General features: G+C 35.1%; 15 protein-coding genes and 1 long non-coding RNA gene across 32 annotated transcripts in view; 6 read left to right on the top strand and 10 right to left on the bottom strand.

Moving 5' to 3' along the window:
* Nucleotides 1-6,137: 6,137 nt before the first annotated feature.
* On the bottom strand, nt 6,138-45,322 carry LOC138308238 (mediator of RNA polymerase II transcription subunit 12-like protein). Of its 4 annotated transcripts, none has more exons than XM_069249223.1 (42): nt 45,176-45,322; nt 44,203-44,265; nt 43,751-43,789; nt 43,220-43,324; nt 42,517-42,597; nt 42,017-42,176; nt 41,292-41,482; nt 40,770-40,880; nt 40,252-40,394; nt 39,476-39,746; nt 38,407-38,506; nt 37,926-38,062; nt 37,199-37,330; nt 36,798-36,924; nt 36,001-36,221; nt 34,792-35,484; nt 34,259-34,422; nt 33,667-33,775; nt 33,254-33,384; nt 32,704-32,814; nt 32,160-32,301; nt 30,804-30,933; nt 30,099-30,323; nt 29,608-29,728; nt 29,229-29,397; nt 28,647-28,823; nt 27,715-27,830; nt 27,148-27,300; nt 26,634-26,772; nt 25,757-25,825; nt 25,406-25,515; nt 24,724-24,844; nt 24,109-24,261; nt 20,907-21,046; nt 20,126-20,228; nt 19,316-19,426; nt 18,501-18,627; nt 17,561-17,824; nt 16,421-16,658; nt 15,757-15,874; nt 14,878-14,958; nt 6,138-8,880 (listed from the first exon to the last, which is right to left on the bottom strand). In XM_069249223.1, exons 1-42 carry the CDS (start codon nt 45,266-45,268, stop codon nt 8,662-8,664), a joined length of 6,408 nt encoding a protein of 2,135 aa, XP_069105324.1. In that variant the 5' UTR covers nt 45,269-45,322; the 3' UTR covers nt 6,138-8,661. The 4 variants fall into 4 exon arrangements, with proteins under 4 accessions (XP_069105324.1, XP_069105326.1, XP_069105325.1 ...); XM_069249225.1 differs by having other exon boundaries at nt 14,878-14,955; XM_069249224.1 differs by having other exon boundaries at nt 19,316-19,423.
* A 2,854-nt stretch (nt 45,323-48,176) lies between these two features.
* On the bottom strand, nt 48,177-67,559 carry LOC138307802 (uncharacterized). Of its 2 annotated transcripts, none has more exons than XM_069248691.1 (4): nt 67,457-67,559; nt 52,895-53,581; nt 50,388-50,549; nt 48,177-49,902 (listed from the first exon to the last, which is right to left on the bottom strand). In XM_069248691.1, exons 2-4 carry the CDS (start codon nt 53,521-53,523, stop codon nt 49,740-49,742), a joined length of 954 nt encoding a protein of 317 aa, XP_069104792.1. In that variant the 5' UTR covers nt 53,524-53,581; nt 67,457-67,559; the 3' UTR covers nt 48,177-49,739. The 2 variants fall into 2 exon arrangements, with proteins under 2 accessions (XP_069104792.1, XP_069104794.1); XM_069248693.1 differs by lacking the exon at nt 67,457-67,559 and adding an exon at nt 63,860-64,010.
* Nucleotides 67,530-74,083, top strand: LOC138307803 (uncharacterized). The gene is made up of 2 exons (XM_069248694.1): nt 67,530-67,681; nt 70,619-74,083. Exon 2 carries the CDS (start codon nt 70,655-70,657, stop codon nt 71,600-71,602), a length of 948 nt encoding a protein of 315 aa, XP_069104795.1. The 5' UTR covers nt 67,530-67,681; nt 70,619-70,654; the 3' UTR covers nt 71,603-74,083.
* A 7,959-nt stretch (nt 74,084-82,042) lies between these two features.
* On the bottom strand, nt 82,043-111,744 carry LOC138306902 (choline-phosphate cytidylyltransferase B-like). 9 transcript variants are annotated; one of them, XM_069247459.1, is made up of 10 exons: nt 111,544-111,744; nt 103,666-103,763; nt 100,703-100,744; nt 90,907-91,018; nt 90,227-90,343; nt 89,495-89,646; nt 88,653-88,735; nt 87,538-87,676; nt 85,260-85,436; nt 82,043-84,715 (listed from the first exon to the last, which is right to left on the bottom strand). In XM_069247459.1, the coding sequence occupies exons 2-10, from the start codon at nt 103,750-103,752 to the stop codon at nt 84,488-84,490; spliced, it is 1,137 nt and encodes a 378-aa protein (XP_069103560.1). In that variant the 5' UTR covers nt 103,753-103,763; nt 111,544-111,744; the 3' UTR covers nt 82,043-84,487. The 9 variants fall into 9 exon arrangements, with proteins under 9 accessions (XP_069103560.1, XP_069103557.1, XP_069103561.1 ...); XM_069247456.1 differs by lacking the exon at nt 111,544-111,744 and adding an exon at nt 106,405-106,587; XM_069247460.1 differs by lacking the exon at nt 111,544-111,744 and adding an exon at nt 105,420-105,707.
* Nucleotides 111,745-116,744: 5,000 nt separating this feature from the next.
* On the top strand, nt 116,745-132,664 carry LOC138306901 (coiled-coil domain-containing protein 8 homolog). 2 transcript variants are annotated; one of them, XM_069247454.1, is made up of 12 exons: nt 116,745-116,855; nt 117,364-117,477; nt 122,309-123,159; nt 123,441-123,559; nt 124,368-124,409; nt 124,792-124,866; nt 125,543-125,608; nt 126,032-126,120; nt 126,483-126,585; nt 127,100-127,205; nt 129,195-129,259; nt 130,054-132,664. In XM_069247454.1, exons 2-12 carry the CDS (start codon nt 117,422-117,424, stop codon nt 130,156-130,158), a joined length of 1,677 nt encoding a protein of 558 aa, XP_069103555.1. In that variant the 5' UTR covers nt 116,745-116,855; nt 117,364-117,421; the 3' UTR covers nt 130,159-132,664. The 2 variants fall into 2 exon arrangements, with proteins under 2 accessions (XP_069103555.1, XP_069103556.1); XM_069247455.1 differs by lacking the exons at nt 129,195-129,259; nt 130,054-132,664 and adding an exon at nt 128,892-129,013.
* Nucleotides 132,665-137,592: 4,928 nt separating this feature from the next.
* LOC138307966 (uncharacterized) lies at nt 137,593-145,788 on the bottom strand. The gene is made up of 7 exons (XM_069248918.1): nt 145,327-145,788; nt 144,824-144,959; nt 142,249-142,539; nt 140,948-141,594; nt 138,790-138,873; nt 138,377-138,499; nt 137,593-138,188 (listed from the first exon to the last, which is right to left on the bottom strand). The coding sequence occupies exons 1-7, from the start codon at nt 145,505-145,507 to the stop codon at nt 137,986-137,988; spliced, it is 1,665 nt and encodes a 554-aa protein (XP_069105019.1). The 5' UTR covers nt 145,508-145,788; the 3' UTR covers nt 137,593-137,985.
* On the top strand, nt 143,030-145,985 carry LOC138307967 (uncharacterized). Its single transcript, XR_011206070.1, has 4 exons — nt 143,030-143,193; nt 144,352-144,399; nt 145,311-145,482; nt 145,880-145,985. It is a non-coding gene; the product is annotated as an uncharacterized lncRNA (long non-coding RNA).
* A 3,378-nt stretch (nt 145,986-149,363) lies between these two features.
* On the bottom strand, nt 149,364-154,094 carry LOC138307052 (uncharacterized). Its single transcript, XM_069247677.1, has 6 exons — nt 154,038-154,094; nt 153,698-153,886; nt 151,982-152,152; nt 151,451-151,589; nt 150,849-150,947; nt 149,364-150,127 (listed from the first exon to the last, which is right to left on the bottom strand). Exons 1-6 carry the CDS (start codon nt 154,092-154,094, stop codon nt 149,688-149,690), a joined length of 1,095 nt encoding a protein of 364 aa, XP_069103778.1. The 3' UTR covers nt 149,364-149,687.
* A 2,601-nt stretch (nt 154,095-156,695) lies between these two features.
* On the bottom strand, nt 156,696-158,981 carry LOC138308022 (uncharacterized). Its single transcript, XM_069248972.1, has 2 exons — nt 158,510-158,981; nt 156,696-158,050 (listed from the first exon to the last, which is right to left on the bottom strand). Exons 1-2 carry the CDS (start codon nt 158,979-158,981, stop codon nt 156,828-156,830), a joined length of 1,695 nt encoding a protein of 564 aa, XP_069105073.1. The 3' UTR covers nt 156,696-156,827.
* A 6,454-nt stretch (nt 158,982-165,435) lies between these two features.
* On the top strand, nt 165,436-202,684 carry LOC138306907 (DNA polymerase alpha catalytic subunit-like). 3 transcript variants are annotated; one of them, XM_069247470.1, is made up of 32 exons: nt 165,436-165,576; nt 166,230-166,411; nt 166,870-166,982; nt 167,706-167,822; nt 168,333-168,407; nt 174,447-174,520; nt 174,767-174,831; nt 175,631-175,668; nt 175,917-176,045; nt 176,181-176,265; nt 177,107-177,168; nt 182,062-182,157; nt 182,471-182,587; nt 183,328-183,509; nt 184,905-185,034; nt 185,346-185,456; nt 185,633-185,729; nt 186,242-186,360; nt 189,667-189,816; nt 190,198-190,320; nt 190,877-190,909; nt 191,308-191,400; nt 192,066-192,271; nt 193,620-193,752; nt 193,897-194,028; nt 194,681-194,756; nt 195,527-195,625; nt 196,508-196,692; nt 197,667-197,798; nt 198,107-198,223; nt 198,583-198,676; nt 199,288-200,449. In XM_069247470.1, the coding sequence occupies exons 1-32, from the start codon at nt 165,524-165,526 to the stop codon at nt 199,440-199,442; spliced, it is 3,573 nt and encodes a 1,190-aa protein (XP_069103571.1). In that variant the 5' UTR covers nt 165,436-165,523; the 3' UTR covers nt 199,443-200,449. The 3 variants fall into 3 exon arrangements, with proteins under 3 accessions (XP_069103571.1, XP_069103570.1, XP_069103569.1); XM_069247469.1 differs by lacking the exons at nt 165,436-165,576; nt 199,288-200,449 and adding an exon at nt 200,930-202,684 and having other exon boundaries at nt 166,035-166,411; XM_069247468.1 differs by lacking the exon at nt 165,436-165,576 and having other exon boundaries at nt 166,035-166,411.
* Nucleotides 202,685-204,871: 2,187 nt separating this feature from the next.
* On the bottom strand, nt 204,872-211,837 carry LOC138306910 (tubulin beta chain-like). Its single transcript, XM_069247474.1, has 4 exons — nt 211,677-211,837; nt 206,997-207,105; nt 206,359-206,714; nt 204,872-205,775 (listed from the first exon to the last, which is right to left on the bottom strand). The coding sequence occupies exons 1-4, from the start codon at nt 211,731-211,733 to the stop codon at nt 204,960-204,962; spliced, it is 1,338 nt and encodes a 445-aa protein (XP_069103575.1). The 5' UTR covers nt 211,734-211,837; the 3' UTR covers nt 204,872-204,959.
* A 3,722-nt stretch (nt 211,838-215,559) lies between these two features.
* Nucleotides 215,560-220,755, bottom strand: LOC138308338 (tubulin beta-4B chain-like). Its single transcript, XM_069249332.1, has 4 exons — nt 220,596-220,755; nt 217,590-217,698; nt 216,808-217,163; nt 215,560-216,481 (listed from the first exon to the last, which is right to left on the bottom strand). The coding sequence occupies exons 1-4, from the start codon at nt 220,650-220,652 to the stop codon at nt 215,666-215,668; spliced, it is 1,338 nt and encodes a 445-aa protein (XP_069105433.1). The 5' UTR covers nt 220,653-220,755; the 3' UTR covers nt 215,560-215,665.
* Nucleotides 220,756-226,713: 5,958 nt separating this feature from the next.
* On the bottom strand, nt 226,714-231,073 carry LOC138306914 (tubulin beta chain-like). The gene is made up of 4 exons (XM_069247483.1): nt 230,914-231,073; nt 228,686-228,794; nt 227,983-228,338; nt 226,714-227,780 (listed from the first exon to the last, which is right to left on the bottom strand). The coding sequence occupies exons 1-4, from the start codon at nt 230,968-230,970 to the stop codon at nt 226,965-226,967; spliced, it is 1,338 nt and encodes a 445-aa protein (XP_069103584.1). The 5' UTR covers nt 230,971-231,073; the 3' UTR covers nt 226,714-226,964.
* An 8,162-nt stretch (nt 231,074-239,235) lies between these two features.
* On the top strand, nt 239,236-254,114 carry LOC138308319 (tubulin beta-4B chain-like). 2 transcript variants are annotated; one of them, XM_069249314.1, is made up of 4 exons: nt 239,236-239,370; nt 251,575-251,683; nt 251,877-252,232; nt 252,599-254,114. In XM_069249314.1, the coding sequence occupies exons 1-4, from the start codon at nt 239,314-239,316 to the stop codon at nt 253,418-253,420; spliced, it is 1,344 nt and encodes a 447-aa protein (XP_069105415.1). In that variant the 5' UTR covers nt 239,236-239,313; the 3' UTR covers nt 253,421-254,114. The 2 variants fall into 2 exon arrangements, with proteins under 2 accessions (XP_069105415.1, XP_069105414.1); XM_069249313.1 differs by lacking the exon at nt 239,236-239,370 and adding an exon at nt 249,839-249,997.
* Nucleotides 243,343-245,534, top strand: LOC138308320 (tubulin beta chain-like). The gene is made up of 3 exons (XM_069249315.1): nt 243,343-243,473; nt 243,763-244,118; nt 244,374-245,534. Exons 2-3 carry the CDS (start codon nt 243,813-243,815, stop codon nt 245,193-245,195), a joined length of 1,128 nt encoding a protein of 375 aa, XP_069105416.1. The 5' UTR covers nt 243,343-243,473; nt 243,763-243,812; the 3' UTR covers nt 245,196-245,534.
* Nucleotides 254,115-258,777: 4,663 nt separating the features above from the next.
* The window catches only part of LOC138306916 (tubulin beta chain-like), a 5,623-nt gene continuing 2,586 nt past the window's right edge, over nt 258,778-261,814 (bottom strand). Inside the window, exons 2-4 of the mRNA XM_069247485.1 lie at nt 261,473-261,581; nt 260,164-260,519; nt 258,778-259,644 (exon numbers count right to left, since the gene is read on the bottom strand). Coding sequence (XP_069103586.1) covers nt 258,829-259,644; nt 260,164-260,519; nt 261,473-261,581 — 1,281 coding nt within the window. The 3' untranslated portion in view covers nt 258,778-258,828. The remainder of the gene's footprint in view (nt 259,645-260,163; nt 260,520-261,472; nt 261,582-261,814) is intronic.

Genomic DNA, 261,814 nt, shown 5'->3' with positions numbered 1-261,814 from the left:
TTTGCCACAGTTGTCTGCCAATTTCTATTGTTCGTGCAGTTGCTCAGACGAAAACAAGATGGCGTCGGTGATTGCTTACGCAATTTTGCGAGGCTGTCATCAATTAATGCTTGAAATGCAGATACCAGGTATTTTTGATGTAGCATGATAGCTACGCTTCTACGAGGGATAGGAGTTGTATAGTAAACTTGCCAACTAAATAGCCAGATGTGCTTTAACAGGACGTTCCGTTAAAACAAAATTGGATTTTGATAAATGACAAAGACCAGTGTCCATGTACTATTCCCGAGATAGTGCCATACCTTCCTCTATACAGACATACACGTCTATAAACCTTTCAGTGCTAATCGATCTCGGGAACAAGCTGTAACATGTTTACGACGCGTCGTACGGCGGTCGAAATGTTGATGGCGTTAGACCGAGAAACATTTGGCGAGTATGGTGTCACTTGTGGCTCCATATATAATATCGATCCAGTGGACGTAGCTCACATCTTCACATCACTTCGAATTCAAATCTCCCGACGAGACGTGCCTTAGATAAAGAACATTTATGACGTGGCCTCAACTTCTGACGGAAGTGCTGACTGTCAACTTTATGGTTATGGAGCGCATTGTTGGTCTTTAAATACATTAGGTTAATGTGGCATTTAACTAGATACATACTTGATACCCCAGGGGTTACTATCACTGACGTTATATACACGTCAGTGATACTAACCCCTGGAGTGTCAAGGGTGATTGTATAAGGAAGGATAACAAAGTGGTTTCATTAATTGAAGAAAAAAAACATTGTAAGCGACAGAGCAATGATTTAATTTACCGGAGTTACTTCCCTTCATTTACCGATCCGTACTGACATAGTGATACGAAGGGAAGTAACTCTAGTAGATCAGAATCTCAACCTGAATGGTCGATGTGGGCTATTACCCGCTGACTGATGTGTAGCGATGTAGAAACCGTGATGCTTAGGAATTGGCTCATAAACAAAACAAACCAAACAATCTATAATGAATAAGGAAACATAACACAGACACAGAAACCGACTATAAAAGATTTGTTTCTTGTAATCTATTACATCTAAGGATTTACTTGGGAATGGTTTTGGCGGATCGATATGGCGCGAATGACAAATCGGATTGTGTCGTCTGCTGAATGTTACGGCCCGTCAAATGCACTATGTTTTTGGCTGCACAAGGAGCGTTGTGAAAAATTTATGGACGTGTTGACCTGCAATCGCAACATCTCATGGGGATATATTACGTGACTATTCAGAAATATGCGGAAATCAACTTGATTTTCGTAGGTTGCCGACAATCGCCAATGGACGTTTCGACTATCGTACGGGACTGAGCAATGGATACGGAAACAATCAAACTCACATCTCATCCTCGATATTCCAAGGGTTACCATCACAGACGTTATATCCACGCCTGGACCATCCTCGATACTCCAGGGGTTCCGATCACTTACGATCTCTACACCCCTGGACTATCTCATAGTAAAACTGAAGGCAGCTCAGCGGAAAACATCTGAACCAATCACAGGCCTGCAAAGATTTCCTTTGAAGACTATAGAGAGAGCGAACCCTCCAACTTCAAAGCCAGACAGCCAACCACATTGTACGGTCGTTATACGGCTCGAGAAAACGACTAAATTTCATGTTCTGTTCTTTTGGCTCCAGTTTTACTATGAAATAGTCCAGGGGTGTAGAGATCGTAAGTGATCGGAACCCCTGGAGTATCGAGGATGCCTCTGGACTATTTAACACTAAACCTGGAGACAGTTCAGGAGAAACAAACTGACCAAGCACAGGCATACAGACATCATTTGAAGATTACAGAGAGAGCGACGCACAACTTCATAGCAACACAGTGAAGCATAGTGAAGCACAGTGAACCGTTTTACAATTTCAAAGGATCAAATTGCCTGTATCTTCCGTTGCCTTCAGTTTTATTGTGAGATAGTCTAGGGTTGGATATAACGTCAGTGATAGTAACCCCTGCAGTATTGAGGATGGTCACATCTCGGCATATTTCGAAAAAGAATGAAAGGATACCGGAATCAGACGAGGTCACCTGAATGGTAACTTCTGAAAGAATTCCATGAAAGATTTATGTCATTTCCGCATAGGTTTAGTCGCATCTTCGATACTCCAGGGGTTCCGATCACTTACGATCTCTACACCACTAGATTATCTCATAGTAAAACTGGAGACAGCTCAGCAAAAAACATCTGAACCAATTAAAGAACTGTAAAGATTTCTGTTCTATTGACTCCAGTTTTATTCTGAGATAGTCGAGGGGTGTAGAGATCGTGAGTGATCGGAACCCCTGGATTGTCGAGGATGGATTAGTCGCAACAGGTGCTCGTAAAGTAAATACCTCTTTCTTTCTCCTTCTTGACGTCATACCTATACCATCCTCGATACTCCAGAAAATAACCAAGTGTTGAATTTAATTTCGCGTAAATGAAAATGCATAAAGCAAAACAAAACGTGACAAATCAAAATCAATATGACGCCAAAGCATACGTTGTTTCCTCTTCCTTTTGTTCGGGATGTATGAAGATCATTGTTTAGATTTGGCTCCTTCTGGTCTCTGTCCACAACACAATGGTTCTCTAGCCGAATACCAGTCGGATTGTGCCAGCAAAATAAAGACATGCGTCTCTAGTCACTATCTTATCTGTGGTCGATATCGGGCCACCAGACATAGAATCTTTGATAAGGTCGAGGTCATTGACCACTGTCACATCCTCTCTAGTCCAGTTAAATAATAAAGCATTGTGTTTACACCTGATTACACATCCCACGACCATCACTGCCTACATCATATGCTACATAAAACTAAAGTTATACTTTTCCCCAAAATTGCTGTAAAACATTGGCACCAATTATTCCAATGACAAGCAACGTTCTTGTTGCCTAATGCTTTTGTTACAATATATCCTCTACCAAATCAGGTCTTCGTGGAAAGTATTTTATAACGACGAATCAAAAGAAAATCCTGTCACTTACCGAAGTTATATGTACAATTTAACCTTTACCATTTAGGTAATTTTACCAATCATTTGCCAAATTCCCCGTCGAAACAAAATTTCGAAACTAACAATGTTCCGTTAAACGGAAAATTGGTACATGTATTTTTCTTTCCATTTCCAATAATATGCAATTTTAAGCTTACATTTTTTCTAGCATACCCCATATTTAGAAAATGACGATATTGACCCATCATTTTTGATGTTACATGTGTTTTCAAGTGATCTAGTAATTTCACACAATCCAGTTTACTACAACTCTAGCGCCGCATTTACCTAGAGCGACCGAAAATGCTGACCTTGGAGAATGGTTAGTTCTAAATGTGGCTCATATGTAGACTAAATGTATCACATTAATTAACATTGTAGGGTATTTTGACGAAATCAGTTACTGAATTATTTATTGGTAAATATTCTAATTAATTACAATGAAATTTTTAGTATCATTATAAATACAACAGAAAAGTTAAAACGTCATAACATGTTATCGAAACTTGCTTTCGGCAAGTTGCGTCGTGCACATTGATCTGAGAATTAGCTACAGATTACCTATATATTCATGGACCTACCTGGGTGCTCTAAGACCATTTTTAGACGTTTTAGAGCTCTAGATAAAAAAACCGATAAAAAATCATACTCGTATATTGTACCGTGTAGAGTATGGTTTTTATCGGGTTTTTTTTTATCTAGAGCTCTAAAACGTCTAAAAATGGTCTTAGGGCACTCTGGTGGGTCCATGAATATATAATCTGTAACTAATTCTCAGATCCCTGTGACGTCGTGAGTTTCATTTGATCATATGATTTCATACGATCACAATAACACTATCTACACATTACAGTATGGATACCCTATCTGGTGTTGTATTTTGAGACTCCTGGGGATTATTTTCCTGAAAAAAACAGCCTTACTGTGTCGTCACTCACGAGAGCACGCGCCACCATACGTCAGCGCAGTTATTAGGCTATTGATTTTTGAGGATTCGTATGTAACGTTTCCGTAATCCTATAAAATAGGATACATATAGCAGCATTTCCTGTAGGCAATTAATTGTGTATATATACATATACGACTTGGGGTCGTCTCGACAGGGAAATCTACTGTATACAGTGGCTGATGATGGCAAATCAGCGATGCTCTCCTTGGAGCTTTCGTGACCCAACTTTATTTATACCGCTATACACCGTTACATTTTTGTAAATAGACACCAAGTTCAGCAAACAATGTCGCGAGATCCGTTATTACACTCAATACAAGGGCCAAGGTCATTTCTTTTCATAAACCTGGTTTTGAAAATATGTTTGACGATGATCATGGTGTATGATTCAATCTGTCTCAATCAGGTTTGGATCAAATCCTCAGAATTTTGTAACAGTATTTCGTTTTGCATGTAACATGTACGAACTTACACAATCTCAAACACTTCATTAAGGCCCAGGACGTGCGCAAGCTGTGCGAAATTGCTATTTTCATTAAATGTATGCGTCATTTTCTATAGAGCATGTTTACAAGTAATTGCAACAAGGTAGGGTAGCGAAAGAGTGCCCTCTTCTAGCGATATTTGCATACAGGCGCCTGCATCTAATTTTGGGAAAAATATAACAGCTCCTATCGGTAGGGGTAGAGTTACATTTTATCCAAAACCAGAAGCAGACGCCTGTGTGTCATTCAAGCTTCCTCACACATGCCTTTGTTATCCCTCCCTATATGCGAAATATAATTGGGCTCCTTCCGATCCTTAACTCCGAAACACTTCAACTTATCTCATTTGAAACTTTTTGTTTTAGTGACATTTGCTAGTGGCTTCCATTTTCGACATTTTTCTGTCACAAAGAAAACCTTCTTTGTTTCCGGGGAATAACTCCTTAACTTAGCTCTATGAAACGTTCTGAATATCTTAGAATTATGCTGTACGTAGTTGAGTTGGTCGTTTACTATTGGGGACCTCCAAATCTGATTACAATACGATCTGACAACCAGTAAGGGGTCATGTTCGGATGACCTTTATTACTTTATACACCTTGCTACATTAATTGAAAACGTCATTTCGTCCCAATACACATATGCAATTAGCTTTGTTCTGCTCTTTGGGCGAGATGACTACGTATACGAAAATATTCTGACAGCTTTTTAAAGCTATTTCGTCCACTGAAATTCACTTTCAAGTTTCTGCAAAAGCAATTTGATTGGCCATTTCGAAAAATCACTTGGACATGACCCCTAATGGCATGTTGTCAGATTCTCTTATCAAACGTATTGATATTATGGATTTGTATTTTAATCGGATTAGGTGACCTCCATTACCTCTGTTACTATAAAAAAACATATTCAAATATAGGACAACACTAATCTCTATCTATAAAGGCAACCGTAAAACATAAATTGGTTCAACTTCAAAATATTTACATTTACAAATACCGGGGGCGTAAGGTATAATGCCATGCATTGCATTTGTGGCACCTTTTCTGCAAAAACATACTCTTTATTTTAGGAATTTCCATGTCAGCGATGATGGACTAAATTTATCTTTGTCAAATTGACTTGCTTCCTATCTATTCTAAATACTGATAATTTTTATTTCGCAAAGTATTTAACCCCATCATCTCCTGGCTAAACTTCAGAGGTCTCTTGTTCTCTTGTTGTTAAGTACTGCTGTTCTGCTTCGATCCTCCCGACTTGTAAATTATACGTTCTGGTACAAACCCGATAGAGCATATATTGGGTCAAAGGTCGAGCTCGGATGTACTGTTACGTGCAGATATTTTGTTTGAAATTCTGATGTTTATTATCAAACAAAGTGAAAATACCCCAGTTTCTGTGCCATGATATATATACGGTACATACATTGTCACTGCAAACATCTCCACATTTTGGATTATCAAGACAATCAAGATAAAATGCCAAGACGTGAAGTAATTCCAGGTGTTACACATCCAAAAGCATTTCAATAAATAAAGTCTAATGAACACATCTCTTGTCGATTTAATGGTCAGTCCAACTTTGTATCACAAAGAAGATTTTTTCTTCATCAAAGACAAAACTTTCAATTTAAATGGAAGTTTGTTACTTCATTACCCATTTCTCAAAAACAAATCTATATTATGGTACAAGTACAGTTTATTTCTGTCGTTTTGTATCATATTTACAGGTAACTTTCACATGATTCCATGTTTATAATCATCTTTACAAATAACAATTTTACAACACAATCAGCTATAACTTAGGTATAGTTTGACAGCACCCTCAATATTCAAGGGGTTAATATCACTGTCATTATATCCACATGGATATTATGAGAATGATAGTAACCCCTAGAATATTGAGTATGCTTTGGTAATTACAATGACTCATCATGATTCTAATTAACAATAAATGATTAATTCATGATTATTTAATAATGAAGATGACCTACTGGAGATCAAATGTGCATTTCAGATTTTGATGACATTGTCAATTTTCCATCATCAGTTTTTATCTCTTGCCAACAAAAGTGTATGAGTGATGATCTAAATGATGAAAACTCCCGGAAACTCACAATATTTTTTTCTGAAATAATGAGTCATACTATGTGTAACATAATCAACTGATAAATGGATGATGATGATGATGATGATGATGATATGATGATGATGATGATGATGATGACGACGATGATGATGATGATGATGATAAATATAGCCATGGTTACTGTGGAATGAATGCTACAATGGTTCAACAACTGCCATGGATGATAATGACTAAAATGATATGTATGTACAGTAAAAAGTGAAGCACAAATTATCTACAGTATAAACAGATCATTGTAAAGTTAAAGTGAAGAATTTAACCTCCACTAATGCCTTAACAAATAACAGACTGTTAATAAAGCAAGGGTTATCTCCCTTCAATACCAGTAACATTACTAGTAACTAATGGGGAAGGTATTGATCTTGCTATTCCGTATTTGCACATTACAGATTTACCTCCCTTGCAGGTAGGTATCTATTATGACTTCATTATTTTGCGAGCAAAACTTCATATATGCTGCAAAAACATGATGTAGCAACCAATACAAAAAGGCAGATAACTCTATAATCTGCAAATACAAAATAAAAGTTTTACATCCTAACATATAAATACATAGATCAGACTCAGCTCAGTTTCTTCACGTTCAACAGGAGATTCTAATTTGTTAACTGCAGAAATTTCCTAAACTTAAAATTCCCCACAAGAAACTATTATAGAAGTTTAGAAAATATCTCCAGTTAAGAAACGTTCCTTAAATTAAGTAATGCTTTCCTATGAGGGTAAGGTAAGGAATTTACTTTAATCTAAGGAATGTTCCTGAAACTTGGGCTTAGATGCATTTCATATACACAGGGGTTTGACAAGAATTTCTACCACACTTTCTATATATATGTACTTATAGTGTAGTGACTACATATGCCTACATGATCCTGCCAAACCCCTGTGTTTGTACCCAAAGTACCAGACACGGCTGACTGATTTTTTTATGACTAATTAAAGCATGCACCAGATGTATTGTAAATAAACATCCTAAGTGTTGTATTACCGACAACAGGTGGTTGTAATTATAGTGTATTAACAGTCTCCTTACAATCAATAACAATAGAATCAATAAACGTAATTAACAAACACAGCGTATTTACTGTTATATCTTACTGTACAACATAGCACAAATCGACGTACGTAGATATATACCAGGTATATACATTTAGAAATATATGTCCTCTTCATAATCTACATACACAGATATACGTATTGTGAAATGTCTTCTTTCTATTTTATAAAATAGAGTTGCATTCATTGATTTTTTATAAATTATCTTGACCTTGAAAAAATCTTATATTTGTTAATATGACATAAAGAAGATCTTAAAATTCTAAAACCTGAAATCATCAATGAAAATTCTTGTTTTCCTCTATTTATTTGCTGTTGTTAACTAAATAATTTTTTTAGCTATCAGTGATTTCCTTTTAAATCATGTTAAAAATTTGTATCTTGCATGATCAAGTAAACCTGACAATGAAATAGTATTTCATGATCCAATCAATGCCTTTCCATAGTAACAAAAACATTAACTTCCTGTGCATCCCTGTAACTTGATAATGAACTGCCCAAGTCCTACAATTAGAAGAGTTCATGTCTGTATTCAGGGGTGAATAAGTAATATTTATTTAATATTGAGACAATTTATTATTGATTACACCACATAATCCTTATAAATAACAAAACATGCAAAAATTCATAAGTCACTATTTTCAAATAATTTCACTATAAATACCATGCATAACAATCAAATGGTTCAACATGATCATTATACTTTGTTCTAAATGATAACTTAATTCAGGATGCCTGCAGCCAATTTACTGGTATTTTAGGTGTTGTAAGACCCCTAGTAGTCTATTTACTGGTACTTTGTGGTCATATGACCTCTCCAAGCTAGTCACTGGTACAGCAGAGGCCATAGTATCTCTACTGGTATTTTGGGAGCTGTAGTCTATTTGCTGGCATTTTGGGGCTGTTAGACCCCTGTAGTCTATTCACTGGCATTTTGGGGCAGTAAGACCCCTGTAGTCTATTTACTGGTATTTTGTGGCTCTTAAGTCCCCTAGTAGTCTATTCACTGGTACTGTGGTGGCTGTGGATAGTTGTTATATTGTTGCCCCGGGGCCTGGCCTGGTCCTACAGAAATCTGTCGCTGGAGCTGAGCCACGAGGGCGGCTTGGTTTGAGGGCATCTGTTGGTTAGGCATGGACATCATCCTACGCTGCTGCATCTGAAGCTGCTGTTGTTGGTGCTGTGACTGGTGGGGACCCATCCTCTGGATGTACGAGCCACCCTGAAATACAGAGAAAACATTACAAACTAAGCTTATACACCTCATAACTACTATAAACATATTGTGTTTTTGTGCATAAAGTACACACTCATGTAAAATGTGCAGGGTAAGCTTTTTCAGTTTGATTTTGTGATTTTATTTTTTACAAAAAAGTAAATTTTTTAATCTTTATCCAAAAAGATTTTGCATTGTCTTCAAAACTGTTTGACAATGAAATTGAATTATTTTATTATCTACCATACCTTATACTAACCTACTGATCATAAAATCAACTAACTAGGTTTTATTACATGTGTAAATAAATGACAAAAAGTTAGCACTATATGCACAAAAATATGATATTCTTTTCTTCTGTGTAAGCAGGTACACATATTGGTTGTGATGTCATTTGGTTGCTAGGTAACATATCTTTACAATAACTCATCCACCTTCCATATTCAGAAACTTACAATGTAACTTTCAACACCCGCAAACTCAATTATTACATCATGAGGGAATATATTTTGTTTGTTAGCTTTCGTTTTACATGCAATTGACAGCAGTGGTCATTTTGGTCAACACAGGATAGGAAAAACAGAGTTCCAGAGGAAAACCACCATACTCAATGACTAACAAATGCCCTCTGGTAAAACCTCAATCTTACAACCTGGAGTTTGAGGGCTAACTCATTCACCCCTGAAATTTCAAAGTAAACTGATCCAACCTTGAATCTGAAGAGTCCAATCGTGTCTTCAGGGGTGAATGAGCTAAAACGTTTCACTACCATTTCATTTTTATAGATCAGAAATACATTGACAAATGTTCTCTTAGCCACTGCTTTGTTGTTTCAGGGTATACCCTTATTTGAATTTAACAACTTTAACAGGAAAATGAACACCCGATATATATACTTCTTACATCAGACACAATAAAAATACTTATTTCTATGGTAATTACAGTATAGTTAATCCATCCCATAACGAAATTGCTCATTTTACATGCAAAAAAAACACCATGAAATTTTACAGTTTTCAGGAGATTGGAAATCGAAAAAAAATTCTCACTGCAAAAATGTTCCAAACAAGGCACAGTAAACAATATTACTCCAAATCTAAAACGTACACATCTTTTTCCAGTACTGATTATAGAGAACACATTACAGTCAATGTATATTTCAGCACTGCCTAAAGTAACATTGATTATCTATCTCCAACTCTCATGTCTAAGACAACACTTTTTACACCTGGCCGTTGAAGGTGAGTGTTCACATCATACTAGTCATCAATACATCAACGTACAAGAAATATTCACCTTTGTGTAACAAGTATCCTTAATTAAACTGATTTCAGAGATTTAATGATTGCAGTATAAGGAAATTTTAGAGCATGTCACATACGCAAAACTAAACAAAAGGCTTATTAGGCCTAAAACTAGAAATAGTTAATCATGCATTGTCTCATCAACATTTGGTATCCTTAATGTGTCTACAGTATGTGTTATGGACCATAGTCTAATTAAACTAGGATTTATTGTAACTTTTTGAAGTCAAACAACAAACAAAATGCAAATTAAGACACATAGTACATTTTTTGCTTAACAGAATCTGATATTTTAATTTTCAATTTAATTTGTAGTTTGAATTTTTTGGTAACTACAACATAGCTAGAAATGTTTATTTACCAATAGGTATTCACACAAACAAACACACACACATCTTATTGGTTCATTTAACAAACAGTTTTAAAACACAAAACCAGAAAACTCACTGCAATCATCCCATATAAGATGAACAATCACAAATCATTTCACATGTCTGATCCAATAGTTTTTAGTAAGAACAAACTTCAAAATTGACACTTGAAGAAAACCTAGGTGACATTTTACTTTACATTGTATAAAGCATTAAACGATAGTGAGATTGTTTTTATATTAAGAAGATTTATGCTCTTTTAAACAAGAGGCCCAAAGGGCCTTAACGGTCATCTGACTACCTTGGCAATAGTAAATCTAATTTCATATGGTGTCATTTGTCAGGACCATGTCAGGATCATTTTCAATTTCTTTCAACAAATTTTATTTCAAACAATAGGCCAAAGGGCCTTAACATGTAGGAAATTAATTAGATATAGTGTCATGGTAGCCATCTTCGATTTGGGATCAACCAGAGATGTAACAACACTTTGTCGGGACCATGTCAGGATCATTTCATGCAAGTTTCAGCCAAATCGCACTGGTAGAACTTCAGAAGAAGTTCAAAATGTGTTTTCAAGATGGCGGCTGTGGCGGCCATCTTGAATTTCGGATCGACCCGAAAAGTTACAACACTTTGTCGGGACCATGTCAGGATCATTTCATGCCAGTTTCAGCCTAATCGCACCTGTAGAACTTGAGAAGAAGTTCAAAATGTATTTTCAAGATGGCGGCTGTGGCGGCCATCTTGGATTTCGGATCGACCCGAAAAATAACAACACTTTGTCGGGACCATGTCAGGATCATTTCATGCAAGTTTCAGCCAAATCGCACTGGTAGAACTTGAGAAGAAGTTCAAAATGTGTTTTCAAGATGGCGGCTGTGGCGGCCATCTTGGATTTCGGATCGACCCGAAAAGTAACAACACTTTGTCGGGACCATGTCAGGATCATTTCATGCCAGTTTCAGCCTAATTGCACCTGTAGAACTTGAGAAGAAGTTCAAAATGTATTTTCAAGATGGCGGCTGTGGCGGCCATCTTGGATTTCGGATCGACCCGAAAAATAACAACACTTTGTCGGGACCATGTCAGGATCATTTCATGCAAGTTTCAGCCTAATCGCACTGGTAGAACTTGAGAAGAAGTTCAAAATGTGTTTTCAAGATGGCGGCTTTGGCGGCCATCTTGGATTTCGGATCGACCCGAAAAATAACAACACTTTGTCGGGACCATGTCAGGATCATTTCATGCAAGTTTCAGCCTAATCGCACCGGTAGAACTTGAGAAGAAGTTCAAAATGTGTTTTCAAGATGGCGGCTTTGGCGGCCATCTTGGATTTCCGATCGACCCGAAAAGTAACAACACTTTGTCGGGACCATGTCAGGATCATTTCATGCAAGTTTCAGCCAAATCGCACTGGTAGAACTTGAGAAGAAGTTCAAAATGTGTTTTCAAGATGGCGGCTGTGGCGGCCATCTTGGATTTCCGATCGACCCGAAAAGTAACAACACTTTGTCGGGACCATGTCAGGATCATTTCATGCCAGTTTCAGGCTTATTGCACCTGTAAAACTTGAGAAGAAGTTCAAAATGTATTTTCAAGATGGCGGCTGTGGCGGCCATCTCGGATTTCAGATCGACCCGAAAAATAACAACACTTTGTCGGGACCATGTCAGGATCATTTCATGCAAGTTTCAGCCAAATCGCACTGGTAGAACTTGAGAAGAAGTTCAAAATGTGTTTTCAAGATGGCAGCTTTGGCGGCCATCTTGGATTTCGGATCGACCCGAAAAATAACAACACTTTGTCGGGACCATGTCAGGATCATTTCATGCAAGTTTCAGCCAAATCGCACTTGTAGAACTTGAGAAGAAGTTCAAAATGTGTTTTCAAGATGGCGGCTGTGGCGGCCATCTTGGATTTCCGATCGACCCGAAAAGTAACAACACTTTGTCGGGACCATGTCAGGATCATTTCATGCCAGTTTCAGCCTAATTGCACCTGTAGAACTTGAGAAGAAGTTCAAAATGTATTTTCAAGATGGCGGCTGTGGCGGCCATCTTGGATTTCGGATCGACCCGAAAAATAACAACACTTTGTCGGGACCATGTCAAGATCATTTCATGCAAGTTTCAGCCTTATCGCACCGGTAGAACTTGAGAAGAAGTTCAAAATGTGTTTTCAAGATGGCGGCTTTGGCGGCCATCTTGGATTTCGGATCGACCCGAAAAATAACAACACTTTGTCGGGACCATGTCAGGATCATTTCATGCAAGTTTCAGCCAAATCGCACCGGTAGAACTTGAGAAGAAGTTCAAAATGTGAAAAGTTAACGCACGGCGCACGGCGGACGGCACACGGCGGACGGCGGACGACGACGGACGAAACATGACGACTATAGGTCATCCTGACCCTTCGGGTCAGATGAAGAAGATTTATGCTCCTAAAAAGTTTTATCATTTGTTTGTAAAAAATAACAATATCAGACATCAGGAAAACCACCTGCCCCACTAACCCATTTGATAGCAGGTGAAAAACGAGGTAAAATCTGTTATGAACCTTTGTTGAGGGCAACATGGTAGAAAATAAATGACCATGAGCATAGACCAACATCAATATCTTACATTCTATCAGGGTGGTATAACACCATATTGACCTAATCCAGGGCCTTTTAATCTTTATGGAATAAAAAATGTCAATATAATTATTTGATATGGCTGATAACATTAAGAAAAATGATGGCCTTAAACACTACCCTGATTACCTCTCTTTTTTGGTAAACAAGTGCAATATCGACTCAGCATTTATGAAAATAGAAACCAAGTCAATATGCTTAATATTGACCTCCACATAACCATGTATTAGGCAGAACCCAGTAGTTAAAAAGTTAAAAATCACAAAAAATTGTGAGCAGCAAATATGACAATCTATGTACATGTGTACATGTGTACATGTAGTATAAAGACAAGTGAACATTTTAGTTGGGACCAACTGTCTTCAAATTTAACAGGGCCAGCCTTACACAAGTCAGAATTTACAAGGTCTATTCCAAGTTAAGACGCTTGACTGTGTGTATAACCATTAAAAAGAAGTTACCATACTAGTACTACACTCAGACTTACAAGTTTTTTTCCCATAAACTCATTCACCTCTGAAGTCACCTTTAGACTTTTCTAAATCAAAGACTAGACCGGTCCATTATGAAATTTCAGGGAGGAATGAGTTAATCCATTGCAAACACTTCTTTTTCATACCACTCTTTTATTTAACAAGTTATTTTTGGCTACATAGATAAAATTGAAGCTGATTATCAGCAACTCCGCAAAATTGTTATTACAAACCAAAGACTCAGCCATAAGCCATACAATAAACCACTACACCACAAAGGAAAATCAAAGAGCAATCAAGAATTACATTTTGGGATACAATGGCTTGAAATGAAGAACTATGAATGGTGTGTGCCCTTTTCAACTTATTTCACAACACTTAGTTTTAAAAATAAGACTTGATGAATTTGGGTGCCAAAAGGGACCAAACTATACATGTCTTTGGATTGTTCAACATTTAAAGTCAATTCAACAGCTTTGGTAATTGTAAGATGGGTCACATTTTGGTGGTTGGGATGCAAGCCGGAGTTCCTGGAGAAAATCATCACCACATGATGGAGGAAAAGGACACCTTAACACCCTAGCTATCAACTTCACACTAAGGGTTTATTTCAGGTTGGTAGGCTGATGCTTAACTTCCTTAACTTAACAGCTAAGGTCATCCAAGGACAGTCACCCCTGTATACAATGACTGTACCACTGGGTATGTTTTGGGATATCTGTTCTGTGACAATCAATTTATACGCATATCGTATAATGTAGCAGAACTGACTGATCAGAACACCATATTAAATAAAGTGGCTATATAAAGGGTAGCTGCTCTTAGTCATGACATACAAGTAGCCATAGGGGCCTTAACGGTCACCTGAGTTATAATACAGAATGTCACAAAGATGTTTTACACTTTTTTATTAAACTTTACCCCCTCCCTATGGGAAAAAGTGAGACTCCAGGGCATGAAATAAATAATTTTATCCCTTTTGGTCCTTCCCACAACCATTTCGTCTCGGGTCTTCAAAAATCTTTTTACAATGAGCACATCTTAACATCTCTTCACATATGTGAGAGAACCTCTTGATTAGTCAACATTTGCGATAGATATCCCATGAGTTTTATGGGGCTGACTTGCCATGGCAATGCACATGATGTATAGTATTCCAGCGTGGTGGGGTGGGGAGTGGGGTTGTGAAGTTAGAGTACACCCACACAGCAGCCACTTACCTTGGGTTCCTCAGTCGAGGAGGAGGAGGAGGAGGAGGCAGGAGGGTGAAAGAAGGTCATTTTGTCATTTCCGGACTGCTGCTATTATATAGAGAACCATAGCATTGCCTGTAGGCATTACAAGTCTACATCCTTACACACAATTCTCCGAAATCGGGGGGACAATTGGGATTCAAAGATTTTTTTCCACCCTTTTTCTCTACCCTCTACCTCCCCCAACCCCTAGCTCTTATACTTTTCCTTTCATTTATTTTTTTCATTAGTTTATTTAAATATACTACCTTTTTTTACCCTCCCTTACTCCCTGCTCTTATTTTTTTTTTTTCATTATCTTTTTTAAACATACTACCTTACCGGTAAGTATCTATTTTTCAACAAACTAGGGACACATCTCTATACATAAATAAGGGGCACTACAACATTTTTGTACAAGGGAACATACTCCAAAATCATTTTGATAAAGAAATACTACTCAAAATATACATACGGTATACAAAACAGAAACAATAATCTATTTAAACCTACCCCAAAACTAAAACAGAAATAAAGGGAAATTATCATAATTTTTTTTCGATTGGGGTAATGTATATATAGCCAGTTATCTTTATGTGGATATTTAACAATTTTGCTGAATTGTTAATGTCGCAAATTTTGATCAGTGAAATACTTCACAATTAATAAAGCACATGATTGCAATTTTTATGTTTTGATGCAAATTTTTGTGATAAAATCTGATTTCTCAACTTTTTAAAATTACAAATTCATGAATTTTTAACACACAAAAAATGACCAGCTATATACGATGTCAGTACAAGAACTGAGACGGCTACAACATGCCACTACAGTATTGAGACATTTTTTGGGACTGGCGATATTTACCTGGTGCTGTGAGGGCCCTGACGAGGCCATCTGGTTATACCCCCCCATACCAGACGTCATACCACTCATCGTACTGCTAGGGTTCTGCATTGAACTGTTGCCCATTCCATGTTGTAGTCTAGATAACAAGAGATTTCAAGAATTATAATCTACAAAGCGACATTTATTTTACATCATTGGAGAGCCATGGTGGATTGCTTTACACTTCTAGCACAGTGCGATCAATTGTGGGTCCCTGACGTTGATTTGACCTTTGCAATTTCAAACCTTTGTCAAAACTTTATCTTTCAATTTAAAGCAGACAAATAATTTATTATATTGAATATGCTCTGATTTTCCATTATTCTTATTAGCTTATACACATGTCACATAGAGGGCGATATTGACTATTGATATTGACATATGGACTCGGTGTTTCAATTTTTAGAAACACTTAAGTCAACCTTCCTATTGTGACATCACTCCTGAGTCAATATTGCTATTATGACGTCAATATCCCAAAGTTGAGTTCGTCAGAAAGATAAAATTAAGCTATCATACATGCATTTCTTTAATATTAAGCATGAAGCCAACTTTTTAAAAACAATTATGATATTTAAATATAAATTCAGGACCTTTGACTCGGTCCATATGGTGTGTATTGCCTAAATTTACTACAGGGTACCTGGAAGTTGTGTTGAAGTGTGACTGTCCAACCGGGGCTGCTTGTGGTCCCTGTGGGGCCATGTAGTTTGGTTGGTTCGCCATACCAGGCATCATGCCCGATGTCTGTGAGCCCTGATAGGACTGATTGTAGCCCGGCTGAGACATCATCCCTGCCCCTGGGGGACCTTGCTCCATCACGTTTCCCGAGGGCTGTGGCTGCATACCATATGATGTCCCGAAGTTGGAGGACATTCCCACTGGAACAAAATGAAACCAAGAAATGCAATTAGTATAATCCATGTATCATACTGGTGAGAAAATTATACTCAATTTTGCATTGAACCCATTGCTATCAAATAATACTGTAAGCACTGAAATTAAGTTGTGAATAGTCTCAAAGTCAAACATTTCCCTGACCCTGTTTAATTAGTTTAATAGTATTTTGTTGGTCCCATCTAAAGCTTGCAATATAAATTTAAGTTGTAAATCGCTATCGAGTAATCAGATAACTCATAGTGTTATCATGGTCCTGTTACAGTAGGTTACTTCAAGCTTGAGTTAATCTAGCATTGAATTGCATTCAGCTGGCAATTATGGTATGATGAATGTCAACTGAACTACAGCAAATTTAATGCATTATGTACAATTTGCCATTGTCCAGTTGGCATTCATTCTACCATAATTGCCAACTGAATGCAGTTTAATGATTATATACACCTTTGATGACATCCAGACAATTTTTACATCTATAATAAACAAACAATTCATTGCCTTCAATGGAGCAGCCATTGCAACAGCCATCTTCTGTGTGATCGCTGACATAACAATTATGATGTCACAATGATAATGACGCCAAAATAAGCGGATGGCAATACCAGGGATTCGAGATCCTAAAATGACATTAGTAAAGTACAATTTACCTTTGATTTGTCCCACCATTCGGTGATGATGACGTCACCATTTGATGAGATTTTTGTAACATCATAGTCACCAGAAGGTAGGACTAATTAACGGTGTGCTTTACACATGTCATTTTGGGATCTCCAAACTCCTCTATTCAAGCACTGAACAACACCAACTGCATTTGCTAATGTTACATACTTGATTCCCAGTGAAAATGTAAATATAGCTGCAGACATTTATTGCAGCAGTCACTTACTCTGGGGTTGATTCATGCCCTGCATGCCCCCAGGCTGCATCTGGTTAGGAAACATTCCCTGGCCTTCGGGCATCCCTCGCTGGTGGTTCTGGAATGTCTGACGTAGCTGTTGTCGTACCTGACGATGCATCATCTGTTTGCTCATCATATGGATGTGTTGCATGTTCTGTGTGTAGTTTGAGGTGTTAGGGTTATTACGGCCTCGTATCAATGTCTGTAGCGCTTGTTTTGGTCCATACTGAGATGGTTGTGTGAAACGTGGACCTGCGAAACAAACAACAGTTACCTTGAGTTGTTCAAAATACCGTATAGACGGATATTTTCGCTAAAATTGGATTTCTCGTTTTTAGACCAAATCTCGAAAATTTTGGTCCACGAAATAACCGGCTATATGGTAGCTTTACTTTATTTTTTGAAACAGAACTGTGTGTACATTGAACTTTCTGATACAGAACTGTTTGAACGTTGAACCAAATCCAAAAAAAATGTCTGTAAATGTTTCCTATTGATGTAAGTGATGTTCATATCGATTTGCGGAGGTAAACCTTCGTACATTTACTTGAATCGTGATATTGCGAAAATAAATTGTACATGAAAGACAATTGGTTTTCGGTAACTTGTACTCAAATAAAATTACCATATTCAACCCATTAAGCACTCCCATCTGTACAAGCGTTCCTACCCCTTTTTAAGGCCTCATTTTCAAAGACCTCAAATTATTAAAAGGCAGACTGAAAATATGAAAACCAATCCTAGTTTCTTTTATATATTTCTCTTGCAAATTGATTAATGGTTAGTTTTGTGTAATCTATTTATGAAAGACTTCTCAAATTCTGTTCTTTTTAGAGTCCCTTTACTTTTTTTTTTCAATTTTTAAAGCACCTTGCAATTTGAATGCTTATTGGGTCGAATCTGGTAGTTGTAAGCAGTGAGTACTTACCAGGTGGGATCTGTTGTGCTGGGTAGAAGGAGGTATTCTGGGGCTGTGGGTGGTTGTAACTCCAGCTAGGATGGGGAGTGGAGTACATGGTGTTATCTGGATAATTCATCCGTTGTACAGGTGTTGGCTGTGTGGAATAATTACATATACCACATCAAGTTCACATTCCTATTTCAATAACAAATATCATTGAATTCCGTCTTTGCACATTACAGAGTTAGCTCCCTTGCGGTTAGGTGTCGACTGTTATGTAATTATTTTGTGAGCGCAATTCACATTTTTTTCTCTAAAGGTATGACGTTTCACTCACAAACACTATCAATACCTACCCAAAAGGGCAGATAACTCTGTAATATGCAAATACACTATAAGTCAAACAAGAAGCAAGAAAATGTGATTTGATACTTGTGATTTATTCCATTGCTATTACATCCTAAAAATAAATCCCAAAAAAAATGTTTTATATCAAATATTTAATAGTAATACTCTTATTTTCATCAGTAATTTTTGTACTAAAGGTTTTACTATAATACAGCAGTTGATGAAATCTGGTACTGCAAACCATCTTATTTTCGAAGCTCCTTAATTTCACATTTCATGCTAATGACATTAACTTCACAGCAATTTAATTTTGTGATTTACAGGTTTAATGCTTTAAGGAACTATTAGTTTGATGTTTTTCGCGGCGAATTATCATAGCGAATACTAATCACCCACAAAATATGCAAAAATAAATTGCACACAAAAATTAGTTATTAGTTACAGTATTATAGTGTGTACAACAACAGGTTCTGTAGGAAACAAAAACTACTTACAGTGAATGTGCTACTACTTCCACCAATTGGTCTCGGGTTTCTTCGTTTACTCGTCTTTTTCCGTATAGGTTTATCCTGATGCGTTTCTGCTTGTTCTTTGACATTTTCCTCCTCAAAAGAAAGCACCTTACTACAGATATTTTATTTCAAGTAACGCTCCATACAAATATTCTACAGATGTTTTATTCACAAACATGTCTACAACAGAATTGTCCTATTATAATAAATTATATACATATAAAATTGATAGCTAGTGTCATTTTATGATGGCCTCCCATGTATACCAGTGTTGCATGTGTGTGAAGCGTATTCATGTTTTCAGGGGTCTTTGCAAATAGTAAAATGCCTGCCCTTATCATGGTGCCACAAGAAATAACAAAATTGTGGTAGAAAGGTCATGGTTTATATTAGTAATAGTTTAGAATTATTTTTTTTTTTTACATTTACAGGGAGATAATTCATCATTTTTCAATTAATGATAAAAATTCACAGTATTTTTTTGGTCTCCAAATATCTTCTTTAGCCAAAAAAAGCTTGTACAAAATGATATCTATATACAGGGGCCAAGTTGGCGGACTGTTTCTACATATCACCTCAACTGGCAGGTCAACAAATTCTTGCCAAGTACACATTTTCTCCATTGCATGTGTCGCATGATCTGTAGTATTACCTTCTTCTTCCTCCTAAACCTCGAAAATTCCAAAATGACCCTGGCTCCTAACACGACATAACCTCACCACAAACATATCATGTGATCTGAACAGATCTGCACATACTCATCCACATGAATCATTATTTAACAGTGCTTACAACTTTCTCCGGGGGTGGTTCCAGATCCTCCGGGGGTAAGACCGGCGGATCAAGGTAGTGGCTTAGTGGCTGGCGGAGGGAGTTGGTGTGGAACAGCAACATCCTGTAAATAGAAAATGGTCATAAAAAACAGGTGTTCTTTATACAGAGGTGGTCAATAAGGCAGGTTTAGCTGTATATATAGACCACACAAGACACATGGGAAAAGTGGTCTTAATGCGCATGCCAAATTGGCCTAAATGGCCATTTGGGACCATAAGATAGTGTTCGTAATAAGCAGATGGTCTTTATATAGAAATGGTTGCTGAGGCAGGTATTACTGTACTTGTTTGTAAAGCAACATAAATGTACATACATGATCCTTATGAACAGATTGTGGATGCTTAAGCCATCTGAACACAGGTCTTTTGATAAAGGTATCTACCCTTTAATCAAAATCTAATAACTTCTACTTATATAATTCATCAAATAAATCAGGTTATGGTAAGAACCCATTACCAATACTAGGGTAGGATCAGTTTAACTGAAATACACTAAGGGGACATGGTCGACCAAGTGGTAAGCCGGAATACGTTGTTCTAACATTTTATCATTAGCTCCCAACCTCTGGAATGCAAGTTCAGAACCTTCTTTAGGGGCAGTAGCCAGGTACTGACCACAGCTTACTGATATGTTATCTTTTCAGGTTCTACTTGCTTTCTACTTTAAACTTACACATCTTTTAACGCTGTTATTAGGCCATGATACGAAATAAACCAAGGAAAACCCTATGCATACAAACCTGTGTTGTTCCTCATACTTGAGTGGTTTCCTCTCGAGTTTGACAGCACAGAAGTACGGCCAGGAGAGAGGCGGAGGGTTTTTATATCCCTCTATCACTTCCCATGGACTGATCTTCTCTTTCTTAGACACTTGTAAACCCTACAACACAGTAAAAGAGGTTCAGTTATGTAGTTATTCACCCTGGGTCAAATACCTTTATAAAACAACATTGACTCCACTGACTTTAAAACAAATTAGTTAAAAGAAGATCATAATGCACAGCAATTTTTTTGAAGTTTTGCAATACTGTAAACAAACTTTTTTGTGCGATTTTCTTTTATAAACTTTGCGATCCAAGTAAATTCGCAAAAATTTATCTCGACAAATTACATAATATCAATAAAATAAAATATTTATGGATAGGAATTTCCATTCACAACCGAGAAATTTAAACAAGAGATCCCAGAGGGATCTTGGCGCCCACCAAAGATTGATCTATGTCTGACAAATGAAAGAGGGATCTTTTCTCTGCTTTTCAAACTTACACTTCTTTTTTCTGCTTTTCAAACTTTAAACTATCAAAATCCAAGATGGTGGTCGCAAAATGCAATAGGCAGAACTAGGGTCCTAGGGGAACCTACATATGAAATTTGAGAACAATCCCTTCAATACTTTCTGAGAAATAGTGGTAACAAACTTTAACTATCAAAATCCAAGATGGCTGCTGGTCGGCCATCTTGTTGACCGATCAGTCCCAAAATATAATATGCAGAACTAGGGCCATAGAGGAACCTACATATGAAATTTGAGAACAATCCCTTCAATACTTTTTGAGAAATAGCGGTAACAAACTTTATCTATCAAAATCCAAGATGGCCACCGGTCGGCCATCTTGTTGACCGATCAGTCCCAAAATGCAATATGCACAACTGGGGTCCTAGGGGAACCTACATATGAAATTTGAGAAAGATCCCTTCAGTGCTTTCTGAGAAATAGCGGTAACAAACTTTAACTATCAAAATCCAAGATGGCTACCTGGCGGCCATCTTGTTGACCGATCAGTCCCAAAATGCAATATGCACAACTGGGGTCCTAGGGGAACCTACATATGAAATTTGAGAAAGATCCCTTCAGTGCTTTCTGAGAAATAGCCGTAACAAACTTTAACTATCAAAATCCAAGATGGCGGCTGGTCGGCCATCTTGTTGACCGATCAGTCCCAAAATGCAATATGCACTACTAGGATCCTAGGGGAACCTACATATGAAATTTGAGAACAATCCCTTCAGTACTTTCTGAGAATTAGCCGTAACAAACTTTAACTATCAAAATCCAAGATGGCGGTTGGTCGGCCATCTTGTTGACCGATCAGTCCCAAAATGCAATATGCACATCTAGGGTCCTAGGGGAACCTACATATGAAATTTGAGAAAGATCCCTTCAGTACTTTCTGAGAAATAGCGGTAACAATCTTTATCTATCAAAATCCAAGATGGCCACCGGTCGGCCATCTTGTTGACCGATCAGTCCCAAAATGCAATATGCACAACTGGGGTCCTAGGGGAACCTACATATGAAATTTGAGAAAGATCCCTTCAGTGCTTTCTGAGAAATAGCGGTAACAAACTTTAACTATCAAAATCCAAGATGGCTACCTGGCGGCCATCTTGTTGACCGATCAGTCCCAAAATGCAATATGCACAACTGGGGTCCTAGGGGAACCTACATATGAAATTTGAGAAAGATCCCTTCAGTGCTTTCTGAGAAATAGCCGTAACAAACTTTAACTATCAAAATCCAAGATGGCGGCTGGTCGGCCATCTTGTTGACCGATCAGTCCCAAAATGCAATATGCACTACTAGGGTCCTAGGGGAACCTACATATGAAATTTGAGAACAATCCCTTCAGTACTTTCTGAGAATTAGCCGTAACAAACTTTAACTATCAAAATCCAAGATGGCGGTTGGTCGGCCATCTTGTTGACCGATCAGTCCCAAAATGCAATATGCACATCTAGGGTCCTAGGGGAACCTACATATGAAATTTGAGAAAGATCCCTTCAGTACTTTCTGAGAAATAGCGGTAACAATCTTTATCTATCAAAATCCAAGATGGCCACCGGTCGGCCATCTTGTTGACCGATCAGTCCCAAAATGCAATATGCACAACTGGGGTCCTAGGGGAACCTACATATGAAATTTGAGAAAGATCCCTTCAGTGCTTTCTGAGAAATAGCCGTAACAAACTTTAACTATCAAAATCCAAGATGGCGGCTGGTCGGCCATCTTGTTGACCGATCAGTCCCAAAATGCAATATGCACTACTAGGATCCTAGGGGAACCTACATATGAAATTTGAGAACAATCCCTTCAGTACTTTCTGAGAATTAGCCGTAACAAACTTTAACTATCAAAATCCAAGATGGCGGTTGGTCGGCCATCTTGTTGACCGATCAGTCCCAAAATGCAATATGCACATCTAGGGTCCTAGGGGAATCTACATATGAAATTTGAGAACAATCCCTTCAGTACTTTCTGAGAATTAGCCGTAACAATCTTTATCTATCAAAATCCAAGATGGCCACCGGTCGGCCATCTTGTTGACCGATCAGTCCCAAAATGCAATATGCACAACTAGGGTCCTAGGGGAACCTACATATGAAATTTGAGAAAGATCCCTTCAGTACTTTCTGAGAATTAGCCGTAACAAACTTTAACTATCAAAATCCAAGATGGCGGCTGGTCGGCCATCTTGTTGACCGATCAGTCCCAAAATGCAATCTGCACAACTAGGGTCCTAGGGGAACCTACATATGAAATTTGAGAAAGATCCCTTCAGTACTTTCTGAGAAATAGCGGTAACAAACTTTAACTATCAAAATCCAAGATGGCTGCCTGGCGGCCATCTTGTTGACCGATCAGTCCCAAAATACAATATGCACAACTAGGGTCCTAGGGGAACCTACATATGAAATTTGAGAAAGATCCCTTCAGTACTTTTAGAGAAATAGCGGTAACAAGAATTGTTAACGGACGGACGGAAGGACGGACGGACCACGGACGAAAGGCGATTTGAATAGCCCACCATCTGATGATGGTGGGCTAAAAATTAAATGTTAATATATATATCAATATAAACAATATGATTTTGAAATTCGCAGAGTAAATCGCACGCGAAAGATAGTTGGATTATAGTATTGTTTATTCGTAAAGCTGCTCACCTCCTTTTTGCCGAGTCCATTGTATTTATTGCCCTTGCTGTCCATCTGGGTCCCGTGGGGTTCACAAGTAATCACCTCGTACCATCTCTTAGGCAGAGGCATCAGCTGCCGAATTTTATCCATAGAGTCAGAGTTCTTATCTCCAATCTCACGCTGAAACAAGAACATTTCAAAGTCAATTATTGTATTCAAACCAATACTTACAGTACTGTATTTGACCCAATAAGTACCCAGGGCGTTTAAAAAATTGAAAAAAATGAAAAGGTGTTTTATAAGACAAAATTATGGCAAACCTATACAGCTTTGGTCTTTATTTATGCCCAGGTTATTGAAATTGAGGCCTAAAAAGGAGGAGGGGCGATTATTGGGTCAAATACAGTACTTCAGTAAGAAACGCAAGAAAAGGGGACATGCAAGTGTGTTCCTTTGTGTACAAAATGCACCCTACAAAGAAATATTCCTAAAAGAAACTTGGGCTATAGTTTCATATACACATATACACTAAAATAAAATCCTCTTCCTATTCAAACTGTGGCAGGTTTTAGTAGTAAATAATTAATTAACCCAACTAGCCAAACACTACTCTCGCCAAGTTTCAAAACAAAAGAATCTTACCCTAAGTTTCTTGATGAGATTGAGATAGGTGCGTTTGTTTTCTTCCTTCTCTGGTCCTTCCGTTATCAATGTTCCGTAGATGAGGACGGTCAACATGTCCAGAATGATTGTGAAGAGCTCACTGTATGTAGACAACGGGAGTTTGTAACAAATGGTAGTTCACATATGTTACAATACAGTATCACCTGTATCTATATCAACAGCATTTTAGATATATCATTATACAATCATGCTAGATTTAGAGTTCACTATTTGTTTGTCAACAGGTTTCATATTCAAAGACTTCGAAAACTAATGCGTTTTCAAAATCATAACATCTCGGTTAAGACGTAAAAACAAACTTATCAGAAAGCTCAAAACCACAAGCAAACTATTCATCAACATTTTATCTGTTATATAGTACTCTCTGCAATATGAACATAATAATTAAATGTGATTTAGTTTATTAGATACATGTACTATTCCGTCCTTGCATATTACAGAGTTATCTGCCCTTGCGGGTAGGTATTGATTGCGACGACATGTTTGTGAGCATAACATCATACTTTTGAGAGAAAAAAAACGTAAATTTCTCTCACAAACAATAACATCACAATGGATACCTACCTGCAAGGGAGGTAACTCTGTAATATGCGAAGATGAAATAACCTCTAAATTTGAATTTGTTACCATGGTAACTTACTTGTTTGACTGAGCGTCCACAATACCATTGGTGACGAGCTGTAGCAGTAGAATGCCCCAGTCCGTTGTGTTAGTTGTATTCCTCTGTATCGTGTCAAACATTCCTCCGACCTGTTCAAAATGTTATAACATGTAATGGCTTTTAAGAAAATATTTAGTATCCTTGGGAGTAATTTAATGTATTTAATAGTCTAACATTTAAAATTCAGTGCTCTATGTGTGTCTATAGTTAGAATTTCATCTTACAAAATTTCAAAAAACTAATAAAATCAGTATTTTATCTTGGAATCGGCCCCATCTAAGATTGTATGCTCCATTAACTTAAACTACTATGACCTCATATAAATCATACCAGTGAAAGACGCAGCTGAAGGGCCTCGTGAATCGTCTGTCGCACCTTAAACTCATCTGGGGTTTTGTCCTACAAAAGGAAAAACATGGTGATACGGATTTATGAAAAGAATCATTGCAGCTGCAGTCGGGAATATTTTTGTTTTTGAAAATAAACATGACTCATAGTCCAGTTTATAAAAACTTTAACAATTAAAGGAAGAATTTTACTGTCTTTAAAACTTATGCAAAGGTACAAGCCAATAATTGTAAGAATTAGACTCTACTATTATATGAATTTGGTAATATTAGGAGATTAGAATATTGTACTAATTAGAGTTTGAATTTTGAATCCAGAAGTGTTGTGGTAATCCATTGGATTTTGAGATGAAATACAATGTACCGTTGATTAGTCCCACCTTCCTGGTATTGTGACATAATATCTGACAAGAATTTTTGTAACGTCTCAATCAGCAGTCGGTGGGACTAATTGATTGCAAATTGTACTTAACCCATATTGTATTGCTACTGCTATGGGGGGTGGAGGCGCAACGTCCTGGGTTATGGAAAATGTAGAAATTCTTGATGGAACAGGTCGTGGATCCAAAAGAATACAGAGGCCTCACTTATAATCCAGGTAAATATGTAAAAGAGCGAGTCCAACACGGTAGTTCCTTCCAGTAAGCTGATTTTTTAATCAGATAGTTGTTGACATGTTTTGACTCACAGGGAGCCTTCCTCAGAACAACAATCAATCAATTGTGACGTCATGGATACACGCAAAAAATTAGCTTAATGGAAGGAACTACCGTGTTGGACTTCCATATTGTATTGGTATCTCAAAACCCCTGTATTCCAATCTTATTTCAATAGACAAACACTTGGTTTCCTTTACTTACCAGGGCCTCTTTACAGTTGTTGATAAACTTCTCCAGCTGGTTGAGTAGGGAGCAGAGTAAGCCCTCTCTCTGTTCATCCTGTCCCTTTAGACAGGTCAGCACAAGGGACAGGAAGGGCTGGTGACCCAGCAGGGACTTACTGTAACAGCCACAACCCAAATATTTCTTAATGACACAGTCCACTTACATGTCAAAGGTCATGATCACAACCCAGATATTGCTAAATGAATGACAATCTATGTACATGTACAAAGTATTTACCATTTTTGTTTGTAAATCACCAGCATCTTTCAAGCATTAGAATAATTCTTCTTCATATTTTTGCATTGGCAAGATTGATTATCAAATCATGGCAGGCATTGCAACAACATCAACATAGTAAGCATTTTAGTACTGTCATATATTCAACCTTGAAATTAACTGCTCCAACTTTTGATTGACTGAACTATTTTGATATTTGTATAAGTTAACACCATGCAGTATTCCCACCACCAGCCAAGAGAGTGTGTCCTACCTCCGCAGATTCCTCTCCTTATCAAACTTCCCTTTGGACAGGAAGTTATTACCAGTCTCAAGAACCTGAGCTGCCAGCTTCAGGACTCGTCCCTGGACGCCCTGGAGCTTGGAAATGAGGGGCCCTACCATCCAAACTCCATCTGACTCAGACCTGAATGTAACAGGTAGATTAGACTTGAAAGCTACTTTTGATTTCTTGTAAATATTTATGATTTCTACACACACATTTCTTTTGATAGAAGATCAAAAGCTATCTTCTTAACAAATTAATATCATCAATATTTCAAGCACATTCCTTAAGAAGTTAATATCTTCATTATTTCAAGTTCTTTCCTTAAGAAGTTAAAATCTTCATTATTTCAAGCTCTTTAATTAATATATTTAACATTGCATCTAAGAAGAAATCCTGATTAACTTAATCATTTTCTTGAAGAATGAGCTGTATATTTCAAAATATGATTTTTTAAAGCAGGAAACAACAGAAGACAAGTCAAAATGTCTCATTGGATTGCATCACAGTTACGAATGTTAAAATGTTTTCAATCCTGCTGTTTTATATACAGACCTATGGGCCTGCTGTGACTGTGAGTCTGTATCGTTCATTCCTCGGTTACTCTCTGTCTGCTGGTGAAACAAGTCTATGGACCCGCGGGCCACATTCTCCAGGATGTAGTTGGTGTCCTGGAAATAAAATATAACTACATCTGTTATCACTTACTCTTTATGGGTTACAACTTTTGGAATAAGACTAATCAATACTTAAACAAAACATTGTTAGCTTCACAATGACATTAACATTATTGGAATTTGATATTTATACAGCAGTCACAGCAAACTAGCTTTATATGTTACAATACTATGGGCGAAGTTAATTAATCAAGTCAAATTAATATATATGCAGTTTAAACTTAAAAAATTTGCTTGATAAATGTGTTAAATTCAAAGAATTTGGTTGGTCTTGATCGATTCACCGGAATACTCTGAAAGTTCAATATTTTAATATTATGACTATTAAGTATGAGCTGACATAAGTTTATTGTTCAGTCAAACCTGTCATATGTGACCTTTGAAAGGAAATATGGTCACATATATTAAGTGGTCTCTTAGAACAGGATAATTTATAAACACAGGAAGAGTGTATTCAAGGAGAAATATTTCATGTCCACATGTGACCAGGTGTTTGTTTTATACAGGTGTGTTCCTAAGGTCTGACAGTAATTCAATCCTCAGGGGTCAAACACAAAACAAATCAGGGCCCAGTTTCACCAACATTCCTTAACTTTAAGGAATTCCTTCACTTAAAATTCACTATAGGAAAGCATAACAGAAGTTTACAGAGAAAACCTTAATTTAAGTAGCCTTCCTTAAATTATGTAATGCTTTTCTATGGAAAATTTATAAGTTAAGTCTTATTCCTTAAATTTAAGGAATGTTCGTGACACTTGGGCGATGGGTTAAGTTTGGGATTTATTTTTAGATTCTGATGTACCAACTTACAGACTGTGTGGTGGCCTGTTTCAGCATCAGTTGCAGCTCGAGGAGGGACACTCGCAGGCCCCACTGGTTCAGAGTCTGGAGGATACGCTGTATCACCTGTTTATTGTCTGGCTCACTACCCTCGACTTGGTTAGGTATCCCGTGGGGGTAGCAGATCATCTGTAACAACTGCTGGGCCTGTACAGGGGAGGAAAATACAACAGCTTAAATCTAGATATCATACAGGGGAGGGGGGACATTATCATCTGTAACAGCTGCTAGGTCTGTACAGGGGAGAGAAATAGAACAGCTTAGTCTAGATAACATACAGGGGAGGTAGGTAGCAGATCATAATTAACAGCTACTGGGCATATACAGGGGAGGTAAATAGAACAGGTGAAACTCACATATTATACAGGGGAGGTAGCCGATCTTATGTAACAGCCGTTGAATCTATCATTCAGTCAGTTCTCTCTATTTACTTTTTTTATTTTAAAATATGAATGAGCATTAAAGCATAATTTCCAAGAAATCATTTCGACATGCCTATCATAGTAATTTTATTTCTAATGTCTGTCTGTATCTGTAGAACTCTATCCTTACCTGTTTGTTACTGAGCATAGGATCAAGCAGAAGATCAGAACTGAGAACTGACTCTGGATTCTTTAGGAATTTTTCCTGGACCCAGTCCTGGGCACACATCTCCTTCAGGGCATGCTTAGCAAACTCGCTGAGTCCAGCACTTTCTATCCCTCCTTTGGACTGAGATGTTCTACAGTAGCAACAAAAACATACTGATAAAACCTCGTATATCAGACAAACTGCCATACACACATACATGTAGTTGATTGTGATGTATTTCTTCCCTCGTACTAACAATGGTTCCAATTGTTACCAATTTACACCAAAATATAATCCATTTCAAGTCCATACCAAAAAAATCTATCATCGTCTAAGCTATTCAGTCGAGTTATGACCTTACCCAAACATCATGTTATCGTCGTCCAGACTATTCAGCAGTGTACTGAAGATATCTCCGCCCTTCTCCTCCTTCTTGTTCGAGGCACTTGACTTGGTCTTAACCTCATCTATTGTTTGATCACCTGGCGTAAAAAAAAAAAAAAATCTTATCAACTTCTGTCAAAGTCAAATATTTCAGAGCTTAATTTGCGTGGGTTTTTAGGGTTTAGAATTTTTTTTTGGCGTCTTTAATACACCAAATCAGGGAACAGGAAGAAATTGAGATACAGTAAAACATGACCATAATTTTCATTTCTCAACACTTCTATAAGATGTATGTAATATGTGCATAACAAACTATGCTTATAACGAAGTGAATTGTTGGTTCCCAGAGGTTCGTTATAACCATGTTTTACTGTATTTTTTTAAGGGTAAAACTATTTGACTTAAGGTTTTTTCCAAAACGTCCGAGCCTACTTTCTGTACAAACTTTCACACCCGATTGATACCTACTTAACATCAACATAGCCTTGAGTACTGCCAACACTGGCCCCACAGTTATACTGTCATGGGCCGCGGCCAGGAGGTGTCTGTCACACGAAGCCTTGATATTAGAAGGAGCTCGGTTATACATCGCCTGGTTCTTCCAACTCAGCGGTCCCTCAGACGTCTTAAACAGCTTCAGGAGGATATGACAGGTCAGTCTCGCCCCTGGCTCAGCGTCCTGGTCTCCCGAGGCTGTAGTTTACAGAAATTTTAGGAGACAAAATTAGTTTCTGCATCACAGGAATTAAACATATATTTACAGTGTTTTAGACATTTTGAAACTAAAGTGAAAATATTAATTAATCCAGTATCCCACAACATTCAGACCTGGACATCTTAACCATTTCGTCCTAAGCCAAGCCAACTTGGCAAAGGCACCAGTTTTTCACCTTATCCTAAAATTTAGTTGAGTAAAATTCTGCCAAGTGCAGTTGATATGTATACAAGAAGAAAATTAAAATCTATGTAGTGAATTTGTTAATAATTCAAAAGGATTTAAGATACTTCCAAATTTGAAGCTAAGGATTTCTAATATGTAATTGTATAGTTTGACCCTAGTTCTAAACGGCTTGATAAAAAGGGGAGGGGGCTTACTGCCGGTAGAATACAGTATCTTCACAATTTTGTCCTATCTTGTTTTAAAATTTCTGTATTATTAAGACAACTGTATACCTGAGGGTTTGGCAGCAAGTAGTGATGGCAGAACAACATGGACAACCAGGTCTTGTAGGGAGAAACAGTGACGGGCGATGAGAATGGCTGTGAACACGGCCAGGGAATCGTGGATAGACATATCTCCTACCTGTATTAATGATAAATTCACAAAGATAATACAAAATCTTCAGGTGTCTCGGTGATAAATTCACAAAGATAATACAAAATCTTCAGGTGTCTCGGTGATAAGCTCATAAAGATAATACAAAATCTTCAGGTGTTTCCGTGATAAGTTCACAAAGATAATACAAAATCTTCAGGTGTCTCGGTGATAAGTTCACAAAGATAATACAAAATCTTCAGGTGTCTCGGTGATAAGTTCACAAAGATAATACAAAATCTTCAGGTGTCTCGGTGATAAGTTTACAAAGATAATACAAAATCTTCAGGTGTCTCTGTGATAAGTTCAAAAAGATAATACAAAATCTTCAGGTGTCTCTGTGATAAGTTCACAAAGACAATATAAATTCTTCAGGTGTCTAGGTGATATATTTACAAATATTCTTGTTGGTTCTCAAAGCATTACTTATATTTCATAATTTCCCTAAATTTATGGTCAATGGTTATTCAAAAAAAAATTGTTTGTGTCATAGGTAAAGAAATTGAAGATTCCTTTATATTAAAATTTTCATGGAAAAGTTTAATTATAGTTTTACCAAATATTGCAATCCTGAACATTTATTTTTACGAAGATGTCAGTTTTTTTAGTACCTTTCTTCACAAACTAATATGGTGAGGTTACTTTGACTTGTGCTGGTACATCTATAAATCCACAGCTGTGATTGGATACTTACATTGACTTGTGTTAGCACATCTATAAATCCACAGCTGTGATTGGATACTTACATCGACTTGTGTTAGCACATCTATAAATCCACAGCTGTGATTGGATACTTACATCGACTTGTGTTAGCACATCTATAAATCCACAGCTGTGATTGGATACTTACATCGACTTGTGTTAGCACATCTATAAATCCACAGCTGTGATTGGATACTTACATCGACTTGTGTTAGCACATCTATAAATCCACAGCTGTGATTGGATACTTACATCGACTTGTGTTAGCACATCTATAAATCCACAGCTGTGATTGGATACTTACATCGACTTGTGTTAGCACATCTATAAATCCACAGCTGTGATTGGATACTTACATTGACTTGTGTTAGCACATCTATAAATCCACAGCTGTGATTGGATACTTACATCGACTTGTGTTAGCACATCTATAAATCCACAGCTGTGATTGGATACTTACATCGACTTGTGTTAGCACATCTATAAATCTACAGCTGTGATTGGATACTTACATCGACTTGAGTTAGCACATCTATAAATCCACAGCTGTGATTGGACGAACAGCACAGAGCCTGTAGTACTCCTAGCCACTCAGAACTTAGACTGTTACAGCGAGCCGTCAGCTCCGCACACAACACCGAGATACTATTCAGTCTGAAAAATAAGGTACAGTATACAGCATTGGTTTACATATACAAGCCATGTTCTACCACAGATGTCAGAAGACACACATACAATTGTGACGTTAAAGATGATTACATAATGATGGTGTATGATATGATAGTATAAATCTTATCATCACATCAAGTCTCCATGCCATTTTGATATTAAATTACATTATATTAAATACAAAATTTGAAGCCAACCTTAAATTTCATCAGAAGAAATTAAAAGAAGATAACTAAAAGCGGTCATCTACAGAAATAAATCTTTAATTTGAAATCTCAACTAAGGGAGATACATGTAAAACAAACTTACCTGTCAACTTTCTGTGAGTTAAAGATATTCAGCATGGCGTTACATACAAAGGGAGATACATATAAAACAGAATCTTACCTGTCAACTTTCTGTGAGTTACAGATATTCAGCATGGCGTTACACACAAAGCTGTAGCGATTAGCTGGATTGTCATAAAGCTGTTTGGTAAGTGACGTGTCTGGCTGAGATCTACAACAAAACAAAGGAATGTAACACACATCAAATGGAGCCTTTAGAGACTAACCTGCAAAATACATAATCAGTGAGTTTAGCTGATATTGATTCACAAACTGTACATGGTAACATTGATTACTCTGCTTTCATTTACAAAGTTCCACATACATGTTGATTTAGATATACTCACACAATAGTTATCGAGATAGATTTTACAGTGTTAGTGCTGTAATCCTATACTCAATATTCCTTCTTAGAATATTATAGAGTTATCTCCCTTGCATGTGTATGTCGATTATGATGTCACAAAAATAATGTTGCTTTCTCAATAAAAGAATTGACGTTACACTCATAAAAAATGGGGAAGCAATCAATACCTACTCACATGGGCAGATAACTCTGTAATATACAAATACAGAATTGTTTAATACTTCTTTTATAACTCCGTACTTACTTAACTGAGGTCATGAAGTCCATCATAAACGACGGGTCCCAAAGTAGATTGGAGGCTGACGGATTGATGTCGGCATAGAGTGTCATCTTTATCTTCTTAAACGAATTACTGAACATTTCTGATTTCTTGTCCTGGAAACCATAATAGAATGAGTTGTAGATGAGGAAAGAGTAAAATCATAAATTACCATAGTGATTTGTTTCTAATCAAGTAGCTACCTTGATGAAATAAACTGTCTTAAGCGATATGTGTTACATAAACAGAACATATTTCGGACATTCAGATTACAAGTGGAAGCCAATAGATTACATTATTTTCTTCATCAAAATATTACAATAAGATCATGGACCTCGAGAATACTGTGCTAACTAATAAAACTACATCTGTAACTGTAGCATCAGGAAAAGCCTTACCCGTAAATAACTACAGGATGTATAAGCATTGTACAGATAGACAAGGATACATCTCTCAGCAGAGGTACAAACTGCTGGATTGTAGACGTCCTTCACAGCACCAATCAACCTATAATACAATTCAGTAATGGAGAACATGAGAGGTCTATAGATTTTACATCTATGAATTGTGCAACACTAAACATTCAAAATCCTACCATTTACTTTAGTAAAAAGAGATTTTGTCTACTTTACAACAGTTTAAGAAGCTTGAAATATATCTACAAAGTATACTGGTATATACTGTATAACTGGTTATTTTTGCATGGACGACATTTTTGTACTTTTGTGATTTTGCAGAACATATTTATCGTTGCACAAATTTGATATAAGAAAATAAAGAAATAGTGGGAAATAGCTAAACCACATATACCCAGAGTGCATGATCAAAAAAAAATTTTAAACTGCTAAAATTAAATTTTCTTGTTTTTTAGTTAAAATCATGAAAATTTTGACCCACATCTATACAGTATTTAAAGTTAAGTTAGAAGTGTAAGAATAAAATTGTAAAACTACTGTATGCAATATGAAACAGACTTATACAGTTACTGACCCCTCGAATGCCTGTATGATGAGATCCTGGGAGACAAGTAGATAGGGGTGGTACTTCCTGAACACACCAACGATACACAGACACAAGAATGTGGTATAGTTCCCCGCCAAACTCGACTTCTGACTACTCAGTGTGTGTTCTACCATACCTAGCTCCTTCAGTAACTGAAATAAATTAAACATTTTCTTAGTCTATTTTCAACATTTTGTCGTATTAGCACACCAAAGAAAAGTTGTTTGTCTCAATATGCTGAACATTATACATAAGATAATTTTTCAAAGAAATTCAGAGAAAAATTCAGTCAAGTTTCACAGATAAAGAAATTAACTAAACAGATAAGTCGTCTCCATGATTGCATTCATAAGAAATTCATTAATTTTAAAAGCCACCAAACATTTAGGACTTCTGAACCATTAACAATCTCTCACAGAAATATTTCAAATTCCCAAAAAACAAGAATTTCCATTTTTTCCATTTCCTTAAACTAAAACATCAGAAAGTGCAAGGCTAGAAAGAGAATCAAAACTACTCACCTTTACTGAGAATTCAAGGAGACCATAAATATTAAGGGAGTATTCCATCAAATCAAACAAATAGGATATGTTATCAACCAAGGGCAGATAACTCGAGTTGCCCATCGTGAAGCTGTTGATCTGTTCGCATACAGCATCTGTACACTGGGCTGTCACAGCATGCTGATCAAAATAAGAAAGTTTTTGATATTTCCCAAAAATGCCTTCAAATATTTGGTCAAAGTTGGTTACCACGCCGGCAAGGGAGGCGTCCCCAGGTTCTTTCTCCTTCCTCTTTTTGACCTTTCCAAGGTCACCACTACCAGTGTCTACACAGTTTTTCTTACTGAACAATTTCAGCGTTTCCTTGGAGATCTTTTTCACATAGTGTCTGGCATCATCTCTCGCCTTTCCTACTCCGTACATAACAATTCCACGCTGATTACATTCATGGACCGCGTCCTTCGGAATCGGGAAGTGCTGTGCATATATCATGTGACGCGAAGGCCCTTTGGGTTGTTGTATGGTCTCCATACCTCCATGAGTGTGGCCTCCGACACTGGGGATTGGCTGGTCTTTCTCGGACTTGACCGACTTGACCGATGCAGGTTCCTCTGGACTAGGTTTATGTTCGTCCTTAACACAGTCAAACAGACTGACATAGTCACTGTCCATCGTGTTGATGTCCATATCAACCTTAATGTCATCCTGGTGCTGTAACAAAGGAATTTGGATTAAATAAATGTCATCATTTTATATCATAACATAAATTTCTATTTTGTATAACATTTAGCTTAAATCAACTCTACATACATATATATGCACTACCATTAATTCCAATTTTATCTACCATTAATTAGTACTTGATTTACCATTAATTTCCTTTGATCTACCAATAATTTCCTTTGATCTACCATTAATTTCCTTTGATCTACCAATAATTTCCTTTGATCTACCATTAATTTCCTTTGATCTACCAATAATTTCCTTTGATCTACCAATAATTTCCTTTGATCTACCAATAATTTCCTTTGATCTACCATTAATTTCCTTTGATCTACCAATAATTTCCTTTGATCTACCAATGATTTCCTTTGATCTACCAATAATTTCCTTTGATCTACCATTAATTTCCTTTGATCTACCAATAATTTCCTTTGATCTACCATTAATTTCCTTTGATCTACCAATAATTTCCTTTGATCTACAATTAATTTGTAATTAACTTACCATTACATCTTGTTTAATGGACTCTGACAGTGATTTAATGCTGGAGAGATCCATACTGTCTACACCAATCTGTGGAACTGTTGTCGGGGACGACAAGTCACCACGTGATATCAATGTACACATATACGCATCGTGTGAGAAGACATCGTGGCGAATCAGCTCACAGAAAAGCTGTATTAGATTAGCAAATCCTTGTCTGCAGTCATCTGAAGGATTGTCATCTGAAAACAGATACAAAATGTTAAATGCCTTGACTTTTTAGTATGTCCCATTGACTACTGAAAAAATGACCTTAGTGATCACCTCTGTATAAAAACCTCTATGAAGATCACCTACTTAATAAAGCCACTTCCTATGGGTTCCAAATGGTCAAATTAAACGCAATTTGCCCTGTGTGTAAAGACCAATTGGCTATAACAGTAATTTTTCCGTTGGTGGTCTTTAAAGACAGGTTTGATTGTACATGAGCCACAAAAAGTTTTGATTACAAATGAAAGTAAATTGCAAAAGTAGAAAGGTTTACGAAACACGGCTTGGAATCTGACTTATGCAATGCAGCTTACTATGGCACTTTAGATAGACGATTATACTGGAAATACCCGGAGGAGTTGAGTGGATTGTGCTAATACTGAGTTACATTTTCCATGCAATAGAAACATGCAGAAATGTTTATCATATTAGCAATTACCAAATATACAAATTCTATAATCTACAACTGTTACATTTTATGATAAGCTGATGAACACCCCTAGTGTATCAGTCTAATGTTGCATTGATACTTCAGTTAATTACAGTACCTAAGACAGGTGCCCTTTCATCTAGAAAGCTCATCAGAAGGCCCTGGAAAGCAGGGAGTCCTGAGGGGACCATGGCATCCGAGCCCAAGGAATCCTTGTCGTCTATCATATCTGTGTCACCAAATTTCTGTAAGAGTAAAGAATATAAACATATTCAGTAAAACATGAAGTCAATGGGATCAGGCAAAATATTAATGGATCATATTTCAGAAAATTTTCACAAAAAAGCAATATTTGTTATTTCAAAAAATAAGAATTCACCAGAAACATAATAAGTTAGCACCTGTGACTGCTCAAATGTTATGCCAAAATATAATTCTTAACGGCATGTTAACACACATAAACATTACTACCAGTACAATCAATTGTGGGGGAAATTAACATATTGAGATTGAACTCGCCTCTGTTCTCAGCTCGTTTTGTCGTTTCTCCAGGAGTTTGGCCACCACCACAGCTCTGTAGTTCCCTGTCCTCTGTGCACTAACAGCCCAGTCTATCAGCAGGTGAATGATTGGTTCGTCTGCCAGCATGGGCTGAAACAGGTGTAAGGAATATATATATTATAGACATTTTAAAAGCAGATGTAAGATTCTATTCAAATTCAGTACAAATATCTTTAAATATGAAAAGGTTGAAATTTTTGTAACATGATAATTGGAAACATCTTTTCACTTATACATAATTTTATGAATACAACTTGTCTGATCTGAATTTAACCCTGTCTTTATTTTTAGTATACACATATTGGTATCATGTGTTTTTAGTAACTTGGTGTAGCAAATTCCTTCATTTGTCTCATTTTTTTCAAAATCTGGTTCTGTAAATCAGCCTAATTTTGCTGCAACTTAATTTCATGTATGAAGACCTAATGACACAGCAATTTAATTTCCGTGCTTAACACTTCATTGTGTTGGTGGCAATTTATTTTCACACATTCTAATCATCTGCAAAATACGTGAAATTAAATCGCACATGAAAACAAGTTGGTTTACAAGATATTAAATCTATTCCTAACTTCCATAATAAACAAATCAGGGTTTCCCTCATGCTATATAAACTTAAGACAACCCTAAGACTGAAGTTGCACTCTATCTTGTTATATCATTAAATATTGAGACTAAGTATTACCTCTACGCCTTCCTTGGCCTGATGGACTGAAAATACTTTGTTATACAGAGTGTCCAGTGAGTTATTGCTGTCCACTTTATCAAAATTGTGACGGTCAAGCATGTCCAGAACCTCGAGCCTCTTACTAATGGTGAAACCTGATAAAAGACAATACATGATAAAAGACAATACATGATAAAAGAATAAAAGACAACACATGATAAAAGACAATACATATTATCTTTAGATGATGCAATGTCACATTAAAAGTATTATTGTATATCTTGTATATTATGAACTACTACATTGATAGTAGTACAATTTAATGTTTTTTTTGGACAATTTTTGAATTTAATAAACATGTTGTAGTAAATATCAATAATACCGAGTATTGCAAATATAAAAAGTCTAGTAGAAACTAACGATATTGTGATTAATAAGCTTGAATTTGCTATTAACAGAGGAAACTTTTAGATTGTAGGCTTAAATATCTTAACCTTACCCCTCGTGGACTGTTGACATTTGTCTGAAGACCAGCGCACCTCGGCTGCACGGCCACGCATTTTTAGCTGGTTCTCCACGGCACGAATCTGAGCCCGTATCTATAGAAACAAAACACAATTTGATTCTGTATCCATAGAAACATAATTACAAATCTGTATCCATTGAATGAATAATCTGAGCCAGTATGTATAGAAATATTGATCTGAATATATATCCATAGAAACATAATAACGCATCTGAATAAATCTGGCTTGTAGAATGGTTAACTCTGGACCTGTATCAACCAAAATGTTATCATGGGAACATACATTAAAGGGACAATTCACTCAGACTAATTATTTTACATAAGCAAGAAGCAAAATATGGCATAAATGTATTGTTCTACATTTCTTCTGAAACATATAACTTAAAATATTGACAAATTTCATGTCATTGTTTAGTATTTTAATTAATATCGTTGAAATATCAAATCGTTGATCAATACGATTAAGCAGGTACAATATGGACGCTGTACCCATACCCGAGCCAAAGTCACGCACGTTAAACAAATAAACTACATAACCACTGAGAAGGTGATAAAATGATTTTTAGGCAAGACAATTCACCTAATAAGGTAAACACACTACTCTCAGAGCGATTTGAGTAGTTCTAGACAAAAGTTGCATTACTCTACGAGCAAGGGACAGGGTTCGGCATACAAGAATTTCGACCACAATGTGTAAGGACGGATAGCGAGCGAGTTTAAACATCTACACGCATGTCACAACCATGGGCTTTTCAGGCATATCACAGTAAATCCGACTGATCTAATTTCCATTAGAACTGGATTTTTCCCGATATATGTACAAATTTTAATGTTCTCTTAGTCTGAATTGTCCCTTCAACAAACGAGACAAAAGTAAATCAATTGGAGAAACTAATGTGTATTTTGATTTGAATTCTGCAGACATAAAAGGGTTGGAATTCTGTTTCTTTTACACCTGATTTGTTTGTTAGTTTATATTTAACGGCCCATCGACAGCCATTTTACACCAGAAGATCTAGATTTTCCACTCCAGTGTATTTACCTGAGGGTTCTCTGGCCCGGGGGGCATGGGCAGGCTTGATGGGGCACAGGGCAGTAAGTCAAGGGCAGACCCACACAGAACAGATGAGGTAGTCTTCCCATCCCCAAGCGTGTTCCAGATGAGTGAAGTCGGACACAGTAGAGTGATCACCTGTAGCGTAGCGCTCAGACTCAGAATGATACCGCGGTGTTGTGGACAATTGTTGTACTGGGAAAACACAGCTGCCAGTGGGTTCTGAGGCATTGCCATGCCACCATTGGCGGGGGCTATACTGTAAAGTAATTTATAATTTATTACTTTATCTAGATTTTTACTCTGAAGTAATTTTAAACACTTTATGACTTAACCAGTTATGAATCCTGTAAGCAATTCATTATCTATCCACAATTTAATTTAATTTACACTTCAAGACTTGCTTCAAACTTTATATAAATAGAGTACCTATAAAGCCATTTTATATTTTGATATAAACACTTGGTCTAGATTTTACTGAAAAGTTTTTTTTCCTCCATTATTTGGTCCAGACAATCTTCCTTATTTGGTTTATTATATCGTAAAGCAATGAATACTTGACGTTTTTATCATTACAATTTTGTAAATGCAGACTATACTACTCCATTAACAACTTAAAGGTACTTTGAGCCGACATTTATTTTAGTCAAGACTATTTTATTGCAAAGTTTCATTCTTACAGCAAGGCCTTGTTAAAATTTGTAAAATGTGACAGCCTCTATCTGTGTTGGCGACGAATCTTTCTGTTTGCCATAGGTACTTACGCTGTGCCTGAACTGTTAACCATGGGAGGCTGGGCCTGTGGTGATGTACCCCCGGAGTCTCCACACAGCTGGGCAATCTTCTTAGCAGCAAAGTGGGCAAGGCGTCGAGACAACAGCACGGACATTGTGATCTCATCCAGGTACTGACAAAATTATACAAACAGCTAGATTATTTTTTCCTATTGAAAAGTATGATGCTATCATCACATAAGCAAGTATGGAGTCATTCACCTATGTTTTATTTAAAAAAGTTCAAGTGTCTCTTGTGAAGCTAGTCTTGGAAATCTAACAAATATTTATAATTAAAGGAGAACTTGAAGTTCAATTTTGATAAAGAATGTTTACCTGCGTAATAAAACCAGTACATCATCGTAAATTTGTCAAAAACTGAAATACCAGCTTTTACCACTCAATGAGTAATGGAATTGTAGAATCAAAGTCTGTGTGATGTAAGTTTAATAGTTTTACAAGTCTCCATAATTAACCTTAATACATCTTAAATAAGTATCGTGGTTTACCTGTAAAACTTGAGCCATAACAAGTTTAAGCACAGTATCCTCTGTCTGTTTCAGTTTCTCAAGCAAGTCTATCATCCACGTTAGGAATTCATTACGGTCCACAAGTCCCTCCTGTTTTAAGGAAACAAACAGAATGTTAAAATGTATACTTAGCTTTTAATCCATCAGATTCATTATGAAGTAATTAAGGAGGGCAATTATGTAATGACTACCAGGATACTATAAAATATTGCAATATCAAAATAGCTTGCAATGCACTGTAGTTATCTCCCCTATACCATGATAGATCAACCATAACTTACATTTTATTAGTTCTACTTGTTCTAAATATTTCATGTTCATGACAAGTAGTGAACTTTTGAATCTGCAGACAAACACCAGAGTGAATTCAAATAGAAACTAGACATAAGATTTCATCAGCACTCACTTAAAACACTTAACTAGAGTTAAACATCCAAATATGAAGTTCCTAAAATTCAGAAATAATATTTCAAAAAAATCTCAGATAGACTCCTTACTTACATCATACATGTGCCTGGCCAGCTTACAGGAGTAGTGCCATTGTTTGATGGCCAGATCAAGGTCAATCTGAATGTTTGTGTTGGTGGACACTGTCAGAAATCCTGAGGTTGGACCCCCGGGTGTTCCATGATAGGGGTCCTGGATCTTCTGGATTTGATCCCGCATAAACTTGGTCAAGGATTGGCACCAGTCTAAAGAATACATTTCACACAGTTACAATTAAAACTAACTTATCACATTTATTTTTTCTTGTGATTTTTTTTGTACACAGTCCTATCTTTTTGATTATGGATTGACACCAGTCTACTGAGAAGCAATTTACAGAATTATATTTCAAAACCATTTCAACTAACTCATTACATTTCATTTTTTTAATCCTTTTGTACACACTGTATCATCTTGTTTAGATATTAAACACTACCAATTTAGAGATGTCATTTGTTGATGTTTATTCCACACATAAAGGGAAAGTTAAATAATAAAGTGAAGTGTAAATAGAAAATTTCTAACTGATACATTTACAATAATTTCCTACTATCAGATTTTCAAAATACAGAAACTGAACAATAATGAACAAATAAAGTCAAGATACTACTAATAACATATTTGCAGTAAATTTTCAATGTCAGCAGTATTAATTCTTCTCATTCAAAGGGTAGAAACTAAACATTTCTTCCTAGAAATGATATAAGAAATATTTATGAATGCAAATAACTTTTCCTCACCAACAGACTGGTCCACCATCTGTCGTTTCTTAATCTTACTCTCCTGCATGGCGGTGTTGTAGGCTGCCGTCATCTTTACCATCCACGCGGCCTTCATCATCGGCAGTGAAAACTCACACATTGTAGAAAATAGTTCATCTCTCTTGTTAAATGTTGGCACCTGTATAACACAAGCCATGTTAGCTCTATTCTAAATGGGTGAAATATCTACATTATAAACACTATACAGTTGGTTTACATTTAAAGCCAAAACATAACATGACATTGAAAGCATACAAAGGTGTAAAGGATAAATGCATCGATGCAAAGTTAAATAAAATTCCCATGCTATGTATCTCATAATTACTATAAATTAAGAAGGAAAATGCCATAAAATTATGCCGGCATTGACAGGGAACCAGATAAGACATTTCTTCCTAGGTTGGTTTAGATCTTATTTGAAGATCATAGATTTATGTTAGCAGCAAAGATAATGAATATCTTAATATCATAAGGCAAACCTTTTTTCCCAATTGGAATAGCGGCTTATTGCCTGCCAAGTCCTTGAACCATGCTTCCATAGCATTCTTGTTTTTAGCCGCCTAAAACAGTTAAAAAATAATACTTAAACAGACACAATCAATATTACTATTCACCAAACTCTTAACATTTTGTTGGTCAAAGTGCATTTCAATACTCATTTGCTAATTGCTATAATTAGACAATATGCAGAAACAGAATCTGGATGCTAGCCAGTGTAAATATGTATGGTGTTTCAGTAACATTTTTTCCTGCAAATTTTTTCAAAACTTTGAATATGCACAAATGTGTTTTTGCTTTTTACCACTTGAACTTCACTTAAGTGAACTCATATGAATCAAAACCTATGTTTAATTGAAGTAGTTTTTGGTTCTAACAAAATGTTTCACTTTATATTAAAATGCAACAAAATTAAATACTCAGATAACTTAGACATTTCACATTTCTTGTTCAGACATTGAGTTAATGAATCGTTCAGTTCAAAATAGACCTGTAACTTATACTTACCAGGTACCAAACAACAGAATATGCATTAGCTTGTTTCAGATTGAAGTGAATCTTAGTATCGCCCAGTTCCTAAATTACAGTCCATGCATATCCATTGTATATGGATTTTTTATCACTGATCAAGTAAAACAGTAAGGAATGGATAATATGCATATTTCATATTTACTATTTACTCACCGGCCAGAAGTTGTCCTTAGTGGGAAACTGTTTCTTTTTGGATGTGTCTTGAAATGTATTAACTTCTTTCTTCTTTTCCAATACTGAGATAAACTCAGTACCAAACTGATAAAAGTAGAAATTAATTAAATCAAATTAATTAATGTAGATTAATTTACATCATTACATTAGTAAAGGCTATAGTTAAGCTCTGGTATGTAATATAACCCACTGTAATCTTTATCAAATCAGATAGGGGCTGTGGTAGCCGAGTGGTTTTGGTGTACCGACATATTACCACAAGCCCTCCACCTCTGGGTCGCGAGTTCGAATCCCATGTGGGGCAGTTGCCAGGTACTGACCGCTGGTCGGTGGTTTTTCTCCTGGTACTCGGGCTTTCCTCCACCAACAAACCTGGCACGTCCTTAAATGACCATGGCTGTTAATAAGACGTTAAACTTATCAAACCAAAGTCTTCAGATATTACTTTTGGGATTTTAACAGAATATATCTATACATTAATCATACTAATGTTGAGTACACTGTTCTTACCTGTTCTTGATTGATATTTTCTCGTCGAGCAGATCCATACTAAACAGAAAATTTCAAATACTTATTGTGCAATGTTTATAATAATTTATAACATGGTATTAGCATACATTTATCATCAATAATGGTTCATAGAAATGCATATATATAAACCAAACATTATGTTGTTAAGGCAGTACAGAGTTCATGCATGTCTGTGTCAAATAAAATTTAACAAAGATTAGAATCTTCATTTCATTTAGTATTTTTGTAGTGCTGGTAATTTTCAGACTTTGAGTACTTATATATGATGAATTATAACCAAAACAGTTACAATTTAATTTTAAACATTATAAAGTAGGTTTTTTTTTATTACAATACAATATAAATATCACTGTATATAATTATACATAACAGTATACAAATCTACTCTGCAATGACCATCTTAACTGCATTTATTATGTATAACAGCTCACCTCATCACCAAAGGTTTGACTGTTGATGAAGCCATGTTTAACACTAGCTGATGTCAGTTCATCCTGTAAAAGAAAATGAAATAATTTAATTTAAGAAATTAAATTCCAATGCAAATGGATGTTAGACATTTTTTAAAATCATTTGACTTAATTGTGACAAAGATATTTATTGAAGGAAAAATTGTTGCATACAAAATCTGCCCATGAGTCCTATGGTCAGGTGGTACTTGGCTGAGTTTTTTTTAATGAGTCAGGCACACAGTGGGCATCCTAATAGTAAAACTGAAGGCATCTCAGAGGAAAAAATCCGAAACAATCACAGGCCAGCAAAAATTTTCTTTTGAAGACTATGCTGAAAGCAGTGCCTTACAGTATTACTTCACAGCCAAACAGCCAACCTCAGTGTACCGTTTTATGACTCTTTTGGTGTACATCAAATGACTAAATTACCTGTTCTGTTCTGTTGCCTCCAGTTTTACTATGAGATAGTTCAGGGGTGTAGAGATTGGATGTGATCTGAACTTCTGGAGTATTGAGGATGACTGTGGCTCATTCTCATGTTAATGTACAGTAGAAATATTAACATTCATTCGTTCATTTCAAATTTACCTTGTCCTTTTTTCTTGACAACCATTTAGCATATAACATTAATTCGTTACAAATACCTGGCTATCTGCTAAAGATTGTTTGTTTACACTTTCAAACTGGTCTGTAACCGCCTGGAAGTCTTTCCATTTAAATACGAATTAGATAACCATATATCATTCATTGGAGTGAGTATTTGTAAACCAATGCAATAACACTATTAAATCAAATGAAACTGAAATATATCTAACAGAAAATAGCAAAAAATATGCTATTTTTGCAAAACTGTCTTTGTTCAAGTGGGGATTTCAAAACAAGTTGCTGGTGAAAACAGTGACGTTCCCTGTGTTTTTAGTTAAAACTTATGTTGCATAGATCAATACTCTACCTCCTTCTGCTTGGGATCTTGAGGATACACATCTGGGGGTCCAAGTTTCGGCTTTTTAAGAGGCCGAAACTCCTGAGACGGGTAGGCAGACATCTTGTCCGCTAATGAGTCTGGGTCATTCCATAATTTTGACAGCGATACAGCTAATGCTTCTAACCTAAACGCAACATTGACCCAGAAGTTCAGCAGATGCATTATGGGATTTTACTTCCGAACCATTTGATATTGGGGCCTACCACGGGGGAAATATAAAAATATAATAGTATATTTGATGACAGGCGAAAATAAGAATAGGCTTTATACATTCGTACATAAAACTACCAGCAAATACAGACGACGCATTAAAGTTGAGTTGTTCAGTATCACGTGAGAAATATGTTCATGTTTTTATTTATAATTCAGTCTAATTAAATCAATTCCAAATTAATTTGGGACTCTTAATTATTTCTAACAAATCATTACGCCGTTTTATTACCCAATCAGAAGCGACATTTCTCAAACGACGACGTAATTTTTTTTCACTTTACATATTATATGGATTGATAAAGGAAGTGTTTAGACAACGAAAATGCTCGTTGCATGCTAACGATTATACGTAGATAGCATTATATTCTTGATATATACATGTACCTCAGTTGAATAGTAAAGTTTCATGATACATGCGAATATACAACAATTAGCTTTGCTTTTTTAAAAGTTGGACGAACTAACACACTTCATCACAATGATATGAGAATAAGTTACAGTTTACATATAAATTAAGTTTACATCCAATATATGTTTCAGACGCTTTAGTAACCTATAATAATTGTAATGAATAATACCTAACAGTTCAGTATATACAATTGTACATGCACATTTTTACACATGTAGAAGACTGTCATTAACATGCAAATATCAGTTCTCTCTGTGATATATAGATAAGATAGACACACACAATTGTTTAGATATGCAAAGGGCATTATTTCTTTCTGGTAAAAACAATGATTCCCTTTTAAATCACAATTTATTTTCAAACGACGATTGATTCCCCGCTCTATTCAATATCAATATTTTGTTGATTTCTTCCCTGTATAAGATTTAAACTTATCATCCTTCTTTTCTCATTAAAATTTCCATGTAACTAAATTTTCCTTTTGATTTTAGTGTAAAATGTTTTTTTCATTAAAGCTACCCCTGCTATTTTAACAAAATGTTATGTTTCATACCAAAACTAATGATCTAAAACATTAATTTTCATTCAGTCTATCATTGTTCTCGTTGTTTTGTTTGTTGTATTACGATTATCATTTTCCTTTATGCTGCATCAGTCTTGCATCTTCCGGATTTCCCTCTAAACCTGGCACTGACCTTATCTGCTAGTAGGATGTCATTTTAGTTCCTCAAGTAACTTTACTGAATAGATTTTACATATTAAATGTAATTTTCTATATTTCTCTTTATACTACATAATAACCAGGATCGATAGCGTCCATGGACACTTTCATAACAAAAAAAATGAAAAGCACTTAATCAATATCAACATGTTGTTTTCGTTGCGTGATAACTCTGTCATTTAGTGATAGAACTATTTCCACAATATATATGCACATATGTATATCAAAGTCACGTCTTGATCTCCGGGCCTTTTCCTGAACTGATCTGTCCCTTCTAAAGATCTTAGCCAATATCTAAAGATCTACAATCTCGTGTTTTCATTATTCGTTTTACACAACAACATTTATACTATCCGATTAAGAAAAATACGACGAAGAAATCAAGACATGATTTTCAACCCGACTGGGAGTCTCCAGGAATAGGGTAAATACATGTACGTGTGATAGAGCGAGTTTTTCCAGAGGTACTACGAATTATCTTACCTCTACAGACAATACATAAACCATCTCTATTCCAAAGACTATATCTATGTTGTGTCTCCGTGTGATAGCGTGAATTCTTTCTACTTTGTAGTGATATCTCACTGAAATATACTGCTAATTTATCTAAAGGTACATCCAACCAAATAAGAAGTGTAGCCAATATGGGTTAATCCGGGACAGTATTCGGTCACTACATGTCCCTTTTCCTCTTACATAAGTAAGAAAAAAGAAACACGCGAACACAAATTCTGAAATCGATCTTTATTACCTCAGCTGGTCACTGCCTTATTTAGACAGTAATATATCAAACATCGACATGACAAAAGCATTTCCAATAATCTATGTACAATGTAACTTATATATATACATGACATTTACAATATACTAGCCTAAATAAACGTATTAATAAAAATTCTGATTAATTTATCGAGATATATTTTGAATATTTTTCTGTATCTGTATCAACTGTCACATGTTTACATCGCATGACAATACCATTCATTACAATACACTACTGACAAATCCCAGGAATGAAACTTTCCTCTTTAATCAACAATGCAATGTATAGATTCAGCATTGTTCAACACAACAAGCCCCTGTGCTGCACATTTTGTGTCCAAAGTTAGCAAGATATGTGTAACTGTTGATAAAAATAGTCACTTTTGAATAGAAAATGACATTAGATGTTCTCACTAATTTTCTTATTTATTTTGTGATACCATATGTAGAAATATGTTACTAGCCCCTGTGTTATAGCCGGTTAAAATTCCAAATACATCTAACATCACAGGGATTTGTTACAATAATGTTAAAGATTCTGAACAGGAAACCCTGACAAGCTGGTGTGCTAATCCTCACTGTCTTGTAACACAGGGAAATAAAGAATCTAAATAACTATTGGGTTTAATTGGTCAACAAGTAAAACACTAATTCATAGTGATAATTAATAACAACCAGTATTGACTGACAAATATGTCTGTTATATCGTTGGGCACATGTTCACAAGCATATGTAAAATGATATGTAAATCATCGAACAATTCAGATCATATACCCCAGAAAATAATGTTAAAAATTGAAAAAAATTGATGTGTATAAAATATGTTGTGTTATTTATGAAAATTTCATGCTAATATATCATAAAATGTGTCGTTTCTGTTTATGTCTTTAAAATTATCACAGCAGGAACTCGAACAAATCTTTCATGAAACAGACTATAAAAGATAAAAGAGTTAAATAACCTAAAATATTCTTTTTTATGAAGCTAGCCTATAATATGGTCATATCACTAAACACGAATTTCAAAAAATATTTGACAAGATTAAAAAAAAACATAACAAAAACTAACAAAACAATATTTTACAGAGTATTGAGTAATTAATATGAACACATAATTATCTAACATATTTAATGGCTTAAAGGCAGTTACTTCAATCACAGAGGCTTGTCATCTTCTGTTTGATTTGAATTAAAATATTCCTCATAGTTATAAGTAGAAACCAAAAAGAAAATGCCAAGTCCCTGTGGCCATGCCTGGCATATATGTACATAAAATGTTCTCTCATAAGGATTCATTATTTTCGATTTTATGTTTCCAATTGATATATCTTCATATATCTTTCATTAATAATCAAAATTTTAATTTCAATTCTGTTTTTAAAATGATTGATTCACTATGGAGACAAGAATGGGTTGATTTAAACTGTAAAATGTAAATGTGATTAAACAAAGACATATGCATGGTATTTTTCTTTCATTTTACAGGTACATGTACATAAAACTCATACATCCACTAACTTCTAGTGATTTCTGAACTTAACACATATATGGACATGTATTAGTATAAAAACATGAAGCACAATGCATAAATATTACAAAGCAGACATGTGTCCTTGGTAATAAGTCTGATAAAGTACAATGATGTACCTTGATAATGATATGTATTCATAAAATTAACAAAGAATAAAATGATATACTAGTACATGTACATCGTTAGATCTGCATTTCATAGATATAAGGCAGATTAAAACACATTATATTTCCCTTTCAAGAAAACAATATCTGAGCAAAATGTTGATGTAGTTTAAACCAAATATAAATTGTAAAATTGCATTTGAAAAAAAAGGTATAAAAATATGACAATTAATGTCAAACTATCTGGACAGAATGTTGTTGCATAGAAAATATTTTTGATGACACTTTAAAACTTAATCATGAAAATAGATCTCATCTTCCTATTTTGAAACAAATATAATTTTTGTGCTCATACAGTATTAATTAATCAAATTCACACAAAAACTCAACATATAAAAGAACCATAACACCCACAGGGACCTGGCACGATTTCTTTTAACTAACAGTATACATATATAAAAAATAGATACTATAATATATGTATGTATACTGTTGGTTAAATATTTTCGTGACAGGTCCCTGTGATAACACCTACCAAACAGCACTACTTCAGACGTGTTTTCGTGTCCATTTTACTTATAAGTAGTTGCAAATATCAATCGGATATCTTTGAAAATTTTGTAAAGATAAATATTTCCTTTACTGAAATGATCAAATGTTTCCAATTGCCGCTAGATGTCGCTGCGTAGTTATGGTTATAACGTTACGACACCTAGTGTGAACCATAAAACTAAGGACAGATAATTCTGTCCTTGCTCAAAGTTCAGTAGTGCTCACATGACTAGAAATGCTTCACCAAAGCTCCGATCGAACCAGATTCCTATTCATTTTCTTGGGTACCGAAGAATTCGTATTTTCTCCTCTCATGATCGCAGCCATCTCTGAGCCGTTCTGATTCCGCTGGAAGTTGTTCAGTCCTTCCGGTCTCGTTCTCAGTGGTGACGTCACAGGTCGTCTACAAATAGACAATAGCTTATTAACACATGACATGGGTTTCATTGCATATTGTATGTACCAATGTTTTTTTTTGGTGGCCAAACACATAAATGAAAGATGACGGATTTGGGTACTTGTGCAAATAAAGACAACTGGGGTTCCATCAAACGTTGTTTAGACATGTCGCCTATTTGAAGAATTTAAGACGACCTTGGACAATTGCAACTTATTCTAGCGTATAACTACACGAACGTACTATTACCTTACCAAAAGTTATTCATAATAAACCGAATTTTTTAGCGTAATTCAATGCTTTGACATGCCTTCTATAAAACGCCAATGTTTACCAAGCCATGTATAAAACAAGACCTTTACTTTCCAACTGTTCTATAGTCTGTTAGTACCACAGCCTTGTTAGCTATGCGTCTTACGAAGTCATGATTATTCACGTGTATCTCCTTGTGATAGTGTGAACTTCCATCAACTTCGAAAATTTTAACTTACGGAGATTCTGACTCCTGCATGTGGAGTGGAAGTTTGGGTGTCCTCACGGTCGGAGGAAGAACCTCTCCTCGCATCAATTTGTCACTATTTGTCTCCGTGTTTTTCTCTGCTATCCCTTCAGCTTCCGGTCTCATACGGTACGCTGGAGGGTTCTCGTCCCACCTGGCAAAGAAAAGTCAAGATGGTTCTTAATTTACCTGTCCATTTTATTTGGGCCCGGGTCTGCATGCCATATTTCAAAGAAAAGGTAGCATGTCGTACAAAGATACCAGCTCTAAATCGGCATATCTCTTTTTCGAGGAGATGGGAGTTGGAAGGCAGTTTAGATAGACAAATTTGTGTTTTGTTCCAAAGCTTCTTTCTCCACATTATTTTTATCTGAGCTCTATGTTTTATGCTTCCCATTGGAACATCTTCGACATTCCGGATTCACCATGACTAAAATTAAGTCACTGTGGCCTATATACAAACTGACTTTGGACATTTCGTTACATACATATTAACCTTTCAGTGACCTACAAATTAACCTTTGACATACACCAAAGAAGGAAAAAACGTCTCTTTGTTATATTTCTTGCCCTTTTAGTGAGATGTCTATCATGCGATTAACCAATTCATCACATACTGCACCTGTTGATCGTAAACTACAGAAAAGTTTTCATTTCTTGCTGAATATTCAAATGTTCAATGATAAGTGCACTAAGTATAGATATTATCGTGATACGGCCTTGTAATTTTAATCAATCGACTACTTTCAATTACACAGTAGATCGTATATAACCATTAATTACACTACACAACAACCGGTATTACCTACTCTATACAAACTGTACCTATATCAGTGTATAACTTTCTGGTCGACTTCCAATCTATCGACGCTAATCACTTGTATAACGGTTATACGATCTACTTGTGTACGTAACCCAGGATAAGTAAGACTCCGGCCGTAAGTAATACGTACACCATGTTTACGCTGAGCCTCTCAAAATATGCTGAGCGGGGCTAATTAGTAAACTAACTGGACTAAACTATATATGCATCAAAGGTATACCATATGCAGCTACAAAAAACGCGAAATGCAAAGCATCCCCAATAGCGACTTGCAAACATTATCAACTGGTGTTGGTGGTTGAATTCCGCTAAATTAATTCAAATGGTATAACTATATTACAATATCATAGAAAACTTTGCCATCAAATGCACTATTAGATACTGTATCAGAAGAGGAGGAATAACGCGCGGAGATATATATACAAGCCATTAAAATCATAAAACTCACAAATGAATTCATCAGACTTGTTTTACAGGAAATAACAAATTAATCTTCAGATTCAGTCCAAGTCGTAAAACGTCATTAATCTTGCTGACATTACGGCTGACAACCTGTAGACAGACGATGTCCGCGGAATTTATAAAATCGTTTAGGATATTGATGTTTAGGTCTACATTGTCCGTAACTAAGGTGATAACTGATGTAAGGTGTTCCCTATAAATACATGTAGGTCCAATGATCGACTCGCCATTTTACAGCTTGTAACCATTCTCACTTAATTGAGAGGGAGAACAGAAGAAAGTGTAAAGAATATTTGAAATTTTGCTTCTTGGTGCATCAACAGCAGGAGGTAAAAAAACGTCACTTCAGTACTTGTATCAACATTTATCAAAATTAATGTTAACACCTGAACTTAACGCTTGTTATAAGAAGCCTTAATTTCATGCATATTCCAAGTATTTTTCAGTGAACTACACTTTTACATTGCTCAAGTTTGCTAGAATTGCGATCTGTTAAAATTCCAACGCAAATCAGAGACCAAGATTAGATAGTTATTGATAGGTCTAAATATATACTTATTTTCTGATATGAAACACGTGCATTATCTTATTTTTTTCTACTTTTACGTTTTGAAAGCCATTTGATAACTGCAGATAGTCTTTTTGTAAATTGCAAAAATAAGGCATTGGCGATGAAGGTGCTGTGTGAATTATGTACAATATTACATGCGTGAGACGACGGGATAAGTTATACTGACGTTTTAATTAAATCGGAGAGTTTCTATTAAAACATGTAATTAGAAAAATAATTAGAATTGTTCAAATCATCACACAAGAATTTTACAGAAATTTAAGTGGAAAAAACCAGAGAATGATTAGACGAAAGGGTTACCGGAAGTGACGTTTAAGGCACCCTGTTGTGATTGCTTTGTAAGAGGTTGGAAATGGTAAATCGCGACATCTCGGAGTTATTTCCGGTGTTATATTTCCGAGGATTGCTGGAAGTTTCTCCGCGGTGATCCGATTTGGTAGGCTCATGTATGTGACCTTTTAGGAGAGCAAGAGCCAGTACCTATATAGGACGCCGTTTTTGGATCTTGAAACTACTAGTTCTTTAAATGAAATCATTAATGGACCTAATGTCATATTCGACTTTAGTGGTATCCTAAATGGTGTCGTTTTAAGCATTTCCTTATGGTGGAACTATCTACCAAGGGTACAAAAAAGTGCCTTACCCCGGACCTTCCGACGCCTGGTGGAGTTTGCTGACTTTTGGCTCCTGGTAGTAATGCTCGTCTTCCTGTCTAAGGAGGGGCCCCATCCCAGCTCCCTTGTACTTCTCCGCTACCTCCTCCCCACCGTACGAAACTTTAGGGGCAGGTGCTTGGTCGGGTGTTAATGTACCATAATGATTAATTAATGTCTCCATTTTACCATTGTGATTTCGCTCGGCATATTCCTCCGCATATTCACCTTTGACCTTTGGAACTGGTTGTGCTTCCACACTCATGTTACCATAGTTTTCAATTAAATTCCTCATTGCTCCACCTTTATTATTCTGTGCAATATCCGCAGCATCCCCGGTGACGCCCCGGGGGTGGACCTTCCGTTCCATGGGAGGGTCAGCGTATCCTCCAAGAAGTTCTCCCATACAACCTTTATTGGTCGTTGCGTTCCGTCGCGCATCGTCGGAGCGTAACCGTTCCATGGGTCGTGGAGATTCGTAATTAGAATTCTGTGAATAATCAAACCACTTGTCCATACCCCCACGGTTCCTGTTGGCATATTCCTCAGCCTCGGGCCTGACCCGGGGGTGGGGCTTAGGTGTGCCGCTAGGGAAGTATTCCCCATCTATTGTCGTCATGGTGATGTGATTTGCTTAGTTACTTTGAAATATTGGTCCGTTGGTCATTGGTTGTAACCTGTAAGTACAAAATAAAGAAATAAAAGTCGTGTCGTTTCAATAGATAAAAATGGAATTGAAAGTATGACTTTAAGAATTTCGTACTATATGTATATGACTGTCACATCTGTGTAAAATACACTGTATATATTTATATAAAAATATTCACTATATAAAGCAGATGTTCGAAAACACTATCACATGTTTTGCAAGAATAAAACAACTTGCTATTGCCAGCATTTGCATTTATTCAGGACACTATACATGTTTTTTATGGCGGTTTTGCATTTTTAACGGCAGGTATAAAATTCAGACATGTATTTATAAATTATACAGTGATGGCCATAAATAGTTTGCTTGACCTATTATTCATGCAGATTACACTACATCACAATGCATTACGTCTACAACGTCAGGTAATCCATCTGTAAGGTATATAGCTAGTTATAATTATTAGTCACATCATGATACCTATATAACAGTGTTTATAACATCAAGGCACACGCTATATATTGATACCTGAAGGTTCATTCCATCACAAAACTAAACAAAGCATTCGTCTATCAAAAATGTATTTAGACTCCTATATAATACATCAGACTTCAGATTTTGACAGATAAATGTTTTCGACATACATGTAATATCTGTATCTGTCAACTTGTCCAAGGCCTCTGAAATAATCGTGCGTCAAAGAATTCTGAAGTTGCCAATCACAAATGACTTTTCAAAATTACGTCATTTTGATTGGCTAAGGTACAACTTTAAATAAAGATATTTCCAAGGTCCCGGAGCCAGTGTCCAAGCCTTTGTTATATCCGGAACAAGGACGTTAAGCCCTATCAATCAATCAAAAAGGTCCTGGAATCAGGCGTTTGGTCCAGAGGAAAATGGATTACTGTTAAACATTCGACTTACAGAATCAGTATAACACGAACAAAATGAATGTGACACTGTGAACGATTTTACCCACTGAGTCTGTCCATCTACGCAATCAAATTCTTTACGAATCTATCCATGCACACGATCCAGGTCGAACTGAAATTGTGACCGATACGAGAACAAGAAGACCTCCTCATCCGTCTGTTTACATTAACAAACGATAGGGAAGTTAATTATCCATTTTCCTGACTGCTATCAAATTCCTTTGTATATAATGTCCTAAGTAACTGTACCGGTAATGGGATACTTGTTACATAACTGGCCATGCCTAATTATCCAAACTCCACATGCGTTCACACTCTTCGTCCGTCTGACTAAATTACTTGTATGAATACAAACCGATTAAGACGAACTTCACACAGTTCAGAACTCGTAGGATGCCGTGGTAAAATAGCGTCGGGTACATCGGTAGATAATAATGGACCTAGGTTTATAGTCATTAATGACGTCATGTTTACCTGTACAGGTATATAATGCAAGGAGGACCCAGGTGTTGGGAGACTGGCGGGTACTTTCCCACGGTTTAATCTCTCGCAATAAAAATCGGATACATTTTCACAAGTCTTTAAAACGCTATTCTGAACATCGTTCGGACAATGAGGAATCGCCACACCACTTTAGTCCGACCAAGGGTAATGGTCACTTAAGTAAGAGTCTCAACAAACTCTCTGTCCTATATACATGTATATACGTACCGTGCCGTAGTTTTAATTAGCCATTACCTGCATTAAACTAGCGAAGCTTTGTAACTATATATCACGAATTTCATCAACCGAGAGTAACTAAATATAGCATCAGTCACTTAGCATTTAACGTAAGTGAAAATATTTAACGCAAGTAAAAACGCCTCCTGAGGGAATTACAGCGCATTATTGTATCAGAATTAATGATAGTAAAATTCAGAACTAATTCCAAATATCCATAAACTGATATTATCTTCTGAAAGTGAAATAAACAGGGATAAATGAAGCTTAAAATATTTTAAAGTAATTCTCGCCATACAAAATCTGATAAGTTTTTTTCTCTCGACCTGTTGGCAAAGAAATAAGTAAATTAAAGTGTATTTTTAGTTTAATGTGTTGTTATGTATAGCTATTACGAGGCCCTACGACAAAATATCCATACATTTTCTAATATATCCATGATTTTCAGATTGTAGTTCGTTCCATTAGGAGGTCCTAAAGATACTGCAAGCGAGGACAAAGATCCTGTACAAGAGATCTAGAGAAAGTCGGCTAACCCTGTCAACAGTATCATCATCTTACTCATAGACCTAGGAACTATTTATCAATCATACTGTAAATTTATCTTTGGTAAATCCAAATAGACCACAAGTAACTGATTTCCAAGTCCCTGTGCATAGAGAGTATTAATCCAAAGATCTTCTGACTTCTATAGCGAGATCGTCAGAAAACTCGGACTTGGGAGAGTCTTGACCTTTAACAGGACCACCATGCCCATTTGACCTTTAGCAGATCAGACACTTACACATTTGTACATATAGCCTTCCGTACACAAAGACATAGAAAATCAACCGCTATTTAAATTGTTCCTGGCAAGGTCGACAGACGAGAACTAATAGGAGACAGATGATAGCATCTAGTTTTAACAGGAACCCAACACCACGATTATTTGTATAGAAGTAGGGGATCGCTTAAGTCAATAACAATGGTAGTTGGTCGATGTTATTCCAGTGGAGACGAGGAATTTTGCAGGTTTTAAATGTGTTAAAGAAAAAGAACCCCAGCCGTATGCGAAACCCAATAACATCCTGTTCGCATCTAAATACAATTGTTCTAATGTTTGGTGACGTATTTTTAAACAAATTGCATTCTACGAGAATTATGCTATATTGCAATGTAAAATATTTTGAGTGGTATGAATTAATAATGTACATTTGCTTGGAAACTTTTTGATCAGCACCAACATGATTTTTTTAAACATATTAAACTGGAAAAATGGATTATATCTAAACACAACACGACACCTATAAAGTGATTTGTCTACAATATAGTTTGTACCTTGGTGAAAGAAAGAATAATGTGTCGACGAAGAGAAAATGGTTATAGTATTCACATATTGCTCCAAAAGCGACCTATATCTAAATTAACGAACATACTACCATAAAAATCTCAATTCCTAAGCCAGATTCTTTGTACACGCGGTCTAGGAATTCAATTTACAACACGTTAACGATATTTTGTCGGTCAGCCTTTGAAGTATACAGGATAGACCTGTAGTAATGTACATTGATAAGTGATACCCTGTTTCCTTGGAGGTTCCCCCTCACGCCTACATTGACTCACCCAAACTTTCTACTCAACGGATACTTTTACTACGGTGAGGAAGGCGTGGCCGGGGAAACATTCATTTATACCTGACCTATTTCTACAGAAATTTCAATCAGTATCGGTAACTTTTACTTCCCTCGTTTTACTAACACTGATCGTTTACGTTGATGATAATACACGCTTTATATGTTGAGAACTAAACGGAATTTAGAAGAAAGTTAAACGAACAAAACCTTTGTAACCACTTTGGGATTTGCTACTTCCATGGAGCATCGGGGAACGATACTCTCCAAGAATCGTACTGAATACTCTTGACTGACCGGGACGTCGATCTCGACATCTTGGGAGAGATGGAAGCGAAATTTGATGGAGGGTGTCCGATCTCGCACAAACTGGTATTGTCTTAAGGACAGTCATCAAGCCACATATGTTTTGTGAAACTATTAAAATAATACGATGTACTGCATGTACTTGGTGCCTTAATAATCACACTACGAGAATCATGCTAGTCGGATAAACACAGTCCGGTTTGTTTTTAGATGATTATAATATAATGAGATCAATGACTGATGTGTTACAGCTATACATCAGCTGTAATGAGTTTCGGGAGTCCATTTATAGCCTTAACGGTGTGATTTATACCATATTTCAACGCAAAACTTACACACTTTAAATGTCAATGCAATTAAAAAGTGAGTAGACGGACCCTATAGTGATGAACTCTGACTTAAGTACATAACATATCCAGGTGACATATCAGGTTTATTTTCCTTGACGTCCTATAGATAGGCTCATTCTGTAGTTCATGTAACGTCATCTTTTAGGAGAAAGCGACGATTTTTTTGCTCATAAAGTAATGACATAAAAATCTATATCTACCCGCAATGGAGATAATAACTCTGTTATATGCAAAGTCGGAATAGGAGTATGGTTTTGGTGGTGGTAAACGGAGTTCTTGGACAAAACATCCGACCACAATATGGCAATTCAACTGTTCCTCGGATGCTTATAGGACGTTAACTAACATCTCGTTCCCTACTCGTTTATGTTCTAGAATGCCAGAACCCTTTAACCACTTGATGATGGCGCCGCGACCTCGCTTGACATGGGGGATTTTTTGTTTTGTTATTTAGTCTTCTTCGCTGCATTTGGCGATATAAGAACAACTATATATTGACTAAAAGCTCGTATATTGCTGTTATATATACAATGACGTGTGGGACTTTCATTTCAGCATTAAATCTGGAGATAGTTTTACTCTATACATCAGAAACAGGTTATTTCTCCCATCAGTGAGTAAAACAAATGAATTAAATGTAAATATCAGCTTCAGATGTCTATACGAAACTTCCTATCAAATATCTACGCCACATATACACGTAGTTTACTCTTCACGCACCAGACGTTATGTAGAGCTTTTTTACAGATTGTACCGATAAGACCTAAATACCGTAAGGATCGGATATGGCCCCTGATATATGACCACATGCATTAAACTGACCGGTGCTGTGTTTGTTTTCTCAGCTGGACGTGCATGCAGTAAAAGAGTGAGTGAATTCCACATCCCAATATAGTGATACGCTATTAATATAGGTTAGTTTTTCGTTATGTTCAGATAACAATTTAATGATATCTCCCACCTACCAACAAATGCTCTCGATGTACACAAGAATTTTAATCAAAGTGGGAATAAATGGTGCTCGTACTGGGATACCATGTTTTCTGATCGTCATGAACGACTGCTGACCATTACTGTGACAGGGCCGTACATAAATAAGACCTGTACATATATACATTGATGTACTGTATGTAAATATAGACACAAATACAGTCATATGTCCATGTAAATGACCAGTGATTTATCTACACACACAGGGAACACCCCCAGTCTATCATGGCGTGTCCTCGGTAACGAGCCCTGTAACAACATCGTTATTATCATATACACAGGGACTTGGCACACATTCTGAACCCACGATTCAAATAGATGCCAATATAGTGCATGTTTATATTTTCATAGACTGTGGTATAGGAACCCGTAACATTTCCCTGTGTCCTTATCTATAGAAGTCTATATGAATGGCAAGAACAATAGCTAAAGCATAACTCGAATATATAACATATCATACATGCATATCTACACCTAGATATTAGACATACAATTATATATGTATCATCATCTAAATACAGACACTTTAATCATTCAGAATTTAAAAAAAAAGTTTTGGTGGTTATTTCTGAATCAGAAAATGATTAATTTATATATGTCAGTTTTAATCGATACATGCTGTATTTTTCCTGTCTCCACTTGGAGTTTATAGATAACCTTTCGACACACTTCAAAGTTCACAGGCTTTTGATTCTATAATTATACGGATAGCACTATATAAGAGCCGACAGTACTTTGTATGTATAGAGGTGTTTGTATAACCATAGAATCAAAATCCTGTGTACGGAAGAACTATTTATTTTAGTGAAAATGCCACCTCTGGGTCGAAACTGTGATTCTGGGCAACGCACGAGTTTAATTGCGAAAAAGAAAATGGAAAACATGTGTGATTGAATTCGTATACTACTGTGTATAAAATACCAGTTAAAGATTTTATAAATCCTGTTGTCTTCAATGAAAAATAAATAACATACAAAAGGAAATCCCGCATAGCGCCATTAACTGTAGATGATATGATTTAGTTTGGAAACCCAGTAAGTTCCTTTAGTGTATAAATCTAGCATTGAGAGTTTGTTTAGTCGACTTTCTCGGTCATAGATCGTTTTCAAATCTTGTCTGTATAGATGTACTCATATTACGTCTAATGACGAGGATAAATGCTGATGTTTGAATGGTTATAAAGCAAACCATTTTATACATGATATACAGCTTTGTTATACAGGAAAGGCGACTTTATAAGATATCGCGTGCGATGAATTAATTTTAAGTATTAATATACCGAGTATCGTATACCGGTGTATATGGTATTTGGATTTTGATACTCGTTTTCAACCATACGTATAGTCAAAATATAGATCGCCTGAGTCTATCTGTATAAAAGATTCGCTAATTACATGTATTTTTATCGTCATTATCGATATTGTCTTAGATTCAGATGAATTTTGTTAAAGAAACGGAGATAATCTAGCTTATTATCCGTGTAGTAAATATATTCCCTATTAAACTGATATAGAAAAGGGGATCGCCCTGTCTTTGATCAATAGTACAATAATTCGTAAAAAGAAAGGCGAGAGTAGAGCACCTTGCGCAACGCCTACAGGAACGCTTTAAATTATAATACGTTCAGTTAAGTTGCTTTGTGTTTCTTCTGTATACAACCAGTAACCACAATTTAATGATTTTTGGTAGTTTTTGTTACATTATTGGAGTTTAAAAGACAAAAACACCCAAGTAAAACAAACAGGAAATGATTATTTCCGTCGATAACGACAAGGACCTTGTTAAATTGTTATCCATCGTTTCAGTCCCACGACCAGACAGAATTAATCTGCGGAGCAGGTCGGACAGGGTCTAGTACATATACTCAGACAAGATGGAATGACACAGTCTGTAGCAATGTACACAGTAGACTGTCACGTTATTACGAGACACAGCTTATCAACGGTAAAACACACAACGCCTGGAGCACATAAAATGTTTACATCACCTGCTAACATTTTCAAAGTCTCGTGCTCATATGCGATACCTGTATATCTATAAAATATAAAGTTTACACAGGAAGTATATACGTGTGGTTTAGGGCTATTTAGTGTAGTATATTCACTGTTTTCTAAACCGATGACGATGCTATGACACATTCTGGCCTAAAGGGAGTTAGAAAAACCACAATGCTGTGATTCTAATTTCAATCATTTTAGGCACGTTCTGTACAGTGTTCGGACGGGAGTTTGTTTACCTGATCTACAGGAGAATGATGATACTCCAGCTTTGTGTACAAAATAAAACGTATCCATTATCATCGCAATAAATTATCGTAAAATACTATATCCTAGTTTCCTGATATTATCGGACAAATTAGTCATCCGCATTACAATATTGCGTCTGGGTGTTGCCTTATTAGACAACACCTTCCTTATATTTGTAGTCAAGAGGAAATTTCATGAGAATCAAAATCATATCAAAATCACATGTCAAATTGAGATTAAGTTATGGTCATAAGATTACGTAAGTGTCGAATGTATACGCTGGTTTGAACCCATAACTAGATTATAATTACACTCGGGTATATCATTTATACGATGTCATTTGACTACTCAAAATGATGCAGGCATTTATAAACATCATACCAATACACGAACTTTGCCAATAAGGATGATACATATTCACGATTGAATACGTTTGAATTGAAAATGAACGGTGGTTATAGCATCACAGTTGAATAAAGATGAATATCATTTTTATTTTAGTTATCTATAGATAGTGGAGATACATAGCTGCATTTATCTGCACTTTTCGTATTCACTGGAGCGAGGAATACCAATGAATAACCGACATTCTATGAATGCAAACGCCATACAGATGTTTGACTTGGATAGAATTAAACAGAATATATTCTAAGTATGTTCATGGCATGGATGTATGTAACTTTAGCTATGTTAGGGATCCGATAGTATTGTGTATCTTTTAAGCATGTTACGCAATATGAAAACAGAAATGTGGTATGGTGTCAAGAGTCATTATTGAGGGTGTAGGAATCGGGAGGAGGGAGGGAGATACACGTATAAGGTGGAGACTAGGGGCTGGTAAGGGTGTCATCATCATATAAGTCCAATAAGATCTGACAGAAGGATGGGTGTGGTTATCTCATTTACGGCATAGTTTCGTCACATGGTGACACCCCGTCAAAATAAACATGTATAGATTACTCACGATCGTCTGCTGTCTAGCTAATAAGTATTATTACTAACGTGCACGTGTCACGCTAAAGTACATGCATTTACACGTGTATAACGTATTGATAAACAATCGCAATGTCGCTGTGTGATCAGCAGGATCTACAGTTGGGTAAGTTGTTTATGACACACGAAACCCATCTTGGGACCGAAGTCCTAGTCCAAAATTTCTGATGATCTAGCTGTAGACATAGACATGGTGGAGATACCATCGGTATTTACAGCAGAGCCATCAGAGGATTACTTGGGATCCGGACCATGCTAATCATTTTGTCCGGAATCTCATATTCATCATACCACAGGGATACCAGTCCAATCCGAATCCACATGGATCCTTACATCGTTCCAGGAATCTTCTCTAACCGTACCGTTGTACAGTAACAGAACTATGTTATCCCACAAAGTGATATGGTGGATGTTGTATGACAATAAGCCAAAACGGGAAATAGACTGTAAAATTGTCAACAACAGATGGTGAAATTTGACAATACGATTGTTTACGACTTTACCTGCATGGACATGTGGATATAGATTACCGTAGGCAAAACATGTGTTCCATTCTGATATGTCAGATGTTTCTGTCCGACAGTACCAAAAGCGATGGTTTAGCAGTGTCTGATGGTCGAGAATGAACATGACATGTACAAGATCAGCGTTACAAACAATGCTTTCGTACCTCGAGTTTTGATATTTCAAGAATGAAATTACATAAATTTTGAATAAATTATATCATACATTTGAATTGCAAATAAGTGAATTTTAAAGTGTATGTCCCCGAGGAAATACCTTAGAACAATGAACAGTTGAGTAATTGGAGCAACATATGTAGGCCAGTAAAGTAATTACTCAAAGATTCTATAATATATAATAGGCTAAAAGTAGACTGGTGCAGAAAACTTGACGGTAAGATTTGTCATTTCGTGATCGGATCAGAGGATGGGAGTGGGTGATCCTTATACTATATGAAATATCCAGTAACAGCTATCGTTTAGGGCAGCCCCCCCTGCATGCAAAATATTTCGTGTATACTGTTTGGATGCCTGAATCAAGACTGGATATATATTGTAACTGACAACGGATAAACCAGTCGTTCTTCTCCTTTTATGCTGAGCGTCAAACAGGAGCTTGAAGCTATCAAGGGGGTGTATCGGTCAAGGAACACATTCCCTAAACTCGAGGCCAAAAGTGAGGCGGTGTCAAGAATGATGTTAGGAAAGAGAAAGTAAATTAGGAAGAAAAGAAAATGGGTAGAGTACTTGGTTATTCGATAATATCTTTCGATGTATACCACGGTTACCACCTGTAAGAGATCAACCACGATAAAAGTCTAGCCATTCTGACCCTCAAACACCCCCCATCCTCCTCATTATCGCACCTTCATAGTGTATTTATCGTGCATTTTGACGGGAGGAATACCAATTAACGTGTCCATTGTTATAGTAACACGTGCATTTGGTCACGTGACATCATAAGTATAAACATTGCATTATAGTCTTGTCCGGTTTTCCTCTGGCCTTAGCACCACACTTGGGCATTGCGCCAGACATGCTGAAGTATGTCAGGACCAAAGCAATTCACACACGTGCTTGTCTGCCTATCTCTTGTATATGTTCGTGTACCATTATCTGTAAGGGTGTCGAGATGATGATTATCAAATGAAAGAAAAAGAAATGAGACATGATAAGGAGTGTGCAGCGCCAGACTTCAATGACCAATCAGACGCTAACGTCTATTGTAAGACTTAAGAGTGTCCAAGTTTAGTATTAGGGTCAGAGGAAACTCGGGTTAAACAAGTACGTGATAAATGCTTTGTCATTTACACCATCATATTACGATTACACACCTCTTAAACATGTATATATTATAGAGTCCAGTTCTGTACACCATAGCCAAACTGGTCAAGTCAAAGACTTAACTATATAGAGAGAGAATATTGACATTGGTATACCCAGATTAGAATGACCTAACAGCTGATTATGGGTGTCATGTCGACAGCACGTAGAACTTCAACACCGGGAAAGTTTTAGTGAATATAATACATGTACATTGTACGTCTATAACTACGAAACCTAAACCTGCTAAGAGCCATATCATGCATCTGAATGTATTTTGGAAAGTGAAACTTAATTAGAAATACACGTGTATAAAAGTAATTAATAACTTACCTATAAGATATAGAATACGTATATCCTCATTAGACTTACAGAACGCGTCCGTCACACACTAGAATTCCTGAGAGGTCTGCACCACACATAGGTAGGGCTGTATATATATATATATAGGTATATAAGGTTTACCTTACACAGGAGTGCTACAGTGTGTTCTATCAGGCATGGAAACGGGTCAGGTAATAAAACCGGCCGTAAATGTTTACAAACAAATTATGTTGGAGAACAAAACATTGTATTTTGCACTTAATTCGTCCTATAACTGCTGTTTCATATTTTCTTTTCGCTGTATCATAATTGTGGATTTATCTTGTTGAATGGGGAAGTTCCTGTGTGTGAGGTTATTTACTTCCAATACTAGGACGACATCAATATCTTGTTGTGCTGTTACGGAACCATTATCGGGACATTTGTCAGATACATGAAACGTTAACAAAGAGACAGGCGATCACCGAACCGTATTATCGCCAACCATCAGCAATGATAACAATCGGTAAACTTCGTCCAATTCCGATACCTCTGTCGGAAACTAGCGACATCTAACTAACTATTGTTTTACTCTTTCGTCATCCCGTGTACATGAATTAAATCACATGGATATGGACCATAAATTTCAATCGAAGTGTGAAGAAATATAGATAATAATCTCATGTCAGCCGCGTTTTTTTTCTGTAAGCTCTTTTACTACAAAACGTGGATCTTCCCAAAATCAACGTTGCATGCCCCTGTGGTTTGAAAGACGATTTCTCACTTAATTTGCAATGGACGAAAGTTTGCCTGGTTGTGTCGGACATTGCGGCTTCTAGATATGTTAAATCCTTTCTCCAACAAGGGAGGACGGGACATGTACAGTTCTAGTAACAATAAATCACATCTGTAGTGATAGGTATCGACTGATAATAAGTCTTACCTGTGAATGGCCTGTGATCGTACACCAGTTCCGACACCATGCATATAAATTAATCATTTCCGGCATTCCGCACATAATCAATCAAAATTAATTAGGTCCTTAGTTACACATAAATAATGTTGAGGATATTTCTAACATAATGTAGTTATTTGCCTCCAATTGAAGGGTATATTATGTCTCTACACTGAGAACAATTCTGTGTGAATTTCAATCGTCTAATTAAGATGCATACCTTCGCTGGCTTTAATTCACAATATGTATCTAATTTAGTATTTGTCATACCGGTACGGACATCACCATGCAAATGGGTTACATCTAAATTATGATTTAGAAATTATAATATAATTATATACACCGGAATTTAGGTTTAACAAAGGGCACATTGAAATGTACGCTTATAAACATATACGCTTAGACGTCACGATGGATGTTAAAAAAGAGCATCATCAATTGATGATGTATTCAGACTCACTATAATCTCTGACAGACTTGTATTAGTACAACCAATTACATCCAGTTGTTGTAACTTATAAAAGTACATCGCGTCTCTTCTAACGAGTTTTTCAGAGTGGGTGGCCGTCCAAAAATAATTTTATATACGAAAACTGAATCAAAGAAGCAACAATATATTGTTACATCAGCAAAAATCACTTTCAAGACAGTCTGTTCAATTCTACCATACTACATAACATGTTAATGCTAATGGTGTATCGTAAAACAAAAAGAACGTCATAGACAGGCTCATGGTTGCAATATTGTAGTTACATGTATAAAGGCTTCTAAAACGATAATACCGAATAGTGTCGTCTTTGAAAGGTATAATAGTAGTCCGGGTACGAATATTCGTTCTATGGACAGAAAAGTTGCCATTATGACATACACGTACAACCAAATCTCCTTGTGCCGAAACTTCAAAACGTCATGTCAATGATCACGGTATCGAGGTCGGCCAAATGAGTTCTTATGTAAAATATGCCTACATACAAAATATACCTACCGAAGTTTGGAGCAATCGTTCTCGTTGGTCAGGTATGATTTTAAATAAGTTATTCTCTGATCAATCAGCTGATTTAACTATCCCAAACTTCAAAACTTGAAAATACCTTTTTGTAAGTTTCCTGATTTTTACTACATTTACACATTATTTTTATCGAAACACTGACATAACTAGTACACATACATGTGTCCTCCAGCCATTGAAAAAAGTTCGTTTTACTTTTTACTCACTGAGTGATCATTTCAACCCGAATGCTCATTTGATTTACTTGTCTAACAAGAGTGCTATTTTATGTACTTTCTGATAAGTGGTTGTCAGTGATCATGAAACATCTTTCTATCATTAAGTGTGAACAGGTATAAACAGTCATAAGAAGAGTATAATTCTGACTATTATGTTAACTTTATAGCCAGATTTTACTAATTCAATCTACGATCGCAACACCAGCTGCCACAGTGATGAAATATCACTGGGTGCTATGAACATTTTCGCTCTAATCCTCCCTATAGGTAAATAGACTACAGATGTGAGGTCCGATAAAGACGAGGAAGTATCACTCGGCACTGTCATTAATATAGCTGGTCAGTCAGAGATAACTAGATACGGCTAATTAAAATCTAAATGTAGAGCTGGCAAATCTCAGGGAAATTATCAGGCCGACATTGAAAGTTAGTCACACCATCAAAGATAAGATTATAGATACAAGTACATGTCTCAGGTCATCCTGGGACCTGAATACTCCAAATAGTGCAAGTTCGTAGTAACTACGTGGGATGTCGAGGATGTCTCCGTAACCGTTTGATTTAAACGATACTACAATATATGTGACATCCAATGGGAAAGGTCTTGTCTGAAGTTTAATTCTTAACTTCATGCTATACGTACACGTATGATCAAAGAAACTACTCTCGGGATCCAAATACTTCAAAATAATGTACGTATATTATATATCGTAGTATGAGGTACATTATATATGTACTCTCTTCGTAAACACACACATATATATATATTGACACATGGATATCTGGTAGACCCCTAAACCAGACATCCATATGTCGAAATTAAACAAACAAATCTCACTACGTAAATGAAAATGTATGTTTCTGCACATTAAGTTTTGGTCCATGTCAAAGTACTAACAAATGACATAAGAACTGCGTTTATACAAGTAAAATTTTGACTAGCTCTTCAAATGGTGAATTAAAATTTTAATCAAATGCTTGACCACTAAATACGGATATGAATAGTTCGTGCCACCCTAGGCCTTAATTTTAGTTGATCCGTGTTTGACGTACAATACGTACATGTTGGACTGTTACGTTAACAACACGGTGGTCTGCATAGATATCAAGTAACAACATTTTAACTATTAACCAGAATAGCCCACCAGCCCCGAAACACAATAAAATATAAGTATAAACGGTCAAGTGACAGCAGGTCACCATCAATGACAAAGCCATTGTCTGGTGTCAGACAATAACACATTTCAGACGTCTACGATGACGTAATTACCCCGTCGAGAGCCTCCGTGAATCATGTTTATACACCTCGGACAGGGAGGGAAATTCGACTGAAACGGGGAGATCGGTCGCTTCCTCAATAAACAAAATATTACAAGTATCCCTATTGATAATGTTCTTTGTTTGGATATGACTGATACATATTTTAAAGCTTGAAAATGACTTACCGCAGTTAGGACACTCGAAAATCGAACAGGTGAGTTTCAAAACATCCAACACCGGCGGCAAACGGAAGTACATTCCAAACTGAGGCAGAACCGGAAGTCACATAACTTGTTTACCGTGGTTACAGGTGCGAGAAGATAACGGTATTTTCGATAATTTAGGATGATTTGAAGCCCCTTGGACAATACAACTGCACCAATAAGTTGCAGTTAGTAGTATTCTACACAGTAAGTTCAATTGTTCTTGTTAGAAATGCATAGACATATGCTTTATATGGGATTAACGGTGCTTTCGTTGTGTCATTACCGTTAGGGGCCCAAGAAGGGGGCAATTTGTTATAGACATATCTTAAGTTTATTGCACAAAATACAATTTTTTACCACATTCAAAGTTAATATTATGACCATAAATCCTTGCTAAAGCACATTAACTATATCTGATTTGAATGGATCGGTCTGCCATTCACTTAATGTGTAAATGTTACAATACCATTGATTATGAAGACGGTTTAGCCTAACAGTACTGTAGGCCTAGCGGTTCTCAGATAGTTGAATCTTGATTAGTATCTCGTTTGTCATTTAATATAGCATGGTGTAACTTCATTCGCATGTTACACATTTAAAAGACCGGATTGTTACAACTGTCAATCTGGTATCTACACTACAATGTATATATTAAAAAGACAATACAATATCTATTGTACTAAATGAATTACATATATGTACATGTATAACACATTTAAATGTTTTAGACTGTTACAATTTTGTGTCATGTTAAACAGACGTTAAAGAAAGCAAATTAAAACCAGGCCATATTAGGGTTACATGTATTTGATATATATATTGTTAAGTAAACCAAAAAATATATACATGTACACAGATAGTTTTGATGAAGATATTAAAATGCATGGAAATGATACTGAAACAAATGTGATAAGTATTAGATAAAAATCGTCATAAACTGTAACTCATTTCTCATCCTCTACTCCAGGGGTTACTATCACTATCGTAATATCAAACCCTGGGACACTGCGTGGCTATAACAACGACACCGATATCGTAACCCACGACGATGATAATTGCCTTGTCCATGGCTAATTTGTATACCCACCCACATGAAAAAAGTATTAGCTACATATATATTTCGACCGAGCCTTAAAGTTCCCATAGATCCTATAACCTTTTCAAACGTTCTAGGGGTTTAGATAAAAAAAAACATGTAGAATCATATATATACCTCTACAGTCTACAACATGATATATTAAAGGTGATTTATTTAAAATATGATATACACAGATATGTAAACTGGAACGGATTCTTACGTCCATGAGCACGACTACTGTAACATTAAGTTTTCCATAGCTACATGTAAGCCCTGTTGGGCATTATACCACTAGTCCTCAGGATCTACAGTCGCCAGGTGTCATCTGATAGTGGGTGTACTTTCTCAGACACGAAATCTTACTCGCCCTTGAGGTATTAAATAATGTAACAAACTAAAGAAATTGATACCACTTTTAAATATTGATGACGTTTTACACATGCTACATGTATATGTTATCTCCTGTCCACATCCAATTTATCAATGATAACGGGAGGGGATGGATCAATAATGCAACATTAACACAAGATGTTCGTCAAAAATTATAATTATTGTCATAATATGGACTTCATATAAAGGAGCAACTAACGTATTTTGTGTCTCATATTCAATTAACATCCTTTGCTTCGGGAGGGGGGGTGTCTATACAGCAATCATTAAGGTTCAGCTCCCCATCTCCTGTCGTATTTCGGCAGGCGTCTGACTCTATATCCGTATATCTATAGAGTGATTATATTGATTACAGTGATCTATTTACAGTCTGTACTGACATGGACTCAATAACCATGCTTTTTAGTATTATCATTATCAGTGCATAATGATAGTACAACACGTGCGGCGATTCTATTGTTACTGGAATAGTCGCTGGTGTAGCAACGTGGGGTCAAGACCCCACTTTTGGTGGGAACATATGAATGACTCGATTACAATCAGCTGTTCAATCCAATTCGTTGACGATAACGGAAGAGTAAAAAATAAATGAAAATTATGCAACTGTTACGAGAATAAATAATATTCATTTACGTGAAAAACTGTAAATATAACGAATATATGTTTATTTTGTTGAGGTTATGAAGGTATATAAATAATCATAATGGAGCACGTGTAAATTTTACATGTAACCCGGCTTCGCCGGAGTTACATAACTTACACGTGCTTCATTTTCATTATACCCTCATAACCTCAACAAAATAAAAATAAATTCCTTAAAGTGAACAGTCGGGCAAGGATGGCTAAAGTCGGTAAAAATGGTGTGAATGTATCCAGTATAATTTCTTATAAAATAGAAAAATAAAATCTCTCGCCAAAATCTGTCTGCGTACGAAGAAATTAATTTAAAGTTTAGGAATTCTAAAACGTCCTCCCGGCTTACTATGTCCGTGGTTACATTTCCACGCAGCCTCGTTTTCAATGCTTTCAACTTTTCTTTACTTTAATGGTCAGAACTGGGAAACTAAGCATAACTTGACCGTCGTATTAATAAGTGAGAACTTTTGGAAGGCCAATGAACGCATTTAGACTGGTTTTCTTTGCCCGACTATTCACTTTAAATACCATAGAGCTTTACCATAACCCCATTACCAAAAGGCAAAGTTTCAGGCCAGGGTTTGTGAACGCTTGCCATTATTCTGTGTACAAATCCGGTCCAAAATATACGTGTATGAATTTGTCTGAAAATCTTCTACTAGGACAAAAAGCCGTTATCTCTATCTGTTATACTGACGATTTCAAGTAGATATGCATGCATCTTCAACTATATAAGAGCCCCGAAGTCTACTTACATAGACGTACAAATTAGGAAAGCGTACGCTCCTGCTATTCAGCATTATCAGTTGATGACTTTGTTAGCTAATTAGGATATTCAGTACGATTCAGTTTCAAGGGAGTATCGTACTGATTAGGTACTAGAACTACTCATTAGGAAGAATAGCTCACGAAGTTGATCAACCCGATAACGTTCCCGCGTTTATTTGAAACTTTGTCCTCAGCAAAAATAAAGGGCGTCATTAATGATCGATTTATAAAAGTACGTAATACTAATTTTAACCGTTTTACTGTTTCAGACATTAGCCGTATCTCATTCTGTATCCCTGTCCATCATGCGCCTCTTCGACACTAAACAGAAAGAGGTCACAGCGTATCCAGGTTATGATCCCGGATATACGTCACCACGACCAGCTGCGCGAGTTAGACCGGAAGCTGAAGAGTTCGCTTCTAAAGCACGCGGTTCTCTTGAACTTTTCGGGTCTGGAGAGCCGAAAGTCATACACGAACCCAAACGCGAGCCAAGATGTCAGACAGGTGAAGCAATGGATAACTACCAGCTGGGGAGAAACGGAATGGTGTCCAGTCTTTTAGGGGGCCAAGGCGGACCACCACCTGTTTCGTCACGTGTCGAGCGCGTGAAACCGGAGGCAAGGGAAATCGCTAATGCTCATTCTGGAAGTGGTACCGCTTCACTATTTACAAATTATGGCAATCTGCCAAGATCTGCACGCGCTGCCCCGCGTGTTAAACCGGAAGCGGAAAGGGCTGCTGAGCCACACAAGGGTGGCAACATGAACAAACTGATGCATGATCCACGTCAAATACCACAGTCTGCGAGACCTGCCCCTCGCGTGAAGGAAGAAGCTCGTAATACTGCGGAAAAAGAAGGGAGGTCAATGAACAAGATAATGACAAAATATGCCGTGGGACCTATCAGCGGGCGACCGGAACCTCGTGTGAAACAGGAAGCACAAGCTACAGCGGACATGGCAAAAGGTGGGCGCATGAACGATATGTTCACTCAATACGGCAAAATGCCCTTGTCGGCTAAACCAGTGCCGAAAGTTAAGGGCGACGGTGAAGACAACGCTAGTATGGCAAAGGGAGGGCGCATGTCACGACTGATGCATGACATAAACAAACTGCCGTCCGACCCTCGTCCGATACCCAGAGCAGGCTCGTCCTCAGCGAAAAGAAATATGAAAGCCCACCGCGGACAAATGGCGTCTATATTCGCTGAACAAGGTAGTAGGACCATTGCAATGACGGCTGCGCGTTAGATCTGATCTAAGTCATTGTCGCCCCGGTTCTCTTTGTTGTAGTGTCAAACGTTGTGGAGATGCAGTTACGTTTGAGATGGTGCTGTCTATGTGGAACATTCGTTGTTGTCTACGTGAACTTTAACGTCAATCAAATGGGTCAAGTTCTTTCAAGGAGAAGTCCATTTCTGTTCCAAAGTCACACGTTATCAATGCAGATCGTTTCTTGCACCAGAAACGATCTAAATAGAATCTGCTTTGCTTATATACAATTTAAAGTTGTTTTGTGTGTGTTTACACTTGCTGTGCATGCAATGCTTTTTAAATATTCCTTGTATCTCGATTTTATCGAGGGATGTTAGCATCATTTGTCAAGTTAGTGAAACCCAAAAAGCGTCTCTAATTCCGTTAACTATAGTGAACATACCGTATCTAATTCCGTTAACTATAGTGTACATACCATATCTAAAATATCTAACTGTGAGACGTGAAGACAATGGACAATTACTTTGTTATTTGAGGAGTGAATTATGGCAGTTTAAGGGGTCTGTGGGGGAAATGTTCCATCAATTTCCAACCTACTGTATTCTATTACCTGATATAATGACGAATGAACTGTCCATTTGCTAATGCAGTCTACATTCTTGTAAATTTTCGAGAGAAGCGTATTCTTTAGAATCGGATATTTAACTATTTCTTTAGATAGGTTTTCAAGCAGGGAGTGGTTCCTCTTTTCTTGTGATAACTAAACCGGTTGAGCTTTGCCAATTACGACATAGTGCTTTGTGGGTTTGATAACTTAATTATTTGTTGACTGTCGCCATTTGTAGTTTTAGCTTATTAGAATTATTGCCTACAGTACCCTCCCGACCTTTCTTTATACCAATGCTCCCTACCCCTCCCGACCTTCCTTCATACCCGTCTTGCCTACCCCCTCCCGACCTCTTCCCCACCCCTTTTTCCTGTACCTCCATTCACAGAAGCAATATGTCCTGCAATGTTTGTTAATGTTGTCCGGTTGTTGATCATTTTCTCTTCTAAGAGTCTAAACTGGCGTGTGTTTTTCCGAGTTTTCGATGTTACGTGCAGCATTTACAAGTACTAATAGGGTATATTTTCTTAAAAGTTTTTCATCTTTAAAATCTTTTATATTAACTTTTGGATGTGTGTTTTTATATAATTGATATTAATGCTTGCAATGACCTGTTAAGCTTTAGTTGAATATTTCACTCATGAAGATTATACATCTTTGAAGTTAAATATTTCTATTAATAGACCTTCCGTTGGTCAAGGAGCAATCTTGTCACTTAGCCCGTTTTACATATTTTTATTCATTTAATTTACGTAGTAAAAATAGATGCATAGTATTTCATACTCAATTTTAGTATATGGTGTTTACAATGATGGCCGGGCAGTGCCACATTGCAGATTAGTGACCTCGCAATCTCGACCTCAAATCGAGATACCGATCGGGAGATTGCGAGATATAAGTGATTAGCCCCTTCAATCGGATAACATCGGAGAAATTTTTATATATTTCCAAAGATTGCCGGAAATTACTCCAAAATATCACGATTGTAGCCACTTTACGCACAGCCGTCTGCATCTGGTTTTGGAAAAATACAATGTCCTACCCCTACTATATAGTAGGGGTAGGTTATTATATTTTTATCAGACCAGAAGCAGACGCCTGTGGTTTACGTGTGGACGACCAGCGTTGAGATATTGTTGATGTTATTCAACCATATGTTTTCAAAAATATCAATAGCGCAGGATATCTATAGGTCATGTGTTATTATTGCTGGCAATATATACAATTTTAAGATTAGTGCACAATCAAATTTTGTAGAAATTAACTTAGAAAACATTGATGTAAGGTTAAATGTGAGGACATCTGTATTAGTTGGTTATATGTAGTGCATTTGTATATTCGGAACCATAGCGTGTATATCTGTTTTTCATTTAGTCAAAAGTGCAATTCCCCATTAATGTATCCGAGTTATACTAAAGTATTTCACATTGTAACTTGTTGTGTTTTTGTATATTTGTTTGACATTTTTTAATCTTTCTAAAACTGTGATATTGTAGAATATTGTATTTCTTTCATTGTTGTTTGTTCATCAGTTATTGAATTGCTCAATATTAAAATTAGAATTGTCAAGAGTGGAACAAGAATTGACATTATAATTAGAGATTTTCTTTTCTGATATTTAATTGGTAGTTATTTTTGTAGTGACATTATTGAATAAATTATATTTTCTGGAATACAATGCAGTAACCCACGATTTCGACGCTGTGGTCTAGCAGCTGTCATATTTAAGTTTTCTGAAATCAATTAGTAAAAATTGGCGGTAAAAAATCCACCCAATTTAGAAATGTAGCGGTCTATTTACAAGTACTGGTTTACTTACATGACCGAAACAAAATATTTGTGTTTCAAAATGGAAAATTTGTATACTAATGTGTAGTTGAATCAATAAAAAATATAAAACTTTTTAAAAAGATGTTTTGTTATTGTTTTATTGAATTTGAAGTGTTCGATAATTGATATAAAAAAAACTAGGCGTTTCGGATTTCGACTTTAAAAATAAAGGAACACTGTCGTCACCTTGTCGTACACCTTTGTGTGTTTGTAATAACTATAAATATGTTTCTAATCGTTCACTTCATTCCATTGGACACTCTTGTTTAGTTTTGGTTTGATTCGCTCAAGGTTCTAATCCCGCTAAATCTAGTGATATTTTGCAATCACTTCTTTGACGCACTTGAATATAATTAAGTTTATCAAAAGTGTGTATTCATCATGGGGATTCTTTTCCAACAGCTACAAACGTTGACGTACAGTGTACTGTTATTGGATTCTTTTGGTGTACATTTACATCTAAGTGACAAGTATGACATGTAAAGGGAACCAGTCGTAAAATAGACAACTTATTGGTATACCACCATAGTAAGAGCTAATTCAGTAAGAATCATAGAGTGGGCTGAACTAAGGCGTAGACAGGTGGGTATGGTGTCTCTTTATCTAAGAATCCTTGCAATCTCACTGTTGGGTCATCTGGTCGAGTGTCCTGCTAACTTCACTTTGGCTAGCTATCCATTCTTCGTCTCCAAATTCTTCTCCTGGAGGATTATGTATCTAAATACCGTGGTGTCGTCAGTGGAGCCATCAGAAGAAATGTAGTTCCAAGCTTCTGCCGTGTTTGTTGTATGAGGATACTAGTGACATTGTTGCCCAATAAAATGTGTATGAATAATGCCTTGACTGTGTCAGCTTCTGTTCCTGAAAGACACGTAACAAATGTCTCAATCTCCACTGTTCCGTCATAGGAAAGTAGTTGTCCATCAGAACATTCCACTTTGAGGTCGCGCCCAATAGTTTAATGGGTAAATGGCTAAGACAATCCTCCCATGTACGTCTGACTGTAGAAACATTGGATCCTGTGTTTAACAAGACCGCAGTAGTGTGACCTTCAACAGTAACAGAAGCCTCAGTGGGTGTTCCAACTAAATCTGCTGTAGGCTGTAGGTTTGTTCTTGACTTCATCTGTGGGGCTAGCTATACTAAAACAGTTCTTCGGTCGTTTAGGGACGTCTGTTAGAAGATCCTCTAGAGTTGTCTAACTTGGCACGACAGCCTATATATAACTAATGCAATGTGTCCTCTCTGTCCACAGCGGTAGCATGCCGGCTCCTCACAGTATGGGTTATCTCCCCCTTCCATATATTCCGGGTTCCAGCTAGTCTCAGCATATCCCGAACTCTGACGTTGGTAGTCTTACTGCAGCTGTTCCCTCTATGTTCTTTGTTCTTGGCTCTCTATAATCGTTTATGTAAGATCCTGAACCTTGAGTGATGTCTGGTTTGTAGTGTCTTGACTCAGTTGTCATGCTGCCATCTACAAACTCACTCAAGTGTAGATCTCATCTGCTGTATCATACCATGAAAGTCATCAACTGTGGCTGTAGACTTGCCGGTGATGGTTTAGACTTACGTTTCTTTTCTTGTTCCACTCGACGGACACCTTTAAGTAGCTCATCAAATGTATGGTAGGTTTCGAAGTCCTGTTATGTCCTTTAAAGGTTCTCGAAGCCCACTCACATAAAGATGGCCCCTGCTACACTATAAATAATATAGGGCCTAGGATCGATCCCTGAGGTACACTAGCTTTGACAATTTCCCAGTTTGATAATTTTTGTTTAACGAGTCGTCTCCTAGCACATGCCTTCAGAGCTTACATGATTTTCAAACATTTTGTTCTCACTTCCTTGAAAAAAAAAACTGCTTGGCTTGAGATTTCAGAAGTTTCCTTTGGATGTCTAAATTTCATGTGGTTTATTTCTCCATCACCAATCATTTGATGATTACCAGGTGCCAGAGAGAAAACTTGTGCTTTTAAATTTTAATCAACAACCTAACCCAGATATATTTTGAAAGAAAACAACCATACTCTGGCTGTTTGTAGATGACTACACAGCTAAAATAACAACTTCATTGCCATTTTATTTTAGCAGTAAAAACCAATGATGGCTATACCAGGTCTAGTGAAACATTTGAACTTTTCCATCATCTGTGTAGTTGAACGAGACTGGGACCATCCTTAATTATCAATGGCTTACTCTTATTTTCAAACACAGGTCTGTAGACATTTTCTTTAAATATTACAGAAATAAAGTGATCCCAACTTCAATACCACAGAATGTACAATTATCAAATTATTTTGGTATACCGTATTCAACCCAAAAAGCGCCCCTCCCCCTTTTTGAGGCCTCAATTTCAATTGCCCAGGCACAAATAAGGACCAAAATTACATAAAACTATAAATTTGCAATAATTTTGACTTATTAGCACCTTTTCATTTTATCAATAGGGCGCTTATTGGGTCGAATACGGTACATCAAAGGGCCAAACTACCTACCTGTTCTTTGTTGTTGCAGAGCCTTCAGTTTTGCTGGCATATTCCAGAAGTGAATATAACAGCAGTGTTAGTAACCCATGAAGAATTGAGGATGGTATTACATCAAATTATTGCCACCCAATAATACCCTTGCATATTGTTACCTTTTCAGTCCATCACCCTTGTATACCCTCATCAGCCGCTTTTGCCAAAGAATAATACTCATTTTAAAAGACACACAGATTTATGTCCAAATAATATCAAACTAAGGTTTGAATTGAGTAAGTAGACCAAACTTTGAGCACTAATTCTGTACAGTAGGCTTTTTTTCCAAATTCAAAATTATTGCTACCCTCGTTATAATGACAAGATAGTCCTGGAAAAAAGATGGTGCAACGAGAGTAGACTATATTGGCATTTTCTCATTCTCCCCTGAAATGTCACAATGGACTGCTCTAGTTTTGGACTTAGAAGAGTCTAAATGCATCTTAAGGGGTAAAGGAGTTAAGCTCCTTTGTACCTTTTCATAATTATTGTTTACAAAAGATAACAACAAAATCGAAACAAAATTTCTATATTTTAATAAGTTATCCATCTAAAACTTACAACAATGGATAGTGATAAATAAAAGATCCAGAAATATGTACCAATATGACGTAACAACTAAATTAGTGTGGGGTTGTACATTATAAGAAATTACCACAGGATCCCAATACTAAAGGTGTCACTCTACAAAGGACAAACTAAGACCTGTGATTGACTTTAGGCATTGGGATACATATGATGGTTAATAAAAAAAGTTTTTTTTTCTTTTAAAGATGCTCCATCGCTGACAAATGGTATTTTTTCACTATCAAAAACAGGATCAGACGATTTAGTATTTTTCTTCAGTTACAAAAGTTACTTACTTTACACCATTACCACCATTGAAAAGTTTGAGCTTCTAATTTTACTTCAAGTTAAAAAAACGAAAAATAATTAATTGCATCCCGAAAAAAATCTGTGTCACTATATCCTATGTGGAAGGAAGTACTGATTGCGCATGCACCAAAGGCGCAATTAATTATTTCATATTATTTTTTGAGTTAATTAGACATATATAAACATGATCAAACACCAATATTATTGTTCAACCGATGAATATCATTTATGCTTTGTCAGTGGTGGAGCATCTTTAAATCGAACATTAACAAGAAATCAAGACTATCCTTACAGTCTAATGTGTTGTAGTTCCTGTTCCAGAAAGAATAACTTAATTAGAGAAATGATATAAGTGGCAAAGCATAATGAAAATTCAAATATTTGTCTAAGCAATCATTTACATTCATGTATATTAATGGCACATGTACATAAATACAGTCTATTGATTTTTTTATACGGAATTGTCTCCCCTTAAGAACAGGTATTTATACTTTGTCATTACATTTAAAATATAACCTTACCACATGCAGTTCGCTATGTGTCATTGGAGAATGACACTTATCACAATACACAACTTTTGCTTTTAACCTGTCATTAACAAATAAAGTCATTCATGAGTATTTGGTGTTACGCTTGTGGAGTAAGGACAGAAAATCAATTGACTTATAACAAAGGAAGGCTAGTATAAGAAGGTAAAACACTAAGCTACAAGGATGCCTCCGATTTCATATTCTGTCTTCGATTGTAATAGAGTTATCTGCCCTTGGTGGTTGGTTTGGTTGATATTGATCTACTCCAACAATGTTATAGGTAAAGCACGACAAGACACTTTTGACCATTACGTCCTGTTTAACCGATCAGAAGTTTCTAAATATCGACGTCTAATATTACTGGATTAATATTGATCCTGACATCAATAATTTGTGTGCCAAAAATGTTCTGTTTTGTCTGGAAAATATGTCGTTTTGTTCAGAAATACATTTAGTAAGTCAATAACCAATCGGATCCCCTCGGAGAAATTTCCGGTGAATCTTCGGAAACATAACATGTGATATATTTCCGAAGATTGATGGAAATTACTCCGAGATGTCACGATTGAGTCAATAACCTGCAAGGGCAGATAACTCTGTTGTATAAAATAAGAGAATATAATCGTGAAGTAGACCAGGAATGTTCCTGTTGCATTTCCTTGCTCATAAGCCTGTCACTGGGAAATCATTTCAACATAACACAAGTTTTGTAGGATTGATAACAAAGAGAAAATGTATAAAACAATAAAAATACAATAATTTCTCCGCAATACACTCAAATGTGTACCCGTATATCTAAAGAATTGCACTGCATTAAGGCAAGAATACATTGATAGCACAAAACCATAAAAAGTTATAGGGCAGTAAATATTGGTAAGCTTCATCATGATTTAGTATCATTATGTGCTCCAAGACCAGTAAAGGCCCACTATCTTTCGGAAACGGCTTTTAATTTTTAAAATGGGAATATAAAACAAGATCTATAATTTTGCAGAGTCGCAAAAATTATTAACTTTCCGTTAATACTTCACGTATCATCACCATCTGGGCAATTTTATTAAAATGAATTAAAAGTTAATTTTCATAACGCGGGTTGTCTTATGTTTCCCGCCGTCGTCATAAATACCGCGCGGTAGTTGACTTCCACCTCGCCAGATGGCAAAAAAGCGAAATGACTCTCCACTGTTATCATATATTACGCAGGAAATCTTGCATATGCTTGGTGTTGAAAGCTAATTTTAGGCAATCAATATTATTTTCTGATGTTATAAATGCTTTTAAGAAACATTCATGCTTTGCTCCGGAAAGTTAGTGGGCCTAAAAGATTTGTCATGATATTCAAACCTACAGTCAGTACACAGTGAAACAAGCCTTCACCAACCATTTACAACAGATATCCTGACACAATCAAAACTAAGCCTTTACCAACCATTTACAACAGATATTCTGACTCAATCGAACAGGCCCTGACATCTCTAAATAAACTTAATCAAAAACGAAATTAAGTCCATAGTTACACTGTACATGATGGAAACAACCTAAGTTTTGACTTAAGTTGTCGCTTTTGTATCGAGAAATCAAAGTCAGAGGAGTTAAATTGCACTACAATCATTTTTTTTTTATACAATGTACTTTCTATTACTCATGACCGGTCCAAAGAAATGATGGTAAATCCAGATTTCATTTTGAGGTACAAAAATGACATACCATGTCTAACCAGTTACATTTTCACAGGATGAAATTTTGCTGCAATTTCATGACACATCCAAATGGTCGCAAAAATTGGTCCAAAAAATCATACAAAATGCATAAATTATATGTACTCTTACAGCAATATTTGACATTTTCATATTCAAATTTGAATTTAAATTTCCTCACTTTAAATGAAAATACTAATTTTTTTTATCTGTGACCTGCTACATCTTGTTCAAATGCACATATTAGTTGTGAATTGAAGTCCCTGTGGTTTTATAGACCACTTTCTTTTCAACCTATTCTAGCTATGTCACATCAACAGAAATAAGAACATGACTAATCCATTTTACATTCTTCTTAAATGTACCGTTTACATTTTAAACAACATAGGTATTTCATCAAATATTTCTGGAATGATTTGGCAGCTCCACCCTACCTTACAACAATATTATTTGGTTTAAATGGCAATCTTCAGTAAAGATAAGTTAAAATTTATTTTATTATGAAAACACACTTATTTTTTTCGTACAAATACAGCTGATTAAAAAAAAAAAAAAAACGAAATACTTTTCATTTATTGTTTATCGTTGTCAGCATCAAGGCCAAAACTCCAACCATGACAATTTAACGAAATGAAATATTTTATTGTATGTTCAAAGGGAAAGTTCAATCCAAATTTAATTCTTTTTGAAAAAAGAGGAGAATAAACAGTCACAATGCCAGTTCCTTATTTTAATTTTTTATTTCAGTCTCAAATGAAAAGTCACATGGAACTTGCTGGGGAAATTTTAAATTGCTTTTTTTTATGCTTTTCCCTAATGTAATGGTCATAATAAAGCTAGGGTAGAGACAGTGGGGCCTACAGTCTAATACATTATATCACAGGCTCAATCAAAACGGGGATCTGTAGACTTTTTTTGTGTCTGTTAACATCATAATTTTTATATATTGACTATAAGTGGAATCACCAAGGTTACAACTGTACTAGAAACCAAAACATATTTGATGTGGTTATCTCCCTTGCATCACTAATCAATTGACAAACATGGGTTTTCAATATGACAAAACAATGTTGGTAAAGTATGATTACTTCTGATTAGTCCCACCTTCTGGTGCGAACAGATAAAATATACAGGGTAGAATACTACTGTGAAAACAAATACTATTTACCATATTCAATTTTTAAAGGCTGGGCGACCCTCCTTCTTTTTGAAGCCTCAATTTCAATTGCCTGGGCATAATAAAGACCAAAATTACACAAAACTGTAAAGATTTGTAATCATTTCGTCTTATTAGAACCTTTTCAATTTTTTAAAGGCTGGGCGTTTATTGGGTCGAATACGGTAGTGTAACCAATTAATTGTTAATAAGGAGGGCGATAAATATTGTAAACCAATTTATTTCCGTATGCAATTAAATTTTGCGTACTTTGCAGGCGATAACTAGGTTAAGGAAAACTAGAACAAGATGTCTAGATCACAAAAACAAGTCACCGTGAAAAAGTCCTTCGGCATGAAAATGTGAAATTACACCGCTTTGAAAACATACTGGTTTATAGTACCCTCCAGCCTTGACATCTATAAGTGTATACCTGGTAATACGTTACAAACTAACCATTATACCAACAAAGGATACGGGTCAAACCCGTCAACACCCGTCAACAAATATTACAATTTAACAATAGCCATAAGCATTCAACATAATATTGTCTATAAAAATGTATCTGAACTCAATATCTGTTCATGACATTGTCTATAAAAATGTATCTGAACTCAATATCTGTTCATGACATTGTCTATAAAAATGTATCTGAACTCAATATCTGTTCATGACATTGTCTATAAAAATGTATATGTAACTCAATATCTGTTCATCACATTGTCTATAAAAATGTATCTGAACTCAATATCTGTTCAGAATTGTCTCTAAATATCTGTCATGACATTGTCTATAAAAATGTATCTGAACTCAATATCTGTTCATGACATTGTCTATAAAAATGTATCTGAACTCAATATCTGTTCACTCATTTCATAATGTTCGAACTAATATTGTCATACATTGTCTATAAAAATGTATCTGAACTCAATATCTGTTCATGACATTGTCTATAAAAATGTATCTGAACTCAATATCTGTTCATGACATTGTCTATAAAAATGTATCTGAACTCAATATCTGTTCATGACATTGTCTATAAAAATGTATCTGAACTCAATATCTGTTCATGACATTGTCTATAAAAATGTATCTGAACTCAATATCTGTTCATGACATTGTCTATAAAAATGTATCTGAACTCAATATCTGTTGTTCATAACATTGTCTATAAAAATGTATCTGAACTCAATATCTGTTCATGACATTGTCTATAAAAATGTATCTGAACTCAATACTGTTCATGACATTGTCTAAAAATGTATCTGAACTCAATATCTGTTCATGACATTGTCTATAAAAATGTATCTGAACTCAATATCTGTTCATGACATTGTCTATAAAAATGTATCTGAACTCAATATCTTTCATGACATTGTCTATAAAAATGTATCTGAACTCAATATCTGTTCATGACATTGTCTATAAAAATGTATCTGAATCAATATCTGTTCATTACATGTCTATAAAAATGTATCTGAACTCAATATATGTTCATCAAAACATTGTCTATAAAAAATGTATCTGAACTCAGTTGTATCTGTTCATAGCATTGTCTATAAAAATGTATCTGAACTCAATATCTGTTCATAACATTGTCTATAAAAATGTATCTGAACTCAATATCTGTTCATAACATTGTCTATAAAAATGTATCTGAACTCAATATCTGTTCATAGAACAAAGATTAATATCATCCTTGCCTTCACATAACAATAATACACATGATTCAAATATTAGATGAACACATGACTAAAAAGATGATCATTATTTTTTAACCATGGCAAATTGTTCGTAAACCATTTCTTTACACTGATCACATTTTATAAATGTAAGACTTCAACCTGTAAAATGACAACAGACATCTAATCTTTGGGAAAAAAAAACCCACAATGAAAGCATATATATTGTACTTAATACTATAACCAACTCTCTTTCATGTGCGATTTACTTTTACCAATTTCTCGACCCAAGTAAATCCACAAATGTTTATCTTCGCGAATTCATATCTCTATAAATTATATTGACAAGAATTTCGATTTAATTGTTAAATCAGTGGATTCCTACCCCCCACCTCGCTCCCCCCAAACTTGTTGAAATGGAAATCATGAAATTAAGTAGCCGTAAAAAAAAAGTTGCTTTACAGTATGTAGTAAACCTCTATCATTTCAAACGTTCATACATTTGTTTGATGATACAGGAAATTGATAGGATGAATATTGAGAATGGACACAGGGACTTGATAATTTGTTTACTTATGTATAATAAAAACCAATCTAAGTACACCTTTGACACGTTTAGAACATAAAATTGTCTAAAATCATTCCTTGTTACTCATAAAGTATCGTTTAAGTCCCTGTGTTGAATGAAAAATTCAAAGCATTTTGTCCATGAAAAGTTTACAGGATGCAACAAAAATTGTGATGAAAATAAAACCGAGGTATGTAACTTTGTTTGGTCTCATAAATAATTAATAAACTGAGCAATTGAATTTTAATTAATCTATGAATGCTAGGCTATTTTGATTGGCCACAAATGTTATGTCACAATAGAGACATAGATGTTGCATCTTGATTTGGAATAACACTCCCTTAAAGATGATCCACCGCTGACAAATGGTATTTTTTCAATATCAAAAACAGGAGGAGACGATTTAATATTTTTCTTCAGTTACAAAAGTTACTTACTTTACACCATTACCAACATTAAAAAGTTTGAGCTTCTAATTTTGATTCAAGTTAAAAATATGAAAAATAATTAATTGCATCCCGAAAAAGTTCTGTGGCACTATATTGTATATGGAATGAAGTACTGATTGTGCATGCACCAAAGGCGAAATAAATTATTTTGTATTATTTTTTTGTGTTAATTAGGCATATGTATACATGATTAAACACTAATTATAGTTCAAATGAAGAATATCATTTATGCTCTGTCGGCGGTGGAGCATCTTTAAATATCAATGAAAACATACATTAAAACATATTTTGTCTTATCAGGTAGCCTGAAAATTAACTAAAATTGTATATTAAAGCATTAATGTCACTATTTCTACTTTCATTATGTTATGAAAAAAATGTGTTTGCAAACAACACCAGATTCTCACATCATTTTGCAAACATTTTTTTTCACACCCAATCAAATTATAAAATAGCGATATCAATGCTTAATTAATAATGCATTTCTCCAGGAGATTTTGTTTCGAAAAAAGGTAATATCTTAAACACACTAAGACATATTTTAAGACAGGTGACAAAATGAAAATCTGTAACAGTTCAGCATGTTTACTGACTGTATAAGAAAATCAATGGCGTTATTGGAGCATTCTGGGAAGGTTTTCCCAGCTATATGGATTTAAATAAATTATACAATAACAAATAACATGTTGTCAATGTAAGACAAAAAAGTTGTTTTTTTCCTATCACAATTGTTGTTGAATAAATCTGAATTGAATATTTACTTAACAATTCACAATTTGTCATGTTCACAGACATATCAAATGTTTTAAAACAATTCTGGATGATTTTAATTTCAACTTTCTCTGCTTAGTCTTGATTTTAAGTTCCAGAAAGTGCATGAATTGACAATATCAATTTCTTATCCATCTTTCTTTTATATATCTGTGATCATATTCTCTTAAGACACAGATCTACACAACTAAAACACAAAAAATATATGACAGTACAATGGTCTATAGCTTCACATTCAACTTAATTCATCTTCCAAGTCAGAGGGATCTTGTTCTTGTAATTGTGACGTAGCACCAAGAAGAGTAGGAGAAATACGACCACGTTTAGTCGGAGGACTTTTCGTTGCAGAGTCAGGACTGTCAGGTTTTGTCGAACTACTTTCCTCTTCCTCATCTTCGTCGTCGCTGTTAACTGGAGAAATAGCTTGCTCTAGCCTGGCACGGCTTTCCTGTAGCCAATTAGACTGAAAGAGGGAAATATAATGCTGTTATTAACTTATTAAAATGATACATTTAAATTCCTTTAGGAGACAGAAAGTACACTTATATGTACACATTTTGGAGCTTTTTGTTTTGTTAAGTTGGTGATGTTTTGAAACTCTGGGTCTTATTTGGTATATTACCAGCTAAAAAGAACCAGTACAAGTGGTTCATTTCGTGAAGGGTACAACATGGGCCCAAGACGGTGGATACAAGGTTTTTCATAATATGTCAATTAAATGTGTTTATTGTCAAAAACGAGACAGAAAATATCCATATTTGATAAAATTGAATAGATTGTGCATTGCAATTTCAGCTAAAGCTGTTTAAGTATTGCTTGTGTTTATTGTTGAGGTAGGAAATATTTGTTTTTAAATTCAGTTTTTTATATGGGAGCCACCATCTTGAAAAAAATCAAAATGGGTTTCATTAGATGGTACTGTACCAATTCAAAGCAACTAGTAGAAATGTAATACAGGAACACATATTATATCTTTATGCATAATCTTATGAATATTTCATGCTTACAATTCTTCCTTCACTGCCAAACATATCAATGAAATTAGTGATGAACTCTCGAGACTTCTCCTCCCATCGATGAATTATCTCATTGCCCTTGTCCTTTGTGTCTTTTATCTTGTCTATCAACTCTCGACTTTTATCCTTCATCTTGTTCAAGTTCTCCTCAAACTGGATCTTCTTCTCCTGTTATGCAGAAAGGGAGTTAATGTTAATGTACACAGATCAGGAGTGGTGGGAACTACAGAAAGGTTAGTGAAATCTAAACTTGTCAATGTTAATGTACACAGATCAGGAGAGGTGGGAACTACAGAAAGGTTAGTGAAATCTAAACTTGTCAATGTTAATGTACACAGATCAGGAGAGGTGGGAACTACAGAAAGGTTAGTGAAATCTAAACTTGTCAATGTTAATGTACACAGATCAGGAGAGGTGGGAACTACAGAAAGGTTAGTGAAATCTAAACTAGTCAATGTTAATGTACACAGATCAGGAGAGGTGGGAACTACAGAAAGGTTAGTGAAATCTAAACTAGTCAATGTTAATGTACACAGATCAGGAGAGGTGGGAACTACAGAAAGGTTAGTGAAATTCTAAACTGTCAATGTTAATGTACACAGATCAGGAGAGGTGGGAACTACAGAAAGGTTAGTGAAATCTAAACTAGTCAATGTTAATGTACACAGATCAGGAGAGGTGGGAACTACAGAAAGGTTAGTGAAATCTAAACCTGTCAAAAGTTAATGTACACAGATCAGGAGAGGTGGGAACTACAGAAAGGTTAGTGAAATCTAAACTAGTCAATGTTAATGTACACAGATCAGGAGAGGTGGGAACTACAGAAAGGTTAGTGAAATCTAAACTAGTCAATGTTAATGTACACAGATCAGGAGAGGTGGGAACTACAGAAAGGTTAGTGAAATCTAAACTTGTCAATGTTAATGTACACAGATCAGGAGAGGTGGGAACCTGGCTGTTAATTCAACAAACCTGGCACATCCTTACTTGACCCTGGCTGTTAATTCAACAAACCTGGCACATCCTTACTTGACCCTGACTGTTAATTCAACAAACCTGGCACATCCTTACTTGACCCTGGCTGTTAATTCAACAACCTGGCACATCCTTACTTGACCCTGGCTGTTAATTCAACAAACCTGGCACATCCTTACTTGACCCTGGCTGTTAATTCAACAAACCTGGCACATCCTTATATGACCCTGGCAGTTAATTCAACAAACCTGGCACATCCTTACATGACCCAGGCTGTTAATTTAACAAACCTGGTACATCCTTACATGACCCTGGCTGTTAATTCAACAAACTTGGCACATCCTAACATGACTCTGGCTGTTAATTCAACAAACCTGGCACATCTTTACATGACCCTGGCACATGTACACAGATCTAAAGAGTGGTAGGAACTACAGAAAGGTTAGTGGAATCTAAACTAGTCAATGTTAATGTACACAGATCAAGAGAATGGTGGGAACTACAGAAAGGTTAGTGAAATTTAAACTTGTCAGTGTTAATGTACACAGATCTAAAGAGAATGGGGAACTACAGAAAGGTTAGTGAAATCTAAACTTGTCAATGTTAATGTACACAGATCAGGAGAGGTGGGAACTACAGAAAGGTTAGTGAAATCTAAACTTGTCAATGTTAATGTACACAGATCTAAAGAATGGTGGGAACTACAGAAAGGTTAGTGAAATCTAAACTTGTCAATGTTAATGTACACAGATCAAGAGAGGTGGGAACTACAGAAAGGTTAGTGAAATTTAAACTTGTCAATGTTAATGTACACAGATCTAAAGAATGGTGGGAACTACAGAAAGGTTAGTGAAATCTAAACTTGTCAATGTTAATGTACACAGATCTAAAGAATGGTGGGAACTACAGAAAGGTTAGTGAAATCTAAACTAGTCAATGTTAATGTACACAGATCAAGAGAGGTGGGAACTACAGAAAGGTTAGTGAAATCTAAACTTGTCAATGTTAATGTACACAGATCAGGAGAGGTGGGAACTACAGAAAGGTTAGTGAAATCTAAACTTGTCAATGTTAATGTACACAGATCAAGAGAGGTGGGAACTACAGAAAGGTTAGTGAAATCTAAACTTGTCAATGTTAATGTACACAGATCAGGAGAGGTGGGAACTACAGAAAGACGGTGGAAATTTTCATTTGTCTGCATGGATTCATTAACCTACTGTGTATCAATAACCTCTCCCCCATTTGTTACAATTAATTATGGCAAATACTAGCACATAATTATGGACTTTACCTTCATAAAGCTGACGTTGAGTTCCTTGGCGCTGTAGCCCCGAGTCAGATTCCTCCGTACGTACATATCATAATCCTTAATTATCCTGGCGATGATGTCCGTCGTCGATATTCCTTCAGTCCTCTGAGTTGCCAGAAACCTAATGAAACACAAAAAATTATAATCATGAAAATGGATAATGTTTCTTTTCAAACTAAGTCAGGATAATTCCCATCAATTATTTTCTCTCAATTTTTGTTTGGTTGATTTTTGTTTTCAAATTTTATTAGGATAACACTGATCAAGTGATTAAGATGTCCTGGCACATTCCAACAAATAACCAACCCCAGCGTCATAAGTTCCAATCACATGTTGGGTAGTTGGTTTTTCTCTAAGTACTCAGGCTTTCTTCTCCTAAAAACCTGCTATGTCTTTACATGACCCAGGCTGTTAATAGAAGTATAACTTATCAAACCGAACTTAAGTCATTGGTCATTATCATTTGACTGAAGTCAATTAAACATTGATCTCAATATATTACATTTAGAGGTACAACTTATGAATAGAGAATAAAATCAGCTTCATTTACATGCTTGAAAAACTTAGGTTTGGTTAGTTGTATGTTGAATTAACAGACAGGGTCATGTAAGGATGTGCCAGGTTTGTTGAATTAACAGCCAGGGTCATGTAAGGATGTGCCAGGTTTGTTGAATTAACAGCCAGGGTCATGTAAGGATGTGCCAGGTTTGTTGAATTAACAGCCAGGGTCATGTAAGGATGTGTCAGGTTTGTTGAATTAACAGCCAGGGTCATGTAAAGATGTGTCAGGTTTGTTGAATTAACAGCCAGAGTCATGTTAGGATGTGCCAAGTTTGTTGAATTAACAGCCAGGGTCATGTAAGGATGTACCAGGTTTGTTAAATTAACAGCCTGGGTCATGTAAGGATGTGCCAGGTTTGTTGAATTAACAGCCAGGGTCATGTAAGGATGTGCCAGGTTTGTTGAATTAACAGCCAGGGTCATATAAGGATGTGCCAGCTTTGTTGATGGAGGAAAACCAATGTACCTGGAGACAAAAATAACATGTTGGGACATCTTAACCACTTGACAACTGCAACCAGGCTTGTAATACTTACATGTCTTTGTCTTTTAGATGTTTGTAAACATCATCTGAAGTACTGGATACATACGGTAAATCGTCATGGGCAACAAAGTCAATCTAAAACATCAAACAACATTAGAATGAAAAGCATGGTCAGTTGAATCAGTATTAAGTATTGTAACAAAGATTGTGATTTTACTGTATCTGATTCAGGAAACACCCCTGTCCCTATAAACACCCTTCTTCCATTTTTGAACCCTCAATCACATTTACCGTATTTGATCAACTTCCATTTTTGAACCCTCAATCACATTTACTGTATTTGATCTGCTATGTGCCTAGGGTGTTTGAAAAAATGAAAAATAAGATATATGTATATATATAAGAGGAAATTATTAGAAACCTATAGTTTTGATAGCTTAAGTCTGATGCTCGGGAAATTGAGGCCACAAAAAGGGGAGGGGCGCTTACAGGGACATGGGTGCTCTTTGGATCGATTATGGTATTTCAAAGTAAATGCATGTCAAAAACTTGACAACCAACATTTTTATGTAATGATTTTGTGGAAGGGTGCCTTCTTATTTTCTTAAATAATTTTAAGTGCCCCGGTCACTTATCCGGTGAAATGCAGTAAATAATAAAACTTTATCATACAAGATATTGATATTTCTAGAACAACAAAGCAACACCATCAGGTTTGAAGCCCGGTCCCAGGATCATGAAAATGTCTTAGGCTCAGTTTGTTTTGCTTATCTTATCAATTTGTAACATTATCTGTTATTGGCTAAGTCTATAATCTTTATAGACTTTGTCTGTCCACATAGTAACAGTGACGTCACCACATACATAAGAAGTTTGTCCCATTGAACAACTTACTTTGTGTTTTTCTAGGAACTCATCACTGATAGACCATGGAGCTGCTTTGACGACTTCGTCGACGTAGCGACAGTGACGTAATGCTTCGTATCTCTCAGTCTCATTCATAACGGTTCTGCCTTTCATCTTGTGTGTCAATTTATCACTGCAAACTACAAAACAAAGTCACACTTAACATACATCTGAAGTAGGTTCCTACTATTGATGAATGAAATGTTCTCACAGAAAACTACAAACTTAAGAACATGATTTTCACTATCAGTTATAAATTCTCAATATCCCATGGGTTACTATCACTCTCGTAATATCAACCCCTTGAAAATGTCATAGCAAAGCTGAAGGCTCTGTGCGCGACGACATATGGGACAGGTAGTTTGGTCCTGTGATATAAATCAAAAGAACTGAATATCATTACTCTAATATAGCTTTGAAGTTGAGTGTGATCAAGGAAGACTTTGTACGCCTGTCATTGGTCAATATTTTCTCCTGATATGCCTCCAATCCATAGGTGGAGAGTGATAGTAACCCCTGGGGTATCGAGGATGATAGTTCTTTATATATCCAAATGATACAACACATTCTTCGTTTAAGTACACACCTATATATATATATATATGTACTTAAACTTTATAACCATATTTATGATAACAATCATTCATTAACAATGATCATGTGACTTCTTTCTCCAGATTTTGAATTAAGGACCGGTTACATGTAAACTCTCATTCCTACCTCCTACAATGAGATATGTATTGGGGAAAGCCATCTTGGCCTGCATCAGCTGTCTGGCGTGCCCAGAGTGGAACATGTCATAGATTCCGTCGGCGTATACTCTCACAGCTCTAGGGGCTGAAACAAACATCAGAATTGAAATCCTCTTGTCTCACAATAGTGGGAGAAGGAAAAGATGATCATATCTTTACTTCTAGGATTTGTTGATGTTTCAAACCAACTTAGTTTCGTGGTGATTTAATTTCTGCTGAACAACTTTTCACATCAATTTTATTTCATGATCTAGACTACTACATTATATTTCGATTTGAAGCAGGTAAAAAGAAATATTCTGATATATACTGTAAACCAACATTCTTTTGCGTGCAATATATTTTCGATAATTTTGAGATTAAGTTATGTTTGCGAATGTTAACCCTACAATTGATGTCTTTCATATTGATGAAAATTTTATCAAAATATGTCAAGTTGTTATGGAGAAGTTGTCTCTGCAGACAGACAGACAGACAGACAGATGGACAGACAGACGGAAAACCTTAACTTCGTTGCAGGGGATATAAATTGCGAAAATTAACTTTTGTGATTATGTTTTGAAATTGAAGTCATGAAATTTAAAATATGTGAAAGAAAGCAGGTTTACAGTAGATTCCTAGGGAGCTAGGTCGTATCTAAGGTGTCACCTGTTCCAGCTTTGGCCGTCTCCAGTGAGATCTTTGTACTGTAGTCTGTACGCTCATTTTCCGCAACGGCCATCTCCATCTCCGAGAATGGCGCTGGGCCCATGGCAGAGATCTTAACAACAGAAAATCATATTATTATGTTATTACGATGTTCTAGGAAATGTCATTACATGTACAATTCTGAAAGAAACTGTCTGAATAGCATTTGGTAGTTTTGATATTTATAAAGTCCCTGAAAATAAGAGTTTCAAAGACAATTTTTTCATATATATGCAAAGAAAATGTTATAAACAGGGATAATATTAATTTGTGGATTTATGGAAATAGAAATTTGATACAATTCAAACTGCGGAAAAAAAGTCCAGGCTAATGCTTAAAAATTAAGTCTTGAGTAAAGGAACTTTCCTTAACTTCTGTAATGATTTCCTATGGATAATTTTAGGTTAAGGAATTTCTTTAAGGAATGCTGATGGACTGGGCCCAGTCCCTTGAATTTTATACCATACTCGACCAAATAAGAGTCCATGTCCCTATCAGTGCCCCTCTTCCCTTTGAGACCTCAATTTCAACTGCCTGGGTATAAATAAAGATCAAAACTGGATAGGTTTGCAATAATTTTGTCTTAATGTTAAGCACCTTTTCATTTTTTTTTCAATTTTTTTTTAAATGCCCTTGGCACTTATTGGGTCGATTAAAGTATCAATTGACAGACCTGACTATATCACAACATGACCTTCACCTGTGTCTTAATATAGGGTCACATGTAAACAGGTATATATGTAGAGCCATGGTAATCTTGTCAATATTAAGATAGTGGCTAGGTCATACAAGTGGATAACACATTTATCTATAGTCATAGTACCATCTACGTATAATAGTAAACACAAAAACATTCAAACCTATAAACATATCTGACCTCTGACCTATGTCATACATTTGACCTCTGATCTAGGCAATATTAAATAGGTATACTAGAAAATAACATAACATTCAAACCCATAAACATGATCTGACCTATACCATATATTTGACCTCTGGCTAGGTCATGTTAGTGCTTATCTAGGTAAAATAGTAAATAACAAAACATTCAAACCCGTAGCCATATTTGAATTCTAACCTAGCTAGGTCATACCAATAGTTAGAGTCTTACATAAGTAATAACTAATAAGAAAATAGAAAGTTATCTAAAAATAACCAGGTAAATATAAGTTGACCCCTAAGCTCTACACAATTTTGTTAAAGTTTACTGAAGGCAAATTTTATTAAACACAACCAACAAGGACTTACAGTAAACCCATGATTTTCCTGGACACCAATAGTCTGAAAAAATCACTGAAAACTGGATGGAAATGTCAGAAAAACAGATTTGATCAATTACTTATTAAATGGAATCCAGCAGTCTTAAAAATTTGCAATCAGGATAATTTGGGCTGGGGATGCAAGTAACCAGATTGTCGAAAGTCCACATGTTCTAATTATGAATTCCATCTTTGCATATTACAGAGTTATACCTCCCTTGCAGGTAGGTATCGGTTGTAATGTCAATGTTTTGTGAGCAAAATTCATGTTGCTTTCTCTGAAAGTATGATGTTACACTCCAAACACATGACATCGCAATCAAAATCTACCCACAAGGGCAGATAACTCTGTAATATGTAAATACAGAATAGGGAAGAATCTAACCTAAGGAGAGGACAACTCCATCACCTTCGCTACTATTCATTTGATCACTTAAGCTTGTTATCATAGCTTAAGTGATCTTTAGAGTTGTTTCCCTTGGATTCACTATTTCCTTCTTGGTGAAAGGAGTTGTGAACCTTAATTCCAATTTTATCAAATCTGGTATCTGCTGCAAGAAATTATAATATACAACTGCAATCAAAATTAATATATTTGACTGGCTGTAGGTTTTATCTCCGGGTACTCCTAAACCTGGCATGTCCTTAATTGACTTTTTTTTCCACATTACAAAAACAAACTCAAATTTTGACATTCAGTCTGGGTTTAACAAAAACATGGTGCTTTCAAACTTATTCCTCCTAATAAGGTATAATATACAACAATTAATTTGGGTTTGCGAAGAATACATTTGTAAACTACATCATATTTCAATTTAAGTCCATACTTTTAAGTGCATTTTTTTCATCCCTATTTTGTTTTGACATAATTGGTGACTTTAGTGTTTGCAAAATTAGAACGAAAGAAGTTATTTGAACTACTTTAACTGAGGATGCCAGAAATAGCCTCCCCAGCTGTTTACAGCTTGTCATTATTCCTATACATCTAGCAGGAAGACGTTTAACAATGCTGTAATAATCTATAATATCAATGTAACTTATGCTTGGAATGTCACTGTAGACTGTCACAGTATGTAACAATCCTGTACAACAAACAAGGTGTTCCACACCAAACTAGACCTGTGAGCCTATAGTTTACTTAATATATACTTCGAGTAAGAGTTGAGTTCTTGCTAAAAATGAGTTATGATTTGAGTTATGAGTTATGCTTAAATGAGTTATCCTTCATTTGAAACCATGGCAACCAAATGAGATTATTTTTGAAAATAATTTTTTCTCATCCCTCAAAATTAAACATGCTCACCAATGATCCCTCTATCTGATCATTAATCATTTGGTAACCATGACAAATAAATAAATTTTAAAATTTTGAAAACCCTTACCATAAGTACGTGTATTTGTCAACCTTCAAAATCCAAAATATAGATATAGCAATTTTCAACTAAAACAGATGATTTATAAATTTTGACCAATCAGTAGCCTAGGTCTTTTTGTATGGTAACTGTGATTCAATAAAATTAGATATGTTTAAAATATAGGTTGCCATATGTTACATCAATTGACCAAATTTGAACAAAATAGATCCAAAAACTATAATGAGTGATTGGCAATTTCACAAAACCTGCTGATTTTCATCATACCTTATTTACTGTAACTGTGAAATACATACCAGGTATCTATATATCTAATGCTCTTTATACAAGTACAACAATTCTAGGAATTTTCATAATATGATGTAGTCAGATGTACAACTATATACTAACTTACATTTCAAAATACATAATTATTCGCAAATCATAATACAAGGTATAAATATTACACAAATTTTGAATTTCATTATACAATTTTGAATAACTATTCTGGCAATTTTCACAATAGAATATATATGGCAAATATACCAATTTTTAATTTCATTAAAAAAATGCTGCTTAGTTTTACTATGAAACGTATAAGTATTTTCGATGCCAATTTTTTTGTTTTTATTTCATTATACTAACGATGTATAACTATTCTGCCACAGAATTTATAAACAATAATTTAATTTTTTTATAAACGGATCATACTCACACTGACACCTGGCATTGTGTTGTAACTTTTATTGATGTTCCTTTAAGATTTAACTCCAGAATTAAAATTCACACTTTTTGTACGGACAGCTGTGACCACAATAGTATCGGGTACAGGTGTGTAGATATATAGGTAAGTACGTACAGGTACACAGACTAAAGTCCGCGGCCAATCAAAATCAGTACAACAACCTATAAGTCAGTTATCATGACACATTAAAATTATGTTATTTATAACGTTACGTAACAAACCCTGTGTTTCTTCAGAAACCCATATATCATGTCGGATTAATCATTGCATCATGTTATCTATTATGTAATATACCCTAAGGTGCAAATGTCTTAAAGAAAGTGAGAAAATGAAAGGTAGATTACCGTCTGTAAACTAGCAGAAAGATCAAAGAATTAATATATTTAAGGCATATCTATATCACTAACATTTACAAAATTTTGAAAAACTTTGATCTCAAATATTTTACCCAAGACCTGAAATTTTTACTGAAAGATTTACTGATGCAATTATAAATGAATTATTTTCTAACCTACCCTGGGCAGTCCTAGCTTACTGGAAACATGGATAGTTTTGTGAGTGTTTAATTTGCATGCATAAAACAGTTTATTTTTTATTTTTGTGGTGTTAATATTTTTGCAACAGATACACTTTCACACTTTTAATAAATAAGCTTATACATATACAAAATATTAAGCACGCAAGGAATTTTAGCAATCAAGAGAATGGAATTAGCGAAAATTTCCCCTTCCCATAGATTTCCATGTTTACAATATAAGAAATATGCACCTGCTGTTGTCATGGACTTATTTTATTATACCAAGCTATGATAAAACAATTGTTCAGTAAAACATAGTTATAATGAAAAAGAATACATGGTATAATGTAGAACTTTCATTTGCCATCAAGGTTCGTAAGATGTTGGTAATGAACTTTTCATTTGCCATCAAGGTTTGTAAGATGTTTGTAATTAACTTTTCATTTACCATCAAGGTTTGTAAGATGTTTGTAATAAACTTTCCATTTGCCATCAAGGTTTGTAAGATGTTTGTAATTAACTTTTCATTTGCCATCAAGGTTTGTAAGATGTTTGTAATTAACTTTTCATTTACCATCAAGGTTCGTAAGATGTTGGTAATAAACTTTTCATTTGCCATCAAGGTTTGTAAGATGTTTGTAATTAACTTTTCATTTACAATCAAGGTTTGTAAGATGTTTGTAATATACATATATAACAAACTATGCTTACAACAAAGTAATTCTGATGGTCCCCAGAGTTTCATTGTAACCATGTTTTATTTATATTTCAGAACAAAAAATAGACACCATCTATTTATTTTTTATGACTGGGTGATGCTCTATACATAATTTCTGGCTTTATGTATGTCCATCAAGGATGTTTAAGACAAATCAAAACAGCTACAACAAAACCCTTCTTTGGTTTGATTTGATTATTTAACATCCAATTAACAGCCAGGGTCATATAAGAACATGTCAAGTTTAGATGGTGGAGAATAACCAGAGTTCTCAGAGAAAAATCAGCAACCTAAATGTGAATCAAACCAGATCAATATTAGATCAACAGACAATAGAAGCATTATCATTGCATTAGGGCATAGGTCAGGGCTTTTTCTAACTGCTTTAAGAATGGGGCCTGTGGCTTTGAATTTGGGAAAATGGTGCACCAAAAGTAAGAATGGGGAAAATTATGATATATGAAATAAAGCATAACAAATCAGATTTTTTATTTCCACTGTAGTTGATGTACTTCTCTGAAGCCAATTCACAAATATTTAAAGCCTTTACCAACTAAGTTCATGCAATATTTTTGGATAGTTTTCATGAAACTTTGATTTTGGGAAATTTCAGCTTGAATTGGGAAAATTTTTAGAGGTTTTTCCATGGGGAATGGGGCCGATTTTCAGCCCCTAATCATGCTGAAAAAAAAGCCCTGTAGGTGTATTAAAAATAACAAATTTTCCTGGAACAAACCTTACCCATATATATCACATCTACACATAAACATGAACTCGGGAGTAATGTTTTGCTGATTTTCTGTAAACATTGTAAGCAAAAATAGGTAAGATAGGTAAATTGAAGAGGTTCAAGATACAACGTTTATCAGTTTAAACCTTTGTCAAAGTCCAGTCACCTGAACTCTAGAACATTGATCTCTGTAATCTGAATCTACAGGTCAACAAAATACACAATAACTGAAAAAATTATATAAATTACATTTTTGTTATCATTTCTACATGATACGATGTAGCTGATGGTACTTGATCCTGTCATCAAATTCCATCTCCGCACTTTATAAATATCTACCATGTGACTTCCTTTATGTGCTCCTTTATCAGAAATGTTGGCATAGATTAACTTTATATTCCATAGTTATCAAAAGGAAATTTTACATGATTAGTTAATAATTAACATACAAAATATGTGTACTGTATTCAACTCAATAAGCGCCCTTTGTTTCTACAAGCACCCCCTCCCCCTTTTTGAGGGTTCAATCAAGCTGATTTTCATACTCGTCCGAGATCTTTCCAATGTTAGTCTACATACAAAGTTTCATTAAACTCGGTTTATATTTACTCAAGTTATTGTGTTCACAAGGAAATGTTAACGGACGTCGGACGAGGACAGACAAAAGACTATCGCAATAGGTCACCATGACTTATGGTCAGGTAACCTAACAAGAGATCCCAGAGGTGCTTTTCAAACTTTTTCAAACATACTACATTTGATATTTAAGACAGATCGCCTCATTACTTTCTAAGAAACAGCTGTGAAATCCAAGATGGCGGCCGGTTGGCCATCTTGTTGACCGATCAGTCCCAAAAGGTACTATGCACAACTAGGTCCAAAGGAAAACCTATGCATGGAATTTGAGAGATATCCTTTCAGTAATTTCTGAAAAATAGCGGTAACAATCTTTAACTATCAAAATCCAAGGTGGCTGCCTGGAGGCCATCTTGTTGACTGATCAGTCCCAAAATGCAACATGCACAACAAGGGCCCTAGGGGAACCTATATATGAAATTTGAGAAATATCCCTTACGTACTTTCTGAGAAATAGCATTCTGAAATAGTTAATGGACGGAGGGACGGACCGAAGGACGGAAGGACGGACGGAAGGACGGACTGACGAGAGACCACGGATGAATGGTGATTTGAATAGCCCACCATCTGATGATGGTGGGCTAAAAATTTAGGCTTTCTACAACTCATAAAAAATCCATCATTATTTCAATATCAAGGAATATGCCTAAGAGTTTGGTTTACCATATATATATATATACCAAAGTATATGATTACTCTGAAACAAAAAACAAAATTATTTCAATTTTCGTTCTCCATGCAAGAAAACCCAAAATAACAGATGGGTTTAGCAACAAATGTAAAGCGGGATGGCCATGCACCTGAAAAATACGAGGTACATGTATAAAATACAAAATATAGAAGTTGTGTTTATAGGGTACAGAAAGGGTGCTGATAACTCAAAATTGTGGACTGGTGTACCTGGAGTACCTGCTATCTCTAGATATACATCAGGAAATAAACTGTAACTATGTGCTCGTTACTACTGTAAACCCATTAACCCAATTATATTTGAGTGTGATAAAATTTAGCTTATTAAATACTTTAAAGCAATGTATCAGGTAATTACTTGTGCAGTTCAAATTCGCATATTTAGCAGGCGATTTGAAAATTGAAAATTATTATTTCATAAAGAATGCTTCAAATAAAGTTATACAGCAGCTGTAGAATTAAATCACCAAAAAAGGCCATCAGGTATGAACAAGTGAAATAATTTCAAGTGAAGTTGGTATGAACATTTACATTACTGTGAAATGTGTTAATTGCCAATTGTAACTTTGTATAATATCTACTCAATGAGCTAAGCAAATTTAAAGAAACTGCAGCATTGCAAAAAAACTTTGCATGCACTTATTTCAAAATTTAAAAAAAATTACATTCATGATGAATTGAAATTGAATAGAAATAGAAACAAAATTGATTACAATATACTATTCTGTCATTATATTTGCCTATCTGACTTTACGAATTACACAGTTGTCTGCTCTTGAGTTCGTGTGAAAAATATGAACTTTGGCTAACAAACTCATATAATGCCTAATATTTACATTTTCACTTCGCTCCGCCTCAATGAAACTACTAAACTCCGATCACTTCATTTCCCAATGAAGATGCTTGGTCAGGCGCTGACCTCTGACCGGCGTAAGAATATGTTTTGGCATTGTTTAAATATAAACTTTATTTATTTTACATCAATTGAGAAACAAGTTATACAACTTATGTAAATCACTCTCGATGGCCCGGATGTAAGCGCGCGAGGGGTCTTAGTGTGGGAGGAAACCGGAGTGCCCGGAGAAAACCCACGTGATCGGGCAGGTGACCCCTGACCTTTTCACGTCCGTGCCGGGGATCGAACCCCGGCCGGCTAGGTGAAAGGCGAGTGGCTTAACCACTTCACCACCCGATCACCCGGGCATTGTTTACATTGTGGCCTAGTTTTACGCCACGTCAGTTTTTAATGGACTTTCTGCAATGCGGCCTGTCTTTGTACATTTAGAAACACAGACAGTAATGCTTGATGAAGAGATTTCAGCAATTGTCAGCAATATGAAATTATACATATATTTTACGCGTACTTTGATGAAACGCTGACTAAGGAACAATGCTGAACATACTGAACACAGTGAGGTTCACCACTCATCAGAAGTAGGCATAATGGAACGCAAATAGTTACAATAACGTGTACAATATATGTGAAACGGTGTGTTATGGTTATGGTATGGCTAGTTAGTTGAAGAAGAGAATAAAAAGATGGAAGCTGGCGGCAAACTGTTTTGTCATATCCTCTCAGCCAAGCGAGTAAAACTGAACACTAATTCCCTTCCCCTCGTTGCCCGCTAAAGGTGACATACATGTAAGCTCTTAGAAACAATAGAAAATGAAAATACGCTCAAATAGCAAACAAACTGATTAGGCCTAACGTCCATTATCAACGTAACAATGCCGTTTGTGTCAAAACCCAAGACATTGGAGGGTCGTTGGAAACCGCCAACATTTCAAATTGATGTTTCTCTACTAACTTTATTCAGATTTTAATCCCAAAACTCTAATTGACAGCGAAGTGATCAAATTTGTAGAATAACACCGAAGACTTCCAGTGATCTGCGACTAAATCCCACATTTTACATGCTTTATTTGGACCCTGAATTCATGGTTATTGGACTGCATCGCATACCATAGACACAGGGGTTGGTTTTCACCACATGTTTAGTTAATAAATATTTAAATGTCAGCTACAAATAATAACCAGACAGAAATACAACATTCAGTTACATTTCATAATAATTGCAATCCAGTTTTAAAAGGTTTGATGATGTGTGTTGGAACCGGACCGCTTTTAAAAGGTTTGATGATGTGTGTTGGAACCGGACCGCTGCTAAATCGAGTAACAGGATCACACATTTTCTGCACTGCTAGTACTGTGCAACAATTTAGGTATTTGAAGCGACATAAGAATGTTTTTATGATTAAATTCAAGCTATTGATTCTTTTACAAAAAAACATCTTAACAACGCACAAATATTGAAGCTGTTTTCGGAACTACATTTTGTGCTGTCTTGGTGACGAGAAGAACTGATTGGCGGCTGTTCCATAGCTGTACAAACATGTACGATAACTGGTTCAATGTTGCAAATTTGTATGATAATGTTATACCGAATACATTTAATTTGATTTTTTTCAACGGCAGGAATTTTAAATTGGTTGATGTAAATATAAGGATTTATTATCTTTTTTTTTTGCTTGCATTGACTGATGAAGAAAGTTAATCTCGTGCAAATGTTAAAGAACTGCTTCGCAGTTCACTTCATTTGCATGAGATTAACTTTGTTCATCAGTCAATGCAAGCAACAAAATTGACAATCAATCCTTAATTATAACCCACAAGAGCAGAAAACAAAGCATTATAGGTACATCTATAAATATACACAAGCTAAATAAAATCAGATATTTCATTACTCTACACTCAGTGTAATAAAAGATCTGGTTTTCATTCAATTGACAAACATACAAAACAGATGATTGCAATTTGATAAGACTGAAATGTCATATGTATTAAAAGGTATTTATGTCATTGGCTTTAATACAGAAAAAAACTGTTGTTTCTCACTTAATGACTTTAGAAAAAAAAAAAATTATTCTCATTATTTAATGACTTCAAACAAAGGATAATCAATACATGTTAACAAAAGTGGCTATGTTACTCTACACTACGGAAAGCTGAACGAAAGCTGACCGGATCTACGTCTAACGAGGTTACAGCGATTTCCTGATGTATAAATAGGCCATCTTACCCAACTGAACATGAAAGCATGCAGGTTTACCTGGGGTTGTTTGAATCGAGAGTTCCTTAATCTCCTGAGGGGCTGACGAAACGAGAAACCACGAGCTTTATTATAATTCATACGGACACAGAAACAAATTTTACAGGAGATATTACTGATGTAAAACCAATAACAAAATCACTTGTAAAAATTTCTTTTTATGTTTTTTAAATTTTATGTAAAATTTATTTTGTCTTTGCATATTACAGAGTTGTCTCCCTTGTGTTTAGGTATTGATTGCGGAGTCAATACAGTGAGCAAAAAGTTATGTTACTTTCTCTGAAAAGTATGATGTTACAATCATAAAAATATGAAGAAACAATCAGTACCTACACCCACAAGGGCAGATAACTCTGTAATGTGCAAATACAGTATAGAACAATTTTGATGAATTTTCATACATTAATGAGAGATAACACCATTCCTCACTGATCAAGACAGTTATCTTGCCTGCACTTATTACTGGAAGATCTAAAGCCCAGGAATTGCCATATTTCTTAAAATGTTCATCTTTATAAAATAAACAGGAAACGAGGACAAAATAGAGCCAACGTCTAAAATCCATCTTCCATTTCGTTACTGACAAACAACCAGTATTAACAGAAGTTGACTTTAGAAAAATGTCCATATAGTGTACATTACATCAAAACCCTTCCTTATTATGAGTTTGAACCCCATGCAGGGTAGTCACCCATCACTATGACTACAGGTTCTCCTCCTTCATTTCAATATTCTAGCATACCTTAAAGGGTCATCAACAAGGCAGGCTGAATCAAAAACAGTTACGGTAAATGACCTCGACCTTTTGACATGAAATATTGCAGTCCATGAAAACAACTCTGAAGTTATAAAGACCAAGTCAAACAAATGGCATGGAGAGGGGGAAAATACTGTGATCACAACCAACGGATGCATACAAGTGAAAAAGAACAAAGAAATCACATTGATCACACAATATATCACATCTTGTCTTTAAACAATGGAAGGGGAGACAAATCATGCATTCAAAGCACTACAGTAACTAGGAACAATTTATGTAACTCGAGGTCATGGGAGGATTTCTATCAAAGACATATACCATACACATGTACACATGTGACAAAGACACATATATATGTACACATGTGACAAAGACATACATACATGTACACATGTGACAAAGACACACAAACATGTACACATGTGACAAAGACACACATACATGTATACATGTGACAAAGACACACATACATGTACACATGCGACAAAGACACATATATATGTACACATGTGTTAAAGACACATATATATGTACACATGTGACAATGACACATATATATGTACACATGTGACAAAGACACATATATATGTACACATGTGACAAAGACACATACATATGTACACATGTGACAAAAACACACATACATGTACACATGTGACAAAGACACACATACATATGTACACATGTGACAGACACACATTCATGTACACATGTAACAAAGACACACTGACAAGTATAGGAGTATACAAATATTCATATAGAACAATGTTGTTTGAAATAATTAAGCATGGCACACAGGGTCATAGAAAGTTATTTTCAAAACAAAGGTTCATTATGCACATGTATGCGTTACAAGCCACATATTCTCATACAAATTATGCACAACAAATAACGTGCATGTTAATCATGAAGACAATTAACAGCTCTTTATAATTGTTCCATCAGCTGTCTTACGTACTTGAATTTTTTGTAAAGTTAGTATCTTATGTTACTATTTAACTTGTTATTATTTTTTTATGTACAGAAAATGTTCAATTAGCAATTGTTTAATAGCTATTTCTATTTATTGTTTATATTGTGACTGTGAATCTATACCTCAAAAGTTATATTTAGATAGTTAATGTCAGGTGTTTTATGATGGCTGGTCTTCCTAAGGTAGCTGAGAAACAGGCCGGTCTGAACAGATGTGGTGTCTACTCTAATTGCTTTGGATGAAATGGGGTATAACCACTGGCTATTCCAGGGAGACATGGCCAGAAAATAATCATTTCATTTTTCATTGATACATAATTACCCCTTACAATCAAGGGTAGTATTCAATTGTACCAGGGTCAATTAACAGGACAAGTCGCTGGATCTGTAGAGTCTAGCTAGTGTTTGGATATCCTGGATTCAATCTCAGTTTGACCAATTCATTTTCTCCTCAGTATTGGCTTAGAATCCTAAAGGAATTAGCTCCAAAGTTAAACTGTATAACATGAAATATTCATTGTTTAGAAACTTCTACGAATGATGTGAAACAACCAATATAAAAACAATAAAAGCTGTTTTAATTAATACGTTATTGGATTCACTGTTTTAGCAACTTCTACACATGAAATACTTTTTAAAACCTTTTAACCACCAAAGTAAGTACCCACGAACACTTAATGTTACATACAAGTAGTACCAAAGGTGGTGGTATAGGGTCTCGAGTGTTAAGAATGAAGACGTTGAGAAAAGATGGAGGAGTGCATCGGGACTGCACTGGGTTAATGTATTGGTGATCAGGAGGTCAATCAGTAGAGCTTATCTGGCTACTGGCAGAGGTTGTCGGTTCAATCTCCGTCTGGATGCTACATTTCACCTTTCACTGTTCCCTGATATGTAATGATTACTTCATCATCTAACAATTCCGAGGGAATTTCCCTATCAGTTCAAAACAGTGTACAAATAACCCAGTCACTTCAGCCTGATCTATAATGTCACATGTGTATCATGGTCTTCTAAAGATGCACAACAGTACAGAAATTCCTAGCATATTCTAGGCGATTTAAGTCTATTATGTAAGTAACATGAGTCGATGACAAAGCTTAAGTCTAGCCATTGTCACATACAGTTTAAGTCTATGATTTAAAGTAAACAAACAGAACAAAATCACTCAAGCGTGAAGAATAAACAATAATATTCACAGAAACTGCTATATAAAAAGAAAGTTATTTACCGGTCTCCGTAGAGATTCACCATTGATAATCGGGGAGGTGGATGCTGTGTCCCCATTTCTTGTTCTCTTACGACTGCCCGATGCCATCTTGGTGCCACCTGTAATAAAGTAGGAAAAAAGAATGAATATTTTTCAAATCTTCAACAAAATAAAGTTGGCTGTTACACATGTGTTAGTCAATATAACCACCTGCCAACAATTGATCTCCTAAAAATCGAGCCCATCTGTTTCCAGACCAAAATAGGTAGCTGTTCTTAATCCTTTTTAGACGGCTAATTACGATTTCTGGAAAGAGAGATTACTGAAAGACATTAGTGTTTTTCTGTTAAGCTCTTAAATTATGGGATCATATGAACTGAACAGAAGCGAGATAACTTATCAAAAGTACTCAGAGTTAAGAAATATTTCCAAGATTTTCATTAAATATTTAAATACTGTAAACCAAGTGATATATGAGTGTGATTATATTTTGTGTAGTTCACAGGCGAGTAGATATCATGAGAATAAATAATCATGAAAACAGGCCAGGTATATATATATACATGTAGGTATCTAGTAGAACCTAATGACTCTGCATTGCGAAATTAAATCACCGCCGAAAAGTAACGAGGCAAGAAAACACAAAATTTGATTACCACAAAAATAAGTTAGATTACAGTATGATTAAATTACAAACTAAGATCTATTTTTCCATTGTCTAATATCATATTAAAGCTTGTCCTAAGACCATTTTTGATATGTATACACTAAATAGTATACCTGTACACGTGGATAAATTTGATGCAATATATGTCCAACAGAATATTAGCATAATAATTTCTAAAAATCTACGTATAAACACTCCAGTTCTGTAATTAATATCATGTATACAACATCTGTTGTGTATAATTCATAAAGAATGTCAATAATTATTATAAGTACAACAGGATGACACTGTATTGTGACATAAAGTAGGGTATTTAACTAAAGCCTGTAATTAACACACAATATGTACATGTTTATTTTCTTATCAATTTCTATTACCTGATTATGCCTGTTGCCATGGGTACTGATATATATCATTTTTGAAAAATTATTTATGTGTGGCCAGGGCAAAAACTTTTGAAACTTGAAACAAGCTTTTGACATTTGAAGTAAAACAATTTCCAATTTCCAAATGTATACTTGTTAGTAAATAAATATCTGTTTTGCTCTGTTTAAATCGCATATACAGAGTTTTTTTTTTGTTTTTTTTTTAAATTTTGTTAGACAATCATTAGAATCTCCTCTTCGGGTAGAGATTTCTCTGTCCTACACTCAAGGTAGGGAACTATCCTTCTCCCATACTTCACATGGATATCCCATGGTTGCTAGGGAAAAGATATCTCTATCTTACACAGGGGGTGTAAGACAGCTCACACGCGCTAGTCAATAACATGACGTCATCGATACATGCGTCGTAACTGCAGCGCGCATTGTAGATGACGTCATCAATTTTGACGACGTTTCTGTAATAATGGCGCGATGAAAAAGCAAGAAACTAAGTGAAATTTCATCATTTTTTTCTGCTAAGTATGGGAGAAAAAGAATCAAACATGGGTCTGTGAAGTGGACAGGGATATCTCAACCCTCATGAAAGTTTTTGGCCGGCAACCCTCGGCGAGCCTCGGGTTGACGTGCCAAAATCTTTCACTCGGGTCGAGATATCCTTGTCCCCTTCACAGACCAATGTAAGATTCTATTATTCCTTTTATATACTCTTTCTGAATACCTACCTGGTATGATAAAACCTGGCTTAGCGACCACCTCTGTATAACAACCACCTGCTTAATAAGACATCTTTTCTTGGGGCCCTGACTGGATCATTTGAAGCCACTTGGTTATAAAGATGATTTTTCTGTGTAATATCAGTGATATCAATATAGGCTTGACTGCTCTACAAGATGTTGTACCATGGAAACTATGTTCCAGTTAGTTGAGCCATGTGCTATCAAGGACAAATGCATCAATTTAAAGTTCCTGTTGTTTCAAATGTCTAATGAGCTTTACGCTATGGTGAATATCAAAAGGATTTCCTGATGTCAGATGCATGTATGTGCAGATGGGTATGTGTACCAGTGACAAAAGTGTGTACCAGAGTATTTTAGACTGAAAATACATGTGCGATATATACATGTATGTGTGCTGTACTGAAAATCAACTTATTTTTGTGTGCGATTAAATTTCGCTTATTCCATGGGCGACAAATTGTGAAAAAGTTGCTATGCCGATATAACAAGACATTAACGTTAAGCTGGTTTACAGTATGTGTGTCTGATGTATGTGTGTGTAATGAGTATGTTTGTTTGTTTGTTTGTTTGTTTGATTAATTGAATAAACATTCTATTAACAGTCAGGGTAATCCCATGCATGTGATATGCTGCATGTGTCAAGTGAGTGGAGTTTTCAGAACACTGAAGATGCGTCTGTGTTACGAGTATGTTTGTTTTGGTATAGGGAGGAAACATTTGTATGTCGATTGTGCATTTTATTGATGTGTATATTTAGTGCTCTAAATGATGCCAGCTTTGTGCTGAAGCAAGAGTTTGAATCCTGAAATAAGGCTCAACATAAATGTGTTTATCAATTCAGTCGCCGTTTATACCAGAATTTGGTTGATTGGTGTACAGGTCTAACCAATAATCAGCTAGGTGACCGTAACATGACCTAGCATTTATAAACAGGTAAATCTGAAAGTCAAGGTCAAGGTTCAACTCTTACCTGTGTTGGGCTTTCTTCTAGATTTTGATGACATTGTCCAAATCTTAATGCAACTGGTATCTTTTCATCAATTATACCAGACTCACTAAACGTCTTAAATAAAAAAGTTATCCTGTAACTATTTTCTACAAAATTTTCCTGTTGGAAGTCAACACGGTGTCACACCTACAGTGTTTATATAGCTATCTGTCTGAGGTCAGCTTATCTGAACACATGACTTGTTAACTTTAACGGACACTAACTTCTAACAGGAGTGACATTCAAACACCTATATATAAGATATATACACAATTTCTGCTGTTTTTCATTCATTTTTGGTGACATTCAAACCCCTATATATATATATGTCAGCTTATCTGAACACATGACTTGTTAAACTATAACGGACACTAACTTGTAACAGGAGTGACATTCAAACCCCTAAATAAGTTATCTAAAAAATTCATGCTGTTTTTCAGGTTTTTTTTCTTTCTTTCTATAACAATACAAGGTATCGACTATGGTAACATAAGGTAAGGAGTGACATGCAAACTCTGATAATTATAAGTTGTATACAAAATTTCTGATATTTTTCCTTTATTTTTTGTTTCTTTCTGTTGCAATATAAGGTATCATGAATTATGTAAGGAAGCATTCAGGATTAATTACAATTGATACCTTAAGTGGAAATATTCAACAAAATTTGTGAAGCGTTCACAAACATTCACTATTTGTAACAGAATAAGATCATAACTTGTGGTAAATAAGATGTTTCGCTGTTTTATTCCTATTTTCTTCCTATGGCAGTACACTGTATAATAAATTGTAAACTGTATAATGTAAGTTGAATTCAATGTACAGTATACGGAAGCATTCATAGTACATAGTACACAATTTATAACTCCAGTAGAAATTGATTAAAATTGTATGTTAAGTATATTTGGTAGCATGAGGAAATATCATACGGAAAATGTCATATGAGGAAATATAAGCATACGGAATATGATATGATTACAATGTAAACTACAACTATAAGCAGCTTTAACCAATACCACCTGTCTCCCCACCCATCAGGTACACACTTGTAGTTTATGTTGTGTACAAATCTGATGGGTTACATCAGTATTTAAGTATATCATTACAAACATTTCTGATAATTTTTGTATTTGTACTTGGGATTTCTTTATTTGCTGCTGTAATTCCTTGTAATTGAAGAATCACCAGTCGTCAGTTAAACTATCAGACTACAACACTAATCCAATAATATTAGATCTCGATATTGAGAAACTTCTGAGACACGACGTAATGATCAAAAGTGTCTCGTCGTGCTATACCTCTAACATTGTTGGAGTAACTACAACACATGACTTTGTAACTCCAGTTTATGTCAAATGTAATAGTTAACTGTTATGAGTTTTATGGATTTAAATGATTAGTTTGGTTTATTTTATTTCAAGTCCTTTTAAGATCCAGGATAATTTTTAAGATTTGCATGAAAGCCAGAGTACCAGGAAAAAAGACATTAACCTACAATTCATACCTGGCGACTGCCAAAAGTGGATTTAGAAATCACACCCTAGAGTGCTAGTGGTAATATTTGATGTCTTATAAACAGGCAAGCAGGGTTATAAAAGGATGGTGTCAGGTTTGAGAGGTGGAAGAAAGCCTGAGTACCTAGAGAAAAACCCAACGACCTACAGTCCGTGCCAATGGCAACTACCCCACATGGTATTCAATCTCATGACCCAGAGCTGAGGTAGAGGGCTTGTGTTGATATTTGTTGTGGTAATATGTCTGGTGATTTTAACTACTGGGCATGGATGGAAAGTGGTAGGTTTCGAAATGTGGCACTACCAATAGAATCTGTACAGTTTGCAATACCAATGATATAGAAGATGAGTTTCATTTCATCCTTAAATGTCCTTTTTATACCCAACTACGAGTTAGATATCTGAAACCTTATTATTTTTATCATCAAAGTGTGTTCAAACTTGTTCAATTACTCAGTGTCAATAATATTTAAGATTTAAATAATCTCGGAAAATTCTTAAAACTTGCATTCCAGAAAAAATGTTCTCAGCCTCTTATACACCGTAACTGTATATATAGTATCTGATGTATAATGTGTGCTAATGTTTGTGTTTAATTGTATACAATCACTCTCCTGTACATGTTTAAGTTATTTGATATGTATTAAAATTGTACTTTGTATCTTATAAGCTGCAATTTAAGGCTTACGGAAATAAACAAATTGAATTCAATTGCATGGCAGCCCTATAGCTACTGTCAATGTGAATCTGTAAAGCCTGTTTATGATGATGTCGATATGACCGTATTCACTGATTAAAGGCTGATGACCCGTCAACCATTGCAGCGATCTTTGTACATTGATTATTAGGGGATACAGCGGTGTATATATCTCTTTATCCCTCGGCCACTTAACCTGCATCCAAAGTCCACAGTTTATATATATATATATATTCCTTCTTAACCGGTTATTTCTTATAGAGTCACACGCATTATCTAACTATTGGAACATTCAACAATAGTCGACAGAACTGAGCAAAAGTGGCATCTTAAATTCTATAGACTAGTAATAATCCCAGGAAATCCTGATTCAAGTCCTCAACATCATTAAAATATTGAGGATTTCTCCTAAATGTCAGGAAATCAAAAATTAAAATCATTACAACCTACACTTTATTGAGATTTAGACTTTACAGAGATTTTGACATGTTTCAAAGTTTCTAAAATGGATATACACAGGTATACACAGACTCCTATGGGATATATATTCCAGTTAATCCTCTTATCATTCGAAGTGTCCAGAATGCCATCACCAAATTGTCAAATCTTAAGGCTTTCATAAAACCCTAAAGAACAATTATCATCACCAAAGGATCACCATACAGAAGTCCCTCAAAGAGACAGAAAAAAAACCTAAAAAATGTTTTCATGTCATTAGGTATCCATACACATGTTTCTAAAGGATCAACTTAAATAATCTGATGTTTTTTGGTTTTTTTTTTACAAATATCCAAACAGTAATTACAAATATCCAAATGGCCATCACAAATCCTAATAGGGTTTCGGAAACCCAAACCCTGCAGGCAGAGCATCGGAAATTCTGAATTGTACCTGCTTATATCGCTTCCCCCATTGCATGATTGGATAAAGCAACAAAATCTGAGATATTATGCTATTCTTTCTGAAATATATTCTCCTTCCAAATGCATCCATTGACGCCGCTTCAATTTTGGTTTAAGGTGGAGCATTTGTCTCATGAAGAAGTCTGCTGGTTCTTTTCCTGGCTAGGACATGTACACTAGTCTATGAAAGTGCTAGACTTTTGATCCTGCTAACATATGTACACTAGTCTATGAAAGTGCTAGACTTTTGATCCTGCTAACATTCATCAGTATAAAAGGAGTAGGATGACTTCTACTAGTTGCTATTATAATGTGATTGGCTGGGGTGTACATGTATTAAAATATTTTCTGAAATCTACAAATACACTATTGTACTGTATACTCTCTGGTCAGCCATCAATATATACATTTAATCATTTATTATACATGTTGATAGTCCTGTAGGGATTGGATTCTAACAAATTAAGCCACGTGCACTTTGGCTGTTCAGTTATTAATAAATTGGGCAAGTAACTTATCAACTACTCCCAAGTGATCTCCCTTGTTCTCTAATGAATTTATATATTAGATTTTCCCAACTCTATCAGAGAACTAAGGACTTCATTGATATACTGTGGTACTCAGCTTTCTGATTCAGTCAATGCCTATGAGTACATGTGCTGTACTTTGTCTTAAATGTATATGTTATTTTATTTCTTGATCTCACATTTTAACTGAAACCCTTTTATTGCCTGCTGGTAAATGTTCTGATGTGTGAGTTATGTCAAGGATTTATAAGTGAGAAGGATTCGTGTCTGTCTCTTTACACTACTAAACACCACGCGAGACGCTTATGAATCGGGAATAAAAACCGTTTTTCTCAACAAATACTTGTCTTATCGAGTCAAACGAAACGCCAATGTAAAGTAAATTAAATTTCACAACGTTTATAACTTGCTTTAAAGACGGAAGATTTAGAAGAAATGTCTTAAACTATCGTTAAAAAAATACGACCGCTCATGAAATGGCAGCACGCTTCAGAAAGTAAGACGGTAACCCTCGCACCCCCATGCTACATCAAAGGCTGCGGCGGCGGATATCAAAGGAAATCAGTCGTCGCCCAACGTCACGGTCAGTGCACAAACACAAAAGCGCCTGCGCTGTCTTTGCCCAAAACTCAGTGTGACTTATCCTTCTCATATACGTCCTTGGTTATGTTAAACAAATTTGATATTCTGAAATTTATACAACTGTTTAGGATCTATATGATGAAACAATATTCTGATATCTACCGGATATATAATATTAATATATGAAATTTTAGCCTAAAAATACAACATACTGAATTTAATAAATAAAGCTGCCAACCTTTTTTTATTAATAAAATACTACGGTATTGAAATTTAAACTGAATGTATACCTGCAGCTAATTTTCATAAAAACAAGTTTGACTACTGTAAGAATTGCATGCCATCCTATCACAGGTGCTTGAATTCTGACTTTAAAATTATTTCTTGATATAGTAATAACATGCATCATATTACTAAAGTTCTTTTTTTAGATTTTAATATTTAAATGAGATTTTTTTATCACATTAAAAAATTCAAGCATCCTGTCATCATATATTTATAAAAAAAAATCATCTTTCATAGTAATTAACTAAATTCAGAAAACAAAACAATGCAAACGTAATTCATTGTCAGAATAGCATGTTGCCTGTCTTAGCACATGTGCAGTCTCATCTGCACTGGCTGGCGGAGGCCGAAAATCAATAGAAGTACACATTTCACAGCATGGCCTTTATCAGGATTATATATTGACATTTGACAAAATAAATTGAACAGAATATCACCACCATGTACAAATTATCGAAGACATTTCTTTATTAAATATTTGCATAAAAATCTTAAGTATTCAAACATAATTTAATTAATGTGTCATTTACATGTGATATTGATCACGCAGCAATATCTGACGAAATTGTGATCCAGATGTCAATACACGTGTGTGAATGGTGGTGTGATGGACTTACCGGTGTCAACACTAAACTGAATTAATGGTTTCAACGGGAAGATCTCGATGGATTCTTATCTACATCGTCTGCTTTCCGTTATCGGTGAAAGGTCGATGTTTTCTCCGTGCTACAGAAATCTATTTATGACTACTGACTGCTGCTCACAGTGTTTTCATTAGCCAAGTACACGTCAATGTTGAGGTATATTAGTGGACAAAAAATGGGATAAAACAGAGAGCCCAAAACAGTGACGTAGGCATTATATGGGTCCCTCCCGGTCAGCTAGACTCTTGTCTATTTATACTCTCAATCACTCAGACACTTGATTATGCCTGGCGGAATGGTAATGTGCTTAAAATATTGAAACTGTACCAGAATGTTTCGACGCACTACACCTTCATAATTTTTACTATTATCACGTCACTTGTTTAGAAGTCGATCTGGCTGTTATAGCTGTATATATAATACTAAGGCGTAACTGTTATGGGGCATATTATGTCCAAGAATCATAAATAATCGAAAATATAATATATATTCAGGGGTATATTTTTATATATTTATAAATTATTGACAGAATATCAAGCTCCTTTGGTCCAGTATAACAGTAACAGTAACAAACAGTCTGTTTTACAGGACGTTTTATGTCTGATATAACAGGAACAGTATGTATAATACATGATCTGTTCTAAGGGACGTTTTATGTCTCGGTATAACAGGAACAGTATCATATACAATCTGTTCTATGGAACGTTTTATGTCTTGATATAACAGGAACAGTAAGTATAAAACATGATCTGTTCTATGGGACATTTTATGTCCAATATAACAGGAACAGTATATGTATAATATAAGATCTGTTCTATGGGACGTTTTATGTCTGATATAACAGGAACAGTATATGTATAATATAAGATCTGTTCTATGGGACGTTTTATGTCTGATAAAACAGGAACAGTATGTAAAATACAAAATCTGTTCTATGGGATGTTTTATGTCTGATAAAACAGGAACACTATTTATAATACATGATCTGTTCTATGGGACGTTTTATGTCAGATATAACAGGAACAGTATGTATAATACACAATCTGTTCTATGGGACATTTTATGTCAAATATAACAGGATCAGTATGTATAATACAAAATATATTCACAGGAACAGTATGTAAAATACATGATCTGTTCTATGGGACATTTTTATGTCCAATATAACAGGAACAGTATGTATAATACACAATCTGTTCTATTGGACGTTTTATGTCAGATATATCAGGAACAGTATGTATAATACATTATCTGTTCTATGGGACATTTTATGTCTGATATAACAGGAACAGTATGTATAATACACTGTCTGTTCTATGGGACATTTTATGTCCAATATAACAGGAACAGTATGTATAATACACAATCTGTTCAATGGGACGTTTTATGTCAGATATAACAGGAACAGTATGTATAATACATGATCTGTTCTATGGGACATTTTATGTCTGATATAACAGGAACAGAATGTATAATACACAATCTGTTCTATGGGACATAGACATCCTGTTATATCTGACATAAAACCGTCCATTGAACAGGATACAGTTGTATGTATAATACACAATCTGTTCAATGGGACGTTTTATGTCAGATATAACAGGAACAATATTAAAAAACATGATCTGTTCTATGGGACATTTTATGTCCAATATAACAGGAACAGTATGTATAATACATGATCTGTTCTATGGGACATTTTATGTCCAATATAACAGGAACAGTAGGTATCATACATTATCTGTTCTATGGGACGTTTTATGTCAGATATTACAGGAACTGTATGTATAATACATGATCTGTTCTATGGGACATTTTATGTCCAATATAACAGGAACATATCTGTATAATACACTGTCTGTTCTATGGGACATTTTATGTCCGATATAACAGGAACATATCTGTATAATACACTGTCGTGTTCTATGGGACATTTTATGTCCGATATAACAGGAACATATCTGTATAATTCACTGTCTGTTCTATGGGACATTTTATGTCCGATATAACAGGAACATATCTGTATTATATACACTGTCTGTTCTATGGGACATTTTATGTCCAAAATAACAGGAACATATGTGTATAATACACTGTTCTATGGGACATTTTGTTCTGTGTGGCACCTTAGTGTGGCACAGTCCTGTCTATGTGGTAGTGTGGCACCCAGTGTGGCACCAGTGGCTAGTGTGACACCCAGTCCTGTGGCTAGTGTGGCACACAATCCTGTGGCTAGTGTGGCACCCAGTCCTTTGGCTAGTGTGGCACCCAGTCCCGTGGCTAGTGTGGCACATAGTCCTGTGGCTGTTCTATGGGACATTTTATGTCCGATATAACAGGAACATATCTGTATAATACACTGTCTGTTCTATGGGACATTTTATGTCCGATATAACAGGAACATATCTGTATAATACACTGTCTGTTCTATGGGACATTTTATGTCCGATATAACAGGAACATATCTGTATAATATACTGTCTGTTCTATGGGACATTTTATGTCCAAAATAACAGGAACATATGTGTATAATACACTGTTATATGGGACATTTTGTTCTACAGGATGTTCTGAACATATGTGTTTCATATATCAAAAACCATTATGTATTTATATGCCTCTCAACTGATGAAGCCCGGGCAATTAAAGAATGGTTAAATCAAAAGGGCAGAAACTCAATTGGCACTTATTTCATACTTTTTATCAATTTTGAATTATGATATTTAACAAAAATAAGAAAGAAAAAACAATATAGACACTGTGAAAGTAACAATAGTCATAAAAGTTGTATCAATTAAATCATAAATGGAAGAATTTAAAAAGTGCCAATTGAGTCTTGAGGAAAATCATAAAATTGCAGACGTTTGTAATAAATATAAACAACTAGTAATATCTGTGAAACTTAATCAATAGGGTTCTCTTTGTCAGCTAGATATGTATAATATATAGTCTGTTCTACGGGACATTGAATATCCGACATAACAGGAACATATGTGTATAATACACTGTCTATTCTATGGGACGTTTTATGTTCGATATAACAGGAACAAAATCGAAGATGATTCATGACTTTTTATATTACATGTTATTTTACAGGTCAAAGCGGAATCGAAAGCGAAACGATTATCCCGTCAATGGGAGTTGCTGTGCAAAAGGGTATATGTATATTTTTTTTTATATTTCTTTCATTTTTTTCATTTTTTCCAATAAAACATGTGCTTTTTGCTTAATAAAAATCTCACCCATGGCCATTAGTTCTAACTGTACACTGCTACCAAAATTAGTTAATGGAACCCAGACAAACATACTGAAACTTAAGTAATATCTTATAGATTTACATCTTTCAATTTCTGAATTGTTTGATTATCTTCCTGATGTCTCATAATCTTGTCTGCTTAGAGTTGTGTTCACCTTTGTTTTATAATGATGAGGTTGGAGGTAATTTAACAAATCTTACATTGTTTGAACAAAATAACATAATAAGTTGCATGAAATTTACCCCTTTTACACCAAATTTTGCTAAAGATGATTAATGAGATACAAATAATGTGAGGCAATGTAATATGGTGGTTTTTATATCTTGAAAGAGAGTATTTGATTTAGTGACATTTCATTCAAATATATAGGCATTTGGGACATTTCATGTCCTATATAACAGGAACAGATAATATTATTGCAATCGCCTTTTGTCTGTCGTCGATCGTCGTGTGACGTCCGGTAACATTTCCTTGTGAACGTGATAACTTGAGTAAATATTAACCTAGCTTAATGAAACTTTGTATGTAGACTAACATTGGAAATATCTCGGACGAGTTTGGAAATCAGCATAGTTCGACAGTAATTAACGGAGTTATGGCCCTTTGCACTAGTAATTATTATTGGGTGAACACAATAACTTTAGTAAATATATACTTCCAAACACTAGTCCTCCAGAGGGCTAAATATAAACTGAGCTTAATGAAACTTTGTATGTAGACTAACATTGGATAGATCTTGGACAAGATCGAAAATCAGCTTAATCCAATGATAATTTACGGAGTTATCGCCCTTTGCACTAATAATTACTATTGGACCTTGTGAATACAATAACTTGAATAAATATGCACTCAGCTTCATGAAACTTTGTATTCAGACTAAAATTGGAAAGATCTCGGACAAGTTTGAAAATCGACCTGATTAGTTTGTTACTTACGGAGTTATTGACCTTTGCAACTATAATTATTTTATCTTGTGAACACAATAACTTGAGTGAATGTGATCCAAGCTTAATGAAACTTTGCATATTGACTATATAGGTAACATTGGAAATATCTTGAACAAGATTGAAAATAAGCTTGATTTGACTCTAACTTATTTACGGAGTTATTACCCTTTGCAATAATAATTATTTAACATGGTGAACACAATATTGTGAGTACATATGCACCAAGCTTGATGAAACTTTGTATGTAGACCTATTAGATGTATGTTCCTATTTTGTGAACAAAAGACATCACTTGGCTAGTAAATGACATAACTAATTTGTATCAAATATCAGGTGACCGTTAAGGATCCTGTTTGATATTTTACTTCATAACATAAAATGAAAGATCTATAGAGTTATTTACAAAATATGTAAATTGTGTGTCATAATGAAGGTTTTTCTATATTTTTATATAGGCACAGCAGTGGTGCAATGACTCAGGAAATGCCACTCCAAGTATGGCCATGATGTACTTGGGTAAAAATGGCCAAATTGACTTCTTTGGTAAGACATTTTCACCTGGTCCAAAGACTTTTGGTGGGGATGACCTCACAAGGGCATAAAAGGCAAGGCCAAAAGTGTGAATTTATAAGCATTTTTATAGCATTTCTATTGCATAATTATATTGGTAGCATCGTTATATATATGGTGGAGATACAAAATTGAATCTTCCTTCCAATGGAGCCTGATTGGTAACACAAAGGGGTTAATTTGACTGTTTTCAAATAAACAACTTCTCTGAAAGTAATCTTATAAATTTTTGTGGTAATAAATAACTAATTGAAATAAAACCAGTTGAGAGATACAGGCCCTCTGGGCCCCTTGTGTACTTATAAACATTTGTTAAGGGGTGGGGGTCAATATTATATTATTATCAAAACACATATTTAGCATAAATATGTATAGTTTTCATTCCATTTCATTTTAGCTCCTGAGCACATGGAGGGTTTCTGCCGGGAAGCAGGTGACCTTTTTAAGCGTTATGCTTTAAAAAGGCCTGTTGAAATGCGGTTACAAGAAAGCCGAGCTGTCATAAGCACAGGTATAGATAATTAGGCATAATACTGAGTATTGAAGTTTTTAAAAAGGTAAATATGTATTTATTGTAACGTAGATTTGAAATTACATTTTTAGCCTATTTTATTCAAATTGCCATTCGTCCGTTGTCTGTTGTCCACTATTTTGATAGTTAAAGGTTTTTACCGCTATTTCTCAGAAAGTACTGGAGGGATCTTTCTCAAATTTGCTTACCAATTACTTCGACATTTTTCATGAAGGGTGACTTTAGACTAGAGTTTCTTTCAAGAGCTTAACTTTTTTTTACAGTAATGAATTCCATGCCATATACATGTTATATAAATAGCATGACACTTTCAGAATAGCATATGAGATACAATGAAAAGGTTCAGCTCAGTTTAGTATTTATTTTGACAAATGAGCTTCATGATAACTGATTCTATGTGTTGTTTGTTATTGACTATTGTCTTGTTCTTATTGTTGAACTGTAATAAGATATCTCTTTCTAGAATTTAATACTGTTTTTTATGCAGCTGAATTGCCTCTACGACATTTTATGGAGCTGCCATCAGATGATGCTGAAGAGTACACATGGGATGCTCTCTGTCTAATCATCCCAGCTATTCTGAAAAGACAGGGGTTAAAAGGTACTTAATATATAATAGCATAAATATTCAAGTATTAAACTGTTACCAGATGGGACAAACAGTTGATAAGAAGCCAATCCTAGTAAAAGAAATCGGAATGGCACTCACTATTTGGTGTCTGATCTGGTAAGGGATTGCGAGATGTTCATCAGTGACGGTGTTACCACGTGTGTCAACAGGCTGAATGGTTACGTTTCTGGTATTTGAATGACAACTTCCTGCCTGATGATATCAATGTTGCAATGGATCTCTGATAAATAATGTTTTATTGTCCCTCTTATATTTTTAAGAGTATTTCTGTGATATAGTTGTTGACAAGGTTGGTACTGTTGGAACATTACGACTGCTTGTATAAACTATAAGGTAGTAAGGTAGTCCATTGGTTTCAATTAACAATATGTTACACAGTATTTTGTACACTTCAACAATCATGTAGTGTTAGGCCTAGCTGTTACTATATTGCACTTACCTTGGAAAAGTCTCATCCCCCGGGCTGTATTTTTCTTAGTATTTGTTGCCTGCCTACTTTGAGACAGACTTGTCTAATTCTTCTTCAGATACAGTCGGAAATCTGTTTGATTTAGCTGTATTATAATATAACTAGGCATGTTTTGCGGAGATACTGGAGTTTCTGGTCGTGGCAAACCTTCCAGGATTGACTAAACATTGGCAGTCCCGGTGACAATTATAGGATTTGCAACTGTTCTTTTTCCAGTGTAGAGTAGAGGGCTGGTTTTGACAAGGTCTGTTTCTGGTACAAAAAGGATTCATAGTTTGTGAGAAGCTTAAAGTGTAATGTATATTAGTGTCTTGCTTAATGACTATAGTCATTAACAGTTCGATTGTTTTCCTCTCCCAGTCGGGGGCCCTGAAAGAATTTGTCCCTTCTTTGTGATTCTTTTCTTGCACAGAGTTTCATACTCTTTGCCACATGTTTTGCAACATGAATGTGAAAGATTCTGTCGACAACAGAGTGTGAAATTCCACACTAATTGTTTTGTTATTAGAATCATTGGATTGTTTAAACCGTTTGATTAGTATAAAATAGGAAAATTTGTCCAAGACTGCATTTTCAATCACAGGTTTATGCTCTGTTGGTGTCAGACTGCCTGATTGAGCATGTTGCTTTAGTAGTTCATCTAAAACCCTGTTTGCATGACAACACTCTCTAAGGATATTTAGGTTGATTAATAAATTTAGATAATTCCTCTACTTCTGCTTTCCATACTCTCTTTATTATTCCATCTTATTATAAAACATCAAATTAAATCTTACAATATGTAAGCATATTACCTGGAAAACCTTCATCTTAAGGCTGTGTTTTCATAATTTCCCACTGTCTATTGTCAAAGAGACTGTCTATTTCATCAATTCCTTCTCCAGACTCACCCAAATTAAATATTGCATTGTAAGCGTCAGTAAACATAGCTAGAGATTCAATTTCAGATGTCAAATTCTGCTAACACCTAAGTGGAAACTCCCGCTATCAATGAGACTTAACATGTACTCTCCAAATAACAAATGATATGAGATTCCAACCAGTAAATATTGGATGCCCAGTCCACAGAGTATTTAATTTTTCGGTAATCTAGAACTCTTAAAAAACACTAAATTCTTTGAAGAGATTACTTGATATTGAATTATGGGGGAAAAAACTAATTTAGCTAATACATTTTTAGCTAAATAATGAATATAATCAATTTATTTTTGTTCAAAATCACAGGGAAGAATGTTTATATAGCTACAAATAAGCCATCATGGTGGCCAACAAGGGTTCCCTTTAGTTCTCCAAACAGTTACTCAAAAGGTAAATTATTTTTCCATTGTTTGTATGTGATTTATTTGACAAAGATGGCAAAAAAAAAGGTAATGCTATTGGAACATAGACATTGATGTTGCATATTGAATTGGAAAAAGAAATTTAAAAAATGATTAATTAATTGTAATTTATTTTATCTTTTATTTTGTATTAATATATTATCAAAAATTAATTACAGTTTTTATGCCCCCGCCTCAGAAGAGATCACATCAGTAAAAACAACATGAAATCAAATGAGCTGATATAATGTTTTAATTTAAATTATTTGCTTTCCTAGAATAAATTACCAATCCAGTGATGTGTAAAAAATGTATTTATTTATTAGGGCATGGCAGATTGAATGTAAAAGATCTTCGGGCAGTTATGGCGTCATATCTTCAGAATTGCCAAGATGATTATATTATGTTTGTACCTCTTGATAAGGATTGTTGCATTTGCAATGTTATTGTTTGTGTTATTTATTTTGAATGAGTTTGAAATATTTGATTTCATTTACTTTGACTTAAACAATGTGCTCAACATTAATGATTTCTGTGTTCACAGTAACTTATTATCATCTAGAATGAGGATAATTCACGTACCACGTGATACCCGATAAGTTAACGTTTGTGCGGGACTATTGTATCTATTGGTGATGGAATGATGTACGATGATGTCCCACACTAATTTCATTTCAGTGGGAAGATAACAAAGAGTGACGTTGGAGATACTAGTACTGCACAAACGTTATCGGGTATCATATGGTATGTTTATCATTCCCATTGATTTTCATAATGAAAACAAATATTATAAGACTTGACAGGATAAGAAGAATGTGGAGGGATATTGAACCTGAGGGTCACAGATTATTAATTTGATTCAATGTTTTATATTCTCTCTTTAATGCGAGTGACTTGTCTGGCTGAAGATTTGATTAATGTTGGGCCCTAACATCTATGTTAATCTTCTTTGTTCCTTTGTGATATTATGATACTATTCTCATAGCTCAGATTGCTCTAGATTGTTTTTTTCTAATTTTGAAATAACTGTTATTCTTGTTATTCTCATACAGCTTACATTTACTATATGGAATTTATTAACTATACATATTTAATTTATTCCTACTCATATATCCTCATAAAACTAATTTATTATTTCTATTGTATCAGTCATCTTTTAAATTTCATAAAACTTTTGCATTCATATTCTTAAAATTTACACCAATCACCATTTAGCTTTTTATCATTTTCTCCCTTACTGCCTTAGCAACTTATCTATGTTGCATAATACATTGTTATTATCACATAACCTCTATTGTCAAACTATACTATTTGTAACTGGTACACTGTTATATGCAAGCTGTGCCCTGATGACGGCCTGCCTTTAAGGCTGAAACATGTTGGCAACCAGCAGCACCAGATGAACCTAGAATATATCATTTAGTACCTGGCTCAGGAGTTGCATCTCTTATTTTTTTTATGTTATTTTTGTTGTTCATTGGTGTATGATTAGCATATTTTTGACAGATATTTTAGATTAAAGGGACAATTCAGTCTAAGAGTACATTAAAATCCGCATATATATAGGAAACAAACCAGTTCTCATAGAAATAAGATTAGTTGATTTTACTGTGATACGCCAGAAAAGCCCACTGTAGTGAAATCTTTGTGAAATGTTCAAACTCACTTGTTGTCCACTATTACACATTGTGGTCGGGTGTCTTGTATGCCAATCCTGGCCATTGCCAGTGTAGTAAAGACTTTTTTGTCTAGAACTACTCAAATCACTCTTACAGTAGTGTGTTAACCTTATTAGATGCATGTTCTTTTCTAAAAAAATTCATCAATTCCTCAGTGGTTATGTATTGCATTTGTTTAACGAGTGTGACTTTGGCTTGGATATGGGTACAGCATACATGTTGTACCTGCTGAATCGTATTGCTATACAATTTGGAATCTCAGCGGTATCAATTAAAACACTTACAATGTCGTGAAATTTGTCAATATTTCTTGTTATATGTTTCATAAGGAATGTAGAACAATATATTTATGTCACATTTTGCCTTGTGGTTATGTTAAAGAATCAGTCTCAGTGAACTGTCCCTTTAAGTCAAATATTTATTGTCAAAATGTCTTGTTATAGTTTCAAAATGAATTGATGGATAATTGGCTTGGCATATATACAGATATATATATGTGAAATATGTTGTGTATCATTCTATCAGCATACAGGGTTTTTGCCACCTATTTTTGGAAAACAACCCTAAGAAAAAATTGGGGAAAAGCATCATCATCATTTTGATTAAATTTTCTTCAGTTTTTTGAAATAATACCAAAGTGGCAATAAGCATATAACAAAGTAGGCTTAAGATATTTTCGCATTTTGTAAACACTCTCTTCATTTTTGATCTAGTAAATAGAATAGGGATTTAAACACAAATATAATTTAATTTTTCTGGCTTCATGAATTGCATACAGAAAAAATTGTTATAAAATATAAGATTTTCAAGCAATATTTTCAACTTTTTAAGATATTAATTACTGATTTCAAAGGTATATATATGAGATATGGACATTTCGAGTTTTCACTTGATTATACTTCCATTTAGAAAATACTGACGCAATTTGGGAAAATACAGTGCTATTTTCCAAATGAAATGGGTCCGTCTACTGGACACTCTAAAGGTCTGGCAAAAATTCTAGGAATACATATCTTCATTTTCAATTACATGTTGCATTGACAATACATGAAAGCCTTCCTTTATATTCGATTTTTGTGGGATAAATATATAAGCAACAAAACATTTTTGAACATTACCATCAGCTTTTCTCTAACTTGCTTCTCATTAATGCATCCGAGCTCTATATCATTGGCAGCTTGCATAAATTAAAAGTTACACATTTGTTTATTGATTTTGTTAATTTCACATATATAGATTTTACTAATTTAAATATTTGTACCATTTAAATCTAAAGGATTAAAATGAGTTTTAACAGATTTAATGATACATGTATTTCTCCTTGCTTCTTTCAGAGAAGACATCCATACCCATTCTAGCCCCGAGACTAGTGTGTCACCCAGCCCCGAGACTAGTGTGTCACCCAGCACCGAGACTAGTGTGTCACCCAGCACCGAGACTAGTGTGTCACCCAGCCCCGAGACTAGTGTGTCACCCAGCACCGAGACTAGTGTGTCACCCAGCACCGAGACTAGTGTGTCACCCAGCACCGAGACTAGTGTGTCACCCAGCACCGAGACTAGTGTGTCACCCAGCCCCGAGACTAGTGTGTCACCCAGCACCGAGACTAGTGTGTCACCCAGCCCCGAGACTAGTGTGTCACCCAGCACCGAGACTAGTGTGTCACCCAGCCCCGAGACTAGTGTGTCACCCAGCCCCGAGACTAGTGTGTCACCCAGTCCCGAGACTAGTGTGTCACCCAGTCCCGAGACTAGTGTGTCACCCAGCCCCGAGACTAGTGTGTCACCCAGCCCCGAGACTAGTGTGTCACCCAGCCCCGAGACTAGTGTGTCACCCAGCCCCGAGACTAGTGTGGCACCCAGTCCCGAGACTAGTGTGGCACCCAGTCCTGTGGCTAGTGTGGCAACCAGTCCCATGGCTAGTTTGGCACATAGTCCTGTGGCTAGTGTGGCACCAAGTCCTGTGGCTAGTGTGGCACCAAGTCCTGTGGCTAGTGTGGCATACAGTCCCGTGGCTAGTGTTGCACCCAGTCCCGTGGCTAGTGTGGCACCCAGTCCTGTGGCTAGTGTGGCACCCAGTCCTGTGGTTAGTGTGGCACCCAGTTCTGTGGCTACTTCTGTAAATGATGACTTTGCTATTGCCTCTGCCATTGCCAAAGAAAGCAACGAAGAACAATTGCACAAGTGTAAGTATATATTTATAACTATGTAAAACAAATAGCCAATATGAAATTAAAGTAACCCTAGTTCGTATATTTATATCTGATGCATGTCAATTCAGTTCTCTGTTTAAAAAATGTATAGCAAGAAATGTTAGACTTTACTATGACAATATGCTGATCCACCTTGACATATTTGATTGGGTAGAATTATTGACTGGTAAGAATAATAAACTCTAAAACCAAACCTACGCTGTAGTGATAATTTATAATGCATATTTGTAGCTGTAATTGATATCACATTTCAGATATCCTCAGCATTTGGAATGCCAGAAAATTGCACAGGAATATACTCGTTGCTATTGTAGCAGGAGTTAGAATTTATTCTACGACTGTGAAATTTCTTCAGAACAAGATTTCTGATGAAGTAAGTACATGTGGATGCTTTTAATCAAACATGGGATGTGGCATCTACACAAGTTCCCCTCTTCTCAAGAAAAGGGGATGGGTGCTTATTACCGTGAATACAGTATTTTTGGTCACCTGACCATAGGTCATGGTGACCTATTACGATAGTCTTTTGTCCGAGTTGCACCGAGTTTAATGAAACTTTATATGTAGACTAACATCGGATAGATCTTGGAGGAGTTAGAAAATCAGCTTGATTGTAATTTACAGAGTTATTGCCCTTTACACTAATAATTATTACTTGAACTTGTCAGCACCAGAACTTGAGTAAATATAAATTGAGTTTAATGAAATTTTATATGTAGACTAACATTGGAAAGATCTCTGACAAGTTCGAAAATTGGCCTGGTTTGACTGCAATTGAAAGAGTTCTTGCCCTTTGCACTAATAATTATGATTGTACCTTGTTAACACAATAACTTGAGTAAATATGCGCCCAACTTAATCTAAACTCTGTATGTAGACTAACATTGGAAAGATCACAGATGACTTCGAAAATCAGCTTGATCCTACTCTAATTTAATTACGGAGTTATTGCCCTTTGCAATAATAATTATTGAACCTGTTGAACATGATAATGTGAGTATATATGCACCAAGCTTATTGAAACTTTGTATATAGACCTTGGCCTATTAGATTTATGATCCTTTTTCGTGAACAAAAGACATCAGTTGGCTTGTGAATGACATAACTAATTTGTATCAGATAACAGGTGACTGTTATTAGGTCCATGGGCCTCTTGTTATATATAATTATAAATTTTGTAGGTTATTGATGCATACATGATGACAAGAGTTAGAAGAAAAGAGGTAAATATACTGTAATAACAGATAATGGTTGTCCTTTCATTTGATGATGGCAATTATCTGTTAGATTTTACTATTTTCATACATAAAAACTTCAATGGCTACATATGAAGTACTATTAACCTGGGATTGAATTTGAGTTGAGTTACTAGGAAAGAAACATGTTTTTTGGACATTACAAATTGTTTGCAAACTGTAAATCTGTGTAACATGCCGTTTCTCACTAAAGCTTGTACCAGGTAAGCAAAATTTAACCATAGTCGATATCTATTTTGATTTTTTATCATTATTTTTACAGTATATATATTTTTATCATCAATTGATCCAAAGTTGTAATTGATAAACTAACTTCAATTACACAAGTAAAAATTAATTTGCTTTTCAGATCACCACACAATATTTGCCTTGCAGTGTGATGTCACTCATTTTTGACCCTAGCATGCAGCACAAGGTCATGGAAGTGAGTTTTTGCTACTATTGATGATGTATTGTATTGTGTTATTTTTGTAATTGATTGTATACGGATATATTTTAATTTTGACATTTCATATTCACACAAATCATCAACATAAGCCTGTTTGACTGTGAGTTGTATAATGAATATGAAGTTTCGATATTGGATAGAGATTCTTTTAATTTTGATATTTAGGTCACCTGAGACGAAGTCTCAAGTGACCTATTCTAATCGCCTTTTGTCCGTCGTCCATCGTATGTCCGTAAACAATTTACATTTTCGACTTCTTCTCCAAAACCGCTGAATCAATTTCAATGTAATTATGCACAAACCTTCTAAGGCATAAGGTAATCAAAATTGTGAATTATATGGTCCCCCCTCCCCCAGGGGGCTGTGGGAGGGGCCAAAAGTGGTAAAAATGACTAAAATTTCAAAAATCTTCTTCTCCACTCACAGATGTGGTGGAATCAAATACTCTTAATAGATAGAAAGGTCTTAAGTCCTTTACAAAAAAGTTTTTTTTAAAAATCTTCGAAGTTCACAGGTTTGATGGAAGCAAATACTCTTCATACTTCAAGGGCCAGTATATTAGTGTTTATATGTCTTTGTTTCATTCTAAACAAACTCCGGTGACCGCTAAGACCCATGGGCCTCTTGTTAAGATTTTCAAAATAAATTTCAGATGGATATCGAAAACCCAGAGTTGTGTGGAATGATAAATGTACGGGGACAGCATTGGATTTTTTGTGTAAGTATATATAAACTTAAACATTTGAATGCTGCCATTGGTGTATGAACCTGTGTACATGTATATTTTCTTTTTTGTTGGGGAGATTTGGTTGCTATAGTAACCGAGTTACTCAGGTTTTCTAAAAATGCATAATAATTTAATATTTGTGAATGTTGTTCAATCTTGGTCAATTATTGCAACATAAATATGATTGTTTGTGATTAGACATATCACCTGCTTCAATAACAATTGAAAAAAAGTGGAGGATTAGTTGGTTTCCATATGGTCTCAGATAAGGATTAGTTTTGGTGGATTGCTAAATTAACCTCATGCTTACTGTTAAAGTGTTCATCAGTTACTGATACAATTTATTTTGAATTTTGAGAAAAACATAGTCTCCCTTGTACATACTTTAAAAGTAGTACATTCTTTTCATTTTAGTTCATGGACATGAAGAGTCGAGATATTGTAATCATTGATCCTCTTGGAGAAAACTGGAGTACTCTTCAGAGGTTATTGCAATCTTGGATGTATGTATTCGAACATACATAATGGACGGAATCAGATAAACATTTTAACTGTTAATACTTCAGTTCAATATAGAATTAATAGATGACAAAGGCATCCATTTCATATCACTTGCATGAAACTGATGTAAGATGGCAAGTACTGGAATAATTATCCTTTTCTAAAGTATTGAAAATATAGTTCAAATGAAAGGACTATGGATGGTTTATGTGTTAATACCACCATTATAAACACAATTCTATTACAACTCTTTTAAATCCCTATCCATGATAACATTTTCATATTACGCTTTTCTGTTGTACCAATATATAATGCTGCAATAAAATTGGTAAGTATTAATATTATTCTCTTTATTTTTTCTCAGACGATTTATGGAATTGCAATCCAGGAACAGTTCCTGGAGAGTCCGTACAGTCCTTCATAGTAAGCAGATGGACAGCACTTCTTGCGGAATATTTTGCTTGAAGGTACTGTTGAAGAAGTTTGTTCCTGCTGGAAGCACTTATTTCACTGAATTATTTAAAACTTATGTATTAGCTCACCTGGTCCAAACGCCCATGGTGAAATTATGCTTTAACTCAGTGTCCGATGTCTGTGTCGCCAACCAACACTTCACTTCTTCATAAATGCTGGATGGAATTTGACTGGTAACATCCTGATTGGGTGCTGACTCAAATTTGTACAAATGCTCATGCTGATCCCCCTGCATTGTTGCTCTTCGTTTGGCATTTAAATGTCAAATGGCAGAGATGCCAAGTGTGACATGGCTCAAATGAGCTACCATGTGTTTGAAATTTACCATATAATTATAAAATTCAAATACAATTCTGTGTACACTGTATAACTTTCTTAAACAGCAAAACAGTTTCAGGATTTATTATCTTTAATGTATTTTCTGCTATTACAGCCTTTTCTTTTATTTTTACTTCAATTTATCAAACCTTGTTTTGTATTTATTTAAAGATTAATTACTCTCAACAGTTTGCTGAAAATTTCCTGCAAGGAAGGACCTTGAATGTATTTGATAAACCAGATGACATTCAAGCATACCGGATAGAAGTACTTAAAGAAATTCTCCAAAATCAAGGTGTTGTATATATTTTCAGACCTTCCTGTACTGTTCTAAAAATTATTTATTCATTATAGATGTAAATTCTTTTGAGTTTATCATAAGATTGATATTAAATGTAAATATGACATAAATTATCACACTTTTGTCTTTGATAATGAACGTTTTGCCCATGCGATACTAGTGCTGTCCGTGCCGTCATATCAGCGCTCGGGCTGATATCACATTATGACGTCATAATTTGATATCAGCCCGGGCTGATATCAGTTATCGGCCCGGGCTGATATCACGTCATCCGGGGTTTTCACTCCGGATTTTAGAGTTGCTGCTACGATTCAGTTTCCTACAGACGATAAGTTGAATAACGGATACAATTTTCAATTTCAAAATAGCTCTCGGATAAACGTATTGAGAAAGATATCAGAAATCAGAAATAGTCTGTTTCATGATGATTTTACTGGTGATAAATGTCTTAACTAAGATCAGGTTAAAATGAGTTTTGTCCACAGTGCCGAAAACAAAGCATTGCAATTCACATAATTGTAACACAAAAAGAATGTATTTGGTATAAATAAAATCAACGACATGCGTTTGTCAACAAGAAGAGACACGGGAATAAATTAGGCAGTTTAATACGTGCAGTTTAATTTCCCCGTCGAATTCATAATTCCTGTCCGTTGTAAAACTGATCAATCTAAAATGAACCTGCTTTGCCGGAATTTGTTGAACATTATCATTTTTTTAAGTGATAGTTAACATTCACTAGGATCTTGTTGATTTTGCTTAAAATTTATGTTTCAACTCGTTCATTGAACCGGGGATTATGTATTTGTAAAAAACCTATACAATGTACATGTATTGAACATGTATTGAAGTTTTTCCACTGTTTCAACATTAAATTGGCCTACAATATGACCAGTGGAATATCGGTCATTGATCAATACGTTTTAATACATGTTTTTAAAATGTTAAAATTTCTTTCTCCTTTTTTTCAAAATGTGTGATAAAAAGGTTATGATATGTCAATTTTGATATCGCACCTTTTATCAGCCCTTGACCTAATATCAGCCCTCGGGCCTGCGGCCCTTGGGCTGATATGGCGGTCTCGGGCTGATAAAGGGTGCGATATCAAAATTGTCATATAATAACCTCTAAATATCTACTGAGTTGTTCATAAAAATCTGAGTGTACTCTAAATAAACTGCGAAGCGGTTGATGATGAGAGTACACTCAGATTTTTGTGTTATTTAACAATTAAAGGATTGTTAGATTGCATTTATTGCTATCCTAACGGGCGCTATTCTATTTATCTGCCACCCAGATTGCATTTATATCTCCAATAAATGCAATCTAACAATCCTTTAATTGTTATATTTACATTTTACTTTCTAGTTCAAAGTAAAACATAAAATAGATTCGAGTGAACATTTGAATTTCCCACTTCAGCCATTTAACCTCAACAGCCAAGTTCAATGTGATAAAAATTAGTCCCTATAATAGATTGAAATGATAACAAAATTACAATGTTTTCCAATAGCTTTTCAGTTTAATTTCAATTATCCAGATATTCAAAAGATTTTTTTATAAGTTTCATAACCAACCTGGTTCATTCGACTACATTGTCAATTTTCCCGCGCGGACTAGCATGGTGTCAGTAAACAATGCTCACATCCATTTGAGATATATATATAATATATATTATAGATATTACTACGCCAAGTCTAGGCTGCATTTATTGGCTCATAATGCAGATCAAGATTATCATTAGAGTAATGGGAGTCGCAGTGACAAAATGTAAATATATCTCAATAACATAAAAAATTTATTCAAATTAATCCCTATAATTCAATTTACTAAAGATAATATCTTCAATATTCAAAATTCATTTTGGGACTCATTTGTCTATGAAGATAAAGTAAATTTTTAAGCCAATGAAAATGCTTGAACAAGCAAAATTGAATTATTTAAAATATATTTCTTTAACTGTTATCACCTTTTTCTTTTTAGATATTGACACTAAAGAGCACTGTAGGTTCTGCTTCAAAATCCAAAGAATCTACGATGATCAGTGGGTAAGGTTCCCCAACTTCATTTTACCAAATACATCTTTTGGTCACCTGAGACATAGTCTCAAGTAACCTGTTCTAATCGCCTTTTGTTGGTTGCCATGCGCAATATCTATTAAAACTCAGGTGAGCATTAAGCCCCAAGAGCCTCTTGTTCACATTTCATGTCTATTTAAGGAAAAAATGTAGATATAAGGAATAGATTTTGATTTTGTTGAGGTTATGAGGGTATAATGATAATGGAGCCCATGTAAATTTAAGTAACCCTAATTTACACAGGCTCCATTATCATTATACCCTCATAACCTCAACAAAATCAAAATCTATTCCTTATATTTACAGTTTTTCACATAAATGAATATTATTTATTCTTGGGACAGTTGCATAATTTTTATTAAAATACCCATAGCTTTTACTCTCCCGTCATCGTCAACGAATTTGCTTAAACAGCTGATTGGAATCGAGTCATTCATATGTTCCCATCAAAAGTGAGGTCATGACTCCACGTTGCTACGCCAACGACTGTTCCCGTAACAATAGAATCGCCGCATGTGTTGTACTATCATTATACACTGATAATGATAATACTGAAACGCATGGTTATTTAGTCCAAACTGTAAATATTTGCATAACTAGGAGAATAGTATTGATTCTTATAAAGACATTTATTTTTAATTAAATCATGTTGATGTATATATGAAACAAAATATTTTTTTAAAAAAACCTGCTTAAGATATTATTGGTACATTCAGTCATTTGTGTTATTGTTTTTAATGGTTTTTCTTATGATTTTATTCCAGCTTGGCTGTGATAGATGCGGTGCGTTTTGGGTTCATGTCAAGTGTGTCAAACCAACTGACAATATTAAGAAGGGACAACTTTACCTCTGCCCTTTTTGCATTTGAACTTCGCATTATGTCTCCGTTATATATATAGTGAATTGACACAAGTACAAGTCCTTGGAATCTGCTTTTTAGCCCACCACTTTTTGTCCGTGGTCCTCCGTCCCTCCTTCCGTCCGTTAACAATTCTTGTTATCGCTATTTCTCATAAAGTACTGAAGGGATCTGTCTTTAAATCCATATGTAGGTTCCCCTAGGGCCGTAGTTGTGCATATTGCATTTTGGGACGGATCGGTCAACAAGATGCCAGGCGGCCATCTTGGATTTTGATAGTTAAAGTTTGTTATAGCTATTTATCAGAAAGAACTGATGGGATCTGTCTCAAATTTCATATTTAGGTTCTTCTAGGGACCTAGATGTGCATATTGCGTTTTGGGAAATTTAAAGTTTGTTGCCGCTATTTCTCAGAAAGTGCTGAATGGATCATTCTCAAATTTCACATGTAGGATCCCATGGTGCCCCAGTTGTGCATATTGCGATTTGGGAATGATTGATCAACAAGACGGCTGCCAAGGAGCCATCTTGAATTTTCATAGTTGAAGTTTGTTACTGCTATTTCTCAGAAAGTACTGAAGCGATCTGTCTCAAATTTTATATGTAATATGTTTGAAAAAGTTTCAAAAGGAGAGAAAAGATCCATCTTTCCATTGTCAGACATAGATCATTTTTTTGGTGGGTGCCAAGATCCCTCTGGTCCTCAAATACATATGAAAGATCATATACGAAATAAACAGCAGAAACAGTATTTTCAACACATAAGAATGAAATCACTGAATATACTGAATTTAATGAGACAATGTTTCATGTTTGATATTTTATTATCATTCAAAATAAGATAATGATGGTTTGAAAAATATACATGAAAATTTAACTGTATTTTTATATTTTCAACATTTTCAAAATAACTTGAAATATATTTGGCTTATGATATTGAATTAAATACAGGTAACCCTGAGTGAGTGCAGGTTGTACAGTGTAAATATCAAGCACTGAACTGGAGGGAGACAGATATCATGAAGCGTTCTGGCTTCATGGAGATTGCTAATGATGCAAAAAAAGCCTTTCAATCAATTTGATTATATATAAGTATGTATGAATGAGAAGTTAGATAATTAGAATACTATCTGGTTGATGTTGTCAGAGTAAATTGAAGATTGTCATAGAGGGATTTGAAGGATAAGATAAATACAAGGTACACATATACATACATTTTAATAAAAAATCTTAGAGTGACAAATTACATTTTGTTATCATTTCCTCAAAAGAATGAGAGAAGGGGATATTATATATGTCATTGACTTACAGTCCAGTCATCTTCTGTAATGACCCTATTTTGTGATTTGCTATACTAACATATATTTTTTGTGATTATGAATAATGAAATAGATTGTCATATTATAATAGAATGCTTGTATTTATAAAACAACACTTTTACCTGGAATTCGTAGTTGTCCAACTTGGAATTTACATGATGCGTATGATATGCTGTTCACCAGTATCAAATTCATTCATCTAAGGAATTGCAATGTCTTTCAAATACTTTATTGTATCATAACACAAGTAGACTAACACATGTTCTTTAGTATGTTCTTCTTGAGTAGAAGGAAATAGAAAATTAACTTTAAAAATGCGAATATACAAATTTTTACCATTGCAATTTGATAAAAATTTATGACAATGGAATTTGTATTGATATTTATCATTTATGTAATCAATGCAAATCAGAATTCTTCATTTGTAAGGTTTGTTTTAGGCTTAAGTCCCAGTACTTTCGGTACTTTGATTAAGATGTGTTCAGATGATTTCAATAGCATTTGTTATGTCTTGTAGAGTTCAAGTTTGAATATTTTTTACTTAAATTTTATTATTTGCATTAGGCTATCTTAAGTTTGATTTCAATTCGTATTTAGTAACTTACAGATGCTACACCTCTGATGAATGGTAATTTTTATCTTTTAAAAACAGGATTAGATTACTTTGTATTTTTCTACAGCATATTTACATATACAGTACAGTGAAATGAGTACATTTTGCCATCCATATCATTTCACATTTCTACAGTATTATAAGTAATTAATAAATTCTATGTTGTAAATTATGTTTATAAGGCATCATTCATGTTTGTCTGTCCATTTGATTTTTACAATTGAATCATCAATTTTAAACCTGATGATTTTCAATACATTACTGATAAAAAAATAACATGTCGTAGGTTCGCACAGTCATGGCACATATAACATACAACAAAAACAAAACAAATTCTTTTATATCCATGTATTTTTGTGATAATGAGACTTAAATACACCATATAATTAAACTTAAACTATTGTCAAAATAATACATGTTGTTTCTGCTCTGATTGTAGTGGAGTATCTTGAAGGTTACATTATTAATACTTGTATCCTAATTTTTATTGTCAATTGTTTTTATATGGAAAGACAAATATTTAGAAATCTTACTCCAATAATAACAATATTTGAAATGATTTTGAGTAAAGGTATGTTACCAATGCACAATCAAATAAAACAATATTTAAACAAAAAGATATTTTCGTGTCTGGTATTTTTGTTGGTATACACGCCTTATAAACATCAAATACAGACATTATCATGTGGTGACAAGTCGATGTGGTGGTATACACGCCTTATAAACATCAAATACAGACGTTATCGATGTGGTGACATACACGCCTTATAAACATCAAATACAGACATTATCATGTGGTGACAAGTCGATGTGGTGACATACACGCCTTATAAACATCAAATACAGACGTTATCATGTGGTGACAAGTCGATGTGGTGACATACACGCCTTATAAACATCAAATACAGACGTTATCATGTGGTGACAAGTCGATGTGGTGGTATACACGCCTTATAAACATCAAATACAGACGTTATCATGTGGTGACAAGTCGATGTGGTGACATACACGCCTTATAAACATCAAATACAGACGTTATCATGTGGTGACAAGTCGATGTGGTGACATACACGCCTTATAAACATCAAATACAGACGTTATCATGTGGTGACAAGTCGATGTGGTGGTTTACACGCCTTATAAACATCAAATACAGACGTTATCATGTGGTGACAAGTCGATGTGGTGACATACACGCCTTATAAACACCAAATACAGACGTTATCATGTGGTGACAAGTCGATGTGGTGACATACACGCCTTATAAACATCAAATACAGACGTTATCATGTGGTGACAAGTCGATGTGGTGGTTTACACGCCTTATAAACATCAAATACAGACGTTATCATGTGGTGACAAGTCGATGTGGTGGTATACACGCCTTATAAACATCAAATACAGACGTTATCATGTGGTGACAAGTCGATGTGGTGACATACACGCCTTATAAACATCAAATACAGACGTTATCATGTGGTGACAAGTCGATGTGGTGACATACACGCCTTATAAACATCAAATACAGACGTTATCATGTGGTGACAAGTCGATGTGGTGACATACACGCCTTATAGACATCAAATACAGACGTTATCATGTGGTGACAAGTCGATGTGGTGACATTCACGCCTTATAAACATCAAATACAGACGTTATCATGTGGTGACAAGTCGATGTGGTGACATACACGCCTTATAAACATCAAATACAGACGTTATCATGTGGTGACAAGTCGATGTGGTGCATACACGCCTTATAAACATCAAATACAGACGTTATCATGTGGTGACAAGTCGATGTGGTGACATACACGCCTTATAAACATCAAATACAGACGTTATCATGTGGTGACAAGTCGATGTGGTGACATACACGCCTTATAAACATCAAATACAGACGTTATCATGTGGTGACAAGTCGATGTGGTGACATACACGCCTTATAAACATCAAATACAGACGTTATCATGTGGTGACAAGTCGATGTGGTGACATACACGCCTTATAAACATCAAATACAGACGTTATCATGTGGTGACAAGTCGATGTGGTGACATACACGCCTTATAGACATCAAATACAGACGTTATCATGTGGTGACAAGTCGATGTGGTGACATACACGCCTTATAAACATCAAATACAGACGTTATCATGTGGTGACAAGTCGATGTGGTGACATACACGCCTTATAAACATCAAATACAGACGTTATCATGTGGTGACAAGTCGATGTGGTGACATACACGCCTTATAAACATCAAATACAGACGTTATCATGTGGTGACAAGTCGATGTGGTGACATACACGCCTTATAAACATCAAATACAGACGTTATCATGTGGTGACAAGTCGATGTGGTGACATACACGCCTTATAAACATCAAATACAGACGTTATCATGTGGTGACAAGTCGATGTGGTGACATACACACGCCTTATAAACATCAAATACAGACGTTATCATGTGGTGACAAGTCGATGTGGTGACATACACGCCTTATAAACATCAAATACAGACGTTATCATGTGGTGACAAGTCGATGTGGTGACATACACACCTTATAGACATCAAATACAGACGTTATCATGTGGTGACAAGTCGATGTGGTGACATACACGCCTTATAAACATCAAATACAGACGTTATCATGTGGTGACAAGTCGATGTGGTGACATACACGCCTTATAAACATCAAATACAGACGTTATCATGTGGTGACAAGTCGATGTGGTGACATACACGCCTTATAAACATCAAATACAGACGTTATCATGTGGTGACAAGTCGATGTGGTGACATACACGCCTTATAAACATCAAATACAGACGTTATCATGTGGTGACAAGTCGATGTGGTGACATACACGCCTTATAAACATCAAATACAGACGTTATCATGTGTGGTGACAAGTCGATGTGGTGTATACACGCCTTATAAACATCAAATACAGACGTTATCATGTGGTGACAAGTCGATGTGGTGACATACACGCCTTATAAACATCAAATACAGACGTTATCATGTGGTGACAAGTCGATGTGGTGACATACACGCCTTATAAACATCAAATACAGACGTTATCATGTGGTGACAAGTCGATGTGGTGACATACACGCCTTATAACATCAAATACAGACGTTATCATGTGGTGACAAGTCGATGTGGTGACATACACGCCTTATAAACATCAAATACAGACGTTATCATGTGGTGACAAGTCGATGTGGTGACATACACGCCTTATAAACATCAAATACAGACGTTATCATGTGGTGACAAGTCGATGTGGTGACATACACGCCTTATAGACATCAAATACAGACGTTATCATGTGGTGACAAGTCGATGTGGTGACATACACACCTTATAGACATCAAATACAGACGTTATCATGTGGTGACAAGTCGATGTGGTGACATACACGCCTTATAAACATCAAATACAGACGTTATCATGTGGTGACAAGTCGATGTGGTGACATACACGCCTTATAAACATCAAATACAGACGTTATCATGTGGTGACAAGTCGATGTGGTGACATACACGCCTTATAAACATCAAATACAGACGTTATCATGTGGTGACAAGTCGATGTGGTGACATACACGCCTTATAAACATCAAATACAGACGTTATCATGTGGTGACAAGTCGATGTGGTGACATACACGCCTTATAAACATCAAATACAGACGTTATCATGTGGTGACAAGTCGATGTGGTGGTATACACGCCTTATAAACATCAAATACAGACGTTATCATGTGGTGACAAGTCGATGTGGTGACATACACGCCTTATAAACATCAAATACAGACGTTATCATGTGGTGACAAGTCGATGTGGTGACATACACGCCTTATAAACATCAAATACAGACGTTATCATGTGGTGACAAGTCGATGTGGTGACATACACGCCTTATAAACATCAAATACAGACGTTATCATGTGGTGACAAGTCGATGTGGTGACATACACGCCTTATAAACATCAAATACAGACGTTATCATGTGGTGACAAGTCGATGTGGTGACATACACGCCTTATAAACATCAAATACAGACGTTATCATGTGGTGACAAGTCGATGTGGGTGACATACACGCCTTATAAACATCAAATACAGACGTTATCATGTGGTGACAAGTCGATGTGGTGACATACACGCCTTATAAACATCAAATACAGACGTTATCATGTGGTGACAAGTCGATGTGGTGACATACACGCCTTATAAACATCAAATACAGACGTTATCATGTGGTGACAAGTCGATGTGGTGACATACACGCCTTATAAACATCAAATACAGACGTTATCATGTGGTGACAAGTCGATGTGGTGACATACACGCCTTATAAACATCAAATACAGACGTTATCATGTGGTGACAAGTCGATGTGGTGACATACACGCCTTATAAACATCAAATACAGACGTTATCATGTGGTGACAAGTCGATGTGGTGACATACACGCCTTATAAACATCAAATACAGACGTTATCATGTGGTGACAAGTCGATGTGGTGACATACACGCCTTATAAACATCAAATACAGACGTTATCATGTGGTGACAAGTCGATGTGGTGACATACACGCCTTATAAACATCAAATACAGACGTTATCATGTGGTGACAAGTCGATGTGGTGACATACACGCCTTATAAACATCAAATACAGACGTTATCATGTGGTGACAAGTCGATGTGGTGACATACACGCCTTATAAACATCAAATACAGACGTTATCATGTGGTGACAAGTCGATGTGGTGACATACACGCCTTATAACATCAAATACAGACGTTATCATGTGGTGACAAGTCGATGTGGTGACATACACGCCTTATAAACATCAAATACAGACGTTATCATGTGGTGACAAGTCGATGTGGTGACATACACCCTTATAAACATCAAATACAGACGTTATCATGTGGTGACAAGTCGATGTGGTGTACATACACGCCTTATAAACATCAAATACAGACGTTATCATGTGGTGACAAGTCGATGTGGTGACATACACGCCTTATAAACATCAAATACAGACGTTATCATGTGGTGACAAGTCGATGTGGTGACATACACGCCTTATAAACATCAAATACAGACGTTATCATGTGGTGACAAGTCGATGTGGTGACATACACGCCTTATATAACATCAAATACAGACGTTATCATGTGGTGACAAGTCGATGTGGTGGTACATACACGCCTTATAACATCAAATACAGACGTTACAGTGGTGACAAGTCGATGTGGTGACATACACACCTTATAGACATCAAATACAGACGTTATCATGTGGTGACAAGTCGATGTGGTGACATACACACCTTATAGACATCAAATACAATACAGACGTTATCATGTGGTGACAAGTCGATGTGGTGACATACACGCCTTATAAACATCAAATACAGACGTTATCATGTGGTGACAAGTCGATGTGGTGGTTATCATGTGGTGACAAGTCGATGTGGTACATACGCCTTATAAACATCAAATACAGACGTTATCATGTGGTGACAAGTCGATGTGGTGGTATACACGCCTTATAAACATCAAATACAGACGTTATCATGTGGTGACAAGTCGATGTGGTGACATACACACCTTATAGACATCAAATACAGACGTTATCATGTGGTGACAAGTCGATGTGGTGACATACACACCTTATAGACATCAAATACAGACGTTATCATGTGGTGACAAGTCGATGTGGTGGTATACATGCCTTATAAACTTTCATAACGCGGATCAACGTATTAATTAGTTGACTACCACTGCGCCAATACATCGAAATGATTCCAATTGTCCACCTTATCTCAATAGAGGTACAGATTGTTTGCAAACATCTTTGTTAACTTGATAGTAGGAAATTTCAAATGGAGTTGGCATTTTTGACTACAATTTTTCTGTTTTGTGCCCAAAGATAAAATTTGCAATGACTCATAAAGTTGTTCTGAGTCATATAAGACAGCTGGCTCTTGATCCTCTGTAAGCGAGCATTTGACTGCTCCACCACTTGTGAATTTAGACTTTGGTGTTGTGGATAACCTTTTAACTCATAACTGGGTCCACATGCTGAAAAACACAATGAGATTACCAAATCAAATTCGTGGTGAAAACAGACATATCAAGATTTAAGATTGCTAACAGATTGCTAACAGATGATTTTTTTTTGTTCTAATGCAAAGATATTAATCGATTTATATCGCACTACACGTGTCTAATAATATTGATGAAATCTTAGAAAAACAATTAATTGATACCTTTATGGTTTCTAAAATGAAGTGCATCAACACGGAATTGGGTGTCCTTGAAAAACAAAGGATCTCTGTTCAGGCAATAAGTATGCAGGTTACATGCATTGTCATACACAACAAGGCTTGGAGCTGAAATAAAGATAACAAAAAATAAAATTGGAATTATATTTCTTAACTCTATGCTATTCTTCTTCTTCTTCTTCTAAAATGAGCTCAATCGGCTTTCGTAAGACTATGAGACAGTGTAGGATATATTTAGTGTCAGTGATAGTAACCCTGGAGTGTCGAAGATGAACAGTTGTTTTATTAAACATGTATAAACTACGACGAACAACGCATATAATTTTATTTGACCTTATTGTATTTTTATCCCACTTAAAACACATGTACACTGATGTACATGTATAATAAATAGTTACCTTTCTGGAATCTACTGCGGAGAATAGTGAACGGAACATTTGGCGACTCGTGATATTTCATAACTTCAAAGCCATAGCACACACCTACATGTAAGAACAAAACAAAATGAAAAACAAGGTCATTCGTTTGAACCAAGTTATAGTAGCCATTTATCAGTCATCACATCATGCTATCGGAAATATAGGCCTATACATACACTACATAGCAGATTTTTTTTGCTTATTTTTGTTTAATTTTTGAAATATACATAACTATATTTACAAAGCATGAATTAAACGTTTATAGTGGAAACAACTATAGACTGTAGATTGCAATAGACCGATTTACTCATTTTCGGACTAACGGGCCTTCGGACTATGGGGCCTTCGGACCATACAGTGCAATATACATTTATTTGGCCGTATGGATGAGTGTCACCATTTACCCTATCACGTTAGGCCTAATATCAGACCACATCATGGCCTTTCGATTATCAGAAGCAGTTTGATGAAAATTCATAGATATAATAATCGGTAGTGTGTGACCTAAGTGCCCTTGGTTAGCTATCGGAAACCCCAAATCAGAAATTCCAAAGAGCGGATCGACGCGCTACAGCCGAGAATTCACGTTAGGTATGTCTTATACAGGTAAGAACACACTTTCAAATATAACAGAAAAATATGTTTCATCGACAGAATAAGATTGAAAAAAATGTATTCGTTAGTTCATAACCTAATTGTCATTGCGTAACTAGACTTGGACAGCGATTTGGGCTAGACATATGTTCCTACCATAGGCCTATAGCATAGTTTATTAGTTAAAGGTAATTTGTTGCCTGTAGATATAAACTAGCTTTGTTATTTTACCTGAAAGTAGTTTATAATTATCATATTAGTTGTTATGCTAAAAAATGACACATGAATTATTGATTTTTACAGCGTTGGTGTTGGAGATCAAAGTTCTGGATGTACTGAGGGTACTGGGTCGCGACCAGTTACCGTGATGTACCAATTACCGTGATTTCTGCGCATACTCTATCTCCCGCACAATTTTTTGGATTTTTTTAAACAGCTAAATCACGGTAGCCATGCAAGTGTCCATTCAACAAAAAATTGTTCATTTGCAACCGATATTGCCAACACACCTACGTTTTCCTTTTGAAATCAAAGTTTGCAACACTAAATCACAGCGGGGGATAGCTTGAAATCATGACTTACTTGCATTTTAATCCTGAAATTTCATGAAATCATCGTTAATTTTGTTTGTTTGTCGTTTCCAAAATTCGTCTGCATCAAAGTAGGTCAAAGTATGCAAAATAATGGGTATATGGCAAATTACCGATCGGGCATGGATGGACAGGATCGTAAAACAGAAGGTAGTTTTTACCTGGTTAAGACGTCTTGTGTTTACCATTTTTTCAAACAAAATAAATTAATATGTATGCATTGAATTTCTGTAAGTTTTAGGTCGTTTACACTTTTGTTTGTCTAATTTTACTCCTGCCCAGAGCTGAATCCTGTTTTTAGTGATTCCCCGGTCACCTATCGAACGCACCTTTAGACAGTCGTTTTTTCCGTGATTCTTTCGATCAGTCACTGGATCCCAAAATAACCATGCATTACGATTATATTATTCCACTAATAGATATCAAATAGATGTTGGTCGCTTTAGTGAAACACAAACTAAGTTTTGGTGCAATAAGCATGTTTTTAAAAGCGCATTTCCTTTCCATTTTGAAATCACGGTAACTGGTCCTGTAAGTATCGTCAACTGTACACCAATTAGCGGTGAAAATAAATGGCGTCTGGTCAAAAAAGATATTATCAAAATTAAACAACGACTATTGTTACTGAAGTATCTTGGACTAAAGATAATTCATGTCAATTTTCAACGCCTTCTGTGTGTTAGTTTTGACAAAACCCTTAAAAAACCTCGAGAAAATCACGGTAACTGGTCGCGACCCAGTACTGCTCCTAGCACATATTTTCGCATATTTTTGAACATTTTGATTTCTTTGTATCAGTTATTTTCTTCCTTCAAACTATGAATAGTTACATTTTGGACATACATTTTTTTTAAAAGCAGACAACATCGAATAATCTGTAATATTTCAGATGTTTCACTTGAAAAAAGTTGTAGAAAAAATTGGGTTTTATTAGTCAAACTATGTCTAATTACCATGTTTACAGAAAAGTGTGAAAACTCCAGGCAGAAGAGATGGATGGCCGGTAGAGCTTTTTGAGCATTGGTTTTTGAAGATCTGTTTATCTGCAGAAAAAGACCCTCGTCCTCTTTTGATCGCCAGAGAAGGAAAGTGTGAAATGTTTTCGCTGACAGCTCCATTATCAAGCACTTCTGTTGAAGTGTCAAAAGGAGATAGCGATTTGACTATCATCGCATCTAACATGTTACAGAACTCTTTTCTTGGAAAACTATCGTGAAGGTTCATCATCAGATGGAAAATTACGGGAACATTGTGCTGGAGAATTGATACATCTGTATCATTCTTTGCAAAATCAGGATTGCACATCCTTTTCAATACATTGTGGACTTCATCGGAGGTTGTGATGAAGGAACAAAATGGGTAGGAGCTCGCCAGACATCTTAGGAAGTCCTGCCACAAGCCGATATAATACATCTTTTCTCCCTTTATCAAAATTCCATCAGTTTCTTGAATCACTTTCATAAGGGGGACAACGACGGGACACTCTTCCTCCAGCTGTGACAGGAAAAGAGGCCAGCGACTCTTCTCCACTCCACCCTTACTAACCAAAGAGGACAAGAAGTTGCAAAGTGGTTTACTTAAAAAAGTACGTTCCTGATTTCTACAAAAAAAAAAAAAATAACATAACTATTAGTACGTATGTTTGAGTAGGCCCTATCGGTCCTACTTGGTCACAGTGTTAGTGATGTTATCTCAATGGTGCCAGCAGGTGGCATTAATTGAATAGAGAATATAGTTTGTTATTTGAGATTTTGATGTGATTTTAATATCCCAGTGTCTTCTGATACAAGTACTTTTCCGTTAAAAGTCTACGAAACAATTGTTACCTGTATCATATTTTTTTTCTGGCAGTTCCAGTATCCAAGTTAAAATACAGTAATATAACAATATCATTATCGTTATTTTTACTGCAGTGTGATTTGTATTTTATCTCGGTGAGGTTTGGAAGCATATTTTGTCGTAAACAATACAGGCTGTCGTACTTCAACATACTACAGTGTAATTCTATAAAATGTAAACTACCTCAGGCCTACAATGTACTCTACTTTATATTGTAATGTATGACGTACGGCACACCACCACTATCGGCACTGTAGAGATAAACATCACTGTGACAAATACAAGGTAATGAGGCATCTTAGTGAATAGTAAAATCTTATTTTAATATAACACATGTAGCAACCACTTCTGTATAATGATTTTAATGCTTAATGAAAAATTTGGTTAAAAGCCTTTTTTTTTAATGTACTGGTACCTTGTTTTGTCTCTTTTGCTAGGTTTTGGAGGATTTTGGAGGTTCTCTAGAACAGACCAGGATGCCAGCTCTTTCCTGAATGAAACACTTGTTGCATCCATGATCAATGTATCAGGATCTTCTCCACAATCCGGACATTCAAATCCAGTTTCGTAGTCAATTTCAAGCAGTTCCAAAAAGGCATACCATGACCATTTGAAGTTGTTGTACGAAAATTTATTGCTGAAGTCCAATATACCTTGATCTTCATAAAACAACTTCAATGTTGAGTACTCTGTAAAGATCGTTGACCTGGAAGAATTAGAAATCAAAACAAAGTTCAATCTATATATTTACATATATAAAGAAGTATAATTTTACATGTTAATCGTCAAATTTAAAATAGTGTTGGTTGCTAAGTTGGTAACTATGGTAGTCAGGATGGCCAAAGATATGCAGTATCATCCGAGGTTGCATTGGACATGATCGATTATCGGTTTGGCAAAAGGGGGGAAGGGGATATTTAAGGTATTTATTTTCATACCCCAATAAATAGTGACATCAATGCTTAAGTATAATATTATGATGTTAATCATAGGTTCATTGATTAACCGCTTACTTGGATTCTTCTGACCAGTTTGACATTCCTACTTATTATATGTTTAATCTGTATGACCCATGTTTTGATCCTTTCATTAGTGTTTTCTATTTTGATCAAATGATTTTTCCTCATAAGAGGTTGGCATATTGACATGAACAGGAAAATAATAAAACAGTGACAACTTCTGATAATGACTCGTATAAAAATCCAGACTGTGTAGTAGAATGATATATTGTTTATAATCTCTTGTTTTAAATTTTCAGATATCTACCCGTAAATGACATCATACAGGGATTGAACCGTGGATTGTGTTAAAAACGGTGTCAACTAAAGTGGATACCTACATATTCAATGTAGCGCAATGGGTTTGTATTCATCCGACATTGCGATTACTGCTCTTTCATTAATTATAAAGGGACATATGTAAATTTTATATATATACATGTAGTTAGATTTCATTATTATTTCTCAAATGAATTGATTTATAATGCAAATCTAACTACATGTATATATTTACACATGTCCTTATAAAATGAAAGAGCAGTAATATATAATCGAATGTCATAAATAGTTTGCAATTGTTTGAAAATAAAAAGCATGGTAATAACATAATAAGTATATGCATGCTTTTTAGCCAACCATCATCAGATGGTGAGCTATTCAAATCGCTTTTAGTCCATGGTCCATCGTCCGTCCGTCCTTCCGTCCCTTAACATTTCTTGTTACCGCTATTTCTCAGAAAGGGCTTAAGGGATCTTACTTAAATTCAATATGTAGGTTCCCCTAGGACCCTAGTTATGCCTATTGCGATTTGGGACCGATTGATCAACAAGACAGCCGCCAAGGAGCCATCTTGAATTTTCATAGTTGAAGTTTGTTACTGCTATTTCTCAGAAAGTACTGAAACGATCTGTCTCAAATTTTATATGTAGTATGTTTGAAAAAGTTTCAAAAGTAGAGAAAAGATCCATCTTTCCATTGTCAGACATAGATCAGGCAGCCATCTTGGATTGCTGGATCTCTTGTATGTGTTTATTTCCCTAGGACCTTAGTTGTGCATATTGCATTTTCGAACCGATTTGTCAACAAGATGGCCGACATGTAGCCATATTGGATTTTGATAATTAAAGTTTGTTAGTGTTATATATTTCAGAAAGTATTGAAAGGATCTTTCTCAAATTTAATATGTATTAATATGAAGTAAAAATTTGAAAAGCACAGAATAGATTCCTCTTTCCATTGTCAGACATAGATCATTCTTTGGTGGGCACCAAGATCCCTCTGGGATTCTTGTAATTTATTGATTTAATTTCTCACAAAAAAATATCTACCTGTAAACCAACTTTTATTCACGAATTATTATCAATACATATGTATGACTGTATAGTTCAAAAATGCTCTGTTAGCATGATGCAATGTTTGTGCCATGACTATTGACACACCAGATGGAAATCATCAACAACCCATTTGTTTCGTTTTTGTGACAAAGACATCCTCTTTACTCTTTTTTGATGTTTTATCAGGTCTTGATGGTTTCCTTTAATTTCTGTGAGGAACTTTTGATCAGAAGGGTAAGTTCAGTTTTGACAAACAGATTCTCTTTAATCTTTTCCAGAGTTTTCTCAAGTCTCAGTATTTTTAGCTTAATGCTACACATGTATATTGTGATTGTTTTTGAAGGTGTACCTATAGGTTCAAGTGAATGATTTTCATGGCATATGTTATGTCTTACAATGCTAATACCAAAATGTTTGTCCTAAAAAAACTAAAGCTATACTTTGTTTTACAATAGGAGATATGTAACACATCGTAAATACTTTAATTCAAGGGAAAGTAATGAAAGTACGTCTATACCAGGTAGTCTGTTTCAATAAGTTAATCTCCGCAAACCCTTTTTGAAAACAGATTTAAGAAAAATTGTAGCCAAGAATAAAAGTTGGTTTACAGTATCTGGAAAAACTCAAACTTGCTCGAAAAATCTGAATGTTACATTACCTTCCAGAAAGGAAATAATAAAGGTATTTCCTAAGTATCTCATGGCAAACCATGTAGTTGCCCATGTTGATCAAACATGCTTGAATGCCATCAATTGGGTTAAGACTCTTGCATTTTGAACATTTCCTACTGGAAACTAAAAAAAAAAAAGTACATATTTAAATCTGTGAAATATTACACTCATAGTTAATTCTTTTACTGCATTTTCTAAATAGGTTATCAATCACTATCACTAGCTTATCTTGCAGTCCAACATCAAAGAAAGTCTGTTGGCCGGCTTGTCCATATGTATGGTAATATTTATATGAATGGTTGAAAGATTACAAAGTGTGATTGCATACAAGAAAATACTGGTATTTAGCTTGTTCATTTATAACGTACTTCTATGTTATTGAATCTATTGAAAAATTCACATTTTTTTCATTCAATGGAGATCAATGGACAGATTTATTATATATGCTCTGATTTTCCACATATTTCATTGTAGAGACCTAATAAAATACCTTCCAATTCCACAATTCCACTGGTTAGTAGAAGTGCAGTGGTATAGTTTTCCTCAGAGCCTTCAAGGTCAACACCACAATTTATGCACTGGATAGGTCTAGATGGTACTTCGTTTTTAGAGACCAGTTGCTGCACCAAGGAAACTCTATCTACAGGTGATAGCTTGTAAACCTCTTGCATCGTAGGTGTCGACACAAAAGGAATACGCAGTGTAGAATAACATTTTGGCTGATATGATCCGGTTTTAATGGAATCGTTGTCATTGGATCCATGGAGTTCCAGAAACTTTGACAGGTGCAGGCAATGAACCTTGCAGGAATTGCAAGTAAGGCATTTTACTGCACCTGTCACTTCTATTACTCCGGGTCCCTTCTGTGACTGAACACAGAAGAGTTTTTCACTAAGCTTAGTAACTTCCTGAAACCATAAAAGAACATCTGTCAAGAGATTTATACCAGAAATATAATACTCTTAGGCCTGTAGGTTAAAAGTTTAGATGCCATGTTGTTTCAACATTTGAGGTCAACTCAATTTGTGCCATTCTAATTCCAGAATTACCGGTCTGTTAGCATGCCCTTCTTCTTCTGCGTTGAAGATATAATGCTAAACCTTCCAAGATGGCAGAAAGGACACTCCTGAAATGGGCCGACTGCGAAATGTGCTGCTCATGAATGACTGTAAATTGTCTATAATATGTCGGCCTTGGTTTTGGACTACTGTAAAACAAATTGATTGAACTGCGACGCAGTTCATGTTGAATTTTGTTTCAAGAGCAACTCAATTCATCACCCCATGAAACCACCAAACCAAGATTCAGTCCTTGTATTTCAAATATCAATTGTATTAGTCTATAGATTTTTTTAAAATTGCGAGTTTCTGGGCTTGTGCAAATCTATGTGTAAAACAAGAGTCGTAAGAAAATAGTGTGTCATTAGAATACAACTAATTATGAATAAATATCGCAAATATTACAATTTGTCATACATTTAATTAGAAACAACTTAATTACCAATGTAATCCAGATGAAACATAAAACATTTCCAATAGATTTAGAAGTGATTGCAAAAATGGTCCGCCGAACATGCGGAAGAATAATGTTTAGACTCGTGATACTGTTGTCTCCCGTTTCGATTCAAAATGGAATCACCGTAACGTGATGGCAAAGGAAAAGTTCTAGTGGTTTGTTTAAACAACTGATTAAAGGTAAATCAACACTCATTGACTTTTATATCCTATTTCTTATCGCCGTTTAGGCTTCATCATTTATTTGTAACTGAGACGTTCTAACATAGTTTCGACACACGTCACACAGGGACATGGCACATTTTATTTTTCTTCGGTAGGCAATGTTGCTGACTCGAACGATACACAAGAGACAGTAAAACGAAAGTTCATAAAAAGTACTTTTAAAAATGTAGAAATCTGTCCGTAATATTTGCACTTTTAAAAAAATTCCGCTTTTTAGATATGCCTAGGCCTAGTAGGAAGCTGCATGTAGGCCTATGCCTTCTTAGGCAAACGTAGGTCTAGATAAAATATTTTCTTGCGCGAAAACCGATGTTAAGATACCCAAGTTCATACCCAAGTTCATGAGCAAATTAAACCGGAATTTTTAAGAAGTTTAATTGAGTCCAACTTCAGTGAAAATTGAAATATATTGTATTGAAGGGATCTGTCTCAAATTTCAGACAGCATAACATAGGTTCCCTTATGACCCTAGTCATGACGCTACTCCTTAACTGCAAATCAAATTTCAACCATGTTTGGTTTGATACATCTTAATTTTTGTGTCGCCTGCAACACAAGGGCGACACTTAGATATAACTATGTCAGCGTCAAAATCCGTCAATATTTGCAAGAGTCATGGAATTCTTGTCTTAATTTTAGCTTTAAAATCATACTCCTCTTTAACCCTTGAATGGATGGCAACCAAATTTCGTTTGAATCATTGTTGGGAAAGGGCAATTATATTTTATATAAATGAGTTATGTCTGACTTATGACACCGGTGAGTTCTATCAATCCTTGTTACTGTTTCCTTTATTTCTTTGTAATTATATCATACCGTGGACAGCCGGCAACCATCAAGATGCCATCCTTTACGCTTACATTCCGTTAACTCAATTACATTTAAAGCTATCATTCCGGAGTGGTCTTCTGCTTTGGGAACAGTACCTATTGAGTTGATCTCTGATTGTATCAGCATATTATAAATCACATCAGCACAGTATAATTACAGTGTTATAAGGATGTCAAAATTTTCCATGTCAAAAATATAACCAACACTTATATTTGCAAATGCACTTGTTGTAGATATAAAGATAAAATATCAGTTTATTACCATTTTTAACATTTTAAGATGTGTATATCCAGTAGGGCTGTGGATTGTCTAACATGTGGCGATCCGATCCGATCCACGATTCGAGGTTGATGATTCACAGATCGGACCACGAATCACCAGTTAGATACAAGCAAAAGATTCAATTTAAGTCGAAACTGTTTTTATTGATAAATCAATAATGCTCTTATATAATGAAAAATGTTTGATTGATAATAAAACCATTTTTAGCAGTTTTACATTCCTTATCATTAAGCAATAGAGTTACAGGTGAAGTGCAGCAGGATTAAAAAAAATCAAATCATTTGATTTTGAAATGACGTCATCTCAAAAATACTACTGCACATCAATTACGGCATGAAATCATCATGGTAAGGCATAAATAACCATTTGAAAATATTTTCACTGTTACTTTTATTTTGGTCAAATACAGAATAAACATTGAGATTAAGAAAAAAAAATGTTTAAATCTGTAAGAGTTACAATTTAATTTGGTTCTAGGCCTATAGTTTTTATTTTTAATCAAGTGATTTATGATTTTGACTCAATTAGCCTACCTTTCGTTTTTGACATAAGGTTCACATCTACATACTCAGTAGCCTAATGTAATATATTCGTATTTTTACATATTTCCGACCCGTAATGAAAACGAAATCAATTATCATCTTTTACATCTCTAGAATTCAATAATTATGTTTTATCATTATTATTTTATGAAGAATTCACAACACTGCATCGAAGCGTGGATACGAAAATAACATGTTGCTAGCTTTACTTCACGCAGCTCTTGTGTACTTCCGGTCTACTTCAAAGTGAAAACATCGATGATATTCAGATTTTAGTGTACATTCCTTCACGTTTTTGAGCTATGACAGCATTAAAGAAGGTATTATTTTTTGCTTTTGAAAGATCGCGATCCACAAATATAAGGAGTAACGAATACTCGTATCCGATCTTTCTCAATAATTCGTGAATACTCGAGTACTCGGATACTCGTTACAGCCCTAATATCCAGGCAGAGGATAGCTACCATTGACATTCACAAAGTGAAATCTTCAATGCTACAGTGCTACATTGCAAAATGTGGTTACAAGAGAATGATATTTTTGTCTCTGCATAAATAAGTACATAATGATAGCTTACTTCAATGGAAGGATCAACTTCATTAATTTCTGGAGATGAGTTGTCTGAAACAGAATTTTACTGTTTAAATTCAATAGGAAATGCAGGTGCTGTTTAGTCAAAATTTTAAATAAAACAATAAAAGACACTTTTGGATACACATGTCTTCTATGACTGGCATATGGTTGATAATTCTATAACTATCAAGTACTTTCTACGGGAGGTGGAGGCGCAACGTCCTGGGTTATGGAAAATGTAGAAATTCTTGATGGAACCGGCCGTGGATTCAAAAGAATACAGAGGCCTCACTTGTAATCCAGGTAAATGTATAAAAGAGCGAGTCCAACACGGTAGTTCCTTCCAGTAAGCTGATTTTTTAATCAGATAGTTGTTGACATGTTTCGACTCTAAGCGAGTCGTCCTCAGAACAACAATCAATCAATTGTGACGTCATGGATACGCACGTAAACAACAGAAATTGTTGACGTCATAGAGAGTACACAAAATCTAGGCAATGATCTAGATGTACTGGTAAACAGTTTTATATAATAGAATAGTACAATTAGATATTCTAAATATTAGTCCATAATCATTTTATAAAAATAAGTACTGAAAAAGACCAGAAGGTTTATCTAAGAGATATAAGCTAACTAATGTGATTAATTTTGTGTAGAAACATAAAAATAAAATAAAAAAATAATACAATAGTGAAGAGATAAACAAAGTGGCAATGCGAAAAAGCCACTAAAGATGACATTCTAATAAAATTGTCAGTTCCTATCAATATGAAATAAAGGACGAATCCTGTTGTGGGTGTATGCATGGATATTATGTCCTATCGATAAAACCTTGTACATGGAAGACAAGTTATATATTAATGCATATTGTTAGTTTAGAATGTTTAGACCAGAAGGTTCTGTGGTGTCTTAAGAAAGCAATGTAAGATTCCTCGGTACGGAGCCTGATGTTGATGTTGGTTTCTCACTTTGGATAGAAAACCGTTGATCTCCTTGATGATGGATGGAGTAAGATCCGATTGTAGTTCCAAATAGTGGTCTAGGTTGTTCAATTGGCGATTGGCTTCCAAGATGTAGTCATCCCAGCTTTGTACTACAATTGCTCCTCCTTTGTCAGCTGGTTTTATGACTATTTCCGAGTTGTTTTTTAAGTTTAGAAGTGCTTTTCTCTGTGCCGAGGGTATGTTGGTATGTTTAGGTCTTGGCCTTTGGTCCGTTTCGATGTGATATTGGGTAATATTGAGGAACGAATCCAGGTCCTCATTTAGGCCCTTGCGTGGCGTCCAACCTGATGCTGGTCGGAACGGGTTAGTTTTGAGGCGTTCTGAAAAAACAAATGTAACCTTAACCTTCGTTGGAACAATAATACATCACAGTGGATATCAATTTCATGTGTGGGTCCGGGAGTTGGACAAAAAGATAAACATTCGGAAAGAACGCTAAACTCGTGTTTGTTCAAGGTGATATTAGAGAGACTTACAACGGAATTATCTGTAATTTTTTCTGGAGGTTTCAAACGCTTCTTGTATATCTTCTTTTTGATGAAACGCCTGTTTCTTTTCCTGGTTGTGGTATCGCTGTTATGGCTTTTTGGTGATTGTTTGGCATAATCGTTCTCAACGGCAGAAACGGAGGCCGCTATAAGAGAATTGATGTGTTCCTTTTCTTGTTGTGAAGTGTTTGGGTCCAAGAGTGTACAAGCCGAATCTATTTCCGCCTGGACGGCTGTCACCCTGTCCTGCCAAAAGTCTCTGAAAATCAGCTTACTGGAAGGAACTACCGTGTTGGACTCGCTCTTTTATACATTTATCAAGTACATGTACTTTGTAAAATTTCATCCTAAAAGGACATCATAACTAATTTACATTAAGACAAATCTGTATTTTTTTATTAAACAGTTTCAATGCATGGAATGCAACTGAAATATACCTGTATTATCTGTTTCTCACTTTTTGAGAAAAAAAAATCTAGCATTTACCAGAATATGCAATAAGAAATTACCTAGATAATAAACAAGTTAATGACACTGAAAAAATAATACTAACCAAAGGTAGAAGGAAAAATACCATTAACAGCATCAAATTCCTCAAGTATGGTTTTCACTACCTGAATATGATGACACCATGGATGTCTCAAAACAAAATCTGAAAATAAAGAGTGTACTTTTAAATCTAGTGGTTTTAAATGAGGATAGATTATATACCCATTTTATGATATAATAATAATAGTATAAACAATAAACGTTAAGTTTATGTGAAAATTTTTGTTTATATTTTCACCAAGAAAAGTTATGTGTTAAATAGAATCTTACACACACGACTATATGTAATATGGAACTTATTAAATATCGTTTAAGATTCAACTTTTATTCATGGAAATATCAGCAAAACTTCAAATTTTGTCTCTATATAAAATATTAGAAAGCAGACTCAAATGTGTTGTTCCCATCTACCGAATAAATCACATGACCAACATCATTCATTGGTTATGATTTCATAACAACCTATTACGTCACAAGTGTTATTACATGCATGTCTTACAATTTCTGATATGAACAGGTCAGTTATGTGATTAAAGACACTTACATGCAAGTCATAAGAAAGTCATAATGGCCACAAACTAGTTTAAAGTGAAGTAAAAGAATTACCATCAAAGGAAACATCCAAATTGTTGTCCAAACAAGCGATTAACTCAGCTCTAGCTGGCTCGCAAGAACATGAATATACCCAGCAACCAACATCCTCAAAATTGTTGACCTTCCGTTTTAGAAACACGAATTTGTTGTTCTACAAAACAAATTCTTGGAATACAGATGCTACCATAGACATTTTGTAATTGTTAACAAAATTGTATTTAAGTTTAATTAAATTTTGATAGTGACATTAATCAGGAATTCTTCAAGTTAAAAGATAGTCCGTCAAAGAATTTGAATTGACTTATTATATTATCAATTTCATATAATTAAATATTGCTTGTATCATGGTGTCTGTGTGACAGATAAAACAATGGAGCAATATCTTTGAAAAAAAGGCTCCATCAAAACATTTTGAAGTTCACTGGATGAAATTGAATAATAATTATTAACAATACACTCTGATTTATTATTTCCATATTAAAAAACAAATTCTATTAAATAAATCTTTCATTACTTGAATTGTATACAATGAAAATAACAAACCTTTACTGTTTTGGTTTCTTCCGAAAAGTCCATCAAAATGAATGAATGGAAAATGTTATCGATAGAAAACAATCCACCTTGTTCTTTGATGCCATTCAAATAGCATTCCTCGATGTTTAAAGATGGAACCAAATCAACATCAATCTCTTGGATTGCAGATATTTGGTGTAACTGCAATGAAAATGCAATACAAAACCAAATAACCAATTATGTTTTGGTATGTATTATATGGTTAAGTGGCTATAACCAACAGTGAAGAATATGTCAGGTTTAGGAGGTGGAGGATTATTATTATCTTTCATTTTCTTTGGTGTGAGATTAGTAGAATCTCAACGTCAGGGGTAAGATTCTGATGCTTAAGCTGTCAAACATGAAGCTATGTCGAGTGTTTGACAGCTTAAGAATCTTATACCAAGAGTTGAAATCTCTTGTCTCACCACAAAAGAGTGAATTGTTTTTTAGAGCTCACCTGGCACATAGCATTTCCTTTAAATCACTACTTGTCATAGAGTTCTGCATGGATTGTAACCAAATTTGGCCAGAAACTATCCTTTGGGGAAGGGGAATAGAGTTTGTATAAATTTTGTCTCTGACCCCCCTGGGGACAGGAGGGGCAGGAACCACTATGGGAAATTAAGAGGTAAATTCCTTCATAAAAGAAATAATGAATCTGTATTTAGAACATTTCTTGCCATCACAAACCAGGTGAGCGATACAGGCCCTCTGGGCCTCTTGTTTTTAATACAACGCGACTAGCGTTTGTATCATTGCTATCCGGTTTACTATGATGTGTAGGACTGTGTAGGACTTGCCCTACAATGACATCTAGTGGTGACCTCTTGAACCATTTCATTCATAAACTTCCATTCATAAATTCCCCATTCATTGAATAATAATCCTTTGGACCAATCAGTAGTCATGGGAAGACTGCCTTCTGATTGGTAGAATACCCAGAGTGTGTATTGAATACACAGAGTGTTACATAATACACAGCCCATCTAGGTCAAATGTTGCTTGCTGGTGACTCCTCTGTCCAACTTACATAATCTCTGTTAAAGATAATTCAAATTGGACTTACTATCTAAGGCTTATAGACATAAGAGTTATAAAGATGCCCTTTCTGTGAACCTTAAAATAATGTTTTTAAATCGTTGTTAAATACAGATCTGAGGTAAAGGCAAACTAATTTATAAGGCTGCCCTCATGTGTGCATGGTTTTACCAAAATAAGTGTATGTGCAACATAAGAAACAAGAGTATAAGGATAAAAACTCATTTTAATGAAGACTTTTGTTTTCTTTGTAATTTTTATGTAGGAACTTTAATTAAGAAAAATGTAAAACAAAACATATGTATTTTCTGTGATCAGTTGAATGTTCTTGAAATAATTCATATAATATGGTTTATATATTTGATTTTGGAAATGCATTTGATTTCATTCTATTTTTCTGTTGCGTTGTATTTGCAGTACTTTGATTTTCTTATCCTATGTGAGCACATGCAAATATCTCATGTAGGTTGTCTATATCCTAGAACCTAGAGTGATGTACAAAAAAAAGCTAACATGCATCACTGGATATGCTAGAACATCCAATGTATGTTACACAGCAAAGCATGTCCAAGTGTCTGTTAAACAAAATTCACTTATTTAAGGGAAAATAATTTTAAATATTGTCAAAATATGGAGATCAGATGAAGTAAATTAAAGTCTACTTACAGGTTCATGTGAAACTGCATAGTCCTCATCTGCTTTTCTTTTACGTGGGGATACCTCGGCAATAGCATGGGGACGCCCTTTTAGGTTTTTGTTCCTTGTTCCTTTCAGAAGGGGAATTTTTTTGAAATCGTATTTTCCTTCGTTATGGTGTCTGATTTTTTTAAGTAAATCAGGTGCTCTTAATGTTGACTGAAATAATATCAGAAATATACATAAATATCAAATGTAATTTTTGTGATAATACATGATATAAGGGATCTCAATTGGCACTTTCTGAATTCTTCCATTTATGATTCAACCTACTTATGAAGTTTCAGAGATATTAATATTTATTACAAACATCCGTAATTTTATGATTTTCCTCAAGACTCAATTGGCACTTTCTAAATTCTTCCATTTATGATTCAATTTTTACAACTTTTATGAATATTGTTTCTTTCAAAGTGTCTGTATTGTTTTTTCTTTCATATTTTTGTTAAATATCATAATTCAAAATTGATAAAAAGTATGAAATAAGTGCCAATTGAGTTTCTGCCCTTTTGATTTAACCATTCTATAATTGCCCGGGCTTCATCAGTTGAGAGGCATATAAACACATAATGGTTTTTGATATATGAAACACGTACATGTATGTTCAGAACTTCCTGTAGAATTAAATGTCCCATAGAACAGATGATGTATTATACACATTTGATCCTGTTACATTGGACAAAAAATGTCACATAGAACAGACAGTGTATTATACACATATGCTCCGGTTATATTGGACATAAAATGTCCCATAGAACAGACTATGTTAGATGTATATACATATATTCCTGTTATATCAGACATAAAATGTCCCATAGAACAGACAATCTATTAAACAGGTATGTTCCTGTACATGTTGTATCACACATAAAATGTCCCGTAGAACAGACTATGTCATATACATATGTTCCTGTTATATCGGACATAAAATGTCCCATAAGTAGCAGATCATAGAAGAACAGCCTGGCCCCAGTCTATATTTTTATTAAGTGGAAAGCCCCTGTTTTGAACCATGCATAAAAATTAAGAATCAAATATATTTTGAAATTGGTGAATCCAATATGGAGGGTTTAATTTAAGTTTCATTTTTTTAAAGAATAAACATAACTAAAACAGTTAGAGATTACAATTTTTGGCTACTCCGGAAGTGCGTCTTGACCGGAAATGCTAGCTTTACTTGAAGGAAAATCAATGGCGCGGGTTCAGGCAAAAATATTGAAAAATCCACACAATGTGACCTATGAAATAAATGCTCAATTTAAGGCAGGTCTTAAGAAAAAAATTGTGTACAATTTTGGGCTGATAATTATGAAATTTTGCATTTTTAGCCAACTATTATCAGATGGTGGGCTATTCAATTGCACACGGAGTGCCATGCAGATTTTTAGACTGATCGGAAAAACAATATGGCCACCAGGCAACCATCTTGGATATTGATAGTTTAAAGTTTGAAAAGCAGAGAAAAGAAGTTTTAAGTTTGAAAAGCAGGAAAAAGAAGTTTCAGTTTGAAAAGCAGGAAAAAGAAGTTTTAAGTTTGAAAAGCAGAAAAAAAATTTAAGTTTGAAAAGCAGAGAAAAGATCTCTCATTTGTCAGACATAGATCAATCTTTGGTTGGCGCCAAGATCCGTCTGGGATTTCTTGTTAATTTTAAGTAAAATTTTGATAGAGAAAAAAACATTTGTTTGAGTGATGTACCATCTTTTTAAATCTAAAGCAAAACTTGTTTTGATAGTAAATAGACTTAAATAGTTTAAATAAGATTTGTCTGAACAGAACTGAATAAATGAAACCCTAGCTTTCCTTTCATAATCCATTAGTGAAATGATACTTAATCAATTGGTAATTGATTAAAATTCTGATTGGCATAGAACTTGAATTTTTTTTTTTTAAATATTAAAAAAAACTATTGATTATATAAAGGTAATAAATAAATCTCTTGAAATATGAATAATGAATTAGCTATAATAAATCTGCTGTAATACAAATAATGAATTATCTGTATTAAATCTCTATAATTAATGTTTGTTTACAGCCAGCAGTGATAAGAAAGCTGACGTTGGACTTGGTACTGACCCACAGTTCCAATTTGTAAGTATAATCTTAAGTTTTGATAGGAAGATATTTGGGACAGCTGAGTAGCTCACATCCTCGACACTCCAGGGGCTACTATCACTATCATTATACATACTCTTAGACACCTTGTAGGGGACCACAGATTTAACAGGTGTTTGGTCATTACATGTACATCAAAAGATTAATGGTACACTGTGGTTGTCTTTTCATATTACAGAGTTGTCTGCCCTTGTGGTTAGGTATTGATTGTGACGTCATGTGTTTGTGAGCATAAAATCATACTCTTCAGAGAAAACAATGACACATTCACTCTCAAAACAACGTCACAATGGATACCTACTTGCAAGGAAGATAACCCTGTACTATGCAAAGAAAGGATAGTGATAGTAACCCCTGGGGTGTCGAGTGGACAGCTCATTGTAAATCATTTCTGTACGGTAGATGCATATTATGGCATTGCCTGTCAATATAGCTGTTGAAATTGAAGTTACCTTAAAGGATTTGTGTAGTCAAAATTTTTTTTTGATAATATATCGGGATATTTATGCATTTTTGGACAGATATTTTAAATGACGCGTCATGTTGAAATATCTGTCCAAAAAATGCAGTTTACACACCAGTAAACAACAAAAAATAAAAAATCATTCCTTTTATTTACATTTCCTTTTCATTTAATGTTCCGGTAAAAAAAATCTTTTTTTTCGATATTATACGATTGATGTAACAGCCAGTCAATAATTGAATGGCGGGACAGCTGTCTCCAATTTTGCGGGAAATGTTGTCAAGTTTAGAGAGTACACAAAGTATAGTTCCACAATAACTTCGTTTTATTTTATTCTATTAGTACAATATTTCATAAATATTATATTTTTTATACATAAATGTAGATTCCCATTGTATTAAAAATCGAACATTTATCAATACAGATAAATCTGACATAATCGGATGCGCATTTACATGAGGGCTTGACCAAGTCAGTGATCCAGCTCAAACCAAAGCAATAGATCAAAGGGGCATGTCAGTGTGTCAATTTTGAAATGTAAAGTTACATCCGTGAAAAACTGAGTGCGACAGGAACCCTGCTGTGAATGAGGATGAATTACTGTTGGCAAATGTTTGATGGCTAATGGTATCGCTCATCGAAACGTGTGATAACTGGTTCAGAGGAGTAGGTGAGATTTCTGGAGAATGTGCAACCGTTGATGATGGATGAGAAACAGTTGATGATGGACGAGAAACAGTTGATGATGGACGAGTAACCGTTGCATGTGGTCCGAGATCATTACCCTGTGCCAGTGTAGATAATGTTGTCGACAAAGCTTTCTTTTGGTCACTAGAAAACGATCTACTATATGATCTGATAGAAGCCTCATTACGATGACCGGACATGAACATTATACTGCGGGTGGAGAAATCACTTTCCGACATCGCGTGTATTGAGGTGGCACGTAAACAATGTGCCGTGTATTTTTTGTCAAGGCCGGCACCTTTACAAATATCGGCCATAAAGTTGGAAAATGTACGTTGAGCGAGCATTTTATCGCTGTACCACAGAACATCTGGACGCGAATCAGCTGTGTGTTTGTTGAAAAGTTTTCCAGCTTTGGGATCTGTTTTACTGATTAGTGTCCTGAGAAGTTTCACGGGGCAATTCGCTGTACCTGTCGCATACATGCGTTTGTCTGACTGTGCTTCCACATTACACACACCTCCTTGGAAATTTTTTTGTTTTATTTCATAAGTTAGTGTGGCGTATTCTCCGTTTTCGTCAGATTTAAAACAAAAACTGTCAACACGGAGTTGGTGATGGAACTCGACACCCCTGGAAACGAAGTGTATTGCCAGGGAATACCACACGGCTTGACGGAGGACCACAGGAGAGGAAAGTGCGCCATGTTCAAGGTAAGACGATATTTGTCTTAGGTGGTCTTGGGATATGATTTCTTTGTGTGCTGTTGGTCTGGACATTCCCGATACCATTCTGTCTGTAAAAAGTCCATTCAAAGTTTTGTTGGACTGCTTAATAGCTTTATCTCTAACGATATCGATATCTCTGCCCAGATCTTGTAATTTCCTGTTAATAGCTGCCCTGAGATTTTTTAGAGAGTTTTTGTGATATTCCCCGGCATGTTGAGGGGCAAGTCCCATCTTTTCCTCGCGTTGTTGAACGTTCGCGAGAATTTTGTTCAAAGCATCTTCTTCAACAGTGGCCAAATCAAGTTCATTGCCATACACTTCAACATGCCATTCTGAAAGAGAATATGACATGTGATTAGTCCGACTTTCATCTGGACCTACCACCCAATCTTTGACATTTTGACAGGTGGTTAACACTGGGGCGCGTAATGTCATTACAATCTCAATTAATGTGTTTACTGTTTGGTGATTTATAGAAGCATAATAACTACACATCGGAAGCAACAACGAAGTTTTCAATCGTGTATTGATGGAATGATTGTGGAATGCTATATTGACTTTAAGCATTTCCTTTTATTTCGTCACTATTGTATCTTTTTACAATGTTGTATACGATTTGAATAAATTCACCATTTGGATTTCAACATGTACTGTAGGCCTATTGAAGTATAGTACGAAATTATACTGTATTTTTTTAGTTTCATTGGTAGATCTAGTGATAAATAAGTCGCAGTATTTAATTCTGAAAATATTGTGCACAAATAGACAGTCTAGATGTTGTTATTAATTACCTTGGAACAGTTTTACACCCCACGCTGTGTTCTTTTTCGTCGCCTTGCTTTGGTTGCTTTCTTTGTAGTCCTTTATTTGTTTTTCGGATACAGTTTTGAATCTAGATGTTTTACTAGGTTTGTCACTCACAGAACTACCGGTAAGTGTGGTTAATTCCGACTCTTGCTTTGGCATACTAGTGTCTCTAAATGTAGACGAACTTAAGCTTGTTGAGGGCATCTCTGGGGGAGGGAGGTCGGGATCGGCTGGACTTTTTAGTGCTTCGGAAATGGATTGAAGTTCAACCTCGGATAACATGGAACCCGCTAGCAACACTCCCACATCAATCGATTCCAGTAACGTGTCCATGTCTTCACCATCTGAACAAACAAATCCGTCGTCGTTTTGTTCATTTAAAGAAACCTGAAAGTTTCCATATGAATACATAGCCTTTTCCATGTTGAATTCCTCGGAGCTCGAGTCGGATGACATCGTTGACTGATACTTTTAGCAGACGACGATATTGATGACCATGAACAAATCGGTATTATTATTTATTTAATTTTTGAACAAATATCGAAACGGAAAATACGGACAAACTATGATAATATATTTCGTGCCTAACAAAAAAAAAAGAAATTGACAATACTGTATTAATAAATAATATGCCATTTTTAATTGAGCTGTGAAAGCGCAAAGTATCTGTACATTATCAAAAATTAACAAAGGAATTATGGGTCTGTAGATGTGTATTGATAGAATTGGCAACATGCCAAGTTTTGTTGCTGTCGCTGTCAACAATGTATTCTTGCGCTGCAAGGCTCTGCGGTTACGCAAGTGTAAACACATATCGCAGTTGGTAAGGTTATATAACAGAGAGAAAACTGAAATGTAAATATTGCTTAATATTCTAAATTGCAGTATAAGTGCAGATTTAAATTCATTATTTTAAAATTATGCTAAATCCTGGTATATAATAATAATAATAATAGACTTTATTTAGAGTCGATAACACTTTGAGTCAGAGACTCGTCATCCAAGTGGTCGACATAAAAATATACAGTATTTACAACAAAATACATATCTTCATTGTCGATCCCTTTGTATTGTTGATCCTTTTGCATATCATATCGAGATTTAAATAGTATAATCAGAAGCATATATTTACTATGTATAGATGTTTCTGGTTTAATAAATGAACATTTATCATATAATTGCAAAAAGCAACCACATAAAGTGTTACTTCATACTAAAGCCGAGGTGACAAGTTTCTTATATTTATCAAGGCATTGGGATGAAACTACTTGTACACAGGTATTGTAAATAATCTATAATAACTCAGTCATATTTAAATAAGTATATTTTGTGTTGTAATGCTGTAATGTAACCGTTTGTGTATGACTATAGATTATCCACAGTGAATACCTTAGAAATTACGAACAAAATTTCATGTACTACACACCAAGATTCTGTAATTACAGAACTTAACTGAAAGAATTTTCAAGATTAAACCTTTAGTTGAAATATTTCTTAGTCATTTTTTTTGTTGCTGAATGATTCAGCTTGTTAAAATGTTTTACATGCATCCCACATAATACATATTCCTAGGGGTACACATGTATGATAAAGGATATTTTATTTCCTTTTTCTTTCACATCTACATTTTAAATGTAGGTGTCAATAAAAACATACACTTGTAGATGTACGGGCTTCCCATAATTCAAATAACAATGCATATTTAATGGGTCTCCTAACCTGCTTGACAGTAAAACAATAGGAAATAACCAACATAGTCAACCAAATAGCAAATTGCCCGTGACTAGGTAATTACAGATGAGTTTTATGAATGAGTGTGCGTACAGGTAAATAACATCCTGGTCCAGGTATTATGTAACCATCAAACAAAGGAATGGCTAATTATATATCTATATCAGTGTATCTACTCATATTTTTTCGTTTGTTTAGCTTATCTCAATATTTTTATCTTTTATGATATAAAAAAATAAATTCTTTCTACCACATGTTGAAACATATTACAGTTATTAATATATCTCAATTCTCTCGGTTAACAACACACAATACAATGCTTGTGATGATCAATCATCAGTGTGTACCAAGGACTTATAAAATCATCTATAAATCCTTGGTGTGTAAGTACGTCAAGCGTCATTTACAATTCATTTCTAGCATAAACTGAAATTATCATTTTTGACTGCACAAATCCTTTAATATCAATTGTTCAACAGTAATGAATTTTCCTTTGTTATCTTGTTTTAGTATAATTCTAAAAGTTAAAGTTGGAACAAAAGATACAAAACATCATTTGTTACAACTTCATACCTAGTATTTGATTTTTATCAAAAGACGTTTTCTAATGCAAAAATTTTGCTCTGTTTTCAGAGAGGTGGATTCGGACGTTGAAAGCCTGCACAATAAATGTCATCTTGTAAATAGGGGGAACAAAATAAATAAAGAAAAACTCAATAGAAATAGACTTGGTTTTCATTTTAAAAGTACATGTTGTCTTACCAGCATAACCTGTTACACTAAAAAGTTTGATGACAACTAAATCAGTCGTTCTATTGGTGCATGTAATTCACAGTAATTTCTTTTCCCAATTTGGAAGTTCAATATAACAGTCGTTCTGGTTTGACTTTGAAAAAGAAACTACAGGTACAAGGCATGGCCAGGTCCTGGGTCATGATCACCGAGTTATGTACATTTTAGGAGACCCAGAATTCCTATATGAAAGTACATCAAAATTCTCCCAAGATGTTCATATACACTGTGCAACTGCATTCTTGATTTGTTGCAATTGGGGATGCATGTGGGGGACTATGTAATGGTCATTGGTGTCCATTACAATGAGTACTTGTTTAATTTGACTTCATTCAAGGTCACAAGAGACAAAGCAGTTAACACTGAAAGTTTGTAAGGAGACCAAAAAACCTGTCAGGCTGCCATCTTGAATTGTGATAGTTGAGTTTGTTACTGCTATTTCTCAGAAATTAAAACATGGCTGTGATGTCATCTATTGTTATAGCTTGAGGTATAGTCGGAGCAAAATCTACTATTATCACGTACTACTGTGGAATAGTTACCTTTTGCTGTGGAAAAGTGTGTGAACTATTCTTTGTGAACTATTCCACGGGAAAAGGTAACTATTCCACAGTTGAAGGTAAATGTAGAGACTGATGAACAAATCTTAGCATGTAGTCAGAAATACATCCTCATTCATTAAATCCTTGGAGAGATGGATTAAAGATTAACCCAGGTATTTGTCAACATTGTTGTAATGTACATGTATTTGTGAACTTATTTTCATTATTCTCATCACTTCATTCCGAAATTAATTTCATCAGTTCTTTCACCACTATTGTATCCATAACCCAGAGAATAATTCACTTGAACCATCCAGAAGAGGGAAGATTAAAAAACATTTGTACAGGTATTTTTATAGTTAGATGACTATATCTATATTTCTAAGGCATGAGCCTTATTTTCATAGATTGTCAAAATCTTCTGTTTTCTGCTACCATAGAATAGACAGTGTATTATACAGATATGTTCCTGTTATATCGGACATAAAATGTCCCATAGAATAGACAGTGTATTATACAGATATGTTCCTGTTATATCGGACATAAAATGTCCCATAGAACAGACAGTGTATTATACACATATGTTCCTGTTATGTCGGATATTCAATGTCCCGTAGAACAGACTATATATTATACATATCTAGCTGACAAAGAGAACCCTATTGATTAAGTTTCACAGATATTACTAGTTGTTTATATTTATTACAAACGTCTGCAATTTTATGATTTTCCTCAAGACTCAATTGGCACTTTTTAAATTCTTCCATTTATGATTTAATTGATACAACTTTTATGACTATTGTTACTTTCACAGTGTCTATATTGTTTTTTCTTTCTTATTTTTGTTAAATATCATAATTCAAAATTGATAAAAAGTATGAAATAAGTGCCAATTGAGTTTCTGCCCTTTTGATTTAACCATTCTTTAATTGCCCGGGCTTCATCAGTTGAGAGGCATATAAATACATAATGGTTTTTGATATATGAAACACATATGTTCAGAACATTCTGTAGAACAAAATGTCCCATAGAACAGTGTATTATACACATATGTTCCTGTTATTTTGGACATAAAATGTCCCATAGAACAGACTGTATTATACACATAGTTCCTGTTATATCGGACATAAAATGTCCCATAGAACAGATAATGTATTATACATACTGTTCCTGATATATCGGACATAAAATGTCCCATAGAACAGACAGTGTATTATACACATATGTTCCTGTTATATCGGACATAAAATGTCCCATAGAACAGACAGTGTATTATACAGATATGTTCCTGTTATATCAGACATAAAGTGTCCCATAGAACAGACAGTGTATTATACACATATGTTCCTGTTATATCGGACATAAAATGTCCCATAGAACAGACAGTGTATTATATACATATGTTCTTGTTATATGGGACATAAAATGTCCCATAGAACAGACAGTGTATTATACAGATATGTTCCTGTTATATCGGACATAAAATGTCCCATAGAACAGACAGTGTATTATACAGATATGTTCCTGTTATATCGGACATAAAATGTCCCATAGAACAGACAGTGTATTATACAGATATGTTCCTGTTATATCGGACATAAAATGTCCCATAGAACAGACAGTGTATTATACAGATATGTTCCTGTTATATCGGACGTAAAATGTCCCATAGAACAGACAGTGTATTATACACATATGTTCCTGTTATATCGGACATAAAATGTCCCATAGAACAGACAGTGTATTATACAGATATGTTCCTGTTATATCGGACATAAAATGTCCCATAGAACAGACAGTGTATTATACAGATATGTTCCTGTTATATCGGACATAAAATGTCCCATAGAACAGACAGTGTATTATACACATATGTTCCTGTTATATCGGACATAAAATGTCCCATAGAACAGAGTGAATTATACAGATATGTTCCTGTTATATAGGACATAAAATGTCCCATAGAACAGACAGTGTATTATACAGATATGTTCCTGTTATATCGGACACAAAATGTCCCCTAGAACAGACAGTGTATTATACAGATATGTTCCTGTTATATCGGACATAAAATGTCCCATAGAACAGACAGTGTATTATACACATATGTTCCTGTTATATCGGACATAAAATGTCCCATAGAACAGACAGTGTATTATACAGATATGTTCCTGTTATATCGGACATAAAATGTCCCATAGAACAGACAGTGTATTAGACAGATATGTTCCTGTTATATCGGACATAAAATGTCCCATAGAACAGACAGTGTATTATACACATATGTTCCTGTTATATCGGACATAAAATGTCCCATAGAACAGACAGTGTATTAGACAGATATGTTCCTGTTATATCGGACACAAAATGTCCCATAGAACAGACAGTGTATTATACAGATATGTTCCTGTTATATCGGACATAAAATGTCCCATAGAACAGACAGTGTATTATACACATATGTTCCTGTTATATCGGACATAAAATGTCCCATAGAACAGACAGTGAATTATACAGATATGTTCCTGTTATATCGGACATAAAATGTCCCATAGAACAGACAGTGTATTATACACATATGTTCCTGTTATATCGGACACAAAATGTCCCATAGAACAGACAGTGAATTATACAGATATGTTCCTGTTATATCGGACATAAAATGTCCCATAGAACAGACAGTGTATTATATACATATGTTCTTGTTATATGGAACATAAAATGTCCCATAGAACAGACAGTGTATTATACAGATATGTTCCTGTTATATCGGACACAAAATGTCCCATAGAACAGACAGTGTATTATACAGATATGTTCCTGTTATATCGGACATAAAATGTCACATAGAACAGACTGTATTATACACCTATGTTCCTGTTATATCGGACATAAAATGTCCCATAGAACAGACTGTATTAGACAGATATGTTCCTGTTATATCGGACATAAAATGTCCCATAGAACAGACAGTGTATTAGACAGATATGTTCCTGTTATATCGGACATAAAATGTCCCATAGAACAGACGGTGTATTAGACAGATATGTTCCTGTTATATCGGACACAAAATGTCCCATAGAACAGACAGTGTATTATACAGTAAACAACATCAAAGTAAAGTGTGGTCACTAATTAAGTTGATATTGTTCATTACAGAGTTGTCAGCTCTTGGGTGTACTTATTGGTTGTGACGTCATCAGTTTGTGTGCGAAAATTAGTTTCTGTGAAAAATGAGATGTTGTATTTGTAAACATGATGTCACAATCAATTTCGACTTTGCATGTTAATACAGAGATAGCTGTCCTTGCGGGTAGGTATTGATTCTGATGTCATTTTTTGAGCTAAAGTCTGCATTGTTTTACCAGAGAAATATGACATGCTCTTAAGCACATTATGTCACAATCATTACCTACCCATTAAGGGCAGATAATTTTGCAAGATGGTCATATGGCACCTAAGTATACCTTATTAAGCATGAAAGGTACTGGGTCACCTGAGCATACCTTATCAAGCATGAAAGGTACTGGGTCACCTGAGTATACCTTATCAAGCATGAAAGGTACTGGGTCACCAGTGTCAGACTGCAGGAGTTTGGTCCTTTAGCACTTTGGTCCCAACGCTAGTAAAGCACCTTACATCCTTCCTCAAATAAGGGAAAACAGGAGCAGTGTTTACTAAAAATTTGATTAGAATTCATTTTGCAATTATTTTGAAATAAAGTTTACAAATGTATGAATGAAGTTGTAAACTGTCTTTTTTTCAATAATGTTGACCACGTGTTCTGTTTCTGACAAAGAATCTAGAAGTTTTAACTACTGTATTATCTTTATCAATTACACAGATGATTCTGGCCTTGCGGAGTTTGACGACATCGACTTTGATGAAGATGTAGAGGACAAAAGCACGAAGGTCAAAGAGGAGGCTTCTTCCATGACGTCAGTCAAACCAAAAGTAGAGATAAAATCTGAACCCGTGGAAGTCATGTAAGTACACACACATCCATCTAGGCAATATTAGGTTCGGCATATTCTGTGAAAATTGTACAAGTATCATAAATCTATGTTCTATTATATATTCTCTGTGATCTATTAGCAGTGTCAGTTGTATCATGATCATTTTGAGTAGATTCAGGCCTTCAATAGATGGTAGTTCTATCTATTATTCTCCGCCAATTCTAATTCCTCAATAAATGAAATTGTCGAGTTAGGTAATTAATTTTACATAACTTTTTCCAAAAAAAGATGTCTACAGAATGATTACAGCAATATTGAAGACAATGTTACATATATATGTGTGTAATATTAATTTCGTTAAACTTACTTTTTCATGTTATTTTTAACACTTCAGCTGGTTCTTACGTTTGTTGTAAACCAAATTCCTTTCGCTGTCACTAGATTTCGTGATTTCCTTTTCAAAACATGAAGATTAACATTCACAGATTTCAAATTGAATGGAAATTCATATAGATATAAGTGATTTCGTTAGATTCGCGATACTATATTTTTGGTTTACTGTAAGTATAACCTGACATCTGTCATATAGATATCCATTTGGTAGTCAATGGTATTCTTCACATGAAATTTAAAAAAAAAAAAATAAAGAACATAATAAATACTCCAAAAGAATTTTGTTTCAGTCCAACCGAGACATTCTCAACCAGTTGGGGCTCTTTTGCTGAAGGCCAATCAGAGCCCATTGTTTCACAGACTGACATACAAGTGGACACATCAAACCTGCCCCTGGTTACCAATTCGTCTGGCGACCAGGTGTTACGATTTTACTGGCTGGATGCTTACGAGGACCCCTACAATAACCCAGGTGACAATACATGCCAGCGGTTCAGATCTAACAAAAAAAAACAAAATAGTAATAATAATAGAAATTATGACTACCAAATTTTTTTTTGGTGATAAAAAATTGCCTCCATGTGCTCATTCATAATATTTTACAAGCAGAAATGGGTCTTACCCAGGTTAATCATGGCCTTGGCCGTTTATTAATTAGTGCCATGCCTTGTAATTGGTAGGCAACCTTGTAATAATCAGAGGCAGTGATCTATATATCTAGAGTGTTTACACAACACAACTCTAGTGGTGATAGACTTGTTGTACTCCAGGGATGTGTAGATCATAAGTGATCGTAACTTCTGGAAATAGAGGATTGATAGCTAATGTCTCTACCTACATCCGCAGAATTACAGGCATTTAACTGGCACTGACCTGCTTCTTGTACACATGTAGTATTAATTCATGATTTAATGTTTTTGTGTGTTATAGGAACCGTTTATCTGTTTGGGAAAGTTTGGATTGAGTCAGCTAAAACACATGTCAGCTGTTGTGTAACTGTCAAAAACATAGAGAGAAGGTTGTACCTTCTACCGAGGAAAACGGTAGGTATAGTAACATGTTAAGAATTTCAGTATTTTCTCAGTGTGGATAAAATATTAAACATAGATCTGTTTCTCATGAAAATAACCGCACAACACTTAAAATAAATTTTGATATTAGTTTATGATTGAATACCTATGTTTTTAACCGGAGCTGTATTAACTACATATATTATATTCATACTTATTTCATTGACTATCAATAATATTTCAAAATGTCACCAAGAAAAGAATTGAAGATGTGGTGTTAGCAGTGCCACCAAATGTACGTAGCAGATAGTGTGTTTACAATCACAATGACTGTAGTTGTTTTAAGCATTGAAGTCACTATTTTTTAATTTCATACTACGCGGATTCACACAGTTTGCAAACAAAATTTCTTTCATACCCCGATGAAATTAAAAAATAGTGACTTCAATACTTTTAATTAATTTCCCAGGCTACTTTATAAAATGAAATACATTTACACGTACGATTCAATTGATTTTTTCCAAGGGATTATTTTTTCCAAATCAATACGCGACGTCAATGTTTCTATTGTGACGTCATAATAATGTCGGGAATTCCGCGCCATTCTCGGATTTTTTTTCATCGTGGAATGAAAAAAATGAATGGATTAATCAGAAAGCCTGAAACAAAGAGAAAATTAATTATTAAATGTTAAAATCAATTCTATGATGAACATTTTTGATGAGAATTTTTTACCTCTCTTTATTGATGCTGTAGAAATTTTGCATGAAGTCTAAAGAAGACACCGGGTTTGAGGTTGGATTGGTCGATGTATACACAGAATTCAATGAGAAGATTGTCGAGAAACACAAAATAAAAAAATTCAAGTCCAAGGTTTGTATTACACTCTTGATGAATTTAAACTAATGTTTTTGTACATATTATGTACATTTTTTCTTTATGTTCAGACAGGACTTGGCCAAATATCTCATGCTTATTGCTTATTAATGATTTTGATTTGAAAAAGTCTATTGAATGAATGAATTTTGTCATGTGCAAGAAGAAACAGAAGTACCATTACAAAAACCATGTGGTCTGGCAAGTGACCTGATACATTATCATATTGGTTGGGGAACCAAACCGTGGCAGTCTTTGTTAATATCTCTACTGACTACACCAGCCAAAGAGCCATAGTACTGTTGGTATCAAGTTCCAGTAAAGGAATCTGTAAAATTTCCGATAAAATTAATTCTTATATTGAAGGAAAATCTTTTACCAAGCTACCAGAAATTTGTACTTTTTGCAACTTTGCTTTGGTCCTGAAATGATAAGATTAGAAAGATACAAAGAGAATCAATTGATTTTTTAGGAAGAGGTTAAATGTTTGATGCCTTTGTATTACAGAAAGCTACAAAGTTGTATGCCTTTGAGAAAGAAGAGGTGCCAGTTGAGTCGGACTATCTAGAAGTCAGATATGCGGTAAGTTTTGTCATCAAATGTAAAAATTATATTACATGCTAATTAACATTTTAAAAAGTAAAAATTGTGAATTTTTAGGCACTAGAGTTGGGCTCACTACCCATTTTCATTTTCGTTATTAGCCAATCTATCTGGTTTATTCGAAAATAATTTCATCCTAATTCGAAAAAAATGCGAAAGTTTTTTCTTCAATCGCCCAATATCCAATCATGTTAACTAGAGCTCCAAATTCGGTGATGTTTTTATGCACAACTTAATTTCAATCCACTTTCCCTCCTGCCACTTATTGACTACTTTTTCCATACTTTTTATGGAGGCGCAGCCTGCCATCATGTAATCACTCTGGTTTTCAATTATCACCGGAACACTATACCTTGGTAATCCTATCGACAGTTTCCGGAACTACGGGAGATAACTTTACACTGTGTATTGCAACGTACGTTGTGTATTATACAGCAGTCAGAGGTTCTCCGTTGATTACATGTTTCAGTCACATTATAATTTCCTACTTAATTACTTTAGACTTATTTTCAATGTTACAATTAGTTATTAATTATTCTCACCGAAAGTGTGTCTCAATATCGGTACTTATACTAGTGAGTGCGCTGCATCTAGATCTGTTGGCCTTACTAACCTACGGCAGACTAACTTGCAAACCGCGAATCTAACAGTAATTGCATATGAACTTGTTTGTAAGTAAAAATAATTCAACTGACAATAAATGCCTTTTCAATTACGGGTATTTAATCGAATATTGCTAGGCCTATCCACTAATATTTTATAAAAATGAACTAGAATTCCCCAAACTAACGAACATGTCAAAAAGAACAGTCCGTACAAAGGGAGACAACTGTTACAAACTCTGCCGACGCACTTGTGTTCACTGCTTCACTCATGTTACCGGGGACGCCATCATGGCTTCTGCTGTTGATATTACGGTATATATTTGTAATTATAAGTACGATGTCATGATATTTAAATATCACAGGCCTAAAAGGATATAATCTGACAATGATTTTGACGATTTTTTTATTCAATTTGACCGAACGAAAATCTGACGTACATGAAAAACGGCGAGGTCCCGTACTATCGCCATTACCTGATCATGACGCCGTGTTGGTCCTGGAATGGCTGGCGAGTCTACAGCCGTGAGTGTTGATAATTTTGTTAAAAACTTGTTGTCAAAACTTCAATAATCCTTTAATATGTTTCATTTACAGTTGATCAGATTATTTTCGTGCATTTTTCAACGGCAAATAATGTACTAACATCCTACAATAAACACACTACTCGGAACGATAGAAAGTGAAAGAAGCGGTGAACGGACGGTGAATCGGCACGGACAAAGCAGAAATAACAGTGTTTTACAGAGCAAATATATTGATGGAGCCATGATACAAATATTGATTAGTTTGTTTACGATATTTCAGGTAATTTGCGCATATATTGTTTTTAAAGGGACAATTCAGTCGAAGAAAACATTAAAATTTGTACATAATATCGAAAAAAACCCAGTTCTAATGGAAATTAGATCAGTCGTTTTTACTGTGATATGCCTGAAAAGCCCATGGTTGTGACATGTGTGTAGATGTTCAAACTCGCTCGCTGTCCGCCATTACACATTGTGGTCGAACTTCTTGTATGCCGAACCCTGTCCCTTGCTCGTAGAGTAATGCAACTTTTGTCTAGAACTGCTCAAATCGCTCTGACAGTAGTGTGTTTACCTTATTAGGCGAATTGTCTTGCCTAAAAATCATTTTATCACCTTCTCAGGGGTTATGTAGTTTATTTGTTTAACGTGCGTGACTTTGGCTCGGGTATGGGTACAACGTCCATATTGTGCCTGTTAATCGTATTGATCAACGAATTGATATTTCAACGATATTAATTAAAATATTAAACAATGACGTGGAATTTGTCAATATTTTATGTTATATGTTTCATAAGAAATGTAAAACAATACATTTATGCCATATTTTGCTTTTTGGTTATGTAAAAGAATTAGCCTGAGTGAATTGTCCCTTTAAGTTATAAAAAATCGGCAATATTTTGAGTATTTCCGACATAGAAAATCGCCCATTTTCTGACATGTAAACGTTTTAATTAATTTTTGAAGACCTCATGTCGAATAATATTTGGAAATGATAGCATCACTGTGTAATTTGATTCATTCTGAAGCAACATTATTAACAAAACATTTCTCAAAAATAAACATAAAAGTACGGCGGCACAGAAGTGACACGAAAATTTTTTTTTTAATGTAGGACCAAAAAAAAAAGATTTTATGTAGGGTGAAAAATATTTTTTCTTTTACGTGCTCACGTAAAACTTATTACGTGAGCACGTAAAACGTTTACGTGCTCACGTAAAACAGTTTGTGTAAGACAAGAAATATTTTTTATGTATAGTGAAAAATATTTTTTTTATGTGGGACGAAAAATGTTTTTTTTTTATGTAAGACAAAAAATATTTTTTTATGTAAGGTGAAATATATTTTTTTCTTGTTTTTAACAATATCTTGTTTATTTGCAGATGTTGCATATTCTATACAAAGGGATATTCCGTTAAGATATTAAAGGATTTGTGCAGCCAAAATATTTTTTTGATAATACGTCAGGATATTGCTTTTGATGAATGAAAAATTAAGTCCCACCCAACGAATCGCCTAGCTTTTAGCGCTATCGGTTGGTTTTGGTCGTGATTTACGGGTAGTGTCGACTACGGTTCAGAGATAATGAGATAATGATGTAGATATTTTCAGTTTCAAAACAATCCATTTACACCATTTCAAACATTCAAACAAGCATATATCTAACTTTAGATTAGATAATCTGTCCAATTTGATAGCGATATCAAAATGATGTTCGGATCAGTCTGGACTGAGATTTAGATAGCATATTATATAAATTTCTCTGTAATAAAAAAAACCCCAGTATAATGCAACGCTATCTTATTACTTATTATTGTTTTTATTTCAAACTTCTACCATAACGATGCAAATACGTCACAGTTTTTGAGTAAAAGTAAAATGTGGACGGTTATTAGTTATGTGATATTGGAGTGACAATACCGAACTTATACCGAAAATAATATGTATATCTATATTGTTGCCTTTGAAACTTTATCCATAACATTTACTAAAAAGAAGAAATACATCAATGATATTTCTGATATGTGTTTCTAAATTACAGTATAAGTGTAGATTTAAATTCATAATTTCAAAATTATACTAAATCCTTAAAATAGTATATCCATTGTCGATCCTTTTGTATATCATACCGAGATTTAATAGTATGATATATGAACATTTATCGTATTATCCAAAAAGTAACCACATATAGTGTTCAAATGAAAAATGAAATTACTTGTATACAGGCATCATAAATAGATATGAAATGTTGTACCTTTTCAAAATTATACTTGGTGATATTTAAATAAGTATATTTAGTGTGGTAATGCTGTAACCCTTCTTGTATGACTATACATGTAGATTCGAAACGGTGAAAATACTAGAACGAATATACGTACCCGGCCTACTATACCTTTCTAAAGACGACACCATTTTCTGTCAAAAAGTCTTTTGAGCTACAATATTGCGGCTATGAAAATACATGCTTAGAATTTTTCCTAAAACCTTAGAAATTACGGGTGATTGCTATATTCCACGATTCCGTAATTACAGTACTAGACTGGAATAATTTTTAAGGTTAAATCTTTAGTTGAAATAGTTCTTAGAACCATTTTTGTTTCTGAATAAGTCAACTTCCATTATTGTTTTACCTGTGTACGGCATATATATATGTAATATATATTCCTAGGTACATGTATGATCAGGGATATTTTATTTCCATTTGCTTTTACATCTTCATTTTAAAAATGGAGGTGACAATAAAAAAACCTAGAGCATAGATGTACGGGGTTTCCATAATTCAAGTCACAATCCAATTAACGGATGTCCTAACCTGATTGACAGTAAGACAATAGCAAATACCCGACATAGTCCACCGAATAGCAAATTGCCCGCGGCCAGGTACTTACAGGTGAGTTCGATGAATGGCGTTTGGTACAGGTAAACAACATCCTGGCCCAGGTATTACATAACCATCAAACCAAAGACATGGCTAATTATATATCTATATAGGGATATCTACTCGTATATCGATTAAAAATTGAAAGCGACCACACAGTCTGAAAAAATAGTTTGTTTTGCTAATATCTCAATATTTAGATCTTTTATAATATCAAAAATAAATTCTTTCTACCACATGTTGAAACGTTTTACGGTATTGTAATAAATGTATCTCAATTTATTCGGTTAGCAACACACAACACAATGTTTGTAATGATCAATCATCGGTGTGTATGTACAGAAACATATACACCGTATACATATATATATATATATATGTTTCTGGTATGTACGTCAATACTTTAATAAAGGATTTCTGAAATTGTTTCATAAAATTTCATTTTACAGTCACAAACTTTGTAATTCACAATGTATCAAAGATACAGACTACAGGAAAATATTATCTAATTAAAGCTTATTCGTTGCTGAACTCCTCGACAAAAAAAATCGAAACTTTTATTTCTGTGTGGATTTTCTTTCATAATTACACGAAGATACCTGTTATTAGAGCATAAATTAGAGTATTTGAAACATCGAATTTCACTCTTTTAGTTATTTACATTCGAGCCAAAGTTATTGTATGATTAACTTCACACAAAAGTAATCATAAAAAATCGTTGATCGGCTTTTCCTGTGACCGTCGATGTAAGTGATAGCACATCAGTTATAGTACAGCTATAAGCCACGGACTATTATGATGTCACACGGTTTAGAGCTAGAAAATATGCATAATCGGGCGGTCAGAAGTTTGGACCTCGATATCGACGGTTTACAGGTTATTCCGGTCGCGCGCGGCACGGAGAGGTTTCTACACGTGCTAATAAAGCCATTTCCAGCATAAACTGAAATTTATAATTTTTGACTTTCCCTCCTGCCACTTATTGACTACTTTTTCCATACATGATTTCGCTGTATCTATGGCCGTTTTCGTTTATTCGGAACAACCGGTTCAACCGTTGGTTAAAGTTATTATTTCAAGTATAAATCTTGACAGACCTGCAGTTTTTGATACAGGCATGTGAGGGCTTTGCCAAGGCTCGTCTGAAAACAATGTAAAATCACCAGGTCCGTCTTTGATGAATAAACAAACAACTAGGTCCAACCAGTCAAACCGTATAATCAAAAACGGCCCTTCTTTTTCAGTCACATTGCTTTCATAGGAAGTCTAAAATAGTCAATAAGATAATCAGTTATGGTACAATGTCTGTTTTAATGTTGAGGAATGTGTCAAGTAATGCACAACAGAGTTTGGTCTATTGAATGATAGGGATTTGTATGTAATGTGCTTTTCAAATGATGCATACAATACATTATTTAGTGTTTCTAAGTGATTTAATGTTTTTCATTAACAAATGCTACGAAAACAGACCCATTTTCACAACTTTTGCTAAGCAAACTGGAAAGCAAGCGTGAGCCCAGCTAGAGTTCTGTATTCGGCCTGTTCTTTTGTTACCTTGATTAATGTTGAAAATCCATCTAACAAAATCATCCCAGTGCATATAGGCCAATCTGAATGCCAAAATCCCATGGAACTTTCAAATTTCTTTATTCTCTCTGGGCAATTAATAAAAAATTATTGTATATCTAAAATTGATTGTGTAAACAAAGTAAAATTCATGCTTTGAAAACTAGATTGTTCAAGATTGACGGGGCCGCGCTGGCTAAATGATAACGTTGTCCCAACATATCATAACAAGACCTCCATCTCTGGGTCACGAGTTCAAATACTATGTAAAGTTGTTACCAGGTACTGACCATTGGTTAGTGTCGTTTTCCCCAGCTGCTCTGGCTTACCTAAACCTTGTTCCTCCTTAAAATGGCCCTGGCTGTTGATTTGACTTATAATATCCAAGTCTCATTACATTGATATGTTAAGAGATTCTGTTAATTCTGATTTATGTGTTATACAGGCTGACAATCCCACCCTGCCATCAGATCTACAGGGAGAAACATTTTCGCACGTGTTTGGTACCAACACCTCATGGTAATACTCTTCTACATGTCTCTCCATGTGTTAAATGATTCTTGCAATAACTTCTTTGAAAAATCTTTTAATTAATGGCTGTTTAGATAGATTTGGAATAAGCTGATGGTGATCCAATATTAATTTTGATTAGATTTTGTATATATAAAAAAAAAAAAACAAGTATAAAAAGAAAAAAACAAGAGCAAAAAGAAAACATTGAGAGTAGGAGGCAAAATAACCCTTTCCTGATTTCTTTTATTTCAGCTTGGAGATCTTTCTATTAGATACTAAGATGAAAGGTCCCTCATGGCTTGACATAAAGTGTCCTCGTAAGTATAAAAAATAATATAATGGATATGGTTAAGTATTGTTTTCTTGGATGACTAGAAGAGCACAATTTACTCGAAACTTTAGATAGTGTTGAGATCATGCATATGTAAAGTGATCGTATTGCAAAATGATTTAGTTTAGGACAGCATAACATTAACTGTTATTTTTAAAATATTGAAATTAGAGAATGGTCACTGTATAATTTAGTGTTTTTCAGCCTGACAATTTTTTTCACTAGATTTGCGATTTAGACCTCTTTGGTTCTACTCTACCTGTATTTGAAACCTTTTCGTAATGATCTATCTTCCTAATTTCATGACAGCCCACAAAAATAAGTTGGTTTACAAATTTACAGTATTCCATTCAATTAGATTTTTGCTTTATGCTTTAGAAATCAGACGTTTTACATAGTTAACCAAAGGACTCCAAAACTATATAAAGGTTTATCTGTATACTTTGAAATTGCATTGAAATAATAATGATCGAATAACATATGTAGTAAATTGTGACTAATTATTTCAATGATGAAAAGGAAGATAAGGTGACTATACAGACGATCTTGATATTGTGAATGATAACATTAAACAAGGATTAATATAAAACCTCTGGAAACTGACTTGTATAGAGAACAAAAATATTAGGGTAAGAGATGAAAAAACATGTGTCACTTTGGAAAGAAAAAGTACATATCATTATAAATTGTTCATGGATATTCATTACTTTGCAGAAATTTTCAATTCACTATCACTTGGTGTACATATTATTATAATCTGTTCCTAAATATTCATTATTTTACAGAAATTTCCAATCCACCCATCAGTTGGTGTAAACTTGAGGTATGTAGTTTGATATTGATACATGCTTCAATGTAAAATTATCTTTTTATAGTTAATGTAAGGTCTTTATATCATATCTAATGTCTTATGAAGTTGTGCTAGATAAATAACAAATAGTCTTTTGATTATAGAATTTTTCTTGTTTAGTGGAAATATGTACTTTTGCTTCTCAAAATAATGGCTGAAAATAATATGCAGATACAATTTTGCTGATTTCCGTGTATTAATGTTTTCTTGTTGTTTACTAGGTGACGTTAACGCGACCAGACTATGTTAGTGTGATGGCAGACTCCTCTCTGAACTTGTCTCCGCCTCCCCTTGTTGTCATGACGATGAACCTGCGTACTCTACCTAATCCAAAAACACACCAGAATGAGGTTTGTATTGGGGGGGGGGGGGGATATTGTCTCTAGTGATGTTCTTTAAAATTTGCCTTTGATTATTAAAATCTAGTTGAGAGAAAGTTTAACAAAAGATGGATGTTGTTTGATTTGGGACATTTTGTTTTTCAGGTTATTGGGTTTTCATGTTTGGTACACAACTCCTTCCAGATTGACAAACCAGCTCCCAAGACACAGTTTCAGGAACATTTCTATGGTAAAGTATTCTATTACAGATAGATCATCTCTATCTATACACAGGAACATTTCTATGGTAAAGTATTCTATTACAGATAGATCATCTCTATCTATACACAGGAACATTTCTATGGTAAAGTATTCTATTACAGATATATCATCTCTATCTATACACAGGAACATTTCTATGGTAAAGTATTCTATTACAGATAGATCATCTCTATCTATACACAGGAACATTTCTATGGTAAAGTATTCTATAACAGATAGATTATCTCTATCTATACACAGGAACATTTCTATGGTAAAGTATTCTATTACAGATAGATCATCTCTATCTATACACAGGAACATTTCTATGGTAAAGTATTCTATTACAGATATATCATCTCTTATCTATACACAGGAACATTTCTATGGTAAAGTATTCTATTACAGATAGATCATCTCTATCTATACACAGGAACATTTCTATGGTAAAGTATTCTATTACAGATATATCATCTCTATCTATACACCATTAAAACTTCATTCCACTTGTCTGAATTCTCTAGAAATCTGTGATACCAAGGTTCTCAGTCTTGAAGCGTTGCATAATAAATGAATAGAAGAATAATATTTTAAGTAAATTTTTAAGTAAGGTATGTATGGAATAATTATCACCATATCAAGAATTTGTGCCAATTCTTTTCAGTACAAAAGTGTCAAACTACAAAATTTATACTGGTTCTGGTAGGAAGGAGGATAGAATGTTAACTATGTTTGGACCTGTACTGTCAGATCTTGTGTTAATTTCTGAATGCAGGGACATCTATGTTTGTTATAATCAATTTTCATACCAATATGTTTGCCTGTTTCAGCACTTGGTAAACCCAATGACTGTATCTTCCCATATGATCTCAAAGACAAAATACAGAAAGAGGTAAGATAGTTCTATCAGTGTCGATCAAGTTAGCAGTTACTAAATAAGGGCTGTTCCAGTAAAACATATATGGTAGGGGGGGAAGGCACTTTGAAATTGGGAGACCCACCGATAGAAGTGATTTTCAATTTGGTTGACCCACACACATATCTGTTTTTTTGTGAACAAGACTATGGCATAGAAGCGATTTAATTTTTAATTTCACTCCGATTTGTATCAGGGCTCGGATTTCAGACTGTTTTACTTGCTTTTTGCAAGTAGATATACCAGAATAGCAAGTGAAAAAAATATACACTTGCTTATTTTAGCAAGTGGTTTTTATCAGGGACAACTGTAAAAATGGCATAATGATTGTGAAAAATTGTTGTAATGGAAAATATGGGGGCCCAGTTCTTACAATAATGTTGTTGATATACATTATGTACTTATACACCTCACATCATCATGCAAAAATAAAGGATTTTATATATAACATAACTGTAATTTGAATACGGACATTAATTATAAGTAAAAAATATATTTTAGCAAAATTTAGATAAATAGTCTATCATTATTATATCAAAATACTCAGAAAATAAAATAATTGTTTTTTATTGAAGATGAACAACACATTAAATATTGTCAGAAATTAACATTTTTTTCAATATTCATTTTTGTAGTCCAGATGACTGAGCAACATAATAAAACATAAAATTTGCATTTTATTTCGGTTACAAATGCTTCAGATAGACCCACCCACAGAAGGGATTTTATTGAAACGCCACCCTGGCACAGAAGTGATTTTATTTTGAACCCACCATGGCACATACTATTTTTTAAAGTGCCTTCCCTGGGTGCCATACAGTGGACCCTCGATAATCCGGACACCTTGGTTCCCAGCCTAAACCATCCGGATTACGAGTTTTCCGGACTGACGAATTCCGTGTTAGTCAATTAAATTGTCACGTACGAGTTACTCCCCTTGACCTTGTAATCGATGATAGGCTTTTATGTAACATACGTGTATTATAATTAATACTTTGTTTGTTATGTTTTATAGGTATTCTTAAATCATTACGTTAAGAATATTAAATAAACGTATTTCTTTTTTCGAAATACGAAACATAAGGCTGTGACGTCGTTAATTTTGCACTATGTATGCATATAACTACCTATCCCACTCTTGATCTGTCGTACGGCAAATTGCCTAACCAAGGATCAATATTATCTACGTTCTTGGCATAAAAAAACTATGATAACAAATAGTTGTGAACATTTTATGAAGTTATATAATTGTTATTTTGTATAATGTGTGTTTTTAATCACCATTTCCACAAGTCTTTGCTTTCTGACTTACAGACGTGTGTAACAACCACGCGCCCATTCACGTCTAACTTCGTGCACAATATCACACACACGTGTAAATGGCATATGCCGTAGCCTTTATATCTTATACCACAGACGATGAATTCGAATAGATTCACATACATTTAAAATTATTATTAATTTTGTGAGTATTATCTCACTTTATTGTATCCGATACTCATAGCGATATATTCTGCATGCGAAACAAGTATGGTATCTACAACATACGTACCCGTACCCAAACTCAAACTGCATGTTTAAAAGCGTGTTGCTAAAAATATATTGCGTATCTCAATTACAACACTGAAGTTTGATCTCCTATAGAAAACTTATGAACCGTTACATGACTGCATGTACCCGTGTGGGAAAGGTGTTCAGGTAAACGCCCGTGGCTATGACCTGGCAGCCGTCGTTATGACAACACAGTCAGTGACAAGTGATAGTGTGTATTGTACACATGATTGTAGCTGGCCTTGGATTTTCTCGGCACGTCGCGACAACAAATTGTCCGGATTATTGCGGGAATTTATTAACGAAAATTACATTCCGTTCCCAAAATGGAGTTCCGGATTCGGAATACGAATTTCCGGACTAGTGAGTATAAATACCGTTACTGAAATCCGTTCCCTGACATTTCCGTCCGGATTGTGAGTTTTCCGGACTATCGGCGTCCGGATTATCGCGGGTCCACTGTATATGTTTTGCTGGAACAGCCCTAACAAGAGATTTAGAAATATATGAACTCTACTATTGTTGTCATAATCTTTTTCAGTGGAAGTAAAATGGAGTTTTTGAAATCATCCTATATACTTATTACATAGAAATAAAAATAGACCACCTGAATAAATTCTTTATGAATGTTGAACTCTGGTAGTATTTTGTAAAATTATTTCTTTTTATTGATACAGACCTTGTTAAATTTTCATGAAAAAAGAGTCATTTCAATGTTTTAAGATCCTGATGTAAATGAAACGCCTTTATCATGAAAAAAGAGTCATTTCAATGTTTTAAGATCCTGATGTAAATGAAACACCTTTAACGAGTTTATATCACTGAGTTAATTACTATGTATGTTAATATGTTTATATTTAATTATGTATCGTCGTATGCAGCTCATGGAGAGGTAACACTGCTTCTGTGATGGTGCCTTTAATTTGTTGATAGCATCCTCCCAGGATTAATTTTAAGATCATTTTTCTCCCCCCAGGTTTTTAATGCTTCATAAGTTTGATAGTATTATTTATTTCAATTTCATTTCATTGACACTTCATTGACAATTCATTGACACTTCATTGACAATTCATTGACACTTCATTGACAATTCATTGACACTTCATTGACAATTCATTGACACTTCATTGACAATTCATTGACACTTCATTGACACTTCATTGACACTTCATTGACACTTCATTGACACTTCATTGACAATTCATTGACACTTCATTGACAATTCATTGACACTTCATTGACAATTCATTGACACTTCATTGACACTTCATTGACAATTCATTGACACTTCATTGACACTTCATTGACAATTCATTGACACTTCATTGACACTTCATTGACAATTCATTGACACTTCATTGACACTTCATTGACACTTCATTGACAATTCATTGACACTTCATTGACACTTCATTGACAATTCATTGACACTTCATTGACACTTCATTGACAATTCATTGACACTTCATTGACAATTCATTGACACTTCATTGACACTTCATTGACAATTCATTGACACTTCATTGACACTTCATTGACACTTCATTGACACATTCATTGACACTTCATTGACAATTCATTGACACTTCATTGACACTGCTTTGCACACCTATTGTGTTTGTAAATACTACATATCAGATGTTCATACAGCAGTCAAAGTTGTGAGAGATATCTTTGTTTAATTCTTTAGACAATTTTATCATTCATTGCACTATGATTAAGACAGTGTTATTAGAGTAAAAAATATTATAAGGATTATAGTTTGTGCATGCACAGAAGGAAATTTTGATTTTGGATAGGTCAGAAATTTCTAGAATTCATCTACAACTCCTGATTCAAGCTTGCTCTGTGATTATTTTAAATTATAAAATGTATATCACAATTTTTATTTCAAAACATGTTGAATGTAAGAGAATTTATTAGTGTCGTACAAATCTTTGTAAGCTCAAAAGAGTTTCGTTGATTGAAACATCATTGAGAATTAAACAAAAGAAATCTGAAATATTACAGTAAATTTTGGATGTATACACTGTAAGCTAGTTTTGTAAAGTGACCCTGCATGGATGTGCTGCACTTCTGTTTCCTAAGTTTATAGGCACAATGCCAAAGTGATAACTAAGAAGTTTGCATGCATGATGTTTGGGTTTTCAAAAAATGGACAGACTGGTACTGTTCATGATGAATAAATGGGTGGGGAGGAGTATTTTTAAGAGCCATTGCTCGATTCATTCTTTGAACAATGAAAGAATTAATTTGCTTTGATGATATACAATTGAACTTCTAAAATGTAAGTCTTAAGACCATGTGTAATTGAAAGTATTTTGTTGGTACTGAACAAAATTACTGTGAAAATTTATGTGAGAGGGGAATTTTCATCAATTAAACAAAGGACATTTTAGTGTAAAAATTTCTCCTGCATTAAATAGTTGGTGTATTTATCGAAAAACTGATAAGAACTTATTATGTCTTTAGACATTTGTATTTTGTCTATAAAGACATCTGTACTTTGTCTGTATAGACATCTGTATTTTGTCTTTATAGACATTTGTATTTTGTCTCTATAGACATCTGTAATTTGTCTTTATAGACATTTGTATTTTGTCTCTATAGACATTTGTATTTTGTCTCTATAGACATCTGTATTTTGGCTATAGACATCTGTATTTTGTCTCTATAGACATCTGTATTTTGTCTCTTTAGACATCTACATTTAGCCTTTATAGACATCTGTATTTTGTCTCTATAGACATCTACATTTAGCCTTTATAGACATTTGTATTTTGTCTCCATAAACATCAGTATTTGTCTATAGACCTGTTTTTGGCAGGTCTGTATAGACATTTATATTTTGTCTCTATTTTGTATATAGACATCTATATTTTGGCTAAAGAACTCTGTATATTGGCCAAAACATCTGTATTTTGTCTCTATAGACATCTGTATTTTGTCTCTATAAACATCTACATTTAGCCTTTATAGACTTATGTATTTTGTCTCCATAGACATCAATATTTGTTATAGACCTGTTTTTGGCAGGTCTGTATAGACATTTATATTTTGTCTCTATTTTGTATATAGACATCTATATTTTGGCTAAAGAACTCTGAATTTTGTCCAAAACATCTGTATTTTGTCTCTATTGACATCTGTATTTTGTCTCTATAGACATCTGTATGTTGCCTATATTGACATCTGTATTTTGTCTCTATAGACTTATGTATTTTGTCTATATAGACATCTGTATATTGTCTCTATAGACATCTGTATTTTTAGGATTACTCGATGCATAAATAATGTATTTTCCCTTTGTATCTGCAGAGTTGCAATATAAAAATGGAAACATTTCCCAATGAGAGAGCTCTACTAGGCTACATGCTTGCCAAAATTCACAAGATCGACCCAGATGTCTTAGTGGTAAGGACACTTGAAAGAAAATTTGAGAAGATGAACTATTAGCTACAACATCCTACTTAATACTTATTTTGCACCAAAACAATTTTAGCACAAAAGTGATCTTAAGAGTTTGGCGCCATGATAAATTAGCACAAACACCATTATGTAAATGATATAAAGTGAATACAATTCATTCAATCATATTTTAGCACAGCTGGCCTGAAAAGCACTCACATGAAACTTACGCTAAAATAATTTTGAAGTTTAATGCTTTGCATTCTTGAAGTTAGAGATACTCCTTCTAGTATTCCATGACAAATCTGAATGATTTCAGGGCCATGATATCTATGGGTTTGACTTGGATGTACTGTTACACAGAATCAATGCCAACAAGATCCCTCACTGGTCAAAGCTCGGTCGTCTTAAGAGAACAAAAATGCCCAAGCTTTCGGTATGTATCAACAGCTCTAATTTAACTTTCTTGTCAGAATTCAGATTATTTTGTATATCTTTTATTTCACTTTGCTATTGATTTGGTTAAAAGATATTGTGATTTCAACCTAAAATGTTGATATTAAATTAATCAATTTTGATTTTTTGTGATCTGACTTTCTGATTAGATAACATTAAATCATTTCACAATATTTAGCATATCAAGTTTTCCTGATCATTGCCAATGTTGTGTGAAATCAATAAAATATCCGTGAATAGATAGAATGTTTGTATTGAATCATAAGTCTAGGTTTTATAACAGAATAATGTTTTATTGTTATTTATTATTTATGAATTGAAGGATATCGAGTGAAATAGAATAAGCATATTGACTTTCAGCAAAATACTTTGGTGTGACTATAATATGGTAATTCAAGAATTATCTGTGTTTGATGAGTAGGAAGTAATTCAATGAAAAATTGGGTAGTCTGGATAGATCTCCGGTTTTCAGTAATGCCTGCTGCTGTAAACGTTTTGATATTTGCAAAAAAAGGCTCCTGATCTCTCCCTCAAGAATAAATATGCATTACTTTCAAACATTTGTCGCCACATATGTTAAAAAGACACAAAAAGATGAGATTTTCTGGAAATCGATAAGAATTTCAGGAAACACACTCCGTGTATCAGAGACATGAATTTGGATTAGTGGCTGAAACACAATATTCGCTATTATTTATAAGTGTTAGTGCCTTGTTGCAGACCCACGCAGGACGAGGGTTCACAGACAAGTACATCACTTGTGGCCGTCTTCTGTGTGACGTCAAGATATCATCACGGGAGCTCATCCGCAGTCGAAGTTACGATCTCACTGAACTGGCCAATGTAATACTGAAACAGAAGCGGATTGAGCTTGACTACGATCAGATCAAAAACATGTACCAGTAAGTAATCAAAAACATGTACCAGTAGGTAATAAAAAACATGTACCAGTAGGTAATAAAAAACATGTACCAGTAGGTAATCAAAAACATGTACCAGTAGGTAATCAAAAACATGTACCAGTAAGTAATCAAAAACATGTACCAATAAGTAATCAAAAACATGTACCAGTAGGTAATAAAAATCATGTACCAGTAAGTAATCAAAGACATGTACCAGTAAGTAATCAAAAACATGTACCAGTAAGTACATGTACCAGTAAGTAATCAAAAACATGTACCAGTAAGTAATCAAAAACATGTACCAGTAAGTAATCAAAGACATGTACCAGTAAGTAATCAAAAACATGTACCAGTAAGTAATCAAAAACATGTACCAGTAAGTAATCAAAAACATGTACCAGTAAGTAATCAAAGACATGTACCAGTAGGTAATCAAAGACATGTACCAGTAAGTAATCAAAAACATGTACCAATAAGTAATCAAAAACATGTACCAGTAGGTAATAAAAATCATGTACCAGTAAGTAATCAAAGACATGTACCAGTAAGTAATCAAAAACATGTACCAATAAGTACATGTACCAGTAAGTAATCAAAAACATGTACCAGTAAGTAATCAAAAACATGTACCAGTAAGTAATCAAAGACATGTACCAGTAAGTAATCAAAAACATGTACCAGTAAGTAATCAAAAACATGTACCAGTAAGTAATCAAAAACATGTACCAGTAAGTAATCAAAGACATGTACCAGTAGGTAATCAAAGACATGTACCAGTAAGTAATAAAAAAACATGTACCAGTAAGTAATAAAAACATGTACCAGTAAGTAATCAAAGACATGTACCAGTAAGTAATAAAAAAACATGTACCAGTAAGTAATCAAAAACATGTACCAGTAAGTAATCAAAGACATGTACCAGTAAGTAATCAAAGACATGTACCAGTAAGTAATCAAAATCATGTACCAGTAAGTAATCAAAGACATGTACCAGTAAATAATCAAAATCATGTACCAGTAAGTAATCAATATGAGACTGGTGGATATTTATTTGTGGAAAGAAACTTTCACTTATTTACTTTAATCACAAAATTCACAAAATAAATCACACTTAAAAGAAAGCTGCTCTTTGTAAGTATCTCTGTGACTAAGATTTGCTTTTGAAGTAAGATTTTTCTACTGTTTTCAAATTGTTACTGAATAAGTAAGCAAACCCTGTGCACAAACTTAATAATTTTGAATTATATATTCAGGTCCATTGAAATATAATTACACTTTAATATTTAAATGGAATTGGCTTAATTCTGGGGTTCAGTAATATTTTTTCCATTTGGGTTTAAAAGTGTGATAAATACAAGTTTACAATAAATATAAATCATAACATTTCTTTTCCAGATCCAGCAAACAGCTGCTGCAGTTTGTAGAACTAACTCTTGTTGATTCGACGTTGATACTACGGATAATGTACGAGTTGAACGTCCTACCTCTGGCTCTACAGATCACCAATATCTGTGGAAACGTCATGGTAATATTTCTGTTGAAATTAAAAAAAAAAAAAAATGAAGCTATTTCTGTGATAAGTTTGACACATAATCTGAGCCAAGTCTATGTTGTGTAATGTTGGTTGTTTCTTTCAGAGCTACAAATTTTCATTCTTTCAGCAAAAAAAATCGAAACTGATATTTCTATATATTTTAGAAAAATGCTTCATTGCGAACAGATTTTGCATCTGTATCATTTCTAATATAGAGATGGGGACATTCAATAATAATATTTATCATATGTAAAGAAAAAGAAAAGATGTTTCTAAAGTAAATTTTTCACTTTTTTTTCTAGACGAGGACATTAATGGGTGGCCGATCAGAGAGGAATGAATACCTACTGCTACATGCCTTCACAGAGAAAAACTTCATTGTTCCTGATAAGGAATACAAGAAGAAAATAGCAGTAAGTAATACATGTAGTATTAATCATCAAAGTTAATATCAAGTTTCAACTTTTTTCGAGCGATTTAATTAAAACCTGTCCATAAAATTTGATCACATGTGAGAGTACTATTTGTATGTCTTCTCCTATGATGTAAAACATAGTTGTTCATTATTTATATATTTATATCTGGCCAGGCTCCAGTGGACGATGAAGACGGTGAAGAGAAGGCGCCAGTGAAGGGACGACGGAAACCTGCTTACGCTGGCGGTCTGGTACTGGAACCCAAAAGAGGTAGATTAGGAAATAATCATATCTTCAATGATCACTGCTTCAATTGAGGATTTTTATTTGCAAACATATATAGTGTTTATTATAACAAAATTATTTCGTAGTGACACTGTATTCGGTCATGTAGGTTTCACACATTTTTTCAATGGCTTTCAATGGTTAAGTTTCGGAGGAAAAAACCTCATCTTTTTTTTTTCTCAAATTCTCAAAGTAATTGGAGTGTCACAGATTTGTATGAATGATATTGTTTTTACTGCAGAAACGTTTTTGGCCTTACTAATTCAATGGTAATTTTGATAGCTATTTTGGACGTTTTGATTTTCAAAACTTCAAAACAGCGACTGCATGGTAAGAACATGACTTCCATTCCCCGTCAAGGTTTCTATAAGATGTCTATAATGTGTGTAACGAACAATGTTAATAACAAAGCAATTTTATTTTTTGGTCTCCAGAGGTTTTACTGCCCATGTACCAATTCAACTTCAATGAAGAACTTTTTGTTTTACATCCTACAGGTTTCTATGACAAGTTCATATTATTGCTGGACTTCAACAGTTTGTATCCATCGATCATCCAAGAATACAACATCTGTTTTACTACAGTCAAGCGCCCCGACAAGAACAAACAGAAAATTGTAAGTGCAACATAGAATACAACATCTGTTTACTACAGTCAAGCGCCATGATAAGGACAAACAGAAAACTGTAAGTACAACATAGAATACAACATCTGTTTTACTATAGTCAAATGCCCTGACAAGGACAATCAGAAAACTGTAAGTACAACATCTGTTTTACTACAGTCAAATGCCCTGACAAGGACAAACAGAAAACTGTAAGTACAACATAGAATACAACATCTGTTTTACTACAGTCAAGCGCCCTGACAAGGACAATCAGAAAACTGTAAGTACAACATAGAATACAACATCTGTTTTACTATAGTCAAATGCCCTGACAAGGACAAACAGAAAACTGTTAGTACAACATCTGTTTTACTACAGTCAAACGCCCTGACAAGGACAAACAGAAAACTGTAAATACAACATCTGTTTTACTACAGTCAAATGCCCTGACAAGGACAAACAGAAAACTGTAAGTACAACATCTGTTTTACTACAGTCAAACGCCATGATAAGGACAAACAGAAAACTGTAAGTACAACATAGAATACAACATCTGTTTACTACAGTCAAGCACCATGATAAGGACAAACAGAAAACTGTAAGTACAACATCTGTTTTACTACAGTCAAACGCCCTGACAAGGACAAACAGAAAACTGTAAGTACAACATAGAATACAACATCTGTTTACTACAGTCAAGCACCATGATAAGGACAAACAGAAAACTTAAGTACAACATAGAATACAACATCTGTTTACTACAGTCAAGCACCATGACAAGGACAAACAGAAAACTGTAAGTACAACATAGAATACAACATCTGTTTTACTACAGTCAAACGCCCTGACAAGGACAAACAGAAAACTGTAAGTACAACATAGAATACAACATCTGTTTTACTACAGTCAAGCACCATGATAAGGACAAACAGAAAACTGTAAGTACAACATAGAATACAACATCTGTTTTACTACAGTCAAGCACCATGATAAGGACAAACAGAAAACTTAAGTACAACATAGAATACAACATCTGTTTACTACGGTCAAGCACCATGATAAGGACAAACAGAAAACTTAAGTACAACATAGAATACAACATCTGTTTTACTACAGTCAAGCACCATGATAAGGACAAACAGAAAACTGTAAATACAACATAGAATACAACATCTGTTTTACTACAGTCAAGCACCATGATAAGGACAAACAGAAAACTTAAGTACAACATAGAATACAACATCTGTTTACTACAGTCAAGCACCATGATAAGGACAAACAGAAAACTTAAGTACAACATAGAATACAACATCTGTTTTACTACAGTCAAGCACCATGATAAGGACAAACAGAAAACTGTAAATACAACATAGAATACAACATCTGTTTTACTACAGTCAAGCACCATGATAAGGACAAACAGAAAACTTAAGTACAACATAGAATACAACATCTGTTTTACTACAGTCAAATGCCCTGACAAGGACAAACAGAAAACTGTAAGTACAACATAGAATACAACATCTGTTTACTACAGTCAAGCACCATGATAAGGACAAACAGAAAACTTAAGTACAACATAGAATTCAACATCTGTTTACTACAGTCAAGCACCATGATAAGGACAAACAGAAAACTTAAGTACAACATAGAATACAACATCTGTTTTACTACAGTCAAGCACCATGATAAGGACAAACAGAAAACTGTAAATACAACATAGAATACAACATCTGTTTTACTACAGTCAAGCACCATGATAAGGACAAACAGAAAACTTAAGTACAACATAGAATACAACATCTGTTTTACTACAGTCAAATGCCCTGACAAGGACAAACAGAAAACTGTAAGTACAACATAGAATACAACATCTGTTTTACTACAGTCAAATGCCCTGACAAGGACAAACAGAAAACTATAAGTACAACATAGAATACAACATCTGTTTTACTATAGTCAAATGCCCTGACAAGGACAAACAGAAAACTGTAAGTACAACATAGAATACAACATCTGTTTTACTACAGTCAAATGCCCTGACAAGGACAAACAGAAAACTGTAAGTACAACATAGAATACAACATCTGTTTTACTACAGTCAAACGCCCTGACAAGGACAAACAGAAAACTGTAAGTACAACATAGAATACAACATCTGTTTTACTACAGTCAAATGCCCTGACAAGGACAAACAGAAAACTGTAAGTACAACATAGAATACAACATCTGTTTTACTACAGTCAAATGCCCTGACAAGGACAAACAGAAAACTGTAAGTACAACATAGAATACAACATCTGTTTTACTACAGTCAAATGCCCTGACAAGGACAAACAGAAAACTGTAAGTACAACATCTGTTTTACTACAGTCAAATGCCCTGACAAGGACAAACAGAAAACTGTAAGTACAACATAGAATACAACATCTGTTTTACTACAGTCAAATGCCCTGACAAGGACAAACAGAAAACTGTAAGTACAACATCTGTTTTACTACAGTCAAATGCCCTGACAAGGACAAACAGAAAACTGTAAGTACAACATCTGTTTTACTACAGTCAAATGCCCTGACAAGGACAAACAGAAAACTGTAAGTACAACATCTGTTTTACTACAGTCAAATGCCCTGACAAGGACAAACAGAAAACTGTAAGTACAACATCTGTTTTACTACAGTCAAATGCCCTGACAAAGACAAACAGAAAACTGTAAGTACAACATCAGTTTTACTACAGCCAAATGCCCTGACAAGGACAAACAGAAAACTGTAAGTACAACATAGAATACTATAAACCTTTTATTTTTCACGAGATACAAATAAAAAAAAATTTGAATGTGAGTTCAAATGTTTCTCAAATAATTGTATAAAAGGATAAAACATATATTAGAATGACTGATTGTCACTATGAGTTCTTTTTTACAAATTCATGAAAAGAAAGTGGTGTATAGTACTTCAAATCACTATTGGTGTCTTGAATTGTAGAATTTCACACTATGTCTTGTTTTCTGATCACTTATTATGCTGTGTATTAGCAGATATAGATTTCCTTCATATAAAAAAGTCGGTGATGGAAAATATTAAGCAGAAACTTTTAAATTGACTCCAATATGAGATCTTTGGGAGTGTATGTCCTTTACCAAATATGTTTTGTTGTAGATTCTAATAAAATTCTAAAGTACTTGTGGTGGTGTCCATTCAGTCATTCACATGTATCTTAGATATTTTATGACATAGCCAAACAAGCAAGTAAATATCCTATATCTTCTTGTAAAAATGGCACGAATCATTGGTTTTGTCGTCTTGTTGATAGGAAGGAGCAGAGGAGGACATGTTTACAGAATTACCCGAACCCGACCTGGAACCTGGCATTCTGCCAACAGAGATCAGAAAGTTGGTGGAGAGCAGACGGCAAGTGAAACAGCTGATGAAAGGCGATATATCTCACGAACAGTATACACAAGTAAGATTATTTGATCAGTTAGCTTGCCAATCCGTTTGATGCTAACTACATTTTCAGGCACTATACAAAGCATTGAGGTTTCAAACAGTACTTCTATGTTAAATTTTAATTTCATAGGTATATTTGCCAGTCAAAATGTGATTTCAAATTTGTTTAGTGTAGCCATTTTAAAAGTTACAATAACGTTTGTTTAAAAAATCTGCTTGAATTCATCAATGGGCTTTCTGTTGTCGTATTCTAAAATTTATGCCTTCATAACCGTTTTTGGAGTTTTCTGGATATGAAATATTAATAAATTAAATTTTCTTTGTACAAACTCTAAAATGTAGCTCATGTAATTAAAATGACTGGCAGTGATTGTGATATGATTATCTTTTACAGTACGATATCCGCCAGAAAGCCCTGAAGTTGACCGCCAACAGTATGTACGGGTGTCTAGGGTTTACATTCTCACGGTTTTACGCTAAACCTCTGGCCGCTCTCATCACAGGCAAAGGACGAGAGGTAAATAGCATCACACACATTGTATACCATCAAAGATGGGAGATATTGTAGATGTCATAATTATTTAATATTGTAAGATTTGGAATCCTGATTCTAGGCCAGGGGTCATGCTGAGGTGACCATGAATTGAGAGCTCTTTTAAAATCTTGAAATATATCATAGAGCACCATAATGGAGTGGAATTACAAGTCTAATATTAATTAGATTGTAAGATTTTGGATTACCTTGAACCGACGGGAAATTCTGTTTAAAATAATTTCTGAAATAGGTTTATGATATTTGTAACGCTAAAAATGAATGTTTCCTGTGTGATGTTTGGATGACTACTGTCATTTTTATCAGAAGAAAGATTTGTCTGATAAAAGCAACATTTTACACATAGTACTAGTCATTGAAATGTCAAGTAAGAAACGTGCAACAAATATTTTATAACCCATACTTTAAAAATCTGGTTATGATGGGGAATTTTTTTCTATATAGCTGAGGTGAAAAGTGACGCAAAATATCCGAATTGATGAAATGCATCTCTTGATTTTGTCTCGTTTATCTTTTGCAGATTTTAATGAAAACTAAAGATCTTGTGCAAGGGGTAAGTAAATATTCAAGCAGTCACATCCAACCAATACTTTCAGTGTCAGGTTTTCAGAAGTCATTTTGTTCACTGTTATATAAATCTACAATCCACAGCAACTAGAAGAACCAAATGTCTAAACAGGGTTGAGAGAAAGCTAGTATTGATATTTTTCTTTACTTATCTTTAGTGTCCATATGGCAAGGCAAAATTAATACCAAACAATGACGCTATTATTCCTGTTATTGTTTGAATTTCTTGCTATAAGCACAGTTCGTTATAGACATGACAGGGAGTAAAAAATTATGATATTTTAACCATGAATCTGTTGTTTGTTTGTTATGAACATGTTCTTCTGTATCTGTAATATGTTTGTCAATATGACAAGAATTATCAGTTTAACATTACGTTTACAGATGAACCTGGATGTCATCTATGGCGACACAGATTCCATTATGGTGAACACCAACTGTACAGATCTCGATGTCGTCTTCAAACTGGGCAACAAGGTACTAGTCCATAGTAACAAATATGATATTACTTATTCCCTATACTCTAGGGGTTACTATTGCTGTCTCATATCCAACCCTGGAATATGTCAAAGCAAATCTGAAGTCAGTTGAGGAGAAAAATGCTGACCAACCATAGGTTGATATAGACTCTCAACTCTAAAGTCATACAGTGTACACTTATTTGATTCTTTTGATGTACTTCAAAGGACTAAACTATCTGTCTCATCTGTTGTCACACACGGTGCCTTCAGTTTTGCTATGACATAATTCAGGGTGGCTATAATGACAGTTACAGTAAACCCTGGGATAGTCATGTTTTCAACAAATGATTATGTATTTCTTCAATACCTGTCATAGGAGATGATTGTTGGTTATATTGAGCTGTTTGGGTAAAGTTAAATCAAATCATTCCATTAAACAACCAATCTGTCTTTATTCCCTGCCTATAAATACATTTTCTGCATTGTAGATACAGTAAAACCTGCCTTAGTGACCACCTCTGTATAAAGACTACCTGCTTATTGCGCCAAATGATCTTTTCTAACCCAGTTTGACTTGTTGATAATGACTATTTGGCTATAGAGACAACTTAATCTTGTACTGTGGGTGGTCTTTATAGCCAGGGTTGACTGTACGTTGAAATAAATGTTTTGTGTTTTCAGGTGAAAGGTGAGGTAAACAAGCTGTACAGACTTCTGGAGATTGATATTGACGGTGTATTCCAGTCAATGCTTCTCCTCAAAAAGAAAAAATATGCTGCTCTAAACGTGACAAAGGGTGGTGACGGTAAATACACAACACACCGTGAACTGAAGGGGCTGGATATTGTCAGACGAGACTGGTCAGATCTAGCTAAGGAAGCTGGCAAGTAAGTATGGCAAGGAGTTGATGGAGGAGACACATACCTTAGTATCAGTAGTATTGTGTATCCCACATCTGTCCTGTTCTGTTCAGAATTCATTTAGAGACAGAGATACTTGTGTCTTACAGGCATTTCTAGTTTGCTAAGTAAATAAGGCTTCTCGGAAGGAGTTTTATACTCGTACATGAAATGGAGGCATATAGTGATGCAAACTTCTGTTCCCATACTATTCAGAATTCATAAAGAGGCAGAGTTATTTAATGTCTTGCATTAATTTCTAGTTCTGATTTTAATTAGCCCCTCCTGGAAGCTGATACAGACCTATCATGTGAAGTTCTTTCTCTCTCAAAAGGTCATGTGTATATTTGAAAGAAATCTTTGTGTAGAGGAATTGTTTTGGCGGATGGTTTCTCTTTCATTCGGAGATTCCTGCTTCATTGTCAACAAAAGACCATTTTATTCTTTTTAGCTCACCTGGCCCGAAGGGCGGGTGAGCTTATGTCATGGCCCGTCGTCCGTCCGTCCGTCTGTCTGTCAACATTTCCTTTAAATCGCTACTAGTCATAGAGTTCTGCATGGATTGTAACCAAATTTGGCCACAAACATCCTTTGGGGAAGGGGAACAGAACTTGTATAAATTTTGGCTCTGACCCCCCAGGGGCAGGAGGGGCACTGCCCAATAGGAGAAATAGGGGTAAATCCTTTAAATCGCTACTAGTCATAGAGTTCTGCATGGATTGTAACCAAAATTAGCAACAAATATTCTTGGGGGAAGGGGAACAGAACTTGTATAAATTTTGGTTCTGATCCCCCAGGGGCAGGAGGGGCGGGGCCCAATAGGGGAAATAGAGGTAAATCTTTTAAATCGCTACTAGTCATAGAGTTCTGAATGAAATGTAACCAAAATTAGCCACAAACATTCTTGGGGGAAGGGGAACAGAACTTGTATAAATTTTGGCTCTGATCCCCCAGGGGCAGGAGGGGCGGGGCCCAATAGGGGATATAGAGGTAAATCCTTTAAATCGCTACTAGTCATAGAGTTCTGAATGGAATGTAACCAAATTTGGCCACAAACATCCTTGGGGGAAGGGGAACAGAACTTGTATAAATTTTGGCTCTGACCCCCTGGGGGCAGGAGGGGTGGGGCCCAATAGGGGATTTAGAGGTTAATATTAAAATTCCTTCAGAAAGGAAACAATGAACCTGTATTTAGAACATTACTTGGCATTACAAACCAGGTGAGCGATACAGGCCCTCTGGGCCTCTTGTTTTTTTATCTATTATGTTGTAAATCATTAATGAAGATCTCGTGTGTAAGTTGAGAATTATAACATCCAATAAATTTATGTTTCAGCTTTGTCGTTGACCAGATTCTTTCTGGTGAGTCTAAGGAAACTGTTGTGGAAAACATTCACAACAAATTGATGGAGGTCGGGGAAAAAGTCAAGGACAACAAAATACCAGTGGAACTCTTCTATATCACAAAGGTAAAAATAGTCCTCTTGTCATATAGTAATCTTCATTGTAGAACCTCGTTTATCAAACAGGTAAAAAAAATACTCTGTATTGCTGTTTAAAAGATCTCTTATGACATCATTCAGAAGCTTGAATAATAAGTTAATGGATTTCAGGCATTGACGAAAAATCCGGAGGATTATCCCGACAAGAAAAGTCTACCTCATGTTCAAGTTGCCATGAGATTTAACAGTAAAGGAGGAAAGAGAATGAGGGCAGGTGACACAGTACCATATATTATCTGTCAGGTGAGAATTTTACAGGTGTCACAAAGTGTTGTGGATTCCAGTGAAAAATAAGTGAAACATGATTATTATGCAAAAAGATTACTTCACTATTAGAATAGTAATAATAATATAATGATAATTTATTTTATTAGAGTGTCACACATTTTTCAAACTTACAATAAAATATAATTGAATTAAAATGTCCAGTCTAAAAAGACTTACAAGACTTAAATATACATATAACAAACATCTTATAGGAACCTTGACTATGTTATAACCTTCAATTGATGGACTCAAAGATTTAATTTGATAAACTACACAGACGTTATTGCAAATGAAATTATTTAGTTTAGTAGATTTGGTGTTTTACTGGTCATTAAGATGTTATTGTTTGATGGATAAGCGAAATTAAGGAAAATATTGTGGATTCAGATCTCATGTAATGGTAGATTCAGATCATTATATAAAAAAATAATATGAAAAATGTTGGTAATTTTATTCCTACCATAAACAATATCAACAATATAATTTGTTGTGAGTATGCCTTTGTAAGGATGCACTGATACCGACCTTGCCTAATCTTTACAAAGCGCCACAGATCTCTATGCCACATACATTTCTTTGTGACTAGCTGTTGTTAATAAAATTATGATTTAAAAAAATATTTTTGTAGGATGGCTCCACGTTAGCAGCATCACAGCGAGCTTATCACCCAGACGAACTGGCTAAAAGTGAGACTCTCACCATTGGTATGTATTTCAAATGTATTGCCTCCATGTAACCATGTGAACTAAATTTATTTTGTTTAACCATATAAATTTGAGTGTGAATTTGCAGGAGTTTTGTGATCATCTTTAAGATACTGCTGTAGAATTTAGTATTCAAAATATCAGAACTGAGCAACAGTTCCACTATACAAGAAGACGCAACATGAATATAGCGCAGTCTCCCAAAACACGCACCTCGCACAACATGCGCACAACACACCACATACATGGGAGACCGTCCTTACATGACCATATCTGATAATAGGACGTTAATTAATCAAATAAACAAACAAACAGGACTGAATGACTATAGAACATGCTTATTTCATTTGTATCGCATAGGTGATTATTTATGATGGTAAAATTGTTTTGTAATTATAACTGAAAATGGACATAATGAATTTCAAATTGAAATACAAATGTTTCTTCTTTTACAAAGTTTTGGTGTCTTTGCCATCATCCGGTACATGTAAACAAAAACCAGCAATGTGAAATTTGTCTTGAACTTCTTGTTATGGAAGATGGCCAAGAGGCAGAAAATTTGTTAAAGATACTGTTTAGAATAAATATTTTCTCCCTCTGGAGAATGATGTTTGAAAATTTAAATTTGAGCAGTTAAATGTTGCTGATCTGGATATATATGATTCAATCGATTTCTCAATAATTTACTGATCAAGTTTTCTTGCCAAATTGCAAAAATATCATTTGTTTATATGATATATAAACCTGGTAACAATTATGTTTTATTCTAGATGCCAAGTACTACCTTGCTCATCAGGTCCATCCTGTTGTGTCCCGTCTCTGTGACCCTATAGAGGGGACAGATGCTGCACATCTCGCTGAATGTTTGGGTAAGTCTTGATTTACTGCTGTCCCTCTATAATCTGAACGCTGATTGTCTGGATAACTTGGGATGTAAATATCAGGGAACAGATTTGATGTTTGATAAAATAAAAAGAATCCAGCCGTCTTGAAATTAACAATCCGGGAGGTTTGGGTTTTGGACATAAATCATATGTTTCTTTGTCTCTCAAAACACACACCTTGCACTTCACACACGCAAGACACCACATACACGGGTGTCCGTCCATAAATAACACTGACTGTTGATAGGACGTAAGTAAATACCAAATAAAATCTTTGTCCAGAACATAACTCTCATCCATTTTCCAAATATCCATGATTTTCATTGTCAGTACCTCATAGCTTAACTCTTTCAACCCTATATAACTTTAGTAAACTCTACCATGCTTTGATCTGGATAAGTTCATTATGATCTACAGTGCATTTTGAAAGGGTTAAGTGTCCAATAGACAACTCTAATAAGCTTGTTCTGGAACTTCGTTTCTAACCTCCCTCAAAAGAAGCTGTATATGTAACTACACATGAATTACACAGACTGCTCTAACCCACATTTGGTTGTATTATTTACTGGTTTTAAAAGGAGTGGAGGCTGTCTGGATAAACAGTTGTTAAAATTGTAGCACACTCTTCACCAATGGATTGCATGTTTGAAACAAACATAGTAGACACAGTTAATAGTAGACAGGTTATGAGAATAGGTCAGTGGTTTTTCACTGAAGACTCTGGCTGTTAATAGGATGTAAGTCAATACCAAAGAAGATAATTGTAAGTTAAGATTTTCAGTTTATGGCAGCAAAATCAGCATAAAAAATTGTTCCTTTAAAAAGTTTTACAGTGAATGTTCTTAACATATATTTTGTTCGTTATAGGACTGGATCCCACAGGGTACAGACATACTAGCCGGACGCAAGACGAAGAGGAGGAGGACGCCCTGTTAGGGGGGACAGACATGTCAGACGAGGAAAAGTTTAAAGATTGTGACCGCTTCAAGTTTAAATGTCCAAGTGTGAGCTGTGGAAGAGAGATCATCTTTGACAGTGTATTCACTGGAGCGGTAAGATATAATTAAGTTTTGATGTTAGTGACAATGCTTTGAAATGGTGAAGGAGGGGGGTACAGATAGATAACCATATCTGTCTTGTCCTGTTCCGATTTCTTATAGAAAGACATTTTACATAACGCATACACTTGTAAAGAGATAGGTCAAGGTCAATTGCCGAACATGTTGCCAATTTTAATAAGTAGATTAATTAGCTCTAACAAACTAAAGGCCGAAACAAAACACTAGATATTTGACTGAGGATAACTATAAAAAGAGTTAACCTAAATGGATTTATAAATGTGAACCATATACAGTCGAATCTGTATTAACGATCATCTGTATTAAGAGACCCTCTGCTCTAAACAACCACTTCAATTCCTCCCAAGCATTTTCACTATATATTTTAACTCTTTTAAGTAACCATTTCTCTAACGCGACCAGCGACCACAAAATTTCCTTCCCATGGTCGCAAAAAATCTCTTTACAGCGACCATAAAAACGAATGTCATTTTGATCTTTCCAAAACTCCCATCATCTAATCGCCAGTTTTGATAACGCTGGGTCAGAGCAATGAAGCCTATAGCTTGTTAATGGTAACAAAAGAGGTTTGAAACAATTAGCCTGTACCTGAAGCCCTGTATAAGTTATGCCACACTGGGGTAATTGTTTCTGACTGGTCTTTTCATTCACTGCTCATGAACAGTGAATGACCACTCATATTTTAAAACATCAAACTATATATCCTCCTTAACCTGAGCTACTCTATTAAGAGACCATTTTTCAATTTCCCTTGAGTGGTTGCTTAAGACAGATTCGACTGTAGTCTCTATATGTTTATTTCCTAATCACAGGTAAGAAATAGTAAACAATTTAGAGCATTTTCGTCTTTAGATATATCCTTAGGAAAGACCAGAATTTTTTTTTAACTAAAATGTTAAGAGTCTTTGCTATGATGTTATAATATTATATTTTACATGTATATTTAGGAACAAGAAATTGATTGTTCCCTGGCTAGATGTACAAACCCCCAGTGCCAGTGTAAGCCAGACGATAGTCTCCCACAGATAGCAAATCAACTGGTCATGACGATACGAAAACATATTCGTAAATATTATGAGGTGAGATTTGGTTAGAAAATACATTGAAAAATGATGATAATTTATTGAAGATTGTTTAGATAGGTTTAAACATATTTCCAGCTCCTATTTGCCTATTCTGTAAAAAATCAAGTGGAAGAACTTAAATTAGTCTTCAATATTTTGAATTTTGTAGGGTTCATAATAGAGACCAAAAGCAGAAAGTAAAGAATTAATCAATTTAAGCTTGATTGACTGTCTATTGCTCTGTTTCTAATCTATGTCTATTTAAGTTATTTTAGCCCATAGGCTGTTGTTATCAGACCTATGATATGGTTCTATATTCACAGGGATGGTTAAAATGTGACGACACCACGTGTGGTCATGTGACGCGACGACTGCCGCTGATCTTCCAGAGGAGTCATCCAGTCTGCCCAGCATGTCATAAAGGACACTTAAATACATGTGTAAGTATTCTGATCTGTTGGTTCTTCAGGTTAAACATCACTCTGGGGCCTCCACCTCTAGGTCACAAGTTTGATCCCATGTGGAGCTCTTGTTTGTATTCTAATCAGCTTTTGTCCATCTTCGTGCATTGTATGGTGATAAATAATTTACATTTTTGACTTCTTCTTCAAAACCAATAAACCGAATTTGTTGAAATTTTGCAGAAACCTTCCATGGCCAAAGGTCAACCAAAATTATATGGTCCCAGCCAGGAGATTATTTTTTTCTTTGAATAACACAAACTCGTGCTTACTTTGTGTAATATATATATATAAAGACATGAGATCTTAATTTATAGGGACATGATTTATATTTACAGTATACAGACTCCATGCTGTACAACCAGCTGTGTTTCTACCAACATGTGTTTGACATTGAGAAAGCCAGGAACCATTTGTCAGAGAGAGAGCGAGGTGAGTTATCTAGTGAAATACACAAAATGGAATTGTATGGTTTACAGTGATGAAGTATTACACAGAACATAGTCAAAGTCATTGGTCAAAAACCATAATGTGGATTTTCTTTTCTAAAGCAGGGATGAGGTTTCATAGTTACTGCTGGGGTAATACTGCACCAATACAGTTGAAACTCAGTTACTCAAATTTTTAATTTGAAGCTGGTTTTCACCTTACACTATGCACTATACACTATACATGTATGTTGTTCAAGGATTGATTTCACTGCAGCGGTTTCATTATTCTTCTATAATGTAATGAAGATGGATGGAGATTTTATTAGAAGCATTATTTATCAATTGAACTTTATTTTAGCATAGAGGAGTGGGTTTCATCTTGTGTATCAGAAGCAGGTCACTGTAACCTATATTTTGACCTTGACCCACATCAAAGAAAATGTATATAAAAGATCATTCATTCTACTTGTACCTATGTATCTATCTAGGTGAGGTTGTGTGTCACCAACCAAGATAGGTCACTGTGACCTATATTTTTCAACATTTATATTCAGGATGTGAGTGTAATTTTCTGCATTTATTTAATTGAAATATTTTTTGTTCAAATTTCAGAATTTGCCAACATCAAGTCAAAGGATTTTGTTGCAAGTTATAACATGTTGAAGGATTTGTCATCTAGATGGCTTAAACAGAACTCATATTCGGATGTGAATCTGGACTCATTATTTGAAGGACTGTATGTACAAAAGAAAAGTATCCCTAGTTAATGTGCCCAGGAATTGTGCTTGACTTGAGGAATGTAGACGAGGGATGGAAATCCCTGTGTATAGATATGAACAAGTGAAGTTTTAATATATAAAAGTGCTGCAGCAACTGTATGATCGGGTTGTACTATATACTGTAGATATATTGCACATATATTTAGGTTGGATTTTAAAATTAGGAAAAATTGGCAACAGTTGTAGTATGGGATTCTAGATTCTGGAATTGAGGTGCTATTGTTGTTATATCTTCCTCTTTCAAGATTATGCAACAACAAAAATATACTAACCATTGAATTTCTTATATTCTACAACAGAAACTAATCCTGTCTCTATTGAGTAGTGACCAGATCAAAGTATTATCAGAGTTCATTTTAAAAGAGTTTAACCTGTCAAAATCGACCCTTGTCTGATCTGGCCCCCTGTCTATTATGACATTATCTTCTTTATTATAGCAATATTAAAACCTGTGTAATTTTGAAGCATTTCTATACCAGCCAAATATGGTGGTCCTGATGAGATATGAACATTTATCTTGGTTATACCAAGTATTACCATTACAAATTAGGCAAATTAAGAAATAAATAGAGCACTTTAGTTACTGAATCTTGGCTTGTAAAGAGTTTCAATAAGATACTCCTCTGAAGGTACTGGATCATAACTCTTGGTTAACAACGATAGTATTTCCATAATTTATGATGCTAATATTTCAGCTGACATTCGGTTTAAAGGGACAATTCAGTGAGGTTAATTCTGTTACATAACCATGAAGCAAAATATGACATAAATGTATTGTTCTACATTCCTTATGAAACATTTAACATGAAATATTGACAAATTCCACGACATTGTTAAGTATTTTGATTGATACCGTTAATATTCTAAATCGTTGATCAATACGATTAACCAGGTACAACATGTATCCTGTACCCATACCCCAAGCCAAAGTCACGTACGTTAAACAAATGCAATACATAACTACTGAGGAGTTGATGAATTTTTTTTTTTTTTTTAGACAACAATATGTATCTGATAAGGTAAACACACTACTGTAAGAGCAATTTGAATAATTCTAGACAAAAAAAAATCTTTACTACACTAGCAAAGGTCAGGGTTCGGCATACAACACATCTGACCACTATGTGTAATGACGGACAGTAAGTGAGTTTTAAACATTTCACATACATTTCAGTACAGTGGGCTGTTTTTTGGCATTTTTGCAATTGAACTTTATTTTAGCATAGAGGAGTGGGTTTCATCTTGTGTATCAGAAGCAGGTCACTGTAACCTATATTTTGACCTTGACCCACATCAAAGAAAATGTATATAAAAGATCATTCATTCTACTTGTACCTATGTATCTATCTAGGTGAGGTTGTGTGTCACCAACCAAAATAGGTCACTGTGACCTACATTTTTCTCCATTTATATTCAGGATGTAAGTGTAATTTTCTGCATTTATTTAATTGAAATATTTTTTGTTCAAATTTCAGAATTTGCCAACATCAAGTCAAAGGATTTTGTTGCAAGTTATAACAAGTTGAAGGATTTGTCATCTAGATGGCTTAAACAGAACTCATATTCGGATGTGAATCTGGACTCATTATTTGAAGGACTGTATGTTCAAAAGAAAAGTATCCCTAGTTAATGTGCCCAGGAATTGTGCTTGACTTGAGGAATGTAGACGAGGGATGGAAATCTCTGTGTATAGATATGAACAAGTGAAGTTTTAATATATAAAAGTGCTGCAGCAACTGTATGATCGGGTTGTACTATATACTGTAGCTATATTGCACATATATATAGGTTGGATTTTAAAATTAGGAAAAATTGGCAACAGTTGTAGTATGGGATTCTAGATTCTGGAATTGAGGTGCTATTGTTGTTATCTTCCTCTTTCAAGATTATGCAACAACAAAAAATAAATTGACTATTGAATATTCTACAACAGAAACTAATCCTGTCTCTATTGAGTAGTGGCCAGATCAAATGTTCAAAGTATTATCAGAGTTCATTTTAAAAGAGTTTAACCTGTCAAAATCGACCCTTGTCTGATCTGGTCCCCTGTCTATTATGACATTATCTTCTTTATTATAGCAATATTAAAACCTGTGTAATTTTGAAGCATTTCTATACCAGCCAAATATGGTGGTCCTGTTGAGATATGAACATCTATCTTAGTTATACCAAGTATTACCATTACAAATTAGGCAAATTAAGAAATAAATAGAGCACTTTAGTTACTGAATCTTGGCTTGTAAAGAGTTTCAATAAGATACTCCTCTGAAGGTACTGGATCATAACTCTTGGTTAACAACGATAGTATTTCCATAATTTATGATGCTAATATTTCAGCTGACATTCGGTTTAAAGGGACAATTCAGTGAGGTTAATTCTGTTACATAAACATGAAGCAAAATATGACATAAATGTATTGTTCTACATTCCTTATGAAACATTTAACATGAAATATTGACAAATTCCACGACATTGTTAAGTATTTTGATTGATACCGTTAATATTCCAAATCGTTGATCAATACGATTAACCAGGTACAACATGTATCCTGTACCCATACCCCGAGCCAAAGTCATGTACGTTAAACAAATGCAATACATAACCACTGAGGAGTTGATGAATTTTGTTTTAGACAACAATATGTATCTGATAAGGTAAACACACTACTGTAAGAGCAATTTGAATAATTCTAGACAAAAAAAATCTTTACTACACTAGCAAAGGTCAGGGTTTGGCATACAACTCATCTGACCACTATGTGTAATGACGGACAGTAAGTGAGTTTGAACATTTCACATACTTGTCACTACAGTGGACTTTTCTGGCATATCACAGTAAAACCAACTAATCTTTCTATTAGAACTGGTTTGTTTCCGATATACATGCAAATTTTAATGTACTCATAGACTGAATTTTCCCTTAATACGGTATTTGATGAAACTGAAATACATTCATCTTGTGATACCCGTCATTCTTCACCCAGAAGACTTTGGCGTTTGTTGCATTCATCAGATATTTAAATATTTAAACTTTTATTGGTACAGTACCAAGGATTGATCAATTGTGAATATGAATTCTTATGAAAGAAATGACTATTAAAGCATATTTGTATGATGTATACAATGTAAATTATTAAGTATATACATTAATTTTATACTATGGTGAATTTGTCACATGTGATGTATATTATACTTTCATATTATGTGATGCAATAAACCTATTGCTAAAGATTTGTCTCTTTTACTGGTTCTCAAAATATAATGGTAATATTCTACAATCATATAGTTATCCGCTTGGTTATCATTCTGCGTTAAGTTGGACTTAACATTTACATTTTCATGGCATATCCACAACCCTACCAAGCTGTCTATGTTTATTTTGATGTCATTATCATTGTAACATTGTCCCTGCAATCACAGGAGATGGCTTTTACATTATTGACAATAATGAATTGTTTATTCATTTAAGCATTGAAGTCACTATTTTTTAATTTCATCGGGGTATTAAAGAAATTTTGTTTGCAAAACTGTTTGAATCCGCATAGCGAACAAAATTTATTTCCTACACTGATGAAATTAAAAAATAGTGACTTCAATGCTTATAATTAATTTTCCAGGCTACTTTATAAAATGAAATACGTTTACACGTACGATTCCATTGATTTTTTCCAAGGGATTATTTTTTCCAAATCGATAAGCAACATCAATGTTTCTTTTGTGACGTCACGATAAAGTTGGGTTTCTCCGCGCCATTCTCGGATATTTTTCATCTAGGAATGAAAAAAATGGAATAGGCCAATCAGAAAGCCAGAAACAAAGAGAAAATTAATATTATGGATGCAAAATACCTCTTTAGTATCTCTTTAGCATAAATCAACGTCTAGGGTATAAGATTGCGCATACTAACCTTTTGCACCTGAAGTTCTGGCCCAGGATCATGAAAAGATTAGACTAACTAGTTCTAGCTTAGTCAATCAGATATGATATTACGTTTTGTAATGTTATATGTCATTTGGCTAAGACTAAACTTAAGACAGTTTTAGACTTAAGTCTGTTTCGTGATCCTGGGGCCTGGTAAAAAAGGTAGGCGACAACATGACTTAAAGGTAGCTCCATACTTGGAAAAAACCCATGTCATGATTTTTAGGACACCTGAAACTCAATTTACATTTTTGACTTCTTGACACCTGAAACTCAATTTACATTTTTGACTTCTCAAAAACTGCTGAAGTATAAGACCTATCAAAATTGTGAATTATATGGCCACAACTCCCCAGCAGATTGAACAATGAAGGCATCATAATTTACGATTGGATTGAATGCTAAAGGGTGAATGTGGTTTAACTAAGGCGTGTATTGTCGATGATGTCATCAATATGGTCTGCTGTTGGCAGAACCATGTTAATAATGGATTCTAATTCTTTTAAGGCTATTGTCTCATCTTATTTCTTTTGGATGTGGGAGAACACCTATGAGGGTGCGAAATTACAACCCTCATGAATTCATGAACCTCCAACAATTATAATTTTGTTTTCACATCCTCTAAGTAGGGAAAAATTCTATTAGTCATTTTTTTGTTTGTTTCATTTATTAACAGCTATGGTCATGTAAGGACGGCCTCCCATGTATGTTGTGCAAGGTGTGTTTTGGGAGACTGCGGTATATTCATGCTGTGTCTTCTTGTATAGTGGAACTGTTGCCCTTTTTATAGTGCTATATCACTGAAGCATGCCGCCGAAGACACCAAGCAACATACCCCACCCGGTCACATTATACTGACAACGGGCTAACCAGTCGTCCCACTCCCTGTATGCTGAGCAGAAACTTCCACTTTTATAGACTTTGGTGTGTCTCGGCCAGGGGACAGAACCCATAGCCTTCCACACAGGGGCGAACACTCGACTCAAGGCCAAAAGTGAGGCATTACTATTTGTCCCGTTATTACCAGACTATATAAATGTAAAAAGTGATTTTCAATCATTTTACAGCTCAATAGTTTTTATTGTTAACTTTATAAAACACTAACGTGTCTCACCGAAATATTCTTTTAACAAACTTTGTATTTCTTCCATACTTCACAGGGATATTCTGTGGTTGCGAGGGAGAAGATTTAATAAAATCTTTTCCCTACCTAGAGAGTGCGACAACAAGAGTTGACGATCGAGTCCTTTAATGTAATAGCTATTTACTCAATCAGTCAACCACAGAGACACAAATGCATTGCTAATTTGATATTGGAATATTACCATTTCATAGATTTGTTAAAGAGTTTGAAAAGTGTCTTCAACATTTTAATGATTTTTTTGTCAATTACGCTTGTGGCTATATAATTTTATATATTATTTATCTTGCAACAATCATGAATTTCTGAAAATACTTTTCAAACTCCTTTTGGTATGAAAGGACTCAACACAAGTACTGAGATATTAGGACTTTATTCTTTTTTATGTTGTTTTCTGAATTTTTCCTTTTTCATGCAGTGATGTTGAGTGTTACATGTTTATGTCTATGTCTCCTCCTCTCCCTCTTCCTCGTCAAACTCTCCCTCCTCCTCTGCTGTGGCATCCTGGTACTGTTGGTACTCGGACACCAAGTCGTTCATGTTGGATTCAGCCTCGGTGAACTCCATCTCATCCATACCTTCTCCAGTGTACCAATGCAAGAAAGCCTTACGACGGAACATAGCGGTGAACTGCTCGGAGATACGCTTGAAGAGCTCCTGGATGGCGGTGCTGTTACCAATGAATGTTGCTGACATCTTGAGACCACGTGGTGGGATATCACAGACGGCGGTCTTGACGTTGTTGGGGATCCATTCAACAAAGTAGCTGCTGTTCTTGTTCTGGACATTTAACATCTGTTCATCAACCTCCTTCATCGACATGCGTCCTCGGAACATGGCGGCGACGGTCAGATAACGTCCGTGACGAGGATCACAGGCAGCCATCATGTTCTTAGCATCGAACATCTGTTGGGTCAGCTCTGGGACAGTAAGAGCCCTGTACTGCTGGCTACCACGAGATGTAAGAGGAGCAAAACCTGGCATGAAGAAGTGGAGACGGGGGAAGGGGACCATGTTGACAGCCAATTTACGGAGATCAGCGTTCAGTTGACCGGGGAATCGGAGACAGGTGGTGACTCCAGACATGGTAGCGGATACAAGGTGGTTCAAGTCACCATATGTGGGTGTGGTTAATTTGAGGGTACGGAAACAGATGTCGTAGAGAGCCTCGTTGTCGATACAGTAGGTTTCATCTGTGTTCTCAACAAGTTGGTGGACAGAGAGGGTAGCGTTGTATGGTTCAACAACTGTGTCGGATACCTGAAAAACAGTAAATAAAAATACTTGAGGTAGTGATTGTGACATCATGTGTTTGCAGGCGTAATGTCATACCTTTTGTAGAAAATGACGCAAATTTCACACACAAAAATGAAATGATGTCAAGACGTTACAATGAAACTACCCACAAGGGAGGCAACTCTGTAATATGCAAAGACGGAATAGAACAAGTTTTGGTAGAAATATATTCATTTACAATAATCATTTTTCACTATTACTGTGAATTAGAATTATGTTTGACTATGAATTACAATGTAGAATTATAAATCAAGGTAATTCAAATTTGTTTGCTTCAACACAGGATGCTATTACTACTGGTACATTTATCAAAAATAAAATTTATTTAATCATATAACTTTTCTTCCCCTATTAGCATTAAATTGAGATCAATAAATTTGGTAGAACTTCACTCAAATAGTAACATGATAGTGATATGGCATACCAAAAACATCCAACCATGCATTGAAGTTGTTGATGCTAGATAAGCAGAATCATTTGTCCTTTTATGAATACAAAGTTTAATTGCTTAAATTTAAAACAGATGTCACATTTAGGGAGTAAGTACCTTGGGTGATGGTACAACGGAGAATGTGTTCATGATCCTGTCTGGGTATTCTTCACGGATTTTGGAGATGAGGAGAGTTCCCATTCCAGATCCAGTACCACCACCAAGAGAATGTGTAAGCTGGAATCCCTGAAGACAGTCACAGCTTTCTGCTTCTTTCCTCACAACATCAAGAACAGAGTCTACGAGCTCAGCACCTTCTGTGTAATGTCCCTTAGCCCAGTTGTTTCCAGCACCACTCTGTCCGAACACAAAGTTGTCTGGTCTGAAGATTTGTCCAAAGGGACCAGATCGGACAGAGTCCATTGTACCAGGCTCCAAATCAACGAGAATAGCACGAGGAACATATTTTCCTCCTGAAAAATAACAATTGAATTTCAAACAAGTTATTGCAAGTTGAATTGTTTCTTAAATCTAACATTCCTTTGGGGAATCATATGCATAAATGTTGGTGTACTTGTGTAACAACATGTTTTCAGGGCAAAAATTAATAATAATAATCATGCCTAGATCCATTTAAAAGATTATACCATTGGGGTAGGATATTCTTAACATGCTATATAAGTATTATTTATTATTGACAGAGCATCAAGTGAAACTACTGTTGGAATATATAATTGTTATTTTTGAGTATGTACCTGTCGCTTCATTGTAGTATACGTTGATTCTTTCTAGCTGAAGGTCAGAATCCCCATGGTAGGTTCCTGTGGGGTCAATTCCATGTTCATCCGAGATCACTTCCCAAAACTGAAATCAAAATACCAAATTATAGAATTTTAAATACTACTCAGGGGTTTCATTATCTTTCAGGAGAGACGGTACAATTGCAATTTCAGGGGGTACTTTTCTATACCATCTGTATGCTATCTAATGTAGTTTAGCCCAAATCAGGCGGTACCACAGCCAGGTTCAACTGACAAAAAGTACCGGGTACCGCCTGATATTGAAACCCCTGAAGTCTACTACAATCTAATTCAAGGAAATGAAGGTTCTTGAATTTCATTTTGAAAACTCAAAAACTCATTGAATCTATAAATATCCATCCAAATTTGCCGTCATTATAGCATCCTGGAAATTTAAAAATCATAACAAAAGGGGTGTGTATTACTAGGGAACCAAAAATGCAAGTTCAGTTTGTATTGTTAATGAAAAACCTGCAAAAAAAATGTTGGCCATATATTAAATGTACTATTAAAACAAGGGAAGAAATAACCGCAAGCCCCTCAGCCTGGGGCTATTAGATTTAATGAAGGGCCAAGTGGTTATTTGATCAAGTTTGTTGATACTTTAACCAAAGAATGTCCTTACAGGGTTTTTTGCCAGGCCTTTATAGGGTCCGGTAAATGAACTCGTTCCCATTTGAAAAATAGCACTCTATTATTCCAAATTCAGTCAATAATTTCCCAAATACAGTAAAATTAAATCAATACCCATGACATCAGTAAAATTAAATATATGTAGAATAAATGTTGAAGAATATTATAATATCCTGGAAACAGCTAAAACTTCTTTATTTAATTTCTCCATTTTTATTTTATAATATTTCAACAAAATACTATAGTGATGAAATTTTAACAAAATAATGCTGATAATATTTTCGTAATTTTTGAAAAGTACCGATGATATTTTCCCAATTTTTACTTGGGGACCTTTTCCCAAATGAGCTGGCAAAAACCCTGGCTAAAAAATCAAAATTAAAACCAAAGTAATCCAAGGACTCATTCATTATTCTGTAATTGCATATGATGAGTTATTCCCCTTTCAGAGAGGTAACTATTGTCAACTATTATTTGCATAAGGAAATTTTGTTGATAATTTCTCAAAAATTGTGATGTAACAATCAACACCTACAGTACGCTAGCTTACTTGCAGATGAGTCTGCAATATGCGTAAACAGAATAATTACAATGAGGTGATTATAATTTACATTACTTTAAACTAGGCTTATAAATTATACTGTCATTTTATCCTGGGCCCAGCACCATAAAACTTAGTATCTTAAGCTCGGTTATAACCTGGAACAAGGACGTTAAGCCCCATCAATCAATAAATCAATCAAAAGCACCATAAAACTTACAAAGAATTTTACTCAAGTGTATGATTTTACATAGACTTGAGTAAAAAAAATCTGTCCAAGAAAGTTTTATGGTGCCAGACCTGGGATGAAACAGCAGACCCAAGGAAAATAATAGTCTTTTCAGAAAAATTCTTCTACAGTTCAGGCTCCAGGATCATGAAACAATCTTAGACTTTCAGTTTAGACTTAGCCAATCAGAAATGTTTTGTTACGTCGTCTTTGATTCAATTCAATTCAATATATTATATTGAACAACAAAGGGATTGGATAACACACTAAGGTAGTATATTGGTCATCTTTGTTGGCTAAGTCTAATCTTAAGACAGTTTTTTAAGACTGATTCATGCAGGTATTTCTTTTTTTTTTCAATTTGGAGAAATCCTGATCACTCTCAAGTCTTTGGATAAAGGGATACCTCTAATAATAGTATAACTTGGCAGCCTGGTATGTTTCAAATAATTGTTACCATAGAAACATAACAAGCTTTGAATGGTTCAACATTTCTATAATGTTATTGCCATATTGGTTGTATCAGTGGTTTTGAAGGCTCACAAATACAAGACCAGTTTTAGTTTTCAAAATAACAAAAAATAATTTATTTGGTTGCTAACTTGCCCGACTGTTCACTTTAAGGAAAAATCCTTTAAATAAGGAGCCTTCTTAAAAATCTGTAATGCTTTCCTATAGAAATATTTAGTTTAGGAATTCCTTAAAGTTAAGAAAATTGAATGTTCATGAAACTGAGCCCTGGGACCTAATCCAATAATATTAGATGTCGGTATTGAAAAACTTCTGATGGGCAATACCGTTAGACACTAATGATCAAAAGTGTCTCGTCGTGCTATACCTCGAACATTGTTGGAGTACCTGGGACCCAGCCAGTTGATTACTGTAGTCGTGACTGAACAGTAGGGGAAAGTAGTCAAATTTCGGACGGATTCAAATTTCGGACAGTAATTAGAAAATACTTAAAAACTCATAAAATAGTCCAGATATCTAATAAAGTCATTGTAACTGACCTATGCTTTACTTTCAAATTGGAAATTAACAAGATTGAAGAACAGATATGTGAGCATTATATTTTGTATGGTAAGTTTGAATGTGAATATGTGACTGCGACCTTTTCTGCGGTTGAATATACAAAAATGAACTTGTCAAATGACGCAATATGGAACTGCATGTCAAACATGTCTTATTCAGTGTGTTCATTAAACTTTTTTTATTTTTTTTTTTGTTTAACACATCCTTTTATTGTATTTTGAGTAAAAATAAACAATACAGTGGGAATTAGCCATCATTATACCTATATAAAGTTTGGTGTCCGAAATTTGAACACCCATTACTAATATGAAAATTTCCTTATTTGGAACAGTCCAAATAATCAATAAATACTTAAATATTGTTCGATTTTCATAACATTTGTAAAGTTCTGAATGGATTTTAGTAATTCAGAGCTTTCCTTAGTTATAAAATCAATAAAAATGTAAAAGTAGTAACTAAGGTAACCAGTTATATCCTAGAAATAAAAGTGCAAGTAGACAAGGGAACATGTTTATCAGCTAAATCCTTTAAGGGTACTTACACATTGAGCCCAAAATCTGGGTATATATGATGAAAATTACAAAAGATATACTAAACAAACTCAACAAACTTTTTATTTCAATGCATATACATTTGCTCACATGAAATTCATGATTATGTAACAATATAACATGAAGCTACCCAAATTGGTACACTTTTTGAAGAAAATCGTTAAAATTTTCTTACGTGTGCTTGAATCCAGATTTTTCTTTTAACATTCCAACAATAGATGCCTTCAGCTTTAATTTCATGATTTGTTTACTTGTTTAGCAGTGCATATATTTATAGATAGAGAGTTTTGAAGCATGACCGGTCCAGCCCTGTGTTTCAGCATGTTTCAGTACCCAAAATGGTACACCTCCTAAATTTGATTTGATTAATAAATATCTAGACATGATAAAAATGTTTGAATTCATATAAGGAAAGTTCAAACAATTTTTAATTGATTAAAGTCATGTATGTGTCAAAAAAGTTCCATTCAGCACTTGTTTTCTGTGTTTCAAAATATATGGTGTATTTAGGGTTGTCGCACGACGTCGTTCCCCAGATTTTTTTAACAATTGCATTATTTTCATTTTTAACTAGAGATAATAAGCAACAGGAAAGAAAATGACATATAAAAATTGTCACAGTTACTGTTAATCACCTTAATTTTTGTTCAGGACAGTTATTGTCAGTTTAGAGTGTAAACTGAAAATTCTGCCTCATATATATCAAAAGTGTACCAATTTGGGTAGCGTACCAATTTGGGTAGCGTCACGTTACATGTTTTATATGAAAATCATACTTATTTTAATTGGTTTTTAATTGCTGTCCGAAATTTGAACACCCCTATGTCCGAAATTTGAACACCCCTGTCTGAAATTCGAACAGCTATACATTGCTGATTACTTTGACCTGGTATAACACAAATTTAGTATCTGTGTCGAGTTTCAAGTGATATAAATGCTAGAAAAGAAAATTCTCTTTCTGCTCATACCTCAGTTATGGGGGTATGTGGATAGGTTTCAAGCATACAAAGGTTTTACAATTAAGGTGTCCGAAATTTGACTGAACAGTAGTGCCGTGGTGATTATCAAATTCATTGTGTGCATATTCTACTGTGCGTCCAGATTTCCGATTCAATGTCTGGAGCTTCTGACGAATACTTCATGATGGTCAGTCGTTTTGTTTATGTGGAAATGTGTTTCATGAGATGCAAAAAATTCAATTTTTTTTTATATTTTTGACTATTGATTTGTTCCTTCACGACTACTGGTAGGATCCTACTGGCCCGGTATTAAAATACTTAAGTATGGTTGGATCTGGCTGCCATGCAATTATTGACTAAGTGCACCATCAGACATTTAAACTCGAACACTTTTATCAATACTATAAATTTAAATTTGAGACCATGGTCAATGTCAATGTCATGTAAAAGAGAAAATAAACACAAGGAAATGTAACATGAACCTGCAATCCTTTATATTGACTTGGTACAATCAATCGATGAAAAAATTCAAAATTTAAAAAGTTAAAAGTGTCACGTTGATTTAGATCCAAGGGAAACGCTTGAATAAGCGGATATTTTCAATGAGATTGAGAAATATTTCTTCTTAAAAATATGCAAAAAAATCAACTAATCAACCGTAATATAATATCTAATAAGACAGTTTCTTACCTTGGCACCAATTTGGTTACCACACTGACCAGCCTGCATATGTACAATTTCCCTCATCTTGACCGTTTCTTTCTTTTGTTTGCTTCAACCACTTTTCCGTTACTAGTCTTCGTTTAAGTTGTTTGAACGCGCTCGCGCTTTTATACTACCGAACCCTTTACTTCCGCTTCCGCGTATTTTCATTGGCTGACGCCTCAACAAGAACTATTTCACAATCGCATTATTTTAAAAACAACTGATTGTTGGACGAAAATGACATTTTTCATAAATACGTATATTCCAAATTTAGATCAATTTTCTAAACGGCATTTAAGCTATATATTATTATGATATAATCAGACATAAAACGCGTATGAATATGACAGACAGTTAGAAATTGTGAAACCGAAAGTTTAACAACGAGAATTTTGCCGAACTTTTGGTGACTCAACGACATGTAGGCCTAATAACGAAGAGAACCAGGGACGCCTCAAAGAACACACCACTATATAGATAACTTATTAAGTTTGAAATGTTATTCGAATCATAACCATTAGATCTAGTGATGGGGTAATTTCCCTTTGACCGCGGCAAGTCGATGATTGGAAACCTGCTGACGAACGAAACATGATTTTAACAAAACCTAGTTAGACCTAACTTATGTCTAACAGTTAAATTATTGTTATGCGACCCTTTGCACTTATTTGCAACACTAGCCTTTTGGTTACATTTAGAAAATTATCGATCTAGAAACCAGTCCTAGGTTTTTGTTTCTTGATCGGTCTTGAATGTTTCGCAAATCATGTAGGCCTACTACAGTAGATTTATGGACATTTTTTTATACATCAAAATGTAGTGAAGAATGTTTATTTTTTTAATACAATGGGGACACTGAAATTTGTAAAAAGGTTGTAAATTCTGCATACAACTTGAGATTTGTTTGTCACTTGATTTGTATCATTATCTAGAATCTAGATAGAGTCTAATCTAGTTTAATTTTTATCTAATGTCCATTACAAAATATCATGTGCATTACTCTATGAGTATATTACATTATTCTATGTGTAAAGTATTTGTATTTTACTGATCAATAATATAATATCTTATTATAATACTATTTATATGTTACCGTTGTGTTTAATACCCTTTATAATTTGTTTTACCTATGTAACATTGTGTGTTATACGGTTGATAAAGGTTTTTCGTATTCGTATTGTAAGCTTATAACATGGACATGGATTTTCTGAGTGAAATATGTCATGTAGGCCTACAGTAATGCTTTCCAGAAAAAAATATATCCACAGAAGTAAAATTAAATCTTAAAACAAGAATTAGGTGTGTTGAGGTGATAATGATGTCCTTTAGCTATATTCCAAGATTGTTAAGGATTAGACTTACTTTTTGAGAAAAGGAGCTACCGTAAGTATAGTTTAGCATCCCTAAGTTTCACAGCCTCTGAATCCCACACCCTGAAATGAATCCTGCGTTGAGGTGACAATGATGTCCTTTAGCTATGTTTAAAGTTTAGTTAGGATTGGATTTATAGGTTTTTTTAACCCTAGTAGTGCTGAACGGGTATATATCTAATCATCGGTCGGGTCCGCCTGACAAAAATGGGAAAACCATACAGTACCGTACACGTTCAATGCAATTACCTAGTGCTGAACGGGTATATATCTAATTCATCGGTCGGGTGCTGAACGGGTATATATACCCGCCAGACAAAAATGGGATAACCATACGTATGTACGTTCAATACAATTACATATACAAAGCTAAATCCTTAAACCATTTCACATTCATCCAATATTGCATTGCATCAGCATCTTCTCTAGACCTAATTTTAATGGTTATACATTTCTAAGTTGTAAAACCACAGGCATTTGACTATTCTATTTCGCTCTCTGTAGTATATACGTGGTATGTTTACTACTAGGTATGTGTAAACGTACCTGGTACATAAAGAAAACATATCTTTTGGTAAAACTGCAAAACAACTATCGCGTCAGATACATTGTAATGTTAATATCGGCATCAGTTGCAACCATCACATTTCTTTACGGAGACCATCGTGTTTGAGTTAGAATCACTTATATTGAGGGTAACCATAGGCCAGAGACCATTTTCAGATTCAAATCCGTATCCAAACTCTCCTCGCCACCATACACCCAAGGTTATCAGAACAACACAACTCCCTCTTAAATTCATCTTCTATTTCCTGGCCAGTAAATATTCAAAACAAGTTTCTGCAGGCCTCCAAAAGGTAGCTTTTTTCTCCTGATCCTGAACTACCCTCAGTTTTACCTAGACCCCTTGGAATTGAGGATGCCCCAACTAAACTTTTGCGACTTGCCCCTCCAAGTGGGTGGGTAACCTTTACATAAGGAGGTAACTTGGTATATTTTTTGTATTATAGGTTAACCTATGCCAAATGTTTGCAGTGAACTTTGCATAGTATACTTATTACTATCAAGGTGATGAGGGGTCAATCTTCTCTGAAACATGAAATAATCCCTGCTAAAAAGTTGCAGGTTCTTTGTATTCTATGCTTTGTATGTTCCAGTTAACTGTTATCCACCGTTGTAGTTTTGTGATTTTTGCTAGAGGGTGTGTTAACCATATACATTATGCCAAAGGTGTGTTAAGACCCCAGTATTCATAATACCGTATTTGACCCAATAAGCGCCCCTCCCCTTTTTGAGCCCTCAATTTCAATTGCCAGGGCACAAGACTTATCAAAGCTGTATAGGTTTGCACATCCTCGATATTCCAGGGGTTCCGATCACATACAATCTCTTCTCTACACCCCTGGACTATCTCTTAGTAAAACTGGAGGCAACAGAATAGAACAGGTAATTTAGTCATTTGATGTACATCAAAAGAGCCATTTGATCACTTACGATCTCTACACCTCTTGACTATCTCATATTAAAACTGGAGGCAACAGAATAGAACGGGTAATTTAGTCATTTGATGTACATCAAAAGAGCCGTAAAACAATACTGTGGTTGACTGTGTGGTTTTGATGTTAGGCGTCGCTCTCTCTGTCTTCAAAGTAAATCTTTGCTAGCCTGTGATTGGTCAAATGTTTTCCGCTGAGCTGCCTTCAATTTCACTATGAGATAGTCCAGGGGTGTAGAGATCACAAGTGATCGGAACCCCTGGAGTATCGAGGATGAGGTTTGCAATGATTTTGTCATTTTTAAGCACCTTTTCCTTTTTTCCATTTTTAAACGCCCTGGGCACGTATTGGTTCGAATATGGTACATGTAAACAAAGTTCATTGCAAACCTTGAACACACCATTTATCATTATTTTGGTGTAGAAACGTTCGAAACTCTAAAAGTTCAAACAAGTCAGAAGTTGTCGCGTTCATTATAGAAGTCTTTAAAATGGCCCCAGAAATACCAGTACGTTATAAAATTTCACCCAAGCGCCCAAGGACTTTACAAAATGAAAATTGTGCTTTTAAAGACGAAATTATTTCAAACCCATAGTTTTGATCTTGTGCCAAACCATTGAAATGAGGCCTTAACAAGGATAGGGGCACTTATCGGGTCAATTTCGGTACATTTGTATATACATATATATATATGTGTGTTTAAACATGCAGAATTTGGCAAATAATTTTAGAGAAAACAGAGGGTTAATTTAGGTCCAATCAAAAATCCCAATATACATATCTACTAAGTAGAATTATTTGTTTATTTCGGAGGAATTCAGAGAAAAACCATATAGAAATACATCAATAGAATTAATATTTGTCAAAAAAGTAATAATATTGGGGTTGAATCTACCGTAACTTAACTCTTGGCAGTTAGTTATGTATGTTGTGACTTGAGTGATGAAATAAAATAGTGCCAAATTATGTATGTTTAAACTTTAAGATAAATAAAGACAAATATTTTATAATTTTCTATTGTTTTATTGCATGTTGTGTTCATAACACATGACAGGATGGTATGGTCATGATCACTGAGGTAAATTGGTCCATAATTCATATATCAAGTTTACATTTCTTCCTCTCCCTCTTCCTCTTCGAACTCTCCTTCCTCCTCGGCGGTGGCATCCTGGTACTGTTGGTACTCGGACACCAAGTCGTTCATGTTGGACTCAGCCTCAGTGAACTCCATCTCGTCCATACCCTCACCAGTGTACCAATGCAAGAAAGCCTTACGACGGAACATAGCGGTGAACTGCTCGGAGATACGCTTGAAGAGTTCTTGGATGGCAGTGCTGTTACCAACAAAGGTACCAGACATTTTAAGACCACGTGGTGGGATATCACAGACGGCGGTCTTGACGTTGTTGGGGATCCATTCAACAAAGTAGCTGCTGTTCTTGTTCTGGACATTCAACATCTGTTCATCTACCTCTTTCATGGACATACGTCCACGGAACATGGCGGCGACGGTCAGATAACGTCCGTGACGAGGATCACAGGCAGCCATCATGTTCTTGGCGTCAAACATCTGTTGGGTCAGCTCTGGGACGGTAAGAGCCCTGTACTGCTGGCTACCACGAGAAGTAAGAGGAGCGAAACCAGGCATGAAGAAGTGGAGACGGGGGAAGGGGACCATGTTGACAGCCAATTTACGGAGATCAGCGTTCAGTTGACCGGGGAATCTGAGACAGGTGGTGACTCCAGACATGGTAGCAGATACAAGGTGGTTCAAGTCACCGTATGTTGGTGTGGTCAGTTTGAGGGTACGGAAACAGATGTCGTAGAGAGCCTCGTTGTCGATACAGTAGGTCTCATCTGTATTCTCTACAAGTTGGTGGACAGATAGGGTGGCGTTGTATGGTTCTACTACGGTGTCGGATACCTGGAAAAGTGAACAAAATGGATATCAGAAATTGATGCTTAATGGAGTTTCCTGACAACGCAACAAATTTTAAATGAGGGAAAACAATTAAACATGATTTGAACAAGTAATTTTCCATGTCATAATTTGCTTTTCACTTTCAAGGATCAATTTTCATTTTGTAGAAGTGATATAGATAGATGTTCTTAGGTCATGGATAATAGGCAAAAGTTTTGTGCGAGACAAAAAAAAAAAAAAAATCTGCAGTAGCTCCTAATAATGCGGAGTGAAATACCAAGTTATCAAAGAATGGGCAAATTGCGACATTTTTGTTAAAACCAAAGTACCTTTGGTGATGGTACAACGGAGAATGTATTCATGATTCTGTCTGGGTATTCTTCACGGACTTTGGAGATGAGGAGAGTTCCCATGCCGGAGCCAGTACCACCACCAAGAGAATGTGTAAGCTGAAATCCTTGAAGACAATCACAACTTTCAGATTCTTTTCGCACAACATCAAGAACAGAGTCTACGAGCTCAGCTCCTTCTGTGTAATGTCCCTTAGCCCAGTTGTTTCCGGCACCACTCTGTCCGAACACAAAGTTGTCTGGTCTAAACACTTGTCCGAAAGGACCAGATCTGACAGAGTCCATGGTTCCGGGCTCCAGATCCACCAAGACAGCTCGGGGAACATATTTGCCTCCTGAAAGAGAAAAAACAAAGTGGAATTTTTCTTTTCATTTATATAGTCTGCTTTGTAAGTAAGGACATAGATGAGAAGAATTAGTCACTCGGGGTTTGGGATGAATATGTTATGAGTGCTTGTGTTTGTGCACTGAACGTGATGTTGGGCGAAGTCTGATTTGCCTTAAATATTCCCATGCGCAGCCTTTTACGTACCTTGTGGGTGCAAGGCTTACTGTCTTACTTTCTTAAGCGCCCTCTGAGTTGCTTCAATATTTTAAGTGCCTTGGGCAGTTATTCGGCTGAATACGGTAGTGCATTTTCATTTCAGGCTGCCACCCTTAAGATTCAATTAACTAACCCATCAGTTGGTAAGTTTATAAGTAGGGCTTTTTTGGTTAAATTCCTGCATATACAAAATAAAGAGAGGTATTCAACTAAATACCTGTGGCTTCATTGTAGTACACGTTGATTCTCTCCAACTGAAGGTCGGAATCTCCATGGTATGTACCGGTGGGGTCAATTCCATGTTCATCAGAAATAACTTCCCAGAACTGAAATAGAAATCACAATGCAGTCAAACATGAATCAGGAAAAGACTTCATATTGTAAACATCTATATTGCCATTGAAGGAATAGATTAAGTCTAGATACCCTTTGAAATGGTTTGGTTGAGATTAGTACCTAAAGAAATAAGATAAGTTTATTTCTGGATCAGGACTTGTGTGAGCAAGTCCTCTATACTAGACTTAGTTATACAAATTCATCATGACAAACCATAATAAATTATCAATAAATCATTATATTATAATATATAAAATACATGTACATTGTCAGTTTAATAAATTCAAAACTTATGTGATTTCGGCTCTGTAAATAAAGAATAGCTCTTGTTTCTCCAGTAAGGTGTGAAAGACAAAAAAAATCCTCCTGACCTATCGACCCTATTTTTTTGCCAGCGTACCTCCACCGCTGACAGAGCATAATTGTCAGAAATGTTAACCTTTGGTGAGCAAAAAGAGGTAGATTTTTTACTCAAAAGTGGTAGCATTACACGCGGCATTTTTCGCGACGCGTCAGAGATATATAAATATCAATAATATGCAAAATAATTACAAAAACATATTTTGTTAACAAATTATTATTTAACTTTAATTATCACCATAGGCCATGCATTGGTGGCTCATTTTGTATTTTTTAAATGTTAATTAAGGCTTATATTAAATTTAGAAGATGAAAAATGCCAAAAAATACATTGTATAATTTTATTTCAATGCTATTTATCACCTTTTTTAATTATACATTTTGTCTATTTGTTTTTTTTTTTTTTTTTTCACTTTTTTTTTTTTTTTTTTTTTGTAATACATACTGGACTCATTTTCTTTTGATTTATGCAAGAAAAAATACAAATATTTGTTTCTAAAATTTACACCAATATTCTAGAGAAATAATCACCCTGAAAAAAATTTTTTTTTAGTGATATACCAAAATCCGGCTCCTTTATTAGAAACACCTCATTCCAAAATGACGGCCATTACGATTGCAAAGTTTATGATTTTCAGCAGACACTGTATGCCTATTTCACATTAAAAACGTGAGTAAATCATTTCAATTATAAGTAGTGTTTGTTTTTGAAATGATGCTGACTAGTTTTAAGCACAAAATTTATTGAAAGGCCAGATGATTGTTTCCTTACGGTAGGCCTACGTAATACACATCGTTACACTCAGACACGTGAAATAGGCTAAGCAAGTGACACCACCAAGCCAAGGTGGAACTAGCCCCAGGCTGCTAATTAGCACCAGTGGGTGTTGGTCAGGGAGTGTTCACACCTCCTTTGTTTACTTAATTATGAAGCCAGTCCCCCTACTCAGTCTGGTATGCATTTTGAAGCCACCATGGCAGCCCCAACAGACTATGAAAATTTCAGAAATCGGAAGAAAAAAAAATGAAGACTATGTTTTTGCAGAAATCGGAATATTTGGATATTAAAGCGGTAGGCGGAATATCAGTCTCAAAAGCGGTAGACTTCCGCCAGAATCGGTAGGGTTAACATGTCTGATAATTGTTATTCAACATTTGAACAATTGGTGTTTAATCGTGTATATATATGTCTAATTAACACAAAAAATAATATAAAATAATTTATTTTGCTTTTGATGCATGCTATATCAGTACTTCATTCCATATAGGATATAGTGCTACAGAATTTTTTCGGGATGCAATTAATTATTTTTCATATTTTTAACTTGAAGTAAAATTAGAAGCTAACTTTTCAATGGCGGTAATGGTGTAAAGTCACTTTGTAACTGAAGAAAAATACTAAATCGTCCGCTCCTGTTTTTGATAGTGAAAAAAATACCTTTTGTCAGCGGTGGAGCATCTTTAAACAAACTTTTTTTGGCTAAATCAAATTTAAAACATAAACTGAAAACAATTTTACAGTTTACTGAATCCAATTTCATATCTTTATTAGTGAATGAAAAAAAAAGACTTTATCTGTATGAATTTTACACAAGATTAGATAAATGTGGCAGATTTCATTTGGTATAAAATGTCCTACTTTTCGCATTCAGCTATAAATCAGTCTCCCGGACTTGAGCAAGTCAACTCTAACACTAATTTGCATAAAAAAGTCCGGTAAACCGGGTGCGCATGTCCGTTGACCCCACATCAATATGAATACAGCGGATAATTTCGCGCCGATTTAAACTACCCGACCAAGTTAAACAAGAAAACAAAAGAATTGTTTGCAGGGGCAATTTGTTTTCACGTTTGTATTACACACGAGTAATTTCAGTGTTTGTGTGGAATACAATCCTTCACCCGATGTCGTCAAATTCACATCTGTCCTGGAAACACGCCTCATTACGTCATGTAGACTGGATGACTCAGTTTTTATTGATTTTTATGAGACAACACAGCATCCAGATAGAACTACAGTTCAAGCCCTTATCGATTATTTGTCGTCGTTCATATTTTAACCAAGCAAACAAGTTATTTAAAAATTCCTCTCCAAAAATTTGAAAGCGGTATTCCCAGCAATCGTGAATGAACCTCGTCTATCAGCTATTCTAGTTTTCAACAAAATGTTAATGTGCATGCATAAAATTAACAAATCTCGTACTCCAATTTTAATTTTTTTTTAATATTTTCTGAAGAGTTCATTCCTGACATGAACTGTCCTCAGTCCACCTGACACAAAAATACCCCGTCACACGTGTGTACCGGCGACCGGCAAAATGTGTTCACGTGTTTCAGTGTGGGGCATTTAAAAGCTTGTAAAATAAATGTATTGGCGTATCCGGTGCACACCAGGCCATTTAAATATCCCAGTAGTGATTGTTACATCCAACAAAATTACCAAAACGCATCTCCATTTAAAATCTTTAAAAGACCGAGAACCTCGTAGTCTAGGCAATAAATTGTAATTATCCCTATAGTAACATACCTTGGCACCAATCTGGTTACCACATTGTCCGGCTTGAACGTGCACAATTTCCCTCATACTGAAAATTATAACTTAAGCAATTCAAAGAATGTCTGTCCAACCTTCTCCGCTGGCTCCCTTGCTTTGAACCTGGCTAGATTTACTCTCGTGTTCTCATCGAGTTTACCCTTCCGCGAATTTCTATTGGATAAAAGGCTAATATGGACTATGTTTTGACTAATTGTAATCAATTTCTGAAAATGTAATAGAAAGAACATACTTTTTAATCACGCAGACAATATGCAAACAAAACTAACAGTGATTTAAGATGAAAAAATTACTGAAAAATGTTTTATTTATAAAATTTCATCATCGATGCCGGGTCGCGTAGGAATACAACTTTCCATCATTAGGATGCCAGAAGCACACACGTGATTCATGAATATGTGGCCCAAGGGAAAACGATCCAGTGCGAACTGCTATTATCCCGTGTTTTTATTGTGTGGCGTAAATAATGTAGTTGTTTTCGTTGTGTGTATTCGTCTAGCGTGAACAATACGTATGGTAGCTATAGTTTTAGTGGCATTTAATTGACCTAGATGATATTGAACCAGAACAGGTGCTCGTTTCCACAACAATGATTTTAGTATTTGATCAGTTGATGTGTATTACATTTGTATCACTGAAGCAGTATTTTGCATTTTAAACAGATATTTAAAAAAAATCGACCAGAAAATAGATATTTCTGAAGGACACGATAATTACTTCATACATATAATCGTAGAGAAAATCGGAGTTCTCTGATAAAATGTTTCAGCATTGATATAGAATTAATTTGCAATTCATGCCTATTTTAGTCTCTGGGTTAAATTATCCTATGATTTTAAGTCACTTTTACACCTACATCATTGCTCGTTACCACACCTTGTTCTCAGTGCATTTAACAATTTAACGTTTCTCAACGTGCTGTGCAAAGATTTGGCTATGGAACTATACACACCTCTATAAATAAATTAGAGAAATTGCTCCATTTACGGGAAGATTGTTCTCTAGAGAGTTTAGATGGAATACGGATGCTTTGTGTGAAGGATAAAAAAAATCAAGAAAATTGACCATGCACTGGCTCTATAACACTTTGATGTTTGTTTGGATATTTCATTACTGGTATCTTCAAAAGTGTATTTTTCATCGTGTGTGTTTAGATTAAAACAGAAAAAATGATGAAATATTAAATACTACTCGCTGATAACTTAACCATGAATGTTTTTCTTCATTTTGATTTTTCACTTGACGAAAACAGACCATGAAGCGTTAGAAATATAGAAAGCCCTGAAAATGTGAAAAAGTATAAATAAGAATTCAAATAGCCCAAATATAAATATGATTTTAGAATTTCTCGAGTTTCTAGTACAAGTTCAAAACACAGGTGTTTGTTTAGTAAACTTAAATTAGGCTTAGATATGGCATAATGAACACACACACAAAATAATTATCTTATACAGTGAAAGATGCGCCACCGCTGACAAATGGTATTTTTTTTCAACAACAGGAAAAGACGATTTAGTATTTTTCTTCATTTACGAAAGTTCCTTACTTTACACCATTACTGATGGTGATTACCACCGTCGAAAAGTTTGTGTTCCAGAAAAAAATTAAATTAATTTCATTACGAAAAAAAATCCGTAGCGTAAGTAATGTATTAGTTTTCATTACGGTGTGTATTCGTCTAGCGTGAAAAATACGTATGGAAGCTATAGTTTTAGTGGCATTTAATTGACCTAGATGATATTGAACCATAACAGGTGCTCGTTTCCACAACAAAATGTCATCGATAGGAACAGTAGTGATTCATCCTAGTCTAGCTAATACTATTTCATCAATGTGTTTTGCTTTATATATTACATTATAGTGTCACTGAAGCAGTACTTTAGTACTTTGCATTTTAAAAAGGGATTTTTTCTATTTTTTTTTTCAAAATCGATCAGACAATAGATATCTCTGAAGTGGCACTATGTCCTATATGGAATGAAGTACTACTGATTGCGCATGCAACAGAAGCAAATATCAAAATTACTTTAGAATATTTGTTGTGTTAATTAGACGTATATCGTTTATGCTCTGTCGGCGATGGAGCATCTTTATTCACTAAATCAAATCGATTGTCATCGGATACACAGAATACATAAATCGAGTAAATGATGATTGAACATAATTAATAATGTCCTTTTTCCGGTTATATCGGAACCTATAGGACATCGGGCCATCGTACTGGTACTACATATTTTGGTTTGTAACCTACATAAATTTTGAGTTAGATTAAACCTGTTTTGTTTTAATTAAAACAGAAAAGCACACACTAAAGACTGTTTAATATTATAGTCGGGGTAAAAACGAAAAAGAAAATCAACAAGGGAGATAACTATGTTATACCTAATCGATTATTTTATCATTGAATACATTACGTTGCGATCCGATATATAATATATTTATATTGTGTATTACTCAAGCATTTTATGATAAATTACATGTTGAATTTCTTCTCGTACACATTGCTTCGATCACTGGAGATTTTACGTACAATTTGTAATTGATTAGGGAGATGTTTGATATAAAATGTGTTATCACTTACAAAGATGTCACTACATAACAGTATGCCATTTAATGCAACATGCCAAGATAAAACGCCCGTTACCGACATTTTCAAGGAGAAGGCGGTGACACGAGGAGAAGTTCTAAAAGGACAAACGTGTATAATTTGATAATATCGTACTGACTTTCAAACTAACACGGGTACGTGTATATGTGACCTTCAAGTATAAAACCGTCTATGGCTTAGCTTAGGACTGACCTTTCAAGGTCACACCTACTGGACCATGTATTTGTAAACAAGACAAGTTATTATATTAAGATACTTGAAAATTGTAATGCGTATTTAAGCGATATTTTAATAGTCCTACCGACAGCTAGGTTCATAATTTTAACAGCGGACCTCCCATATGTGATGTGTGATAGGTAGTGATAGCAACTCCGAGTGATTGAGGATGAGTATATGTTCGTGTTGTGTCTCCATGCGATCGTGATGCTCTTGTTCATATTATAGTGCTATCTCACTGAAGCATACCTATAAAGATACAGAACATTACACCCACCTGCAGGTCATATTATACATACAACGGGTAAACCAGTCGTCCCACTCCCTTTATATGAAGCGCTTAACAGTAGAAACTTCAATTTTATAGACTTTGATGTGTCTGTCCACAGACGTTTGGCGCTCAGTATTACAAATAAAGAGAGAGAAAATATCTATAGACTTAACGAACGAAACGCATGTGGTGTGTCGACCAGAGGACAGAATCAAGGGCCCCACAGGGTCGAACGCCTACTCCAAGTCAAACACTGATGTAGTGTCAAGGAAGATGCTTGGAAGAACAGAAAAGATAATATCACAAGTTCAGACGCCCTTTTCAATCATGTAATTGGAGAAAGCAGTACAAACTAAGTCTACAATGAAGTGAAATCACATTTTGTACGAAGCCCTTTGTCATGCCCATATCGTCCATCGCAGTTATTGACAAAGAACAAAAGCTACAACAACCAAACTTTGTTCAACGTAACTGGACACTGAGTGTGTATGGTTCCTTGTTTTGTTTAGAGAAAAATTCATATATTTTTAGGCTTAGTAATTAACGTTTATATTTTGTCAATCAGCTTTACACATACTTCCGCATAGTTACATTACCAGAACCGTTCTGTCTGATGTGATTAGCCAACTACTAGAAACTAACAGACTCTTTCATTTGTGGATATGAAGGATAGATACCAGCCCGGGGATTTACAACATTTTGTGATTCCGAGACTATCTTCATTCTTCATATCCTTATATTAAAAATATTTTTCTCTCATATGCCAACGTTTTATTGCATTGTTTTGCACACTTGAAAGAAATTCGCTGATGAAAACTGCCACTTAATCAATTCTCCATACATGAACATTGAGTGATATTTTAAAACAAATCCCGTTATTTGCATCTTTTATGGTAAAGCCAGCATTCTTTCCGGATCAGATGTTAAAATTTACCGGAAAATATTGTAATTTCGTTGATGCACTCACATGCAGTGACGTCACGAGGCTGTAGTGCATGTGTACCCAGCCTCAGACGACATGCATGAATTGCATGGGATAAACTAGTGTTATACACGTAGGTATGAGTTATAGTATTTACCGGGTAATCAAGTGTAATACTAGTATTTACCGGGTAATTACATGTAATACTAGTATCTACCGGGTTATCACGTGTTATCTACCGGGTAATCACGTGTAATACTATTATCTACCGGGTAATCAAGTGTAATACTAGTATCTACCGGGTAATCACGTGTAATACTAGTATCTACCGGGTAATCACGTGTAATACTAGTATCTACCGGGTAATCACGTGTAATACTAGTATCTACCGGGTAATCACGTGTAATACTAGTATCTACCGGGTAATCACGTGTAACACTAGTATCTACCGGGTAATCACGTGTAACACTAGTATCTACCGGGTAATCACGTGTAATACTAGTATCTACCGGGTAATCACGTGTAATACTAGTATCTACCGGGTAATCACGTGTAACACTAGTATCTACCGGGTAATCACGTGTAACACTAGTATCTACCGGGTAATCACGTGTAACACTAGTATCTACCGGGTAATCACGTGTAACACTAGTATCTACCGGGTAATCACGTGTAATACTATTATCTACCGGGTAATCACGTGTAACACTAATATCTACCGGGTAATCACGTGTAACACTAGTATCTACCGGGTAATCACGTGTAATAATAGTATCTACCGGGTAATCACGTGTAATACTAGTATCTACCGGGTAATCACGTGTAACACTAGTATCTACCGGGTAATCACTTGTAATACTAGTATCTACCGGGTAATCACGTGTAACACTAGTATCTACCGGGTAATCACGTGTAACACTAGTATCTACCGGGTAATCACGTGTAACACTAGTATCTACCGGGTAATCACGTGTAATACTAGTATCTACCGGGTAATCACGTGTAATACTAGTATCTACCGGGTAATCACGTGTAACACTAGTATCTACCGGGTAATCACGTGTAACACTAGTATCTACCGGGTAATCACGTGTAACACTAGTATCTACCGGGTAATCACGTGTAATACTAGTATCTACCGGCTAATCACGTGTAATACTAGTATCTACCGGGTAATCACATGTAATACTTGTTTATTCATGCATGGTGTTGTTTTTGTTATTGCGATATCACTATATTACAATATACAATATATTTTCATATACAGTGTGCGTGCGCGTGCGCGTGCGTGTACGTGTGTGTGTGTGAAAATCATTTGTTCAATTCGGAGTTTCGTGCAATATATGTAGTATTCTTTTCATGAAGCTTATCAGCCATATTTTATGTTAGATCTACATAACTTTTACATCTACCAGGGTGTCAATTCATATATGCGGTATATTATTATATAAACGCAGTATGCTACTAATAAAAATTCTCTGATTTTTTCTTCTATAGAAATATTCTAAACCTTATGGGACATTTCATTAGTGATTAACGTTTCTTATCCAGCATATATTGTTTGAATGATTATGTTAACCTTTTCATTTCACGTCTCCACTCATTCTTTTCAATGCACCCTTGTCCATATGGTATTTTGTTATAGACACTATATATATTGAACCAGTGACTTTCATGTAATTATATGATACGTAAGTTTATATACAATGATAGTGCAAGAAACATCTATCTACTCGACGACTATCTGGGTCGGGTTCCTCAAAATGTTTTTGATTAACGCTGATTAATAGCGAAGTTTTAATTTCTCATTTATTGCAAAATCTTTGTTATATTTTCTCTGAAATGGTCACTTATGTAGAGATTGAAATATTCCAGAAGTCTGTAAAATGTTAGTCAAGTTCTTTTTACAAGAAATATTCTATCTTGATTTGAAAATTGTTGTTAAACTGTGATTAGATCAATAATCTTTTGAGAAACTGTGTCATGTTAATGAATTACGCCTTTGTCAAACAGATAACTACTTCAATGGAGAATAACAATAATGTAAGATTATTTTTTAAAACACCAAGATCAATTCAATATTCAATTTAATTTAATTGCGTAGATTTCAAAATATAGACATGTTGGCACTTGATATATTTTGATACAACGTTATTTTTTTCAGTTTTGGGCGTTGAAACAGTTGCTTAGTGTAAAAAGTTCAAAACAGTAAAATTGTCTTTTTTTGGCACATTCAGATTTGTCTTGTTTTTGCACTTTGTCCTAAAATGCACTGTCTCGTAATCGTTTGTTATTTGCTCTGATGTTTCTTTTGACGAATGTTATTTAAGCCTCTTCCTCTCCTTCTTCCTCGTCGAACTCGCCCTCCTCCTCGGCGGTGGCATCCTGGTACTGTTGGTACTCAGACACCAAGTCGTTCATGTTGGATTCAGCCTCAGTGAACTCCATCTCGTCCATACCCTCACCAGTGTACCAATGCAAGAAAGCCTTACGACGGAACATAGCGGTGAACTGCTCAGAAACACGCTTGAAGAGTTCTTGGATGGCAGTGCTGTTACCAACGAAGGTACCAGACATCTTAAGACCACGTGGTGGGATATCACAGACGGCGGTCTTGACGTTGTTAGGAATCCATTCAACGAAGTAGCTGCTGTTCTTGTTCTGGACGTTCAACATTTGTTCATCGACCTCCTTCATGGACATACGTCCACGGAACATGGCGGCGACGGTCAGATAGCGTCCGTGACGAGGATCACAGGCAGCCATCATGTTCTTGGCGTCGAACATCTGTTGGGTCAGCTCTGGGACTGTCAGAGCCCTGTACTGCTGGCTACCACGAGAAGTAAGAGGAGCGAAACCAGGCATGAAGAAGTGGAGACGGGGGAAGGGAACCATGTTGACAGCCAATTTACGGAGATCAGCGTTCAGTTGACCGGGGAATCGGAGACAGGTGGTGACACCGGACATGGTGGCGGAGACAAGATGGTTCAAGTCACCATATGTGGGTGTGGTCAGTTTAAGGGTACGGAAGCAGATGTCGTAGAGAGCCTCGTTGTCGATACAGTAGGTCTCATCTGTGTTTTCTACAAGCTGGTGGACGGAAAGGGTGGCGTTGTATGGTTCAACAACGGTGTCGGATACCTGAAAAAGTAGTTAAAAGAACTAATACAAAATTGTTCTTTGATGGCCATCCATGTACGTTACAATCAATTATGTTTACGTAAAACTTTTCAATTTGCTGCTATTGTATGAACTTAGAATTAAGTATTGGGCAATAGAAATATGAAGTAATATGCTAATTTGGTTCTTTTGCTACCCAACTATAAGTAATCTAATTACTAACTTTGGGTGATGGCACAACGGAGAATGTGTTCATGATCCTATCTGGGTATTCTTCACGGATTTTGGAGATGAGCAGAGTTCCCATTCCAGATCCAGTACCACCACCAAGAGAATGTGTAAGCTGGAATCCCTGAAGACAATCACAGCTTTCTGATTCTTTGCGTACAACATCAAGAACAGAGTCTACGAGTTCAGCACCTTCTGTGTAATGTCCCTTAGCCCAGTTGTTTCCAGCACCACTCTGTCCGAACACAAAGTTGTCTGGTCTGAAGATTTGTCCAAAAGGACCAGATCTGACAGAGTCCATGGTTCCGGGCTCCAGATCCACCAAGACAGCTCGGGGAACATATTTGCCTCCTACAAGACCATAATATACAGTATTATCTATTTAAACTGTGAGGACACAAATGAAAGCCAATATCACGTTTTGATAGGATAAGTTTAAGTGAAATTTAACCCGAAAGTGATTGAATCATTTCGACAAACAATTCTTAACCTGGCATGCGAAAGGGATGCTGTATATAAATTTCATGATGCATAATACAAGGGATAGACACTTATTTCCAATCTAAGGGTTATAGTATACATGTCGCTTAGGTATCCATGTCAGGTCTTTGCATGTCAGGTCTTGGAAAAACTGTTATGTACTTTTTTAGTTAAACTGAACTTATTTTCTTGTTTGGCGTACAATGTGGGTATTTTACCTGTGGCTTCATTGTAGTACACGTTGATTCTCTCCAACTGAAGGTCGGAATCTCCGTGGTATGTACCGGTGGGGTCAATTCCGTGTTCATCGGAAATAACTTCCCAGAACTGAAATTAAGAACCTTCAATTAAAAAAATTCTCAAAATAAAAAAACAACCGGTTTTAGATGAATAAATAAAAGAAAGGGATTAGAAAGAATGCAATACTTCCAAAAATGAAAAACAGTCTGAAAAGTTAGTTGATATAGAAAATTTGTGTAATTATAAACGTTATAGTTATGTAAAGTAGTTTTGTTTATAGATACCTAAATAAGAAAACCAGCCTATAAACTGTTTAAGCCACTAATTGCTTGATCAGGAGAGCTTGTTAAATGATGTACAAAAGTTTTTGCTTATAATTTAAACAAAGATAAGATACACATAAAGTTTTTGCAGTGCGTCATTTTGCTGTAAACAATTATGTTTATTTCATTACCAGTCTCCCTTTTTAAATTGTTTTAATGAGATTGTTTTTTCGGTGTGGTTAATTTTGAGTTCCGCCCTAGTTACGCGTAAACAAATAATTCTATTAAGTGGTTGTTAGTGTCTTCTTAAGCCAGATTAAAGGTCAGACATCTTCACACATACTCCAGTTTTAATTTCCCTTGTCGAGGAGTTTAAAGGTACGGGTCAATAAATGTATTCCCTTTGTGCAACCGCTACTGTATTTTCTATACATCTCTAACCGCCTTTTATATTGTATCACATCGATGTGGGGGAACAACGGGTTCCCTAACCCCTAATGTCAAGTTTGTGTTAAGTATTACTGAAATGTTTGCCGAAATGTGTGGTGAAATCGGAAAGAGTTGTAAATGCAGAACTTGTTCAAACCCGTATCTCATTAATGGTTTTAGATGATCCAGTTACATGTATATTCATAAGAGAATAATGTTGAGAATTTTCCATTAATTTCGATCATGTTGCATGTCTCCTCAATTACCTTTAAAAGCCAACGTGAAGATATTCTTTTAATTGCATTCATGTTAAATCAGCTTAAAGCTCTCAAACTTAAGACTATATAATTAGATTTCTGTAAAGGTAATTTATTTAAAACCTTGGTCCATTTTCTTGTACCGTTCACGATGGTCTGCGTGTGGACAATCATGGCCGCCTATCTGACGTGTATGAAAATGTCACCTTATTCATCGCGTAAAATGAAAATTATATATCATAATGACACTTTCAAGGATAGCAAATTGACACGGGAATTTCTACAAGGAGAGACACGTATAACTTGATATCAGCGTACTTCCACCACAACACTGACACGGGTATATCTGACCTTCACGTCTAAATCTGGCTAGGATTACCTATAGCCAGTACGTCTGGTATGAACGCTCAATGTCAAACCTACCGGTACACTTACTACTTAATATACAAACAAATGTTTACAGCCAAACCGAATAGACATTTATGTTCTGTTTATGTTCACTGCTATCATGGATGCCAGATAAAATTGAAGATTTAACATTTATTTGAAACAATACCGAATAATCTATTGTAATCTCAATCCAGACTAAATACCACTCACCAAGATTCTATTGAACTATTCCTAGTCGTAAATTTTACATGTTCTTTGGTTATCTAGACTTGTTATTTAACTATTACCTAAATTCCATTTCATAATCATTTCATCGATATGATTGTCACTTTGCAGTATACAGTGTGAATGCATTTCATTTATATTTCTTTCATGCACAGTCGGATAATTTTTCTTTACGTGTAAGTCTACCTCTTCATCAATAGGATTTTACTTGTGTCCTTTTTCATGCATAGTGGTTAGTGTAGATGGTTGTCCATGTGAATAATTTCTGTTGTTCATGCATATTAGTTTGTTGAGATTGTTGTAGATGTTGACCATTACAAGTTTCCCCCTATATTGTTGTTTATCTATTTATTTTACTTTTTTTGCAGAATATTCATTTTAGGTTATTGTTCATGTATTTTTATTTTTCATGCATAATTAATTTAGATTGTTGATCATATTATTAATTTTATCCATAGTACTTAATTTTAGATTGTTATGTATTTCATTTCAATTCTCATTCAAACATATTGTTGTTACACGTTTTTCATTATTTTTGCTTGCATATTAGTTCATGTTTTCCATAATTCATTTAGTATCAGTACATCTGCAGGTAGGTTAATGCACACCTGTACTAATTACTACACAGGTGTCCTATCTTACCTTGGCACCGATCTGGTTGCCACACTGGCCGGCCTGCATATGTACGATTTCCCTCATCTTGTCTGTTTAGTGTATTGGACGGAGCTAGATTATAATCCGTTAAAATTTTATCAGGCTGTGGCTCGGCCAAGTGCTATTGTCGCTATTTATACCCATGTCCTATTTGTTATTGTTGTTTATTCTTCCGCAAAGATGGCTCGCTGTGATTGGACACAAGCTGTTGAAGGAACTATTTTTTGACAATGTCCTCCTGATAATATCAGCAAAACACCTAAAACAAAAATGGATAAAATGTGAAAACAAAATTATTAGATAGTGAAAATTTTTATAATTTTTCTGCGAAATTGTTGTGTATAAGTGAGGAGATATGTATTGGTGTGTGTTACATAGGTATCGATTGTCCGTTACCAGGGACGCTTTACTCAGTCCAATTTTATAAGGACACGTGTGGGTAATCGTCAACTTATCGATAGAGTGTCCAATAGCGGTCAATAGGTCTTCAACAAACAAAGGACATCACTCGCCGTACACACATATTAAAGGGAAAGTAAATATTTATCACACAGTAAATATAACACCCTGTAAGAACATAGGATAACGTTCCCACCAAAATATGCGCTCATCAAAACTGTCTTGTTGGTTCCAAATCTAGATGATACCTTGGTATTGTGCATGTGACTACCACCTTTGCGTATGTTGTGTGATGAGGCCTGTAGAAAAATAATGCGTTATCCATCGTTGCTTCTTTGAGAATGTTGATAAGGTAACATGAGCCAAGTCTCTTCTAGTGATGAATGCATCTTTGCAAATGATGGTTTGTATAGCAATGTACCTTGTCGGTTATGACAAACTAAAGAATCTGACCCGAGACAGATGCAGCGACATCTTTATCGCATTGTGGTTGATGGCTTTTTGGGGGCGAAAATCAGCATTTACCATAGCTTGCTTTCTTGTTTCCCAATATAAGATATGTAAAAATGGCATGTGCAAATAATTGTTCATGAAGGCATATGTTCATTATTTCTTTTTTGAGTCTTTAATTTTAACATTCGCAAATACGTAAATTCGCAATCACTGGATCTTGCTGACAATAACGCTTTCATATATACGTTGGACTGACTATGATATAGTTCAATAACGATAAATTATATAAAGTTATAAACATATTACTTGTGAATAGTTGTGTTTCAGAGAATTACTGAGCTTCTGACTTTAATGATGTGAAAATATACACTGTGTTTATGTGTGAAAAAAAACATGCTTACCGACGGTTTGTTTTGTTAAATATTTACAGTTAATTTAGGTATCAATAAAATTGGCTCCCCTAAAGAACATTGTATACATATTAAATCCCACATAAAAACATCTATATTTGTTGTACGGCCTACCAAAGTTTAAAACAATAGCAACCGGATAATATGAGTCATTTGAAGCATCGTTTATTGTGAAATCGGTACCGTTGTAAACAACAGAATCTAGACACGCAATATCGAGCGACCCCACCGTATCCTCTATCCGAAAGCTTACGCTGAATGCCCGGCCTCAATAATCCTATTCAGTTAATCCGCCTTGTTTACAGTCGTATAATGGTATCAATTATTTTCTAAAAAAATATTTGGGTATACACAGCGGCATTTTGACTTGTTGTGCGTGGTGACTATCTCGACAAGGCATATTAAGAAATTATACCTGTTAATAGTCATAGCTTAATAAAATCAAGGTAGATCATTATTGTAAAATAAATGTTTGGAATATAAAGAAAGAGGGACAGATGAATAGAATGATGATAAAGACGCAATACCTCAAAGTAAAGTATTTATAAGAACTAGATCAAGGTTTGGGCCTATGATATCCGATCACTAGCAGGCACCCCGCTAAATCTGGCTTTTTTTGTCTAATATGTAAGTAGGGTTAGCGGACTAGCTAGCAAGAAAATCAAAATCCAGAGATAAAATCGAACATTGAAGTGAAGCAGAATTTCAATGTCTATAACCCTAACTTATCTCTTTGTAGTTTTTAGTTAATTTAGCAAAACTTTTCATTTGATCAATTCGTTGCATGATGATTCTGGCATTCATGTTAGATCCCATGATCATAAATTACAATATATCTCCATTCCATTGTCGAGTATGTCGCTTTAAGTACCACCACAAAAACATCGATGCAGGTAACCTGACATCCCAGATCAGTAAGGCCAGCCAAGTGTACAAAGAATTTAAAATGCTGGCGGAATAATCAATCTCGGCTCACGTTCGAGCACCTTTGTTATACTATAGATTTATGACAGATGAACAATGACCACTTTATATGGCTGTATTGGAATTTTTGCATTACTGATGGATGTTCAACATGGGAACAAGGGATAGAGTGTTGTGCTTTCTACATCGTGCACAGGAACGTTAGTGTACTACCGATAGGGACAACTTAATCACATCGACATAGGACAAACATTAAAGTGGATATGGCCCACTTTGTATATTACAAAACCTTCATTCAAACGTATTCCACAAGAAATATTCACATAATTCGTTTTTTGCCTTTTTGTTTTTGTTTTGGGAATAGACAAGGATTCAATCATAAAATCTACCACATTAAACATTCAAACTTGAATATTTAATGCAGATGATTTTTTTTTGTTGTGATCGAAAAGCTTATGTCCGTCTGTGATATTAACCTAAGCGTTTTTGTTATATGTTCTTGCTCCTTTACTTCAAAGATTTAATCAATATTTGTATGGTCAACCATAAATCAGTAAATGTATTCGTCGCATGTCGTTTAGGACTGAACTTATCTATTACGCTCATTTTTGTTTTCTTTTTAAAGATATTGAGTTTGATTTTTGGCTCTGTGATTGTGGATGTGGTCCTTATGTATTATTGTCTAGAGCTGTGTAAGATTATCTTAATTACACCTAGTTATTTATGTTAGCCGAGTAAGGATAATTCGTTGCGTCACCATTGGATAATGCGGAGTTAAATAAGCTGTTTTATCCCCTTCAAACGGATATGATGTCGGTCTTATATTACATAATTATATAATAATTATAGCCCTAACAGCTTATACTAACACTCGTACCGATAGATCTGCCTTATACTTGACATGTATTGTACTTGGCGGTTCACACAAGATCTCAATTGTCCCCTTACAAATCATTAACATAGATATGAACGCAACTTAATTAGTAATTACATATGACGATTTTATTTTTTTAAGTAAGATAAGGATTTATTCTTTAATCAATACTTTAATTAGATCGTTTCTTTGATTTGCTATTATTATTCTATGCCGGCAAATTTATACCAGGACAAATCTGACGTTGATTTGGTATTATATAATACTAACAACAATATAATACATAAACTATTACCATCAACTACAAATATTGCAATGAGTCGAATCTTCATATTTCTATAGAATATGATATTGAATCTTAGAAAAATTCTGTTCATTTCTAATGTACTGTTTAACCAGTAGCTAGAGGTCAATTTGGTATGAACCTGTCTCAAAGCACAACTGTATTACAGGCGACGCCCCTGTTTTTATGTAATACAATAAAAGTTTAATACAAATTCAATATAAGGGACTATTGCTCAATTCTTTTAAACAAATAAGTATGGGTAATCTTTAACTTAGCAGTGTTTATTATGTAGATCCAGCACAAATGACTTTTGAATCGGTAGCATGACGTTATATAAACAACAAAAGCTTAGTGTTAGCACGTAATCTCAAACAAACATTAAATATTTGAAATTCAAATCTGACAAACAATAAATAAAAACAGTACACACACACACACACACGGCTTCCCATCGCTGCCTGGCGCGACTGGAGTTAAAGGACAAGTGTTGTGCATTACCTACTCCACAAGATGTACACGGGACTTAAACACGAGAGCCTTTCCAACTTTATTGATCGCGGGACTTCACCCACAAGTTATATTTATTTTGTAAATCCACGTAAGCCTTGATGTTACACTTTCCAATCAATATTTCTTTGATTTGTTTACGATATATAAATATACTTAAGTAGGTCAAAAGGGCAATGTTAGTACTCACACTGAGGCCATGGTAACCAGGGAATATAAAAGTACTCTATTCGAGTCTATGGTAACCAAGAACAATGTCAGTATTCGAGTCTGATAACCAGCTCTAACGCCAGTATTAAAATGAAGTCTGTGATAACTAAAGACAACATCAGTATTCAAACTAGTAACAATGGGCAACTTCAATACTCAAATCGAGTCTGGTTGCTAGGGACAACATCAGTATTTGAGACTGGTTACCATGGGCAACGTCATAACTCAGATTGATTCTGTGGTATTCAGTGATAACGTCAGCATTCGAGACCAGTAACCATGGACAATTTCAGTACTCAAATCGAGTCTGGGTAACTAGGGACAACGTCAGTATTCGAGACTAGTAACCGTGGGCAACGTCAGAATTTAAATAGAGTCTGTGGTTACTACAGACAACGCAAGCATTCGGAAAGGGTACCAGGGGAAACGTTAATACTCAAATCTGGTTGCTAGGAACAACATGATTGTATCAAAACTATGTAAAACACGATAATGACTCTACTTCACTCATATTATGTTTATCAGGGCAAATATAGGTAATATAAGTATATAAGTAGTCGAATAGAAGGTGACCAAAGCTACAGTTATACTCGAAACGAGTCGATGAGGACGAAGACAACATAAATATCAAATATGATATCCAAGGTTATATGAGTGCTTGAATATATTCCGTGCTACCTAGAACATAAAAAATGTGATTCGTTGTCGTATTTTATTGCATTGTAATCATTGTTATTGATTAACTGAAATATTTTGACATATTTTAGCCCGGGATTGTGATCGAACCAGGTAACAATTTCTACGTTATTAGAAAGATTGCAAATATATACACTAATAAATTAGAAATGTCGATAATGTAGATATGGTGTTTGCATAACCAATCTATCCTTTTTCATAGTTGATCACATCAGAACTGGCAAACACAAATATTTATGTGAAAAATAGTTTAAATGTAAATTTTTAAGTATCCTCATATTCTGGCGAGATTCGCGTTGGCAAATTTCAGCTAATATCAGTTTGCCCTCATTGTAAATACATTTAAAGTATTTCTACTGAATCACGTGAGATCAACATTAGATTAACAAAAAATTTGTATATCATAAATAGTAATATCAAACTATAACAACTCATTCTAAAGATATTGTAATTTATGATTAAGGTTCATTTATCGAGAGTTATTAACGTACTCTGGGCCCACACCTCAAAGACGGAGAAAATCTCAAGCAATGAATTGTCCACGGGAAATATAAGGCTCGAGTCGATTTCAGTCCTCAGAGAGATTTATGTAAGTAGACCAGTATCTTCTAGATCAGGGACAGTCACCTTTGACAATAATGGTTCTCCTTTGTGAGGCTAAGCTGAATAATAATCATGTTATACTGGTCGCGATTCCATACTCCATGAGTAGATATGCATTTTGATTTTCTTGAAAAGATATATAACCTAATGTGTCCTGTTGAGCATCTTGTAAGGATGTCTATATCAGAGAGTGTATAAAACATGTTTTGCTAGTGTATTGAATGAGATGTATGGTGACTATCCCTTCATCGATTTACAAAATAATGGAATTCCTCCTTGTCGCTTTGGTTCAAGGGAAATCATGCACGCCATCATTCCTTTATATACAGATGTTATTTAGTCCAACCTAAACACAATCTACGTACATAATATATGTTAGGGCAATTCTGTCTCGATCCATGCGAGTTCATTGCCAGTATAGATGACTTTCGTCATCTTCGCTTACCAAGATTTAAAAAGAAGTTTATCGTATTGAACTACTTTGTCAAGCGAAGATGAACTTACGTTGGCTGCTTAAACAAGTACTAATATATATTATGCAATGTAGTGCGCATGCAACGTTACTGTGGTATCCAAGAAAGTAACTTCGAGAAATATAGATATTTCATTTTTTTTAAAATTCACAAATTGAGAGACAAAAACTTTCCTTTATATTCCAAGGGGTTGTATTTATGTCGTTATACCATCTATGAAATATGTCATAATAAAACTGAAGGCTTTGTGTGCGACAACAGATGAGTTGTATAGTTCTGCTTTTGATGTAAATCAAAATAATTAGATAAGGAACACAGTATGGCTCTGAAGTTGTATGTCGTTCTCTGTTTATATTCAAAGAAAGTCTAACATGCCTGTGATTGGTCAGGTTTTTTCTGCTGTTGTGGATATCACGAACATGATAGAAACCCCTGAGATATCGAGGATGTACAATTTCAAAGGTGTAACACAAATGACATATTTTACATGTCTGTTAATAAATGATTCAGCTGTACCACCATGATGAGTCCTCTTTGTGATTGCGTTTCAACGAAACATTATTCCGTGCAAATGATAAATACATGATGACACGCGAGAGCGATCTATCATTTAGTTCGAAAGGAAAATTATTCCGTTAGATGCTTACCATGCACGTAAAGATAGAGTACAGCAACGTAATATAGGCTTTAACCAGCGTATTCAATTGTCCTAATGGACTGTCATGTGTAATGGAAGTAGTCCAGTTAGAAGTTGTCAGGCAATTTCGAGCATCTCCTATAATATTCATACCTATGAGACATAAGTTATTGACTGGGTCTATTAAAGATACAAGAGTTCTACCAACATTGCCATTCTAAGTAGACAGAATATTGATTCATCATGATCATGCTTGTTAATATCAGAAAAACGTTACGTGTCAGTTGAGTTAGGGTTTAAAGTTTTAATACCCCAAAACGAATGTCATCCTCTCAAATAGGATACTTACCTGGCGGATGAACGCCATACTTTCACTGATAAAAGTATCTCACTATTTCCAAATATGTATGAAAAGTTACTCTACTATATAGCAGTATCAAAGTCAAATATTGGCGATTCTTAATGTAACATATAATAGTATCAATATTTATCTGCTCGAAATTTTCTTAATCACGGAAAAAAGATAGCAAATGCTCTTTTGAAAAAACAGTTTCATTCAATTGGAGTCAATGTTAGTTGGCATTGAGTATAAATCTATGACGACATACTATTGTTTATATATATATAACTAAAATACAAAGGAAAGGTATAATCAATCAAAATCTCTTACCTCATGATAATCGCCTATAAAAATAATTTCATTCATGCGGAATAATTCATAATCATTAAATGACCTGGAAAACTTTGTATATAAATCTAATTCCCAAGAGCATTAACATAGTTTATCCAGTATAGTAGTTTTTTGTTTACATCTTTCACGTAGAAAGTTGAATCCAGTATAATCGATTGTTTGCTACAGCTTTCACCTGGATTATATCAATATCTATAATGCTGATAGGTTTGATAATATTGTATACATGTATATTGCATTATTTTGAGACTGCCTCACAAGTTGATTTGAACTTATGCGCGACCCGATGAAGTGATATTTTCTTAAATAAAATCCCAGCAACTGTTATAACTACTTAAAACGGTTATACAGATAAAAATAGTAACTCATCATGTGTTGCTGCTATGTTAATGCCCATTTCTGTTTATTGCAAGTATATATTACCATAATTACAAGCACTCTACAATGTTATTGGACGCTGTTTTGCAATATCATTTTGGCTGAATTTCTAATGCATGCAGTGAAATTCAGAAAAACCTTATACCTATCAAACATTTTGTTAATACAAATTTTATCAAAAGATCTTTAGAAGATTTCACCATAGATGTTATCAATCTACAATTGTATAGAGTCTACGGGAATCTTGTTGACATAAAGACGTGTTGATAAATTACAACACTTATACTTATTCATTCTAAACAGGCTTTCGATTAAAATGGTATTTATACTTTATCGATCAACCATTTAATTACTATTCATCATCAAATTATCTATTCACCCGAGAAGCACTCTACCGTGAAATATACTAGGGCTGCATTTACGCTGGTGCAGGCATGCATAGAGAAGTTCAAAAACACTAATATGTTTCCACGGTTGACGGAATCTCTAGGTGTACCAGGTTCATGTTTGGTCGACAAGTTTATTGATACGCCATGGAAACTGACTGTAACTACCAACAAACACAATAGATTAATTTCACTTTCTATAATGTTTTATTTTGAAATTTCAATTAATTTTAAAGAAATTAGTGCAGACATGCATCGAGTTTGTCTTATGGCGGTTACAATCTCTCATAAAACTGAAAGCAATTAGAAGAAATAGTCCATCTTTTGTATGGTCCAATCAGAAGCTTCGGCGGAAGGATGCTCATCATCCATGAAGGTGCGATGATATAAAAAGTTTGAATGTAAAAAGAAGGTCACAGAGCATTAAAGAATTACAAGGACCGGCTGGAATATTAACCAAGATGAGGGAAATCGTACATCTACAGGCTGGGCAGTGTGGTAACCAGATCGGTGCCAAGGTAACACAACACTTACACTCTCATTTAAACCAGCACTTCTTCGGTACTCATCACAATATTGAATATCAGTCTATGAAAAAAGAACATTTGAAAATATCGGTTATTTAGTGCGGTGATTTTGAAAATAACCGATTTTATTCAAATAATCTCTCCGTTATCGTATTTCATCAAAAGCTGCAGTTAAATTAGTCACAATATATATAGGTATATAACGATGTGGGGATAAGGTATATAAAAGTCTAATTTATATTAATTTGATCATAAGGTCCTGATAAAATACTACGAAGGGAAATAAAGTTCCAAACTTAAGATTTTTCTCTTTGTGAATCATCCTGACATTTCCTTGTAATGTACTGTATTTGAGACAAAACATTAACTGAGATGTAAAGCAGTCAAAACGACCTCCGTTGTCATAGCAACAAGACAACGAAAACCTTTTAAAAGCATCTTCCATTTAGATGAAAAAGAAATTCGTTATAACAAGCTTAATGTTTCAAAAAGGTTCATTAGTTTCTCCTATAATAGCACACATTTAAGTTATATACATTTCGTGATATTTTCGAACATTTTGAAATCATATTTTTTTTTTAAATTTTATTTTCTTATTTTTTTGTTTTGTAATTTGCCAGTTTCATAGATAATTTAATAAATAGTGTTCTATATTGAAATAAACAATCTGTATTCCTGAACTGACGGTTCTAACTGGTCATATTCTTTATCCACCGGACAGGCGCGAAAACATGAAACAGCAAGTCATAAAGACACATCCGGCATTGATAGGAATTTATGGTCTATAACGTGTCCGACCACAAGTGACTTTATCAGAGGAATGGGTAGTACGGTATGACCTACACACACGACGGTCTCACCCTACATTCTGTATTGGGTATTGATTGAATTGATGTCATTCCCGATAGGTAGCCTAGGCGCTTGGGAAGATTCTGTGTCAGTGAGCACTCTCACCCGGGCGGCCATCTTTATTTCAAACAGGTTCAAATGTTTTATAAAATCAGGCAGAATTATGTTTTAATATTTACTCTTTGAATGAAAGAAATTTTCAGTCTATTTTGCTGTAATTTGCGAAAAGGTATTAAAATGACATTCAGATTTCATATTTCTTAAAAAGAGACATTTTTATTGCCTGTAATTAGCACTAATGTCCCTGTCCCCTTTTATTCCTTGTTCGATAGAAAGGTAATTGCAGAAAAGAGTTATCTTTAATGTTCATAATAATCCAATCAAAATAAAGTAACAGCTTAGGGCCATTAATAACCTTGCTTCTGTATTTTCGTAAATTGGTCCTTGAAGAACATATTATGAATCTCATAAGGTCCAAAATTGACATATTGGCATTATCTTTGGCTCTTACATCCTCGATCTCATTTCCAAAATACATTTTTGCTTTGGTTGGTGAATCATTTTGTTCAGTTTAACCATATTTTGCAAATATTATTTTAACAAAAGATGTTATGTTAGAGTTACTAAGTAAACAATGATTGTAACACAGTATAGACCTACCGTGATTTGATATTTTTTTCAAAATTGTTCTTTATCAGTTCGATCAGGAGAATGGGCAACCTTCCCTTTAATTTCGTGTGTGGAGTGACTATTTATGAGCACATTTGGTGACACGAATATGAAGTATTTATAAGGACCCACTGTCAAAATCTAAACAAGCAGGCACGAATTACTATTGATCCTGTTTGCTATTAAGGTTGTATACCACACTTCATAATGTATTCTGGAGAGCTATGTTGATACACCTGGTATATACAGATAAATACAGACCTGAAGAATATGAAAAATAATTTTAATGTACAATCACTATACTAAAAGTTCAATTATACAATATATATTTCAGATTTTATCACGCACAAAATATGTTACTTTGTATTGTTTGACAAAAAAGAATGCAGATGTTTAAAAAGAATGCATACAAGATCATAACAAAATTTTTCATAGTTCCCATGGCCTATATCTAAAGTTGTAATTAAAAATTAGACTTTGCCGCAATGCCTTTCTGCTATCACATGAGTCTTCAATATTGTGTATACATAATGTATATTTCACGAACACCATAGGAAAATATATAACATCGATACCTTCATTAATTACCATTTCCATAGTTACCAGGGTATACAAGCGATATTGTCAGGCTAATTTTAAAATGTTAAATTTTAATGTAAAACACTTTTATTGTTACTAATAAAGGTAAATAATAAATGTTGTATAACATTGTTATGTATAAACATTTCCACAAATACATCCGAAGGAACCTGTTGTTTCTATTGTTTATGATTTTACTTCCTTGGTTATCAAGCTATGATGCTGATGTTAATTTGTTGCTATGGGTGTCAATAGTTCGATCATAAGAAGCAGCATAAGCTTTTACATTTAATTCTACCTAATTAGTAGCAACATTTAACATAAGAAGCAAATAAGAAATTATTTTGAATTCAACCTAAAATTTATTAGCAAAGGACTCATTCCAACACATGTTTAAAATTTCATCAATGGTATATAACTATATGTCTTACTAACGATACCGGATATTTACCGCCATATATAGTACAGGACAATTCAGGTTTGTTAAGAGAAACAGACTTTAGATATGAAATTAATACCTTTACCTACATGTTAGATATGTCTATGTGTTTGTTGTGGGATGTTATTAAGGTTGCTAGGCTGGGGATCAGTTCGATATTCATACGCCGGGATGTTTAAATCCCTAACGTATTTCTGAACAACAGGTGACTAAGCTTAGGGCCAAGTCAGGTTAGAATTCAGACTTGTGTACGTACGCTATAACATCCCACACTCAATACAAATTTAAACTAATGGGTCCCTCTGAGTTAAATCCAAAACGAAAATATAGTCGTGGCTAATGTGAATTCTAGCATTCCGAATTACATTTTTATTGGCATATGTCCATCGATGTTAGTAATCGATGTAAATAGATGTTTGACGAATAGAAGCTAAGTATGTGTGGCGATACAAAGTTCACAACAAGCTTGTTCAACGGGAACGAAAGTGTTAGATCTCTACATCAGAATTCTACAGGTATAAATATTTATTATACGATAGATCAATATCAACGTAGAAAATAATATTGAATCAAATATATAACTGTACAAATTTACACATTTATATTTTTCTGTGAATTAGAGAGTTACACAACTAACACTATATGGGACTGGTATGTTTTGCATAGTGTTGAATTGAATTCATTGAAAACACTGTACATTGTGTTATGAAGTAAAACGAATATCGTATTCAACTACACCAATTTTAATGATGTAAAATATTTTCTAACAAAGAAGAAAAAGAAATAATACTAATAATAAAAAGCTATTTCAGGTAACTAACATTTATTAGATAAAGAGATTTTCTAATGAGATACAATTTGTACGTAAGGTAGACATTCTTAAGACTAGAACATAGAGATAAGTTTCAGTAGAGAACTTGATCTCTAGATTTGTAAACAATAGGGAACACAATCTATTATTTTTCATTACATTCAAACGATAGTACGAATTATGAAATATATTACCCTCGAAAAGTATATATTCCCTCCTCACGTCATTTTAAAGTGAATTGCTTATCCGTAGTTCTAAGGTAGTTTGAGATTAAACTCAACTAGGATAAATGTGTATACTTTTCAAATCATTAAACTACTCAAACCAACAAATTATGAAAGATTTCTGTGTTATTGTATGTGTTTTATATTTTGTTTGATATATTTCAAGTTTTGATTCATTTCACATCTTTAATGAGTCATTAAAGGGCCGTTTATTCAATGTTGGTATCGACATACCATTAGTCTGAGACGGTTTTTTTATAACTTGTTGAAGAGTACAGTTAAAGGTTTTAAACGTATTAAACTTTTTCTATAGTCATATGTGTAATAAAGGTTCGTGTACAATATTTTGAGTTTATTGTTGAAAGTTCCATACTTGCAAGAGTTTACGAATGACTTTTTAATCTGTTTTGCAGTTCTGGGAAAGTTATTTCCGATGAACACGGAATTGACCCCACCGGTACATACCATGGAGATTCCGACCTTCAGTTGGAGAGAATCAATGTGTACTTCAATGAAGCCACAGGTAGGCTTATCATTTATCGCCATAGAAATGAAGCATATGTTGCTTTTTAGACGTGTTGAAATCGTTAAAATTGATTGTGGATCCATCATTGTTCTTTATGGATTGCATTGTATCAACATTTATATTATTGTTGTGGTCTTACTGACAAGCAAAAAAATGATTGTTGTTTATTTAGACTCATGCTTAAATTTTTGATCCCATTTCATGTATTTTTAATTTTTATATATTTCTTTTTTTAATTTTCAATAAATTTGCTTAATCATAATTCCTTTTTTATCAATTGTGATAGGAGGCAAATACGTTCCCCGAGCTGTTTTGGTGGATCTGGAGCCCGGAACTATGGACTCTGTCAGATCTGGTCCTTTTGGACAAATCTTCAGACCAGACAACTTTGTGTTCGGACAGAGTGGTGCTGGAAACAACTGGGCTAAGGGACATTACACAGAAGGTGCTGAACTCGTAGACTCCGTTCTTGATGTTGTGAGGAAAGAAGCGGAAAGCTGTGACTGTCTTCAGGGATTCCAGCTTACCCATTCTCTTGGTGGTGGTACCGGCTCCGGCATGGGAACTCTCCTCATCTCCAAAATCCGTGAAGAATACCCAGACAGGATCATGAACACATTCTCCGTTGTACCATCACCCAAGGTAATTTTACTGTCACCATCGCCTAATCGAAATTACAACAGTCAGTTGAGCTGGCGGAACATATTGTTAGAATATTCCCTTATGTTTAATACTTCTAAAAGGTTTATTTAAATCTTTTGAAAACGTTTTTCATAGAAGTTTTCTTTTTACATATTTTGTAGGAACAAGCTATGAAATATTTATGTGATAACATTTTATGTTTTATAAATTGTAAAGATGTGTTAAAATTCGTCTTATTCATCTTTCTTATATCAGGTATCAGACACCGTGGTAGAACCATACAACGCCACCCTCTCCGTCCACCAACTTGTTGAGAACACAGATGAAACCTACTGTATCGACAACGAGGCTCTCTACGACATCTGCTTCCGTACCCTCAAACTAACCACACCCACATACGGTGACTTGAACCATCTCGTCTCCGCCACCATGTCCGGTGTCACCACCTGTCTCCGATTCCCCGGTCAACTGAACGCCGATCTCCGTAAATTGGCTGTCAACATGGTTCCCTTCCCCCGTCTCCACTTCTTCATGCCTGGTTTCGCTCCTCTTACATCTCGTGGTAGCCAGCAGTACAGGGCTCTTACTGTCCCAGAGTTGACCCAACAGATGTTCGATGCTAAGAACATGATGGCTGCCTGTGATCCTCGTCACGGACGCTATCTGACCGTCGCCGCCATGTTCCGTGGACGTATGTCCATGAAGGAGGTTGATGAGCAGATGTTGAACGTCCAGAATAAGAACAGCAGTTACTTCGTTGAATGGATCCCCAACAACGTCAAGACCGCCGTCTGTGATATCCCACCACGTGGTCTCAAGATGTCTGGTACCTTCATTGGTAACAGCACTGCCATCCAAGAACTCTTCAAGCGTATCTCCGAGCAGTTCACCGCTATGTTCCGTCGTAAGGCTTTCTTGCATTGGTACACTGGAGAGGGTATGGACGAGATGGAGTTCACTGAGGCCGAATCCAACATGAACGACTTGGTGTCTGAGTACCAGCAGTACCAGGATGCCACAGCAGAGGAGGAGGGAGAGTTTGACGAGGAGGAAGAGGACGGACAAGCAGAAATTTAAATCAATTTGGCTTGCACCACCACCATCGATAGTGTGAAGCAAATGAAATATATAAATTGTAGATTCCAAAATTAAGGAAGACGTTTTAATTATATTTATCCAGAAATTTCAATCCGGCATTTAAGCAGTTAAGCTGAAATGGCATAACGCTGTCCATGCAAAATCTATTTTCAGTTTCCAAAGAAAAGTTTGAAGAAAATAAGCGAAAATTTAGTTCATGCCAATCAAAATATATGTTCAATCTTTTATACTAAAACTGTGATAAAAACCTATTTGTTTTTTAAAGAAATGTTACATTTTATCAAAAGTCGTTGAAATAAAGAATTTGGAAGAAAACAATGCTTTCCTTTTGTTTTGAACTCGTAGATTAGTTTTTTCCTACTCATGTGACGCTTTGTTTTTTTCTCTTTGTTGTCTGATGCCTATTTTGCTCTAGCTCAAGAATCATCAGACAATCTTATACTTAAGTTATGGCTAAGCCAATCAAATAGGAAGTATCTTTTAGTTAAGTCATTGGCTCCATATAAACCTTTTTAGACTAAAAAGCGATATTCATTTTTTCATAATAAATAAGTATCTGCGCTTGCAAGTAGGTATCGATTGGTACGTCATTATTTTAAGTATACATCTCACGTCGTTTTCTCTTAAACAATGACGTTGTGCTCGCAAAATTATGACGTCACAATAAATGTCTAAACGTAAGTTCAAATAGATATATGTATATAATTGTTTCCACGGTATGGACACTCTTTGGATGATATGGAGGTAGTTGGGATTATTTTGTAAACATATATTTACGATACTTATTCACGTATAATGATGGCACGGATAGTGTGTTCATATATATTGAAGGGGAGCGTAGTATACCTTTAAAATTATATAAGTTGTTGTAGCTTGACAGTATGGAGATAAATACATATCTCACATTTCAAAAATTGCGTCTGTGTATCAGGGACAATATATCACTTTTTTTTCCAAGTTTAATATACCAAAGGACAAAAATGGTCTCCGATACATTAACCAAATTTGTGGATGGTAAAAATATGTATAATAAATCTGATGTTTATTTTTTTTAATTGTCTGGGATTAAATATTGAGTTTGATATTATATTGTGGCACATCAACATGCAGGTCTGTGTCAACCTTTTGATAAAGTCACACACTTTGTCGACAAAAATCCGTCCATTGACGGAGTATAAGTTAACGTATCTTGACATATTGACGGTGAGAATTCTTTCTCGATTTATGTTGACGTTATGCATATTTTGGCCTTGCAAATTAAAGCTGAGCATATATTGGTTATCTATGGTAAGGTTATGCATATGTTCGCCATGCATATTGACGTTTTGCAGATTTTATTTTGGCCATGTACATTGACGGTGTGCCTATTTTGGCCATTTATTTTGACGTTGTGCATATCTTGCCATGCCTATTGACGATGTGTATACTTTTTTGGCCATACAAATTGATGTTGTGTATATGTTGGCCCTAGACAATGACATTGTGTACTTTTGCCGTGCATATTGACATTATGCTCTTTGGCCATACACATTGACCTTTTGCATATTTAAGCAATAAACTGTTACCAGATTGGACATACAGTTGATATGAAGCCCATCCGGAAGGAAGATAAATAGAATGGCGCCCGTTACCAGATTGGACATACAGTTGATATGAAGCCCATCCGGAAGGAAGGTAAATAGAATAAGGGCGCCATTCTATTTATCTTCCTTCCGGATGGGCTTCATATCAACTGTATGTCCAATCTGGTAACAGTTTATTACTTATATTTCCATTACGATCATTCAAATTCAAAACTATACATGTATATCTTTTGAATTTCCCGCTTGCGCTAGTGTTGACGTCACCAAGTTCAATAAACGGAACAGCCATAGCATCAGCTTCTGAATATAGTTCAACACAAAACGGTTTGAAACAAGCGAACAAATGAAATTTAAGCGATAGTATTCTTTAATACATGCTATTTTGTCAACACGATAATACCGTTAGATTTCATAGACCGCACAACTGTAAAACCACTTTTAAAAATATTTGACCGTTATGTATAGGCGTAAGTATACAGTGTATACATTGTCAGTGACGCGGCGGAAACGTCAAATATTCATACGCTTGACCAGATTGGAGTTCATAGCCAGATATTGCCCATCTGGTTTAACATAGATTAAACGGGAAACTGAATGTTGAATGGAAATATATGAGCATGAACATTGACGTTGTGCATATTTTGGCCATGGACATTGACCTTTTGTATATATGACCATGAACATTGGCTTTGTACATATTTTGGCCATGCACATTGACCTTTTGCATATATGACCATGAACATTGATGTTGTGCATATATGACCATGGACATTGGCTTTGTACATATTTTGGCCATGCACATTGACCTTTTGCATATATGACCATGAACATTGATGTTGTGCATATATTGGCCATGCGCATTGACTCTGTGCATATATGACCATGCGCATTGACCATGCGCATTGACTCTGAGGTTTCTCTATCCTTGCATAATTACGATGTGGATATTTTGTTCATGCATATTGACTGTATAGATGACTACGGATATTGGGGTTGTGGAGGATATGCTGCCTATGTGTATTGACGTACGGTTGGAACAGTCCCGGAACAGACTAAATAATGTACCAGCCAATTCAGACTTAGCAGAAAATTGTGTTTACTTCCATAGCGCAAAAAAATAGTTCTACAATGACATCATCTTTTCATCCGGAGTCCATGAGATATTACAGATATCTAAATGTTAAAATTATATATTAATCATATAATTATGTAAATTAACAAAATATGAAATTAGGACATAAAGTGTGTATTTGCTGATCGGACCAGTGCTCAATCACCGTTAATGTATTAGTACGCATCCAAATAACATACACGGAAATATGAACGTCATATTTCGTTGGTAACGTTATATAGCAAACACTCACCGGATATTTAAATATATATAAATTTGAAACACTTCAAGGAAAGTACATATTTCCTCTTTTGTTTAATACAAATTGATATCGTTAGAGACCAGATACTTTGCTGGCTTGCTACGGTAGGATAGCCCTCAGCATTGTTATAAAGCTTTCATTAGGGAGGTATGGAGTATGGGGATGTTAAAGATATAATCAATCAGAATTTCTAGCCTCTTAATCCTCGTCTGAATAGAAGTCTTTAAATAATTTCATCTATCTGTTGAACAACAAGTCACAATAAAAGGAACATCTGGAAAACATGTTTAAATTTTAATATATTATAAAACGTATTTTCCAAAAGATATCCAACATGGTATAGCATAATCAATATTCAAGAGGTTACTATTATTGCCATTATATCCACAAGTGGAACATATGATAACAATCGCATTGCAGATTAGGAGAAACAAATGACCAATCACATCCACAAAGATTATTACTTTTAGTTTCCAAGGGTTACTATCACTGTCGTGATATCCACTGATAGAATATCACCTAACAAAACTGATGGCAGTTCAGGCGGAAAATTGACCAATCACAGACAAACGGATACTTCCTACACAATGTACCGTTATTCGCTGTACATCAAAGGGCCAATAGTTCCAATTGCTGTTGCGTATAGAGCCATCAGTTTTGCTATGACATAGTCCAGAGGTGGATATAACGGCAGTGATAATAATCCCTGGTATATGGAGGATGCTAGTACAGTGGATGCTTTTATATTAAAATTTTCATGTAAATTATCTCAATGTTTGCACTGTTCATTAGATTGCATTGTTTGGTGATTATCTCAAGCTTTCACATGAACTTATACATTTTTGGTTAAGGCCTGTTTGAATCTATTGATATTTGCCTGAAGTCAAATCCCAGGTACCGTTATCTACTAATATATTCTTGATTTTAGAATTCATGAATTTCAACAGTTCAATGTATATATTCCATGCTGTGAACAATGCTATGGAATGTTTCTTTGTAATCGTATTTTATCATTTAAAATTAAAAACATACAATGAAACTTTTGAAAAATTACAACTCGTCAAAATATTATGTTTAAATTTTCATAGAAAAACATTACCTACATCGTGAAGGCTATCAATATACAGTACCACTGTAAAGGTCTTAAGACGTCTTGTTGACATCAATTAACCACCTAAACTTATTCTAAACAGGTTTTCGCTTGAAAAGCTATTTATACTTTATCGATAAGCTAGTTTATTTTAATTCATCATCAAATTACGATTATTTTTGTTATGACGTAAATTATCAAATATTCATGCGAAACACACTGAGCCGTGAAATACACTAGGGCTGCCTGCATTAACTGTGGTGCAGACATGCATAGAGAAATTAAAAAAAAATTCCACGGTTGGCAGAATCTCTAGGTGTACCAGGTTCATGTTTGGTCGACAAGTTTATTGTTACGCCATGGAAACTGACTGTAACTACCAACAAATACAATAAACTAATTTCATTTTCATCTACAAACTTTGATTTAGGAATTTCAATTATTTCTAAAGAAATAAGCGTTTATTTGAATCGAGGTTGTGTTTTGAAGGTTGCAATCTCTCACAAAACTGAAAGTAATTTGAAGAAATAGTCCATATTTTGTATGAGCCAATCAGAAGCTTCGGCGGAAGGATCTTAACCATCCATGAAGAAACGATGATATATAAAGTTTGAATGTTTAATAAGTAGATCACAGAGCGTTATCTAATTACTAGTTCAGGCTGGATAATTAACCACGATGAGGGAAATTGTACATTTACAGGCTGGACAGTGTGGTAACCAGATCGGTGCCAAGGTAACACAACACTTACACTCTCATCTAAACCAGCACTTTTTCAACATTTTAATAATAAAATTATTAAGATTAAACGTAACGGGTTTGGTGTAGACATGTTAAAAATAAATGGAGGTTCATAACGAATCAAAAAAGCTTTTCGTCAAACGATATTCCTAGTGAGGTAAAGTTACTTAGTATGGTGGAATGAAAAGAATCTGTTAATAAGTTTTGTTGAGTGATTAATCAGTAATTATGTGTTAATAACGACAATTTATTGGAGATATCGACAAAATCATGTATCAAGAAGCAGTTAGCCGTCAGCACATCGATAGCTTTAAGATAAATAGTCGAGTAACTTTAGACATGGAAAATATATAATTTTGGCTAATATGAATTCTTGTTCTTCCTAATTAAGTTGTTATTGGCAACATATGTCCATTACTGATAGCAATCGATGTATACAGATGTTTTATGCATGAATTATCTTAGTATTGCACAATACGAGTTTCACTGCAAGCTCGTTCAACGGGAACCTCATTCAGAGCAGGGCTAAACTGTGCTTTCCAACAGATGCATATTAAATTTTAACGTTTATTTTGTATGAATGCAGCGTTGTAGCATGTTGCATAAAACTGTTATAAACTGACTTGAATATGTTAAAAGAGAAAGTTATTTTTAAGTTAAATGATATTCGCTTGATAAAGATAACATCTTGTGGGATATTGTTAGATACACTTTGTGTATATGGAAGAGTTGCCTACGGTGATAACGGTAAAGCTCAAACATTTGTATTGAGACATTAACATTTCTTCCGTTTCAAATGGCTTGTAGATTAATCCTTTATATCGACCATCGTATCTAAGGAAGAGGTCGGACATTTTTCATTTACTGCACCTATATGACTTGATTTTTATATATTTATATTAAGTATCTGTAAACAATGATAGGGACACTATCTCATTAACTTTTTATCGAAAAATTTGTTATATTTTACCGAAGACATAATTATATTCCTCGTTACTTTTATAAACATACCACGTTAAAAATTATATTTCCTCCTCACTTCATTTTGAAAGAATAAAATGCTCAATGAATTACTCTAACATACTGGTTATTATCTTTATCATATCATGTCGCATTTAAAAAATCGAATGATTCTTATGAGATAAAATTTGCATTCCATTCCATGCTTTCGTTTGAGCTATTTCTATTTCCAATTCGAAATTACTAACGCTTTCTTATATACCATACTATTTTAAAGATGCTCCATCGCCGACATAGCATAAATGATATTCATCATTTGAACAATAATTTATGTTTAATCGTATATATTTATGCCTAATTAACACAAAAAATAACATAACTAATTTATTTCGCCTTTTGTGCATGCGCAAACATTACTTCATTCTATATAAGATGTAGTACCACGGAATTTTTTCGGGATGCAATTAATTATTTTTCATAGTGAAAAAATACTATTTATCAGCGGTGGAGCATCTTTAAGTGACATCCTTATGAAAGAGAATACTACTTTTTAGTATTATTGAAAGTCCCAATACATGGTAATCAATGATTTTTTTTAATTTATTTTCCAGTTCTGGGAAGTAATTTCCGATGAACATGGAATTGACCCCACCGGTATATACCACGGAGATTCCGACCTTCAGCTGGAGAGAATCAACGTGTACTACAATGAAGCCACAGGTACTAAGTAATTTCCATCTAGGCCTTGGAGTAATTCATTATTTAATGCTGTCATTTCATTTTACATTTTTAATAATACCAACATAAATCCAAGGAATGTACTAAGTTGCATATCAACTTAGAACAGTACATGTGGTGAAACAACCATAAAATTTGCTGAATTATAAATAATCTTTGTACTCAATTTTGATAGGAGGCAAATATGTTCCGCGAGCCGTCTTGGTGGATCTGGAGCCCGGAACCATGGACTCCGTCAGATCTGGTCCTTTCGGACAAATCTTCAGACCAGACAACTTTGTGTTCGGACAGAGTGGTGCTGGAAACAACTGGGCTAAGGGACATTACACAGAAGGTGCTGAACTCGTAGACTCCGTTCTTGATGTTGTGAGGAAAGAAGCAGAAAGCTGTGACTGTCTCCAGGGATTCCAGCTGACACATTCTCTTGGTGGTGGTACTGGATCTGGAATGGGAACTCTCCTCATCTCCAAAATCCGTGAAGAATACCCAGACAGGATCATGAACACATTTTCCGTAGTACCATCACCAAAGGTAATATTATTTTAACTTAAATGTTGCAAGTTGCACTCGGCATGATAAGGAGCTACTGCAGAAATTTTCGCATATAAAATATTGCCTAAGTCATAAAGTCCATGACATAAGAACTTCTATTTGTATCTCTTCTAGACATTAGAAAGTGACCCAGAGGTAATTTAAACAACAACATATAATTATAACTGCAACAGTCGGTTTAGAAGGCGGAATATATCATAAGATATTTTCTTTCTATTGTATACTTTATGCTTAAGTATATTATAATCAAACGTGATCCATGGACGACTTTCTGATAGATGTTTTGTTGGCGTTTGTGATAAACCTTAATATTTCATTGATGTAACGATTTATTTCTAATGACAGGTATCAGACACAGTTGTTGAACCATACAACGCCACCCTCTCCGTCCACCAACTTGTTGAGAACACAGACGAAACCTACTGTATCGACAACGAGGCTCTCTACGACATCTGCTTCCGTACTCTCAAACTGACCACACCCACATACGGTGACTTGAACCATCTCGTCTCCGCCACCATGTCCGGAGTCACCACCTGTCTCCGATTTCCCGGGCAACTGAACGCTGATCTCCGTAAATTGGCTGTCAACATGGTTCCCTTCCCCCGTCTCCACTTCTTCATGCCTGGTTTCGCTCCTCTTACATCTCGTGGTAGCCAGCAGTACAGGGCTCTTACTGTCCCAGAGCTGACCCAACAGATGTTTGATGCCAAGAATATGATGGCTGCCTGTGATCCTCGTCACGGACGCTATCTGACCGTCGCCGCCATGTTCCGTGGACGTATGTCCATGAAGGAGGTCGATGAACAGATGTTGAACGTCCAGAACAAGAACAGCAGCTACTTCGTTGAATGGATCCCCAACAATGTCAAGACCGCCGTCTGTGATATCCCACCACGTGGTCTCAAGATGTCTGGTACCTTCGTTGGTAACAGCACCGCGATCCAGGAGCTATTCAAACGTATCTCCGAGCAGTTCACCGCTATGTTCCGTCGTAAGGCTTTTTTGCATTGGTACACTGGAGAGGGTATGGACGAGATGGAGTTCACTGAGGCCGAATCCAACATGAACGACTTGGTGTCTGAGTACCAACAGTACCAGGATGCCACAGCAGAGGAGGAGGGAGAGTTTGACGAGGAGGAAGAGGACGAACAAGCAGATATTTAAATCAATTTGGCTTGCACCACCACCATCGATAGTGTGAAGCAAATGAAACATATTAACTGTAGATTACAAAATTAAGGAAGACGTTTTAATTATATTCATCCAGAAATTTCAATCCGGCATGAGGAAGAGGGCGAGTTCGACGAGGAAGAGGATGAACAAGTAGAAATGTAAATGTATTTTTGCCACAGCTGAGGAGGAAGGCGGATATGAGGATGTTTGTGAGGAAGAGGAGATTGATAAAGTGACATTAACAATACAATACAAATATGTAAGATGCAGAACATCAAATATATATTGATACAATTCAAGTCCTCCATCGATGATTTATGATATTTGGACAAAACCAAATCAGAATTAAGATCAAAATTGACATATAAAGACGTTTGGGATTTGGTATAATTAGACACGAAATACAATCCAACGTTGAATAAAAAGGTAAAAGGAAAGATGAAATGGCTTTTTATTAAATTATATGTAACACTTAACATACCGAAAACTATGATATTATTATATTAATTTATTGAAATACATTTGTTACATTTTATCAAAAGTCGTTGCAATAAATATTCTGCAATAAATGCAATCTTTTATATAGCCTTGGGTTTTAAGCTAGGAGATAAGTATTGCTCTTATCTATTGACGCTCTGGCCCCAGCTCCTTCAATATTCCAATAAAAGGGCCAACTTACCTATGCCTTCTGTAGCCTTCATTTATTTGTACTATGAGATAGTCCAGGGGTGGATATAGCATCAGTGATAGTAACTACTGGTGTGTCGAGTATTTCGTTTACATATCAAATCACCCACTGAGAGTGCTACGTTACACAACAGTCACATATCATAAGGCCAGCCTCCACAGTGACATTTAAAACTGATCGGACATAATATGGTTTTAGATATAGCCCATTTCAACAATTGTGTACTCAAGTCCATGTCTAATATATTGTAATCAGTTCTATAGCTCGGTCGATACAGGTACATTTTCGGACACTTCGGAAACTACCTGTCGAATCATATAAAATATTGCTTAAGGATGTTTTTGATAAGATATTAGACGTCTGTTAGACTTTTTGCCATAAGTGTTTTACAAGGGACCAAATCTTAGTTGTGATGTTGACTGAAGGGAGATAACCATATCAATCATTAAAACGATAAGACCCTATTTTTGTTTTGGTTAATTATCATCAGTTGTTTCTGTAAACTGCTGGATATGAAGTTTTATGAAATAGTGAATCTCTGTGAATTTTCAGACACTTGAAAAAAGATAAGAATACCAACTCAATAACAAAAATTGAAGAATGATTTAAGATGCTCCACCGCCGACAGAGCATAAATGATACAATCATTTTACCAATAATTGGTGTTTAATCGTGCGTATATATATCCCAATATATATAAAAATAATTTGTTTTGCTTTTGATGCATGCACACAATCAGTACTTCATTTCATAAAGGACATAGTTCCAAGCAATTTTTTGGGGATTCAATTACTTTTTACTTTTCAATGGTGGTACTGGTGTAAAGTAAGTAACTGTTGTAACTGAAGATAAATACTAAATCATCGTCTGCTCATGTATTCGATAGAGAAAAAAAGGCATTTGTCAGTGGTAAAGCATCTTTAAAGAATTGCCAAACATCACCATATGGGTTTGGATGGAAAGTCATAAAATAAACATAGATATAGAGCCAGAAGCTTTTGGAAGAGTAAACGTTTATTTCAGTGATGGCACTCATCAAATACAAACAAATAGAAGTCCAGTCAGATTTAGGTGACAGAGTCAAATAAAGATTATAGCGATGACGACAAAGATAAGACATACATACAATGTATATATAAGCAAACATCAAAAACATTTGGCAACATGTCACGTTCAGAAGAAAATCTTTCCCTTGCACGTACCATTTATTTTTCAGTGTAAAAATTTGGAATAGCTTCACCCTTTACTTTGTGTCGTTTTAATGTCACAGAAATGGGTTGTTATCCAGATCATAACACTTCATAGTCCCGAAAGCATTATCTACTGTAAACATCTTAACATATTTTGCATATGTCACTAGTGTAATATGACCTGGAAAGATTTTCATTGGCTGGATATTACTTTTGACGTCGGACAGAAATAATGAAATGACGTCAGGAAAATGACGTGACGTCGGGATTACGATGACGACGGGACAAAATGGCGGTCTCTGCTGGATTATCAGAATACATTTCGACGCGAAATTCTTTGTTGTGTAGGTACTTGTATTAATGTGATAAAAAGTATCTTAAATTTGTATTAATTTCACATGAGATTTTATGAAACTCGTCTCGTAGTTTTAATTTTTGCTCGCCAAGACTCCCATATACTTATAAAATACGCGTTTCATAAAACCTCATATCAAAGGAACACTCGTGTAAGATCCTTTATACATGAAACGTTTTCATGGTATCTTTCGTGATATTACGTGAAAATCTGTATGTCACGAAATAGATAGTGAAATAACAGTTATTGTTCCTGGGGATTCATGCATTGTGTTATTAAACTTACAATGATGTTGATAACAATTAGACTCATTCATGATCCGGAGAGGAATATATCTCTTCGCCATGTCCATGTGCTGTCTGGTTGGATAAGTCTCCCTTACACAAACCATTGTGTTTGATGATTCTTTGAATACAAGTGGTCGTAGCAACGGGTTATGGCGTTGAATCCTCTACTTTAAACTGTTATCAATCCCTTAGTATTATTGAAGTTTTTTCTGTCTTTTTTGTTTTTTTGGGGTTATTCTAATTTTCAATCTGTCACATCTCCATATGCGTTTTACATATTTGACTTTCTCTAGTTGGAAACTAGAATTAAAAATATCATATACGTGTACGTATTATACATATTTTTTTCTAGTATTGATATTCCATATTCTTTTTACATATCTAAACAGACATTAGACGACTGAAGTGATTAATGCTAGTTTGGAGTAGAGATTGATCTTGTTTGTTTGTTTATTTATGACAAGATTGATAACTGTCTTTTTATGTTTATTATTATTCGTTTACACATCTGTACTTTTTGTCTTAATCACTGCCCCTGGAAGGATTGTAGTAATTAGTGAAGCCCCATGGAGATGAGTCTGTGTTTGTTGATACTGGCACATACGTTAACAATAAATCACATTGTTCCCCACCGGAAACAAGTCCGCTCATAGTATAGACAGTTGATTGATAGTGCCAGACGAGGTGACTTATGTGTAAGGCAACTGCCAACAGAGACTCATCCACATTTAACGAATACTGGTCTTCTGGAACACTGAAATATCTCAAACATTCTTTAGTTATGAAAATAAGGTATCAATTTAATGCGAAAAGAATCCTCTAGTTTATCGTCCACAGTTTGAAATTTTGGAATTTTTAGAATTGCCAAAATAATCTTTATGCAAGTCGTACCATACTCTATGAATAACGTTGCAGAATTATTCTATCTTGGCGTCCGTGGTGTTGGGTATATGGTGCGGTGAAACAGGTGTAATGTGCAGTTTTACATCTAATATGTTATTTGATAGGTACATTTATAGATAACGAAATAGTTTTATTTTATATATAGCAAAAGGTATCAACATGATAACTGTTGAAAGTAATATTTTTACTTTCAAAAACATGATTTCTAGAGCCTCAGTGTTGTCTTTTCGAATTCCGTGACATTTCAGATGCCTGTTTCTAATTTTGTCTGAATTTTGACAAACGAATACCTATTTTTCTCCTACCTTGCAACCAGCACCACAACAAATATTTTGTGATGCAGATTTAGTATTCAGCTTAGTCTGTTTTATGTTTTTTTTATGACAAGAAGATGCCAATTATACTACTACAATTTGAGTATTTTTATCCTTCGCTTAATTGCATCTTTCATAAGATCAACCAATTTCCTTTTTTAACGTGAGGTATTGGGTATGGCTTTGATAGATGGAGTATTTTAATTCCAATTAACTAATTAAAGTTAAAGTTTTATTCTAGATCGATAACAGATAGAGTTTCCCTAATCTCAAACAGTTCTGAGTCAGAAATTAACCACATGTTGCAAACACATCGAAGGAGTATAAATCGTAAAATTATATCCCCTTGAAAATCAGCTGCGAAAATAAGATGATTTTTAATGTATTGCTTCAAACTAGGAGAGATAATCTAGTATTTGAGTTCATGTGATAATTTGTTGTTAAAACGTGTGGTCTGGTGGCCAGTCCAGTCCCACATTACAAATAGAGTACGATGCTTACCATCGGTAGTATCCCGCTGTTAACACGATCTTATCAGAACAGGAACTCTATCTATATTTTTTATCTATACTGCAGATGTTACCTACTAAACATACTATCAACTATGAATATGAGTCTGAATGGAATTCTGAAAATGTAGAAGTTTAAATGTAATAGCGTTTTGAGAGATAAATGATAGCAAGTACATTGTAGTTTATAACAAGCTTAATATGTCCGTAATACTTCAATTATCAAAATAAAGTCGATATTCCACGACGTTATTGAAGTATTACGGACATATTACGCTGGTTATCAATTGCAACGTTCTTGCTACCACTTCTATATCACTGTCGTAAATTATCACGACAGTGATAATAACCCCTGCAATATCTAGGGTGTCATCAAAATTGTGATTTATCACCGCTTAGCCTATAAATGTATCGACGTTCATCAAACTACGAAAAGAGACAATGTAAATTCTTCTGGAAACAATGTGCAGAAAATGTCTCCAGATAAAACATTTACTGACTTCACATCCCTGAATGCTGTTACAAGAGCTAAAAATTGACATGAAATCTTATTGGTTAATTTGCTTTCAACATAGTTTAAATTCAATCTGATTAAAACACAGATCCTTATAACCACTCCGTTCAATAGAGGATCTGACAATATCCCATAAGGGGTCACATCCAGATGACCTTTATACCACGTGTTTCAGAGCAAATGCAGTTTCTTCACCTTACAACATCAATTGAAAACGTCTTTTCGCCCCAGTATACTTATACAATTAGCTTTGTTGTGCTTTTCGGGCGAGATGACTACATACACGAAAATAATTTGGAAAGCTTTTTCAAACTATTTCGTCCCCAGTCAAGATTCTGGCAGTGCCAATTTGATTGGCCATTTCAAAAGGTCATCTTGACGTGACCCCTAAAGGGATGTTCTCAGATCCTCTCATCCAACGTAGTGATAATAAGGATCTGTATTTTAATCAGATTGAGTTTAAATTGCACTTTCATCGAATAGGGTAAACAATTTAACAAAAACTATATCGAAGAAGATACAACTGTCAGTGTAATTCAAACTACTAGTTATAATTACAAGAAAATGAAACATTTATTGGTGTACAACGGTCTTTTAATTGAGTCAAAATATAACGATGACATTTATTTTTAATTCTCTTTATGTTTCATCGTCCTGTTCTTCGTCATCAAATTCCCCTTCTTCATCAGCTGTGGCATCCTGGTACTGTTGGTACTCGGACACCAAGTCGTTCATGTTGGATTCGGCCTCAGTGAACTCCATCTCGTCCATACCCTCACCAGTGTACCAATGCAAGAAAGCCTTACGACGGAACATAGCGGTGAACTGCTCAGAGACACGCTTGAAGAGCTCCTGGATGGCGGTGCTGTTACCAATGAAGGTGCCAGACATCTTGAGACCACGTGGAGGGATGTCACACACAGCTATCTTTGTATTGTTTGGGATCCATTCAACGAAGTAGCTGCTGTTTTTGTTCTGGACATTTAGAAGTTGTTCGTCGACCTCTTTCATGGACATGCGTCCTCGAAACACAACTGCCACCGTCAGATAACGTCCATGACGAGGATCACAGGCAGCCATCATGTTCTTGGCATCGAACATCTGTTGGGTCAGCTCTGGGACAGTAAGAGCCCTGTACTGCTGGCTACCACGAGAAGTAAGAGGAGCGAAACCAGGCATGAAGAAGTGGAGACGGGGGAAGGGAACCATGTTGACAGCCAATTTACGGAGATCAGCGTTCAGTTGACCGGGGAATCGGAGACAGGTGGTGACTCCGGACATGGTGGCGGAGACAAGATGGTTCAAGTCACCGTATGTGGGTGTTGTCAGTTTGAGGGTACGGAAGCAGATGTCGTAGAGAGCCTCGTTGTCGATACAGTAGGTCTCATCTGTATTTTCTACAAGTTGGTGGACAGATAGGGTGGCGTTGTATGGTTCAACAACTGTGTCAGATACCTGTACACAATAAAATTAATATAGATATAGTATAAATTCAATTTTGCTTGTTACGAGCATTTTCATTGGCTTAAAAATTTACTTTATCAGCCCATAAAGGAAAAAATGCCGTCGCCGTTTGTAACGTCGCTTCTGATTGGCTGAGATGACGGCGTAATAATTTCATAGACAAAAGAGTCCCAAAATGAATTTTAAATGTTGAAGAGATTATCTTTAGTAAATTGAATTATAAGGATTAATTTGAATAGATTTTTTATGTTATGGAGATATAACACAAAAATCTGAGTGTACTCTCATCATAAACCGCTTCGCGGTTTATTTAGAGTACACTCAGATTTTTTTGTTATATCTCCATAACATAAAAAATCTATTCAAGTTAATCCTTAAATAGTGAAAATTAAATGACAGTGTAATTCAATAAGATATTAATTAAATATAATGATCGTCCATTGCTTGTCATGAGTATTTTGGCTATAACAAAATAAAGCAAGCTTTTTTTCGAGAATGAGCATTGTGTACCTTTGGTGACGGCACAACGGAGAATGTGTTCATGATCCTGTCTGGGTATTCTTCACGGATTTTGGAGATGAGGAGAGTTCCCATTCCAGATCCAGTACCACCACCAAGAGAATGTGTAAGCTGGAATCCCTGAAGACAGTCACAACTTTCTGACTCCTTCCTTACAACATCAAGAACAGAATCTACGAGCTCGGCTCCTTCTGTATAATGTCCCTTCGCCCAGTTGTTTCCAGCACCACTCTGTCCGAAAACAAAGTTGTCTGGTCTAAAGATTTGTCCGAAAGGACCAGATCTGACAGAGTCCATGGTTCCGGGCTCCAGATCCACCAAGACAGCTCGAGGGACGTATTTGCCACCTGGAAGAAAAAAAAAGAAACATTAATTCAATCTAAGATATAGTGATAACGTTTCCGTGTGCATCAGAAGGAAAAAATTGTACTTACATACCATAGAAATACAATGGTTTTTTTTTCAAAACTAATAATAAGATGACGAAATACATAGATTTTACAGGCAACGTTCCAAAACTTATATATTTAAACCAGGTGCTTCCAGACGGTATTAATTGTACTATGTATTCTAATGTGTTGAATTAAAGACCCGATGACATTTGAGATTTTCACTTGTACGATACTAAGATTGATTTATATTACTCTCGACAGTAGCTACTTCCACACGATGTCATTTATCTATTAAAGTGATAGAGTTTATCTTCAAGTGGCATAGTTTATCTTCAAGTAATAAAGTTTATCTTCAAGTGATATAGGTATCTTTAAATGATATAGTTATCTTAAGTGTTTGTCTTTAAAAAGTTCAATTAAAGTCTATCGCTCTTTATTCCCAACTTGTATTTAAGAGATTCGGATAGGTAAACATAATTCGAATGCCCAGGTGTAAATCTGATGAGATGGAATTTGTCAAAACATGAAATCTTGATTTTGAGTTTTCAGCGACACAAGAAATGTCAGTTCATGTTCGGAAAATGCTCAAAAGTACACATCGGATTTATTCCAGAATATTGTCAAAATAAACAGTAAGTAGAAAAAAATTCATAATAAATATTGTCAGTCCTTCTCTGTAGTTTGTGACACACAAAAGGATGACACAGTGTTTCTTGTTTGTAAAAGTTTAAGAATAAAGAACAGGACATAAGGCATCATTTCATTGACAAAAAATGTGGGTTGTATTCAGTCATCCATATCTCTGTTCTTTTTTTGAAATCTTCAAACATCCAACAAAAAAAGGCCAGACAAAAACAAGTTTATCAATTGAAGTAATCATGTAAAATGGAGATGAGAGAAAAACGTACCTGTAGCCTCATTGTAGTACACGTTGATTCTCTCCAACTGAAGGTCGGAATCTCCGTGGTATGTACCGGTGGGGTCAATTCCGTGTTCATCGGAAATTACTTCCCAGAACTGTAAAATAAATCACAGATGCATTTGTAACATATTTTCAACCACGTAATTTTCAACAAAACTTTAAGATAAGTATGCAAAATGACTTCAACAATTTAAAACGTTTAAATCATTAAACCACAATCTTCAACCATCATAACAAGATACATGGATGGAATTTTATCATCGTTTTCGTACTCCTGTTGGATTAGCGTAAGATCTTAGTAGTAAAATCCCTTTTTATCAATTCTTAC

The sequence above is a fragment of the Argopecten irradians genome, chromosome 14 (genome assembly GCF_041381155.1).
Source record: "Argopecten irradians isolate NY chromosome 14, Ai_NY, whole genome shotgun sequence".
Classification (NCBI taxonomy): Eukaryota; Metazoa; Mollusca; class Bivalvia; order Pectinida; family Pectinidae; genus Argopecten; species Argopecten irradians.
This window is presented reverse-complemented; position numbering and strand designations above follow the sequence as displayed.

What these genes read in the sequence shown, in the direction of transcription:
- LOC138308338 (XM_069249332.1), bottom strand. Translation starts at nt 220,652, where the DNA reads ATGAGGGAAATTGTGCACGTTCAAGCCGGACAATGTGGTAACCAGATT. An exon ending in GTAACCAGATTGGTGCCAAG is followed by an intron (nt 217,699 to 220,595) that starts GTATGTTACTAT and finishes TTTCTATTTCAG; the next exon opens with TTCTGGGAAGTTATTTCTGA. An exon ending in CCGTTGTACCATCACCAAAG is followed by an intron (nt 216,482 to 216,807) that starts GTACTTTGGTTT and finishes TCACTTTTCCAG; the next exon opens with GTATCCGACACCGTAGTAGA.
- LOC138306902 (XM_069247456.1), bottom strand. Translation starts at nt 106,438, where the DNA reads ATGTCATCAAAATCTAGAAGAAAGCCCAACACAG. An exon ending in GACGGCCAAAGCTGGAACAG is followed by an intron (nt 90,344 to 90,906) that starts GTGACACCTTAG and finishes TGTTTGTTTCAG; the next exon opens with CCCCTAGAGCTGTGAGAGTA. An exon ending in CATCTAAAAGACAAAGACAT is followed by an intron (nt 87,677 to 88,652) that starts GTAAGTATTACA and finishes GTGTTTCATTAG; the next exon opens with GTTTCTGGCAACTCAGAGGA.
- LOC138306914 (XM_069247483.1), bottom strand. Translation starts at nt 230,970, where the DNA reads ATGAGGGAAATCGTACATATGCAGGCCGGCCAGTGTGGCAACCAGATC. An exon ending in GCAACCAGATCGGTGCCAAG is followed by an intron (nt 228,795 to 230,913) that starts GTAAGATAGGAC and finishes TCTTAATTTCAG; the next exon opens with TTCTGGGAAGTTATTTCCGA. An exon ending in CCGTTGTGCCATCACCCAAA is followed by an intron (nt 227,781 to 227,982) that starts GTTAGTAATTAG and finishes CTACTTTTTCAG; the next exon opens with GTATCCGACACCGTTGTTGA.
- LOC138308319 (XM_069249314.1), top strand. Translation starts at nt 239,314, where the DNA reads ATGAGGGAAATCGTACATCTACAGGCTGGGCAGTGTGGTAACCAGATC. An exon ending in GTAACCAGATCGGTGCCAAG is followed by an intron (nt 239,371 to 251,574) that starts GTAACACAACAC and finishes TTTATTTTCCAG; the next exon opens with TTCTGGGAAGTAATTTCCGA. An exon ending in GTACTACAATGAAGCCACAG is followed by an intron (nt 251,684 to 251,876) that starts GTACTAAGTAAT and finishes CAATTTTGATAG; the next exon opens with GAGGCAAATATGTTCCGCGA.
- LOC138306901 (XM_069247454.1), top strand. Translation starts at nt 117,422, where the DNA reads ATGGGATGCTCTCTGTCTAATCATCCCAGCTATTCTGAAAAGACAGGG. An exon ending in TGCAGCACAAGGTCATGGAA is followed by an intron (nt 124,867 to 125,542) that starts GTGAGTTTTTGC and finishes AATAAATTTCAG; the next exon opens with ATGGATATCGAAAACCCAGA. An exon ending in AGAAATTCTCCAAAATCAAG is followed by an intron (nt 127,206 to 129,194) that starts GTGTTGTATATA and finishes TTTTCTTTTTAG; the next exon opens with ATATTGACACTAAAGAGCAC.
- LOC138308320 (XM_069249315.1), top strand. Translation starts at nt 243,813, where the DNA reads ATGGACTCTGTCAGATCTGGTCCTTTTGGACAAATCTTCAGACCAGAC. An exon ending in CCGTTGTACCATCACCCAAG is followed by an intron (nt 244,119 to 244,373) that starts GTAATTTTACTG and finishes TTCTTATATCAG; the next exon opens with GTATCAGACACCGTGGTAGA.
- LOC138306907 (XM_069247469.1), top strand. Translation starts at nt 166,168, where the DNA reads ATGAAATTTAAAAAAAAAAAAATAAAGAACATAATAAATACTCCAAAA. An exon ending in CAAAAACACACCAGAATGAG is followed by an intron (nt 176,046 to 176,180) that starts GTTTGTATTGGG and finishes TTTGTTTTTCAG; the next exon opens with GTTATTGGGTTTTCATGTTT. An exon ending in AAGTGAGACTCTCACCATTG is followed by an intron (nt 194,757 to 195,526) that starts GTATGTATTTCA and finishes GTTTTATTCTAG; the next exon opens with ATGCCAAGTACTACCTTGCT.
- LOC138307802 (XM_069248691.1), bottom strand. Translation starts at nt 53,523, where the DNA reads ATGACGACAATAGATGGGGAATACTTCCCTAGCGGCACACCTAAGCCC. An exon ending in CAGGCGTCGGAAGGTCCGGG is followed by an intron (nt 50,550 to 52,894) that starts GTAAGGCACTTT and finishes TTTCTTTGCCAG; the next exon opens with GTGGGACGAGAACCCTCCAG. An exon ending in ATGCAGGAGTCAGAATCTCC is followed by an intron (nt 49,903 to 50,387) that starts GTAAGTTAAAAT and finishes GTCTATTTGTAG; the next exon opens with ACGACCTGTGACGTCACCAC.
- LOC138306910 (XM_069247474.1), bottom strand. Translation starts at nt 211,733, where the DNA reads ATGAGGGAAATTGTACATATGCAGGCTGGTCAGTGTGGTAACCAAATT. An exon ending in GTAACCAAATTGGTGCCAAG is followed by an intron (nt 207,106 to 211,676) that starts GTAAGAAACTGT and finishes TTTTGATTTCAG; the next exon opens with TTTTGGGAAGTGATCTCGGA. An exon ending in ATACTACAATGAAGCGACAG is followed by an intron (nt 206,715 to 206,996) that starts GTACATACTCAA and finishes GTTATTTTTCAG; the next exon opens with GAGGAAAATATGTTCCTCGT.
- LOC138308238 (XM_069249223.1), bottom strand. Translation starts at nt 45,268, where the DNA reads ATGTCTGCCTACCCGTCTCAGGAGTTTCGGCCTCTTAAAAAGCCGAAA. An exon ending in CCGGGCCAGAGAACCCTCAG is followed by an intron (nt 38,507 to 39,475) that starts GTAAATACACTG and finishes TTGTTTCTATAG; the next exon opens with ATACGGGCTCAGATTCGTGC. An exon ending in AAGTATGAGGAACAACACAG is followed by an intron (nt 20,229 to 20,906) that starts GTTTGTATGCAT and finishes TTCTATTTACAG; the next exon opens with GATGTTGCTGTTCCACACCA.
- LOC138307052 (XM_069247677.1), bottom strand. Translation starts at nt 154,094, where the DNA reads ATGGAAGAATTTAGAAAGTGCCAATTGAGTCTTGAGGAAAATCATAAA. An exon ending in TTTGGATGTTTCCTTTGATG is followed by an intron (nt 150,948 to 151,450) that starts GTAATTCTTTTA and finishes CTTTATTTTCAG; the next exon opens with ATTTTGTTTTGAGACATCCA. An exon ending in TATTTTTCCTTCTACCTTTG is followed by an intron (nt 150,128 to 150,848) that starts GTTAGTATTATT and finishes TTGTTTTTTCAG; the next exon opens with AACGCCTCAAAACTAACCCG.
- LOC138308022 (XM_069248972.1), bottom strand. Translation starts at nt 158,981, where the DNA reads ATGTCATCCGACTCGAGCTCCGAGGAATTCAACATGGAAAAGGCTATG. An exon ending in GGGTGTAAAACTGTTCCAAG is followed by an intron (nt 158,051 to 158,509) that starts GTAATTAATAAC and finishes ATTCTCTTTCAG; the next exon opens with AATGGCATGTTGAAGTGTAT.
- LOC138307803 (XM_069248694.1), top strand. Translation starts at nt 70,655, where the DNA reads ATGCGCCTCTTCGACACTAAACAGAAAGAGGTCACAGCGTATCCAGGT.
- LOC138307966 (XM_069248918.1), bottom strand. Translation starts at nt 145,507, where the DNA reads ATGCAAGAGGTTTACAAGCTATCACCTGTAGATAGAGTTTCCTTGGTG. An exon ending in TGGAATTGTGGAATTGGAAG is followed by an intron (nt 144,960 to 145,326) that starts GTATTTTATTAG and finishes TTTTTTTTTTAG; the next exon opens with TTTCCAGTAGGAAATGTTCA. An exon ending in CCGCAGTAGATTCCAGAAAG is followed by an intron (nt 138,500 to 138,789) that starts GTAACTATTTAT and finishes TCTTTATTTCAG; the next exon opens with CTCCAAGCCTTGTTGTGTAT.